At 40.2% G+C, this 288,358-nt stretch overlaps 3 protein-coding genes across 4 annotated transcripts; 2 read left to right on the top strand and 1 right to left on the bottom strand.

Annotated features, from left to right (window-relative positions):
* Positions 1–74,955: 74,955 nt before the first annotated feature.
* On the top strand, positions 74,956–195,436 carry SYN2 (synapsin II). Its single transcript, XM_030458618.1, has 13 exons — positions 74,956–74,966; positions 83,562–83,619; positions 85,939–86,030; positions 89,593–89,749; positions 102,770–102,859; positions 149,013–149,075; positions 151,371–151,513; positions 156,318–156,392; positions 160,251–160,353; positions 170,228–170,377; positions 187,713–187,773; positions 191,499–192,024; positions 194,519–195,436. The coding sequence occupies exons 1-13, from the start codon at positions 74,956–74,958 to the stop codon at positions 194,652–194,654; spliced, it is 1,665 nt and encodes a 554-aa protein (XP_030314478.1). The 3' UTR covers positions 194,655–195,436.
* Positions 105,425–135,279, bottom strand: TIMP4 (TIMP metallopeptidase inhibitor 4). 2 transcript variants are annotated; one of them, XR_003988054.1, is made up of 6 exons: positions 135,019–135,270; positions 115,124–115,221; positions 109,939–110,053; positions 109,175–109,299; positions 106,262–109,076; positions 105,425–106,203 (listed from the first exon to the last, which is right to left on the bottom strand). XR_003988054.1 is itself a non-coding variant. In XM_008506349.2 (5 exons), the coding sequence occupies exons 1-5, from the start codon at positions 135,152–135,154 to the stop codon at positions 108,879–108,881; spliced, it is 672 nt and encodes a 223-aa protein (XP_008504571.1). In that variant the 5' UTR covers positions 135,155–135,279; the 3' UTR covers positions 105,425–108,878. The 2 variants fall into 2 exon arrangements, 1 of the variants encoding a protein (XP_008504571.1); XM_008506349.2 differs by having other exon boundaries at positions 105,425–109,076; positions 135,019–135,279.
* Positions 195,437–225,935: 30,499 nt separating the features above from the next.
* On the top strand, positions 225,936–283,773 carry PPARG (peroxisome proliferator activated receptor gamma). The gene is made up of 7 exons (XM_030458331.1): positions 225,936–226,045; positions 259,092–259,319; positions 260,965–261,134; positions 262,826–262,964; positions 271,790–271,989; positions 275,695–276,145; positions 283,171–283,773. Exons 2-7 carry the CDS (start codon positions 259,100–259,102, stop codon positions 283,416–283,418), a joined length of 1,428 nt encoding a protein of 475 aa, XP_030314191.1. The 5' UTR covers positions 225,936–226,045; positions 259,092–259,099; the 3' UTR covers positions 283,419–283,773.
* Positions 283,774–288,358: the final 4,585 nt, after the last annotated feature.

Raw genomic sequence — 288,358 nt, 5'->3', positions numbered from 1 at the left:
GAGAAGATACCTTCTGATGCTTTTACAGTGTCATGGTGCTCTGCTGCTACTGCTGAAGGACTGGAGTTAGTTGAGTTGGTTTAGTGGATCATGGGATCATTAGATGTTGGCATGTGCATATTTTGAATAATGCACTAAATCATTAGTACATTATTTAATGTACATTATTAAGTTGTACTGAGTTTCCCCCAGGCCATTTTTTTCCTGTGTAACTCTCCAGGTGCAGCTTCTCCTTTGGCTCCCTGATGGCCTTTGCAGCTCTCAGCTCTGCTGAGTTTTACCAACCTCTTGGAAATTTCCTGGTATTTCCCCATTCATTCACCTTTTAGGAATAAACTTCACATGTTAAACGTTTCTTGAGAGCAGAACAAAATAGATGGGGAGTGAAGTGGGTGGATACTGAAATGAAATATTGGCAGAGCAGAGACTTGAGAGCTACAGAGACTTTTCTGGACAATCCCAGGAGCAGGAATCAGCTTCTGGATGGCCTTGATCCAGCAAAGTGCTTAAGGCACAGGGGGAGATTCACTGAGTTAATTGAGAATCTGTCTGTGTATTAAAGTGCTTTGCTGGACTTCAGCCTTGAAAACACTCTGCTTTCATTTCACTTCCATCTTTAGTTTTTATTTTTATGCAGAGATACAAATCTTGACTGGGTCATTGCCTTATGACACCATCAAGAGAGAGGATCAGTCAATAGCTGCAAATTGAGATGAAGACTGACTTAAAAAAACAATAATCAAGCAAATAAACCAGAACCCCCTATCTTTAAGAGCTATTAGATCTCCTGCATTTGCAATAAATTGGTTACAAAATTTCAAAAATATATTTCAAAATAGATTAATAATAGATGTATTTCAAAATAGAGTAATACTAAGTCCTTTTCTATTCAAGCCTAATCAGATCAAAATAATTATGCTTAGAAAAATTATCATTTTTTTCATTTCAACCAAATGACCAAAATATGAATAATTAATTTCCACAATTAATTGAAATTGGAAATGTTAACTTGATTTAGGAAAAAAAAAACCCACAAACCAAAACACACTAAAAAGCCTCCACCCAGGAGTATGAAAATCAGTGTGTTACAAAAGGCTTAGGTAGTGTAGGACCAAGAGAAGAGATAATAAAGATGAATAACAAATTAAAATAAAATCCATTTAGTGAGAGTAAGCACGTGCCTGGCAATAAGGTGTTTCTAGTTTCCTGAGATAAACTTCCAGAAAGTTTTCCTTCACTTAAAATGGAGGGAAAGCCCCAATGGAATAATCCTAGGATGTTTTTGCCTGAGAGATGGCATTTGGGGGTTCATGTCTGACATTCTGTCAACACCCAGCAGCCTCTGAGCTGCTCAAACCTATCCGATGAGTTTCTTTTTACACCATTCTTACTAAGAGCAGCGTGACATCCCAGTCACCATGCACCTCCTGACATTCTATTTGCCTCCTCTAGTTCTGGGCAGAACACAGGATGCATTGCAGATAATTCTTGCAGAAAAACACAGCCTGCCCTTTGCACTGCCCACTTCCAAGGCAGTACTTCTGGTACCTATATATTTGATCTGCAGAATCTGCATTCTCTACAGTTTCCTCTTATGGTAGCAGAGCTGAACAAAAAAAACAATGTTTTTTTTAGAGTTTTATAAATTTTGTGCCACTTGATGCCAGGGGAAGAAGGACATGATTTTATAGTTGAACTGGTATTACTAAACCTTAAAATAAATCAACTTAAATCAGCCTCAGGTAAAGTGGCTCAGGCAAAATACCACTTTTTTTTTAGGATACAGCTGTATGCAAGACTTGATCATGGATTGCTTTCATTATACTTGCAAGTAAAATTATAAGCTGCTTTTTTTGAATTTTTTGATTGGGGAGGATAATTTCTGCAGCCATAGAATGTTGAGATTGGAGATGAGATAGAAATAAAGAAGATAGAGATTACGAAGTTAATTGTTAATGTTTCAAAACTTTACTTATGTGCACTGGGACAAGATTATGAAGAGAAAAATTCCGAATAAAAGTTCTGAAAAGCTGGAATTCACTTGGCATGGAAGAATAAAGAAACTTAATTAAAATTACCTTCTAAAAACCAAATGAGAATATGAAAATCAACTGCAAGCTGTTTCATTAAAATCCTCCACTTGTTTGAAGACTATGTCCATGAACCTTTTTCACAAAGATTACATACTAAACATTTTTTTTTTACATTTTTTTTTTACATTTTTTTTACAGCATCCACCCTTACCTGAGGCCTCATTTCTTTCAGTGACTTTGCTACAGGCATGTAATACATCCAACAGACACAGGAAGTTCAGTCAGTTTTTTTGGACCTTTTGTGGAAGATGAGAGGAGTGACTGAGCAAAACCTTTAAGGAAACTTTCTCTGTAAGGAAGCAGTTAAAGGTTTCAGTGTTTCAGGTCCCTCCCATACCCTGCCACAGGCCCTGAAGTGATGGGGCAAGGGAAGCTCCTCTGATCCATGGAGATGGGGGGGCAGTTTCCCCTTCTCATCCAGCTTGAGGCTGTGCTTGCCCCCGGTGTGTGCAGCATCACAGCTTGTGACTACCTGTGGGAGGTTTTAAGGCAGTCTGACACCTGCATTTTCAGTGGGACTTCTTTCCAGGGTGCATTTCCCCCTTCTGTGCAATGCACTTTAAGACTCTCACCTGCCTTCTATAATTATGCCTATGATCTATAATTACACCCATGCATTATTTACATCTCTGCACCAAACCTTCCACAGCCTTTCCCATGTAAGAGCTGATGTGAAATTCCACAAACATGTCTGAAAATAACAGACAAAGGTGTGGGCTCTAGATTTTATAGTCTTTTCACTCTGTAGCTCCTTTGGCTTTTCAGAGAGAGCAGGGACAAGGCACTGGCTACACAACTGGAGATGCAGTAAGGTGAAAATTCAGCTGAGGAGGAAAGTATCAATCTGAGTGCATCTCTGGAGCAGGCATTCTGGGAGGATGTTGCAGCTTTTTGCAGTATTGCTGGAGTTCTGTTTTGTTCCCTCAGCTCAGCTTGTGACTCACTCTGCAGTGCAAGGAGAGGCATGACATTCACAGCTCCTATCAGCCTCTTATTCAGGGCAAAGGATTTGTTGTCAGCAGGCTAAGATACTCCACTGACTACTTCATACTTCGCTTTTGAAATAGCAGAATTTTCCTTTGAACCAAATCTCTTCAGCCTAAATCAGCTTAATATGGCCATGAAATCCCCCCGGCTTGCTTATTAATGTTATTTTCAATAATATATTTCTTTGTTCTGCTGTTTTTACAACAGCTGGCAGAGTCTGCGTGCACTCCCTAATCTTAGCTGAGGGCTCATTTCCACAGCATCAGGAGATAAACACCACTGGAACCTTGTAGAACTTTCCAGTCTGCCTGCAGCCTGAGATTTGCAAGTGGAATACATTGCCAAAAGGAGAAAAAAGGTTTTCAGCAGGGCTGGTATGTCAAGAACTGAGATTTGGACCAAGTGTAATAGAGAGTTTCCTAGGAAAAACAAAGTGGGGTTTTTTTGTTGTTGCTGTTTTTCCCTCTTGATTAGATTTTCTATGTAAAATTCCTTATTTAAATATATGTTGAACTACTCTGCTTATATTTTTGCTTGAAACCAAGCCTGTGGAATCTTCTGATCAGTGAAAGTATGAACACTAATTTTCTTATAAAATATTAATTTTCTGAAAAGTGGCTGATCCTTATTTATGACTGGGTTACTCTAACTGGCTACATGAACAGTCTCTTTGATTCATTTTATTATGCTAGGATTGCAGGCTATAACTAAAGGGATTTCAGCAGTAATAATTTTCTCTGATATTTTGCTTTCTCAATGATAACACACAGGAGAGAGCAAGACCAGCAAGAAAGCTGCAGAGCAGACACAGTAGCAGCTACAGAACACAACACAGGTTATATGCCTACAACACTTGAGAAATTTTCTGCTTTCAAATACATTCACTTATCCAGTGAAGTTAAATCCATCTTCTCAGACAACTTTGTTTTGCTGGGATTGGCTTTCATAATGTGCAGCTTAGTAAGAATCTACTGCAAAACTGGGGGTCTTTTTTTTTTTTTTTTTCCCCCATTAACTGAGACTGGCCTAGAAATGTTCTGTCAGGCTGCGTGTTTCTACCAAGTATGGTTTATTTCATTATCTCCTGAATTCTCTTTCATACATAGGGAACCATTACCACAGTTTTGCATTAATGAAGGGAACTGGAGCAGAGTTTCATGTGGTTCTTTTCTTAAATTAAGCTGTGTGACTGGAGGAACCTAGGAAGACTTCAGCTTCAGTCCAGTAAATCAGCCTGTTTCATAATTTCATATTTCCATTTCAGTAACAATTAAATGGACAGAAAAAAAAAAAACAAACAGGCACAACTTTTCAGGGAATAGTCTGCTCTCTTTTGGAAATGGCCTCCTCACACACTAGATGTGCAGGTGACAAGGTTGATTTAACTGAGAATGAAGAGCAGAAAGGGAGGTGTTAAAAAGCTGCAGGTTTTTCCCTAGGTATTGCTTTCCCACATCCATTAACTTATAGAAATTAACTCGAAGCAGGGTAATTTTTTTTTTTCTCATTTTTTTCTTCCATTAAATGCTATTGCTACTTCTGCTTATTTAGGCATGAGACCCCTGTGACAGTCTGCTGAAATAGAGGAGGGGTTGCACCAAGCAAGGACAGGATGAGTCTAGAGAGCATGAAGTAAGATTTGTATATCCTGTAGCAAATGGGGGAGGATGGCTTTGTTCTGCCTGCCTCCATCTCCCTTATATTAGCTTTTAATTCAGAAATGCTTGACTAATTACAGTTTTAATGTGTTATATTTTTAAAAGTTTGGGCTTTTTAAATGAAGCTCAATAAGCAGTATTCTTATATATTGCTTAGAGTATCACTATGGGCATCCTGTGGGGACTGACTCAAGTGCTTTCTCTATTTCACTTGTTAGGCTGCTGTAATTAAAAAAAAATAATGTTATAAAGTTCTATTATTTTATACTGTTACAACTTTAATTTTCTCAGTTCAAATGGTTGTCTTGACTGTACAAGTAAACTGGAAACTTGCTACAGTCCTTTTGTGGTGGGAAGACAAGTCTCTGCTATGTTTGCATCACCCTGATTAATGAGAAGCCAGGTTTTATCAGCACTGAAGAATGTAGCTACAAAAAATCAGAAATGAAACACAGCTCTTTGGATGCAAAATGACTGACAGGGCTGGCAGGTACTTCCTTTGGTTACAGGCAGTCACTCAGAAGTGGTCTGCTACTGGACTTCTGGAAAGACAGAGCCAGCTTTGCCTGCTTTTGTTAGGATTTTGCATTTCTGAACAGAATTAAGATGCCTGAAGTTACCCTCATCCAGTGTGCAGGTCATAGCCTTCCCAGGGTTTTCCACCTCTCTGCATATCCCTGGATTTCTGCAGTGACATTATTGCTTGTCCTTTCTTCTTTCCTATTCCTCCTTTTCCCCTCATTTCACAGGCCCACAGGACTGCTTCCCTTTCCCTAGAGAGCCCACAGTACAGGCCTAACTGGATCATTAACATTCCTCATCAACTGAGAAATGGAATATCAAAGCATAGAGTTAAAACACAAACTCTTCCAATTTTTACCTTACTCCATTAGTTCTTTAATTTGGAGGGTTTTTTCCCCTCTTTCAATGTGCATTTGGGATACTAAATCTGTCAGAAGCTCACTTAAAGTAAATTTAAGTAAACCCATTCTGCCATAACTATCAGTAAGCTTCTGAATAAAAGGCTTTTTGTATGTGTGTTTGTGGGTTTTGTTTTTCTTACAAGCCCCTTGTGTGAACAGGTATGCTGGGGAAACCAGTTACTGGAGGTCAACATCTTTGAGATCTTAAAAAATGGTAAAACTTTATTACAAAAATTATTTGTAATATATTTGCTGTTAATGTATTTGTTTAATTTCCCAGAAATTTTTGGTACGGAGGTTTTGGATTATCAGGTTGGTAAGAAAGTTTCACTTGTCTTCCAGTTTTTTATCAAATGTGTCCCAACAGCTGCTGGTTTGGACACTGTTTTGGCTTTCATTCCCTTTTTCTTTGTGCTAAAAATACAATAGTTACAAATCAGACAGATAAGGATGGCTGTGAGTGACAGGCAATAACCCAGAGTTGGAGCTGGGCACTCCACTGACTGCTGGTTTGTTTCTTTCCTCATTTGTGAATTTTAATGCAAAGATTGATGTTTGCTTTACTGTTTCCTATTTATAACTATCTGAAGACCCTACACAAAATTTCAGTTTCATCCTCCTGTTTCCACGCCTGAAAAAGCCCCAGCCTGCCTCAGAACACTGGTGTGAACAAAATTGTCTTTTTAATAAGCAGCAGCACTATGAGTGAGCCATCTGGTTGTTAAGAATTTCAGTGGATGTTTCTGACCTATGCTTTAAATTGGTTTAGTAGCTAGCATAATTAATATCATATTATAAATGATAGGCTCCTCATGTTTTTGTAGATTCACGGGAAATATCATCTGTTTTGGCTACCATAGATCAGTTGCTTAGTAAAACAGAACTGCAGTCCTGAGAAACACACAAAATAGATGCTGGGAAATGTAAGCATCAACACAGTTACACTGAGTGCAGCATTTACTTATGAGTTGTGGAAATTTCAGGTAAGTGTAGTAACCAAGTAGAGACATGTCCAGTATCACAGTATCACCTCTTCATGCTGTGGATCATATCTTCATGAGCCAAGCAAATAAGTGATTGTTAATGTTAACAGGAAAGGTATTGCTGCTGGTGTGAGTAATGACTGTTGAAATGATGGAATACTTCTCAAGTAGCTGAGGCTGATTTTCTCAAGCACAGTTACTGACATCTCTTTCCTTGTGTTCATGCCTTGCAGGGTTCTTCATGGCCTTGACCCCTGGGAAGATTTCTCCAATTGGAAGAAAGCCTGGGCTCAGGAACACACTTAAGGTGCTGCCTGTATCCTGTCTCCCAGGTAATGCTTTTCACTTATGTCATAAAATCATCATGACATAAAACTCTCCACTCCATACTCATCAGCTTTATGTTATAAAATGAAACCTGTCATACTATATTTTGTCACAAATATTTGAAAGCACCTACCTGAGTGTCCTGGTTTGGGCCATGACAGAGCTAATTTTCTTTCTTGTAATTTTGCTTTTAGCTAAGTCTCTCGTAAGGAGCTGCACTTGCTGAAATTAACAGCAAGTTTCTCAGTCAGTGTCTGCTTCTAGGACTGATAACTTGATGTTTATAGTTACACCTGGAGAATGGTCTGCAGAACCGAGGGCACTGCTCAGTTCTGAGGAACATCTTAAGGTCTGGAGAGAGAAAAGGAGTAAAGAAGTCACACCTGCAACCCTCTTCAGGGAGGAGTGGACAAAATAAATGACCAAAATTGACCAAACAGAGCATTCCATCCCATACACATCGTACTCAGTATAAACTTGAGGCATCACGAGGGTCAAGCCCCTTCCTCTTCGCCCTTCTTCACCTCTCCTTCTTTGTTTCAGCATCCTGGGAAGATTCTGTCTATTTGTCTGCCTGTGCTCCTGATCCCTGCCAGCCTGAATCTGTGTGTTCCTGCCTCCAGTTCCCAGATGTTGCTGACGCCAGGAGTCCAGCCTGGACTTTCCCAGGGCTGCCCTGCAGCCTCAGTGCTGACATGAGCATTACTGAGGGAAACATGGTACTATTTTCCTGTATATTTGTATATATTCAATAATTTTTCCTTTTTATCATTGGTGTTTCATTACAGCTGTGTAGTTCAGTTTCCAACCCATAAATCTCTCTCCCTTTTTCTCTCTCCTTTCTTTACTGGGGAGGGATAGAGAGCATCTGTCATTCAATTAACTGCTGGCCAAGTGACACTGAGATAAATTATTGTGCTTTTATCACTGTAGAGTTTTAGGGAAAGACTTAATAGTTTAAGTTGTATGTTTATAATTAATTGAATGCCCAACTTGCAGACTTGTTTTGTTTTCTATCATCCTGGATTCCTATTTTCAGTCCCTCAGCATTATACTTTTTCGGTTAAGCTGCTGCTGTAGGGTGGGTTCCTTTTCAAGTGTTGGTTTGCATCATACTCCCAGGCTGAGGCATACTCACAAGAAATGTTGCCTTCTGTTTTTCAGCAAAGCTTCTACTCTCTTGGAAGTCAAATACATAGCCAAAAATTTCTTTCTTGACTTGATAAAAACTTACCAAGTGACAAAACATGAATTTACATGTCAAACGTAGTGAGATTTTTTGTCTTTTACTTGCTTCTATCCCCAAGAGTATTGGGTTTTGCTACAAAAAATAGTAAACAGCAGTATTCATATTTTACACACGTGGACACAAAGCCACCTGGTCACTAGGTGAGCAGTGACAGAGTGGGCAATGGAGCCAAGCCCTTCTCTGATCACTCCACTGGATTTTAGTTGTGAGAGCAATGTTAAAATGGTTTCCTCTTGTCCTGTAGCTGTCATCCCCTCTTCCCAACAAAATACAATAAATCTTTGAAACACTGTGATTCAAATACAACCAGAAACATCAAGTGCAGTCACACAATCTGACAGTCTGTGTGTCTTCTCAGCCTAGCAGGCACCAATTAAAAAACCCAACAAAATAACTGGGATTTCACATGTACACCTGTGCCCCCAGAGGCCAAGCCCAGCTTTTTACCCTCTTAACTGTGAGACAGCTCTTTTAGGATTTGTATTCTCTTCACTGGTGTTTGTTATGAACTGGAAATGAACTGGAAGTTTAGAGAAATGCAGCTTTTAGTTGCCTGAGTGCATAAAGGAGAAGCACTTCACTCTAGCAGTGAGTCAGGACACACAGATCTGTTTCTCCAAGCTCTTTACTTTCACCAGAGATGGATTTGTTAAAACTGTGGAACCTTGAACATTGTTCAAGAGGCCATTTTGTGAATTTGTCATCCCTCTAATAGGGACTGGGACATATTGTCCTGTCCTGACTGGGACATATTGTGGGTATTGCAGCTGGCACACAAGATCATTTCAGTTTTAAAAATGATGCAGCACTACAGTAATGCAAGCATCTAAATCATAATGGCATGTGAAAAGGCAATGCACTGCCAAAGACTCAGTTCTGTCACAAAATGTGAAGAAACCATAGAGAAGCAGCTGCTGAAGAACACAAATATTGTTTAGGTTTACTGGTGAATTACTACACCAGTAATAATAATAATAATAACAGCTTCAAAGTTCACTGCATGCTGCAACACGCATTCATTCAAGCCAGATAACTCAGATGACCAAATTCATCATCCTATTTTATTTTTTTTTAATTTATTTTTTGAAAGGGCTATAATCAGAGCTCTTTATCACCCTTCAGAGTCACTGCTGGATAAAAGACAAGGTTGTGCTACCTCATTAATGAACTGTGGGCAGTGAAGAATATCCCAGTAAAGGCTCCATGGAGACAGAGATATCAAATTTAAGGGTTAATTTACTGCATAAATACAATATTGATTGACACTCTTAGAATGCAGCAAACTAGTCCATTTTTATGGCTTAAGCTTTACTGATCCACATCTGTTAATCAATTCTACATTGTGCAGATACTATTTATGTTTATAACTCTGAAACTGGATGTCCTTGGGACTAAAGGTGGAAGGGTTTTGGATTCAGCTTTTAGTCATATTCCTTACTGTTGATGTCCTCACCTCCTGGATGAGGCAAGCTCATCTGTTTGCTTCCTACTGAGACAGCTGTTGCTACAATACAGTGACTCAGCTCATCTAAATTGTTGACTGTTATGCCTGGATTTGAATCTTTTTTCCCATGTATGGAACCAAAACATATGATTTGCTGTAAAAACCCCATGCAATCTCCAGAGAAAAGTCCTAGTAATTACACATAAAACGAGGTAATTTGGTTCTACTACTTTGTCAAGCTCTGTGATAAAGCTAGATTTCTTGCTAAGTGTAAGCATATGACTTTCCCTCTTTCTTTCACTGCCTTGTACTTAACATTTATGCATGGATTTTGATATGTGAAGAAGCATCTTATGGAAAGAGCCACGAGTCCTTAACAGAAAGTTAAAATTGCTGTGCACACACAGCCAATACTAGATACAGAACCATTTTTCCACAAATAAAACTTGAAGCAACAAATTAAAAGTCTCCACTATAGCTTCTCATAGCTGTCAGGAATGCTGCTGTCTCACAACTAATTATCATTTTAGGAATCCTACTGTAGAGAAACCCACCTGTGTTTGCACAGTGAGTTCCCTTGAATGCTACAGAGACAACAGCTGCTGAGGGAGGAGGCAGTTCTCAGACTCCCATGTTCTGGAAAAAGTCCTGCCAGCTGTCAAAAGTATTTATTTCCTTATTTACCAGGGTAGGGATAGGGGCATAACTTGGGTGTCTCTCCTTGTAATAACAGATGGCAGAGGTGTGCTCTTGGAGGGATGCCCACCTTTCTAGATCAGACCTAACACCAGTGAAGTCAGTCAACTAAATGCATTTTGAATAAGATCTAACATGTTTTTAGAGAGAGTCTTCTCTAAGGGTTCTTACCTCAGCTCTAATTTCCCATTTCAGGACATTTCTCATGGCTGTCTTCCATGCTCTGGTTTGATTTTTCTCTCACAGGCTGGAACAGTTCTTCTGCAAAGGGGCAGGTGCTTAGATTTTTCATCCTCCATAACTGCAAAATGCTTCTCTTCAAATCTAGAGACAAAATATGAACAGCTTAGAAGGAGCTGCAACCAAGCATGGCTTGGGTAACTGAGTGGGTAACTTCTAGATATGTAAGGTTTGGGGAGTTCCATAATCTATTATTACTTTAAAAAGGTCTAATATTAGAAATACTAATTTCTTCACTAAGGAAAGAAATACTGTGAAGCAGAAAAATTTTAACCTAGTTGATGTACTTTATATTAGTTTAATTTCACATTAAAAATAATAGAAATAATATTTGGGCTTAACACGTTTGTAAAGGATGTGAAAGGGAATATTACACAACTTATTTAAAAGTGTTTTAGCATTTCCCAGTGTCAAGCGTGAGAAATTATCTCTTGTTCTGTTTTAGTTCTGTAGAAGAAGCAGAATTAATCTCTAAGCTCTCCAATGATTCTAAGAAATTAACTGCTTAAAGTGCAATTAATTACCCTTACAGTGATTTAAGACATATGATTAGTGCAATGCAACTGCAGGATGAAAACGGCTATAAAACATATGCATCTTCCTGATTTCCTAAGACATACAAAACTTGACAAAGACCCAAACCCATTGTTTTGTTTTGCATCTTCATCTTTTAGACCTATTGATAAAGAGTACTTTGGAAAAGAGATCTCTTTCAGTTTGCTTTCATTCATGGTCTCTGCAAGGAATATAGCACTTAATGAAACATAAAATTTTAAAATTGATGTGACAGTTTTAAGAGTAGCTACAGCACATTAACAACCATTACTTTGAATTAAATTCACAACATCATATAAATATGTCACTGTGATGCATTATTCTTAACAAAAATATATCAGGCAGACTGGTATCCACATTTTGTAGAGCTTTTTTTCAGATCTTTGAGCTAGGAACATCATAAACATATGCTTTTAAAAAGCATTCAGCCATGTATTTTATGTCCAGCTGATCATTAGTGGGCTCTACATCCAAGAGCAGAGGAGAACAAATGCTTAAGATGCTGCTGCTACAATACTGTGAGTAGTCCAGCAATTAGGGTCTGGAACAGAGGTTTTTCTCAATTGTCTTGTGAAATTAGGAACCTCTTGAAAGAGGCTTTTTTCTCATTAGTGGGCAGCTACAGCAGCTGCCCCTCTTTAGATGGTCAGAAGTTTATAGTGATGGAGGCCAACAAAGTATTTCAGGGCTCTTCAGATTGCTAGGCTGATGATGACTGCTTCCCTCCACACAAAACTTGTAACAGAATGATTTTTACATGAATTTCCTTAGGTAGTACTGAGGCTGCTGTGGTTAAACACAAAATGAAAATTACCTGATGACAGCAAGTACAACACTGGTGTTGAACACTCCCTTACACAGATCTGATAATTCAGCACAAAGTTATCAGCAGATCAACAGTCACCTTCAAGGCAAGACAAAGGTCCTTTCTCACTTGGCTTTATTCTCTGGTTACATATAAGGATGTTTGGGCTTTTAGAACTCTGCAAAAAACCTGTCTAAAGTCCATAGACTTGTGGAAAAAGAAAAGGATCTTTTTTGGCTGTTTGTTGAACGTGGTACAATTCACATGATTTTAATGAGCAGCAAGACAAACTGCTTCATAGTCCACTACATGCACTGTAGTAAACCTACTGAATTCTTCAGACTGCTTCTTTTTTTTTTAATTTTTTTTTTTTTTTTGCTAGGCTAAAAAAATCTTTGGGAGGATTTTCATTGGATCACAAGTGGATGATACTAAACTCACTACAAGCAGTAAAATAGAAATAATTTTCTGAAGAAGCCATGAAGAGAGACATGACAAAACCTATGCAGAATGTTGATGAAGATTATAAAAGTGTATTTGGCAGCATGGCAAGAATTGACAGAAAAGAGGCATAACAATTTTAAATGTGAGGCTTGCTGCTTTTAATTGTAGTGAGAATGACTTAAATTAAGTGAAACTCTGTAATAATTTTTAGGAATTAGTCTTTACTGCTTAAAAAAACCCCACACAAACGAAAAGAAACACAAACAAAGCAACCCCAAGAAAGTCACAAACAACCCAAACCAAACCAAACTGTAATTGTTGGGCAAGAAAATGTTAGCTGAGCTTCTATTAAAAAAAATTTAAAATTTGGCTAAAAGATGTATTGCAGATTAGTTATCCCATGCTGTGTATCCCTTCCACATTTTTAGCTAATGATCTAGAGGGAATTATTGAGCCTGCATGTTATTATTCCTGCACATATATGTACTATATGTGTCTGCATGTATACACATGTGCAATAAGGTATAAAATTTACATTGCAAGTTTTCCTTTTACTTATTTTTACTTTAATATTTAAATTTCCAGATGATCTTTTTTAACAAAGTAGATCCACACTCATTGACAATGCTGAGATGAAGCATAGTTTTTGATTACTACACATATTGCACAGTTTTGGCTTTTAATTATTTTGAGAAAAAAAAAACAGTAACCAAACAACTGCAGTTTAGGTCATGTGCTGTCATCCTTTCAATTCTTTGCTCATCTTGCATGTTGCACATTAATGACTTATCAGGTTTTCACATGCAAGTTATTCAAAATTATTAATAACTAACACAGCCAATTAAATAGAAAAATGTGAATTCATGTTAACAGTTTGGTAATTTAAAAAGAAAATGACAGTTTTACTGTGAAAGCCAGATTGGATGTAAATGCCATATTTTGTTTGCTGCATTCCATCTAGAATTGTGGTTTACAGTGTCTTACTCTTTTTTGTTAGAAGCCAACCCCAGTTTTATTTCTCACTACAAAACTGTGTTGCAGTTGAGCTCACATTTATCTGCTCAATCAACCTGAAAGTGAGTCAGAATGGTAGGACATTTTCACTCTAAGTTTCATAGTATAAATAAAAAAAATTGCAGTAGAAAAACCTTAAAAACCACACTGAAACACCTCTGAGCCAATTAAATTGACTTTATGTATGATTTAGCTGGCAGACTCTTTGATCTTTGCTGTTCATACACTGCTTAACCTCTTATTTGGAGGATGAAAGTCACTGGGTTTTCTCTAATTAGGAAAATCTTTAGGATTTAAAGGACAAAAACCCCATCCCTGTGTAAGCAGGGAACCTCTGAGGTCTCCACATGAGACATGTCCAAGTTTTGCTGACAGGAGAGTGTGTGTATAGTTTGTAAACAGTTTGTTTAGAAAGAGCTGTATTTAGTCATCTGCAAAAAATACTAAATGTGACCTATTGTTGAGGTTTCTGCATCTGTTCATTTGCTGATTTTGTGTAATATACAGAAAACTGTAAGAGGAAACAGTGGTTCACTGAGAGCCAAAGAAATAAATGACTTCTTTCTGAGATTAGTATTATATTAAAGACTCTGGTCTCAAAACCAAAAGAGTAGAAAGCACAAGAAATATAGCAGGTCACACAGGCCTACCACATTGCTGCATTCCTCTAGTGATACCATGTCAGTACACAGTATTAGATATATTTTTTAAGATATGTATGTTATCACATAAAATCAAGATGCATATTAAATGTGCCCCTTCTTTATGCTTTCCTCAGTCCATGTGTGTAATGGTTGAATTTTTTGCTATGAATTGTATTTAAAAGTTAATTATAAATAATATTAGAAAAACTTCTGTGGTTTGAGCTCTGAAATATTTGCAAGATTGCCTTCAGCCTCTGTCAAAATTAGTCTGAGTGAGGCCTGCAGCATTTGAGCCTTGATTATATGGTAAAAGGTGCTTGAAGTTCCTTTGTGTTTGTATCAGTGCATACAAAAATACAATAAATTTAAAATCCATAAAGCACAGGATATAGTGAATCAAAAAATCAGAGAACAGATTTATTCAGTCGTGGGAAATGGAAAGATAACTGTTATTGCAACTTCAGATTTTGGAATAGAGACAAAGTATTTTAGCAGACTTCTTTCTCCTATGATTACTTCTTTGACGTATAGTAACCACTCCTAGATTGCAGCCTGTCTGCTTCTATTACAGGTTGTTCTTATATCACATGCAGAATTTGTTTGAACTCCCTCTTACATCTCAGCAAGCATTAATTGTGTACCTGCAAAGCCCTCTTCTGCAGTACAAAATTCATCTCTACTAAAATAAGATTTAATTATCATGGGATTTCTAGGTAAGATTTAATGGACTGCTGAGCACAGAGGACGTACAATGCAGTACATGTTTGTTGTGCTCTTTTCACGAGTGCTGCATGGTTTCAAATCTAAGGACACACTGCCATAGATTCTTTTGCTTTTGCACTGTCAGGGAGATGAAATGCACTTTTGGAAGCTGCCAGGAGTTGCTCAGTTCAGTCCCTGAGCACTTCAGAGCTTACAGCTCTTCCTCCCAGGCTCTGGCCAACCTTCCTTGGGGCAGCTGGGCAGCACAGCAGCAGAGTGGTTTTTAGGTGCTCTCCAGGGGCAGGAGTGGGCACAGAGGGAGCTGCTGTTTACTGCCCCTTTAGACACTGTTCCAGCCATCAGGTTCTCCCTGTGAATGCTAGAAGAATTAGTACAGTGGATTTCTCTCCAATGCAGAAATGGTTGTGTTGATATGCTTATAAAATAGGATATTACTTAAATATTTACTACACTGACATAAATAAAGCACAGAGAGCCCTTATGCCTTAACACATTTACTTAATGATTTTGCATAGCACCCTGCAAATATTTTCAGTATTTCAAGTTCTTGTTATAGCTCTTATGAACTTCTTGTAAATTAAAAGCCAAATTTCCCAACATGATTTAATACAGACTATAGGTAAGCATATCAGAAGAAAAGCCTATTAATACCAAGGGAACAATGTACCTAACAAAAACTTTGATGTTTAAAAGACCACATGCTGGTGGCCTCAGGTGAGGCCAATCAAAGAGCTGATAAGGGGGAGGTGCCCAGCACTGGTGAGAGGGATATAGAAAGGGCTGTGAGGAGCTGCCCCACCTTCAGCTGGTGGCCCCAGCTCTCTTGAAGGAGCAAAGGTCTCCAAAAAAGCAAAACCTGGAAGGGACAGGCAGGGTAGGAGAGGTGGAGGGGTAGCTCTATATGTTAGAGAGTCTCTTGACTCTGTAGAAGTTGAAGTCAGTAATGATAAGGTTGAGTGCCTGTGGATCAGAGTCAGGGGGAAGGCCAACAAGGCTGACATCCTGGTGGGAGTCTGTTACAGACCACCCAATCAGGAGGATGAGGGTGATGAATTATTCTACAAGCAGCTGAGGGATGTTTCAAAATCGTCAGCCCTTGTTCTCATGGGTGACTTCAACCTGCCAGATGTCTGCTGGGAACTCCACAGAGCAGAGAGGAGGCAGACTAGGAAATTCATAGAGTGTATAGAGGATAATTTCCTGCTCCAGCTGGTAGATGAGCCTACCAGGGATGGAGCCCTGCTAGACCTCCTGTTCACAGAGAGGAGCTGGTGGGAGATGTGGTGGTCAGTGGACATCTAGGACACAGTGATCACAAAATAATAGAGTTTTCAATACTCAGGGATGCAAGGAGGGCTGTCAATAAATCCTCTACGCTGGACTTCTGGAGGGCAGATTTTGGCCTATTCAGAAGACTGATTCAGAGTGTACCCTGGGAAACAGCCCTTGAGAACAAAGGGGTCCAGTAGGGATGGTCGTACTTCAAGGAGCAAGTTTTGAAAGCACAGGAGCAGCTGTCCCGGTGTGCTGAAAGGTGAGCCGGCGGGGAAGAGACCGGTCTGGCTGAACAGGGAGATTTGGAAAGAAATGAGGGTAAAGAAGAGAGCCTACCAATTATGGAAAAAAGGGCTAACTACTCAGGAGGAATTTAGGAATATAGTCAGGTTGTGCAGAAAGAAAATTAGAGAGACAAAGGCACAACTTGAACTGAATCTCGCCACCTCTGTGAAGGATAACAAGAAGTCCTTCTACAGATATATTAATGGCAAAAGGAGGGGCAGGGAAAACATCCATTCTCTACTGGACATGGGTGGGAATATAATTATCAAAGATGAAGAAAAGGCTGAGGTATTTAACACCTTCTTTGCCTCAGTTTTCAACAGTAAGACAGGTTGTCCTGAGGACAGCTGGCTTCTGGAGCTTGTTGAAAGAAACAAGAATCTTGAACAGCCCCCCTGTTATCCTGAAGGACACAGTCAGTGACCTATTGAGCTGCTTCGATCCCCACAAATCTATGGGACCAGATGGGATCCACCCAAGGGTGATGAGGGAGCTGGCAGAAGAGCTTGCCAAGCCTCTCTCTATCATCTACCAACAGTCCTGGCTCACTGGGGACATCCCAGATGATTGGAAGTTGGGGAATGTCATGCCAATCCACAAAAAGAGCTGGAAGGAGAACCCGGAAAACCCCAGGCCCGTCAGCCTGACCTCAGTGCCTGGCAGGGTTATGGAGCAGCTCATCCTCAGTGCAATCACACAGCACCTGCAGGATGGGCAAGGGATCAGACCCAGCCAGCACGGGGTTAGAAAGGGCAGGTCCTGTCTGACCAACCTGATCTCCTTTTATGATCAGGTGACTGCCTGGTGGATGAGGGGAAGGCTGTGGATGTGGTCTACCTGGACTTCAGCAAGGCCTTTGACACCGTCTCCCACAGCATCCTCCTGAAAAAGCTGTCAGCCCACAGCTTGGACAGGAGCACCCTGTGCTGGGTTAGGAACTGGCTGGAGGGCCGGGCCCAGAGAGTGGTGCTGAACGGGGCTGCATCAAAATGGTGGCCGGTCACTAGTGGTGTCCCCCAGGGATCAGTGTTGGGCCCAGTTCTGTTTAATATCTTTATAGAGGATTTAGATGAGGGGATTGAGTCCATCATCAGCAAGTTTGCGGATGACACTAAGCTGGGGGGAGTGTGGATCAGCTGGAAGGCAGGAGGGCTCTGCAGAGGGACCTGGACAGACTGGAGAGTTGGGATGATCCCAATGGGATGAGCTTCAACACGGCCAAGTGCCGGGTCCTGCACTTTGGCCACAACAACCCCATGGGGAGCTCCAGGCTGGGCACAGAGTGGCAGAAAGGGACCTGGGAGTCTGGATTGCCAGGAAGCTGAAGAGGAGCCAGCAGTGTGCCCAGGTGGCCAAGAAGGTCAGTGGCATCCTGGGCTGGCTCAGGAACAGTGTGGCCAGCAGGTCCAGGGAAGGGATTCTGCCCCTGTGCTCAGCCCTGGTGAGGCCACAGTTTGAGTCCTGTGTCCAGTTCTGGGCCCCTCAGCCCCTCAGGAAGGAGACTGAGGTGCTGAAGCAGGTCCAGAGAAGAGCAAGGAGGCTCTGAAGGGATCCAGCAGAATTCCTGTGAGGAAGGGCTGAGGGAGCTGGGGGTGTTGAGGCTGGAGAAGAGGAGGCTCAGGGGAGACCTCATCAGTCTCTCCATCTCCCTGAAAGGAGGTTGGAGCCAGGGGGGGGTTGGGCTCTTTTCCCAGGCAACTCTCAACAAGACAAGAGGGCAGGGTCTCAAGTTGTGCCAGGGGAGGTTTAGGTTGGAGATGAGAAAGAATTTCTTTCTGGAGAGGGTGATCAGGCATTGGAATGGGCTGCCCAGGGAAGTAGTGGATTCTCCGTGTCTGGAGATCTTTCCAAAGAGTCTGGATGTGGCACTGAGTGCCATGGGCTGGGAACTGCAGCAGGAGTGGATCAAGGGTTGGACTTGATGATCTCTGAGGTCCCTTCCAACCCAGCTGATTCTATAAAACTCAATTCTGGTTAATCTGTGTTCTCAACTAATGTTCATAAATCAAAGCACAAGAGCCTAGGGTTGGTAGGGGAGGATCAAGCTGATTTTGTGAGTTTTCTAAAGCAATATCTGAGGCAGTGACTCTCCAGCATCATTTGCCTCACATCTTCATATGGTTTAACTGTATTTCTGCCACCTTGAACAAGAAAATGGAAGGAAGATAAGAAATAGAAAGCTGACACATTGTTGCTTCAGGGACATCCTAACAGCAGGAGTCCTGGGGGAACTCAGAGAAGCTGTCTCTTGAAACTAAGTGAAAACAGGAAGCTCTGGAAGAGGCGGTCAGACACCTCTGAGAGATTTTGCTATGATGCTTTTGGAAAAATGCAAATTGGATAGTTGTCTGTCTGCTGGATATACATAACTAATACAGCATAGGAATGCAAAGATATAGAAAAAGACCAGTTTTGTTTTGTTTTGTTTTAAGAAATGCATCAGAGGTGAAATACAAGTTTGAAATTGAATGTGTAAAAATCAGTAACATTTCATTAATTCAGCAAATCCATTTGTGTCCAAGCACTAGCAGCATTGACACAAGCCACTCCACAAGTGCTCACCAAGTCTTAGGGTAATGTGATTACTGCAGCTATCCTACCAATTGGTACAGGCCTTTTAATGGAGCAAAATATTTTAACAATCAGCTATAAATAAAAGATGGGGAAGGGTGCATAGTAATATTATCAATATTATTAGTGACTCAGGTCATTTAAGGTGGGTGAAATTGCATGTCACCTTTCTACACTGCATGACATCCTTGGCACCCAGCAAACATTCACTTCAGCTCCTATTTCTTTTGTATTTTCTTTACAAGGACATATTTAGCCCTGTGGCAAACAAGTGTCATATTTCTATGGAGTTTGTAAGAAAATTTTGATGACCTAATAGCATGGTCTTCAATAAATTATGAGGCTTTTAAAAAGCCTTGTAATGCTGATCTCTGAGGACTGCCTGCCAGGTGATATGCTACACTCCAGAAGAGCACTTCCTCTCAGTGACTGACTTTCAGCACAGAAATCCTTTTTTAGCATTTATGATGAAAATAGGCCTAAGTGAATATTCCAGTGCTTACACTGTCATCTGCCAGCAATGTTCCTTCCCCTCAGTTCTGGCAGGTTCCCATTTTGGGTAGGTCAGTGGTTGGGAAACGTGCAAATTGCTTTTTTTTGAGGTGGGAGGGCACAGCCTCACACCTCCCCCCGGCACAGGCACCACAGCTCCCTGCCTGTCCTGATGCAGAGCTGAGCACAGCACTTCCCTGGGAGCACGGCATGAACACAACACGATGAAAGCCACAGCCAGAATGTTTTTTTCTAAGGATGTGACATGTAGAAGTCCTTGGGATATAGAACATATATTAGCACATAAAATGAGAAGAAAACAGTTCCCTGGATTTCTCCCATTTCTCTTCTATATTACTGTTTGCATAGTGTTAACAGGCAGCTGAGAAGATTAGCCATTTTTTTCCCATTAAATGGAATTATATTTTTGTAGATTTCTGTGTTTTATAGGTGAATAGCTGACCACATGAGATATGAAGCAATTTTCTTTTGAAATGTATTAGTCAACCTGCTCAAGTGACAGGTACTTCTCTAAAACACTAATATAATTTTAAGAGACATTGGACTGGCCTAAACTTTAGTGTTACACCATAATTGCAAAAGTATATCAACTCAAACCATACTGACCCTAATCTGCCTATAAATTTCTCTTACTATTTTTTAAATGTGAACCCTTCTGTAGATTTTTCTGTGTTAACAGTGGTAGATACATGTGGTAAGTCATTACAAAGTGTGTTAGGATATTTCAACCCTCCTTTCTCTTCTCCTATTTTTCCTCATTACTAATCCCCAGTACCTTGAGTTTTTTATACATTTTTTTATTATTTCAATGTTAGGAAACAAAACTGGATTTAAAACTGCTGTTTTACTCTATGCCTTGCTATTGACTCTTTTTGTCATTTATCATACTAGTGATCCAGTTTTCTCCCTTCCTAACGACATAATCATGCTGAATTATCTCAAAAACACCTCATGAGGTGCTAAAGAGTCATGAATAGTTGGCTGGACTAAAAGTGCTCTTTTTTTGCATGCATGGTTTCATGTACTATTATTCACTGCAACATTCTAGTGCTACTCTTTGAACAAAGTTCTCCACTTACAGTGACAAGGATGCTCACAGACTCACAGAATGTCAGGGGTGGGAAGGGACCTCTGAATAACATCAAATCCAACCCCTCTGCCAGAGAAGAACCAAAACTAGGGCAGGTCACTCAGAAATGCATCAAAATAGGGCTTGAAGCTACACGAAGAACCCTGCTTTTAGTTTTGTTCTGCAGTAGGGACCAAGATCTTAAAGACTTTGACAAAATTCAGTTGTCAATTGTCTTAGTACAGATTTGGATTCATAAGGACATTCAAATATCCTAGGGGATTTAAAAAAAATAAATCTAGAATTTGAGGATGATTGGTATTTAAAAAAAACTGAGTCAGCATAATGGTAATGTAAAGAGGTAAAAAAACCCCAACAATAAAAAACCTCCTAAAAAGCCCCCAAACAAGTACACATTTTTGAAAAGATTCTCTTAGAGATAGTATATTCGAAGTGGATATAATACATAAAGGAAAAAAAGCAAGCTGGTAAAGCAAGCTGCTTTAATATAAAATATTATAGGGTTAAAGCAAGCTGCTGGCCCTCAGCCTCCCATGGAACCCCATCCCCAGCACCACCACCAGTCAGGCTCTGGGCTTGCTTTACCACCTCAAAACAAGAATGTACATCCCTCCCCTTCTGCCCCATTTTGGATCCAAAATTCCCAACGTGTGCACCTGGCTTCCAAACACAAAGAGTGACCTCTGAAAACTCCTGCTGGCATATCAGAGTCTAATCATAATCAGGCTGTGATTATGATTAGACTCAGTCCATATAATCTTAAGGTAGTTGTTTGGATGAACTGAGGATATCCAAGAAAATACTACAGATAGGAATGGAATTTCATCAATCAGTAACCAGAAGTTTTCCACACAAATTTGTTACCAAGGAGAGATCTTGCATCACTAAAATCTGAGCAGCCTAACCACTGTCTTTAATGATGTTTTATTTTGCTTTACAGTAATGGATCCTGACATCCAAAGTGCTCCCTATCATTTCTGTTTGTTACATGTGTCTTGCCTTCAAAACAAAGAGCACGGCTGCCACTGGAGACGGATTTCAGCCCTGTAATGGAGGCCTGATTAATACTTTTGTTAACATGCACAGCAAAAGGTAACACAGTTTGCTCTGCTGGGCTTAGTTTGGCTCTGCAAGACAGACTGATTTTTGTCAGGAAAATAAGCCAGTTCTGAGCAGATTCAGGAAGCAGTCTGTCCAAAGGGGGGGGTTTATACACTCATTTTCTAGAACAGTAATTTTGAAAATGTCTGAATAGCTTATTTCAGTTCAGCCTGGTTAAGAGTGCTATTCAGTAATCTCCTTACAGGTAAGATGAAGCAGTTTGTATTGTATAAAAACTCATGGTTTTTTTTTTAAGCAGTCCCTTGTTTCTTTCCATTGGCCTCCTGCTTTTGAGATGCTTTTTAGATGAGAAGGGAGGGGGGGGGTTGTTGAGACAACCATTCAGAGAAGGAGGAATGATATAATTCTTCAGTCTGGTGATTTTTTTGTCATTGATGAGAGAGATCAGTGGAAATGGTACATGTGCACCTGCCATGGCAAGTGGCAGTGTTCTGTCTGCAAGTGCCTTGCTTCTTTGTCGTGTGCTGCAGATGATTTATCTTGCTTACCTGTGGATTATTCTTGTGCCTACCTAGAAATATGAAATTTTTAGAAATTCTAAAATTCAAATTTTAGAAATTTTAGAAATTTTTAGGGCTTTCTAGAAATATGAATAGCCCTGAGATATTTTAACACCACTAAGAGAAGAATTATTTTCTCTGGATCCCACTAGACCTAACATTATCTAGACATAAATGCAGCTCCACAACTTCTCTGGCAGCACCAGCCAGAGGTTGGTGAAGGGACAGGAACATAAACTGCAGGGCATAAACTGCAGTCCTAGCCCTGCATGGTTCCACTTGTTGAAATTTTCTATGCTCTTAATGCCAAGAGCTGTATCTGCTTGTGGCCTGCATTATGGCTTCTCAATGGGAAGGAACATTCCCCCCGTTTTTTCTGTGATGTTTAAAATGTAAGTATCTTCTAACAACCTTGATATTTCATTTTCTGTCATATACTACATGATTGTTTCTAAATTCAAGTATTCACTAACATATCCTGTGCAGTTACATTTAGAACATCTTAACCATGGAAGAGTTAGCATCAGGAAAGCTTTATCAAATCTCTAATTTCAAAGGAAATGGCTGCACTAATTTACTGTGTATAATCTTGGACCACCTGTTACACCCAGTAGGGCCTATAGAGATAAATTACAAAATGATTTGCCATTGTGTGTGTCTTGGATAAATGCACATCATAAAATTAAGCTTGAGTGTTTTGTTAAAACACACAGTGATTGTCCCAAAACTCTGGGGAAAGAGAATTCAAATTATTCTTAAAGAAAGCCTCCAGTTTTTAATATATGAAAATGCACCCATAACTCTCCATTTGCAGTATAAAGTTGCCTGATGATACACAGCACCTTCATTAAACTTCTTTTTTTAATTTAAAATAATAATAATAATGATACCACCGTACCACCACTACCGTTTATTAGTAAGGGGCTTCAATAATACTCTAAGGATATGTCTCTACTTACCAATGCAGCACAGCTCGGAGCTGGTACTTGCTGTTGCTGTTGCTCCCCTTGCAACACTGCAGTGGTTATGCTGAGGGCAGCTGCTGGAACAAACGATTCTCAGGCTGGAACGTGCCTAGATATTTTTAAAATTGCTACTGTTCCTGGCAGAGCGATTTGAGCCAGGACAGGGCTGTTCCCAGTGTTTGTTTTTTTTTTCCCCCCTCTTCGGCTTCATGGCAACGCCACCCATTGTTGTCCTGATGAGCACTGGCTGAATACAACCATAAATAGCCGTGCTTTGAGGGATGATGGTGCTGCTGTTCTGTGCCCCGTGGTATTTGTTGATAAATTAAGGCCTTTAGCATCTAGGCTATAAATACAGAATCAGTTGATACAGAAGGGAGGGTGAGGTGCTCAGGGGCTCCCTCCCCGGCGGCGGGATCCATGGTGAGGGGAGCCGAGGGGATGATGAGTCCCTACGCTTGTCCCCGTGGAAAATCACGGAACCATTTGGGTTGGAAAAGACCTTTGAGGTCACCAGGTCCCAAGTGCTAAGTAAGCACGGCCAAAGCCACTGACTGACCCGTGTCCCTCAGCACCACACCTCCATGGCTTTGGAACACCTCTAAGGACGGTGACTTCATCCTGGGCAGCCTGTTCCAACGCTGGACAGCTCTTTTTGTGAGGAAATCGTTCCTAATATCTACCGTAGACCTCCCTGGCTCAACCTGAGGCCATTCCCTCTCATCCCATCACTTGTTTCTTAGGGGGAAGCGACTGACCCGCTGCCTGGCTCCCACCTCCTTTCGGGTGGTTGTGGAGATGGCGGATGTTTTCCCTCAGCCTCAGTTTCTCCTCAGCCCCAGTTTCTCCAGACTAAACGGGGCGGCCCTGCCGGGTTCGCGCAGCCAGCACCGCCTCGGGCTCTGAGGGGAAGGCCGCCGCCCTCCAGGCTGATTCGACGCCCCTCTCCCTCTGGGGCCGCTACTCGACCCATTCCGTACCGCCGGAGCCTCTCAGGGCCTCGGCCTCCACGCCGCCGGTGGGCTCCGGGCCGGAGTTCGGGTTCGGGTCTGGGTTCGGTGTCGGTTCCCTCACGGAAACGGGGGGGGGGGGGGGAGGGTGAAAAGCGAGGCTCCGGCGCGCGCGAGGCTCCGCGTGCGCGGTCGCTGCTGGCCCCGCCCACGTCCTCGAGGCGCGGCGCCGCGCGGCTGCCGCCTAGAGCCGGGCGCGAGCCGGCGGTGGCCGCGGCGCTGAGGGGAGGCGGCACCGCCCGCCCCGGCCGGCAGTGAGGAGGAGACCGACACCGACACCGAGACCGCCTGCGGATCCCAGACACCGAGACCGCCGCGGCGCCCGGCCCCGCGCTTTCCGCCCGCTCCTCCTCGCCGCAGCCTCGCTTTTCCCTCGCCCGGCCAAATGATGAACTTTCTGCGGCGCAGGCTCTCGGACAGCAGCTTCATCGCCAACCTGCCCAATGGCTACATGACCGACCTGCAGCGGCCGGAGCCGCAGCAGCCCCCGCCGCCGCCGCCTCCCTCAGCCTCCTCGGCCCCTGCCTCTGCCTCCCCGGCTGCGGAGCGCCGGCAGCCGCCGCAGTCGGCGCCCCCTCAGCAGCAGCCGCCGCCGCCGCAGCCGCAGCAGTCGACGGGCAGCAGCTTCTTCAGCTCCCTCTCCAACGCTGTGAAGCAGACGGCGGCCTCGGCCGGGCTGGTAGATGCCTCCTCCGCCGTCTCCGCGGCCGTCGGCAGAAAGTTCAAGCTGCTCCTGGTCATCGACGAGCCCCACACGGACTGGTAGGTGCCCCCGCGCCTCTGCGCGCCCCTCTGCACCTTGCCCCCGTCCTTCCCCTCCCTCACACTGCGGGTCCCTTTTTCCCCCGGGGCCGTTCCCCCTTTCCCGGCAGCTGAGGGCTCACCTTGGGGGCGGCCCGGGGCGGCCCGGGGGGTGAGGCTGCCCGGCGGGCCGGGCCGGGGCCGGGGGAGGCGGGAGGGCCGCCGGGCTCTGCTTCCCGCCGCCCTGAGGCGGCAGCCGCCGGGCTGAGGCGACGCGGTGCGGACTGGAAGATGGAGCGGGAAAACCCTGCAAACCTTGTAGCTCCTGACTAGAAATGAAAGCCGTTTCCCATCCAGACACTTAATAAAGCTTATTTACCGCCTTGAAAAAAACGTATCCCGTGTTCTCTAGCGAAATAAAGAACTCGCATACAGGTGCGGGGAGGATTTGGGTGTCTGAGGCACAGGAATTCCTGTTCCGAGCTGCCCGCGTTACGTGTGGATCCCTCTGAGGAGCGGGTTTGTTTTCACCCACATCTCACTGCTTATGTTGCAGCGCCCAAAATGCGTGTTCGGGTGAAGGTCCTTCAGGATGCTGAGCATCAGCCCTCAGTGTTACCTTAGCCCCGTGAATCTCTGCCATTGCGTTAATTAACTTCGCAGGTTTTGTTTGTGGTGTGTATTTTGCTTCCCCTGTCGTCTTCAAAAACCGTGGGATTTCACAAAACACAAAACTTGGAGGTCAGCTCATTTTTTCCTGCGAGGTTATAGCTTTTCCAGACCTGTTTATCACGTATGAGTGGTGGATGCTCTTATTTTATAGGAAGGTTGTTATATCTATTAATCGTTCGTGAACTTGTTGCCTTGTAACGTGTGTTTTGCACGTCAGGCTGTGTGAATCATCTCATTCGCCGTTGCTAATTACAATCCGTAAGGTCTTATTAGTGCCTTAAAATAATACGGAGTAAAACAGGAATTTTTTTGTAACAGTGACATCGTTTGGTAATGGATTGTGGGCTTGTGATTTTTTTTTTTTTTTTTGACAGCTTCCCAAATTGATAGCCTGACTGTCCAGATGTACATATTCAGTTCTATTTGATACAATTTGCGTTAAAACAGTACTTTAATAAAATACTTCAAACAAAGCCGTAAGCCTTTATCTATAACCTGTGTGTTATTGATGTAACCTGTTACGTTTTTTGGGTTTTTTCTTCTGTGTTGATTTAATGGTTGGGTGGTGGTGGTTTTTTTGTGTGTGTTTTTTGTGTGCGGTTTTTTTTGTGTTTAAAAAAAAAAAAAGGGTTGTTCTGTCTGCCAGACTAAGACAGCCTCTCTGCCTACGTCACGGAGATGCATCCATGGACACTGCTCACTGCCTTGCAGATACCTCTATTTATTTAATAACCTACAGTGCCCAGATTTTTTTGCTTGGTAAATTAAATAATGGTTGATGTTCATAAAATTTGTTTCTGGTAGAATTTTTCTATGCCTACTGAAACCATCCTGTGTATTATAATCATAGCAATTTATTTACTTGATAAATGCATCCAGAATTAACACAACCTGTCAGCAAGAGCAAAGCTTTTAAACCTCTGCATGGTGAATGCCACCAGCAGTATCCCAGGTAGGAGGGCAGATGTAGTCACAAATACACACAAGGTACTCATTCCAGCTTACTTTTTCTCCTTTTTTCTTTTATTTTTTTTAATGTTTCTCATGGTACGTGACATGGAGATGTAATAGTTCTAGAAAGAATAGTTTGTTGTTGTATTGGCTCTTTCTCCTTCAAAAAGCTGTAATTTTATCAACGAAGGTTTTAAAATATGTTTTGAAATACGTATATATGTATAGTCTGATAATACATGCAGAAAAGTTTGTTCCATAGCTGTGGGAGTATGGATATCCATACTGGCACGTATTGAACTGCTATAGAATTTTCCTGTGTGGGCTCAAATGGGATATATATGATAATTTAAAAAATATTGAAAGCTAGGAACTGGCAATAGATGAATTTCAAAGGTGTAGCTGCACTGCCTGGTTTGATGCATTGACATACAGTTTTAACTGGCTGAGGTTTCTGGAGCTGCTGCCATGTGATACACTAAGCAAACCCTGTCAATAACAAAAAAAACACAGCTAAAAAAATTAAAAAAAAAATCTCTTGGAGCCTCCTGAGAAAAAATTTCAGTTGGTTTATGTTAATCCTGAGAGGAAAATCATACACTGGGGTGGGGAGCTCATTTTTGTAATGTTTTCAGCTACATTCTGATTGTTTTAAATTGTAAATATATGTATTGCTTTTGGATCCCACTGAGGTCCTACTCATTGAGCATCCTCTTTTAGCAAGGGCAGGAGGAAGAGTTAAGCACCTTCCGTCAGCAAAGGATATTGCCACTTACCTCTGGCATCAAAAGGACATTTTGTTTCTAATGTATTTCATCTCTATAAGAGGTTGACTCATACTTCAAGTCTGAGATTTCGTAACCCAACATTATTGGTGTTGCTAACAGAATAATATGGAATAATAGATGTAAATAAATGCTCAGTTGTGGCTTGCATCTTTTAATCTTGATCTCAGTGATGACCTCTATCATTTTTGTGCCTTAAGAAGTTTGTTTTGCTACAAGATTTGAAATTCTCCTTGGGATAGGGTAGAAGAGAAGTGAGAAGATTAATATCTGCACTAATTTGTGTATTTTTACCATGTTACATTATCTGAATACCTAGGGAAAGAGAGCAGATACAGTCATGGCATCAAGCTGTCCTGCTTTCTCCTGTAAATCTCTCAATTAAAAATAAGCTAAAGCTGTAAAGATAAAGCTTTTCCTGCAGGGTCTTTGCAAACTTGTAACTACATACCAGACTGACCACTAAGGGCTCCTGCTAAAGGTGGGACAACAGAATTAATTGATGCCAAAGACTTTCCACCAGCTGGTAGCTTTATACCTGCCTCAGTGGCAGGTGTAGGAAAAAAAATTAAACAGGCTGAGCCTTGTGGTCAACTACCATTCATGACAAGTGGTACTTGTTGGTTCTGCTTCTCATGGAATAATTCCTCACAGTCACTTGGTACTAGAAATGAGCCTTTGGTCCAAAGGTGAAAGCAAAGAGCTACTGATCATTTTGCCAGTTGTGTTTGGAATGTTCTGTGGTTCTAGACTATCACCATAAAGAAAGGGTGACCTGTAGTGCAAACACTCCCTCAAATGCAACAGTTCTAATTATTTGTACAAAGGCATTGGAAAAGTTAATTTCATTTTCTGGCTTACTCTTTATGCATTTTAATGTCGTGCTCTTTTCATCTGCAGCTGCATAGTGAACCAGGCATTCTCAATACTGGTGTCTTAGAACCCTTTTCTGAGTTAACTCATCTAGCTGAGAAGCTTGCTGAATGTTTAAAGATGTTGTGGAGATGTTTCTGATTCACAGATGCTCCATGGATCTCTTGGGATGGGGAAGGCTTCAAGAACCGGCTTGTTAGATTTAATAATGATTTTATGTGATATATTTTAATGATTGTTTTTCACCTTTAGGTGTTTACAAATGGAGGAAGCTAAGAAAGTGCACTAATTTGTTCAAGGTCATGCAAGAAGCTAGTGATGGAGCTAAATTAAAACCTAGACAGCTTGCTTAACCTTTTCTTTTAATTCTCCTTTCCTAGCTAAGGAGAGGAGTCTGTATTAAGTGTCCAAATTTTTCAGCCAAATAGGTTTATTTTGCAGTTTCTTCAGAAAATAGCCATTTTGTTCTGCATACCAAATGCACTGAATATTCAGGGCTGAACAAGAGATTGATTAGAGGCCATCCATCGGTGGCAGGGTGCCAAAACACTGTGTATGTAGATTATTGTCTTTATTAAAAGCTTATGTGCAATATTTAGAAAGCTGTTTCAATATTGAAAACTAATTATTGCTTTGTCTTGTGTTGTAAAGCTTGAATGGAAGAGTCATTGGCAGTAGGGGTGAAACTATAAAAAGAATCAAGAGGAAACATTTTGTTCTTGTATTTTTAAGCATGAATCTTGTTTAAAGTTTCTTTTTTTCCCCGAGAATTCTGCATTTCTTGTAGTATTTACTGCCTTAGTAGTTACTCCTCTTGTGATAGGCCCAGAAGTTAACTTCCAAATGGCAGGGCCAAATGCTATATGAAGAGCAAACTTACTGTTCTAAAATTACCAAGTCAGTTATGGGCAAACATTGCTCATCCTAAACGTTTTTGATAGTTGTCATAGTGCAGAAAAATGCTGATTTATAATACAAGAATTTTCTGTGATGAATAGAATGGGTTACTTGGGGTGTTTGGTTTTTTTTGTGGTTTTTTTTTTTTCTTGTGTTTACTAGAGGGTGGAAAACAATTTCAATTAAAAATATGTGTATGGTTGCTTTATGTAGGGGTAACTACCAAACAACTTGCATGCTACAATGAAAGTTCACTGCAGTTTTCTGTTCAGTAGAGATGGTTCAATAACTGATGAGTACTTCCTGACTCCATTTGGACTAGGGTTCTGATTTACCCTGTTTGATAGTAATATTTTGATTTAGTAGCTGCAGAATTTATTGCATTCAGTGTAAGTCTTCAGTTTACCAGTTTTAGAGGGTGCTAACTTTAGATTTTAGTAATGCATAAATGGGGACAACTTCTTAGCAGTCCTGTGAGAGGAGTGTGTCTGGAAGGACAGTGTTCTTCCTGGCCTGTGGGCATTGCAGAGTCCATGGGGCATAAAGCCACCATATAAACTGGGAGGTATGTCCAGGGCATGGACAAAAGTGGAACCAGTAGCAGCTGCACAGAGGGAGGGGGACTGGAAGGATCCTTTGGCACTCCTGTAGGGGCTGAAGGTGAGAAGTGTTTGGAGCACGTCAGGAGAAGGGACGGGTGTCTTGCAGAGGAATAAGGAGACAGATTTTTAGAAAGGTGTAAGCCTTTAATACTGCTCAAATGGCCAAATGTAGATAAATGCCTTCAAGCAGTGAGTGTAAAGAAAGGTTATCAATATATATTTTATTCAGGAAGACATATACCAAGTTACCTTTATAAATTTTAAATCCTAATTGGAGCTGCTGTGCCTCTTGCTAAGAGGAGCTTCTAACACTAAAGAAGAAGCAGTCTTGCATTTGGTGTGAGCCTGTGATCTTTCAAAGAAGTCAGTAGATTCCTTAATAACCCTGAAACTGAGTGAGAGTGAGAAAGGTTGTACTTGGGTTTCTCTATTTTTTGCTTCAATTGAAAACTTCACATTCTAAAATTCTCTTTGTGAGAAGTTTTTTTTTTTTTTTGTATCTTAAAAGAAATATTGGCATTTTGCAGTGTAATTCTAGTTACAGCCTTTGGACTGAGGTCCTAGTATTCCAGAAAGGAGCTGGCAACCAGGTTTTACATGAGGACAGGACCTGCTTAGGCACCTTACACCCAGGCAGTCAGAGGAGCACTACATCCAGCACAAGCTGCAGTTTTCAGCTCAGTGTGAAAGGCTCTCCATTTCTGCAACGTAATTAAAGGAGATGCGAATTTGTAGCATACAGCAGTCTCATGCAGGTTGTGTTTCAGGCCTGTTCTCTGAGATGGCCAACTGACACAGTTCTGCACCAGACAGTATGTGTGCTAGGATTTTAAGATCTGGAGAAAAAAAAAAATTGCAGAGTTTTTTCTGTTTATCTCCAGTTCTGGCATGTGTAGTACTTGGCTATATTAGTATAAATAGCCAAGTATAATAGTATAAATAGTATAATAGTATAAATAGTATAATATTATAAATATATATATATTAGTATATAATAGCATGGTACATGGTAGAGATTGCCTTTTTCACTAAATAATAATAATAATAAAAAAACAACAAACAGATTTTGGTGGAATAAATTTTGTCTGCCAGACTCTGTGCTGCTTTAAAGAAGCTCTTGCTTGCTCCAGGGTTGTTTATGATATAAACATATGAGATGCTGACTACAAATTTGGACAGTTGCTGGCGGGTGTCATCCTCTGTCCCTTGTGTTCAGAATCCAGGTGAATATTTTGTTTAGAAGAGTCTAAAGAAACTTCTCCAAAGATTAATGAAACCTGTAATAACATGTTTAGTTAAATAGGAAATATTAAAATAAAGCCCAAAGTGTTTTCTTCTAAATTCACCTTAATGGAAAGGAAATGGAAAAATTGGCAAGGAAACAATGAATGAATTTTAGATAGGTATATTTCTGAGTAATAAGACTGATATATTTCAGAGTAATAAGACTGAAGCAAGAGCTAAAGGGAATAACAAATTGCTTTATAGATTTAGATCTAAGTGAAGTAAGAAATTCTACTTATAATGCAGTCAGAATTTTATAATTATTTGCCAGTAACAAATTGTAATAGGTTGAAATAGGAGCAGCATGAAAGAGAATGCTATTAAAAACTATATTATTAGACTTTTATTTTATCTTGAAATAGTATGTCTAGAGGACTTACTGTTGAATAGTATAATTTTTAAAGGGGTGCTGTTTGTCATTCCATAGGCACTACAGGACACAGAAGCCTGTTCCCATTTTTGAAACCAAGTTTCTCCAAAAGATATTTTCCCTAAATATTTTCCTAGTATCGATATATTCTTAAAGTAGTGACTTGTATGTGTTTTTAGCAACTGATTTTTAATAGTACCATGAGATACCCACAGAAGTATTCCTGTGCAGCATCCCATGATTTTAACATCTGTAGCTCTTGAGCCAGCCTACCCATTGTCAGTTCTTCAAACTACAGAAATCTGGTTTTAGTGGTTGGATTTTTACACATTTGTAGATGATACACTTCAGTCTGCATTAATACACGTGGTAAGGCTTGAGTGAAAGTCTGGGTTGACTATAAACATTTCTGGAGAACAGCAAACAGTCCCAAAAATCAGATTTGGCTGTAGAACCCTTACTGAATGATTCTAGACCTGGCTGGCTGAACACAGCAGCAAGGGGTAATTACAAGTAGGCAGAAAATTTGCAAAGAATGGAAAAGAGTAAATTGGCAAAGCAAGCTATGTTGCAGATAACAAAATGAAACAATAAATTGGGAAGTAAATGTCAGCTGGAATGATAGTGCTTCCAAGGTTTTGTTTCCTTCCACACCTTATGGAGTGAAACAAAAGTGTAAGGAGGTGATGAGACTTTCAGTCTCCGTGGGTGGGAGGAGAGTGTCATAGCTTGGTCTAGAATGCATAATCCTTGCTTGATTGCACTGCTGCTTTTGCTAATTAAACTGCTTTATCTGTGCTGAGTCAAGCTTGACTTGTCAGAGGAAAGCTACTGTGCTTTTAAGCAGCCAGCTGGAGGGGAGTAATGATGGGTATTCGTGGTCATGGGACCTGTAGGCTGGTTGAATCTTTTGCAAAAAGTGGAAAGACTTGGTCAGAGGACTGTAATTTTGACAACTTTCTGGCTGAAATAAGCATTTATGGATGCTTGTTGACATATACACTAATTCCTAACAAGAAGTTGGTGACTAAAGTAAAATCCGTGTTTATATATATTTTAGATATTATTATATATAAATTTTATATATAATATTTATATATTATTTATATATAAAGACACTGAAATAGTGTCTTTAATTTAGAAGACACAAAAAATCTTAAACCTGAAGAGCCTGTTTCTGGCTTTCCTCCAGACAGGTGGTGCCCAAACTGGCCCTCAGGCTGGGTGGTTTTTGCTTCAGCTGTGTTGGGCAGTAGTGTGAGATGATCAGGGCTTGTGCTGTGCTTCTGGCTGTCCATCAGCAAGCAAGCTGGTGGGGTGACCTGGCTGATGAGGGGTGACCTGGCTGATGAGGGCTGCCAAAATACACCTGCTGACTGTTGCTGAAGGGCAGCTGGGAAGGTGTGGAAACAAAATTCTCCTCATTACTTTAACCTCTGAACTCCTGCTGAGACTGACCCTGCTTGCTTGGGCTCAGCCCATTTTTTTCTAAGTTGCTCTGACCTTGTTATGAGGATTGGAGACAGCAGAATAAAAGTTATTTCCTCCTTCTCTGGGAATTAGGGACTCAGTCCCAGCTTTTGTGCAGATAAGAGCATAAATGTAGTTTCCCTATTTACATTAAAAAAAAAAAAAAATCCAACTGTGGGCAGCTTGGTGTCTAGTAGTGTGATGACCTCTTTTCTGCTCCTGCCCTCAGCCAAAAAGAAGGGGAGAACAAGCCGTCACATGCCATCATCAGTTAGTCAGGTGCCAGAATCATAAGGGAGAGGGGGACACACACACACACACACACAGAGCCCCCCCGGGACATGGGGACCCCTGAGGGAACCCCCCGAAGCCCTCCTGGGATGGGTCACAAAATGGCGGCTCCCCTCAGCCCTTTCCCGCCTGACTCCAACCCTTGGCTGCACTGTCTTTTAGCTTTGTGTAATAACTGCTCCATGTTTGACCTTGGTTGATTTACCATTTGATCTCTATATTTTAACATCCCAATTGGGTATTGGTGTTTATAATACACACTAATTGCTAGTAGGAATTAATAAAAGGTATTTTAAAACATCCATTTATTTTTTCCTATCAATTTCTATCAGGTGCTTAAAATTTTTAAAGTACTATCAAAGCCTCGGATGAAATTTTAAAAATATCTTTATTCTGTTCTAAAGCAGTCAGAAAGTTATTTGATTGGCTACTGATAGATCTGTCTATTGCAGTAGGAGCCTTTAGGCTGCTCTATTTCTGATTTAAGCTGAAGTGCCTCATATGCAGCACGTGTTTCCTTGTGAAATGGGCATTAGAATAGGGGAGTGTGGTTTTAACTGTTTTCTTATGGAATCTAAGCAATCATAAAACAGTATCAGAAAGGTGTGCTGCTTATTAGAAAGCTCCTGCAGACCATTTCATTGGTGCTTGTTGAGAAGATGAGAGTGGAGAAAACAGAGAAAGCCTGGGAGGAGGGGAAAGCAGGAGTTAGTTGCATGATTTGAAGTTAATTCCATAAGCAAAAAAACCATGCTGATTTCTAGCTTAAAAAGACAGCCACCATGTATTAGTAGTCTCAGCACCTAACTTCAGTTTTGTTCTGTTAAACTTTGTGTCTTGTTTGCTAGTTCTGATACTTTACAAATAAAAGCTGATGATAAACAGTGAAGATTTAGTAGAATAAATTCCAATGTAACATCAGTTGCAGTCTCTTAAGTTTCAAATTTTGTTTGAAGAAACTGAGAGGTTTCTTCTTCCAAAAAGGTATTTCACTACCTCTTAGTTTGCTTCAATTATTTATTTTGAAGATAACTTCCAATGAAAGCTTTCTATCTATATGCACATTTCATTGTGGTTTATCATTAAAGTTTTAAAGAAGTGTTTTTTTAAGTTCAAAGTTCTTTTTCCTTTGTAAGAGCAGAAAATGGTTATTATTAGAAAAGTGAGTACAGAACATTTTTTTTACTTAGTAGTTGTCTTAGCCATCTGTTGGAGGTAAATAGAAATCACACGAACATTTTTAATTAAGAAAGATTGCATATTTTATGAGGTCTTTTTCTTTGAAGCAATAATCAAAATTAATTTTCCTGAGTCCTATATAATTTTTGCATACAATATATATATTAGTAAATGACAGTAGTGTTCCTAGAAGTACTTCTAAAATGTTAGCATAAAATGTTTTTAAATATTTGGGATGAGTCTTAAATAGGTAAACATTACACTTCAAAAACCAGTACAAAAGTTGCTTTAGTGGTAGTGTGCTAGTGTTATGAAGGGTGTACTTGTGTGTCTGTGTGCATATGTAAATCTGTACGTATAATTATTTTTTTTAAGAATTATTTTAAAGAAGAATTTTCACTGATGGATGTTGTCCAGGTAGATAATACTTCTGTAGTTGTAGTTTTCTTGCTCAGGTGCTACTGGGTTGCAGTGGAATAAAGAAGATTCTCTCTGTGTCTCTGGAAAGCCACCAGCTATTTTGAAGCCAGGTCACACAGAGGTCTTTTGGATGAGTTTTTAACAACAGAAGCTGTGGGAGCTAGGGAGTCAGGATTTTGTATGAGGTTATACTCTACCTAAATGCTTTTTGTTGGACCCATGTTACAGATTTTTTGTGCTGATTAATTTTCTTGCTAAGGAAGAAATGTCTGGTATGAACTAGCAGCAATTCAACATACAAGGGACTGAGATTAGTTTTCTTGGCAGCAGTAATACTTCAGAGGAGTCAAGAGAGACACTAATATAATTACATGACTTCTGTTAAAACAACTTCCACTGGATTGCTCTTTGTTCGTGAAATCTGTGGGTAGAAGCAGATTGTGAGCCTGTTCTTTTCAGGCTGATGAGGATCCTAGCAGGTTTTTTCAGTTGAAGTTTTGCAGCGGTTGTCAAGGCTTTTGTTTGCTGGAAGTCCTTTCCAAAAAGTTAAGCAGCTGAAGTTTGTGGGTTTGTATTTGATTTTTTTTTGTTTGTTTGGTGGTTTTTGTCTTGGTTTTTTTTTTCTTGTTTGTTTGTTTTGCTTTTTTGTTTTGTTTTACAGTGGGAAAAAATGTACATTTGAGATCTCCCAAGTCCTTGGCTGTTAGTTGGAGTCCTGGTGACATATCAGGTCCCAGGTAGCCTTTAGAGAAAAATGGTACTTCTGAGTAAAATTAGATGTCAAAGTGTGCCTGCATTTGCAGGTGAATTATCCAAGTTCCTGGGCGTAAATTCCATGTATTTCAGCAGTACTCTGAAAAGCTCCTGATGTTGAATAAATACACCAGGTACCCTTATACTCAAATCCAGGCTGAGTGATGTTATGTTTTAACAACTTAACTAAATGTGTATTTTCTTATTTGCTATGCTTGAAGTAACTTGTTCCTGGAGTAAGGTAAGCTTTTTCCTGAGCATTTGGTAGTCATTTATGATGCTTTCTGTGGAACAGAATTCCACTCTTGGGTTCAGCCCTTGAAAAAACCATACAGCCAACTGTTGTCAGTCAAGATGGTATGAAGACTGTGTGTGTAACTGCTTAACAAACACTGGTGTAAGTTTTAAAGCACGTGTTATTTCATTTAAATGCTCATTTTCAGTTGATGAATTTCCAAGTGGGTGAAAGGAAGCAAACCTAACTGATACTAAGAAAACTTATTTTTCAGTGGCAAAGGGGAACTCTAAAAGAACCATAACTTTTCAAATTTGTTTTCAAGGTTGTTGGTTCCCAGAGCTCCTGCCTAAGGTAATGGTGTCTATAAATGTCACATCATTTTTAAAAACTGCATTTTGGTGAAGAAATCAAAGGATTTCAACCTTAGTGTACATGTCAACTTTCAGAATAGCTGAGATGCTCTTGTAACATCATATCTGGTATCATCTGCAGTAGTCAGTTGTAACCACAAGAGTATTGTTTAGCTAATAGTCAGTGAAAATATGTCCATGCAGATGAAATTATAAAGTGATAGTTGTGTGTTCTCACTGGTGGTTGTAAAAAGTGCAGAGCCCTGGCTCAGGAGGGTGATGCTGTCACCTTAGGCAGAGGTGGGGACTAATCATTCAGACAGTCAGTGGTACCCAAAATCTCTGCACTGAGTTAGTTTGTTTGCAGGTTTGTGATAGCATATTTGGAAGTATGAACTTCTTCCAAGAAAGGTAACAATAAAGACTAGTAAAATTTCTGTATATGATGTTGTCTTATTGCCAGAACAAGCAAATAACCAACTCTTCATGCTGGGTCATTGAAAAGATGCAGTTATTTTTAAAATCTGTAGCTTGGACAGGTAATGAGCTAGATATCTTTTTCATCCTACTACCATAACTAGTAGTTTTAAAATATATGATAAAATTATTTTTTAAAAATTGATAGAAGCAAAAAGGAAAATGAGTAAGTAAAACAGAATTCTTAAAATGTCCAGAAATGTGTAGCCTGCAGAATTTACAATTCACTAATATCATCATATCAGTGTACTTTTATATTAAGTTAGCTTATATTTTAGAATAATTTTATTAATAATTACTTAGAAATTCTCTAGATCTAGATTCCCTGCTCCTGATGAGAAGAAAATATTTTCATTTTGGGGACTTCATCAAACAACTTTCATGTGGAAAGCAGCATTATGTGTAATATATAAATCAAGGTAAATGGTGTTAACCAGCAATAGCAGTTTGTTAAAATGCATGCATGATCCAAGTCAACACCTCTGCCCCATCTGTGTTTGAGTAGTGTACTGTAATTGATAATCAAATTAGCACAGAAAATGAATTTAATTTTGTGCACTGAGAGGGCTTACTGTGTCTGAAGGTATGTATGAAAATGTCTCTCTGCAGTAAACCAGAGATATTTTCCTGAAAGAGCTGCCCAAAGCATAAAACTGGTTTGCATAAAGAGGAAAAATTCTTCCATTTTGTCTGAAATATTTCCTAAAAACTCAGGGTGAAAATCCATGCCTGCAAGGCTGGTAGCTGTTCTTCAGGAATGTAAAGGGAAAATGAATTCATCAGAAACAACTTTGATCAGATGGTTAAAATTATAAATTTGCAATCATGTTTCTTGCACTTAAAAAAAAAATCTGCACAGGTTCTTTTATTCAAATAGAATGGCTTTTTTTTTTTGTTCAGACTCAAATAAACCAAGATTAAGTGAAGCACAGTTACTGCCTTTTACAATTCTTGTTGTCAGCTGTCATCAGGGATGTTTCTAAATAGATTTTGAGGTCAGTATTCAGTCAGCTAAACCATGTTAAAATGATATCAGCAAACTTTGAGAACAATTTAAAAGTTGGAATCTTTAATAAATATACTAGATTCATTTTATTATTTATATTACATATTTTTCACTCAGAAATTGAGCATCTCTGCCCAAGTAGCACTTGTCTGGAAAAAAAATAATATCAAAAGATGAAGGCTTGCAATCTGTTTGTTACTTAGCCTTTGATAAATCACTCTGTTGGAATTTTTGTTGGAATAATTGGGATTGTTTTCCTGGGTTTGTAGTCTTCTAAGAGCCTATTATGAATAGCATTATAAATTATATTATAGCCAAAAAAACCACCAGAAAATGGCAACTGAGCACTCTGTTTGACAGCCATAAGCTGTTTCCTAGCCTCACTTTGCTCCCTGAATTTGTTTTGATATGTACCTTTATAAGAGAAAAAAGTTTTCCCTAATACCCATTTCTTGAGAGTTTGTTTTTGCTTTTCCCTCCTCATCCTTTTCCCTCTCCAAGCTTTACATAAGATGGTTTTTTCCTTTGGGCCTTAGTGATTAGAAGTGATCATCTTGTTGTGAATGTAGCTAATTAGCTTCATGACCTAGAATAAATTGTCCTTTGTCAATCTCTAATACTAGGTTATAAAAAATATAAATCTCATGACTGGTTATTGATATACTCAATGCACCACTGATACATTGAAATACATTCAGTACCTGAACAGATTATCTCTTTGCCATAGATTTAAACTATAACATGACTTGCATTTAGGTTGGCATTGTTCAACGTTCTTGTGCTCTTGCTGTGTGTAAAATCAGCCTTTTAACAGACTTCATAAAAAAAAAAAAGCTTAAAAGTATTGGCCCTTATATTTCAGTAGAGTATTTATTTATAAGAATTTATTCTAACTCACATTCATGTTCCCCTTTATCCCAATAGCTACTTTCTTCTTAAAGCTGAGTTTGCCAGATTTTCTGTGATCTCCCTAAAAAGAATAAAACATATATGTACAGTACTTAAATTTAGACACTGGTTCCCATGCAGTACTATCAAGTGCCTTGTTGTTTTGGTAGCAAAGCAGACTTTGGTAGCAATTCAGTCATAGTTCCTGCCCTGTAATTGAATAGCAGCATGCAGAAATAAATTGCTGTAATATTTAACATTCTAAACTGTTAGCTAGTGACTTACAATTACAATTGGAAGAATATTGAAACCATATTTTCATAGGAGTGTTCCAAATTCACATCAACTGCTTTCAATTTTTCATGCCCTCTTGTTTTAAATGTTCAGCAGTTCAGCTTTTCTCTTTTGGGAAGACAGATGGAGCAAGTACTAAATTTTTAAAGTGTATTACAGGGTACTCAAGGAGAAGGAATGTACATTGATAATCTCACATTTTTCATCTGACTCCCTACAGTGATTAAGGACAGAATCATATGCAAGCAGCAGTGACACTTAGAAGCAGCTTTATTTTATTTTACAGTTCAGACCAAGGAGAAGCAAACTGATAGCAGACTGGAGAATGCAGTGAACAGCTTATTCAGTGTTTAAAAAATGGCAGGGCTTTTCTGGAGCTGTTACTTGTTACTGGGTTTTGCTTGATTCATAGGACAGAGGGTTAAAAATCAGAGTCATTCAGGGGCAGGATGAGATTGTGAGGTGGACAGCTCTGAGTTAAGGCTTCAGTTCTGCAAGAATGGGCAGATGGTCATTATGGGTGGTACTTGGGAACAGCACAACTTCTTACCTGTAATAAACAGAAATTGCAGATAACCTCAGATTCTTGCTTTTGAGTTTTCTTAGAAGTCAGGCATGTCATTGGTGGTGAGATGCAAGGAATTCCCTGAAATGCCAGAATTTTTAAGATTTAACAATCAAGAACTCTGCTGTTGGAGTGAGAATGGAGCACGTGGGTTTAAATCCCTGTCAGGGATATACCTGCATGATTGAGCCACCTTTCCCTAACAGAGGGAATATAATTCAGCTAAACAGATGTATGCTAATTTCAATTTATGTAGCCTGAGTAGGAGCCATAGAGAACTGAGGAGCTGCAGTGCAGGGCACAGTTCAGGTGTGTCAAACCTCTGCTGAGTCCTGCTCAGTTGTTGCCAGCCCATATAGCTCAGAGCCCATCTGTGTTCACTCCCTCTGCCACTGGGGCATTTTAGTGCTGCTCCTGTTTTCTGATCTTTTAATACTCCTGTATCACAGAACCTGTGTAACAGTTTTGTTTGAAGAAAGGAGGACTGGTAACATTCAGGAAGAGGAAAAATAAAATTTTTTATATATATGTGTGTTGTAAAATAGGATAATAGTGAAGATGTAGGAAAAGGAAGAATTTTTGGTTCAAAATAATTAAAACTTCACAAATTTATTCCAAGCTCAAGGCATGCATGTTGGGTATCCCACTAAGAATGTTGTAAAAAAAGAAAATAACCATTATTTTTAGTGCCTCTTACTTCCTGTATATTCACCAAGGCTGACTTGTAGTGGCTTATTTTTGGTAAATTATGTATTTGTACAATACAGTGACATTGCACAGAGCAGTGGGATTCAAAATGAACAAAAAGGACAGTCTCTGCATGGAATTATTATTTACCATTATTTCTTTTCAACCACTTCTAGAATGAGTGGCAAAACATATTTAACCCCACAGGAGTCTAGCAAACATAGAATTAAATACGTAAATACCAACACAGGACTTTCATCTAAGTAATTATAACAAGGCTTCAGTTTTGCATTCCACATGTTAACCATCTTGAAATATTAGAGGTCTTTGGGTGGCAAAGAATAGCTTGTGTTCATTTGACTTTGAAAAATTAATTTTGCTGGTTTTCTTTGACTATGATGATACCACTCCTGCAGTTCTGAACCTTGCCTTTGGAGTTTTTCACTTCCCTTTTCAGTTGCAGGAAAAGGGGCATTAACCTCCTGAGGGTTGTTGAGCAGCAGTGATGAAACTTTTTCCATTTCAAACACATGGGACAGGTTTGGTACATATCTGAAGCAGAGCTTTCTGTTGTAAGTAATTATATCACAAAAAGCTTGGAGTTTGGATGGGTCTTCTGAATTTGGTAAAGATTGTACTGTATCAGAAAAACTACTTGAGTACAAGAAATATACTTTCAGAGAATCATGGAATGGTTTGGGTTGAGGGGGACCTTTAAGCTCAGCTGGTTTCCCTCCCCTGGCCATAGGCAGGGGTACACATTTCACTAGACCAGGCTGCTCAAAGCCCCATCCAAGTCACATTCAAATCCAAAGCAAAATTGTTGCTGAAAGATGCTTTTTACCTTGGAGAGCAGCAGAGCTGAGGCTGAGGTAGCCATGAAGCTGTGTTATTTTTCAGCATGTAATCTCTAAGAAAAGGCAAAGCCCAAAATTTCAAGTATGAGTCTTTTGTTCCTGGACCAATACCTGATGCTCCCTCATCTTCTAATATTGCTCATCATGAGGATGCAGCAGGGTGCAAACATCTTAGTGGAAATACTGGGGGGGGGGGGAAGAGGAGAGCAGCATTAACCATTCAAAGGGGAATAAAGCTGTGTGTTTCTCAACTCCTAAATTAGATGTCAAAGTGCTGGACATTCTGTCGGCTGAAAACGCAAAATTATTCATCACAGAAATGTATTTCAGCTTAGAGAAAATCCCTCCTCTGGGTGGAAGTCAGCACCATGACTCAGCTGCTGCTCTTTTCTGATAAAATGTCTGTGGGTGGTTATGCTGCAGTAGCCTTTCCCTTCTGCTTGTGCCTTCAGAAGGGTTTCTTACACCCACACATGTTCTCTCCTTCCATGCAGCAGATTAATAGTTTCTGTTTAGCACTAGGAAGATGCATGCAGGAGATTATTTTTTGTATGGGTACCAAAGATGTACATTTGTTGTCTTAAAGAAAGCACTTTTGCAGAGTAAAGCAGACTTAGGCAGGCAGGTGGAAAAGGTATAAAGAAAATAGTTAAATCTTTAATGTGAGCACTGGGCTGTGTCCAGCCTCTGTAAACAGTAGGAATTTATCATATTTCCAAGGTGAACTGGAGGCATATTTTGCAGCAGGAATTTTGCTATTTCAGAAGAAATCGGTACAATGAAGAGTAATTTTTTTCCTGCTGAAATATCTTAGAATATCTTAAAAGCTATCAGATGGTATGTGAATATGGAACTATTTTTTTTTAAAAAAACCCAATGGATAATTGTCAGGATCTTCAGGAGGTAAAGAGTGGAGAATTGAGAAAGCTCAGAATTGTGATGGTTTTGGGAAGCTACAGGGAGTGCTGCACACTCTGCCTTGCTGTGTCATTCTTAATGGAATGAAGAATATTTATTTCTTGTATTACACAGTTTTGCAGCTATTGGTTCGTGTTGAAGGGTTTCTTGGGTTTCTGTTCTAATGTTTCTCCTTCTTTAAAGTTTAGAGCTAAATGATAGGACAGTCATGAATGGAATGACAAACTAAAATTATTTACTGACTTGTATCCTGGTGTTTGGAAATCACTGAGGATGTGTTTGTGTGCTTACTCTCATCCATTCCAAGTCTTCTGGGGATCTCTAGTACAGCTTTACTACAGGAGATCTTGCAGATCTTGTGGTTCTTCTAGTCAGTTGTTGCTTTTCTAGAAAATTCTTCTCACTGAACAGTTTCAGTTTTTTTTACTTTAAAATCTTTGTTTCTTTATTGAATTCTTGTAAATTATTAGGGTAATAACTGCATATTTTAAACAATATTTTGTACAACTTGGGCCTGCAGCAAAGATCTTTGTTTTCAAGAAGGTGCTAATCTGATAGACTTTATTTTAAATAAAATTTAAAAAAAAGTAAGCTGGGAAGATGTTTTGTGAAGCTTAGAATAAGATCTTGAGCAATGGAAAAGATTACAGCTTTAGTTTATTTTCCAAACAGGTGTTTAAATGTTATCTGACAAATTATTCCTGCTCCTTTTTTATAATCTTCCTTGACAAAACAAACAGAAAATTCATAACCTTTTCTAATTTAAGTAATTAATCTCTTGGATCTGAGCTGATTGTAAAATAGTTTTTCTCAGTCAATTGCTCTTAGGAAATGTTTTGGTGCAGCAAGATGTTAAACTATGAAAGAATTGGCCAACATATTTATAAGCAACTTTAATTGCAAATAAATTTCTTCTGGGAAATCATTCAGGCAGGTTCTGCTGCCTGATAAAATCCTGCTTTTGGTTTCTGGGCCCATTTTAAATGAACAAGTGGCAGCAGACAGGTCTTTTTGGTGACCATTTCTTGTAACCAGAAGTGTTTTAAATGTAGTTCAATAGCAGAAACAATATTAAAGCATGGGTTGCAGGGAGTAATTTTGGATTGAACAATCACAGGTTTATTTAGTTTTAGTTCAGAAAAGCAGAGAGAAATTTCTTGTTATCTACTGATTGGAAGTCTTGAACTTCTGGCTTGCAATTCTTGTGTCATATCTTTTCGTTTTACAGTTGTGTTTTCCTTGTATTTTCATCAAGTTTGGTAATTTGGTGGTTTTTTCACTTTTCTAAGTGGTATCCAGGTTTTTATTTTGGCAAGATTGTCTTGCTGAGTAAACAAGGTTTCCTGCTAAATTATTTTAGACCTTTGCATTTTAAATGGGCATTTAAAATTTCAGGGTTTGGTTTTATCCTTTCCATACTCTGCAATGAAACAAATTTTCCATCATCCACTAGGCTGCATCTGGTAATTTTCAAGTTTATTCTCATGTAATTAATGAATTTCCATGACTGGTGTGCACATAGAAATGGTGATGGATGTGAGCACTGCTTGGTGACTCTGCAGCTTCCACACCTCTTGCTCTTCAGCAGCACCAGGGTGGCTCTGGAATTGTCTCTCTGCTGGCAGCAGTGCTGTTAAATAATTTCAGTTTTCATCTAGAAAAGGAAGCAAGCCAGAAAGGACTGCCAGAGACAGCGTTACTAGGTTATACTTGGCCAGTGTACTACTGGCTAGTATGCAAAATGATATTACAAATTATTTAAGAGAGAGTAGAAATATAGAAGGAGAGCAGATTATGGTGGAAACATTTTTTAGTGTGGCTTCTGCAGCGTGTTTAACTCATCTCTGGAAACTCTCATCTGGTAGCAATGATTGAGTGGATGCTAGAGCTTGTAAAAGCCCAGTGTTACTGTCAGTAAGGTGAGCTGCAGTGTTTCACTTAAAAGTTAGAGGTCACAACTCAGTTTTCCTCTCTGAAGTATCCAAAAGTGCAGCATTTAGATGGATTTTTGGGAAGGGCATAGCTTTAAGCAGCACATGAATGCTGCGTGCATTTTCTTCAGTTCTTCCCTTTTATAATCCTAACCTGACTGTACTGAGGTTGAGTTTTGTGTTTTATTCTGTAAGGAATAGTAGATAGACCAAAGAGAGGCTGTGGACTTGTGCTTGTGTAGGAAAGCACAGCTGATCACTGAAGGCTGTGGCAGGAAGAGACTGAAGCTCTTTTTCTGAGGAAGTTCACAGTTCATTTGCTAGAAGCTGTCTCTTGAAGTTGTTAGTGCAAGAGGAAAATTCTTTTTTTTCAGTACTTAAAATAAGGCTGGAGAGGTGTCATTGCTAGGCTTTCCTAGTGATCTGCTACTACATGAAGGGGCTAAAAATGGAATTATCATCACATAACTTCTTTCCAGATTCTTGCTGCTATTAACAATCATTTACCTTAACAAAATGGTTGGCAAAATACATGTCAAGTTTTATTTTGAAAAGAAAAGCTTCCAGTAATGTGTGTTAAGGTGGATTTACAGTTCATTCAGAGACTTTTCTTAGACCGTGTACAAACAACGCTCTTGACAGTAGAGTAGTTGATTGGCGCTAAAATAGTGTTAACTTGACTAAATAAAACTTTTTTCCTCACTAGCTGTAAGAGCATAGAAAAGTGTTGCTTCAGGCTCTAAGCACAGAATCCTCACCCTGTATGTACCTCTCCTTATTATGTCTTTGCTTTGTCTCAGTACCTCAAACTCCCTTTGGGCTCTAGAAAACCAAACATAGAAGTAATCTAAAATAATCAAGTTTCACATATTGACCTATATAACACATGCATGGCTCTCACCAACCTTCCAGGCAGTTTATTTAAGAGCTACTGACTGGATCAAATCTTGGATTGTCTGCTTTTACCAATATCCTTAATTCTAAATTGCTGCCTATGCTGTTAGCATGGATGTCACTGTGCAGAGGACATTGTTTTGTAAAGGACAGTGCTAGAAGAACAAATACCAACAAGAGCTTTGATTTTATCTATAAAAATCAGATGACAGTTTCTCCTGATAATAGTAATGGTATTCCAGAACAGGCTTGCAAGGAGGCAAAATTGCATCCATTTTTGAAAGAATTAATGATAAAGTTTCTTGTGTAATGATATCCAGGTTGGAATATTTTCTCTAATTCAGTGTTTTTCCTTATGTAAGCTGTATGCCTCCAGTGCTAGTGTTGACTCTGATAAAGGCTATAAATGCATAGAAAAAATGGTCAGCTTAAAAAAAAAAAAAAAAAAAAAAAAAAAGGTGATCTGATTTCTTTTAAAGCCTGGATTAAAACCAATATATTCAGCTTCCTTTACTTTAATGTTGAAATGAAGCATTGCCTTTAAAGAGAGAGGCTGTACAGGTACAGAAATAATTGTAAAGGTTTAATTGTGGGTTGATGTCTTACTGTGCCTGAGACTTAAAGGGATGGTATCACAACTTCATGAGCTGCTTGTGTGGTATTTCTTCTGGACAAACCCATGAAAAGTAACATAACCCTAAACCCTCCACAGCCATGAATCTGTGATGAGCTACTGCTCTATGAAATGAGTACATTAAAGGAAGTCAAAGTAGAGATTTCTGATTCTCCTAACTGCTTTTCTTTCTTGGGCTCTGCTTGACAAGCTTGGTTTTGCACTAGCCAGAATAAAATTGCATTAGGTATTTTTTCAGAAGACATTTTTTGACAACAAAATTTACTCAGGGTGCCAGAAGGCAGTTCTTGCCTTTCTTTACTGCTTGTTCCCCTAATTAACATAAGCATTTGATTGATAATAGATTTAATAGTGCCCAGGATACTCAGAGGCAGTTTTCAATGAGGTGGGTGTTCTCCAGTTCCCAAAGTGCTTGTTTATTACTGCTAACACCACATTTCATTGTCTGCAATATGAATTTCTGCCTCTCTTCACTACTTGTGTTCTACTGTGTTAGAGGAAAAGTAGATACACTTGGAACAAAAATTATGTTTGGATGAAAAATGAGCTAGAACTTTGGGAAAAAGTATCCAGAAGCTATAACTCACAAGGTTTGCAACATTCCAAAATATAAATTTAATTGAAAAATACACAGATGGAACTTGTACCAATAGTGTTATGTTTAGCATTATAGGTTATTTAATAACACAAATACCTATGTGTATTTTTTTTTTTTGGTGGATATTTTTTTTTTAGTATGCTTATTTAGACAAATAGATAGTGGGCTTTACAGCACAGGTCTTGGTAGAGTTTCTTGTACAGTTGGACGGAAGATTGAAACAGAGATGGGGCAGCTGAGTAGTTCCTAGTGGAGCCATTAGAACAGAGAAGTTAACAGGGAATGGATCTCAAGCAAATGGTAATTCATTTCAGAGATCAGGTGACTATTTCAATACTCACATGCCTTTTTGCTGCTGATTCTGTGCTTGAAAAAATGTATTCATGAAATAATATTTTCTGTAAAGACAGTAGCAGAACACTGTTTCAGACAAACACAAAATGAGAGATTGGGAATATTGAGTACTGTCATTCTGTGCTGGAGAGGGAAGAATGTTGTTCAATAGATTTTATTAGCAAAGCAGTAAATTCGAATGTATAGCCATGGTTATTGCAGAAGTTTGGCTTTTTTGTTATCTCCATCAATTCTCATCTCAAAGCCACTCACTGAAAAAAGGACCATTCACATTACAAAGTCAGGGAGGTTCTGCTTGACAAAATATGGGTCCTATTACCAGTCAATATACTTCAGAAGGCTGCAGTTGTTGGCAAATTTGAAAGAGATGGCTCAAATTTGATACAAGGCATTTAGAAAAGAATTTTAAATGTATGCAGGAGAGTCTTCATAGTTTGGAATTTAGATTGTTGCTTTTGAAATTAGGATCTTGGAAGAATTTAAAATAGGTTGTGAAATCTGAGTGCCTCTCATCTTGGAAGAACAGGCTGTAATTGCTTGCTCAAGTTCTTCATATGGTTATGGAGCTGCTGACTGCTTTGAGTCCTCACAAAGTTGATTTATCCAGGACAGCAAAGTGAATGCTAAAAAGTCTTCCCTCTCTGAAGCTGGAGACTTGGAGCACCTGGTACAGACTGAGGGTGAGAAATGCTTTTGTCTTGATCACCTGGGCTGCACCCAAATGCCACGAGAGAAGGAAGAGGGAGGTGACTGATGCTGGGGGACATGAGTTCAAAGGACAGCTTTCAAACACATGTCACAGGTTGAGCACCAAAGCAGAACACAAAGCCAAAATCTTTCTTCTGCAATCAAAAATAAAACTCCTGTCTCTACTGTAAATACTGCTTGGAAATCTAATATTTTGCTGTCTAGCTCGAAAAAAACGAAACCAAACAACTTCATAAAAAAAAAGTAGAATTTATGAAAGAGAAGCTGCTTCTAATTTTATTCTGGAGCTTGGTTCAGGATCTCAGTATTACTTGGTAATTTCTTTAGCACATTTTGGTCTAAACGAATAGATCTAAAATAGAATTAACAGACCTAAAAATTCTCTTGCTGGTAAGCTCATATGAATTATTTTCTTCACATTTTGAACTTTTCAGTGTTAGTCTTCATGGGTGTACTTCTTTCTCAAGTGAGTTTTTTGTAGTGAAGTGGGAAAAAAAGAACAGAGAAGTCTGTTAATAGAACAGAGCATCCCAGCAGTGGAAAGAGAAATGTTACAATGTTGGTTTCCACCATAAAACCACAATTTCTCATGAAAAAGATGTTTGTTTCCCATACTATCAAGAACAATGTAGCCCAAAATAATATCACCATTTAAATATTTACAAGATGGTCATGGTAAAACCAGTGCCTATTTTTTGGAGTAGAAGATGCTATTTCTGTAGTAATTTGTTTCTAATAAAAGAATTTTTTGTAGCTATGTGCAATGACGAAATCAAGGGCAGGTGGACCTTTAACATGACCCAGCATGTCTGATCTTTCAAACATTCATATTTATTTAGAGATCTGATTTTTTTAATTGATCTTCTGTGGCCATGTTAGTGCACTTTTTGAATGACATCACATTTTTATCTCCTTTTGGAGATGTCGTAATACAGTTTTAGTGGTTGACTGAAAGATTATTGGTGTTTAAATGGTGAAATGGCAGGAAAAGGCTATTTTGCATTTAGGGTCATTAGATCAGCTCTGTGCTTAAAAATAGATTACTGCAGTTAGTTCAACAGGATTTCTTTTATTTTGCATCCAGATCTTTTGCTCCCACTGGAAGAGAAAATAAAAATTATGCATTTGTCATTTTAACTATGTAAATGTTTTAGGCTGGGGACACTTCCTTTCCTTTATTCTGCATATTAAATATCTGCTTGATTGTGTGTTTCTCCTCCCTAATGTGCTTTTTCTGTTGGTGAGGTGCATTTTTAAAGACAAACAACAAGAATACATGTCTGGAAAGCTCTTTGCTAAGTAACAAAGGACAGTGCTGGTTCTGCAAGAACATTTCATGAGAATCTGAGTACCATAAGTTGCTTTTCCATCACAAGCATGGAATGCTGCCAGCTTCCTCAGGTGTCATGATGTGTCAGGTTGAACTTGGCATGATGTGTCATCTGAAGCTGAGCACATTGCAGCTCTCAGAGCAAGCTGTGCTCTCACTAGGAAACATCATGTTCTAAGCTGCCTGGGAGTGGATCTCCAACGTGGGTTTGTTTGAATTCTCAGGCTCTCCCAGCAAATGGAAACTCCTCTGTCCTTGCCTCTAGGATTGTGTTCCCTGCAGTGCCCAGCAAAACAGTCTCAGGTTTTCTTTAGAGGTCAGATCAAACAGCATTGCTGGGACCTGATGGGTACTAAAAGGTTCCTGTTTGGATTGGTTCCTCTACCAATAAAATCCATAGGGGACTGAGGGTACATTATTGAGAATTTCTTGAATTAGATGCTTTATCCCATGTAGACTGCTACTGACCTCATGAGCTGACCAAGCATGTTTTGGGGGATGTGTGTCAGTGCCTGAGTGAACATAAGGCTCTGTACAACTCTTGTCTTTGCATTCTTCTGGTGGTACATGAAATCCTCTCTCTACTGTGCTGTCACTGTAGTATTTCCAGACATACTGCCACATGGCATGTGCTCAGTGCTGTAAAAGCACAGAATGAAAGTGGTCCTTTCCCTTTTGAAGTGAACTTTAATTTCAAGGTGCATCTTCACTTCAGTAGACACAGGTGATTTAAAGAATAATTGTTACTAATTAGTAGCAAAATAGTCATTCCAGCTCATGCAGAACAGCACCAAATGCTGTTCATATGTCCAGAGTCAGAGGAAGCTGAATATATTGCCTGACTCCTTACAAGCTTGTAATTTAGAAACATGCAAGATTTGACATATCCCAACAAAAAGGAGGTACCTCAGAAAAGAACCTGGCCCTCTGATCAACTGTGCTGTATTTGTAGATAAAAATACTTGTAGAAATCAGTATTTAGATACCAGTTTTAGAGTGTTGCAGAATGTTACGAAAGGAAATTGAGAGCTTTGGTTTTCTACCTCTGTGCTTTTCATCCTGCACAGCTAAATGCTAGGGACTGTCCAAGGCAATCCTCTGCAGCAGCAATATGACTCCTTAGCAGTAGCAGTGAACAAGATGGAAGCAGGAGAAAAAAAGGATTTGTAGAAGTTGGTGTTGCTGCTGGGGGAAAAAAGGAAGAAAGGAGCAGTTGTAGGCAGAGACAGGAGCTACTATGGTCATGAAGCTGAGGAATGGTTTCATATTTATTTTGCTTATTAGGAAAAAAGGCTCAAATTAAAATCTATTTGTTTGGATACTTTTAAGATTCAGCAGGACAGGGTGCTGGGCCATCTTGTCTAGACTGTGCATTTGCCAGGAAAGATTGGACCAGATGATCCTTGATGTCCCTTCCAACCTGGCATTCTGTGATTCTCCATTTTGTTGTAATAGTTTTCCATCAGTCATTATACATTTACAGATTTCTCAAAATCCATTCAAGATGCAATGAATAAAGAAAAATCCTTTTTTATGATCTGCCATTCTTTAGTTCAGGAAAAAAAAATCAAATGAGGAAACAGCAGACTTACTAATACACTTGGATTATTCCAGCATAAGCTCTGTTTATGTTATATTTATGTCTTTTTCATGCATAAGAAGACAAACAGGAATCTAGAATTACCATTTGACCATTTCAGGGTCTTAAGCCTTGTTTAAGGAGAATTTAAAATGCTGATGGTCACATCTGCCACTGGAAAATAAAATAAAAACCCAAAACCTTGGTTCAGCTTCTGCTGATGAGCTGTAGCACTGGCAAGAGGCTTGCTAAAATACAAAATACATGAGATAAACAGAAATTCTTTACTTATAGCTCCCAAAGCATCTGTAGAAACAAATGAAAACAGTCTTTTCTGTTTACAGCTCAGATAAGAATTGAGGTCAGGAAAGGAACAAATCCTCCTCTCCATAGCAATAACTGTCCACCTGCTGAAATTATGATTATTTTTTTCCTCTCTTCCATCTCCAAATTGCTTACTCAGTTGCAGCTGTTTGAGTGGAATGGAGATGGAGCTTTCCCTGATATACAGGAGATTGCATTTAGAGTTGTGCTGAGTGGATGCTTGGTATATTTCCACTTCCCCATGGGTTCATGGCTGAAGAATATGAACTATGCTCGTGGCAGTTTAATTATTTTCAGTAACTGAATTTATAAGGAGAAATAAAAAAAATGTATCGAAAATAACAGCCTTTATTTTATAAATTTGTTTAGGTAAATTATTAAGGAGCATTGGCTCCAGCATAAAGTTATCCTACTGAAAGATATTTTATATTTTTAGCCATGATGTATCTGCATCAGTTACTTGGTCTGTTAATTGAGAAATCATTAAAATAATAGCCAGCATGTGTTGGAATGATCTGAATACTGACAGGAAATGTCAAACTGTATTTGACACTCTAGAAAAGGGTGTCACACTCTGCTTTTCTGCACTCTGTCAGGCTCTGTAATGCTTTGTGGTCTTTAGGCAGAGATGAGAATAATTGCCCTCAGTATTCCTTTCCTCTTGTCAGTGGTTTGTGTCACAGTAACATGACCAGGAGCACATGGCATGTGCTCAATGCTGCAAAAGCACAGAATAAAAGTGGTCCTTTCCCTTTTGAAATGAACTGGTGATTTCAAGGTGCATCATCACTTCAGTAGACACAGGTGATTTAAAGAATATTTTTTACTAATTAATAGCAAAATAGTCATTCCAGCTCATGCAGAACAGCATCAAATGCACTCAAATGAGATTTCTTGTACTTGTTTATGCTTTTACTGGTCAGCATTGAGAAGAATCTGGCTCTGTCTTTTTTACTCCCTCCCATCAGATGTTTATACACATTGGCAAGATTCCCCATAGAGCCTTCTCCAAGAAGGTTGTTTCCTCATAGATCAGATGCTCTTGGCCCATTGTCATCTTTGAGACACCTTGGTGGACTTGCTCCAGTAAGTCCACACCTTCCTTTTCTGCCTTCCCCCGCTTCCAGTCAAATTATTCCTGAGCTCTGTAACAGCAACAAAATGGTTGACAGCTGTAACAATTACAGTGAAGCCTCTTATTAGTGTGTCCTGAGATAGCTGTGGTTTATGGAGTGTTTCTTGATTTTCAGGTAGACGACATGCTGTACTAAAAATCAGAAAATTTATCAGCACACAGTTTTCTTCATTTAAAAACTAACATTTGTATAAAAAACTGCCAAAAAAATTGCTAGTCACTGAGTTCATTTAACGTTAAGAAAAAAGAAGGGAGAGGGGAACTGTTTTGAAAAGGAAATGGAGAGATAAGGGAAATGAAGGAGGAGAGGTCTGTTAATATTTTACTGAAAGGTTTCCTACAAGCTATGTGAAAAAACTATTGGAATCATGCTTTTAACTCATGAAATAACATGGAAAGAAATATTCTCTCAATCTAGTGGAAAAGTTTAGCCTTTGAGTTTCTCTGATGTGATGACAGGATAAATGATACTTTGTGGGTGATGGACATAGTCCAACAGGTATGGGTTAATAATTCAATCCTAAAACCAAATGACAGAAAATCCTGGCTTGAGCAGAAACTACTTTTCTTTTTAAAAAGTGATAATCTTTTCAAATCTCTTTTATCAAGATTCAACCTTTGGGAAAGGTTTTTGAAAGTACCTTGCTCAAAACACCACCAATTTTATTACATACCTGTTTTTTTCTATGCTTTGTACTCCGTTCTAAATCCCTCAACTTTCTTGGTTTTATTTAGACATTCAGATTTCATTAGTAAGTGCTTCAATGTACAAGTCTGAAGAATTCTTAAATAGTAGAGGTTATTATGAATAAACAGTAGAAGTATGTACACTTTACTTACAAATACATCATCAAAATAAAAAAAATAATCTTTGAATGTCTCGTAATTGCTTATGGCAAGCAGGGGAATGTCTGGTAAATATATTTGCATAGAGATGAGGAAGGGAGCACAAATAAAGCCACCCAGAGCTGAGCTGTGCTGTTGGGATGGAGCCTACAACTCTAGGGCCAGCATTGGGTTCATGTTGCTGGCTGAGGTCACAGCTGACAAAGATTTAGTCAGACTGGTGGTTCTGGGAGAGTCAGGGACAGAAAAAATCCCAGCAAGATGCTGTTGCACTGGTGAAGCAGAGACTAGAACTTTCTTCATGTTTTAAAGACAAAATAGGTACTATTCAGGTTGGGTTTTTTGGGGGGTTTGTATACAACCTGTTTACAAATTCTTATGAACTGCTAGAATTGCAATATTTATTAGAAGGGGTGCAGTTCTGCCCTCTCCATAAGAGAGGCCATTTCTTTGCAGTTGTTAGTAAATTCAGGTTATAGTCTGCATATGGCACAGAACAGTGACCAGGAGGCTTAAGCTAGGCTGGGAAGAAAGGAAGTTAGTGCCTTAGTTGTCTTGATGAGCATCGGATTCTCTTTGGCAGAAAATGTTTTGAATTTTAGTAAATCCTCAAGACAAATTCTGCAGCACAGGGTTGTATCTATCCATACATCAGGATCCTCTTCAATAAACCCAAGGGACAGCTTTAAAAAAAAATCAAAACCAAAAACCCAAAAAGAAGTGTAGACACCATGGTGGCTAATTCCTGAGAGGGAGGGGAGGGTTTGTTTGAAAACATGGGCTTTATTATACTTTTCTAAATCTAATACATGTTGATAATCTGATTACGGTGAAAAAATAGTTTTTCTCTTGTACTGTACTGCTTGCTTTTTGTGAAGGGTGATTACATTTAAATTCAAGGCATAGGGGCAGATTCAGAATCAGGGGGCTTTTGTTTTGGAGTTTGGGTTTTCTAAATTTTTTTGTTTTTTGTTTTTGATTTGTTTCTTTTACCTGGTTAAAAATACATTTCCTAAAATTCACTGGCATTATCTAGGTGTGATGTAGGAAGAGACTTGTCTTGTTTATCTGTCTTTTAGTAAATGTCTTTCCAGGACTCTAGCAGAGTTTATTCCATGGGCTGCAAAGCTGGTTTCAATAATGAGCAAATGGGTGCTGCAGATACCATCCAGTAGGATAATTTGCCATTTGATTTTCTACAGTTCTCTTACAGTTTGGCTTGGAGCAGAATTTTTTTCTAATAGCAACTAACCCAATAAAACTCAATTTATTTATCTCAACTGGCAATGTGTAATTAGGTCAGCTTTAAATTCCATGTGTTGTGCTCAGGGGAACTTGACATTTTTCCACCCACCAGGTGGAAGCTCAGGTTCTGCATTACCAAAGCCTGTGAACCACAGGGGTGGAGGTTTTTGTACCTGGCCCCTGTACCAGTGAATGATAGGGGGGTGCAAAGTGTTCCAGTAATTTGTGTCTTTGAGTTCCTCAAGCACAGAAAATCACATCAGAAACGTAAATAAAAGGACCTACTAATATCTGGTGGCACTGGAACATATGTCTGTAATTTGGTGAGTATTAACCACTGGCTTTATGGACATTTTCATGAAAGGAAAAAGAAGGAAAAACCCAGACTAGCTCATGGCAGGGTGTACTTATGCTGCACGTAATATATTTGCATATATTTTCCACACACAGCATATGGCAATTATTCAGATTGCAACAGTCAAGTGTTAGGAGCTTATGTTACTTATTCTAAGTATAGCTCAAATATAGATTGCTGTGCTGATCAGTTTTGTGAAAGTTTACATTTTTTTTCATGCCTCAGCATTAATTATTCCAAACCAAATTCTTCCCATATCAGTTATAGGCAGCTAAGTCATTTGCATTTGAACATTTTGCCTCTGGTTACTTCCCAAAATATTTTTCTTAAAAAAAAAAAAAGCAGAAGCACAAGGAGAATGCATCGTATCTCTTGTAGCTGAAGTGAAGCTGTATCATGGAGATCCAGTGTTAGGATGATGGATTTAAACCTAACTGTGTTTGTTTTATGTCTTTTAACAAAAACACTTCTGAAATATGTGTTCAGTCAAGAATGAGTGGTGTTGGTGTCGTGGTTGTCTCTTCCTGGAAATCTCTGTTCTGGAAAAATTGGCATACTTCCACACCTTTCCTTTTTACCCATAACCCATCTCCTGGTTTTGCAGGATGTTATCCCGTGGAATATGTGTGTCTGTACTCTGTGGCTCTTTTTTAATATTGATATTTTTGGAGTGGCTCCTAGCAGAGCTTGTTGCATCCAGCAGGAGCTGTTTCACTGTGTGGTTTTTGTCCTGGTGTCACTTCAGGTGAAACAGCCTAAAGGTGTGATGGAGAATAACTTTAATCCATGACACATTTTAATATAGCCAACAGATAGGCAGTTGTGCTAATTTATTTTGATCTGGTAACGTCAGAGGTACCAGATGAAAGTTTGTTGTCATCATTATTTTTTTAATAGAAACTTGGAAATATCAAAAGCAGCAGAGGTTTCATACCCTTCAGAATTCCTCCAGCAGGACATCATGTCAGGTGATGCATTAACCTCCTGAGCAGGGCAAATCCCATCTGTCACGTCTGTACACTGAAAAACTACTCCTTTCTCAAAGTCATAGGTGAATTTTGTATTCTTGATGCCTTCATAAAATCTGTGAAACAATACTTGCTCTAGGTTGCAGAAAGGAAAATGTCTGAAATTTGTCATCAGTGAAAGGAGCACCAAGGTGATGTCTGTGCCTGCTTCAGTCATCTCTGAAAGGAGAGATTCTGCTTTCTGCTAAAGCAGAAGATCAACCTAATTTTGTACAAAATAATGCATGCTGGTTTCAGAATTTAAAGAAAGTGCTCATTAGGCTCATTTACAAGTGTTTGACTTGCTTTGCTTCCATCAGTCTAAACATTATATTCCAAGGATTTTACAGGGACCTGGATCAACTTTGTCATCTATAAAGTACTGGAAGTTTGGGTTTGACAAATACAGCTTATAAATAACAAGTAAAATCTGGTTTTAAGTGACAAGGTATGCTGGGGTTGTGGGCTGTGGAACAGAAGTGTTGGGGAGGTGTAAATGGTATTGTTTTGACCAACAGTTTTGGAGCTGAAAGTGATGGGTTGCTTCCAGTTGTATTTTTGGGTTACTGAAGTTCTGTGTACCATGGAGGGTCAACCCGAAACTTTGATTTTATTTTATATTATTTTTCATTGCAGTTAGTGATGGTCACATCCTTGTTTTCAAGAATGATATTGCTTGTACATGAAAACTCTTGAATTATCTGTTAAAGTGATTTCTTCTGGAAAATACACGTTTATCTTTTCCTGGATAAATTTTGTGTACCAATTGTGTGGTTTTCCAAAAGCAAACATTTTTTTAAGTGATAGAAAAGGAATATTTGCTACTGGAAATAGTATAACAGCAGATGCAAACAGGTTGGGCTAACAGTTTCTTTCTGGTAGTGCTAAAAATGGAGATGAAGTCTTACAAAACAAACCACAAGGCACAGCCCCTGATGTTCTGTTACAAATGATGTGGCTTGCTAATTACTTTTAAATTAAGGTATTTGTACTTACAATCATTATTGCAAAGCCTCATTAGAGTCTAAGAATTAGAGTAGTGTCCTAATTGGGGTTCGATTTGCAAAAAGTACTGGAGAAAAATGATACTGGGGACTTGCAGCTGTATTTCCAAACTCAGTGGGTGTCAGTATCCCTCCTCTCAGGAGGCACTGGAAGGACTGGATGACAGCACTCCATGAAGGAGTTGGACTGGGAAGGACCTTCCAAAGTGTTGGAGGGAATGGTTGTTCCAGAAACACAAATAATACGTTAGAGACAGCTTCAGAATTTTCAAAGATTTTTGCTTTGTCATTTAATAACTTGGCCCTGGGCTCAGCATTAACACTATTAAATTTTAAAGAGCCAAAACAGCAGTAGAAAAAAAGGAAAAAGCAGGGAAGGTGGCCTCTTGTGCAACCTAGAATATTCACAGTGGGGTGAAAAAAGAAAGATGAGAGAGTGTGTATTCTGTTTCTTTACATCACAAGATGAATATTCCCCCCAGGTGTTGTTTCATCATTAGAAAATCAGAACAGGAGACATTATAAACTCTTTAAAGTATCCATTTCAGGTTTAAAATGCTATGATGTTTGTACACCTATAAAGAGTAGTAAGGGAGCTGATCCCTCTGCAAACCTGCTGAGTGCAAACAGGAGGCTGAGCTGTTCACACACACCTTTACTGCAATGGGATTTTCTACACTCAGGGGATTTCAGAGATAATCTGTGTGTATATATCAGAACCTGTAGCATACTCACACCACTTTTCCCCTTTTTTTTTCTGGAAGAAATCTTGTAGCTATAATAATTGATCTAACATCAGTGCTGTCTCATATTAGCAGACTTTTTTGGTTCCTTGTTTTTTTGTACCCACTCTTAATTTCCCTTGCACAGTGAGGATTTATAAAATACAATGATTGGTATTTTAATAATCATAACAAAGTGATGCTATCAAAGGCTGTATTTAATTATTTACACTAATGTTTTGGTTTTTTAATGGCCAGAAGCAAAACTTAGGAAGGTCAGAGAAACACTTTATGTATTTGTTTATTTTAAGAAGTCAGATACAGCTTATTCAGCTTGAAGTTCTCTCCTGTATTTTGATCCAAACAAAGGCATTATATATTAATATTACCCAAAGCAGGTATTTCCCTGTGAATCTTCTGTTGTGTCTTTATTAGACTCAGGATGTTAACCAAGGAAAAGGAAGATTTCTGTTTGTTTAGTATTCTGATTTGTGGGTTCAAATTCTTGTCATGTCTCTGTGATACCCCAGTCAGAAATTGTTCACTTATCAAAGTGAAGAAAGTCTTTGAACCTCATCTCTGCATTTGTGACCTGATTTGTACTTCCCTATCAGGCAGTCTTAGTTATTCCTCTCTTGTGCTCTTCCATCTTTCCCTTTTACTCTTGGGTGGTTACAGACTTCTGGTGACCTTTTAAGAAGGACATATGGCCCTGCACTGGAAAATGGAAGCCAGAATAAAAGAATTAATATAGTTGCTGAGAAAGTAGGCAAGTGGGAAGAGCATGCACAGGTGATTTAACAGAAGGAGAAGCTATTTTCTGTACTGACTTATTTTTGTCTGGAAACAAAGATGTGTATAGGGAGCTGTGCAGTGTGTTAACTGAGGCAGTTACAGCCTCAGGGAAGCTCAAGGCTGGTGGGTGAAGTTGGTTTGGGGTTTTTTTGGGGGGGGTTTATATTATGTGCTTCATTATCTGTTGATTGTGTAAACAGTTGCTTTCCCTAGGGTGTGGAAGTGCTTGCTGTTCTGAATTTAAAAGAAGTGGCTATATATACTTTTTAGAAACCATACTAAAAATGAATCAAATCAACATTGTGTGCAGTTGTTTGGCAACTGTTTGTATTTCTGACTCGTTATTGGACATAATTCTGCTGTTAACACTTATCTTTTAGGCTTATCTTTTAACTTTTCAAGCTACATCCTGCTGACTAGTCCAATAATTTCAGTAAAAGCAGCACCAAATACTGCAGGGAAAAAACCACAACAGTCAAACTTACATGCAAAAGACAACAGGGGTAAGATATTGTCTTCCTTTCTATACAAGCTGTAATACATTCTCCTTGTTAGGCTGACTATACTCCTGAATTAAAAAATTAAAAAAAAAAATTAAAAAAATTAAAAAAAAATTAAAAAGCTTGCTGTAAATTACAGAAGATTTGGGTGGTTTTAGTATGGATATTTAAACTCTTTTTGGTCTTGTTAAAGTCTTTATATGGCAATGATAGCTGTTTTTTAATAATGTTCTACTGACTCAGACATTCATTCTAAATGCAATTTGGATTAAATAATTTGGGTTAATTTGGGGTTAATAAAGAAAGGCTTGTTCTTTTGTTAGGGATGAAAGCTTGGAATAAGGATTCTTGATCTGCTTTTTCAGTCAACCATTTATTTTATATGCTTATTTCAATTTATCTTCTGTTAACCTCATTTCTGAAGTAAGCAGTGCTGTTCTCCAGCCTAAGTATTTCCAGCCAGTGCAGATAGTACAGACAGGAAACTTTTCTCTTACACACACAAACACCTTTTTATATATGTAGAATATGTCTCCTCCCACCTTACGTAGTAAACCCTTTGGAACAGATTATATTTAACAGGAGGGGGTTTGTTTTTTGCTATGGACAAGTCTGTAACATCACCCTCAGTGTTTGCTGTCTGGGGCTGCTGCTTCCATGGTGCCCCTGGCTCTGGAGTCAGAAGAAGAAAGCCTCACCCTCACAAGTCTTACTATTTCCAGCCAAATCGAGATGGTACACAATTCCTCAAACATTTTTTGCTCCTTTTATCTGAAACCATGTTAAACTATGAAATACTAACGTGTCTTTTCTCTATTTTTTGTTTCTCAAGTTTTTTGTGTTCTATATAATCTTATGCTGACAGAATTTTTTCTGTGAAAATTCAAACATTCAAGCATTTTTTTTTCCTGCTTCCTAATGCTTTTCCACACAGAGGGAAGATAGGAAACTGATGTAAAGCAATAGCTTTTCTTCCATCAGCCCATGAGCCCCCATTTCATTAAGAACCAGAAATCTTATTTTGAAATGCTTTGTGATTTTTATTTTTTACATTGGAAATTTGATAGGAAATGGGAGAGAAACATTCATTTCTCAGGATGGTTTTAAGTAACACAAACCTGTCTGGTTTGTACTTCTGTATGCTGACTTGTGTTGCTCTTTCTGACCTGTATTGTTCATCCTTACTTACAGTACTTGATATTCTGAAGTTGATTTACTCTTTGCACATGCAGCCAGAAATGCCTTCCTTCTGTAAAACTGCTGCTCAGTATTTTTGGAACTGTTTTGTTCATGAAGTGCACATGTTCCTGTGTCTGGGTGTGATGCTTGATCTAATACCAGCTTTCTCTCACCTGTGCTGTGATTTCATTGTAGTCTGAAGTTGACAGAAAATTATGGAACATCTTGAGTTGGAAGGGACCCACCAGGATCATGCAGAGGTGTGCAGGACATCGTCCTCTCCAGACTCCAGGAATAAGCCATTGGAATTTCTAATTGAAGATGAGGGAATTGGTTCAGACTGGAGAACTAAGGCAGCCTCAGGGGAGAAGGCTTTAGGAATAGAGGCAGATGGCACTGAAACTTCTGCAAGGGCTTTTGTAGCTGTAACTTTTTCTGTTTGAAGGCAGGTAGGTGAGGGAGGTCAAGGAGTGCTGTCTCTAATACAGTCATATAGCTGAGAGGGCAATAATTTGGTGGCCTCCTTGCCAGAAATGTGTATTTTACCCAAGTCCTCCCAAGCAGACTGCAGGAGATACCAGCTGGAAGGTAGGCTGTGATAGCAAAGTAGTTTGAATGGCACAAAGAAGGCACAAGTTCTGCAGCAAAGGAGCATTTTAAGATGTGTCTCTGGCTTGTTAGCCCATAGGTTATTTAAAAGGAGTCTATGGAAGGTGACTAAAACCCCCAAATTTTGTGTAACTTATATCATGCCCCATTTGTGTGAAAATTTTAAGTGGATGGAGAAGACAGAAATAATTTTAAGGAGGCAGAGAGTTGTCTTCCAGAGGGATACAGTGCACACACAGCTGTTCCTCCCTCCAGCTGCCCTGGTGTCTTTCTCTGACTGTTCTGAACCCCTCAGGAACCTGTGAAGTGTTTCTTTTCTCCCCAGAACAACAAAACATGTGATCCAGTGGCATCTGACAGTGCCAAGAGCAACGGGAGTGCAAGGCAGCAGGTGCACTCAGCTGAGCACTTGGATGGGAGGTGGGAAGGGCTCAGCATGGAGCTGGCAGCAGGATTTTAGGATGTACCATATGTGTACAGAGATTTCCTGCAAGGAAATAGCAGAGCGAGTTCAGATTCCCAGGATACCACAGATCTGTTTGTTTGACTGCCCCTTTCTGAGACTGCTGGGTGGTGCTCAATAAGAAGTGAAGAGCCAGCTGGGAATCACAACCAAATGTGCTTCTTTGTGAAGAGATGTCTTAGTAGTTCCCTAGGGAATGTTTTCAAGGTAAACATAGAAGAAATGAAGGATTTAAGTGGAGTATCCAAGGTCATACAGAAGGTGCTTGGCGTGATTGAGTGAAATCACCAGTATTTTCCTATTTCTCTTTGATGAGATGCTATTTAAAGTGTTCTTCTACAACTATTTTTTTTTTATTAGGCTAAATAGACATTAAGATTCTGTCTCTCCCTTGAATTTGATTGGAATTTCCCAAAAGATTAAAAGATTACAGGGGTGAAGGATGATTGCACCAGCCTTGCTTTTATGGGAAATCAATTTTTTTCAGTAAAATCTGTGCATCTATGTGCATGAGATTCATCAGACTAAATACAAATCCTTCCTCCTGGAGTTTTTTGTTTGTTTGTTTTTTGTTTTTTTTTTAATTTATCAGTGAGGAAAGCGTATGACTAGCAATTTTTTGGAGGGAGAGAGGGAGTATTTGTGAGAATATCAAGTCTAACATAGCTGTTACCAAATGTTAGGTGCCAGATGCAGTTAAGGATACTGGGAAATCATAGCCTTAAAACCTGAAATTTATATTAGTCTGAAGATCCAGTGGCAGGACGTGACACAAAATGTATTTTGTACAATACAAAATTTCTGTTTCCTGCTTCGTATTTTATGATTTTAAGGTTTTAATTCTATGAACCAAATGAACCATAAGGCTCTAGCCATGCTTCATTAAAATGAATCTCTGAAGTGGCAATGTGGGCATATGCAGATGTTCTCAGGTATTCCTGATGGATGTCACCCAAGTGCTGCTCATGTCTCTCCTGGGAGTCTTCCTCACATTTCAGTGTGGGAGCTGCTGAGAGGCAATGGGTGTTCTGTGAGCAGGCAAGAGCCAAGCAGTTTGCTCTCAACAGAGCCCATCAGGTGGGGCTGATTCCTGATGTTGGAAGTCTGTTGTGTGAAGTCCCATGCAATATATCCAGAAGATCATCAAGATGAATTCTGGGAATTCTGCTCAATGTAGAGGCTCCAGTTTCCAGCAGGAATGCAGGAACAGGGTTTTCTTCTTCCACCTGGAATTTTAATTTGTTCCTGCATCTGAGACTTTATTACTTTTCTCTCATTTCCCTTTCATGATTGCTCATATTTTGTGTTGGCTGGTGTTTCTGCTTTGTCTCCTAATACTTACAGTATGGATGATGATTCAGTTTGCCAGTACATGTTTGTGCCCAAGTGACACTGGTGTGAACAAGGTGAAAGTGAGATGAGTAAAGTTGGTACTTGGCAGGTAGAAAGATTTGACTCTGCCCTACTAAGCATAATTTAAATGTGAAGCTTGTTTTTTCTCAGCTGATGAGTGCTGCCTCTAATGGAAGTACTTGCTTTATTTTTAGGCCCTTTTATGCATAAGTGCCTGAGTCGTGGAAGTTTGGGCACGATTACAGTGGAAGTCGTGCTGTAGGACTCCAGCACAGCTTCAGGGAAGACTGCAGAAGCACTGCAGCACTTAGCTAAATATGTGTGTTGCACAGAAGAAAATGCATGTAATAAGCTTTTAGTGATTGATAGCTTAGAGTGTTTTGAATAGAATCCTCAGGATTTACCCTCGTATTCAACGTGCCTGTTCAGTGACTCAACTGAAGCTCCTGGTGTCACTGGCCACATGTCCTCACATGTCCAGAAGTCCATTTTGGTGTAGGTGATAGTTTCTTGGTAGTCTCTGTTTCAAATGTAACTAGTTTGCTGAAAAAGGATTAGGACATCTTTGTGTAGGGGGAAGAGCCTTTCTTGCTCCTGAAGCTCGACAAGCTGCTGGCCTCTCCATGCCTCACACCAGAGTGAACTGAGCTTCCTCTGTGGGTGTGTGTCCCACCTTTATTGGCCCCCTGATCTTGCTCATGCCCAATAGGGGCCTGTCCTAATCAGGCACAGGTGAACTCACACCCACTCACTGGCAATTCGAGGCACCTGGTTTATCTTGTCTCTCTACATCTTTGTTTTCTGTGTGGTGTTTGGGCAAAATGATTCTTAATCAGGTGGCAGCATCTTGAGTCAGCTGGACACCAGAAAAGTCCATTCTTCTGTCAGCTGCTTGTAGGAGATCCCATGGTTGGAGTTTGTCACTACCATCTGATAGAAAACAAGTCAGGGTGAATAAGGTAATAAATTCATCACACATTTTATATTGAATTCACCTCAGAAAGTCTTGTGGTACCAATTATAGGGAACTACTTTGAATACCAAGTAATGATCTGTGATGAATGCATTGGGTTTATTTTATGTTTTACTTGTAGGCCTTCTTTTTCATGCACAGCTGTGACTGTTCTTCAGGGAGGATTTAATTTCCTAGGTACTCCCAAAGCAATCTGTGCACAACTTCCTTGCAGCCATCTCCCTGTCCTTAGCATGTAGGAACTTTTGGAGATGACTAAGTGGAATAAAATGCTTTGCACCTTTGTTTGCATCTCCCTGGAGGGTGATAAGCAGGCTGTGTGTGTGTGCATATAAATTAAGGACTTCAATTGGTTTTGTCAACTTGTGTAACTGGCTAGATGGCTTCAAGTTGACTGAGAGTATGTGTAGGGTGAATTAATTTCAGCTTGCAGAAGTCCATATGTTTCTAGAATCTGTGTGTATTTAGACTGACTACTGGAATAAATGGCCTCTTGCAGTACCTCTTTCAGTACAAGAAAGCCCACATGATTTTGCTTGTTATATGAATGGTGTTACTAGAAGTAACAGAAAATAGAAAATAGCCAGTCATTCCTCTGAAGTCAGTGTGGAAGGATGTTTATTGATTTTGCTTTTCCATTAAGCACACATTAGAAAGTGCTAAGTTTGGAGAGACCAAAAAGCAAGGCTCTCTCTTGTGGTAGCATACAGCATGTTTTCCTTACACTTTTCCATGCTGCTTTTAAGAAAAGGTAATTATTTTATGTTGTTGGTCAATACTTTTGTAGAAATTATAGTATTTTCTTTAAATGGGAGATTTCTGAATTAGTGTATCTCCAGTTGTAACATTTTTAAGCATTCTTGTGTAACTGCAGATTCAAAAAACCTGACAATCTCTCATGCATGTGATGACCTGCTGGTATTACAAAATATTTAAGGCAGAAACATAAAAAAGCAAGGAAACAGTCTTTTGGAAAATCTTGCCCCTGGAAAATAAATACTGTCTTATCTACAGTTCTCAAAAAACATCCCACTGGAACACTACAGGGAGAAGAAGGGAAGATGAAGGGTACAGAATCCAGGCACAAAATTCCCATTTGTAATCCAGTTATCTAACAATATGGAATAATCCCTTGGTTTTTATCACCAGTTATTTCAGGTATTGCTCAGTGCAACATAAAAATACAACTGCAAGCCCATGCACAAGCAGATGTTGGTTTATTACACCAGTTCTTAGGAGTTTAATTCCTCTCTTAATTTCTAATATTGAACCTTTAGTTACAGAGTTGCTGGCTGTAAATGTGACAAAATCATTCCTTCAGCTTCCTGCCAGTGTAGAAACTGGTGGGTAAAAAGGCTTGGAGAGAAAGGATTAGATTAAGAAGATTCCAAAGATGGAATTTAACAGCAGAATTTGTGTGATTAAAAATTTCAGGTCTCAGGATATGACCTTCAAACCACCTTCTGATAAATTCCAAGTGCTTTATCTTTCAAGTACCACTTCTGAGTGATCACATAGCATCCACAGAGGAGATCTGCAGTGTCATTGGCTTACAAAAACTGACCTTATATTCTGTGTCAGGTAGCATATTTACAGGCATGTTACTGTCTCTCAGCCCTTTTTTTTGACAGGTCTATAGTTTTTCTAATGAAAAAATTAAAAAATAGAAATAGAGATCCTCTTTGGAAACTGGAAAGGCCATTGTTTAGGAAACTTCCTGTATAATGTTTTACAGCCATTTAAAATATTGTGATTTATGAAATAATTTTTGAGATTAGAAAGTTCACTCTTCTTCTAGAAAGAACAGTTTAGGATGGTTTCAAGATTAGTTGGCATGAATACAGTTTTCTGAAGGGTAGGGTTTTTTTTTCTTGTAATCCCATATGTGAAATTTCAGCTTTAAGGTTGCATGGCTGTGAAAGAAAAGAGATTGGTGTAAGATGTACTTGGATCCCTTTGTGTTCACAGAGGGAAGGAAAACAGTTACTCTTTTGTAAGATGGGAAAAAATTTAATTATTTCAAATGCAGCAGCAAGATAGTGTGAAAAAACCCTTTTAGTTTCTAATGCTGTTATGAGCAGATGATGAAAGTATCTGGTGTGTGTGATTGTGGTTGACCTTTCAGCATGCCCTTGCTTTTATCAGCTGTCTTAATCAACTTGTACCATATTCATTATACAAGTAAAAGGAATGTGAAAATGGAGAAAAAGCTAATAACAGGGAATAAGGTTTGGGAAGCTTCAGGGTGGACAAAAGAGGCAGAGATGGAAGGTGTGAGTCAGCAGCACGTTTCACAGCATCCCAGCACTTTTTGATGTTCATACTCCACATGAATCAGCACTGTCCTGAACTCCTTTCATTAACTCCTTTTTAACTCCCTTGTCAGTGCCAGGCATTTGGTCATTCAATCCTCACTTTTCTTTGTATTTTTAATTCCTTTATGCCCTTTCCTCTGCAGCCTTTCTCACTGTGCCACCTGTGCTTATTTGTTTCTAATTAAAAACTAGGATGATATGGCCATAAGCATTAAATCACATGCAAAAGGAGTTCTCTAAAAGCAAGGAGAGCCTCATAATTGAGTGGATTTGCAAGCTTTTACATGGTTGTGAATGTCTTCATATGTAAATTTTGTAGGCAAGAGATTTTTTTACTGATAGTTTTCCCATCAGGTGCATTTGAGGGATTTCTGCTGCCTTTAAAGCACACTTACATTTGTGAAAGAGGAGCAAATCATCTTAGATTTAGATTTAAAATCAAGGCAAAGGATGCTGAAATTTAGAAGAGGATGTGTTGCACTGCTGGCGTTACAAAGGAATGATACTTGATACCTTAAATACTCATTTAATCTTCTAATTCTGGAGCCAGAACTTGGTATCTGAAGTGCTTGTAATAAGCAAGGAATAAATTCTGATTGCTTTTTGTTCTGGAGTGAGCACAGCTTCAAGAAAAGCACCAGTCTTACCTCACACAACATGAACAATGTAAAATGAGAGTCATGGTTAAGAATAGCATCTGTAGATAGAAGGGATGGAGGAGGAATAAATAGTTGCCTGTCTATAGTATCCAGATGGATGTGTGATCTTTGGGACAGGGTTTTTCCCTTTCCCCTGGAAAAGGCTGGAGGCTGTATGTAGGCAGATAAGTCAGCACGTTTGTAGGGGCTGTGAGGGGGAGGAGGGACAGACATCTGCTTCTTTGCCTTCAGCTGGGGAATCTCTGCCCCCCCAGCATCTCTTTGAAGCTGTAATATAAATTTTGGTATGGAGAAATGGCCTAAATGCTGGGTAATTCCCCCTCTGTTCTTGTGAAGATAAGAATGGTCTCCTAAGAATAATGAAAGTGCTGAAGAGTGTAGGTATTCATTTTAGTCTGGATCAATTTATGCACCCCAGAATGCTGGCAAACCAGCTGTGTTGGCAATCCTAAGCATTCAGAAGTAATAAAATCCCTGAAAAATGATTATTTTTTGGAACATCTGATGTCAGTTATGAGAATGAAGGCACATCACGCCAAATGGTTTTTCATTTTCTTATTTCTGTTTGAAAAATGACTTTTTTCCCAAATGCTATCAAGTATAATACTTTATCTCATTCTCATCTCTTGTAAATTAGATTCTTGTCTAATTATGGTTTTAATAATAAGTATGCTATTTAGACTGAGTATTTTCAGTCAGTAGCTGGGAGCTCTGTTAATAGCACTAGTGGGTCCATACAGAAACTCTACCCAGTTTGCTTCTGAATTTTCATTTGTCATTCTGCCCAAATCATCCTGAGCAACCAGGCATAGCTTTCTTATGGAATACATACTGGTTGTGCTGATGATTTTCCAGTTAATTGGGATATGTTTGGTTGTAAAGAACTGTCTTTCTGCTGGGCAGTTTTCTTCAGTTGCTGAAGTTCTCTTGTGTATTAAATGCCAGGCATAAGCTGGGTGCTGGTGTGTGGGTGCTCCTGCATTTCTCTCACCAAACTGGCCAAGAAGCCAGCACAGTACAAGGTGCAGGGAGCAAAAATGGGTTATGCTCCCAGTCCTCACACCTTTTTCTTGTGGATGGTCACATCTCCCACCCTGAGAGCTTTCTGCCTTCAGCTGGAATATAAAACCTGCCTCTCATCAAAGTCACCAATACTGAAACTAATTGGTCCAGGAGACAAATTGCCTTCCCTCTGAAAAGGTTCTGTGGTGTGAACTCCTGTGGGGCAGTGGGAACTGTCTGTCTGTCCCCCTCGTTATTCAGAATAATAGGAAGATCTGTTCCATTCAAATTAATGGGACAAGTTATCTGAAAAGACATATTCATGAGCTGCCATAAATTATTCTGTATGTATGGACTTAAATGCTTGTTGGAAGGGGGGTAATAGTGATCCTACTCTTGCTGTGGTGAATTATGAGTCAGTTATCAGGGAGTTCTGCATCCTTCTCTGAGGCACGTGGAGTGTGCAAGTGACTCAGGCACATGGTACCAACTTCTGCAGTGAGTCATGGCTTGAAACCAGAATAGAATAATTCTGGTTCAGGATTTTACATTAGCAAAACCTTGCATTGATTTTTTTTTTTTTTTTTTCATCTGAGAAATCCTTTTTGAAGTAATGCCATTCTTCTTTACCAGAGAACTTTATGCAGAGGGAAATAAATTGCTTTATCCGGGGCTATATGTTAGGAAATTATTCTTTTGGCTTTATTATGGGCATCATCTTGTTATTCTTCTCATCATCTTGTTATTCTTCTCATCATCTTGTTATTCTTCTGTGCCTGTAAAACTGTGTTTTTTGGTTTTTTCTTGGCTTTGTTACTTGCCCTGGATTTTTTTTTTCCTCTCCCCAATGATCTTCCTGCCCCTTCTTGTTTTAATCTGTGAATTTATAGCATGTTAAAATGCACAAAATTAAATGAGAAAACAATAGCATGTGTCTTTTGTGGTCTGATCCTTTTTAGAGTAAGAGAAATACGTATTATGCTAAGATAGGTTGTTTGACCTTGTTCTTTTATCTGGTCTTAAGATTAACTTGCTTGGAAATTTCTTGAAGGGAGTGAGCTCAGTTGCTTTAATGGGCTTCTTGAAATGATTTCACCTCCTTTTTTGTTTTCCTTTTTTAGCTAATTAGAAAATTTCATGTGTGCTGGCAGATCTTAAGATCACTGTGAGTGAAGAGCACAACCATTGTCCTCATCTGTATTCATCTGATAACTGAGATTTATTTAAAGGGATCTTTATAGTGGCATTTGGGGTTTCATAATGCCAAACTTTAGATGGTGGTAATTCAGAATTACTCTTTAGTTGTCTTAGCTTATAGTATCAAGGAAAAAAAAAATCAGTGTTGTTATTCTGCCCTTCTTCCAATGAAATCTCTAGTTTTTCCCTTCTGTAATTTCATTTTTAATCTCATAACACTGGTATAGCCAAGTAGGCACTGGGAACCTGTATTAATTCAGATGATAAAGATCTTGGGGGAGTTGGTGAGTCAGACTCCACAGGGAGTATTGGCCTCTACTGGCTTAGCATAATTTCTTTTTCCTAATAAATGTCCTTCTGAAGTTTGGTGAATATAATTAAATCCTTATTAAAAGAAAGCACTTGTTAAAAGCCATGACACCCGTTTGCCATCGTGATCTTCTCTAGCACGAGCTAATGAAATAGTTTTCCTTTGTTGTCTTAAAAAAATTAATATAATACATATTAAATATGACATATTATATATTATAAAGTAAAGTAATTGTAGTAAAATTTTATATTAAAGAAATTTTAATTTGTAATCTATATGAAATATAGATTAATAAGTAAGTGTAAAATAAATATATAAAGTGATAATGATTCTTATAGCTATTAAGTTTTAAAAAGAATTACAAGGCTTAGCCCTTGTTATTGTTTGAAAATTCTGGGTTGTACAAACTTTGTTTTTGTGGATCCATTTCTGATCCTCTTTAAGGTCCTTTAGCATTGCTGTCACTTAAAGCCAAGATGCCTTTCTGCCTTGTCCTTGCCTTCCTGCTGTTTCCCTTGCAGCACAGATGCTCTTGGGACAGCAGGAATTCTGTCCTTCAGCCCAGCCGTTCCTCTGGGAATGACCTGAGTGCTGGGCTGGGGGGCACAGAGCAGCTGAAGGAAGATGTGGTGGGGACAGTGTTGGGTTCAGGTCAGCCTTTGGGACAGCTGAGGTTAAAAGGATGTTAGGAGATCAGCCACTTCATCCCCCTTGGATAAGTAGCTTGCCCAAGTTTGTGGCCACATTTTTTTATATCTCCAAAGGGGGCCTCTCTTGGCAATTTGTTCCACTCCTGTTCCAATGTTTAGTACTTCAGCAGTAAAGAAAAACAGAACAAAACAAAAAGCACCTAGTGGGAATGTCTTATATTTGTTTGTGCCCCAATAGGTATTTCAAGTATCTTGTCATTACTGATTGCCATGCATTAATCAATGCAGAAGCTATCCCATGTGGTTCCACAGAACAAATATCTTCCTAGGGAAGCAAAATGACATCTGAGTGGTCTTTAACACCCTTCAGATAAAATGGTGGAACCTCACTGTGTTTCGTGTTTGCTCCTAAAGAAGTGCACAGCTGAAATAAAATGGAAGAAAATCTAAACAAAAAAACCCCAAACTTATTAGAAGGTGGGGCTGGTCAGTCCCTGAGCTGCTCCTCTGTGCCTTCCTGCTCCTCTGCTTCCACTTCGTGTCTCCTTTGTCATCCCCTTTCTTTGAGGACAGGTTGACATCAACAGCAGGAACAGTCCCTGTTTTGTCACTGCTGATCCTTTCCTTCTGACCCCTCCTCAGTTTGCTGCAGACCTTCTCCTGCAGCTTTGTCTTTTTTCCTGTCCCTGGACATCCTGGGGCTCCCGTGGTGTATTTGTGTGCATGGTGCAACAGGTTTTCACTGTGCTTTCTGGGGTGAATTTCAATAGAAAAGTCAAGCCCAGGAAAAACACAGTAAGACTTTGTGCAGAAAGCTATACATTTTTAGCATAGTGGCTTAGGGGAAAAAAACCAAACCAAACCCAAACCAAACCTATTTACTAGTTTATTTAGTTTACCTACTTTACTAGTTTACCTAGTTTATTTTTGTTATGCCTTGATTTACAGGTTAAGCAGCAGATGATGGAATGGTTGGGGGAGGTTTCACTGTGTTAATTTCCCTTCTGTCATCTGGGTGACACTGATGGCTCTTGACTCTGGTACAACACTTGCACTCTTAAAGGGAAATCCAAGGCAGCCTCAGTAAAGGGAATGTGCTGTGCTCTCTTTGCAGACCTCTAAATCCAGGTATGTAACCATGTGTATGGAATATAGGGACATAGACTCACCCCTCGGCTGTCAGGTTAGGTGTCTGGTGTCAAAGTAGCTAATTTGACACAAACCAGAAGTACTCCAAGTAAAGCTGAAACTGCACAAAAGGGTTACAAAATTACTAGCACACAATTCTTTAATTTGACATAAAGTATTTGGACCACACAACCATACAGGGAGGATAGGAGCAATAAACCCCTGCTGGGAAACAAAACAAACACAACAAAAGCATCAGAAAGGAAATAGAACCTGAGAGGAAGGAGGAAAAAAAAAACCTGGGAACGTAGCTGGAAGTGACTGTTCCGACATAGTGTTCAAAAGTTCTTCCTAAACATTGTCCTAAGGGACTGGGAAGACAGCAGGAATCCTGCCTGAAGTGGGTTTAGTCTGCCTGTGTCTGGCTTCATGAAAAATTCTTTGCTACCGAGTTGGGTGGAAGTTATCAGAACAAGGATACAACTTCGTTATACAGTAACTCATTTTGCCCTTAGGTGACTCAACTCTTCTACCAGCAAATCATTTGGAAAGATGCTGCAGTAGTGCCCTGGGGAAAAAGAAGTATCAGTTAAAGAAGAATAATTATACATTTTTATCTTTTAGCCTGGTTTTGTGACTTTAATGGCTTTTCCTTCATTTTCAAGCTGCGATAATTTCAAATTCATCAGATAACTTATTGTCAATTAAAATAGTTTCAGCAAGTTTGAAGATTAAAACAAATATTTCCATCTCAGAGAAGAAGCTGAAGAGTTAATGAAGATAACAGTGTGTTCCTGGGGCCTGACTTGTGTCCTTCCTCTGCAAATGAGACTGGGCTGAGATTTAATTAGAGCTGAGCAGCAGTCATGGAGCAGCAGCTGTTCAAGTCACAGCCAAGTGCATCTGACAATTGCTTTTTCACACCTTCAGAGAAACCAACACACTTTACAAACTGTCCTAATATTGTGAGCACTCAGAACTTTCTTGTGAGCATCTTTTTTCAATTAAGGTTAAGGTTTTGGGAATCAAGTAAGAATCTTGACTCTTTTAAAAAAGCTTACACTTCATTTGAAGGGCATCAGAAGCATAGAACAAATAAAAAGAACAGTGCATATTAATTTCCATAAAATATGTTTCTTTTAAAATGTAGGGATCTCCTCAGCCAGTCTTGTGATTTTATCAGGCTTGTGACTCAATCTTTTTTTATTATTTTTTTTATTCAAAGTTTTTGCTCTAACAGATTTTGTCTTCCCACTGACTACCTCCCATCTGTTCAGGGTAATGGGTTTTCTGCCTGTGCTCAGAAAGGAGCATATTGTGGGATTTGAATGAGAAATTCTACCTCACTAGTCCTTGGAGACCACTTAGACTTGGTTGCCAGGACAACTCCATCCTAGACAAATAGGGTAAAAAAGTTGAAATCCTCTCGCAGAAAATTGAGAACTATAGCTTGCCTACAGAAAGAGGAGAGAGAGATGTATGGTAATGAAATGTAAAGTTTGTATAAACATTGTGATTGAGAAGTGTTCCAGCTCTCAAGTCTTAAATCTCTGTGGGTGGAAGAGGGGAAAAGGAGTAATCAAGTATGAAACCTGGAATGAGACAAAAAGTTGTAATACCTTTTATAGGGAGGCAGTAAAAACCACAAAACTGCTCAGTGAAAACTAAAACAAGTGATGCACGTGAGTGTCTCACAGTGGAACTGAGAATCCATCGAAGTATCATAATATTGTGGTTTGGAATTAAGCCCTTAAAGAACCACTTTCTACAAGCTGTCAAATCCAGACAAGATGCTGAAATTGTAGTGGTTGGCACAAGTGTGGAAAGGATGAAGTGCTTTGAGACTTGGCCACTCCTTTTGAAGACTGTGTTTTAGGAAAAGCAGCACCAGAGAAGGATTTATATTTGTTGTGCTTGCTGTGGTTTCATCAGCCCTTCCTGTCTGGCTCTGAAGCCCTTGGTGCTTCTCTTTCTACTTTGGAAGTGAAGAAGCAGAGGTCAGGAGGTGGCTTCTCAGCCTGGCTCTGTCACTGGTGTTGCTCTCTTGGTTGGTTGTGCTGCTGAGAGCCAGCCAGGGATTCACCTCCTTTCAAGAGCTGAAGTTTCCTTGGAGCAGGTGCATGGCAAGGCACTGCTGCTCAGTGTTTCTGTCCTGTTGCCTGCTTTGGTTATTGAAATACCAGCTCTTTGGCTGGGGTTTTAATCAGCTGTTGTGTTTGTTGCTGAGAGCCAGGTGAGAGGAGTTTGGGGGTGACCCTACTGTGGCCCAGCCTGAGGAATTCATTCTGTAGCAGTAAGCTTTGTACTTGCAACGAGCTCCAGCACATCACAAGTGTCAGTAAAGACTATAGAACATCTTTGAAAGGGCAATATTAAGTCCTACCAAGTAGCTGCTTGCTCCTCAGCAAAGTGAAAAATACATTCCCATTTGCAGCAAGGCTGTGGAAGGGTTTTCAAGGTATTTTTCTAACTGGGAATTAATGTGCCTTTGAATGTACAACAACCATGATCTGTTTTCTTCAGTTTACTCTTCAACTTCCTTCTAGTTTCTCCACATTTATTTACAAAGATTGATATTTAATCTTAAAAATCAAACACCTTTTGAATTAGTGTTTTTTGATGGACAGATTTGTAGGTAGTGTAAAGGAAAAGAATTGCTTTCCTCTCTGCTGGGTTTTTTGATGCTTCAGTTCCCAGCAAGGTCTGCCCAGCAGATGGCAGCGTTTGACCAAAATGTGGGTGCAATCCCACTGGTTTTGTCCTGAATATAAGATACTTTCTGCAGAAAGCTCTGATTCACTGACAGAGATTAAATGTGATATAAACACAGATATTGCAGACATTACTCATGGATTGTTTTGCTTTCCTTTCCCAGCAAAGTAGGCATCCTAATGAAGATGAATGAAACTGTTGAAGATACCAAGTAAAAAAGAGAAGTAGAATTTTTGCCTTAAGTAATCCTGGTTGAACGAACAGAGTTTGAAATTAATTTAGAAGAAACACCCATAATCATGAAAGTCTTTATTAAAAGATTTGCTTTGGTTGTCGTCTTGATGAAAGAATTTACTACACACCGTTAGTGAATGTTATGGCAATGTACTATCAAAAAATGTGAGCTACTAATAAGAAATATATTTTTTTTAATTTTATTTTTTATTTTTTTTTTTAAAAACAGGTGCCTAAGTTGTTGTCTGTAGCTCAGCAGTTTGAATTACCTGCTGGAAAATAGAAGCAGTTCATGAGTATGGAGCAGCAGGAGCTTTAAGTTAGTGACCATAGCACTCAAATTTGTTGCTGATTGCTAAAAACAATAGGTTTTGCTATAGAAAATAAAGTTATAAAAACTACTGGGGTAGGAATGAGCCTCTGAAGAGGCATACACAGAATCAAAGATAGGAAACACTGACTTCAAGAGTATTCAGAAATATTTTGCTGATTTGCTTTAAAAAAACCCTTAACAGCCATGTCTGCAAACGCTGCTCTATTTTCTTTTGATTGTCCCATTAGCAATTTAAGGACTACTTGTTCATTTTGCTTTGTTCTGGGTTTTTTGGGTTTTGTTTTCTAAGTTTGCAACTGAAAAAAACCCAACCACAACAAAAGGGATTTTTAGAACAAACAGGCAGTTTGCCACAATGTGGGAGTTTGATAGGAGAGGTGTCTGAAAGCAATCACTGATGGAACTGCAGACTAATTTGTGTTGCTGCAGTAGCAAACTGGAATGAGTGGTGCAGCTTTTCTTTCTGCAGCAAGTTAAAACTGCACTGTGGATATCCTGAGTCTCTGAGCCTGAAAGCTTTTCAGCACATCCTGAATTTTTGTCCCAAACAGGCCTTATTGTAAGAACAATCAAGAAAATGTTCTTACTCTGGATGCTGCTAATATGTCCGTGTTTTGTTTACTCACCAGGATGATCATCCTTGTCCAGAGTCATAAATCCACCAGCAAAAATATTTACCAGGAACTAGCTGCAGATTTTGGATCTTACGTAAGGAGGGCTCGCACATGCCTGCTGGTTTGCTCTTTGCCAAATGGCAGGATCTTCATGGGAAAAGCACTCCCCTCTTTTTCTCTAATGACTCCCATCCAGATGAATCAGTGCCATGGGCTGCAGACTTGTGGTTGCCCAAGGATCCATTAGTGGAGAGGTGACTAGTAGCATGAGCTAGCCACTTCCCAGCAGGGAGTGAGGTGGGTGGGTGTAGCCCACAAAATGAGGGGAGGGCTGGATCCAGTTCATCTCCTGGGCATCCTTGACTAATGTGCTGCTTGCTGCCAACTGAATTTAAAGCAGCATTTCCACCATACAGCTCCCAGAGAGAAGCTCTGCTTGAATCTCTGGGATTTCAGAGCAGCCTTTGCTGTAGTGTGCAAAAAAGGTGCTGTTCTTAGCCCTGTAGGCACTGGCAGAATTAACCCCATAAATGTGAATCGTTCTGTTCTGAAATGAGTGCAGCAGTTGCTGTGCAGGAACAAATGCCAAAAGAGACTGCTTGTTCACAGCTTAGTTGTTTCGCGTCTTACACTCCCATTTTGGGGCAGTAAATCTCATATTTGACAGCATTCAGTTGTGCAAAAAAAGACAGCAAGGAATCCTCTGGGATGGGGAGGAGATAGAGCAATAGAGTTCCATATTCAGCTGCTGCCTCTGCTCCCAGCAGTGAGGTGCTGCCCCTTGGTGAGGGCTCTGGGGGGGTTGTGCCCCAGCCTCACCGGGAGACTTCTGCTCCAAGTATCAGTCTAAGGACTGTCACAACAGCCTTGAACACAACAGCCTTGAACACAACAGCCTTGCCACAACTTTGCCACAACACCCTTGAAACTTGTTGGTCCACCTTGTGTTACAGATCCCAGTAGATTCTGGATGCCTTCTACTTTTATAGACTGCTCCTGAGTAAAAAAAATTATATTCCCAAGGTTGTCCTCACCTTAGGGAAGGGGTGGTTAATACTTCTAAACTCATGTAAGAGTTGTGGTGCCAGTTTTCTGTAGAGAAAAATACCATTCTCTGACTTCAGCAGTACTGGGAAAGTTTGTTCTCTAATCCATAGTGGGAAGCTGACAGTCCTCAGGAACATAGGCTCTTAGTTATTTAACTTCTTAGAGGATGTTAAACTCCATAAACCAAACATGAATATTTTAAGCACAGGCAAAATTATATGTGATTATATTTTTAAGCATAACATTAAAATACAGAGTGGTTAGTTTAGTTTTATAAAGTACTTGGGAAGCCTCTTTCTGAGCACAAGAGACTTCTCCTTTTGGTGGAAGTGTTAAAGTATATTCCTTGCTGTATTTTCAGAAGAACTCATTCATGCACGTTTTGCAGGAGTTAGTGAATGAGTGCTACGTTTTCAGGTCTTCAATAATGTAATAACCTGTTTGAAAAAAAAATTCTAGTGGTAATTTATTAGGATAAAAAGTACGGAGTGTCTCAAAGTATGACCAGAGAAGGAATATATGGAGGTACCCATGGCGAACTGGTAATCCAGGTGCACCCTTCCTTGCAGAGCATGCTGTAAATTGTGGGTCAAAAACAAACAAACAAAAAGTGGAACAGCGATAATACTGGCAACAGTATTTTCTATTATCCTGGTAGCTGGTTTACTGAAGATTATCAGGATAATGTGTTCCCCGTGGCTATTGGAACTGGAGTACCTTGAACCAATTTTCATGGCAGCATTCTGGACCTTCCTCCAAGGCTAGTGGGTAGATAAATGAATGTTTCTGAAGCTCATTCCTCCATAGTAGCAGCTAACTTGGTATTTTTGTTCTGCTGAGCACAGTGCATGAATTCCTTCTTTCCTTGGGGGAATTTGCACTGGAGGTACCATCACAGGGGAATCTTCAGAGTGGAAGGAGACTGCCATGAAGCCAGTGGAGCCGGAGTGGGGGGAGAGGGGGCTGGAGGGAAAAAGAAAACCCCAGAAATACTGATTAGTTCAACTTAAAACAGGTAAGGAGTATAGAGAGCCTTAGCAATTGTTCCTTGTTTAATCCATGCTGATAGCAGCAATTCATTTCTTTGTGGGGTTTTGCAAGCACTGTGTTAGAAACTTAAGAGACTGCTTGTACTCTTGTTGTTCATATGCTTTCTCCAGTAGATCTACAGCTATTTACAAGGCAGGTTGATGCTGCCTGCCACACATAGCATCAATCATTCAGCACAAGCAGACACTTAGCTTCATGATAATGAATATTTCCCCTGTTTTCTACCAGCTCCTGTGTATGGCTGGTAGCTGGCCCTGGCTGCTCTTTCAAAGAGGGCTTAATACCACTGCAACTACCTTACAGCTGGGAAAGCCAGAAAGATGACCACAGATCTGAATTTATCTGTGCTTAGAAATTATTTTATAGCCAATCTGATATACATTTTTTCCCACAGAAGAGGGCAGCAAAATCCATACACACTTGGTGTACAGGATCTGTGAAGATGCTGAGCCAAGTTGCTTAAGTTAAGAGTTCTGAAGACTCTAGGTTTTCTAATGGAGCTGCTCAGAGAAATGGGGCAGCATGGGACTGTTGTAAGGATAGGCATAAAAGTGTCATGGAAAAAAAAAAAGTGAAACATCAAAGATTGTTTCACACCAATTCCTTGGGCTCCTGATTCTTTAGGTTTTTTGTAACATGAAGCTACTGGTGTAACTGGTTGAGGCTCTGGATCTATGTGGAGAAAGGATCTCTGAGCCAGAGATCAAAGCAAAGCAATTGCTGCTGTGTGAAAGATCTTTTTTATCCTTTGGTCTTTTAAGTCTGGTTCAGTATTGGTCATGAAAGAATTGCTGCAAGGGTGTGAAATGCTTGTGGCTGTGCCTTTGGAGAATAACACTCGGACCTGTACCAGCACCACCTTTCCCTGTTCCCATGTGTGTTCATATCCTTAATAAGATATCCTGGGACTTGTGGCAATCCTTTCTTTTCCCATGTTTCGCCTGGGTCTTGACCCTGTGTGGGGCTGAAGATGCAGGGCTTGATGTTAAGACTAAAGGTTTGATACCATAAGTGATTCAAGTTTTCTCACCTTGCAGGGTCACACAGATTGTTTAGGGGCATTTAAAACACTTCAGAAAATTCACTGTAGAAAGAAAAGGAAAAGGGCAGATAAAATTTTGAAGAGTAATGTGGATTCAGTCTCAAGGATTCATTCACTCCATGCTGGTGTTAATTGGCATCTCAGATGTGGTCAAAAAAGACCATCTATTAGTGTAAAGGGTTCTGGGCCCACTTTATTTTTCATTACCTCAGTAGGAAAAAAGTCAACTAAAATATCTCTAGATGCTATATCTAGATGGTTTTTTTTCTGTCACAAACTGGGCACCAGTGGCTTCACTGTGTGACATTTTTGCCACTGAAGATAATTCAGAGTACCTTACATTCTAAGCAGTAGGATTGCTCATTAACAGTCTGTTCTATTTTATCCTTGTTGACAATGAGGAGTTGGAAAGAATGGATGTCTTAGCTGGCAGGGAGACTTGGGAGTGACAGATTAAACTCTGTTACTTCAGCCTGCACTATTATTATGTTGACTGTAGGAGATAAGATTGAGGAATTCATGGCAAATGTTGCAGAATATGCGGTTTGAGTCTTGCAGTTCCAAGAGCCATTCAAATCTCCATCAGTAATATTTTGTAATGTGGCTAGTGGTGTTTTTCTGCACAGAAGTTGGGACTTTCTGTTCATTTCATGAGTACAAAATATTTTTATGAACCTAACCATGGGAAAGCATCCTAGTTGTTTTAATGACTCTAGCAGATTTGGAAAAGGTTACAATATGTTGCATCACGTATGAGCTCTTCTTGTGATGAGGGAATGAACATTTAAAAATACTTTTCATATGTCCTCTAATTTACAAAAAAAAAAGAAATGACATCGTGACTGTAAATCTTCCACAGCAGCAAGGGGCCAAAAATGACAGAGTTGGAGGTGTGGGATTTTGAGACATGGCCCAGGGAGACAGTTCAGCAGTTTGGCATGAAAGAGCACTTGTTTCATCTTGAGAGGGCAGAAAAGGAGGTATTTTCAGTCAAGTGTGCAGCTCAAAAGACCTAGAGAAATTAAGGTGAGATGAGAGAGCAGGAGGCAGCTTATTCTTGATTAGAGCCCTGGTGACCACACAGCTCGGGCAGAGAGCAGAGGGACAACGGGAGGGCTCCTGATGGAAACAACAAAGATGTTTCTGGGGCTGGAAGATCTGTGCTGTGAAAGAATAACATGGCTCTGTCTTGTTTAAATAATCAAAGCAGTTAACTTTCTGATATATGCCAAGGGGGTAGGATAATTAGTTTAAAAATTAAAGGCTAGTAATAAGTTAGGAGAAAAAAAAATAGGGATTGAGTCAGGGATTGCGGAAACCTCTGCAGGTGCCATGTACAAAGCTGTTCTGAGAAAAACCCCTTTGAGCAAAGGGAATATGCAGCACAGAAATGGAGACAGAATAATTGCTGCTTAATAAGCCTGGTGTTCTTTATTTCTAAGGTGTTTATGCTTTCTGTTTTTAAATACACTCACAGAGCTGAATCTCTTTGGGCTGCCTGTCGTAATGGGGAAAAAATGTTTCCCTGAAATTCAGGATGTTTCAGTCAGGGCGTCTGTGAGATGCTGTCAGATGACATGGTGGTCACACAGACAAGTGGAAAGAACAGGCAGTGTGTCTTTGCCTCTGCAGGGCTTCTGTTGAATATGACATTTCATCAGACTGAGTGCTCACAACTTAACTGGCCTGCTACAAATGTGAGCTATGGATCCTGCTGGCATTGGCCATGCTATTCCAGAGCAAATCCAGTGTGCTGCTCTTCAGATGTCCAGGCTCCTGGTAATGGAGGTTATCATTAATCTAATGAAATCCAGCTCAGCAGGGAGCACTGTGTGTCATGGGTTTGATGTGTTCTGTCACTTATTTTATGATAGTCTGCTGCTTTTAAGATGGTTTCTGTATGAAGTAATGGCTTGAGAAAATATAGCTGGTTTATGTGAGTGAAATACTGGTTGGGTGAAGTGCCAAAAGTATAACTCCACAGTGCAGAATTAAAAAGAATGTGTTTTAAATCTGTTTAGGTCTTTTCAGAAGCTGAGTAACACATTTAAGAGTATCAAGCTCTTTAAAATTCCGTTTTTAAATAGGAGTTTATTTTTTATAGCAGTCTCTTATCAGCCTCTTGTTGCAGAAATGTAGAACAAGTGGATAAAAGTCTGCAAAGCAGCCTGTTCACAGTGTTGTTCACAACTCCTTCAGTGCTGCTTGCAGCCCCTGGCAGTCCTCATGAGGAGTGGTGTGAGCTGGGCTGCTTGGCTGGCACTCCATCCACCCAGCACTGGTACTGTCAGACACTTGCTGTGCCCACTGATGGCCATAGGGAGATTCCCAGTGGTTCAGTAGTTTGTGGATTAGGTCATATCACATGAAAATACAAATCTGTGCTTACTTTTGATGATAATTTCTTATGGTTTTCATGTATTTAGAAAACTCTGTAAGTCTGAAAAGTCCTCAGCATGTAGGAGAAATAATAATAGTAATAATCTTACTCCTTTAACTGGTCCCTTATTGCAGTTTCATGATATGTACATGATCATGTTCTTTTAAGCCATTATTTCCTTGGCAGATCCTTCAGATTTCAGATTGGAAAAAAAATGTATTTACTGTCTTAAAAACCAGGTACTTGGTCTAGTTTATATCACTGAAACTTTAATTCTGATACATATAATTTCATCAGATTGTTCATTACTTTTTTTTATGGGACAGTTGCCAAAATACACTTACTAAATTCATTATGCCAGTGTTCTGTACTTTTTAGCACTCTGTATTACTGAATCATGCAGCAGTGCAAATGACTGATGATGTCTTAATGCAGTCATATTTTCATTAAATTAAAAGAAAATACTGCTGGAGGGAGACTGACTATGGGTAATTCAACATGAAATTAGAGAAGCACATGGAAACATATTTTTTGTGGCACAAAACCTTTGAGACCGAATCTACTTCTTTTCCTGTTAATTATTTTTTTTTTTAAGTTTAATAGCATGATTAGTTATTTCTAACCAGATACAAAGACTGGGTTTGCTTCGTGCTTAACATTTTCTGTTCTCTCACTGAGGTTGATGTACCAGACTGTAATTTCATGGAAGCTTTGGCTGCAGTATGCCAAAATCTTGATGTGCATATGGCAATTCCAGTCAAGTGGGTATTTGAGCCTGCTCTGTCTGTGTGTGTATATATATATATATATATATATACATATCAACACTACCTTGCTTGAAATGAATTCTATTGGCTGCTCATAAATAGTGACAGTCTGCAATTTGTCTGTTCTGTCTGCTCCTGTTCTAAATGATGACCAAACTTTTGCCCCATTGCAGTAAACTGGCAGTGCAATTATTTTGGGGCATAAAATCATCTTATTGATAGGCTGAGTACCGAGCTCTCAGTTCACTGGTCAGAGATGCCCAGAAATCAGTGTTCCCATGGAACTGATTCCTGTGCCCATCATGGAAAGCAGAGGACAAGTGCGGCACCAAGTTGGCAACTGCCAAAGGCAGAGCCTAAGGGAATGTGGTGCTGGGAAAAGAGGATTTACACACAGGAGCACTGGTTTGACTGGACCCCACGTACTGGATGGATTCTCTTGACTTGAATGCAGAGTGTTTCTGAGAAACTCAGCATTGTGGCATTAAGGAATGGCAGTCAAAGTAGTATGTACCTGTTGGCAAATTATTTTCTTGTTGATTTTACTGCCAATTACAGTCACACCAGTTTTAATGCTTTGTTTGTTTACTGACACCACGTTGGTTTCATGGGCTGTAAGGTGCTGTAGAAACGTGTGTAGATGCTGTGTAGTTTAAGAGGGAAGTAGTGCAGTTCTTTTATACATATTTGAAACACTTAGTGTTTAGTTACTTCATTCCCTGGCCTTGCCAAATCTCAGTAGGTATGAGTTTGTATCAGGCAGCAGCTGTGCTGGTTGTGTATTCCAGAGCTGTTTGATTTTAAATCTGTTTTTACCCAGAAAATGGCAAGAAATCCAGAATATTTTTTTTAACTTTACTTGTGCTGCCACCTTGACTCTTCTCAAAACACTTCACCTGGAGATCCTGACCTTGAGACCACCTCTGCTGTGTGCAGGGGGCTCCCAGAGGTCATGCAAAGGTATTCCAGGAGCAGTGCCAAGAGTCACCATGCATAACAGGGAGTTTAAGGTATAATTCTGTGAATAATACAGAAAAATTTTATTCTTCATCTCTCCTTATTAAAAAACAAAACAAAACAACCCCACTCTCCCCCCAAAAAAACCCAAACCAAAAACCAGCCAACCAAAAAAAACCCAAAAACACCCCAAACCCAGCTAATTTAAGCACATAACTGTAATTATGACAGAATTCCATATATCTCATATCATAAATTGGGAATAATTCAAGCAGGGCAGGACAGTATTCCCAATGTACAGTAAATGCCATGAAAAAACCCAAGTTTTTACTTCAGAGCAGACTCATGCTAAGAATTTCTTAGTTTGTTCTCAACTGACTTTTTATTGTAAGTTATTTTATTGTAATTTATTTTTTTATTGTAAGTTTTTTATTGTAAGTTATTTTTGTAAGTTATTTTATTGTAAGTTTTTTTATTGTCAGTTCTCAACTATTTTATTTTTTGAGATAGCAAGATAATTGGAGAACATTATTAAAGAGTTCACATTTTTATAAAGGCTGTTAGTTAAAGTTACTTTGCAATTAAATCTCTTCATATGTTTAAATGTCACATTTGTTTTCAAGCCTCAGATTGCTTAACTTTAGCACTTACTATTACTGTTTATTTTGAAAGCTGAAGTCATTTGTTGAAATGTGAATCACGGCAGAGTTGACTTCTTTAAAGGTTGCATCATTTAAATGATGTAGAAAAATGGAATCCTACTACATTTAAATGTAGTAGGAAGATGGAATTTAAGGGAATAGCCTTTTCCTAACATTTGGAGCACATTCCAGTGTGTACCATGGACTCAGCACTAAGGAACTCAAGACACTTTCTTTGGTTCTTTGTGGTTTCCTGGTTTCAATTTCTCTCTTAAAGCAGCAGTCAGCTGCTGCTGTTCCTTGGGGTGAGCATTGTGGAGGTTTAATCTTTGTATATGTTCAAGTTTTCAAGAAACAGAGCTTATTTTTCAGTGTTTAGAGGCAGCCTTGCCTAAATATTATTGTGTTATGTAGCCAGCATAGTTCCATGTAAATTAAATCTCTGATGTGATGTCCAATAAGGCATTTACCTGCACCAGAAAATCTGCTCATCCTGTTCCTGGTAATATTCAACAGTTTAGTTACTGTCAAATTGACAAGGATCAGAATTGGAGTTTTAAATACTTTTCAGTGGCAAATGTTAGTTTTCCAAAGATACATTTAAGCTCTCTGGTCAGAATTGCTTGCTATTCCCCTGAGGCACCTATGGTGTTATCTTGGAACATGAGACCTTCCTCTGCTCTGTGGCTTCTGTAGTCTTCTCCCAGATGTCCTTGGTTTTCCTGCACCTTTGAGATGAACATGGTCCAGCTGATGCTTCACCAGAAACAGCACTCCAAAACTGAACTTTGAAGATCCCTGCACATGGCTTTTCAAGACATAATATTCACAACAAATTTGGAAAGAGAAATCAGTAACTAATAGTATTCCTTTGTTAGACTTGTGAGGCCATATATTTAACTTCTACTTTTGTTATTTTCAAAAATATCTTATGCCATTATCCTGAGTGTGCACCTCCTGTAATAAAACAATGTATTTCCAACTTCAGATTTCATATATATATTTATTACATGAACACAGTGTTGAAATGCTTCCTTCAGTCCTGTCTTGCTCACAGTTATGCATTTCGATTGGAAATAATTGTTGGGCAAACTTTTAGTATGGCATTTCACACCAACACTCTGCTTGCTTTCTGCCACCCATTATCTGCAATAACTAAAATATCCTTAAGAAATAAGGGTTTTCAGGTGACTGCTAGGAAGTTTGGTTCTTCCACTTCTGAAAGCAGTGGTGAAATTCTTCTGGACTTCAGTGGGGAAAGGGTTTGGTAAAAGCAATGCTGAATTGTTTCCATAGGTAATATATGCATTCCTTTCATGGATGAGGTAGATGTAGTTCAATATAACTGCACTGTTATATATTAAAAATGGACAAAATTCTGGGTTTTTAACACTTGAGAAGTTGTTCTGAGGCATTCTGGTTTTTTGGTTGGGTAACAGATTTTGGCTTGCGTGCGATAAAATAGGAAAGGTACTCTGAGCTTTGGCTTCAGCAAAGAAGATGCACAGAGACTGATACCACATCCAATTGCCAATTTCAGAGCGCCAGAGTATTCCCTAGATTTAATTTTTTTAAAATTCCCAGTTACTCCAGAGCAGCTCCATGCTCCCTAAGTCATCTGACTGAGCAGTTCCTAGGAGAGCATCTCCTTGTGAGGCCTGGGAGCCTAGAGTTTGGTTCTGGTTTATCATAGCAATCCAGGTGCATTGGAATGGCTCATAAACCCTCCTTCAGATGTATTACTTTGTCTCATATTATAGTCTAGGAGGAGCAAAACTGAGTCGTAAGTCAGGCCTTTGCAAACATGGGGATGTCTCCAGTACTTCTGATGCTTTCTTTCAAAACCACGCAAAGTCTCTGAACACTGTGTTTCCAACAAGCCAGAATTTCTAAATAAAATAAATGGATTAAGGTTAAAATTAGTGAGGTTTTGGATGTTGTTCACATGGAAATAAATTTCCACTTCTTGACTTTCATGAGAGCAGGATTGCATCTTTTTTAGCAGTACTGATCTTCTGTTAATAACTAATTTTGGAGTATGTACTTCAGTGCACTTTAGAATACCCATTAATGTTTAAAATCACAATATGTATGCTTTTATCATATATTTTTTTATCATAAAATACTGCAGGATGTGAATGTTGAGGATGGAAGGATGTTAAAGGAAGGAGAATTGTGTATGTAGGCAGATTCAGTTAGTATATATGTGTATTTTCAGGACACTGAAGGCCATAAAGAAAGTTTTTGTGTAGCTCCTGCTTTACAGATCCTTGACTTTCCCTCTCTCTTTTTTCCTGCAGGGCCAAGGCTTTTCGTGGAAAAAAGGTCCATGGAGAATATGACATAAAGGTTGAGCAGGTAACTAAATAACTCAATCTGTTAATTTTATATTTGTGTATTCATACAAATCTATCTATCTATCTAAATATAGATACATAAGTACTTCCCTGGAGGTATTTAAAAAATGTTTAGGTATGGAGTTTAGCCATGAACTTTCTACTCTTAGGTTTCTGATAGGACTTGGTGATCTTAAGGTTCATCTTAAGGATCAGCCTAAATGATTCCATCATTTTCCAAGCATATATGTATAGAGACATAGTTCTTTGTACTGAGAAAAAATAATCTCAAAAGCTAAGTAGAGCACTTGAAGATTTGTTTTATTCTAATGTGGCTCTTTTTAGAGGATTCTGGCCATGTTTTGTAGATCAAAAATGTAATTTTCTAAAGTTGTTGCTTGGAGACTGAATTTCCCAGACATTCCATGATTTTTGCATTTCTGTGTGACAGATTTCTTCACTTGAATATTCTGCTTGCAGTGCTAATGTGTTGGGGTTTGCTTTTTTTTTTTATTATTTTTTAAAGCTCTTAATAAATAGGTAGGTGTAATTTGGGGTGCATTAGAATTATGGCTATTTTACTTGAGCTAGATATCTGAAAGCAGGGAAGTAAATAAGTCTTTTCACTGCTTTTCATTTGAATTCTACAAATAGATGCTACTGTAAGGGGCTTCAATACTTGAACTGAGTTGTTTTGTCATTGGAATTTCAAAGAGTGGGGGAAAATTATCACTCAGTGTGTGGATTCAGCTTATCTAAATTCACTGTAATAGTACAGCATCCAGCTTTGCTCCATTCTTTACACTTGGCTTGGAAATGTGGAAAGCTTTGCCAGGGATCTTCAAGAGTATTGAGAGGGAGATGGGAAAAATACAAGCTATTTTGTCTCAAAACAGCATTCACACCTAGCTCAGCCCATGCAGTTGCTATCGAGCTTCAGCATTAACAAAGGCTCTGTGTAAGCCTCATCTTCCCTTCAGATGGTCTCAGAACCACCTTTAATCAGGGAGAGACTGTTTCTGAATCCTTCTAATCACTTGAACACGTCAGCCCTGTGCCAGGGGTATACAAATAGTTACAGACTGTTGGTGTTCTTTTGCTAATGCCAGAGAGCATTATTTTATTTTTACACTACTTACAGCAAAGTACCTATAGCAGAAAGATTTTTTTTACCATGTGCCAAGCTTCACACTACAAAATCTATAATGAGAATCCTTGCAATTCTTTGACATGATCTGATAATTGGAAAGCCTGGTTGTCAATCTCAGATTCAACGAATGTCACATTATTTTTGGACGTTATTAACTTACACAGATATTTTAATCTCTCACCATTTGCTCTGTTTTTACAGTAATTTAAAGCTGCCCCCAGTGCCTAGAACATTAATCCAAGAAAGTATTTTAGCATATGGGATTTAATGAAGAGATATCCATGCTTGAAACCAAGCAGATAGCTAAGCTGTGAGGAGAGGAGACAAGGCTTGCCTTAACTGAACACTGAATTCTGAAAGCCTCCCACAGATCTTACTGAGGAAGACTTTCAGTGATACCATTTTTCAAGAGGGGACTAATGAGAATTCTGACACTCTCTATTCTGTATGAGTGCCCAGGATAGCAAAGACACTTCTATTTATCCACTAGAAGACAGTTGGCTGCATTTCAATTATTCTGCTGTGTAATGTTATTGTAAAGTGCCTTGAGAGTTTAAGCTGATGAAAGACTGTGGATAAATGAAAAACATCCTGTCCTTTCCTTTCAAGTAACTGTAGATTCAGAGTATGGAAGTGGTTCTTTTTAAATTCCACATATCCAGTGTGAGAAGATGGTGTGAAAATGGTTTTGGGTTTGGTTTTTTTTTGTGAATTTTGTGAGTCAATTGGTTATTAGCCCCAGATCTTTTAAAAACAAGAGTAAAAGTGCATAAAGAAAGTAGAAAAGGATTAAGTATATTAAGGGACACTATAAGCCATAAGCAAATATTTAACATTACTTTTGTAGTGTTTTCTTCAGAACTGTGCACACATCTTTGTGATGTGCTCTATGTGACAATACCACATAAAACAAAAACACAATCTCTACACTTCTGTGCAGACAGGAATGAGGAAATGCACTTGCTACTGCCCCACACTCCTTTTTCATGAAGCTTTTTGCTTTCTTGGTATTAACGTTTATGGAATATGTGTCACATGTGGCAGATACTGTTGGGTGCATAGACTCTTAGTGCTAGTTATGTTCCAAATAGATCTTTCCAGGAGTTCAAATAAAAATTCTTAAAAAAGGGGGACTTAGGAAAATAAAGGTGAAATAAATCAGACTGACTAACATGAGTCTTCTTCTCATAGGCAGAATTTTCAGAAATCAACTTGATAGCTCATGCTGATGGCAACTATGCAGTAGATATCCAAGTGTTTCGAAATGGCACCAAGGTTGTCAGGTAAGAGAAACTAATTAGGGTAAGAGCAAAAAGCAGTAAGTGGCATCATACGTGCATGTAAATGGCATGGAATGATTTTTTGCATGTGTGCAATAGGGGTTTTGACTGGTGGAACCCACCTTGGTCATTGCCACAAAGACTGTGGTCGGTACAGTAAGTCCTGTTGGCGACAGGGAGGAAATCCCTCAACATTCCCACCTTAGGAAAGATGGGTTTGATTTAGATGGGAATGAAGTCTGGTATAAGGAATATAGGACTGAGAGCTAGGATTATTGGTTTGGGTCTTAGCATTGCTTCAGGATTACAGCCAGTCCTGGTGGTTTTTGGTACCAGATGAGCCACATTTCTTTCCAGTGTTGGATGTTTTCTATTGAAACAGACTAGGCACAGCACTCCTCTCAGGAGAGCCTGAGATTTCCCAACAGGCTGTTTGTCCCAAAAGGAGTAGTCCAAATTAAGGCAGGGTAATTTTACCAGTTCTTTTCACTGTAAATGTAAGGAAAGAAAACAGAGAAAGTAAAAGCCTAAATAAGTATTACCAAAATTATGTCAAAATTATTTTTGTTTGTATTACCAAAATTTGTTTGTATTTTGTTTGTATTATTTCAAAATTATTTTTGTTTCATCTGATTTATGGGAATTATTCCTGTTCTGGCCAGTGCAGTTGTGTGAGGAAGGTGGAGCAGCTCAGAAATCTGGCTCAAGCCTTGACCCTGGTAGCTTGCTGCTTATGTTTATCTTTAGGCAAGAGTAAGAGTTCAGGGAACTGGAAAGCATACAGCATGTCTTGTATCTTCATGTTTTTGCTCAACATCTGTCCAAATAAAACATTTGAAATTTTTTTTCTCATTCATGTAAAAAAAATAAAATTAGGGGGAAAAAAATTGAAAATAAGTGTACTTTGTGCTTTAAAACTCACAACTGTTTCATCTCTTGTGTGTTCTGAAAATACAGCAGCTTAATACAACAACCACTTATGCCAAATCCACAAGATAATTTCCTTAGAAGAGTAAGATACTTTATTTTTTTAGGGTTGGAGGTTTTTTTTCCCAATTATAGAAGTTTTGAAGGCAGGAAATTTTGATCACTGCTCCTTAGTGGCTTTTCTGTAGAGAATTTTCCAAACTGAAAAAAAAAAAAATATTGAGGCCAAGTTAGCATCAAAACATGTCAATGCTTAATGTGAGCTGGGAACCTCCAGCAAAACGCATCTGCAAAGATGTATGTTGGCTGTTCATGAGAAAACTTGGTAAAACTGCTGCTTCTGTTAAGAAATGGAGACATCCTCTTGTGTCATCAATAGCTCTGATAATGGGATGACAAAGGATTTTATAGTGGTGGTATATATATATATATATATAGTGGTGATATATATATTTATTTGACCAAACAGAACTACCTTTGGAGGGAGAAAGTTAAGCAGACATGTAGGGGCAGCAGTTCTCCTTTTCTAGGGGAAATTATCTGGAGGTACAGAAAGTATTTTTGAAAATAAAAGGTATCTCTTCATTTGAAATCCAGCATTAAGTATGGGTCAGGCAGTAGAATGTGTGGAATGTTCCTTTGTTTTTGTCTCAGTTAGCAACAGAGATGGAAGAAACTGCAGCTAGTATCAAATTAATTAACTCAAATCAAATTAACTCATATTAAATATGGACTGTGAGCATGTAACTAAAAAGTTGAATGCTGAGATTAAGTCTCCCCTGTTATTAAATCAAGGTCCAGGGCAACCTCACTGTGTCAGAGATTTATGAGCAAATATCAGCTGGTAAAATGATAGAAATTTAAAAAGACAAACTTTTGCTGCCTTGGTTTAGGAGGAAAAAGCTGTGTAAGAGGCACCTGATTGTTTCATTTTTTGGTGAATGAAAAAGAAACCATGAAAAATGGTACCTGGTGTTGCCTAATGCTGAGATTTTGGATCTTACAAATACTTGAACCAGGACTGAATTTTTTCTCATGACCTTCACAGCCATTCAGTCCAGCAATAATTACAGAACCAGAATTATGTTACATGTATCCCATCCATTTGAGGAGTGTTCGCAGAGCAGAACATGTAATTTATTTCTTTGAAGTTTGTTCCCCAGATCCCCCAATTGTTTCATTAAATAGCTATTCTAAAGGACACTTTCTGTTCTTTTATTTAACAACACTGTGCTGTTGTTGAGATGATGCTCAGTCCCCATAGCGCTATTTTCAATGCTGGATGTGGTCTCTTTTTCCACTGAGTGGTCTGCAGTGTTGATTCCAGCATCATTACTCCTCTAAGTAGTATTCCCACGCTGTGCTAGTAAATTGAATTTCCTTGTTCCAGACTCTTGGCACACCACCATGAAACTGAGATCACCGATTCTCAGAACTATGATACTGATATTTTAGGGCAACCTGTTAAAGGCAAACATTTCTCTACCAGTTGCTCTGCACTGCCATTTTAATGACTCTTGACCACAGATCTTTACAATGCTGCTTTTGCCAGATTGTCCATTGCATTTGAAAGCAAACTAATCCAGATAATAGGTTTTGACTGCTGCATTTGGGCTGGAATCTCAAACTGCTTAAGCATATATTTAGGATGAGTTTCAGTTGGTTTGGTTTGTTTTACTAGAGTGAGATTTCTGAATTATTTTGTAATCCTGATGATTTTTCACTGTGGTGTACAGGTTGTACTCTTGAAAACATATAAATAGCTACACTAATTTACTACCCTAATTTAACTTACCCTGCCTTTTTCAGGAGATGGATAGCTTTAAGCTAGTCAGGGTTTTTTTCCACCTATGAAATTTGAATAAGGAGAGGCTTTCAGCAGGCAAGTTTAGCAGGAAATTGTACTGGTGACTCTGACCATTATGTCTTTTGTTTACTGTAACTTTTCTTTATAACTTAATGTCAGGCTTCAAGTGATCTGAAGATGGTGTTGGAATGTTCTCAGAGGTGTGTGGTGATAGGACAAGAAGCCACAGAAGTGACAGGTGGAAAATTCTGATGTAAGATGCAAGAGAGAAAGGGGAGAAAACCATTCAGTTGCAAGTTTCAAATTTCATTTTGATAAATGCCTCGATTGAAAGTTGAACTGATGTTATCTCAAATTATAGCAGGATTCCTTTTGTGAGCAGTGGAGTTGCTTCATCTCTCACTTTCTTTAGAACAGTCTGATAAGAGTTGTGGAAAGAACCAGAAATGTTCCCAAGGAGCTCAGGTTTCTGGCAGAGGCATTTGCCTGCTTTGCTTTTGATTGCCATTGCTGAGGAGCTAGTGCACAGAGATCAAGAAGATATTCAGAATTGTTCTCTATGATTTATTTTTAAGAGGGAAAACAGCCTGGAAAGCCAGGATAACTTCTCTTACATGATTGATTGGATGCTGATTTCTGAACAGCAGATACAAACCGGTACCAAGCAGAGTTTCATGAAGCCGTGATCTTTCTGTCTTGCAGCATTTGCTCTGAGTGCTCTTTTAGTGCTTCTCTGTCCATCACGTAGAGATTTTTAACTTTTAAGGTTTTGCTGGTGAAGGAAAAACAATTTGATCACTGATGGGGAGCAACATGTCTCTTTCTTGCCAGGTCCTTCAGGCCTGATTTCGTCCTCGTCCGACAACACTCCTTCAGCATGGCAGAAAATGAAGATTTCCGTAACCTGATCATCGGAATGCAGTATGCAGGCATCCCCAGTGTCAACTCCCTGGAGTCAATCTATAACTTCTGTGACAAACCCTGGGTGGTAAGTGACAGAATCAGAAGTTGTTGTGGTGCAAAACCAGTTAATGAGTTTGTCCGTTTAATTTCCTTTGAGGAATATTGAGGATAAAACTGCAAAGTTACTTAGCAGAGGAGCAGGAGTTGGAAGGAATATCAAGTGAGCTGAGCATTGAAAACATTTTTTTCAAGGAGCCAGTGTGGGGAGGGGGAAAAAAAATATTTGTAGTAATAATAAATGAGGAAACTAACAGAAAGCCTATCCACTGGTAACATACTTCCTCAAGTGAGGAAAGGGTGTTTATTCACAATTTGTCTGGGAAAAGCAAGCTGAGAATATTTGTCATATTTGTGGTTTTGGACATAATTTAAAAAGACTTCTAGCCAGTGTTTTCCTCATGCCTGTGAAATTTTGGGGGCTATGCTTTAGCAAGGAAATCTGAAACTATTTGCTTCCTCATTTGAAAGCTCTTTTCATAATCTTGTGCATATGGGGTAGGAGAAAAGTTTAGAGTGGTTTAGTACACTGGGGAATCAATGACACTTGTCAGTGCAGAAGCCATTTGAAGTTTTTATTACAAACTGTCATGATGGAGGTAGGATTTGGTGATCTTTTTGGTTCATAGAGGACTAAACATTAGGAGCAACAAGTTAAAATGTGGTGCTGCAAAGGGTGATTGTCAGTGGTGCTGTCACTGTTCCCATAACAGGTGTGTTCAGTTGCCAAAGAGCTAATGAAACTTTAAAGAATATAATTTCCTGTAAGTAGCCACAGTGTCATAGTTTTTCCTCTGATATATGGGTAAAAAAAGAACAGTTGTCAGTATTTTTCACACCAAAGGACAGTTTTCCTGTGATACATTTTGTTGCCTTGAAGATGGTTCTTTTTTTGCATCCCTCCAAAAACATTTTCAGCAGATTTTAACATATGCTTCTTGCAGCTAATTTTGTAATACTTCTATGTTGCAGTAAACTGCAGTGGGGAGTAAATAATAGATAGAGCATTTATAACTTCTCAGAATACATACCAAATGTTGTTAAATCCACTACTTAAATTTTTTTTTATCACATTTTCTGTGCTGTGTGGCATTTTTTAATGCTTTAGTTCATTGTGTACAACAAATCTGAGCTCTGAAGCAATAACAATTTCTATCCAAACTCAGGGGAGGGCTTATTTGGGCATTTAATTTGGAACATCCTGACTTATGTTCTTTGTGGTAACAGGAGGTGTACAGGCAACCATGCTCACCTCAGAGCATCATGAAATATTTATCAGCTTTAGGAAAGGGAACCACTGCAAGTGTTGCAAACCTGTTTTAACCCATGCCTGGAATAAACACTCTGAGGGTAAAAAGCCACTGAGCCTTTGATCCAGCCAGTTCCATGAACATTCCAAAAATGCAACAGGATGCAGGGACTGTTGGTTTTGCTAACATAACTTTCTAGCTCGTTGGGTTTCTCCTGACGCGTTCCCTGCCTGTGTGCAATCCCTGCTGCAAGCTGGGGGGCTCACACTTAACATAAAACCCATTCAGGCCCATTCTGTACTTTAGGCCTCTCAAGCAGTGTTTGCCCACTGTTAAAATGACCCATAGTGAAGCTAAGCTTATACAAATTTAGTTAAAATGTAACCAAAAAAAAAATAAATTAGCAGGATCATTTTGCAGTCTCCTTGATCAGAAAGCAGTTCAACATTTCCAGCACTAATTAAAGATATTAGGCTACCTGTCAGCCCCATCTCATTCCCAGCTTCATGACTTGGTGAAATTGAAATTGGATGTTTGCAGTTAAGACCATTTTCTTGTTAAAATTTGTCTTTTTTTTTTCATTATGGTTTAGAGTACTAGAATTCACTCTAATCCTTTTTACATTTGAATTCTCAATATTGACACAAAAAGTAGATTTTATTTCATACACACATGCATCTTCTCAGGAAGTACATTTTTGTGTCCCAAAAAAAAAGAATCCCAGAAAGGACATTCAGCAGTCGTGGGTGTCCCTGGCAGCTTTGCAGTCATGCAACTAAGCAAGGGTGTTACCAGCTGTACCACTGTATCAGTTGTACCCCTTCCTCACAGCCTGGAAAACACGATTTCTGGACAATTCCTTTGTTCCTGTTCCAGGGCAACTGGTCATGGTTGACCTGATACATTTATGAAAGCTGTTTCTATAAGAATTTCAAGGCCAAAAGCCTTACGAAAGTTTAGGAAGCAGAACTCTGGATAAAGCCATAAGTGAATATCTCTGTTAAGTGTTGATGGATGAGTTGACTGCCCTGCAGTTAGAAGGTGAGTGGCAGAAGGGAACTGAAATTCCTGTAACAGCAGCACTGATAGTAGAGTGTCAGGGGCAACTGATCTTAGATCAGTCTAAAATCAGAAGCAGTTCAGCATTGCTGGGACTGGGAGTCAGGAAAAGGGCTGTGGAGTAAAATGAGGGCTAGAATCCAACGTATGAGATCTTTGGTTTTTAAATGACTGCTCTTCAGAGTATCAGGTCTGTCCCTTTTTAAGCACATCCAGCACAGCATCTCAACCTGAGGGCAGATTCACACAGCCTTCCAAGCAGAAGCACCTGCCCTTCATGTTTCAGCAGAACTCCTTTCACACTGTGGATTTCAGTGCCTTTGCCAGTAGACATTCAGCAAAGTTTGTATTTGATCTGAGGGCTATTGAAAGATGGGGGGAGTGTGGTGGGGAGGTTGCCAGGAACATACTAAAAACATTTCTGAAAACACGTCTCAAAGCTTGTGTTTTCTGGTGTCAGGGCAGGCAGAGTTCCTTCCAATGAATGTCAAAAGTTCAAAGTGAAAATTTAGGGTCCTAGCAACCGTGGCAAAGAAAATATTGATATGAACGTGTGTGGCAAGATGTTTGCTTATGGTAATGATGTGGGATGGTTACAGTACTCCTGTTATTTCACTTCTGTGATAGTGCTTACCACCTTCCTCATGAAAATTCATCATCCTGGCCTAAGGTGGATTTTACTTAAATGTCAGAAAGCATCTTACCTAGGGGGAAAGCATGAGTTGTTAAATAAAGTCTGACTTCTTAGCTTCTGACTGCATGCACAGCTGTGCAGAAATGGTTTAAGGTTCATGCATCTTAGCACACTGGACTGTTTCATTGCATTGTCATGTGGCAAAGAACATTCTTGTGTGTGACTCATCCCACTGAAATTAAGAGAAAAATTTTACTTTACAGTTGCATCAAGTTAAGGTGAAGCAAAAATGTAGACTTTCCTCATTGGATTCATGGGGCAGCTTCTAGTCTTACTTGTGTCTAATGCTGTGTAGAACCTGTTGTAAAGCATCTGTGAAAGTCTGACATAGTAAAGAGAAGAAAAAAAACCCCAAGGAATAATTACACAAAGTTATGATTTGAGATTATTTAAACATACAATCTAGATAGTTTATTATCCCTGTTATCCTTTAGAAAATATTGTTCAAGGAATGAGAGTCATTCCTTAGCTGAGGGATGGGACTGTATGTAATCCTTTTGATAGTGCACAATGTAAGTAATTGTGTAAGCTGGAATCAACTGGAAAGGGTGATGACAATGACAGCTTACAGTAATAGGTATAGTCTCATGCTCAGGAACTAGATAGGGGGAAGACTTTTTCTAAAAAACAACTTTAAAAGTGTATGGAGTTGAATTTGTAAAGATTTCTTCTGTCCTGCCTTTTTTTTTTTTTTTTTTTTTCTTTTCTTTTTTCTTCTTTTTTTCTTTTCTTTTCTTTTCTTTTTCTTTTCTTTCTTTTCTTTCTTTTCTTTTCTTTCTTTTCTTCTTTTTTTTCTTTCTTTTTTTCTTTTCACACTTTCTATTAAGATTTATGTAAGATTTGCATGCTCAAGTGTTTCTATCAGTTGAACTCTTGATTTTAGCTTCAAAATCTGGGTGATTGGGGTGCAGTGTCGGTGCCTGTGCAGCTGATGGCCCCTGGGGGGGAGCAGGCAGGTCCTGGGACTGGTCTGTAGGGACAGGAAGGTGCAGTGCCCATGGCTGCAGCTGGACACAGGCTGTGATGTACTGAGGGCATGAGTTAGAGTAGCTGGGTTGCTGCTTCTGGGCTCAGGTGGTGATGAGCATTTCAAATCTGCAGAGGGTACAGACTTGACCAAGTGTCTCTGACTGAGGAGGAGGAGGAAAATTACCATTAAACCAGTCCAGATTCCATGACAGAAGTTCTGGTTCCTCTACTGCAAAGGGAAAGCAGCAGCATCTGTAGCTGCCTGCAAATCTTGTTACCTTGCCTTGGGATACAGCAGAACAGTGGTTGGCTTCAAGGGTCTCCCGATAGATTGGTTGCACTTTTACAACCTACAACATCATCATGGACCTCCAAAGACCATTTGTGAGCTCTCAGACCTCAATTAGCTGTTGCCATGCTGGTGGAACAACCTGCATTTAGCTTGTAGGGCTGCCCTGATGTGATGATGGAGGGGATATAGTGAAGAGCCCTGGGGCAAGGGTGGCTGGGGAAGCTGGCACTGAGCAGGCTTGGCCTCCAGTGGAGCAAACTCTGATGGCATAGTGGCAAAACTGCTACATCACTTCAGTGATGTGGGAAATACAGGGGCAAAAAAAACCAGTTGAAACTGTCTTCTGGTTAAAGGTTGGCAGAGAGGAATGGATACCCAGAGGACAGACACTTCTGTGTAAAACAGCTGAAAGGTCCTGCCATTTTTTTACACAGACCTCCAGATGTGAACCCATCTGGTACTGAAACATCTTCCAAAGGGACCTTATCAGCTTCACTGGGGGAATTTGTTGTTATGAAGGGTTTAAATGTAAGAGAAGTGCCATAGAACACTTTGTTATGCCAAAATTCATTTCTTTGCTCATCTGCAGTCATTCTGAGGGAAGGCTGGTTATTTTGCTTTTCCTTGTCAAACTCAGTATTATGGTAATCTCACCACAGTTCTTGTTTGTTTCTTTTTCTGCAGTTTGGGAACAGCCAGCCAGATACTTTTTTGCAAGTTTGTTGACATTTCTCTTTTTTATTCCTTTTGCCAAGTTTACATAATTCCATGCCTCCATGTGCTGTGCTTTATTTTTTCTTTGCATTTCTTTTGCAGATCATCTCCTACTTACCTTACTCTTCTACTTATCTGCCTCCACCTTGCTGCTTTTACTGAACACTTTGCTTCTCTGTTCTCACCTGGTTTTCTTCAGAAGTCTTTTTAACTGCCCGTGGTTGCTTTCTGATGGTGCTGCACTGCTCTTCCCCCCTTGTTACTTTCTCCTCCTCCATGTGGTGCTGTCAGAATTTGCACTGTTGTGTTTTCCCCTGTTCCAGCTATACTTGAAAAATCTTGAGCAACAGATGGGGGCACTGGCAGGAAACTTGTAGGCACTCTGCAGGGAGGACCACAGGAAAGAAATGAGCTCTGGCCATGCCAGCTCCCTGTTGACACGGGTTATTGAAGCTATGCTAATGGGCAGACACAGCCACACAAATGAGTTTCAATATTGTGTCAAAGGATCTTCTGGAGAACGAATAACAAATCAAACAAATGTGTCCAAGAGGAAAAGTCTTTTGCCACCCTATTTACTCATAAATCTGTGAGACCTTTCAACGCCATTCCATGTCTAGTTTAGAGAAAGAAATTACACATTTCTTACTTACTTATCACACTATACTTACTATATTTATGACTCTATAAGAAAACTCTGTACTTACAGCCAAAGATTTTCACAATAATGCTGAACCTCAGGCTGGGATTAGGTTGGGTATTGCCCTTCCTCAGGTGCCAGAGAGGATTTTATTGAAGGTCAAGGCAAAAGAATTACATACCTGCAATCGGGCTTCAACTCAGATAGGGAAGACATTTAGGGACATTTAATCTCTGTTAACATTACAAGTCTTAGAAATGTTTAGGCCTGCAGTTTAGTCAGTGGCCCTGGTTCTGTGTGTTTCCTTAGATGAAACCTGGAGTCAGCACTGAAATTCCTTCTTATTTCAGCTACTCTGGCAAGATTGACCTTGACTGGTGATGACAGGAGTGCTGGGCAGGCAGAGCCCACCCAAACAGGTTGTTTAATGGCCTTTTCCTGCCTTTATGCATTAGGAACCTATGAACAAATTCAGCTTTTCTCTTTGCAAAGATTTACATGAATGGCAGAGGTCTCTCTAAAACCAGAGTTGTGACTTTTATTCATTGAAGGGAATTGGATGTAAAGGCACAGTGAAGGCAGACACATGGATATCTATAGGGAATTAAGTGCTGTTCTCCCAGCCCTGATCTGAGCAGAGCCTGCTTAAGCATCAAACCCTGCAGTTTAATTCTCTGTCAGACAATGAAGATTTTTGGCCTCTTTGCTGAACCTGCCACTTAAAGCAAAACACAATGATGGATTTGTAGTGTGAGAGCTGAAAGCAAATTCACAGAACTGTGCCAGGAGGAAGGTGGAAACATCTGAAGCTTTCTGGTCAAAAGATAATGTCCTAGTAATTTGGAACATGACATTAGAGCAAAGCTCATAAATCATTACTCATTTTTAAAAGCATAACAAAGAAATCTAAATACATTAAACCTCGCTGTGCGTTTTCTTCTTTGCACCTCTTTATAGACCTTGTAGAGGTTCTTGTAACCTCTTTGTAACCTACAGAACAGGAATATTAGTCTTGCTGAACATTTTGCTTTCCTAAAATACGTACTCTCACTTGAAATTTCCTGAAAAAAGCAGAGACTCTTAAATAATTAATATACCTCAGTGGGGTAAGGATTTTTTTCTTTCCATACAGCAAGTAATTTTTACAGCTCTGTATTCATCAATCTTTCCTTGAACTACCATGTACTTTACCCATGAACAGAATATTTTTTTTTCCTTTGACCAGCATTTACTCCCATGAGACCAATTCAATGCAAAAAGAGGCTCAGATTTTGTTACTGCATTCTTGAATTTTGTGCTAGGTTTTTGTCCCTGTTCTTCTCCACACTAAAGAGCAGCAGTGGGAGCTCTTGACATCCATTAAAGATTTCTATTGCATTGAACATTTCTGGTGACAGAAAAGTGCAATAGACTTTTAACCATTTTTTAGTTTCTACTGAAAGAAACTATATTTAAATAAATTCTGTGAGGTCCATCTGAAAACCAGGACTGTAAAGCCCAAGTCTGTATGCTTTGTGATATCTGCATTTCTTGCTACAGTACTGAAACTGAAAAGCACTCTCTTGTACTTAAGTATGGTATCCATAACTGAAGGCCAGACTGTGGAAAATAAGCTTGATTTCTTGCACTTTTTTAGTATTTAATTAAAAAAGGAAATCTCTGTGTTATATTCATCACTAAAGTACATAAGAAGGTAATTTTTTTCCAGCCAAGACCTATGTAGAGATTGTGTCTGCTGTACTTATATATGACCATAGTGACTCAGTGATGAGGAGAATCTGGGAGCTAGAATCCCCTCTCTAGAACAGGAATTTATCCAACCCATCCAGGAAAATTCAAGAGAAAGAAAAGGAGAAATGTATTTTAACTGTATGTTTAGCTTTAAAATGGGTTTAACTTCCTAATTCAGTAAGTACATAAATAATGCTTTGTTTCTGAAGATTACTTCATACAGACACATCTCAACACCTGCACAAAATTTCGTTACCTACAAGACTCCTTCGAATGGAATGTGGAAAGGCTGTGTCTGCAGAAAAGTAGTTTGCAATAAGATTGATTTTCTCCTTTACTGTGAAGTTTCATCAAATCCAGTATTCTTTAAAAAGTTACTATTTTAACTTGAAAGTCTTAGGATCTTTGTATCCCTAAAAAAACCCTACAAAACAATAAAATCTCTCTTTCTTGTAATGAGCCCCAAACCCTTTTGAGAAGCCATGAAACACAAGCCCAAATCCCATAAAATAAACAGGTGCACAAATGTTTCCTTGAAGAGGACACTGAACCTGATGTTCCCACCCTAGTGGAATAAACTGCACATTCTCATTGCTGCCAAGTGCACCCAAGAAGGAGCCCTCAGAGCTTTTATTGGAATGATTCAGTTACTTCTCTTTTAATTCTGAAATAACAAGTTCCAGGAGGCTTCTTGATCTAGGCCTCAGGGTATTCATTGTCTCTAATTCTTTTCTAACAAACATGTCTTGATCTGTTTGCTGCCTGTTGTCCCCATTGTTCCTTCAGTCCAATCCATGTGTGTTCCTTAAGTCTCACTTTCCTCGCTGCTTACACACTTTGTCACCACTACTTTCATTAGCCAAGGTGCTTCTCATTGCCAGATGCCTTGCTACCCAACTTTGCAAGCCAAGAGGGAAAGTGTTTGTCTCTCTGTGATCATCCTCTTTTCTTGTTTGGTTGGTCAGTTTGGTTTTTTAAATCCTGCTTTGCTGACTGTTGCAGAAAATCTTCTTCTCATGGATGCATTCTGGTGATTTGTAAGCAAGAGCTCTGCTTGCGGTCCTTCCAATGGCTTCCAAGTTCTCCCAAGGTTTTGATTTAAATGTCTTTGGACATTCTGGGTAGCATGGAGCAGAGACACTCAAGTGGTTTTGGGAAGGGGCAGCACAATCCACACAGGCTTAGGAGCTCCATCTCAGGAGATGCTGACAAACACCCTGGAGTGTTGGGATGCAGCTGGAGATACAGAAGGTGAAGAGAAACCAACTGCAGTCAGAGGTGGGAGGAAGAGATGGTGCCAGTCCCAGAGTGATGGGTTGAGCAGCAGGACTTAAATAAAAAATGAAGTGAGGGTTTGCAGCTCAGCTTGGTGAGGCTTAGACCAGCCCCAGGTTCTTGTGTAAGGCTGGGGCTGCAAGAGTGTTAGGAACCCACCCCCCTGTGTTACAAAAATACCACTTAAAATAGGAGGCAGGGTCTGTGTCACTTACCTTCCCATCCAGCCCAACTGTGTTGTCTCTGGCTTTGTGTTGTCATCAGGGAAGGCTGCTGGAGGAACATCAAGTTCTTCTGTCAGTTCCCTCCTATTCTGCATTCTCTGGATGTGCCCAAACTGATTGGTAGGTGTTGTGCCATTGTTCACTTGCCATGTCAGGCTTTGCATTCACTTTCAGAGTTTGAATCCTTCCATTAAGTTGTCTGTCAGCAGGAGCTAACAGAGGAATGGAGGCTACAGTCAGCAGCCTGTGCCCCTTGATTCTCCTGTTGGGTGTAAAATACCAAATCAAATGTGTGTGTGTACCCAGCCTTCTGGAAAAGTATTTCATGTTTATTAAAGGATAATAGAAGAAATATGAGCTAATCACAGCAAAGAAAAAAATATTATGAAGAGCACGAAAAGTGACGCAGCTATTTCCCAGGTAATTAAAAAATAAAAAAATCCACAAAGAGAAATCCAGAGACTTTTAAAAATACAGGAATGGTGAAAATTCTTGCTTAAATTAAATGGAGTGTGTCCAATGCACCCTCCCAGCCCCTTCCACAAAAGTACTTCATCACTTCTCCCTCTGAAGGATCTGCAGGATCTGAAGGATCTCATGGTTGCCCCCTGCTAGGTTGATGCTAATGGTACCCAGCCTGTGCTTTTGAACCACCTTTTACTCTTACAAAACCAGTCATGTTATTCTGGAATGACCAGACACAGTTTTGTCTAAAAATGGACATTTTAGCTTAAAATTTCCTGCTTCTGTCTGAACTTCGTGATCATTCTAGTTGTTACCATGAAATAGTAGATTGCCAGTTGGAGTTCTTCCACTGTCAGTAGAATCAAGCTTAACCTTGTGAAGAACACAGATAGCAAATACAGCAATGGAAAAGCTCTGATAGAAAAGGTTTTCTGAGACCCAGCTCAGTGATTCCTTCCATTTCCTTTCATTTCATTCCAGTAGGAATCAGCTGTGCAAGCAAATGGGAGGTAGTTTGTTGAAGGAAAATCTTATTCAACATACCAGGATATTCTGCATTGGAATGACCTGTGATTTACATCCTTCAGCCTGGTGAGAGAGGTTTGAAACTTGCTGGATTTCATGGCAGCACAAACCACCATCTGGAGTAATTAATTTCTATATCATATCTCATTAATTTCTATATCGTATCTCGTTACCTTGGGTGCCAAACTTTGTGCAGTTTCTTTATGAGAACATCTGACCCTTTCAGGAATGACATGTGTGTAATTAAGCACATTTGAACTGATTGAGAGTGTAAGCAAAGTCATCAGTCAGATCTTGATGAAGTCAGCAAAGGGATTTTTTGAAACTTTATGCTGCTTGGTTACAGTGCAATCTCTGAAGCCAAATCTGTAGTGTTCCATTCTTAGTGCAATGAAACCCCTTAAGGCTTTTGTATGAAATCAAAGGGTAGCAGTGCCTTTTTTGACAAAATATTTCTTCTTATCTGTGCCATGCTTTGTCAGAAAAGAGGAAAAGTACAGCTGATGCTCTCCTGTCCTTTTGTGGTGGGACAATCTATAGGGCTAGATGTGAAAGCATGTAATCCCCTAGCAGAAAAGGGAAGAGCTGACTTTAAAAAGAATGTTAAAAATCTGAATATCGTCCATTTAAAAGCTAATCTGAAAAGTAGAAATATATATACCCGAGAATCTCTCTCTTTGGGCTGAAAATAAAATGCCAAATTTGAAAATGAGAAAATATTCAGCGAGCTTTAATAAAAGCTAAAAGAAATTTTTTCTACTCTGCTTTTTTTGAAGAAGTTGAAAAGGCTCCTGGTGAAATACTAAGCTCCTTGAGTTTCTTTTTTTAGATGTTTGTAAAAATCACTCTGGGCTTTTATCCTTTTAAATACTGAGTGGCTTCATCAGTCTTCATGAACATCCCGGATCTGAAAGATTTCAACATTGGATTAAATAATGATTCACTACTTTATCATCTTAAAAGCTAATGCTCTTGCCCAGGGAAGAAGTTGAGGAACTTTACTGTGATTTAAATGTGTAATTTAAGGTCATATTAGCAAGGCCAGTCAAACAAAACATTTTGAAAACTATAATCAAGGCAAAGCATTAATATGGTTTCCTTTTTCAGTGAAAGCAAAGTTCTCAGTGTAGTTTCCAGCAGACCTCCAAACCCAGGTTTGGATAGAAAGCCAGGCAAGGTTTTTCTGTATTCAGCCTGCTTGTAAGCTCTGCAGGGCTCCCAGAGTGCCCAGATACAACAAGGTTTTCAGAAGTGGTCTGTTTGCTTCAAGTAGGTGTGACTGACATTTGTTCATTTCAGCTGCTCAAAAGGAAAATATTAAAAAAAAATTATAGTCCAGATTATGCTTACAAAAGAACTGAAGTTGATTAAAACAGGAAAAAAAATCTTTTGCATAAATTACCCAGTAGGAATCAGGGAAAATAAGAAATATTTATGTCAGCTTAAGGATGTGCAATTAGAATGCCAACATTTTGTGTGAATTTGGGTTCAATACATCAATTTTTAATTTTTTTTTCCTTTGGGTGGGGGGAAGTTTGACAAGAGATTTCTGAAATTGTAGAGACACGGGAGAAGCAGTGGCAAAGGGGAGATCAGTCCCCCTGGCTGTGGGAAATCAGAGTTTTCTTTCCTCTGCCTCAGGAAATTCAAACCTACATTTCCTACATGCTGTTTCATAGCTTTCTCACTAGATTAGAGGGTACTTTAGAGTGTTACATGTGCATTATCTCTGGCTGATATAGTTTAAATAAACTGTTGCTAGTGTTAATCTGAATTACAGCTTTTTTTACCTTGAGTGCACACCACAGACCTTACAGTTGTCAGTTTCTCACTGTCTTTAGCTTGCTTCCAGTTGAATATGGAAAAGAAAATAAGGGAAGAATGAAAGGAAATACAATCCTGTGATTTTTTTTAAGTTTCTAATGGTTGGTAAATAGATTTCTTTAAATGTAACAATTGTTTGGTAAAAAGAGAATGTATTTAATAAGCAGTGTTTGCTTACAAACCACCTTATTTTGGTAGCTGTGATATTCTTTCCTTTCCTTGGGGTCTGTTTAGTGCAGCACACTATCCAAGCAGAATTTCCTAAGCTCTTGGATGGACTACTCATCATTAAGGTATTTTCCACTGGTCTTCAAAATTTAAATGCATGTTTTACCAAACCTAAGTAAACACCACGAAATTAAACAAGTTCTTTATGCCAGCTAGAAATGGAAATGCTATGCAAAAATTATGGTTTTTAGTTTTTTGGGTTTTTTTCTCCCTTCTTAATTAATTTTTGCTGTCCCTGCACCCTAAATCTCATTAGCAGAGTCAGTATTTGATCAAACTGCATTATGGACAGAGTTCCATTGTTCTTGGCTTTTTTCCCCATTTGTAACCAGCAAATCCCACTATTCAAACTGTTGTGCTAAGTTGTTTATGTCTCATGTTGGCATCGTGACAAGTGAACACATCACAGGCATGTACAAGCCAGAGCTTTGGAATCCTGGAACAATAGTGGTCTTCTGACTGCCAAAGGCATCTTGCTCCCTGGAAACCTCATTGGCTGTGCTGTGATTTCAAGAGTCATTTAGGTTTTGAACAGTTCCAAGAGAAGAGTTGATCTGTTCACTAAAGAACAGCCCCCAGATACATTTTTATTTAATAAAGTATTCTTTGTCTTAGACTTCAATGTTGTTTTGCTTTCTGTGCCAAGTTACTGAAGTCCAGCTTCTAGGTAGGCTGGATATGCCAGAGAAAGGGCCCAGACAGAAAATAGTGATAGAAATGCCAGTAATATGTAGTTGCTTAAAATTAGCAGCATCTTTGTTGATTGTGGAAGAATGGCCACGTGGCTGGAGCCTAGGAAGTTCAAGTTCTCTTGTTTCTTCTTCCTCTACCCTGTCACATATGACACACTTGCTTTTCTCTAGTTTCCAGTTTTGCAAAATTGCATAAATTAATATGGAATGTCTCATCTCTGATCAACAATGACAGAAAATGCAAAACCATCATCATTTTATTATCAGAAGGTCAGCTTAAAATATGCAAACTCTGAGGCATCTAAAACCCAATATTCCATTATTTCTTCTTACATGCATATTCGTGCCTCTTGGAGGAAAACTCTCTTGCTGAGTTTATGACACACAGAAGACAAGCTAAAATCGTGAAATCATTTTAATAGAATGTAATTTCTTCTTAACCTTTTTGTTTTGCTTTATCTTACAGTTTGCACAGCTGGTGTCTGTCTACAAAACTTTGGGTCCAGAGAAGTTCCCTTTAATTGAGCAGACCTTCTACCCGAATCACAAGGAAATGGTATGTGCAAATATCATTGCTAAATTTACTTCGTGTCTCTGTAGATGTCACTGGAAAGCAGGGACTGCAAACACACAATTAATTTCTCCCATTTGCTGTCTATTTGAAAAGTAATTCTGGAAGCTTTCAGAGGGATGCTACTGGGTGACCACTTGAAAGCACTGTAGGGGCTAGCTGAAAATTTTCAGATGTGAAAGTAGTCATTTTTCAGCTCACCACCTCCAGATCTTAAAGAGATTAAATGCTTATAAAAACTGCACTTTCAGCCTAGTCCTTTATGGTAGGTACCAAGTGTTTGTTATCTTTGGAGATGGTGCACAAGGCTGTGTGCCTGTCAGAGTACAACTTTGACCTCATCTTAAATTAGGGTATCTGTGCCATGTGATCCTCAAGTACCTGAGCTGACATCCCCAGTCCTTTGCAGATGTGTTCATAAAAGTAACAGCTGTGACCTTTACTCATGACCTGTTTTATGCTGCGGATTTTTTTTTCTTACTTTTCTCATGATTTCTAAAGAGATTTTTTTTTCCTGAGTGGATTTTTCTAGAGGAAATCTTTTCAGCATGAATGGAAGCTGGAGGGAGGCTACTTGCTGATTGATTAGATTAGCAGAGGAGCATCAGATCTCCCTAGAACTGAATCCTTTCAGAATGTCACAATTCTGACAATTGCACAGACTTGCTACAAATCTCAACCACCTGCCTGGTGGTAAAGTCCCCAGGCTGTAATTGCTGTCTCTGTGTCTTGAGACTCTGGCTAGCATTTTGTTATCATAGGTGGCATCTAAGAGCAGCACCTGGCTCAGTTTTTCTCTGAAGCCATCTTTTTGCCACATCTCTCTCATCTTTTGGTGATAAACAGTGTTGGTGCCATGCTGTATGGTTGGATGTGCTGCCAGGGTGGCAGGATGGCTCTTCATACTGCTTTCCCAGTAGTCTCTGGTTTCCTTGGGCTTTCTGACTTGCAGATTGTTTCCTCTCCTTTTGTCCTGTGTCACACTTCTGCAAAGAGCTGTCACCACAGTTCTGTACTCAGGAAATGAAAATCTACACAGAAATTTTGTAGGTACAAAAGACCACGGTTCTGATCTGCTGGGGAAGATCCAAATATTGTTCCACACAGGCAGATCTTTTCAGAGTGGAAGGAGGTTTTGTTGTTGGGTTTTTCAGGAAAATATACAACTTTGTGAAATTTGTAATTTTTTGATGCAAAGGAAGTGTTTTGCCCTGAGGCTTCATCTGTAAGAGGCCATGAAGCAGAACCACATCTCATCTCCTGCAAGATGCTTTTTTAATCAGTAATAAGTTTTGTATCTCTATTCTCCTGAGAATGGCCAAGATTAAAGCTGGTTTATAATTTCCTGCATGCAGTTTGTTGTTTTTTCTTCATTATTTTATCTGCTATTCTTCAGGCTCCCCAGGGAAGTGGTCATGGCACCAAGCCTGACAGAGTTCAGGGAGCAGATGGATTATGCTCTTAGTCCTGGTTTAGTATTAGGGACTCCTGCAGGAGCTGGGAGCTGGGCTCAGTGATACTTATGGGTCCTTTCTGGCTTGAGATATTCTGTGATTCTATGATTTTTTTTTTTTTTTTTTTTTTAAAGCAGGACTGTTTAATGCATTGCTAAACTGCAATACACAGAAACAGAGAAAATATCCTGTTATCCGGGGACAAGAATTGATGTGCTAATTTTTAATTTTTACATAGTATGACCCTGTAGAAGGTCTAAGGAGTTCAGTTTCAAGCTGCTGTCTTGAACCACTGATTGAATTCACATTCAGTAACAGAACACAAACAAGAAAGTGTCTAAGGCATATTGTGCCTCAGAGTCTAAGAAATGTTTCAGTGCTTTCTCCCCCTTTTATCCCTCCATATTACTCATTACAATTCTGAACTGGTAAGTTGTCTTTTGTTTCAACTTTTGAATCTTAATATTCTCCACTGCTGAGTAATTTTTTACCTATTTCTAAATTATGAATGTTAATCAGGAGAGAATGTCTGCACTTTGGTACTGCATTGTCATACATGATTTAGAGGTGCTGAAATAACTGACTGTGATGACTGAAGCTCATTCCTGGATTTTTTCCTTCTGAAGAAATCATTTGGAACTTTGTGGCTTGAAGGAGAATGGGGCAACAGGACACACGATAACATTTTATTCAGTTTTCTAGAATGAGGTGTAAAATGATCTGAGTAGCAGTCTTCTAGCTGATGAAATCATATGGTGCTGTTTAAATTTTGTTTTTTTGGTTTTTTTAACACTGTTTAGCTAGCCTTATTTGCATTTACTTTTACAGTATTTGGTTGAAAATAATGTCTGGTGGTTCCTCTTGTGTTCCTTCCTTTCCATCTTATTCTCCACATTGTCCCATTCCCCACCCAGTGCAAACCAGTTGGGGTGGGGGGAACAGGGGAAAACTCCAAATCCCAGAGAACTGGGTGTTCAGCCCAGTGTGCCAGAGGTGGGGCTGTGCTTCTCTTTCTTTTGCTTCTTTCATACCATGGTGATCATTGGTGCTGAGTCCTTAGAGGGCAAGAAAAGGTAAATAAACAAAGATGCCATTCTTTTGTGTAAAAATGGAGCTGCTTTAATGAAACACTTTTTGAAACAGAAACATTCGTCTGAGACTGATTAAAAACTATACAAAATGCTGTAAGGCTTTTTGAACTCACTGCTAGTTGAGTCATATATACAGCCTTTCCCTCAGTAATTAGTTCCTTTTATTTCACTACATTCCCACCTCCTATGTTCTCTGTCATGAAAAGAAACCTGGCTTTTTCAGCTGTTGGACAATTTAATTAAAACTTATCTGGAAAGCTGAGCAAAAGCCATCAATATTGAAGGTGGGTTTTTTCCACCCTTCACCTGGACAGTCTCCCTTCTCTGTTCTTTCCCTCACTTGGATCAGAAGTCATGTGAGTCATTTCCAAATTAAAAGTCGTACCAGGCTGTATTTCTTCTCTAACCTTTCACATGACACATCCACAGTTTCAAGGAGTAAAAATAAAATGTTGTAAAAATAATCTGCTGTTGATAATACACCAAGGCCACTACTGTAAAAATCTTGATAGGAAAATAACATATTCATACTGTTGCATTGCAGTTAATAGTTTTCATTATTTTATCAGTGCTGAATCTGAGGGAAAACAGAGATTTACTCCAAAAGGCATTTTGTAAAGCTTTTCTTGCCATATTTATTGATACAAAAAATCTTTGTGCCATCCATTGTGGGAAGCTTGGCCAGATTTATGCTCAGAGAGAAATCCAACTGCTTGACCATTCCTCTTGAAATAGCTCATATGGGATATTTTATGGCAGGTCAAATATGAAAGGTTTTAAAAACCTTTATAGCCTTTATAGGTTTTAAAAAGGTTTTGAAAGGTTTTTAAGGTTTTAAAAACTAATTATGGCATGCGATCTATGGAACAGCTTATTCATAAATATCCAAGGTAACAAATACTTTTACAAGGTGCATAAAGAAGGCCATCTGAGTTGGATTAGTTGAGTTTAGGGTCTACTTACTTTAAAAGTGAAGGAGAAAGAAGACTACATTCAGTAAAAAATGCAGAAAATATCTGTTTGCTGCAGAGTGCTATTCAGAAGATACCATTACATCCAAATGGATTTGGAAACAAAATCCATGCACTGAGTATTAATTAGCCACGTGCTTGATTCAGAGTTTGTATGGTTATTAAGGCTTCTCTATTAAGGGAATAGTTCTGGTTTGCCATGAGGAAATAAGCCCTGTTTTTTAAGTCGTTCTGTAAATTAGTATCATAAAGGCACAGCACTGACAGTAAATTCCATATTATCTCTGCAGTATCAGCTCATTTTTTGAAGAAATGCAACCTCTTAATTTCATTTTTGCAAGTGGCCATAAATGGTCTATGGTCCAAATTAGTGGTAGGTAATTTTTGTCTTTAGCAAAGCAGAAAATGAGCTAGACTTTACACTGGGCAGCACAAGTGTATGGTGTTTTCATGTAGGATTGTAAATTTAACCATGAAAACTGATTTAAAGTAAATAAAAAAGAGAAGTGTTGACTATTAAGGGACATGAATTCCTCAGAGGAGTAACTGCCTTTTTTCCTGTTGAACTTGCACCAGTAACACTTCAATGGAATTGCAGAAGTGTAGCCACAAAAAAAAAAAAGTCAATTTATTTTTACAAAAGTTTTCAAACTTTTGTGCTGTGTTCTATCCTTTGAATATGAAGTCATGCAATTGACAAAATAAACATTAGAAACTCAGGATGTCATAAAAATAATTTACACAGGGTTTGTTTTTTTTTGCAAGTAGACATAATATCTAATGGAACTTATCTTGGGGTGTGAGAAGATGTGAGGGACAAGCTGAATGTTATGGGCAAAACACTGCTTTGCTGAAGTGAATAGAATTGGAGGTGCCTGTACTTAAAGGGGTCCCTAATTTCTTTGCAACTTTAAGTCATGATGATTTTTTAAGGAGGGCTTGGGAGGACCCTTGAGCTGCTGGCCAGGAACAGCCCTGGGTCCCCAGGAGTGAGCCAAGTGCTTGTGTTCAACCTTTACAGAGTCCTGAGCTAACCAAATGAGAACACAAGTAACTCAGTTGCTGCCTGTTGTTCTAAATTCTCACGTGGGGAATTTGTAGCCAAATCTGAACTGAAGTGAGAAAAACCCAATGGTGAGAATTGGAGAGAATGAAATATGCCAGAAGGGGCACGGTGTGAGAGTTCCCATCCAATTTCTAGGACTCAAGCTAAACTTCAGGCAGAAGAACTGTCTAAACTTTGGCATTTACTGAAATAATTTCTTAAGTTTTGCCACTGTGACTTGTGCTACTTCTGTGAACTTAAATATGAAATCAGTTGCTAACTACAGTAATCAGTTCATCAAAGGTAAGACACTAAAAGCTGAAAGGCAAAATATGTTGTACCACTTGTATGGTACAAGCTCATGAGTGACCAGACTCAGTAGGACAGAGAACAATGGGTATTCAGGAGTGAAAAATCAGTAATGAAAATTGAAACTAGGAAATATTGTCAGGTATTTGAGAGCTGTTTAGAAATCATTTTCAATGCAAGCTAATATCTATTGCATGTATTTTTACATCAGTTCCATGAGTTGCTAATCCAGGATTTTTAAGTGTACTGAAATACAGTGACCTAGTGACATATTTAGAGAGTTGGTATCAAGTACTACGACTGCCATGGTGGTGGATGGGATTTCTTTAAATATGAGCAGTTTCAACCTTTCACTATTTGGGTTGCTCCCATAAAACACTGAAGCGTGAGAACATCTGGCTTTTCCTTCAACAAGGTATAGCTCATCCAGAGGAATATTCAGCTATGGGGTAAAAGGATTTGGATTATCAAGGCTGGTTTTTAACTTAGTTGTCAATAAAAGTTACAGCTCTGTAGATAACAAAAGCTATGACATAACTAACATCTAGAACAGGGAGCAGAGATTGTTTAATCACTGAAGTGTTCAGTGTGCTTCGAGAGATTAGGAAAAACAGGGGAGGGGGGGTGAAATTTTTTTTTATAGTACATTGTTATAATACTTTACATATACACTGTACAATAATTCTTTTGTATCAGAAGACTTTCATACAGAAAAAAACCCCAACAACCAGTTCTATAAAACGTTCCGTAGTTCATCAGAAAGATTTGTAATAAACCACGGGGTCTCTTAACCTGTAGGTTAACAGAAGCAGGGGACAAAATTCTGGCAATTCTTTTGTTCTTGTACATTCATATTGGAAAAAAGGAAACTTTTGTTTTGCCTTGGAGGACACAGAGGAGCATTCTCAGCTTGAGCCTCCCTGTGCAAAGCATCACTTTACAGAGTAGCTACCTCCAGGAGATGTGTTCCTCATCTTGCGTGAGCGCCGGTTCCACGGGCTGGGATTTCAGCTGGAAAGGACAATTTGGTTTTGTTTCTAAGCAAGAGCTACGTTTGGAGGATGGCAGTTCAAAGCTGTGAGCGTGCAGTGTTGGATGGAATTGGACTCCAAGGCTTTTTCAGGAGCAATCAGTTTAAGGTTCACTGATATCAATAAACTCTTTCTCAGGGGGGGGACCGCCTCGGTACCAGCTGCAGGTGCCATCACTTCTCTTGATGCAGGCATAGTGCTTGGCTTGGTGCCCATACAGCTTCCTCTCTATCAGCCAGTCTGTCCAGAGGCATTCATTTGGTGCAGTGATGGAGCAGGGCACCATGTAGCAGGTAGTAATCTAAAGGGGAAGGAGCAGATTGATTCAGTACATGGCAGCTGAACAAAACCCCAGCTCCCAGCAGTGGAAGCTGCTGGTGCATTTGGTTCTGGACTTACTTTGCAGCCACAGCCCATCTGATATCTCTGATTAAGGCTCTTCTTTTGAGACAAGGATAAATCATCCCATGGCTCAATGTAGTTGCATAAGTGGATGAGGACTTTACCATCACTCAAAATTTGCCCTGCAGCATGGAAAAGAAGAGAAATCAAGCAAGGAATTTGGGCTTCAAAATCGCAAAAATACCTGCAAGTTTTTAACTCATTGCCCCAAATTAGCCACATTGCACACTTCTTTTCAAGGAACAGAATTATAACTGGGACAACTATTCTGCTGATTGCAAGCTGAATGAATGTTAGAGATTTAAGAATGGTATTTTTCAAGAGCTGTGGATAATCTGCCAGCAGGGGTGGATACAAATGCAGTAGCATCTTAAACTAGATTTCAGGACTCTCTAGAAAAATCTGTAATTGCTTAGAACCCCAAGTCTGCTCACATGTACACATGCACTGTCTCATGAGACATTTGCATTCCTGTGAACATCAGTACTGTTGGAGTTTAAAGAATTGTGCCATACTAACTAATTGCATAGCTACTGGCTTTGACTTCCTTTGAAGCTGCTTTAAGAACTTCAGATGAAGGATGGAAAATGGAAGATCACAGTCTAATTACAGCTTTACCATATTTGTACATCTCCTTGTGTTTGCATCATTTAGTACTTAAATATATCTTTTTTTTAACAAAGGTTGGCATTATTTTTCCAAAGGCAATTTTAAGCATTTAATTCTAGTTTCATAGGTACTTCAGTAGTGTTATATTTTACCTGTCAAAAGATACTGTTTTTTGTTGTTAGCATCTAGTTTCACTCCACAGAGTGATGAATCAAAAGGGGTGTAGACATACTGGACATCCTTCAGCTTTTCAAATCCTTTAAACATCTGAAAATTAGCAGAAACAGAAAGTAAGTAGTGGAAAACAATCATGGAAAAACAGTTGCAGATGACAGCTGGAAGAGGTGAATTGTCCATCTCTAGAAAGACTCTGAAATCTGAATTTGTATGAGGAAATGCCAAAACATTTCCTTCTCTACAAAATGAAATGCCTGGTTTTAAGAAGGAAATTAGGTTTTATTTTTTTTTAAATTTTAGGCTCTAAAATGTGTTTTTTTCAGTGCTTTTAGTGTATCTTCAAAGCCTTACTCTACAAGTTGTATTCTACCCCTACCTTCCATCTATGGGTAACACAGACACAGCCTTTATCTCATCACTGAAAGATGAATTTATCATCTTATTAATACAGAAAATTTGCTCTTTGTCACTGACATGAAACATGCAAAGAGATTGACCATTGCTCTTGTATTTTCATTAAAGCAAGCTGCTTTTCCACACCCAGAATTTTCCCCAAGTGCAACCTTCTCAAGTAACTGCTGGCAGCTGGGACCCAGCTCTCAGAATTGCTGGGCTGGGGGGAGAGCCAAAGCCTGGGCAGCCTTAGCCAGCATCTCCAGCTATGAAAATCCTGCCCTTAGCAGATCAAACCAAGGAACCATGAGATGCTAATCAACTTCAAGATGCCTGTCATCACCTGGGGTGACATCACCAAGCCCTGGTCCCCCCTGGGGCCCCTGCTCAGTGACGTGGTGCTGTGTGCTGACAGCTCAAAGCTCCCCAAGACAAGCTCTCCCCTCTCCAGCTGGCCTCACTGGAAAATGTTTTCATCTTACTTGAGTTCCCTCAGGAGATTTAAATAGTACAAAAAAATTACACAGTAATACGTTGATTTTTTTTTTCCCCCTCAAGCCTTATTTATTGACTTTAAAAAAAAAAAAAAAAAGCCAAAGCTGTTGTCAGGGAACTTCTGGTCCAAATATATCAGATGTGGGTTTGAAATACTTAGTAGAAAAAACAGACACACCGAATGAAAACCCAAACCAGTATCATAGAATCACAGAATGCTTTGGGTTTCAGGGGATGGTAAAGCTCATCCAGCTCCAACCCCCCTGCATGGGCAGGGACACGTCTCACTAGACCAAGTTGCTCAAGGCCCCATCCAGCCTGGCCTTGAACCCTTCCAGGGAGGGGGAAATTTGCACAAAGCAGGAGTAGAAATAATAGAAAAATCTATATCAAAATGCAGATGTGTCACATTTTATTAGCCAGAAGTCATCTGGTAGGTGGGGCCAGGCAGATGGGAGCAGGAGCAGGCTGCACGTGTGCTCTGCAGCATCTTGCCTGCCCCAGCACCTCAGGCACAGCTTTCCTTACTCCTGCTCAGAGCCATTCCATCCCTGACATCTTTGGAACTTGATTCCACAGCTGCTGCTACCTCCAAATCTGAATTATTGAGGGCGTGGGTACCAGACACTGATCTGTCCTTCATAGTGACTGTGTGGGCTGGCCAGGTCTCCTCTGAGACTCCACATTCAGAAACCTTTGGTTAGGCTGCAATGTGGAGTAGGGAACAACTTTTCTTTTAGTATGTCTCTCACTCGTGTGTAAATGAACAGTAGAGGCATTGTGCAGGCAACACAAATTGATTTAACTGTAGAAAAATAGATATAATGGAGATCCAGGCAATATTTAGATGAGTTTGCTGTTTGGCTTTCTGAGGGTTTTCTTCTTAGGCTGGCTGAAGTTTTTTTGAAATTACATTTCTGGCCCAGCTCTGGTTTTGACCTAGATATTGATTAAAGCATTTCTTAGGACTTTAATGCCCTGTTTAATTCAGTAAATTATATTGGATCTTCTCAATCATATTATCTGCTGATGCTGTGAATTCTGCCTCTGCTAAGGCAGAGGTAAGATGGCTGGATCAAGTCCTCAAATTGATATCTGGGGTTCTAGCAGGGCTTTGTTGAGTTAGGAAAACAGGGGGAGGGCTTGGGAGAACAGAGAGATGTGAGCCTGGTACTAGAGGCTCTACTGACACAGTCCCTGTGCTGCTGAGGTGGATAACCAGGACCTGTTGCTGTAATATTTTGGAATACTTTCTTTTAAGACTTCATTTTAAGACTACATCATTCTCCAAAACTCTTCAGCTACCCCATGGCTTATTTTCTCAGCTTCTCATGGTGACTGATGTCTACCTTTAAAACCATTTGTGCTGGAAATGGTGGTGGTATTGTGTTCCCATGTATTGCATGGGAAATACTTGGCAGTTTGGGTTATATTGGTTTTATTTGGTAGAATGTTTGGGTTTAACATATAACAGCTATATCTTAGGCTGGTGTTGATACTCTGGGAGTGTAGGACAGTGTCACAAAATGGCACTTTTTCTATATTTGAGTGGCTCCTCAGAAAAAGTATTATGGCCAAGATGATAGCAGTAGTGTTATGAAGACAAGTAATTGCATAAAAATCATGGATTTTCTTATCCCTTGGGTATCACACTGTAAGTGTCACAATTTAAAAAAGTATGGCTTCTTAATGTGTAAAAGATGAATAAAGCCCATCATTATTCTTTTCTTCATTTCTGAAAATGAGTTAAAAAATAATATACAGCGTTTATGTCTAAAAATACCAGTGTTCTAATGCTAAACCTACTGCACTGGTTTTAAAACAACGAATTAGTTTTTGGAACAGGAGTAGCATAAACCAGGGGCATTAATTATGTTATAATATCTTGGTAATTTGACGTTATAATGTCAGAGATTAATGTATTAGAGAAGCTCTGGGGCACTTGGCTGGCTTCCCAGGGGCAGTAAAACGTAACCATTAGAGGTTCTGTGCTTCTCTTGCTACAGGGGAGAATTGCTGAGGGGGGTGCAAATGTGGCTTTGAAAATATTCACCCAAACTAACCCTGGGCTGATAAGAATGTTTTAGCTAGACAGGTCTTGGAGCTCAAATGAGATGATCAGGGAGTCTGTTCTTCATTTCCATGGACTATAAAGTGAGGTTTTAGCATATCCCTGGGAAGCCTGGAGGCTATTTTGCCATTTGACATATGCTTTGGGTTTAGATTCTTTTAAGCTATCAGCTGAGAGAAAGGGGAAGAAACAGTGTTGGTCAAGTTATTGCTCTGATCAACATAGTTGTTGGTTATTGAGGAAACAGACAGACAAATGAGGGCACAGGTCCATGAAGCTGAGAGTGAGTATCTCTGATAGGCTATTTCTGTGATGGTCTTAGTCAGTCTTTGAGGAGGCAAATCTGGCTGATTGTATACAACATTATACTATTCCACTTGTTGGCTTTACACTGTTTAAAAGCAGGAGCAATTTAAAACTCTACTCAGTTTATGTGACTTGTGACTTTACAGTCTTATCCACAGCACTTTCCTATTAAGCTGCTGTTAGTTTAGAAGTATTTCTCAATATTTTTTTCAGTATTCCCAGTCCTCTTTAATTTGTCTGCCACCTCCAAATGATCTGCTTAGACTACAGGAGGTTACATCACTCTTTTGTCAGCTCCTGCCTGATTTACCAGGCTGAGGCAAAGTTGCTTTCTGGATTTGCTTCACGAGCCATCCCACGAGAGCTCTGCAGTTTGCAGAAGCTGCTGTTTGCTTGCCCACTCTGGGTTGCAGAGATTTCAAACAAAAATCCTTTCATTGGGTTTGCTGGAGCTGGGAGCTGGGCCCCAGCACAGCTGAGCAGCCTCTGTGCCAGCCTGGGAGCCTCAGCTCCTACCTCCTCTTAACCCTCTTCAAGCCAGCAGAAAGAATTAGGAGGGTGGGATCACTATTACCCATTTGCCTCTTCTCTAAACTTGTCTGTAACTGATGTAGAGCATCATTTATTAGAAAAAAAAACCTTTCTGGGATGCCCTGTCCTTGCTGACTTGCCTTCTGAAGCTTCGTGGAAGTGTGAGGTTACTCAGGTGTTTCAGGGCAGCAACAGAAAACTGAAGCACTAGTGGGAGGAAGGAGAACTGGTCTGGTATTTATATACTTATTTCTATAAAGAAACGTTTGAAAACATCCTTAATAGTTCAAAAAGACAGAAAGTGGCAGATGGTGAAGAGTTTTGGTGTTTGTTTGTTTGTTTGAACGAGGTGAAAAAAAAAGGGCTTGTTGAAATTGGTGTAAACCCTTAACCTGTGTGATAATCACCCCTGTGAATATTTTGAGGGATTCTTATTTTTCTTTGTAAAAGTCCTGTGAGATTATCTACCAAGGCAAACTGAAGGACTGGAGTTTGTTTGAAAGCATGTAGCTGTTCACAGTGATCTCCTGAAGTGCTCCTAGTAAATGTGCTAATGCAAGGCTATACAGGGACCACAAAATAATATTCTGTGGAAAGTGAGAGCTAAAAAAACTTAAAACAAACGAGCAAGAGAGACCATCAAGTGATAAATTCCAATTGAAAGACATCAACCATTTGTTGTGTATTTTAGAAACAGGGAGATCCCAATCTTATTGACATCAGTGGTGTTTTGATGGTGACTTGAAAGGGATCAAGATATCTCCTCTTATAAACGAATGGATACATCTCCTTATTGGAGCTGAACAAATAATGGAAAAATCCTCTGAGATTCTGAGTGGAGTTTTGAGTGCTCCAACTTTGGGTTTGCTTTCCCAGCAGCATTGATACAAATGGAGTTTTGTTTATATGGATATCAGGAAAGGACTCCTCTTACTGCAAATACCCTGTTTGCTTATGAATCAAGGGCCTTGCTGTTTCAGCTGGGGCTGCTTTCCTGGGTTTGCAAAGTTTGCTTTAAACTTCTGAAGAGCTGCAAAATCATAATGCAACAGAGATGATCGAGTCTAGACCAGAAGCAGCAAATTGAACACCATTCCTAGGTTGAAGGAGCATAAATTCTTCATAAAGCAGTTGTGCATCACCATGATTTTCCTAATTTCATTGCAATATAGTTTAACAAGTAGGTCATGAATGTCAGAACAGCTTTTTTTTTTTTTTTTTTAAATCCCTACTTTGCTTTGTTCTGTGTAGTTCACCCAGGTCTGACTGGAACTTGTATTAACTTAAAGCACTTCTGGCTAAACTGAAATCATTACACATGTTATCAGCATTGAAGTTCAAAGTAGCTAAGTGATTCCATGTACCTTTATTTGTTTGATTTCATACCGGATCATTTTGTGGGTATCAAGAGGATCATCACTGGCAGGAACCACCTTTTCACTGGATATTTTTGCTCTGATCACTGTAACAGAGAAAAAGATTTAAAGGCAAATAAGCATAATGCCTAATCTTACAAGCAACAGTGAAAATCATTGATAGATTTTGGCATTGGTTTTACACTTAGATAGAAGTGAATTTTAAGACTCGTTGGTGTAAGGACACTAAATTGAGTTGACCCCTGAAAATAAAAAGAAGTGATAGAAATCTGAGTTTTCAGGAACCTGGGAGTTGGTTACCACTCATTTTTGTCAAAAACTACCCATCAAAGTCTTGGGATGACTTGAATCCCATAACATTTTAGAAACCATCCAGCATTATAACTAGCAGGCAAAGGAAGAGGACACTCTGTACATGAAAGAGGAATTGTTGATCAGTTTAATAAACTTGGTATTTACACTCTGAAAGACTGCCAGGAGAGATAAAAGCTGCAATTTTATGTATGAAATCAGAAGACAAGAGCAGTCTTTGATTCACTGCCCCGAGACTACAGCTTCTAGCATTTTTCTTAATATGTCATTGCTTATGTTTGCCTGTGGAAAGAAGTTATTCCCTCTTTTGAGACATTTTATTTCCTATTCTTTTACCAGGGAATTTTTTTGAAAGAAGAAGTTGTTTGTTTTCCTCTCTGTTCTACTTGTATATACTGTTTAAAAGAAACCAGGACTATTAGGCACAGAGAATAATAGGATTTGGGGAATATTCTATGTGTCCATAATTCCTCTGGGGACTTCTACCCCAAAAAAAGTACTTGAAGTCCTGTTTTTGCTCAGTTCTGGATGACCACTGTTGCAGCCCCTCTGCAGGTGTCCTTGTAGAACCCACAGTCTGTATCTGCATAGAGGGAAGAGTGGCAAAGGCTGGACCAGGGCCAGCCAAACCACACACCCACCCTAAGAGCGATGTGCACTTGGGCAGAGATGGATCTGTTCAAGGACCATCTGCATTTTTGGGTGGGAATGGTTGGATTTGCTGTCTCTGACCCAGGTGTTGCTTGAGGCAGTGACCAGAACACACTCTTCATCACAAGGGCAACTCTCAAGCACCTTCTTTTTAATTTTGTTTTTATTTTTACCATTATTTTTTATTTTTACCATTCCATCAAAATGAGTATGAAATGGGCAGGGTGTTTCACAGAATAAGTGGTAAATCCAACCCCTTGCTCAGCTTGTTTTAGTACACTGAGGGCTGTGTCCAGCTGAGTTTCTGCTAGCCAGGGATGCAGATCCTACAGCCTTCCTCAGCCCCTGTTCCAGTGTCTGACAACTCTTACAGTAAATCCTATGCTTCCACTTCACTGAAAAAAACCTCCAAACAACTCAAGCTGATGCAGAGGAAATTTTTTTCAACCTCAAACTCATGCTTTTCCCCGAAAAGCATCTCATTGGTAGACTGGCCTCTAAACATCGTATCTAAAGGAAAGGAGGAAGAAATCCAGATTGGTGTTTTCCTTACAGCCAAAAAGAGGTCAGTCTAATCTAATAGTGGGCAATTCTCATTTCCTCACTTACTGGCAGAGCAAACTAGATGTAATAATCAGCACAACATAGACTCCTACAGCTTCAAAACTTGAGTCCTCAGTCTTTTGGCACAATGCTGCCTCCTCCCAAGCCATTTAAACTCTTTAAAGGACCTTTTTAGATGTATGGGTTGGACTGGAAGAGTTCTTTCAAGTATGAACAGCAAATTCCTCAGTTCTAATGGTAAGTGGCAGCATCTCTTTAATCATCTGCACATGTGTTATGTCCCCACAAATTAACAGGATTTCTCCAGGGCTTTGATCTCATTCCATGACATGCTGTATACACAGGAAATCTTTTCCTGCCTATTCAGTACAGACATTGGTAGGATGGTTAAAGCAACTTTCCCTCTTATGTATAACATTGAAACATTACTCATTTTGATATCTTTAATGAATTCTGCTTGTTAGCCTCTGAGAGGAACATGCCAGCTGACCACTGATAGCTCAGAGGGTCTCCATGGAGTTATGTCAGGCTGAAATCAGTGCTTTGTCATTAAGAGATCTTTTTCTGGGTGTGTAGAAGAAAGTGGTACCTATTTTTACATTGTGTGTATTTCATACATTTGTTTGTTTAAGAGAAAGCTTCCAGATGGTAAAGACAAAATTATAATTTTTCTTTTTAACAACAAGGCAGGTTAATTGTCACAGCATGTCTAAACCTTTAGTCATTTGGGTTTTACTTTTCCCCTGAAACAAGATTCAAATGCTCACAGGTCTTACGGGCCTCTTAATCCTTCTGAGCTTTCCTTTTTTTTCTGTGCTTTCATATTTTTTTTTCACTCAGTGTCGTCTAGCTGTCTCCTAAAACCTCTTATTCATGTGGTTGCTTCTGTTTTTAACCACAAGCACTTCCTGGTGGAGCATTCCTGGGCTGACCATCTCCCTCTTCTCACTCGTGGTTCAGAGGGAGGGGATAGCTTAGGATTCCTCCTCGTCTGCACTTCTTTTCAAGACATGGTTTTAAGGATACCATGGCTGGCTTGGCTTCTCCTCTCTTTGGCTGAGAACAGCCTCATCTTGTTTAGTGTAATAATGTCATTTTATCTGTCAGGCAGTTATTGGTTCCTTATGAGGAATTTGCATGGATGAAATACATATGCATTGCCTTCAGATTCTGAGGCCAGGAATTCAGTCTGCTTCCAATTCGTTCTGCATTCAAAATATCTCCTCTTCCACAAAAGAAATTCATTCTAATACTTAAGTAGTAGGATGTGGCATTTTCTTGGAACCACTGTCCCATAACTCATGGCACTGTGATAAAATGTAGGTTGTCTCAGGTGACTGAGCTGGAAGGAAGGTCACAAAGTGGAACACAGGAGGTTCTACCTAAACACAACCTTATAGTAACCTCAGAGCAACCTTCCAGTGTCTGAAGGGGCTACAAGAAAGCTGGGGTTGGGCTTTTTACACAAGTGTGTAGTGAGAGGACAAGGGGAAATGGGTTAAAACTTGAAGGGGGGAGATTTAGGTTAGGCTTTAGGAAGAAATTCTTTAATTTGAGGGTGCTGAGCCCCTGTCCCAGGTTTCCCAGGGAAGCTGTGGCTGCCCCATCCCTGGCAGTGTCTCAGCCCAGGTTGGATGGGGCTTGGAGCACCCTGGGCTGTGGGAGGTGTCCCTGACCATGCAAGGGGTTGGGGATGGATGAGCTTTAAGGTCCCTTCCAACCCATACCAGTCTGGGATTCTATGAGGATGAATTTCTTTACTGTAGGAGTAGCAGAGCTCTGGCCTAGGCTGCCCAGAGAGGTGGTGGAGTCTCCATCCCTGGTGACATTCCAAACCCACCTGGATGCCATCCCATGCAGCCTGCTCTGGGTGAGCCTGCTCTGGCTCACCTGGGGGATTGGGCTGGATGATCTCCAGAGGTCCCTTCCAATGTCAGGACATTGTGTGATTCTGTGAAGCTGCTGTGCTAGGATCCTGGGGGTCAGGGGTAGGAATCGTGCCAGGAGCTGCTGGCTGGGGTTGTGTGTCAGTGTTGTGGTCAGAGCAGGACCAGACCTGGTTAGGAAGTCAGCCTGGCTATTGGACACTCATTATTAGAAATGCTTTAGGGCTATTTTTATTCCTACCTTCCTGATTAATAGTAAATATCTCCCAAGAATTTCGCCATCAACAAAAGATAACTTGGAACTGGGTAAAGGGCAGAATTTATTTAGGGTAACATCAGCTATATTTGTGTTTATAGAGTCAGGGTGGGTTTTATACAACACAGAAGTGTTTATATACAATAAGGGTAGAAAGTTAGGCACTAACAACATCTTTCCCAGACCTGACTGGTTTCTCTTTGAAATCAGCTGTGCTAATTATTTTACTGTAAATAAACTGTACCATCACCTTGCATATTAGAGATTTATATGATAATGAGGATCTACTTATGATGGAGACTTTTTTTACAGGAAATTCACTGCCATGACATTAATTTTACCACACTGCAGTGACAGAGGCAATGAAGTATTTTTTCATCAAAGAGGAGACCCACAGAATGGAGTGGTGAACTGATTATAAAATCAGAATAACATAAATCCTCACCCTTTGTCCACTGAAGTTCATAGGTTGCCTGGCTATTGTTTTTTTTTAGAATTTGAGTTATATTAATGAAGAGAAAGCTGTCAGTGAAGAATCTCTCTTATCTTTGCAAGTTAGTATTAATAATGTATTTCACAGAGCATTATTGTAATAATACAATAAAACTACAAATTTTAGGGTGATACAATTTAGCCTTTTTCCTTAACCTGTTGGTCATAGTACTGTTGTTTGAAGACAGGCAACTTCACTCAGAAAAAGTGATCAGTTTTATTACTCCTTGCCTGATTTCCATTGGAAGCAAAATACTTCACCATCTCTAGAACTAAGAGAGACTTACAGATTATTGTGATGGATGCATCCAGTTTGAAATATTAGCTGCACTGGAGTTTTCATTGGATCAGTGATAACTGGTTTAATACCTGTAATTCATAAATTAGGATATTATTTGGTTAGGGAGCTGCAGCTTAAAGCAGAACCCCCTCATGAATGAACTCCAGTCCTTCCACACTGTGTAGGTCAGTGAATAGCAGGACAAGGTTGTCTAGACTGGGATGCTTTAACTGCTTTTGGTAAAAATAAGGGCTAAAGCCCTACAGCACTGGCACTGCACCAAAACCAGGCAGCCACCTAAGCTGCAAGCAAAAGTCTTATTTCTTCCCCATCCTTTCTGCTGAGTGTTCTTGCTGCTTGGGGCAGGTCCACCCTCCCTAAGGAAATCAAAGCAGTGAGTCCTGTCTTGTCCACTTAACTACATCCCCCCCTTCCAGATTTGGGATCAGAAGTAGGAGCAGCAATCTCCTTCCAACAGGCAGCTTGGGGAAGAGCCTGTGTTGCACTTGTAGCCTCCAGTTCACTTCAGACCAAGTTGCAGGCTGTGGCACAGCTATTGGAATAGAAATTTAACCAGCATTTTTAAGCAGTCTTACTCTCCAGAGAACAGGAAAGCTTCTTCCAGATCACAGGGGTTTATAATCAGAGGCAGCTTTTCCACAAAAGCCTTGAAATGAGAATTAAAATCTGTGTTGACAGGAAAAGCAAGGTGTAAGTAAAAGGTTGTGACAATGGCTTGTGCAGCTTTTTTGGTTCTTGTCTTTGATTGCCTAAGTTTAGCCCTTTCACTTAATTACCTAAAGTACAATGAGTGATTTTTGAGCATTTCTTTCTACCTTTCTCTTCAATGCTGGACACTTCAGTCACACTTTTGTCTAACAGGGGAAAAAAGGCACAAGGGGAGGGATCTAAATCAAAGTGTTTTGTTGCTCTGTTGGGAGCTGAGGAAGGCATTGCAAATCTTTGTAGGAACAGAAGAAATCATCAAAATGTGCAAAAACAGAAAACAAAGGTGGTTTTCTGAAATTCTGCATCAGTCAGCGTATGCAGTATGAAATAAAGCAGAGCAAGGGCTACAGAATATGTATGTACAGAATTTTGAATGTTCCTATATTCAAATAACCTTTTATATATATAATAATGTCCTATCACCAAAATGAAAACATTCAGATACATGATGTGCAGCTTTCTCCTCACCTTCCTACTCTACGTTTACTTATAATTTATCAGAACTTTTTTTCCTCTGTGGGGTGCAGTAGCTGAAACTTCCTACATAAACACATCCAAATCCTTGGAGGATTTGCTCTCCACAGAGACCTGGAGCTTGTTCAAAACTTAATGTTTCAATTTAGAAGTTGTTCTTGTCTAAAAGCCTTGTTGATCTTTTGGGGGAGCAGGCTTTGGGTCTATTTGGGGTTTTTTTGTTTTGGTTGGTTATTTTTTTTTTTAAACAAAAGTCTTTATGGACTCTTCTCAAAAGAGATTGATGAAAGAGGTTTGTTCTTCTGGATTTTGCCTCATTGCAAAGACTTTTGTGAGATCCAGCAGATTTTTATAAATCCAAAGGAAGTGAATACCACTGCTGCAGAAATTGCAGTCATTTTTTTTTCAGCTGCCTCTGTCCTTGTTCTGTTGTTCTGATCAAAGTTTATAAACCAGAGCTGGAATATGACAGTGGCTTTTAGTGCCTCTTGCATCAGGCTGCTCACTGGAAGCACTTTTCAGCAGAACATTCAGTAGAATAGAGTCCAAGTTGCTTGTTTGAAGCTGGAAAGGTGAAGTTTTAAAGTCTAATAATCTAAAAAAATTACACGTTTAAGTGGGAAACAGCTGAAGTGACTCTGGGCCTCAGGGGCCATGTAGGGTGTGTGGGAAATGGATTTTCCTGCTCCTTTGGTGCTGGGCTTTTCTTCCAGGTAATCACTTGTTCCTCCATTCTGAGCTCTCCAGTCTTCATTCTGATTAGAGGGGAGGGGAAGGGCTTCTTGTGAATCATTTGTAAAATTATATTTATACTCTTTTGAACTTATGCTCTTTTTTGAAACCCCCACCATGCAATGGGGGTTGTCTTCCTACTCAGCTGAGTGTTTCAAATTTTACCTGGTGGTATTTATTTTTTTTCCCATACCATCTGGTAAAGATAGGCCTGTCTGGTTTTAAGAAAACAAACTCCTCATTTAAATGAACTGTAAAAGGCTTTCTTAAATTTTTATGCCTTTTATTATGCCATAATTAATTATCCCTTTTATGCCTTTGTGTTATCAGAGAGAAACTTCCAGAGCTGATACATTTAACTAATCAGAGATGATTTTCATATCACTATTGGGATAAACTACTTTGAGTATTGGGATAAATGTGTCACAGGGTATGTTACAGCCAGAACACAACTAAGCCACAAGTTGTCTGTTAAACACTTGCAGCCACAGGATAGGTGACTATTTTCAGAATGTTTACCTGTAGGTTTAAGAAAGAAAGGGGTCTGTTAGCACTTTGCCACCATTTCTTTGTTGGTGGACCTTTTAGGACAAGGTTGCAGTACACAAGTGTTAAAATAGTTTGTATTGTGTTAGAGAAGAAGGGGGGCAGGTCTGGTGATGAGGTTTTCAGCAGTGCCCATCTTCAGTTTTGGGGGTGAGTTTATTCAGCAGAGTCAGTGTGAGACTGGAGAGGAATCACAGGAGGGACTGTAACTCACTCCTTACAACCAGAACCTGCTCCAGGTGGAATTCCTGTGCTCAGAGCAATCTTCCCAGAGTACAGCCCTGCAGGGCACCGTTGCTTCCAGGTGCAGTAAGGATCTATCTGGGACTGGCCAAGAATTGAAATGTGATGGAAATTTGAAATCAAACTGACTAAAATTCGTAGGATCTGGCCTCATCTGCCATGTTCAGATTGAGTCCATCATCAGCAAGTTTGCAGATGACACTAAGCTGGGGGGGAGTGTGGATCAGCTGGAAGGCAGGAGGGCTCTGCAGAGGGACCTGGACAGACTGGAGAGTTGGGATGATCCCAAGGGGATGAGGTTCAACACGGCCAAGTGCTGGGTCCTGCACTTTGGCCACAACAACCCCATGGGGAGCTCCAGGCTGGGCACAGAGTGGCAGAAAGGGACCTGGGAGTCTGGATTGCCAGGAAGCTGAACAGGAGCCAGCAGTGTGCCCAGGTGGCCAAGAAGGCCAATGGCATCCTGGGCTGGCTCAGGAACAGCGTGGCCAGCAGGTCCAGGGAAGGGATTCTGCCCCTGTGCTCAGCCCTGGGGAGGCCACAGCTTGAGTCCTGTGTCCAGTTCTGGGCCCCTCAGCCCCTCAGGAAGGAGCTTGAGGTGCTGGAGCAGGTCCAGAGAAGAGCAAGGAGGCTGTGAAGGGATCCAGCAGAATTCCTGTGAGGAAGGGCTGAGGGAGCTGGGGGTGTTGAGGCTGGAGAAGAGGAGGCTCAGGGGAGACCTCATCACTCTCTGCAACTCCCTGAAAGGAGGTTGGAGCCAGGGGGGGGTTGGGCTCTTTTCCCAGGCAACTCTCAGCAAGACAAGAGGGCACAAAGGGTCTCAAGTTGTGCCAGGGGAGGTTTAGGTTGGAGATGAGAAAGAATTTCTTTCTGGAGAGGGTGATCAGGCATTGGAATGGGCTGCCCAGGGAAGGAGTGGATTCTCCGTGTCTGGAGATCTTTCCAAAGAGCCTGGATGTGGCACTGAGTGCCATGGGCTGGGAACCATGGGGGGAGTGGATCAAGGGTTGGACTTGATGATCTCTGAGCTCCCTTCCAACCCAGCCAATTCTGTGATTCTGTGCTTCTATGTGATGGCGAAATAATACCAATCCAAGCTAAAGTCCAGAGATAAGGGGTAGACACACTCTTTTCTTCACCTTCTTTGTCTCTAGGGCTCTAAGAGACTGCACCCAGCATATTATGGTTTAATCTTACAAACTCTTGAAGAATACTGCCAGGTAATGCTATCAAAGCTGTCAGGAACAGTTTTGAATACTAGGATTCAGTGAGCACAGAGATGTGACCATAAATTCTTTAGACTGGGAACTACACACTGGATATGCTTAACTATTATTGCTGTTGCAGAAGGAAAAGCCTCAGCAGGTAAGGAGAATAATCTAAGCCTCAGAAAGGAAGAGGAATCAGCATAGAATTTGGAGCAAGAGACAAAAATCAATGAACCCACTTAACAAGACAGAAAAGATAGAATAAATTTCTTGGAAAGAATTCTAAATAAGAGTGTGCACGGGCTGCTCATTTGCATAGCTTACAAAACCTCCAAAATGGACAAGACATTGTCTTACAACAAAAGTCTTACTCCTTACTTCAGAGGAACTGTCCCATCTGCACAGCATTACCCCTTTCCCTATGCAGCTCTGCCATATTTTTAACTAAAATGTTAAATTATGCTAAATGATGCTAAACTGCTCAGTTATATAACAAACTTACATGGCACATTTACAATTGTTCAGCTTTGAGTTTCCCCAATGAAGAAGGCAAATTCACTTGCCTAAATATTTATGTAGTAGATGTTCATATATATATAGAAAAGTTTCTTTCTCAAAATACTGATGGGAGGAAGAAAGAAGTGTTAGCAATGCAAAAGGAGCAAAAAAGAGATGAAATTTATCAAGGCAAACATTATTGATATTAAAATAATGTTTTAAAATAAGTGCTTAAATACCTAATGTAGCTTTACACGTACTCTGATATTATTAAAGCAGATTGTTTCAGAGACTCAGAAATAATTTTTAGGAGAATACAGCAAATATACTGGTTTCTCTCTTCATGCTGAACTGTTTGCCAACTGTAGCTTCATAAAAATACCATAATTTTTTTTATCATGTTCCCATTTAAAATTTTATTTGTTTTTCACTGTTGTGTATCCAAAAGAAAAAAGACTCTGCTGGTTCTATAACTCCATTTCTCATGTTTTGAGTTGAGATGATCTGTACTGCATACAAAGAGGTCTGTACTCCACATTTTCCAACACTACTCTGCTTTTTATTGCTTCAAGTTATTTGGTGTCCCACTTACAGGCATGTAAATCCTTTTCTTTATTTATGATAAGTAACCTGAGTTCAACTCTCAGGCAACTTGCACTTTGGAAACTTATTTGTGATCACTCAGACATCTGTAATGGATTTACTGGAACACTGTGAGAGCTTCACCTTTCCTTCGTTTTTGTATTGAATTGGAAGCTCCTAAAAAAATAATTTGGCATCCATTTGGTTTAGGTTCTGTCTTTTCAATGCAAAATATGTCAGTTTCATTCTTTCCTTCTATTTTTTTTTTTTAATATACCTTCTTATGCTTTACTCTGGCCATAATTCCTCCTATGTCAAGCACTTCCAGTCAGCTGGACACCACTTCTGCCGTGGGTGTCCAAATGGTTTACCCACCATTGGTTTTGTTGTTTTGGGTTTTTTAATCAAAATTTCCTGGTCAGCATCAGCACCTCTGAAAAGTACTTCCATAGTATTCATAAATACTTCACTGAATTCAGTTTGGGGTTTTTTTTTGTTGTACAGGAGAGTTTATATCTTGGGTGGGAGAGGGTGCAGATTGGAAGCTGAGTCCAGGTACTGAATACATTTTGTCCAAATGGTTCTCTTGGTATCAAAGATGTCTCCTAGGTTCTGGCAGGAGTGCTGCCAGATTACTGGTGAGAAAGCCAGTTGGGTGGTGAGCTGGATCAGACAATCCTGATGCAGTCAGACAATCAGATGCTTTGAGCATCAGTCTTGTTGTCACAGCCATACTGTGCAGGTGTTCCACACAGGTTGTCCTTTTGACCCTTACAGTGTAAAGGAGATGGGAATCATTCTTTTCTGCTGTTGATATCTGAATTATTATGCAAGTTTTTCATTGTTCCAGACTTCAACAGAGAGAAAGAGGTGATGGCTTCAGGCTAGCTGCAGAGATGTTAGATCATCCTAGTTCTCTTGGGAGTAGAAACCCAACATAAAAACCCCTGCACTTTCTTTTTTTCTTCTGAGCACTATGGAAGATGCTATTGAATGATCTTTAAACAGCTGAAGAAGAACAAATGTGTTTAGCAAACAGCTCATCTATCAATTTATCTTTCAACAAGACAGAGCAGCAAACAGCAGTTTCATTTCCAAACTGTAACCCAAGTCAGATGTTTTGAAGCTGTTGTACTGGTTCAGTTCTCCATACAAACAGACCACAGCTGCAGCAAAACTGGCTCAGTTCTGAGTGAATCTGAAAAAATCTTTCCCTCTGTGTTCCAGAAGGGTTTTCTTAACTCTAAGTCTCCATTTTTACTCTTCACTCTTCCTCCACAACTCTTAGACCCAAAGTCCAGGAACATTTAGTTCAAAAGATGATTATGCTCTTCAGATGTAAATTTTTCCTACTTGTATTTTATTTGTATTTTCTTTTCTTAGTAATTTTTCCTGCTTTGTATTTTAGCTTTCTACTATTTCACCAATAAATGCTCAGAGCCAACTGTAAAATAATTAAATGAGTAATTAACTGAAACACATGTTCTGAAATCACATGAAGGAAAAATAGTGGAACTTGGTGGACTCTTTGTCATGGGTTTATTGGATTTGTAAGCACAGATCTTGTTGAAGAATGCAACTTAGCAGTAGTAGGCTTTTTTTCCCTTTATTTTATGGAGAAGGATAAATGGAAGAGCATTGTCCAGGGTTGGTGGTCCCTCCAGATGCATGGGAAGGGTGAGTGTGGTGAGATAAGAGTCATATCTGTACCTGAAATATCAATTCTGTAGAGTTAAGTTTTCTCACTTGGGCTGAAAGAACTCTACAGAAATTTCTGAAGGGGAAGAGGAGTTGGAAGTGAACATTGGGTCATTCTGCTAACCCAAAGGAAAACAGAAAACAGGGAGAAAAATATGGTGGACAGAGCTGTATATATTGCACATTAAAGGTGACAAATGCATTTGAAAAGATTTAATATGTTAATCAGTATGGGTCCCTCTACCTTATTGATATAGCCCCTGTGCTAATGGTTCAGTTACACAAGGCACCGGTGAAAAACATCTTTCTTTTCTAGGTGATTAATAAGAGTATTTCATCTTTATTAATGGTGTTTTTATTCAGAAAAAAATCCCACATTCCAAAAACTCCTTGAAAAACCCATGAACACTTCTGAAGTCGATAAAGCAGATACCAAGGATTATTTTAGCACCATTTTGTACAGATATTTACTTGCACTGTGCTATTTTTTCAATGCAACTGCTTTGCAGAAATTGGTTACTCTTGTGTTCCATTAACTACTGCTAATCTGCATCCCAAATGCATTTCCATTGGAGGTTTTCCAAATGTGGGAGCTCACTAGGACTCTCAGGTAGGTCAGGATTTTGTGAATCTGTTTTTGGCTCAGGATGGAAAAATTCCTTGTGTTGAAAGCAAGAGCTGATTGGATTTGGCTTCCTAGTTAAGCCAGAAGATTATGCAGTTTTAGGTTTTTTAATTAGGAGAATACAGTCAGTTTATGAGAGCCAGGCTGTAAAATCCAGTTTTCATAAACTTTCAAATAGAAGAGGTGAGGACATTTTTTAACAGATACGTGGTGTTCTTTTAACTTAAATACTACCTAAAAAATAGCATGATTTCCTAATGTTGGGCAAAGTCAGTTTGATTTTTCTGCACTGTTTTCACAGCTGCTACTCATGTTACCAGAAACATTTCTCTCTACTTCACAAGCCTCAAATACCACATCATTTGACTAGCAATCAACATCTGCCTAATTTCAGCAGAAGAATAACACTCTCTTTATGCTCTAAAGTCTGTAGAACAACATCCACAATGTTATTGCAGATTTCCATTCATAGCTGCATGCCCCATCCTCTGGGTGGAAGAAACCCCAGGTTACTGAGATACTTTTTAATGAGAAAGTTAGGGATTTAAATTGGGAGATTAATAGGATTAAGAATGTGGCAAGCCTTTCATGTTCTGTGTTTTAAATTCTTTAATCTTTTTTTTGTCTCAGCTTGCACTTTTGTTTTCAGTGCAGTGTGTAGAGTGCTGGTTTGGAAGTTGTGGGGGTTTAGTTTCTTAGCATGCTTTGAAATAAAAGTAACACAGTTCCTGAATTTTCTTGTCCTGCATTTGTGTCAGTGTTACTCAGTTACTTCTAAATCACACAACCAGCGTAACCCCCTGAGATTGCATTTTACTACACAAAACTCAGCTCTGGTGGTTTGCTTTTTGGGGTTGTTTTTTTTTTCCCTAAAGCTGAATTATTTTCCTGTTGTCAACTCTGATCTCAGAGACAGGGGTCTTGTGCTCAGTGGATTTGGCTCCTTAAAAAATCTGCCCTGTGGTTCAGTTTCCTGGTGCCACCTCGTTTTACAGCTACAACTTTTCAAGCTGTTGGGAACACTGCCATGAAAAAGTTCAAGGGGCAAAGGAGGGGACACAGTGACTGTGTTTTTCCAGCCTGAGCCCCATTTTCTTGCTTCCATGGCTGGGGTCTGAAGAGCACTGATTACAGCAGGGTGGAAATGATTCCTTGCAGTTGTAGGATATTGGCAATGTGGTTCAAAGTCACATCTTCCCATCTGAAAAGTAAGTTAGGGGACTCACTAAACGTGGAAATTTGGAGTCAGTTCTCAAAATGTTTGCTTCTGTCTTCAAAGCTCCAGTAGATCCAGGGTGATTTCTATGTTATTGATTTAATACTTCCTACTCCCAAACAGGAAGCTCATTCTTTATCCTAGGAAGCTGTTTCACTAACATTTTGGGTAAATGTTAGCTACAAATGGAAGGGCTCAAGCTGCTGTTCCCAGGTCAGCACTCCAGCAATTCACTGAAGAGGAATATGGGAAGGAAACAGCCAGCAAAGACAGGCCCTGAGTAGTCAGCAACAGCACTGCATCTCTGCAGTCAGGGCAGGAAGGTTTTGGATTTCTGAAAACAATTAGGAGTTTCAGGCTACAATGCCAAGAAATATATATATATATACAGCAATTATAACCAGTGAGATATATACATACACACTAATGTTGGGCCTTTGCAGGGCTACAGATACTTTTTCTTTAAAAGCTTCCCTCTAAGCACATCAGTAGCTACTTCAAACTAGGAAACTTCCTAGGATTCCTGTTGTCTGGGGTTTTAAAATTTTGTTTGAAAGTACTCCTCAGGTATAAAAAGTACTTTAAAAGTATGCAGAACAGACAAGTAGGAAAAATCACTATATAATTCATACTTGTAGGAGAACTCTATCCCCTTTCCTACAGCTGACCTTGCTAGGACATCAGAGGTGAAAGCTGGATTTGGTATTTATATCATTTATGGGTCTGTGGAAATGTGAGGTAAGGGTAAAATGTCTATTTCTCAATAATTTTTGGTGATGAAATTAATATTAGCCATACAATGAAGAGTGGATAGTGGGGAGGGTATGACTATCAATGATCACTACGTGCCAGCATTCTTTCCTGTACAGCCCTGGGACTCTTGAGCTTAGGACTCGAATTCAGATTTTCTCAGCTCCCTGCTGAGATAGGCTAAAGAGAATTACCTCATTTTCAGCACCTCTGCATTAAACCTACCAAATATGACTAACAGCACTTTAGAGATTAGTATAATTCCTCCCTGGTTTTTAGGTGATTCATTGGTTCTGCAAATATTGTTCTGGCAGTGTGCTCTTTTCAATGGCACTAAAAGAACCTTGCAAATTCTGTTTTATAAGAATTCTGACAAGAACTGTGCTCAGGTGCTGTGCTTTCACCGGTGTTTGAGGGAGAATTAGGGTACCAAAAGTCCACTGCATTGAATTCTCAATTGTTGGAATAGAAACTCAGGGTTTTGGTTTTTTTTTCTGTGTTGCACCCCTGAGAAACTATATGTGAATATATATGAATCCTTTCCAGTTACTCTAGAAATATACTTGTGTGTTAATGTTACTGATTTCACAGAATCCCAGCCTCGTTTGGGTTGGAAGGGACCTTAAAGCTCATCCATCCCTAACCCCCTGCATGGTCAGGGACACCTCCCACAGCCCAGGGTGCTCCAAGCCCCATCCAACCTGGGCTGAGACACTGCCAGGGATGGGGCAGCAACAGCTTCCCTGGGAAACCTGGGACAGGGGCTCAGCACCCTCAAATTAAAGAATGTCTAACTAATGTCCAACCTAAATCTCCCTTCTTTCAGCTGAAATCAGTTTCCACTCTAGAGGAAGGACACAGCTAGGAAGCAGTAAGATCTGCCCTCCCATCACTGTGGGCCATTAGCCAAGGGCTACAACCTTTCCATGCTCTGAAGAAGTCTAAAAGGCTGTAGGCAGCTGCAGGAGGTGAGCCCATGGCTGGCAATGAGGTGACAGAAAGCATGGCCAGGGACCTGCTATGGGTCTGCCCACAGCTGGCTCTGGTGGGGCCACCTGACCCCTTTCTTCAAGCAACAGCTTCAGGAGTTGGGATTTTTTAGGGGTCTCTTGAAACCCTCAGAGGAGACCCCTGTGCTCAGCCCTGGGGAGGCCACAGCTTGAGTCCTGTGTCCAGTTCTGGGCCCCTCAGCTCAGGAAGGAGATTGAGGTGCTGGAGCAGGTCCAGAGAAGAGCAAGGAGGCTGTGAAGGGATCCAGCAGAATTGCTGTGAGGAAGGGCTGAGGGAGCTGGGGGTGTTGAGGCTGGAGAAGAGGAGGCTCAGGGGAGACCTCATCACTCTCTGCAACTCCCTGAAAGGAGGTTGGAGCCAGGGGGGGGGTTGGGCTCTTTTCCCAGGCAACTCTCAGCAAGACAAGAGGGCACAAAGGGTCTCAAGTTGTGCCAGGGGAGGTTTAGGTTGGAGATGAGAAAGAATTTCTTTCTGGAGAGGGTGATCAGGCATTGGAATGGGCTGCCCAGGGAAGTAGTGGATTCTCCGTGTCTGGAGATCTTTCCAAAGAGCCTGGATGTGGCACTGAGTGCCATGGGCTGGGAACCACGGGGGGAGTGGATCAAGGGTTGGACTTGATGAGCTCTGAGGTCCCTTCCAACCCAGCCAATTCTGTGATTCTATAAGGTCTGTTGTACCCCTGTCTTTAGTGGTCTGTGGTGTGGTGCTTGGTGCTGGTGTGAACAGAGTGCTCCCAAACACAGAAAGGTTAATTAGAGCAGCTTCATTTTGTGCCAAAACCCCTGCTGAAGGTCATCATCCACCTGAACAGTGGGTGATTGGTGTCAGTGTGGTCACAGCAAACCAAGAGATCAAGAGCATGGTGAGTGCCTGTGCCAGTACCAGAGTGAGAGGAAAACAAAGTATGATTTCACTGCTCCTTGGAAAAAGCCCTGCCTACATTTTTAATACACTTTTCAGTGCTGGTTTTCCCCATCAGACAGTTGTAATGTACAGATTAATCCATTCCAGTACAAAACTAGATATTATATTGCAGAGAGGCAAAATCAAGGGACACCAAGCCATGAAAGTTTTAATATGAGATGCAGTAACAAAGAAATAGCATATTGTACTTTTTAACCCAAAGGACTTGACTTTGAAAACTTAATTGTGGTATATTTAAATAAAAATTTTCCTGTTACTTTTCAATGTGATTAAAATTTAATACATCATCTGGCACATCTTTACAATGCCTGATCTCAGTGAGGAGATTTTAACAGGCTGAGAGTGCTGCCAAGTTCCAGCTATAAAGCTCCCATTGTGTTTTGATACATGCCACTCTTCTCCAAAGCCACAGAAGTAGTTTCTGAGGCTATGTGACATATATATCTTTGTACTCAGGATCTGGTAGTGATTTCTTTTGGAGTGTAGTGCCCAATATTCAGTAAAAATATCATCTATGTTTGAGAAAGAGCAACAGCTGTAGGGCAATTTAAATCAGAATGAATACATCTAAGTGGACAGGTAGGGTGCTGGGGTAGCATAGCTAAGAAATGCCAAATATTTACTGATTTGTCCTACTGTTTGCCAAAAACCCCAAAAGTAACCTTACCCCAGGGGGAAAAACCAGTATGAATGAGAAGTGACATTTTGCAAAGGAATCAGCCCTCTCCACATCCACCATTTCTCTCTCCAGATTGGTTCCTTTGCTGTGAACTTTGGTTCAGAACTGAGTCAAGGAGGGCTGAAGTCAGAGGCAAAAAGGGAAATCTCATCCCTCACCTGGGATTCTCTCTGCCTAGGGAGGTGGTGGAGTAACCATCCCTGGAGGTGTTCAAAAAGCGTGTGAACTTGGCTCTTGAGGAGCCGGTTCAGTTGTTCTGGTGGTGTTGGGTTGATGATCTTTGAGGTCCTTTCCAACCTTCAATAATTGCATGATTCTATCCAATAAATTCAGCTGCATCCATGGTTTTTTTTCCAAAGAAAAAGCCATTATCAGAGGAATACTCTTGCATCAGCTCAAAACACTGGTGCCTCCTTACTGAACCTGAACTGTTAGCACATCCCCATCCTCTTTCCTTTCTGTAAGGACAAAGTCTGATCCTGATCCTGATCATTAACCCCCGGCCCCATTCCTTGTGGAAATCCAGTGAGTAGACACTCACTGGGGTTGCAGGGCTTTTAGCAGATTTTAGGAGGGCCTCAGCACAAAGGGAAGGCATCTCCCTTTTTTGATAAGAGGTGTGTCTGACATGGTGCTAGGCACTGGAATGAGTGAGGATAGACCTCTTTTTGAGGTGAAACTTTAAGCTACTGAGAAGTTAATGAAGTTCTGCTCAAATTGCTACAAAATCCCACCCTCTCAAGGCTGGGGGTTGGTAACAACCTTGGGGTTGTTACCTTGGGGTAACAAACTCAAGGACAGCAGGACTGGCACATCACTCTGTCAGGATTTACCACCCCTGGTTCCTGCTCTTCCTGGGCTGTACAACCACAAAGCACCTGCAGGGCAATTCCCTTCTTCCTTGGTTTATCCAGGACCCAAAGTCCTTTCTGCTCTCTTTCTGTCAGAAACCCCACCGTTGCTATCCAGGTACTTGGGTTGGCTGGAGCTGGGGATGTTTACAAAGAGAGTAAAACCACAAAAGCCTCCTGACAGTAAAAGACAAAGTGTCACAGCACTAATCATGGGAACAAAAGTTAAAGAGAAAAGAACTTGTCCCAAACTGAATTAATTTCTCTGCTTGCTTTTTTCCTTGGGTATCTGGTATAAATGCTGAGGTTTCTGAGTGGCTTCACTCATTCAGTTAATGGCTCAAGCCATGTCTGTTGCTTCAGCCTCCTCCACCCCCATTTTCACAGCACCCAAATCACAAGTGATACAAAAGGAAATTTTAAAAGTTCCAGAGATAGCAGGAAACTGAGAACTAATGCAGTAACTGAAGTACATCTGGTGCTCTCTGAGTATGACTGAGATTTTTCTGCTTTACTGTGCAGTTTAGAGGCATAAGATGGTTTCCTTTTTTATGATGTGCTAAGGGCTTGTTCTGCAAGGAAATACTTGAAAATGTTTGTGGGTATAGAGATACAGGAACTTAGATGAAAACAGTTGAATAGTGCCTCTAAATAGCTAGATTAGCATTCAACCCCCATAAATTTTGGTGGCTGAAGAGCTGCCCCTCTCTTTGTTTATCAGGGTTTTGGAAGTACGAAAATGTTGAAGTATAAATCTTCAATTTAGTCTTCAATCTTAAATATTTTTTTTATTATTATTATCTTTGAGCATGGTGATATTAAACAGGGGAAGTCTGAGGTTTGTCTGGGTTTCCCAACCCCTCTGAAGAACCAGGAGCCCAAAGGACTCAGCTGTGGGCTAGAACCAAGCTGAGCTGCAGAGTTAGAGCCCTCTGCACCAGGGGGGACAGAGCTGCATCCCAGGGGGGGACAGAGCTGCACCCCAAGGGGGGGTCAGAGCTGCCCAGAGCTGCTGGAGCTTTCTGCCCCACTGGTGTTTGCTCCTGCACTTGCAGATGCCCCTCTGCTCTTCTCCAGGTCCTCTTAAGTACTTTTGCACGGCTTCTGCAAGATACTGCTGTGGCCAAAGTCAATCAAATCATTCACCTCCAAATGCTCAGAGCAGGATTATGTGTACCCACTATGCACATATTTATATGAAGGAACAAGTCCATCTCTCAATCCTTTTATAATACACAGAAATGCTATTTTTCAATTGTATATACTAAACAAAGGGATCCTTGATCCTTCACTTTCCTTAGCCAAAAGATGCAATTTACTTAAATTGGAATATTTAGATAAGTGAGAGCTTGAGCATCAAGTGCAAATATAAAGTAATTTTATTTTACAGTCTTCGGTATTTAAATACAAATCAAGTCATATATATTTAATATTTGTAAAATGTGTCTAAGAATGGAATAAATCTCAAGGTATCTAATAAGAATGCCCGGGATGGCTTCCCTAAGGAAGTTGGCCATAAAGAGGAATTTTGAGTTGCATCTGTACTGTGAAATTGTTTATTTAGAGAAAAGTCTCTACATTCAGACTCTTTAAAAACTTCCACTTGCTTGTGCAGAGGAATGCAGCAAACTAAGAGTGAAACACCCACAGGAGTTAAGCTCCTGCTAGCACAACTTCTATTTTCTTTCCCACCTCAAACAACACCCCAAGTTTGCAATGCGTGGTGTAGGTAGCTGAATGAGAAAGATTGCTTAACACAACCAGATTAAAAACCAATTTAACTGATGGCTACAAACAGAGCTTAGAGTTTGTCATGGCCACAAAGATTTTCTGTCAGGGTACAAAAGCAATGAATCAGTATGCAGAAGGTATTGCCTGCCCCATAGAGATGCTAATTTTGTGACACTTTAGAAACTCATGTTCTGCATTTACTGTTCACACTAGATGGAAGCCAACCAGCCTCAGCCTCAGCTAATGAGAGCAAAAGACTGCAAAATGTCACATTTTCTTATCCCTGTGCAGACTAATTTTAAGATCTTGGGTTGCTTTCGGTGAGTTGTTTGACAACCCTCCTGCTGATGGAGTCTCAGGAGCAGAGTTGTCCTAAAGCCTGGCAAGCTGGGTTTGGACAGAGCTGCCCGGCCCGGCTTATCTACCCAAAATAAAGGGTCAGTTTCCTGCTCCAGTAGTTTTGGAAAACGAAGAGAAAAAACCACACCTACAAATTGAAGGAATAGGAGTGTGGCAGAACAAAGATCAAGCGTTCCGGTGCGTTATCACATCTGCGTGTTATCACATCTGGGTTTAGCTTTTTCTTTTGGTTTCTCTTCTCTGAAATGCGATCAAAAAATCCCTAACTGCACATTTCAATGGAATATTGGATTCCAGATACCGAGCAGAGCAGGCACTGGACAGTTCAGGTACACTTATTCCAAGTCAGGACCCAGTAGAGAATCCGCTCCCATGAAATCCCCCAGCAATCGGTAACCACAAAACGTTCGGGGGGGGACAAGAAAAAACAAAACTACTGCTCTCCCCCCCTCACCCCTCTCCCCCGTCCCCTTTTAGCCCTCTCTTTCATCTCTGCAGTCATTTCCATGGCAAATCCTTGGCCACCTGGTAGTCCTCCATCTATCCCCCCACTCCCCCCCCTCCGGGCCACTGCCTGGGACTCACCGATGGCCGCGTCGCAGAGGAGCTGCTGGGGATGCGCAGGGGCACAGCTACAAGCCCCTGCCAGCCCCTTGTCCCCGGGGCTCAGCACCAGCACCAGAACCGCTGCCAGCACCACCCGGCCCGCCCCGGGACTCATGGTGCTGCTGGAAGGCAGCCGGGAAGGGCTGGAATCGGGAGTCTCCCGCGGGAGGGCTGGGGTTCGGCAGGCTTGGGCGGCTGAGGGAAGCCCTGGGATGCTGGCTGGTGGTCAGGGACTTCTCCTTGCCCTGACATCGGAACCTCTTATTTATGGCCCCGGCACCGCCACCGGGCTCCGCCTTCCCTCCAGGAGCTGCAGATCATTGGTGAGAGTTATTGTGGCGGGGGAGAGGTTACCTTAGCGGTGCCCTGCGGCTCTGGTGAGTCAGGAGAACTATTAATAATCAGAAAGCCTTCACACACACACGGAAAAAAAAATAAAAAATCTACGAGTATCTGAAGCTGAGTTTAGGCTCTGTAGCAGAAGAGAGGTTTTTTGTCTTTTTCTTATAAGTTCCCTTCCAGTCTGAAATGAAAAACTAACCCTGCTACCTTCTCTGTTTTGGTCAAGCCAAACAAAGCTGTCCTTTTTTTTAAGCTCCCTTTTCCTTCGCAGTCCCTGGTCTTCCCCTGCCCTCTGTGTGTTGCCTTGGAACAGCATCCCTGGAACAGCATCCCTGTTTGCTGGCTGGACAGAACTTCATTCATGAAAAGCTGGTGTGTCAATGCTCCATTTGTGAGCCTCCAGCAATCAGGAGTGGCAAAGAATAATGAATCAAAAATAAAAGCAGCAAGAAAGGCTTTTTAAAAAATTATTATTTCATCAGATATTTAATTTCAAATAACAAGGGGAAATATATCAGTGGTGTATGCTGGAGGCACAGCTCCTTCTCTGCAGTCCTCATTAGTGTGAGCCCTAATCAGCATGGATCTGTGTCTGTATTTTCTGGCTCATGTTATACCTGGACCAGACAGGAATACAGGAGTCTGAAAATCTTTTTCAACTTTAGATCTTTCGGTGCTGTAGCAATTGGAATATGTGTAACGTGTTCACCCTGTTTTTTTTTTAGTAATCATGTTTCCTGAGGGAGCAATCTAAGGTTTGATTAGAGAGTAATAAAATGCATATATGGATTGACAGGCAGGTCAGGACTGCTGGAAGGTCTGCATATTTTGTCACTTCCCAAATCAAGCTTGGGAATTGAAAATTCATTAACATAATTTAACCATTTCAATCCAGACTTGTAAAAAATTATCCAAGTCTGGGACTAACACCTGAAAACATTGTAGACCTCTTAACACCTCTGTTCCCACCTGGAGGAAACTTACTTCTTTCAGAAGGCTTTTCATGTGAGGGAAAAGATAAAAAGGTTGTGGGGCTGAAACCTTACACAGGGAGTTCAAGCTTAGAGAAGGCCACAAAAACAAAAAACACCCCAAAAAACCCCCAGGCTGGTATTTTAGTGGCCTCTGTGGTGGGTAGTTCTAGGACTATTGATTTTCAAGCCTCACTTTGGGCAGTAGGATTGGAAAGTGATGGAGGAATTAGTGGAGAAATGTGGATTGGTTTCCAGATGTCATCACACAGCTGCTGCTAGAGATGATGTAAGGTTATTGGTGCAGTAAAATTCAAATAATAAGGAAATGCTCTGGGCAAAGTGGCTTCTCTGTCATGGAGCATGCAGGAGCAACCATCCATCTACCCAATGGTTAACTAAGGCACATTTTGCTTAAGATTGTCCAGAAGAGCACAGCAAACCAGGGTGCTCTGCATGGCCTAAAGACTTGTTGATCTAGTGCAATCAAACTAATTGTACAGTCAAATTAAAGTTACTGTGCTTACAAGATTCAAAAATCATTTTGTGACAATTTAAAACTGGTTCACATCTGTCTCATAGACACAGTTGGGAATCAAATCCATTCCACTGAATGTGTAGAAACATAAAAATACTAAAACTGAATCTCATAATTGTGCAAATGCCATAAAAAACACATTTTAATTGCAGTCTTGCATTAGTGTTGCCTGCAGACACCCTTGCAATGCTCCAACTGGATTTCTAAGAGTCTTTCAAAGCCATGTGCTCAGAGGTGGAATTTTTAAAGCACTGTTGTGTTCAGAGAAGCAAATGGCTATGGGAGAGGTTCATACCCATTAAGTCTGTCCCCTGAAGGTCTCTCAAGACCCAGTCAGCATTGGAAGGGAGAGGCTGGGAACATGCTCCATGCAACAAGGACCTCTCAGGGGTTGTGTGGGTTTGAGTGGCACTTGTGGTTTCTCAAGCCCAACATGGAACAGCAGCAGGAAAGGCAGAGACTGCTCAGTCCAAGAGTACAGGAACTGAATCCTTCAAAGCCAGGTCTTCAAACTGGCTGTTTGCTTCCCATGCAAGTCCCACTAATGAGCAGTTCTTTGGTAAGTATCTCTTCTTGCTTCCCAACAACACTGATACAGCCTTATCATTAAAATGTAGGGGGCCAACAGGTTTAGAAGCCTCAACAGAACTCCTGTTTTCTGAGAAATCTTTATTCTGAAATGGTAAGTTTTGTCAAATGGCCAGCAGAGTTTGGTCAAAGACATAATTAAAACATTTGAATGGGGTTTAAATAAGTCTGGGACTCTCTGTACTCAGGAACATGTACTCAGAATGGCAAGAAAATGCATTTTTAGTCCATTTATCAGAGGAGACAAATATTAGCTGTAGCTCCTACTGATGCTGCTGTTTGAGTACCTCTCACCACTGAATAGGGTCAGCAAGCTTTAGGTCTTAACCTTGGAGCTGCATTGTCCTTTTTGATGCTGCATATTGTGTTTTTCATGGTATCAGGAAAATTACTTGTACAGAGTTTAAAAGAAACTCTTAAGCTCAGGGCTCAATCTGTATTCCACTTAGATATATTATTGCCCAGAATATTATTCCCAAATATCATAGAAATACTTCTTGACTAACTTTTAAGCAAAATAAGCTTGTGTCTTAAGTAATAGTAAAGGAATTATAGCCAGTGGTTTATAAATATAAGCAGACTGAATGAAGTGAACAGTCTTCTTGCTGTTTGTATAATGGAATAACAAAACAGGGCTGGTTTCAGTACACAGTGTGTTAAAATGTCATTTTTCCTTTAGTCTGATAGGTAAGCCAGGATATCATAGCAAATGATGTTGTGACACTGGTGAAGGCTGGAGGGCAGCAGGATGAACCAGTGCCCACTCCCTGGTTATATTCTGATCCAGCCAATACTTGCTCATAAGATACAGAAAAGTTTATTTATCAAGGGATAATCACTGAGTCCTTCAATTCATTATTGACACAGTGGAAAAAAACCCCTTGGCACTCTCATTTCTGTCTAGCTTAGCAAGCTCAGTGTTGAACAACTGATTTCTGTGTCCTAATCCCATGCAAGAAAATGAAGAGGGCTGGGGAAGTTCACTGTATTTGTTTGTGTGTGCAATATAGGAGCAAGGCAGGGAACCTGAGTACAGCCAAATCTGGAACTGATTTAAAATTTAGAATTGTTTTAGAATGCAGGAGGATTCTCCACAGTAAAGGTTTATCCATTGCCTTCTTGATGCTTTGCTGGAGTTTTTTTCTGCCCAGTTTGCATCTGGCATTGCATTTATTTGTCCTAAAAACTACCTTCTGTTTACTTGATATAGACACTGCACCCACCCTGTACAAAAAACTCTACATTCATGTAGGAAATTTGAAATCAGAATTGTATTTCACAAAAGAGAGAAGCTGTCCTGGATTTTCTGTCCAGTACCTCCAAATATGCTGTGCCTGCTTCAGAAGGGAGGTTGTTTATAGCTGCCACTTCTCAAGACTGCAGTAAAAACCTCCAGCCAGTTTATAGTCACATCAGTTCAGGTAATTTTTTTATAAGGTGGCTTGAGTCATTTGGTAGAATGACTGGAATGGGTTGAATCACTGACCTGAAACCTTTACTTTCCCTCTGCAAAGATTTTGTCTTCTCCAGAATTTCTGCTCAGAGTCTGTGGGAACTGCTCCTTTTGCTTCACTGCAATTACTTGTCAAGTTTTTCTTGTAAAAGATGATTTCTGGTTTTGTGCTGTACAGGTATTTAAAACAGAAGAACTTTCAACCAGCAGGCCAGTTCTGTGTTTATTTAGATAATTAATTTTTAAACACATTTAATTTTTAAACACAATTTAATTTAATTAATTCTGTGTTTATTTAGATAATTGACTTTGTCCCCAACAGTAGTGGGGACAAGGGTATTTTAGCTTTATTTCCCTGATGGTGTCACATTATACACCAAGATCATACCAAAGCCTCTCTGGGTTTCAGTGAGTCCTGAGAGCTGAGTTGTGGAGTCCCAGCCTTACCAGGGGGTGGAAATTATCCAGAGAAAGTGCCCAGACCACCCCATTTCCCATTCCCCCCCACTAACTCCAGTGGTGCCCTCTGTGACTCTGGTGAGTTCCTAAGTCACAGAAACCCTACTGAAAACAAAGAAATTGCAGTGCAGGTGCCTCTCTGGTTCCCTGGCACACTAATCAAATAAAAACTCTGCTTTTTTTCATCCTCTTGAGCTCTGAGATTTCCTTACTGCCCATATTTCTAAAAAAGATCATAGGAAGCCTATTACCAGGCTCTTTCTTGGCTTGCTGCTTGTGGGAAGGGGGTATAAGAAGTTGCTCCCTCCCCACAGAATTTTACACCTGCTTTTCCCTGCCAAGGTCCAAGGCAGTGGAAAAATCTGGCTCGACATCTCCAAGTTTTTGGCTGTGTTTGTTGGGCTGTTGGAGCATCATGAAGTGAGGAATAGGCTGAGCTACCCCTGCTGGTGTTCAGCTGCATGGCTGAGCCCTCATTTTATCTGGAGATTCTGTTTTCTTACAGCCAAGCAGACCAGAGGAAGTACATCTTCTGCTCTTTTATTGATTTAGGACTCTTTCTGCCTGTTTCTGGGAAAGAAAAAAAAAGGAATCAAAGGCCACCTTCCTTATTTCACTTTTAATTTCCTTTCTCCAAAATAAGCACAGCAAAATTAGATTGAGTCTGATGCAGATTCCACAAATAAAATGCATGGGACTAGAGTGGTTAAATGAACTTTGCTCGGGGATTATTGGAAAGATAAATATTTGAACACTGAACTTGAGGTGAGTAAGTCGTGTTTATGCAACATCTATTTTTTGTGTGTGTCATTACTTCCTCCCCTCTCCCCTTTTCTTTGCTAGTGTGGCTTTTCTAGTCAACTCAACCATGAAGACATTAGAGCCAGGGTGAATATTGCCTTCAAAAATGTATAAATGTATAAATGCTTTCCCTCTTGTTGCCAGCAGAGGGCTTTCTTCTTTTTTTTTCTTTTTTTTTTTTTTTTTTTTTTTTTTTTTTTTTTCTTTTTTTTAAAATTAGATTATCTTTGCCTGATTTTATTTTTGTATCAGCTTTGCTCATTAATTGCATTGTGTCTTAGGTAGAAGTAATTCAAAGTAAATTTCAAATAATCAAGTTATAGCTCTTGGGAATAAAACAGCTCGTATTTTAACTCTAAGCATTGTTCAAATTACTCAGATTGTAGAAGGACTTTAAAAGCTTGGAGCATTGAGCACTTCAGCTTAAATTTTAAGGATTTAGTTGAAGTTAATAGACTTAGAAGGTGACCACTCTAGTAAACCAGGCTCATAAACTCTAGAAAATCTCTGAAATAGGAAAGGGAAAGCATTATTTCCACCAGCTTTGGTGGAAAAATCCCAAAAGTGGTACTCTGCTGGTTAACTATGGAGCTGTCTCCTGGAAAACTGAATAACCTTGGCTTCAGATGACAGAGGATGCTGATGGGGCTGTGTAGCAAATTAAAAGGCTTCTTTCTGCAGTAAAAACCATAAGAAGCAGATTGGTGAAGTCTTTAGGTGGCCAGGTAGTAAGAATTAGCAGATAAAATGATTTCTTTGTGAGCTTGCACTAGAAGGAAGCTTCAGTTTGAAAGCCTTGATGCAGATGGGATGTAAGGAAGCCCTGGTAAGAATTCTTCCTGCTATTGAGATGTCAGAAAGAGAATCCTGAAAGCAAGCAGCTTTTCAGGTTGCCATCCTCATCTTATCCAGTGTTTCCCACTGTAAGTTATTGATACTGTTCTATATTGGTGCTGCATGCATGAAGTGTCTGCTTGGCCAGAAATGGAAACACCTGAAATACCTGTAATTGTCTGACTTTAGCAAAAACCATTTAGTTTTCAAATTTGAACCTAGCTCTGAGTGTATGCTGTATAAAACAACAAACTGAAATCTTTTTAGTGGCAAAGTCATGGTGGTTTGATCCAGATACCTCTGGGCAGTCATCTCTGAACATCCTACAGTGGCAGGAACCAAGAGGTACCCATGGGGTGAGTGGGGATGGGCTGCAGTGGAGCCACTGGACCTGAGGGGACCAACTGGAAATGGTTCTGTGTTGGTGTTTAATCAGGTGTTTAATTGGTGTTTAATCAGGTAATTCCTGCAATCCTTGTTGTGGTCAAGATGCATCACAGCCTGCAGTTAACTTAGACTCCGCTCAGGGGAAAAAAAAACCTAAGAAACAAAAAGAAAAAAAATAAGAAGAAGTTGGATTTCTGACCAAGAGTCTTAGATTTGGGTCGTGTTTAGAAAAGAAGAAGCTGACAGGGCAGGAATATGTTTGGAAGTAGGGGATGTCAAATCTGTGGTGGTGACACAGATCCTAAAGGGGAAACCTACATTCAGTGAACTGATGGTGCTGCCAGCTGCCTCCAGTTACAGTGTGAGTTTTGTTTCTTTGTAAAACACAAGTGAAGTTTGTTTTGTCAGGTTCACTGGAAGGACATGGCTCTTGGTGATACCTTCAAGGAATAGGATTTTTTTTTTTTCCCTGCTGTTCCATTGGAACTTTACTCACAGTACCCAGATTGCAGCTGAAAGGAAATCACAGGGATAAACTCAGGCAGCAGAGAAGTATTAAGCACTTCTTACTTCTTCTTTTCCATTAAAGTGCATTGAAAACACAGGTAGCTGTATTACTATACATTGTTGTTGTATTACTGTATATATTACTGTATTACTGTCTACATCACTGGTGTATTACTGAAAACAGTGCAGTTCTTCAGGAGCACAACATTAGATCAGTGTTCAGGAGCTTTATAACTTTGGAGCCAGAGCTGTAGCATCATCCACTTGATACCTTCCTTTCCACAGAGCAGTTTTTGTGTTGTTCATTGGGTTTGGGGGCTCTGCTGGTTTGTGGTTTGTGCTTTTTTCATTTGATGCCCAACTCTGTCTTCTTGCTTCTTCTGTGTGGCAGTTCCAAAATGTGATTTCAGCAACAAAAGAAAGGCATCCTGGGCTTGGTACCTGTTGGCCTGACATGGGTTGCAGAGCAGTGGATATCCCCAGGTGCTTTGAACACTGTCACAAACACCCTGTGTCTAGAAAACCGATGAAGTCTTCCAGAAGAATCTGGATTCCTTCCTTTCTGAACAAGAAAAAAAAAATCCCCTACCAACTTTTGAGAGAAGAGTGAGGGGGAAACCATGTTTAATCTGTAACTTTTGTTTCTTCATTTTTGGCTGTTAGGATACAGTTAGTTTGGAAAGTGAAATTAGTTCTGAATGCCTCCAGTTTAGGTCCTTATCACTGTGCTCCTCCAGGTCAAAGGGCCGGGACTCTCAGCCCTTTTTGTGTTCTTGAAGCCATCAGGAACCCAGTTTTTGAGTCACTGGGCTAGCTCTCTCTTTGGGCATCACTATCACTTGATCAGCAGGTTTTTTTCCTGTTTTAATTTGGCAATTTTTTCCTTCTAGCCTAAGCAAAGCTTGCAGTGTTTTCTGGATGCCACTGAATCTTCTGCATTTCCCTGTTCATTCAGTGTAATTATTAATCTGTGGGATCAGGACAGAAGATAGGCCAGCCCTAACTCTTTTATGAAAACAACATATGCAACATCCTAGAAATATCTCTGCATTTCAGAAGAGCAGTACAGCATTATTTTGCACATTTCAGGCATTTATAATTGGACTGACCAGTAACTAATGAAGCTTTGAACCTAACTTGGGTTCAAATCCAATCTGCAAGTTATCCTAGCAATGTGGAAAAGGCATTTTTGGTATAATCACTTACATCAGCAGAAGAGTAAAAATCCAAATAGTTTTCAGCCTTCAGAAGAATGATTTGATAACTTCCTGCTCCAACCAGCAGCAGTTTGGAAAAGCTTTGTGGTCTCATGCTAACTGAGCCAACAGATCCCATGACCTTGGTGATGAGACTTGGTGGATGAGCAGCAAACTGCTGTGAGGAATTTCCAAGTGTTTTCTGCAAATGCAGCCTTCCTTGAGTCATGTTTATTCTGCAGCTTCAGGGTACTGGGTCAGATTTCTCCCTGCATTTAAAAAGTCCATCATTATTACTCCTGTCTGAGTTCATTCTGTGTCTATTGGTAAAGCTAAATCATTTCAATGCAATAGGAATGACTTTGGGGGTTGCCTGTCAGGGCTCTGGGCAAGGAAAAGAGCAAATGGAAAATAGGAGAAATAATGTGCTGAGTTCCTGCTGTGCTGTCTTAGCTCTTATCAATCTCATACAAATAGATCTGGTGGAAAAGGACTGGTGCATCCGTGGCTGTGAGAGATGCTGAGGGTTGCTGGGTTTGGTCATTGGGAAGAATTTCAGGATCTTGCAGTTGGTTTGGTAGCACAAGTCTCCTCCAGGAACCTGTGGAGCTTGTGGAGTGCAGATCTGACAGGGCTCAGAAGCTCAGCCAGCTCAAGTCTGAGCCAGTTTGTCAGCTCCTGTAGTCCCATTGAAGGACACGGCTGAAAACTCAAATCCACTCATTCCAGAAAAATTGATCCTGTGAGGATTAAACCAAACCACTTCAGCTGTGTTCATTTAAAAAAAAAGACAAATATGCTCAGCCTGTTTCAGAATGACTTTTAGTGATGTTTAGACAACACCTTTAAAAGAACTGTTTTCAAGTGAACTGCCTTGAAAATAATAAAATAAATAATACCTATGTTTAAAAAAAGTGATAGTGAAGAGCTAAGTGGCATGTAAATAAGGTCTTGAATGAAAAATACTCATATCTTGTTATTTGTCTGGGGAAAAGATAGACATGTTATTAAAAACATGAAGATTATTTGGGCAGGATATTACAGTCCCATTTTAAGCCCACATCTACTGCTTGTATTTCCATGAAAGATTTAATCACTTCTAATATTCAGTCTCTCACTCTCCTCTGTCCTTCAGCCCTTCTGCAGTGCAGTTACCCAGGGCTTGGAACACTCAGTGCCCAGGCTGCCAAGAGGTTTTATTATTATTTTATTTTAAAAGTTTTAATTTTATTGCTGTACTCACTAAAGCTCACGTCAAACGTGAGTGAACTCCTGTTTTGGAGGTGCTCCACAATAACAACCATTTGACTTTTTTCTGGACATTTAAGTATGAAAATATAATTCATGCCATTTTATTTGACAGCAACCATCAAAACATGGCATTTCAGTCGAGCAGCTTCCATGCTGAATATCTCTCACTTTGAAACTTAGGAATCTGAGGCCACATTTGGAAAAGCTTTGTGAGATTTTTTTTTTTTACTACTGCCTTTTATCTGCAAAACATAATCTGCTTTTTGCTCTCCTAGGAACCTGTCTGCAAGCTCACAGATCAAAGTAGTAGCTGCTACTTGGAGTACCTAGCCCTAGTTGTGGAAGCAGGCCCTTAAAGGTGGCACTGAGAGATCACATTTATTTAAAATAACATTGTAAGGAGTTAAAACCAGAGAAGTGAAAGCTGAATCCATCTTGGCAGTTTTTAGGACCTGCTAAAACCTTTTAATCCTCACTGACATTATTTTGATTCATGATCTTGTTATTAGGAACTCTCAGTGACTTATCTCAACTGGTTTGTCTATGGGCTCCTAAAGGAAGGGTTTTTTTCCAGTTGCTACTAATATTTATTACCAATCCAATCGTATTTATATATACCTGTGGAAAATTGTACTGTGTGCTTGCCATGGATTCAGTTTTCCCTCTAATTAATAATTCTAGTTTCTTGCATTTCTATTTAAGTTCTAAGAGAAGTCCTATTTATCCTAAGTGGTTTTATTATTGTTTTATTTCATGTCTGTGCAAGGGTTGATGCAGTGCCATCTGTTTCCATCTCTCATACATAGGAACTTGCCACATTTCTGAGCATAATTTCCATCCTGGGTCTGCTCTACTCTTTTTTCCTCTCAGTTTTTAAATGTCACAGTAAAACTTATATTGCTGTGAATATGAGAAAACTTTGAAAAATAAGGAATCTTTTTGCAAAATTGCCTTTCTCCCCCACCAATGCATCTCAAAAAGAACATGCAATGAATGCTGTGAGTATCAGCTCTGCTTCAAGTGGATCCATTGATGGATCTTCTTTCAAGGTATCTCCTTACCAAATGACAACAGCAGAAATTAAAAGAAAACCCATGGAGCTGGCAAGTTTTTGGTGTTGCTATCACAGTTGTGTCATATCTAGTTACCTAAATGTATGAAGAGTCTTCAGGCTGCCTGTTAAGACAGAGGAGAACCCAACAGAGCAGGCTGGGGGTGGGAGTGTGGATCAGCTGGAAGGCAGGAGGGCTCTGCAGAGGGACCTGGACAGACTGGGGAGTTGGGATGATCCCAATGGGATGAGGTTCAACACAACAACCCCATGGGGAGCTCCAGGCTGGGCACAGAGTGGCAGAAAGGGACCTGGGAGTCTGGATTGCCAGGAAGCTGAACAGGAGCCAGCAGTGTGCCCAGGTGGCCAAGAAGGCCAATGGCATCCTGGGCTGGCTGAGGAAGAGCGTGGCCAGCAGGTCCAGGGAAGGGATTCTGCCCCTGTGCTCAGCCCTGGGGAGGCCACAGCTTGAGTCCTGTGTCCAGTTCTGGGCCCCTCAGCTCAGGAAGGAGATTGAGGTGCTGGAGCAGGTCCAGAGAAGAGCAAGGAGGCTGTGAAGGGATCCAGCAGAATTCCTGTGAGGAAGGGCTGAGGGAGCTGGGGGTGTTGAGGCTGGAGAAGAGGAGGCTCAGGGGAGACCTCATCACTCTCTGCAACTCCCTGAAAGGAGGTTGGAGCCAGGGGGGGGTTGGGCTCTTTTCCCAGGCAACTCTCAGCAAGACAAGAGGGCAGGGTCTCAAGTTGTGCCAGGGGAGGTTTAGGTTGGAGATGAGAAAGAATTTCTTTATGGAGAGGGTGATCAGGCATTGGAATGGGCTGCCCAGGGAAGTAGTGGATTCTCCATGTCTGGAGATCTTTCCAAAGAGCCTGGATGTGGCACTGAGTGCCATGGGCTGGGAACTGCAGCGGGAGTGGATCAAGGGTTGGACTTGATGAGCTCTGAGCTCCCTTCCAACCCAGCCCATTCTGTGATTCTATGAAGAGGTGGAGCTGTTCAAAACCCAAAATAACTTCATCAGCCCTGCACTGAGGGGCCTGTCAGTGAGATACAAGAAGAAAAGCTCTGGGATAAGTTGATATTTGGTGGCACCTTGGTGGCAGCCTCCCAGGCAAAATGAACTCAGTTGCCTTAAATGATGTTAGCACATTTTTCAGAGGGAGAAAGCAGAGCTGCTTTTTTTGTTGGTTTTTTTTTTTCAGTTGGTGCCTGTGGCCCACAGAGGATTCCACAGCTGTGGGATCATGGGGAGATACGTGGTCCTCTTAATTACAGGAGGGCCATTCCTATTGCTATAGTTAGAGCTCTGCCAGCCTTTCCATGACAATCCCCAGCTCAGTGGTTTTTAGTTCAATCAGCAAAACCTGGTGCTGCCCTTAGGAATCTTGAGGCAGGCATTAATTTGTTCCCCTTCCTTCCCCCAGCAAATTGAAAAAACAAAACGAAGCAGTGGCTGCTTTTAAAATCTGAAAGCAAGAAATGAGTGATGAGATGTTGACTGTAGAGGACTTTGCATTCCTACAGTATTGCAAGGGCTTCATTTTTGAGCTGCAGTTCAGGTGACCTTTACTGGATGATGCTTTTGCAAGTGCTCTTGGCTACTTTGCAACTAATTTATTTTTTTTTCAGGCTTAACTGCCTTAACTTACCTTGGTTAGGTTGAAACAGACCTGTAAAAAGCAATTAAATGCATTTTGGTTGGAAAGACAAACTCTTGAAACAGCTCCTAAAAAAAGAGTTAAATAAAAGACTTTCAAAGTTATCAATTCCTAAAGTGTTTATCACCAGAAATTCTGCAAAAGAAACAAGCAGTGAGAGATGGGGTCCAGCCTGCTCTGCTTGCCTGGGGCTGTAATCCTGGATCTCACATCTTAAGGATGCCCTGGAATATCTTTACTTAACTACTGGAATAATTTAACTGGGATTGCCACCAGTTTTCCATAACTGCAAGTCAAACCTGGTTTTCCCCTGGAAACACTGTCCCTAGCTTTGGGTTTGAGGCAGGAATCAAGGACTGTGTTGCATAGGTGGCAACTGGAGGACTCTGCATTTCCATCAGGCTATGAAAACTCTGTCCATTCAAAGAGCAGGTCCAAAGTTTCCTCCTTTTTCTCTGACCAGAAGAGCAGAAACTGCCCAAACCCAAGCAGCTTGCTTTTGTTTGCTCAGATGTCCTTTGTATGTTGTTTTTTTTTAAAAAAAAAAGGTAGAACAAGACAGTATTGCTGCAGTCTGCATTCTAGGACAGTCAGAGAAAGTCCCTTGAGAAACAAAAGAATAGGAAGAGGTGGATGTGTTGTCCTGGGAATCTGGCAGTAAGAAGCACAGGATATTTGTCCTCTTGTGCTCCTGCAGGTTTGCCTTCCAGTTAAGGTGTTTTCAAAGCCTATTTTGAAGGATTCTTTACAAACACATTGAAAAGAAATGTTTACAATACAGGAAAAGTGTGTGTGAACTTTACAGACAGGTGTGGATGTTACCAAAACATTTCTGTTCTTTATCTCATCAGCGTTTACAATCCCATGACATTTTCCATGCAAATGCCTGCTCGTGGTTGTGTGTTTCTGTGCAATGATGTGCAAAGCACAGACAGATGAGTGTGAGCTCCATTTAACCTCTTGATACTTCTTTGTAAGGAAAAAAAAGTCCCATAAAATTTCTAAGAATCCTTCATTTTCCAAAGCATCAGCTTTGCCTTTCATTGTGTTTACTCTATTAAAATGTGGTAGTAAATGAAGGTCTCAAAACCCATAAAACTTGCAGCCCTGAGACTGCCCAGTTACATGTTGAGGGCGTTCAGTTTTTTATTCCTAATTGCAATCCTGTTCTGCTAAATATTCATATTGATGCTTGGTTGATAGAGGTTCAATATCAGTACATTTTAGGTGAAAGAAGAAAGGGACAGCTGTACCCTTGACTGGGAGATCAGAACCTTTTTCAAATGAGTGATGGGGGAAAAAAACTGGGTATTCACAGAACTTTCTGAGAGACAGAACCATAACCATTTGATTCAACAATGTATATTCATATTGCCTTTGCATATTGGATTTCCTGATCAATGGGTGAATTATTACCTCCATTCTATGCAGAAGCTGGATCCTTCCCTAGAGAACTTGGATAGTCTGTAACAGAAGCCAGGATCTGCCTTTACAGAAAGCTTTTTGGTGAATTAATCATCATTTCTTTCCTAAGTGGTCACAAAAAGAAATTACAGCCTTGCTAAATCATGGAATTCCAGGGGAAAAGGAAAAAGGTGGTGAACTGGACAACACTGATGGTTATAACTTTGCAGAGTGTGAGTTCATGGGTTAGAAAACAGAAAAGAGAAAACAGCAGACATTCAGTTTAAAAAGTGAAGTTAAATGAATGACATAAAAAAGAGAGGAGTCCACTAATTGTATGGATTTGGAATAACAAAAAACACTCAGCAAACACAAACAGAAGACATCATCTGAACATACAGATGAGCAGCCACATGACAAGAACAGCTCTGGCTGCACCATGGTCATGTTGAAATGATTTCCATGAGTCATCTGGCTGCATCATTTAACTTCTGGTTGCTCTCTCTAATGTGTCTTTTTTGTTTTCCCCCCTCAGCTAACAATGCCAACATTTCCTGTGGTGGTGAAGATTGGACATGCTCATTCAGGCATGGGAAAGGTGCAGACACTACTTACTGCATGTTAGAAGGACGGGGGTTGGACTCAGATAATCTGCATGTTCTTTCCTTTCCTGGAGAGCTCAGCTTCTCACTGTCCCAACTCTCTCTGAAATCCTCACCCTTGCAAATCTCTGCTTGGGTATTATTCAGAAAGCACCTTTCTTTAGGAAAATATTTAAACTTCTATTTTAACATCAATGCTTCTTCCAGTCATGCCTTGTCCTGTCCAGGACATGCTTTGCAATGGTGCTTTCTTGAAGCAGAACCTAATCCATTAATTTTGTTGAATGCAGTGAAAGTTTTTAAGAGAGAAGGTCTGTTTGCTCAATCCAGCTTCTGGGGCCTGGGAATACAAGAAGGTTTTGCCTTGATTCTTTATTAGTTTCAGCAGGATACAGAACTTTCCATCATTTCCTGTCTTCATGTATTTGCTGTGATTGTTTCATACCACTATATAACTGCTGCTTTCTTTCCCCAAAGTAATTGCATTTCAGTGGTGAGTACAGTTGTTTTGATATCACTTATCTCACAATGATGGATCAATGGGATGTGACTTAAATCCCACTTTCATTGATAATGGTGAAAATTTCTTGTCATTGCAGATTAATCGCTTTCACTGAAACCACTTCAGTGCCTGAAGTGCTTTAGATTTTAAAATACCTCATCAGAGAATAGCTCCATGTATCATCTTGCATCTCCAAAAGCTCCATGAACGTAATATTTGCCACTAGCAATAGAAAATTGATTTAATTGTCTTGTAGTCAATAATTATGCAAGTTGTGTATCATGTTCTTTTGCCTATGCTGGTTTTGCTTTGTCAGACTTAGGAAGGCAGTGGAAATCTGGCAGCCAGCGAAATTTAGAGGAGAATTAACCACCAATTACTCAAAGAGCAGTTTCTGTGGATTGCATATGTGATGTATGAGAACATTTATACTGTTCTCTCAGTGGGCACCTCTTGTTTACAGAAAAGGAAAACACCCCACAGAAATCTAGACTGCTTTTTAACTAGAAAAAATTTTAAATCCTTAAAGATTGACTGCCAGTCTGGTAGTGAAATGCTCACTGTCAGAGTCCCAGTACAGGATCTCTGGGTACCCCAGTCCTCCCTGCAGGCATTGCTGGGAGCAGTGTTTCCATTGGTCCTGCTCAGATTCAGATATGCTGTTAAGTTTTGGGCAACTGAGTTGAAACCCAGCACTGTGCCTGGTTTTGTGGCTCTCAAGTGGCAAGTTATTCTGAAGTGTCCTTCATCTGAGAGCTGAGAGCAAATACTTCAGCCTTATGATTGGTTTTAGCTTCCCCAGCCCCCATTAAATCCACAAGTCCCATCTGCTGGCTGTGACCCCCAGGTTCCCTTTGAGCAGCAAACACCATGGGGCTTGTGAAGAGCTGCAACCCCACCTCTTGTTAGATAACAAGAGAAACACTGACCCCTGCCTCCTCACCATTCTCACAGGGACTTTGGGTCAGTGTGCTGGAGTTCCAGTTTCCCCACCCATTTTCTGCTAGCCCTGAGGCTCCTCTTCTGAGTTACTTTTCCTCCCCACTTCAAGTCAACCACAGGGGGGTAACCCTCCCTGTCCAGAAGTGATGCCTCTGCCCTCCATCTCTCCTCTAAAGCCTCCTTCTCCCCCTAAATCAATATTCCCCACTTCCCCACCTCCCTTACTTCAAAGTTGACGGGTTTAGTACCACTTCACCATCTTGGTGCAGAATTCCACAAGTAGGAAATCCTGCTCCTTGAAAGCCTGAGTCCTTGCAGGGCAGTTGGGAAATGGGAGAACCTGGTTCTGCTGTCCTGAGCCAACCCTCTGTGCACTCATCCAGACCCCATGGCCCTTCATCTTCTCTCTCCTGGCAGGTGCAGGATGTGATGTAGTGCCTGCTGGGCCCCATGTGCATTCAGTGCCATGAGCTATTGATGGACCCAACCAGAATTCTCCATCAATTCATGGGGCATTTTGACTCTAAAGCCCACAGGTCTAAAGCTAACAGTCACTAGTTTAAAAAAAATAAAATAAATTGAAAAGCAAATAGAAATTCCACTGTCTGCGAGCTCATTCTAGAAATGAAGAGGTAATGTTTGGCCTAGAAAAGCAGGTAATTAAATGCAGGAATGTTACAGAATCTGGAAATAAGAGAAAATATCCAATCCTTTTTTGTTTTATAAACCAGTGCTGTCAGAAAACATACTTCTCATGAATGCCATGTGCCATTGAGTTCTACATTTCCTTCCTAACTGCTCTTTTTTCTCTTGTATATGCTGTTTTCTTGTGGTATGGTGACTGCAGATCAAGGTAGACAACCACTACGATTTTCAGGACATAGCCAGCGTGGTAGCACTCACTCAGACCTACGCCACCACCGAGCCCTTCATAGACTCCAAATATGACATCAGGATCCAAAAGATAGGCAGTAACTACAAAGCATACATGTGAGCCAAAACCTTATCTTCTTTCCTCTTTCTCTTTCAAAGTTGATAAGCACCACTAAGATAAAAGGTTGTTGGATGGGTCTCTGAGCTGCTGTGGTGATTCCATGCTTCCGTTGTCATACTCTCTGGAAAGACAGTATTTTAGACTTTCTAGGTGTATCAGGACTTTTTAAAATGCTGGTTGTGACTGGGAGGAGGAAAACAAGACAACAGGTGAGCTTGCCAGAGTCGTTTTCCTGCTAACCTGTGTTTATTTTTTCATATAAAGAGGAGAGGATTTGTTTTTATAGGAGACTTGTTAAATCAGATTCCTTTGTATCTTCTTGCCAGCTTAGGGTTAAGTTTTCTTCTCCCTCTTGAGGATATTAAATGACATTCATTCACACAAAGACCTGAATGGTTAACAGTGCAATGGAACAAAGTACTTCACTTTTAATCTAACACATACCACAGAAATTCTGATCTTGCAATGACCTTCACACACACGGATGAAAAATCTCTTCTCATTTTAGAAGCCAGGTGTTTGTGTAGTGATCATGAGAGGCTAAAAGGCTGTTTCAGAGACAACATCAAACTGGAGCAGCAGATCAGGTGATCATGTAGTAGCTGAGCTATGGTAATTTTCTGTATGCACATTTTTAGTCTGTTTCAATTACCAAGCAGTGTAATCTGACATCCACTCCTTTCACTTTATGTTTTTAAGACAAGTTCAATCATCTCATGTATTTGTTTCCTCGTGCTTGCAGTTCAGAGGAGGGAAAAATAGAACAAAACATGGATAAAAATACACATAGGCATTTACATATGCACACCTACATACGTGTGCAAAGATACCTCTCCAGGAACTCCTGTGACATTGGAGGGATCAGAGAAATGTATGTGGACATTTGCTATGTCCTTTATCTGTAAAAACAACTGAACTCACAGCAAACCATCAAAAGTACGAGGAGCAAAAGCTGGAGCTGGGTTGCAGAAAACACATGAAATGTTTTATAAAATTAAAGACAGAGTTTGCTTTAAGTGTTAGGTAATTTAGAAGCAGCCAACAAGCTCTATGAGAAAGTAGAAAATTTGCCCAGAGCAGGGGGAAGGAGCAAAATTTATCTTCTCCAGGTTGATATTGGAAGGCCATATAGCAGCAGGTGATCTCCTAAGATGGTACTGTCACAAGGTCACCTCTCTTCTCTCTCTCCAAACCATATCTTGGGTCAGTCCCACCACTTTCCCAGACCACTTGTACCTTTCTGTCTCTTAGTCCCAACCCTTTCTGCTTTCCCATAGCCCCAGGTTTTCCTTTGCCCCTTTGATTCTACTCAGCACCACTGAGCAGCCTTGTTCAGCCTCTGCTTCCAGTCACCAGCCAGCCTTACCTCTCTATCTCAGACCTTTTCATACCACTGCCTTCAGCTCTTCAGGGCTAGCTTGGTGGTTTTCTCCCTTGTTGATGCTTTGGCAGGCAGATTTCTTGTGTGGTGCTGCCCACCTCTCCCCTCCTCTGTTGTTTGTAATGAGCAGAGTTGATTTGTCTCTGTCTTGCAGCTCCCAAGAGGCAGCCTTAGGAACAGGGCTCAGTTCCCCCTGGCCATGACACAGCACCAGGTACCAGCAGTCAGATGCAGTGTTAGCAGCTTGGTGGTTCATTCCCTGTGGCAGAAATTGGGCCACTGCATTTCAGGGCAGAGAGCCCTCCATTTTTTACTTTGACTTCAAATTTAAATGCAGCTGAGTCTCGAGATTAATTTTGGAAGAGTCAGCCATGGTAAATTTATCGTTTTCAAACATTAAGTGTTTCTTCTTCATAGGAGAAACAGTTGGCTTGAGGGACAGCAAAAATAAGTTCAAATGACAGCCTCTTCCACCTACTTTTTATTTAAGTTTCTCCTCCAAAGCTCTGGGTTCATCCAAATGCTACAAGCCTAGCAATCCTTTTTGTTTTTTTCTCTAGATTCTTTCGTGCAGTTAAATCACACACACAAAAATGAAATACCAAGCCATTGTAACAAAGCATCAAGGAAAGAAGCTTTACCAAATGCCTGTAGAATCCCTCATAAGCACACATATACATTCTGGGAGGGAAGTTCTGCTCTACAGCTGGTTCTCGTTTCACTCAGTGGCACTGGAGCAGAGCACTTGGAGAGCCACCACAAAAAACACCAACCGAACATTTGTTTTTGTAGTTTAAAGAGAGTTATGAAGAGCTTCAGTTTTATAATTCTGTGGGAAATTGTGGGATAAGTGGATCCATGACTCACAAAACACTGGTGCTTATCATCTGTCAGGAGAGATTAGAGCCAAAATGCAACCCTGGGTCCCTCTGAACACCACAGCTCCTCTGAGCGCTTTGTGACGCAAACTTCGCTGCACTGGGGACCACTGCAGAGTCCATCTGACTTCAAGAAAATAGAGTTGAAAGGGTCACACACTAGGAAGAAAAACAGAAATAGAATAACACCACGGTTAAATCTGCTCTCCAAAAGCAACACTCTGAATTCACAGCTTCATGTGCTTTGATCAAAAGGTCAATAAAACAAAAGCATAGAGCACCAACCCCAGAAGGGCAGTGCTGCAGAATGAAAAGTCTGACAGGCCACCTGCACAGGGACTGCAGATAGAGACATTGCTACAGGTTTTCCTGGGGACAAGTCCCTCTCTGGGCAATTTGGATCCTGTACTTTAAATGGTACTAAATAAAGCAGAAAAGCATTGGAAAGAGGGAAGCTCCAGTTAGGGTGAATTGTTTATGCTAATTGTTGTTCCTTTGCCCTCAATTTTAAAACAGTTGTTCCTTCTTTGTAAAGACCAAATGAAGTGAAAGCATGAGAAGCCTAAGTGTAAAGAGTTGATTTAGATTGGATGTTAGGAAAAAGTTCTGTACCATGAGGGCAGTGGAAGAATTGAAGATGTTGCCCAGGGAGGTGGTTGAGGCCTCATCCCTGGAGATGTCCAAGGTGAGGCTTGAGGAGGCTCTGAGCACCCTGATCTAGGTGAGGGTGTCCCTGCTGACTGCTGGGGGTTGGACTGGGTGACCTTCAGAGGTCCCTCCCAACCCAAATTATTCTATGATTCTGAAGCACTTAAAAGTGGTAGATGTTGTTTTTTTGTCTTACTTGATATTTAGGAAAAGAGGAGGAAATAACAATGCAACAGACCCTTTGAAACAGAGGAAGACCCTGAGAGGATTAACTCCTGTAAGGAAACAAAGCAAGGCCCTGATGAGGCCACAAGGTGTAAGACTCTTGTCTTAAAATAAAACATTGCCAAGGCACCAAAAGACTGAAAACACACAAAGGAGCAGATAAGAGGACAGAGTAACGGCCTATGTCTGAAATGGTCTTGCAATATATTATATTTATATTATATTATATTATATTATATTGTTAGCCCACAGCATTCCTCTGTGTCTTCTCTTGGTCCCACAGCATTGCTACCATCCTCAGACTGCTTCAGGGTCAGTGGGGACCTGTCCTGTGGTGGAGCACAGTGTGGCTTCAAGCCAGGAAGCTTTTCTCCTCTATTCAGTAGTGCTGAGATCAGGGCAGCTGAGGAGCTTGCACTAAACACTTGCCAAAAAGTCTTCAGGACAATTAATTTCTATTTTTTTCTGAACTGGTCACATCTGGCTTCCTGAAAGAGACCTGAACTAGTGGATGCAATGAATGCCATTGAGAAGTCTACAGTAGAGTTGAGGTTTGTGAGAAGATTCTCTCTCTGATGCAGAATAGGTATGGGGAGTGCTACAGAACTTAGAATTTTTAAGTTGGAAGTACACATATATACAGAAATAAATAGCATTTGAAAAATGCATCAGGAATCAGGAAATAGCCTTATAACTGGGAAAAGTTACCTTGCACAGAACAATCAACATGCTCCTTCCCCTTTCACTGTTCTCTCCCACGCCAACAAAAAACTTGGCACCTTATGCTCTACGTGGCTCTACTTTTTGCTCTAAAATTCATCTAACTTTATGAGGCTCCCACAGAGAAGTCAACGTTTCCCCCCCAATTGCTACTGGCTCTCTTGATTAGGTTAATAGAAAAATGGATAGAAAACTAGAGTTGCTGCTTAATATACTTTTAATACATTACAGATGTTCCTATTATTTTACTAACTGGAAGCACTTCATAATTCCTATCCATGGACTATTCCCAGTACAGCATTTAGGTTTCAGAAAGCAGTAATTTTCTCAGCCCTGGTGGCAGTCCTAAGCTCTGGGGTAAAAATGCTTTATTTTTTTTCTTCAAGTTTAAATAAAAGATGGTCTACTCAGGCCTTGCCATAAACTGTTTAGATTATATTAGTACACTAGCAAAGAGTGAAAACGGGAGGGGGAACCAAAACCCAGCTCTAAAACAGATCTGAGGTCACTTTGGAGATGTTAAAAAATAGGTGTCCTGATTTTTGGGTATTGGGACCCAACTCTGCAGTGGTGTGGATGTGAGACAAGAAGAGGAAGCTTCAGTTCCTTGACATTTGCACTCATTCAGACTATTTATAACTGAGAGCAGCTTTCTGCTAACACTTCACTTTACCAGAGCAGGTTATTTTTAAAGAAAATGTTAAATGAGTAAATGGGGAACCCAGATTCCACAGCATTATCATACTTCCTAATGTGCTCACAGGGAAATGGGTATTTCTGACAATCATGACACCTCTTTAGAAGTCTTTGTGTTTTAGATGTTCCAAGCTGCCAGACAAGAGAAAGGTACAAATACTGCTGTAGTATTCATGTAAGAATTGGAGTAATTTATTTGACAGTAAAAATACAAAACCACTGGCTGTCTTTGTAATAATTTCCCCCTTTCAGGAGAACTTCCATATCCGGAAACTGGAAGACAAACACGGGCTCTGCCATGTTGGAACAAATTGCTATGTCAGATAAGTAAGTCAAGTCTCATGTAAGAGGTAATTTAAAAAATTCATTCTCCTTGAAATGCATTTTTAAAACATCATATTGGTGCTGTGCAGTCCACAGCAAATGCATGTCTGCTGTTCAGTTTGGAAAAAACCCCTTTGAATTAGACTGGAAGAACATGAGCCAAGTGTTTCACCCCTGGGTTCCTGCATCGCTATCAGCAGCTGGACAACTACTGGAACATCCTTCAGAAAATTCCTTTTTTAGATTCAGCCTATATAATCATTTCCTCTGGTTCATTTGCCCTGTTTTACCTAAGTCTTACCCCATTCCACAGTATTTTAAACTACTTTCTTTTGCATATCATCTATTATAACTGAGCAATCTGGTCTTAACTTTGCCTCTTCAAATAATGTTGCTCTTTTCTACTTCCAATCCTGCTAAAATGCTTATTTTCCATTTCTGGACTTTCCCCTGAACAACACTTTGAGGCTTTTGCCCAGATGCTGGGATCCACTGAAGCTCATTTCCCACGTGTCATCATTCCAGCTCTGTACTGAGCATTTCTTTTTCTCTCCTCTTCTTACACTGAATCCTTTTTGCAGTCCAGAGAAACACATTCTCTTTGTCAAACTGCTTTGAACCTCAGGTCTTCTCTCAATACTACTCATTTGCTCCAAGTTCCTCTACAACATCCAGACCTCTTTTCCCTGCCAAATAACTCCTTGAGGCTTTTTGATGGCTATTAATTTTCTTTTGTTCTCCAACGCTTGCTACCAGTGGAAGCTGAAAAAGCTCTGTATAATGAAAGTGTAATTTAAAAGGTGTTTTAAAGTTCAACAGTAGTCTTTTTCTGGTTGGGTTTGTTGTGTTTTTTTTAAAGTCTGGAATCTACAACTTGGTCCCTCTTATGAGCTGAGGGAGACACAGGAACTGAACCATTGCCTGCCCTGAGAAAGGTGCAAACAAGTAAGATGGGAATTACAAGTCCCTGCTGTCCAACCCCTGTCTAGACTGTGTCCTTGCTGATCTCCCCTCTGGGGATGGAGTGGAGCCACATTATTTTCTCTTTCTCATTCCCCTCCCACCTTCCTTCAGAAAGTGAGGTTAAGCCTTCAGAGGGAGGGGAAGAAAGAGCATGGATGTTTTTTGTGGGTGTAATTACAGTGGGGGAAAACACAGCCCCTTCAGTTTGGCTGTGAGGGAAAGGACACAATATCAAGTGTGGGAAAGGAGTGGGGAAGGTTCACCCTGCCTCTCTGCCTCACTGGAAATGCTCTACCGGCATTGCTTTGGCTTCCGTTCAGTTTAATGGAAGAGATTAGAGCATAATAGGCATTTTCCCATTAAAAACCCCACTAGTCAGACCCCAAAACTTCTTTTACAAAGTCAAAAGCCTAGCAAAGATGTCTGTTTTCTCCTAACAGTAGGAGCTTTTTATTGTATGGCAAGCTGAAGTGCACAGAGCAGGAGCAAGGAGAGGAATGCAAGTTTTTTTTCAGAGATGAAGTCGTTAGCAACAAACCAAAAGCAATCAGAGCTGGGGCAGGTGCATTTCCTTTGTAATGCAGCTCATAGCAATGCCTGAACCAGCACTGCTGGATGCAAATATTGGTCCAAGCATTTAGAAAAAGAAGGCAGAATGTGACACAGGGAGGGACAAGGACAGGACAGAAGCTGCACATCCCCGTGGTTCATCTTCTTCTCAAGCTCTCTGAGTCCAGGAGCAGAAGAATGGAGCCCTCTGCTAACTGGGACACACCACAGCTTTCCTGTCAGACACCTGAGGAACAAAACTTGATTCCCCACCAGAGCCTGCTGCAGACTCTGGCAAAATCCAAACCAGGAGCTCTCATCCAACCTCCTGGGCTGAGAACACTGCAGATTCCTCTGTCCAAAACTGCTCTTTCCAAATGCATTGTTCCAGCTCTCTGTTGGCAGAAGAGAGACTATGAACAACCCTTGGATGAGTCTGAGTGGTGTTTTGGTATTTTGAAGAAAATGTCTTTTTTTTTTTTTCATAGAAAGTCCAGGTATTTACTCTTAAAGACAAATTTTGCTGTCCTTGTAAGATACATGTTGGTTTTTTAGGTTTGTTTCTTTGTTTTTTGGTTTTTTAGGGAAAGAAGTTCTAAGCAAGTGCTTGCTAGCAGTTCAGTGAGTGCATCTGCAGATGTTAAAATTGCCAGGTGTCCTAAAAACCCTCTCATTTCAGACAAAACCCACATTTCTCACAGAAGCAAAAATTATTTTCCTTGCTAACGTGCTGCCATCAGGATTTTTTCAACAGTTGTATCAATTTCTTTGTATTCTGCTTATAAGAAAAACTTTTCCACTGAAACAGGCTTGATAGAAGAAAATACAGTGTGACCCAGTGAGTTCTCTTGGAAGGGATGCAGTGACTGAAGAGCATTCTGTATGAATGAGACTCTCAGCCCAGCAATGAATTTTCCTTTGGTCCTACACTACAGTGAGGTTGAATGCTGTTTTTTTGCAATGGAAATGGCTCAAAGGCTGGATCAGGGGAGGGTCTGTAGAAGGAAATTGCTCTTATTTGTACTCAGATGCTTGTGAAAGAGAAAAATGTTTATGATAAGTGGCTGCTTTAAAACTGGTGCTTTTTAAGGAGAACATGTCCTTCATGTGATGGAGCTGGGATATGGCTATAGAACCCTTCCAGACCATGCCATCTCCTTCTAGTACCTCTGTCACCAGTTAAGGAAAAGCTCAGGAAAGTTCTCCAGGGTGTTTTGTGTCCTGGGAGTCAGTCTTTGCCACTGAGCAAACACACAGAATTCACCTCCCTTCCCGACACACCCAGCAAAGTGTTCTGGCACCCTGCTAGGGCACTTACAGTTCTGCTCTTGAGCACAGGAATCACCTCACTCTTTTTCTGCTCCATCCCACTTCATTCCTCCATAATAATAATGTCTCCATGCAGTGGATGGATAAACCTCCTCATGTGAGAAAAATAAATCATGTTACTGCATGTGGAATGGCTGACCTGGACATCCCTCTGTCCATATTTCTTATCATGAGGTTAGAAATCAAATGGAATTGTCCTTATGTTCAATGCTGCATGAAACACGTGATCTTTTAAGAAGCTGTAGAATTCCTCACAATTCTTTTGTTGGATTTTACTGCAGTTGTCTCTAGCCCTACATGAAGAATATTATCCTTGTCTGCATGCTACCTAACTTTTACCTCCTGCCATACCCTGGTTCTCTTGCATCACCTGAAGGTTTGTTTTGCCTTGATTTTTGTTTTGCCTTGGTAAGTGATGTACACCTAAAGCTGCCATTGCTACTTTGGAATCCAGCTGGGTCCCTAATTGCAGACAGAGACTCTTGTTCTAATTTTCCTGATGAAAGAATTAAACTCATTCATAATTAAGGGCCCAACCAAACACAATACACAAGGGGATTGTCACACTCAGATCTGTGCACAGATGCACAGGCTTGAATTTCAGAGAAAAAACAGAAGCCCTGTCCCCTGTTCCTTTGCCATCACCAAAGCCACAAAATCTGGCCAGATAAATCCATTTCTGTGGGGTTCTCACGGAAAGCAAGAGGCACAGCCAGCAAGCTGTCCCTGCCTGAGGGCACTGGGAATGCAGGATGGGACCCAGCTAAATGCTGTTTGTGTTCCAGCATCTGTTACCTTTCAGGTTACTCACAGTTTAGAGCAAACAGGTGTTTGGACCAGTATAAACTGGGAAGGATCCAGAACAATGCTATTTCAGGGTACAAAGCCACAGCTTTTCTGAATTCTACTGGCAGAATTTACTGGCAGAAGTGTTGTATAAAATACATTATTGGGTTAGGCCTGTGGAAAAACAAGAGCCTGTTGAGATACTCACAGAAAAAAATTATTTTTATGAAACAGGTACAAGCTTTGGGTTGACACCTGTTCTGAAATATTTGGTGGTTTGGACATCTGTGCTGTTAAAGCTGTACATGGAAAGGATGGAAAAGATTATATTTTTGAGGTAAGCAATCCCACTCTTTTCAATATCTGCTTTTATGTATTAGAACCACCCAAGTAAAGAAGACTTGTGCTAGTTAGGAATTGTCTTATTTCTCTTTCGGGAAAGGCTGTGTATTTTTGAGCAAGGTTTAAATCATAATACAAAGCCACATGTTCAAGTTAGTGGCAAGGTTTGCTGGAAAATGTAACCATATATATGGTAATGTCTTTTAGTTTTTGAGGAAATGTACACAAACTACAAAACAAAACCAAATGTGGACGTCACATTTTCCCAGCCCTTATGATTTCTTTCCTGAGCAGGCTTACCAGTTTTTCCTGGAAGGTTTATAGATAGCACAATCCCAAGGAACCCCAACCAAATTATACCTTTACATGGAAAGGGAAATTAAGAATGAAGTGAAAACAGCTTTACTCTTTTTCTAGCCTAAATGTTGCCTTTAACACTCAATTCCTCATGAATCAGAAGTTTCTACTGGAGATAATTCTGAAAAGTTTGTTTCTCATTTACCTTAAATTTATTATGCACAAATATGTCTTTGTCTGGCCATTAAAGAAGTTATCATCACTTGTCTGTCCCACAGTTAAGAATGTTTTTCAGGATCTTCTGTGTTCTTAGAGATAGGCAAGGATCTTCAGAATCTCCCCACTTCAAAAGAGAGTGGTATTTGCTAAAGCAGAAGAGTATTTTTTTAACCATGGGAGTAATCTGGAGACAATGGATTGAGCCTCTCTGGTTATTTCTATCCATTTATAACACAGAAGCTTTCTAGAATAACAAATCTTGTTTTGTCAGAGTGTTAAGCAGCAGTATGTATTGTCTTCTCTGCTAGTTCCACAAATTCATTTATCCCAATTGCAGTTGCTGGCAGTTCTCAATCAATAGTCCTTTAAAGGGCTGAGCTGCTTGCAACCCTTCAACAAAATAAACACAATTCATCACTGAGATGCTAAGGAAGATGTCAAGAAATCCTCTTTGTTTAGTCTGCCTGGCCAAAGCAAGACTTCCTGTAGTTTACTATCTCAAAACTCACTGTAGCTGAGAATTTAGGATTCCATACTAAACCTCTTCGTATGGAGCAGTCTTTGCCCCATGGTTGGCATCAACCCACACTACTGAGTCCCTCCTACCAACCTCTTTAATTCCCTGCTTCCTTTTCATCCTCTGATTTCTCTACAAATATAGCTGTCACTTTCTGCAATTTCTCAGCTTTTTGAGCATAGCCAGCAAGCATCACCAACTCCTGCTGAAGTCAGGTACACAAACCAGCTCCTGCCTCAGGCCTGGGAGGTCTGTTGGGTAGGAGGGGAAGGGGCAGCAGTTTTTTGAAAATTAAATCCCCAGCACCAATCATAAAATGGACCAACAGAGTACCCTGCTTCCTCCTGCTGAACAAATCCCTGATTTGCCATGCCAGATACAGTCATCCTGCTAAGCAAATGGAATTCTCAGAACTGCGGGATAATGCAGCAGGAACTGGGTTTGTGGAGCATTTTAAGTAGTGCACATAATAGATGGTGCAATTAAAAGAACGAGCGGGCAGAAGCGTGGTGATTCCTGCTGTGCCACAGAATCAGCTGAATTGTTTGGAAGATGGCAATGCTCATCACCAACAATGGTTAAAATCTGGATAAGACATTGAAATGTAGAATGGTTTGCAAAGCCCACATCCAGCAGAACATCTGTAACATGACCAGTTGCTACTAAAAAGCCAGCTGACATCAACAGTTATTACCCTACAATTTTCACAGTTAGTGTCTATAATTTTGTGATACAATGGGGAGCAGATGACCATCTGCACCAGTAGAGGAAAAAGTTTTGCCTTTTGTGCACTTTCAACATGGGAAAATAGATGTGTAGTTAAAGGACCAGCAGCTGAGCAGGCAATGGGTCTGCAGTGCTTGGCTTCAGCTCCAGTTGCTGCCCCAAATCTGGCCTCTCCTCTGCTCATGCTGGCTGGTGCACCTGCTCCAAAACTAAATATTTCTGGTTTCCTGACATTTCAGTTCCCTAGATATGACCTGACAGGAAACATACAGGCTTCCTAACATATGGACTAATGTATACAGATATATTCCTCCTGACTTCTCTGTGTAGGCGCTGAGAGGCAAGTGGACACAAGCCCCAGCCACGAGCTAGGGTGGAATTCTCCTGAAGTATCCTTCATGTGCTCAGCACTCAAAATTTCAACCTCAGAGGGGTGTTGTGTCATGAGGTTGGGAGCTCAGCATTTTACAGAATAACTGCTTAGCACACAATAGATATTTTGGCAAAGCTGTTAGGACACACATAAACCAAGAGAATATTTTTAAATGCCCACAGTGTTTAGGTATTACATGTAACAACTCGTTGCTTATGAAAATCCATTCTAAACAAATGTTAGCAAGCATAAGATGTAAATTACTTTGTATATTTCAAAGTTTCTGGAAGGTTATTAATTAATTTGATCCTGTCCTTTGCTTTCTTTTTTTTCACTTATACCAATAATTTTCTTATTTTAGATTTACAGCCATTCAACTGCTTGGTGATGGTCATTTTGTCATTCCTTGGTTTAACGTTCTGCTTCCTTTTATTCCCCCAAACCATGGAGCAACAAATTGTACCAGTTGGTGATATTAGAGTCATTACAACATTGTGTCTCATGAATCTAATGTTCTAACTTCTTAAAACCCCCCACTGTAGGGTGAATCTTTATGGTCTAGTATGGTACGATTGCACTGCAGGTAAGAACGTGTTGGTTTTTCATGTTACCTCCAGCCATCATGCCCCACTTCTTCAAGAAGAGTAAACATTTCTTTTTCTGGTTTAGGTTCTCTTAAAGTTTCTTTTCTATATACGTGTGATAATAGGATGATTTTTAAATAACTTATTTTAAAACCTGGTGGCCATTCAAGCTATGCGAAGCTGCTTGCTGTGTGAGTAGAATAAGAACCTTTCAAGGATAGGATGGAAGGATTAGAGAACTAAAATGAAAAAAAAAAAGAATGTTTAGAGACACTGAAGTGTAGTTTTAGACACTAAAATTCTGAATAAATATTGTTGTGAAATAAATACACAGATTTTTATTACTGTTAGCTTCTTGTAGATGTCTCCCTTGCAGGATTTGTGTGTTCCTCTCACCAAATAGGTGTCAGTGTAATAGGAGCCACTGATAATACAGATTCTCACATTTTATACATTTGGGTGCTAGATTTGGGCCCATTTTATAGAGTTGGGTCAGTTCCCCAGTGCTCATTTGTTCATCTTTCATCATCTTTCTGTAGCCACCCTAGAGATTTCTAGTCATTTAACAAGCTGTTATTTCCTAACCATTACAAGAAGGATAATGCACCAGTAACCTTTCCACATTGCTGCATGTGCTGCTCCCAGGGGAATTATTTTAAAGGCCTTCTTGCTGTGCACTATAGGCATACCCCATGCATCCCCAGGAAAAAAAGATCCAACCCAGTTCATCTGAAGACAGGAAGGACAAAATATTGAAGTCATAATACTACCCAAGCACAATAGAGCCTCTGTTGGCTGTGAAGCTACAAGCTCTCTGCAGTTTACTTAGATGGGGTCTCTAAGAGGTTAATTGTGACTTTTAATAGAAGACTCTTTTCCAAAGCTTCTTCCCTGGAAGAAAACACTTTCTTTAGAAGGATTTTGTGCTGCTTCTTCTCTTGTACTCCAAAAACTAGCTTCCAAGTCCTACTAGGGAGCAATGGACTAATTAAAAAATCAATTAGCTAACAAGAATGCTTGTCAGGTTGATCAGGAGGAAGGCCAAGTTATTATTGTGTGTAACAACCTTTGCTATTCATGTCGTGTCTATTCTTTTCCCCTCAGTTGGGAAACTCAGCTGCCAGGCATCATCATGCCAGAGATGAGCTGTAGAAACGAGGTTTTTGTTACCACATCACTGCAGCACACAGCTTGTTAACTGTCTTGCCAGTCCCTGCTAATAAGAAATCAAATTAAAGTCCACTAACTTCTTAAATAGAAGGACTTCTAGTATTTCCCTTTTTAAATTAACCCCTCTGTAGTTTTTATACTGGAAGGAACAGATACTTGAGCATCGTTCATGTTTCTGACTCCACTGAGTATTTCCTTCCAGGGTTCCTTCTCGGAAAACCAAACCTCTGGGAAACTGAGCAAAAGCTCAGGTCTTGCTGATGAATGCAGTAAAAGATAAAAGAGAACAAATGTCAGAACCCTTTCAAGTGGCCTCACAGGCAGTCCCCCAGATTTAGCTCCAAGTTGAATAGGTGGCTGGCTGCTGCAGGTGTCTTATTTCCACTTGATAATTTTAATAATTAAAATTATCTTCCAGTAATACTTACTGATCTGCATGAATTAGGTTCCATCTTAAGAATAATTATTCGCTGATATTTTTCCACATAATATTTACATTTCCTGCATATATTGTCAAGGTATCTCTAACTTTGGAAATTTTAAATTAGCAGCAATAACCACTTATGTGTGACTGTCTTAATGTGTTGTGGTGTTCATAATGAGCCTTGCTTTAACCATAGGGGATCAAGACAGGTAAAATTCAGTGTGATGTTAAACTAATTGTCCTTTTCCAGATTAAACCAATCTGTGGCATATACTCTCTTCCAAGTGCTTGCATTTCTCTCAGCTATATTAACTGCATTTTCTTTATATTCTTACACTTTTTTTTTTTATCTACTCCATTGGCATGAATTTGCAACAAACAAATTCAGCTTTATCCAGCAATTTAGATGGGACATAGCAATCATTTGCTTGGTTTGTTTTCATCCCAGCTAAAAACAAGACCATATAAACTTCTCTGTGGGCCCTGGATCTTTCATCAAGGAACAGGGGATTCACTTTCCCAGCTGCTCTCTCTCGTTTTCTGCAGATGTTGTTACTCACCCACTCCAGGAGGGACTGTAAGAATTTCCTAGCAGTCACCACTGGTTTTGTGCTGCCCTGTCCCCTGCCCACTTCTCAGGTGTGGTTGCATTTCCAATTACAAATGATTCCTGCATCTGCTGTGGAGACCTCAGGGAAAGCCCTGGGATGACTTCATACCCAGTCACTCCCTTCCTTCTCAGAAATCACACCAGCTCTTCTTACATCCCAACCTCCTCAATCTATTGGTTTTTCCTAATGTCAGTGACTTTCCCCAGACTTAGAGCTCTTCAGTGAAGATCTGTATCAGACTCTGCTTTTCCAAGGCAAAATTTTCACCACAATTGAAGCCACCCAGGTCCCACAAATGCACCACAGAAAAACCTGTCCATGCTGTAAGAGAAGAACGTGGCCATGGTGTAGCAACACCACCAGAGAGCCTCTTTTATTTACAGATCAAAGGAAATGGTTTTGCTCTGTCCACACATTCTCAAGCATGGACTTGCAAAGTCACCCTGACTGGCAACAAAAGTCATTCCTCCTCCCTCTGCACTTACCAGTTATCCTGTCTTCCCCTGGGACTTTTTCCCTATGAAATCCATAGGTGGTTGTTCTGTTGGATTCCTTGGGCCCTTCCAACTTGCAAGCCCTCTGTCCATTCCTTCATGTTCCTCTTGTATTCCAGCATGCTGACCAACACCTTCTTTTGCCACTGCCTCCTAGATTTCCTCATCCTTCCTTCAGCCTCCACATTCTTCCTCCCCAGCACAGTTTGGGCTGGGGCTTCTCAAAGCTCTAGGCAAGAGATCCTGCTTAATCCTCCAGTGGAAAACGTGTCATAGAATCATAGAATCATAGAATTGGCTGGGTTGGAAGGGACCTCAGAGATCATCAAGTCCAACCCTTGATCCACTCCTGCTGCAGTTCCCAGCCCATGGCACTCAGTGCCACATCCAGGCTCTTTGGAAAGATCTCCAGACACGGAGAATCCACTACTTCCCTGGGCAGCCCATTCCAATGCCTGATCACCCTCTCCAGAAAGAAATTCTTTCTCATTTCCAACCTAAACCTCCCCTGGCACAACTTGAGACCCTGCCCTCTTGTCTTGCTGAGAGTTGCCTGGGAAAAGAGCCCAACCCCCCCCTGGCTCCAACCTCCTTTCAGGGAGTTGTAGAGAGTGATGAGGTCTCCCCTGAGCCTCCTCTTCTCCAGCCTCAACACCCCCAGCTCCCTCAGCCCTTCCTCATAGGAGAACCATGGACGATGCCAGTCAGAGTTGTTTCTCCTTCAGACAGGATGATCCCTTTGCAGTTAATTACTGCTATCTTAGAATTGCACTGGCTCTTTTATTACACCCACCCCATTTCCTTCCCTGTTCATCAGATAAACAGCATTTCTCTTCCCCTTCTTGCCAGTCTCAGTTTTGCAGCACAGTTTTCAAATGCTTGCCTTGCCCACACCAGCAGTGGAGGGCAGGGGCTGATTCCCACAGAGGTCACATCACTGAAAGGTTCAGGCTCTTGTTTTGTCACTTAAGGATGCTGCAGCAGGTTCTGTCACTAGAGCTAATACTTGCACCCCCATCTCTTATAGCTTAATAAAAAGACTCCTTATGTGTATTTCAGAATGTGATAAGAGAAATTCACCCACTAGTTACTGAAATGAAAATAAATTAGAGATAGAAGCAATACTTACTAAGTGACTGCAGTTCATAATACGATTTTTTAATTCATTTTTTTACTGCTATATCAGTAACACATTTGAATTTCTAAATTAAAAGTGTACTTTTTTGCTATGAAATCTTCTTAGTGGGTAACTCCAATATTTTGACTACCTGACCTAGATACTGAAAAAAACCCAAGAAACCTGTCTGTGTCTAAATGGTATTTTAAAACTACTACAGGCTGTAAGTAGCCTATTTATAAACAGGATGCTTTGTGTATGTTTAAACTTTGTTCACTCCTCTGAAGTGGGAGAAATGCCAGCCTGACACTCCTGTTAGTCACTCACAGGTTTTAAAAACTCCCAGTTACCCAAGGTATTTTTAATTCTTAATGTACATGTATATAAAGCATCACTAATTTCTGATAAGTGTGATTATTTTACAAGGTAGTGAGGCTGCTTTTGTGCTTTGTACCTCTTTGGCTGCTGTCTTTGTGCTCCAGGGAAGGGCAGAACATGTCAGGGCTTCTCATCACTCAGCATCTGACTTGGTATTTCTTCAGCCTTAGGGTCAGCTTACCCTTGGCCAACACTATTTCTTCTGGCATGGAAACAAAAAAAAAGGGGTTTTCACATCAAAGCCTGTCCAAGGGACAAAAGATTGTCAAGGGCAATTGGCCATGGGTTTTAATGTCACCTGTGATTGAGTCTACCTTGGTATGTGAGTAAGGCAGCTATATTTGATAATACTGTCTTCAAGAAATACAAGATCTTCACTGAAGTGGACCTGAAGTTTTGAGCAACACTCCAGGGCTGCTTTTTTTAATCTTAGCCATAGCCTTCTCCCACATGAGAGAGAGTCTGGTCTGGTAAAGAAGGTGACAATATCTCCTAAAGAAAGTTGACATGTAAACTTGCAGTTACACAAGTATTTCAAAGTAGAAATTCAGTCACAACTCCAGGTCCTAATCCTACCTTTTTTTTAGGCAATTTGTTACACAGTCCTTCCAAATAATTTTTTTTAATGTAAGTGGATGGTAAGCAAAACAAGGTTTTCTTTGCACTCTTGTGAAACATGTAGGTGGTGCTTCTCCTGTTAGGTAAAAGAGGGATTAATATACACTTGGTAATGAGGGGCATTATTTAAATATAACTGTCATTCGTGCCTGTCTTCAGGGGGGCAGATTTTAAGACTGCAGACACAACTCCCTCTCTGAAAATCTGGGGTTTTGCAGTGGACAACCAGGCATCCTTCCCACTGACATCAGGACATTCCAACCTGCAGCCATTATTAACACTTTAAAGTCCTGGTCAGTGTATCTGGCACACATGGTTGCCTCCCCCCTCCAGGCATTATGCATATGACTCTTGAAGTGGTCTGATGGCATTAAACAGTTTTAAGAAATACCAATAAGTCAGTGGACATTAATACTGAAGTAAATCCAAAATATGTTCTATTGCAGGGCTGCATTTTACCCATTCAGAAATACCAGCTCATGTTGGTTCAAAACCTTTCTCTCAGTTAATTAAAAGTATTAGTTAAAAGTATCTATATAGAAAATATCCTAAATTTTAGAGAAACTTTCTGTGTAATTATTCAGCATTTCTGCAGTGCTGTGGGTATGGCCCAAGAGTGGAAAAACATTGATTTCTTAGGAAATTTTGCTCTGGACTTCAGTTATTATTTCTTTCTTTTTTTCTTAGCCTTTTCTCTCTGAAGAAGCTTTGAGGAGACATCCTAGGTCTGAAGATGCCAGAACAAGTGTTGCCAACATTCTGGCCACCAATACACAATGCCAGTGCCTCTTGTAAATGAGCAAAGGAATAATGTCAATGGTTTGGGGGTCCAAACTGATCTCATTAGTACACCAAAGCAGTCTGTCAGCCTCAGTAAGAATGTCTGCAGCACTTACCGTACTTTGAAAATCCTCAGGCTTAGGAAATATTATTTACAGTGCATTTACAAGGTACACTGCAACCCCTGCACGAGATGGAAGTGTTAGGATGTTCTTTTAAATCCACGTCTCATTAAATAAACAATTTGTGTGTCTAATTCCTGGAAGCCCTTCAGTATCTAACAGGAGGAAGGTAAAGTTCTGCTCTTTGTCTGTAAAGGAGATAAAGTGGTGTCTCCCTTGGCTCCCTTCCACCTCATCAGGATCCCACACAGTGCAGATGCACAAGCTGAATGCTCATCCAGCCCCCTGATCTCTGTCACCCCTTGGGATAACAAATTCTTCCACCTTATCCATTTGCAGGATCAGGTCTTGTGACAAAATTTCAGGATCTTCCCAGGGAATGCACAAGCAGGGTAACCAACAAAAGCTGCTCACGGCAACAAGGGTGCCCACCTGAGGAGAGGGGAGTGAAGCTTTCCAGCCCAGATAGCCCTGTGTGCCACAGGACAGCTCCTTTGCTGGTGCTTTGTCTGGAAATTGGGAAGGGGTCAGGGAAGGTGAAGGTTTTCCTCTGACCATTAGCACTTGGGATTGCCTGTGGCAGCAAAAGTCCTGCAGCACTCCTGACTCTGCTGAACCTTTTCAGTCTTGTTCCATCTACCTGCAAGAGAGGAGGAACATCAGAAGCCATAGAGCCACAGGAAGGTGCATATTTGCAAGTATCCCAAAAGTAGATACACTGTAGGAATGGCAAATATTGTGTAAAAATAACAAATGTTTATAACCCACTGAGGTGAACTGAATTCACTATTTGTTTTATTCATGGTTGCTGGACACTACTAACCTGCCACATCTGGCATGACAGTGTGCACATTTTTGTTTGCCTCTCTGATATCCTCCTTTTTTTTTTTTAGACATTCTTACATCTTTTTCACATCAGACACACTACTTTTCAAAAAAGCATATTGATACAACAAGGGTCATAGTTTAAAGTTTTCATTAATGAATAAGGATCCAGCCAACCCTAGCAGCAATCCAACAAATAGCTAGGAAGCTGAGGTTTTAGTTTGCATTTCCATGGTCTAATTCAGCTGCTGAACACAGTGTGAGCCACAAAAACACATGAGAAAGTCTTCAGAAATGTAGCTTAGACCAAGGAGCAGGCAATTACTTCATAGCCTGAGAAACCTCAGCTCCCCAGAGGAGCTGTGTGCCCCAGAGAGTGGGGGCCCCAGTGTCCCAGGGGGGCTGTGGATTGCCTGGGGCTGGGAAGGGAGGGCAGCGGGAACTGGCTGTGCTCTTGCTCTGCTCACCCATCTCCTGCACATCATTTCTACAGAGCTGGTTTGGCTTTATTGAAAAACCATGAAGTCAGCAGATGACCTGAGGTTGCAGAGAGATGTGGGGATAAGTTGATTTGAGTGCTGTATCAGCAGCTGATGTGTTGGTTTATGTTTCAGGTCATGGACTGTGCAATGCCTCTGATTGGGGAGCATCAGACTGAAGACAGGCAACTTATCACTGATCTAGTCGTAAGCAAAATGAACCAAATGTTGTCCAAAACTCCCATACCATCTCCTCAGAGACCCACTGCCACTCAGCAGCCTCAGGTAGGAAACTCTTGTTTGAGAAATAGAACCTTATTCTATGATTTTAAGCTCAAAATTTTCCTCAAAGAATTTGACTGGAAGACTGTGCCAGATGTACCCTGAACTGCAAGAATTCAAGAACCTATCAACGAGGGTTTTTTAGGTTTGTCATATTTAAATGAGGTTTAAATCTCCAGGTATAATTATCACAGAATCACAGAAAATTAGGGGTTGGAAAGGATCTCAGAAGATCATGGAGTCCAACCCCTCTGGTAGTAATCCAAGTGCTGGTGTAGTTCTACCACTGATAACTGCAGAATAAGTGGATTATCAGGTTTTGTGTTGTTTCTTTTCAGTTACACCTGTGTTAAATATCCTGGAAATAATAAGCAGGACTGGCAGACAGTCTTTGCCCTCAGGATGTCAGAAAGGACACCAAGACAATAGTTCTTGTTGGTCTCGTGAGAAATTAATTACATGACAATCTTTTTTTATTTGTTGCAAATCATGGAAATACCTTTCAGATCTAGGGAGCTCCTGAAATCTGTTTTGCACACTAGCAAACTTGTGTCAAAGGCTTCAAATGGATGTTTCTTTCATGGCTGAGCTGTGGGGATGCAGAATTCTGCCCCTGGCCGTGCCACCTTTCAGACCTTGGAAACCAACTTTGTGTTTCCATTCCATGCTTACAGAAATGTTCTGTTTATTTTATTGATCTCTTAAATAACTTCTGAGAGTCTGGTTTGGTTGTAAAAGGCTCCAAGAACATAAATGTTTTACCTCTAAGTTGGAGAGAGAGGGATTTGATGGGCAGACTGTCAGATGGAAAAGGAATTGGCCACGTCCAGAGTTACAGTCACCAACTCCATCTCCAAATGGAAACCAGTGACAAGTGGTGTCCCTCAGGGCTCAGTCCTGAGACCAGAACTTTTTAATCTCTTCACCAGTGCCATGGACAGTGGGGTTGAGTGTGCAGGTGGCAGCCACCTGGGTAGAGGGAAGGGATGCCACCCCGAGGGACCTGATGTCCTACACTTGGGTCATGGTTGTCCCCCAGGCTGGGGACAGAGTGGCTGAGAGCAGCCAGGCAGAAAGGGACGTGGGAGTCTGGATTGCCAAGAAGCTGAACAGGAGCCAGCAGTGTGCCCAGGTGGCCAAGAAGGCCAATGGCATCCTGGGCTGGCTCAGGAACAGCGTGGCCAGCAGGTCCAGGGAAGGGATTCTGCCCCTGTGCTCAGCTCTGGGGAGGCCACAGCTTGAGTCCTGTGTCCAGTTCTGGGCCCCTCAGCTCAGGAAGGAGATTGAGGTGCTGGAGCAGGTCCAGAGAAGAGCAAGGAGGCTGTGAAGGGATCCAGCAGAATTCCTGTGAGGAAGGGCTGAGGGAGCTGGGGGTGTTGAGGCTGGAGAAGAGGAGGCTCAGGGGAGACCTCATCAGTCTCTGCAACTCCCTGAAAGGAGGTTGGAGCCAGGGGGGGGTTGGGCTCTTTTCCCAGGCAACTCTCAGCAAGACAAGAGGGCAGGGTCTCAAGTTGTGCCAGGGGAGGTTTAGGTTGGAGATGAGAAAGAATTTCTTTCTGGAGAGGGTGATCAGGCATTGGAATGGGCTGCCCAGGGAAGTAGTGGATTCTCCGTGTCTGGAGATCTTTCCAAAGAGCCTGGATGTGGCACTGAGTGCCATGGGCTGGGAACCACGGGGGGAGTGGATCAAGGGTTGGACTTGATGATCTCTGAGGTCCCTTCCAACCCAGCCAATTCTAGGATTCTATGAGAGAAGCCCTGCAGAGAGGACTGGGGGATGCCAGTGGATGAAAGTGGGATGTGAGCCAGCAATGTGGACTCACAACCCAGGAGGCCAACAGTGTGCTGGGCTGCACCAGCAGCAGTGTGGCCAGCAGGGTGAGAAGGGACTCTCTCCCCCTCTACTCAGCTCTTGTTAGACCTTAATTGAAGTACTGCATCAACCTCTGGGATCCCCAGTACAGGAAAGATGTGGACCTGTTGGATCAGGTCCAGAGGAGGGACACGAAGATGATCAGAGGGATGGAACAGCTCTCCTCTGAGGAAAGTCTGAGAGAGCTGAGGTTGTTCAGCCTGGAGAAAGGAAGGCTCCAGGGAGACCTTATTGTGACTTGTGTCAGTACTTAGAGGGGGCTTAAAAGAAAGATCAAGAAAAACTTTTTACCAAAGCCTGGCGTGGCAGGACAAGGGGTGATGGTTTTAAACTGAAAAAAAGTAGTTTTAGCTTAGACATTAGGGAGAAATCGTTCATGATTGGGGTAGTGAGACACTGGCCAAGGTTGTCCAGAGGAGCTGTGGCTGCCCCATCCCTGAAGTGTTGAAGGCCAGGTTGGATGGGGCTTGGAGCAACCTGGTCTACTGGAGGGTCCCATGGCAGGAGGGCTTAGATTAGATCTTTAAAAGGTCTGTTCTCAGCCCAGACTTTTCCACCATCCTATGATTTTTTGCCACGTGCTTTGTGCACACTGAGGAGCATCTGCTGTGTCCTCACAGGTAGGCAGCAGGTCTGATCCCCAAGAGCCTTGTCAGCTGCAACTCTTGTGGTCTTTTCTTAGCACACTGAAGGAATAACCCATGACAATACATCCTGACACAAACCATCAGGGACTCTATTTCTGCTCTGTACCAGCACAGCTCCATGGTAAAGCAGCAGAAGAAACCAAACTGTCATACAGGAATTACCAAAACTGAATCCAGAATCTATTTTTACTCCCAGTAGGCTCCACACCAGGTAAACAATTTGAAAACAATTTTGTGGCACACCTCAGACAGACTAGTTCTTGAGGCAGAATGACTAATTTGTTCTTCAAATATATCATCATGCTTTAAGTTATAAAAATACATCATCCCACATAAAAAAGTGGTGGGGCTTCTATTTATATTACAGCCAGTTGAAACTAAGCACAAAATTGTTTGACCACGGAACCACTTACAATGGAGAAGTTTCCATCCAACATGACTCAAGTCCATTGTAAAGGAGACTGAAAAAGAAAGACAAGGAGTGGGGGGAAAAAAATCACCTTATGCCACAGTATGGTTTCTTTTAGGACTACTAAATTAGACAGATATTAAAATGAAGCAAAGGGACAAATTTAGAGTTGCTCAGAGCATAATAAGTCAAAGTAAATCAGAATTTAAATCAGTAATAGGCATTACTGTAACATTAAGAGATTCAGAGCCATTGAGAGCATTTGATATTTCACATTTTGGGGGGAAAAAAGGGAAGGGCTTGGTCAGGTTTGCTTCCCTGGATTTTAAAGAAGAGAAGGCTGGAGAAATATTTATGGATACTGGTGTCACTTAGAGAAACTGGTTATCTGTTACATGGACATGGTTTTTACTCATTTCCTAAGAGAACTGCCCACACAAGTGTGGAATTAAGTAGGACACAAGAAGCATTATAAGAAAGGTCCTAAATTTCTCAGTCATTGCTGTCACTCTCCATGTCCATGAAAAGGTTTTTTGCCCCTTAAACAAAAGGGCTTGGGATGAATCCAAAGATAATATTTGCTGGCTAGCTGCTGAACCTCTATTAGATTTCTACTTAGTTTAGCTTACTGAAGAATTCATCCTTTCCTAATGCTGGCAGGATGTTATTCAACATAAATCTTCTTTTCCTTATCCTATCCTTAGATTATGAAATGCAGTTGACCAAAATCAGAAATGTCCCTTCAGAACAGATGCAATATTTGTTTTCATCTCAGTAAATCAGCCTGTGCTTCTTTTAAATTTGCCTTGTCATATAATCCACCAGTGTAGAACAGACAAAGGAGACAGGAATTTCTAGAGAACATATTTGCAAATACCAGTTAATCTTTCCAGCTTTAATGGAGAATAATGAAACAGGTATATATTGTTTAAAACAGGTATCTCCTCACGTGCAGTTTTTTTTTAGCTAGGTTGTTTTCCAAAGAATAAAATGTCTGATAAAACAGGCATCTTTGGACAATCTTCTGCTTTTTCTAATCTGAGGAATTATTTCCTAATCATGAGCATTACATTCATCTGTGGCACAGAGGGATGCTGCATATTTCTGCAAGTCACATGAAATGCAAAGCCAGTAATTTATCCTAAATCAACGATGTGCATATGTATGTGTGGTCTTAGAAACCAAACTAATCCAAACATCTCAGAGTAATTTGTGTGGTTTTGCTACTTCTGTTTTTAAATGAAGAGTTTATAGTCAATGGTACAACTGTAGATGTGCCATGGTTTGAATTCTCTTATTATCTGCATTGGTTTATAAAAGTTATTTATAATCTGCCCATTCCATTGGTTGCATCCTAAAAAAATGCTCCAGTTGATAAATGCCTGCAATGGCCAGTGGTGTTCCAATTAGCTCACTGTTAGGAAACAAATCCATGATTAAGAAAAAAAGGGCTTTGTTTGGAGCTATGCAGCCAGATCTTGATGGAAATGATTGGCCTTGCCATATGTGCTGAGGCCAAGGAGTGCCAGAAGGAGCAGGTTCCAGCAGCAGGGATTGCAGGCAGACCCTGTCCTTCCAAAACCCATGAAATCTCTAACCTGAGGTATCAGATACACTGAGGATTTTTAAATCTAGATTTTCTATACTTATTTATTTCTCTGTGAACACTTGCAGAGTCTCTGTAACAAACTCTCCTGGTACATGGCAGAGATTCTGTGGAGAAAAGCTCTGGTTTGCAGCCCTGATGCTGCCTGGCTCTGGCTGCTCTCAGCAAATGTCTCCTGGTTTTCTCTCGGGCTGCCAGGCTACTGCTTTCTGCAAACCTTTGTACTGGGGCAGAAAGTATTCATGATTCAAAGCTTGCCAGTTTTGCTCTTATCAGCTACTTTACAAGTCCTCCCACTGCAAAGACAGGCAAGAGTCCCTGGACTCAGAGAAGTGTGAGCCAATACAACCACATGTGGTCAAAAAACTCCCTCTAAAAATTAAGTTGCTTCTATTTAGTTGAAAAAAATGGCAGCTTGTTTTGCTCACAGTACATCAGAACATATAACAGAACTTTATCTGGGAATATTGTTTTAATAGAAGTTTTCCATGAGACAAATCTTCTGTCCTTGCAGGTAAGAAAATGATGGAAATCTCAACTTCCACCTTTTGTAACCTCTTTGAATATTTCTGACAGATCTTTTGAGAAGCTTTTTTTCAAATATTCCCTAAAAAACAAACCAGTATGTTAATCCACCCAGGGAAGTGTTGCTGCCAGAGGAATCACTCCTCCATCTCCATCTGTTGATGGGACAGATCACTGCTGAAACTTCTGCTGTCTGGATTTGCAGTACTCTGCAGGTGGTTGCTCAGTGCAGGCTATTTTATGCTTGTTTCTGCAGCACCATTAGTAAATAAACAATAATAGTACAACATCCATCCAAACCTGCATTTCAAGTTGTTACATGAATTGTGATGAGCTAAATTCTGTGTAGCATATTCCACTGTGCATGACTATTGCCATAAAATGCAAATGATTACAGTCCTGTCAGGAGCTGAAGCGAGAGAAAATGCCATTAGGAAAATGTTATTCCAGTCAAGCTCAGTTGACACCACGTTGCATTATGTGCAAAAGAACAAGGAATTTATTGTCCTTAATGGAAGGAGGAAATTTGTGCACCAGAGACACAACATCCATAACAACTTAATATCACAAAGAACAGCAGCCCCAGCTACATCGACCTGAAAGAAAGGATTTGCACACCAATAATAAAGCAATCAACCATGCAGAGGTAAAGAGGACAGTCAGCCATTTATTTGGAGATTAGACTAGCAGAGCCCAAAGTGTTCCATTTCTTAACACTCTTTTCTAAAATGTTTTCATGCCTGCCTCACTCTTCACCCACCAGGCAGTTCAGTACAATGACATTGAGACCAGTAGAGGCTGGGGTTGAGGAGCCAATACTGTCTTCAGCTATTTAGAGATCTGGTGTAATTTAGTGCTGGTTTTGCTGTTTTTCTCTTGATCTTACTCATTCTTCATTCCTTGCCCCCCTATATAATTTGACTTGAGCCAAGCAGTTTTCTCCAGTTCTATTTTTCTCTCTTCAGAGAGCAAATTGAACCAAATGTGAACACATTGCCCCAAAGCATTTTCTCCAGAGCAAAAAACAAACCATCACCAAATTACCTGTTCTTGGGCTTCATAGGGATACTCACAGTTCTGTTAGATTCCATCTCCTGGATTTACTTCTTTTTTTAAAGCAAACTGCTTATAATGAATGGCAATGTGTTTCAAGTCACTGAAGCTTTTATGATGGTCAGTACAGTTAAATGATTTGATCTTAACTGAGAAGAATGCACTGACCAGGGGAGGATCCCTCCAGTCATGGAGTTCTGTGGACAGAATTCAGTGTTAGCCTGTTCTTTTTAGAAGTGAACTTCTCTGCACTAATTTTTAGGCTTGGACCTTATCTCTAAAGAATCTTTCTGCTTTGCACAGTCTAATAATAGTTCATCTGAAGCACGACTGTGATTTGGAGGTTTGCTGCAGCTTTGTGTCATCCATCAGACCCCTCATACTCAATCATAGAATCCCAGCCTGGTTTGGGTTGGAAGGGACCTTCAGGGTCACCCAGTGCCACCCCTGCACGGTCAGGGACACCTCCCACAGCCCAGGGTGCTCCAAGCCCCATCCAACCTGGGCTGAGACACTGCCAGGGATGGGGCAGCCACAGCTCCCCTGGGAAACCTGGGACAGGGGCTCAGCACCCTCAAATTAAAGAATTTCTTCCTAATGTCCAACCCGAATCTCCCCTCTTCAAGTTTTAACCCATTTCCCCTTGTCCTCTCACTACCCCCCCGTGTCCAAAGCCCTCCCCCAGCTTTCTTGTAGCCCCTTCAGATATTGGAAGGTTGCTCTGAGCTCCCCTGGGAGCCTCCTCTTCTCCAGGCTGAACAAGCCCAATCCCTCAGCCTGGCTTCCCAGGGAGGTGCTCAGCCCTCTGAGCATTTGAGTGGCTCTGCTCTGGACACCTTCCAGGAGCTCTGTGTCCTTCTGATGTCGGGGACTCCAGAACTGGAGCCAGGACCCAGGTGGGGTCTCAGAAGGGCAGAGCAGAGGGGAGAATCCCCCTCCCTCCATCTGCCTGTGTCTGCCAGGCCATGGCCATGCCATCAAGTAACTTCACCACCCCCAAGGTTCTTTCTGTCACAGTCCCTCAGCATGTACTTGAAGGAATGTCTTTTGCTTCCTGATGTCTGAAGGGAAAAACTGCCTAACAAATAAATTAAAAGCCTACAAAAAAAGCCAAATCATTCTGCAGGAGTGAGGGTAAATGCAGAGTGTCAGTATTAGTGTAGGAGAATCCTGCTGACCCTGTGCAAAGCAAATAATTCCCTGCTGTAATTAGAGCTCTACTAACAGACTGCAGGAGTCATTTAAGAACAGCTTGCCCCAAGAAGGTTGCTCCATGATCTAATGATCCCTAAAACCATACATGCTGGTTTCTTTCTCTTAGGAAGACATTTCAATAGTGGGTAAGTGGCAGCTGTGGCATTGGATCACCATAATTCCAGCCAGATTTGTGGAATAACAACTAATGGAAGCCCAGATCCTAAATACACTCAATATTAGCCTCACCTTCTCCCTTTCAGAAGCAAGGGACCTGAAAAAAGGGAGGATTTTACTATAAGGCTCTTTGTTTCCTTTCAGTCTCTTACATCAGATTGCTCTTTATAAACAGCAATAAACAAGTAAGATATTTGTGTAGATATTAATTGAGCATCCCCTGTAGTCTACATCAAGCAATAATGAGGGGTTTTTTCTTTTCAAGGTTTCCCTCAGAAAGTTTGAATCCACTCTGACAGCCATCAGTGGCTACAAGCAAAATCTTAGTAATTATTCTTCACCACTTACACAGTCCACAGTTTTTTTAAACCATTGTCCCTCAGAAGCAAATTGCTTTTCCTGTTAAAATGCTTATGTAGTTATTGTTGTGGCCTAAGGGGAAAGGGTCAGGCAGCAGCAAGATGCCTTCCTAAAAATATAAGCAGAGAATGTAACACAGTGTCATCAAAACAAGGAAAAATATTATATATATATAGGTCACCAAACAATGACCCCCATTTTTACAAGTCAGTTTTGAAATCCTGGAGGTTCAGTCCAGAGCTAAGACTGCAAGGAGTTTCTGTTTCCTGGCTCACAGTGACATCTTGTGGCTCCCTATCTTTCTGTGATTCCTGATTTTGGGAGTTCCCTGTTGCTTAGCATTACAGCACATTGCATCACCTTACAGCACTTTATCACATGAAATAAGACATTGGGTATGCATTTGGCAAATCCTTAATGTGTGTGTATATATATATATTATATATATACACACACGGTTAGCTGAGTATATGTGGAAGAGGAGATGCTTATTTTGATCAAAGCCTTTTTTCACCTTAGTTATTTTAGCTTTGTGAAAATGTAAGACAATCCCTTTTAGATCTTAATGGAAAGGAATAGAATTTGAAAAAAGCAGAAGAGAATAAGCAGATATGGACCCCAAGCCCACCACATCCTGTTAAAAGGTCACATTTGAGGCACACTTCATTCCAGCTAAATTTTCAGCAGTCAAGGTTATTTATCACAAGTGTAAATGAAAGTATATATTTTTACTACACCATGAGTAAAACACCTCTCCATCTGAGTGTCAGAGATGACAACAGAGGCAGAGACTCAGACATGAAGTGCAGGATGAAGGATGTCCAGAGATTTAAACCAGCCATAAATTCAGTACACAAAGCTGGACTTACTTTGAACTTGACATTCAGGTATTGTAGTGGATTAATAACAAAGTTCATGCAGGGAAATAAATCCCAATTTTTTAAATACTGAAAGTCAGTAAAAACCAGTGAGGTGCAAATACAAATGTTGAGCAGGGATTTTACTAACAAATTGATCCTGGAAGTTAAGATAACCTATTTGAAAATACTTATTAAGATCCTCTACCAGTAGGTGGAGTGATTACTAAAGAGGGAGGTAGGCACTGCTCAGTTCTGCTGCTTTTTTGGTCTCACTTGTCAGCAGATGCAGCTGGTAAATAGCTTGCTGGGTATTTGCTGTGATAAAAACCTACAGAACCTTTTGGTGGTTACCTGTGAATGTATCCATTAACGAGGATGATCAAAGCAAAGCACTGATCATTGCTTATCTTGCTTGGCTTGGTTTGAAATGATGAGGCAACAACTAAGCAAGTGTGCCTTTACAGTGCCCTTTTGGAAGGGATCTGATGACATATAGACTGTAAGAGAGAAGGGACATATTTTAAAGGTTTAGTAGTATATGGTCAAAGTTTCTACTGACATCAACAGAAATTTGTTCAAATGAAGTGAAAGCTTTCAGGATGTGGTCTGATTTTTTAAAAATTAGTATTATTTCTGACTACTCTCTATTGAATGCTTACCACCAGCACTGTACCTGGAAAAATACAGGATCCCTGCAGACAATCCAAGGAGAGCTGGGGAAGAGAAAGAGTTCCTCACAAATATAGAAGTCCATTAGAAGTCCAAAGGAAAAACCCCACTTGTCTCAGGACCAGGATAATTAGGATGACTTCAGTTGTCTGTAGGATATAGTGCTCTGGTTAAAGCTGATGATATTATAACATAGAAGGCAGCAAAAATGCTAGCTAGAAGTTTAAAAAGGAACAAGTTTTGCTAACAAATAGCAAACTGAAACTTCATGGTAACCACCCTCAAGAAAAAAAAATTATTAATTTTTAAGTAATTATGAGCCCACCACTATAGAATAGCCTTTATAAGTACTTAATAGACTCCTGGGAGAAACAGCTTTCTTGTCCCACAGGCATTTCTTGGGAGACTTCAAAAAAGCCTCATTCCACCATAGAGCAAAAAGCAGCCATTTCAAACTCAAACAAAGGCAATAATAATCCCATCATTCCAGAACAGGCAAGAGCTGCCACACACACAAACATAAATGAAGTGTCTAAGATCTCCCTGTTTTGTCTCAGTGCTATAATCACTTTCATATAACATCCCTTTAATTTTTTTATTTTATCTTCTTTTCCATCTATTTCCACTCTCTGATTTTGTTTCTTTAAGCTGCATCTAATAGAAATACCTTTTTTTTTGGAGACTTTTTCTTGGACTCCTTTCCGTTTCCCACTCTGGTGGGTGTTTCCCCTCTACTTTTTTTGTTATCACTCTCTGTCTCTGCTTGACTTCTTTATTTGATTTCTCTGACCTTTAAATTATAACCTGTTAAGCAAAGCTATTTGGCTTTACTCAGTGTTTGGCTTGCAAGGGATCCATCCCTCTCCCCAGCACCCACTGCCAGAGTTTATTTTGAATAATGACCGTGTGCTAAATACACATTACAAACCTCCACAGCCCCCTGCTTCACTGCTTCAGACACTAACTTGGTGGGGGAGCAGCCCTCCCTCTGGCTACCTGCCAGCAGATCCAGCTTCTCTTCTCTTCTGCTGCTTGTCTGTAACTCTCCAGAATCTCTGAACTCCTTGGAAAAAGCCTGGAAGCTTGTCAGAGATCTGACCAGCCCAATCAGTACCTCCTGAGCCTGGCTGTGTACTTGTGCTGCACCAGGAGAGGCCAGAAGAGAAGCATGAGCAAGCCATTGAGGGAGATCTTGAGGGAGGTTGATTGAATCTTCTGCTCTGTTCACACACTGACTTCTCAACTCTAGAGTTCTTCTCAAAAACTCAAAACTTCTCAAAAGTAGAGTTTTGCTCTACCTCTTTTCCCTGCCCCCTCACACTCCACTGTTCTGTAACACTGATGCAACGCTGTCAAGGTAAAACGTGGGGTTTAAGACTGCACTGAGACATCTGTCTGCCAGATTTTCTTCTTCCCAAGCAGAAACTTCAGTTCTGAATGGATCCAGGACTGATAGGTCTTTGTGGTTCAAGCTGAAGTTCTGCAGATCTCCTCCTGCTCCTGCAAGGCCCACTTGCCATCTCCTGTTTTAAAAAGCAGCAGATGCTGGGTAGCATCACCCAGGGGCAAAGTCTCCTGGTTCAAGGGTCAAAACTTTCCTTTCAGCTTCAAACAGAAGGAAACCCCAGGGGGTTCCATGTCCTCTCTGTAGCCAGAGGTATCCCTGGACACTGGGAAAGGTGTGAGGCAAGTTAATTCAATTGAGTCTTCTGATGCTGTCCCTCTGTCCCCCAGTCTGTCTGTCTGTCTGGTACAGAGGCTCCCACACACCTTTGGGGCTCAGCTGCTGTAGCACACAGGGGGAGCTCTCTCCTATCACATGGGCCACTTTCTTTCCTTCCCTATAAGAACAATTTTTTTATTTTTTTTTTCACTGACAGGAGCTGCCTGGAAGCTGCTGGGGGGCTGCAGGCTTTTCATGTGCCCTGTCCAAAACCAGGAGTTCAAATCTGGCTGCTTCAAGCCAGAGGTGCAGTAAAATCAGGCTGTGCAGCTGAATTCTTCAGGGTTTATGGAAGGGGACTCTCTAGCTTCAACCAGCGATGCCACTGAAATTCTTTGAGCCTAGAAATGTCAGCTCTTTGTGGGGGGAGATTATTTTTGGTTAGCAGGATAATAAAAGATAGGGCTGGAATTGTAGAGTGGAAGTCACCTGTTCCAGTCTCTCAGAGAAATTTACTGGAGTGTACATTTCAGCAGCAGTGAGTCCACACTAGGGTGCTCATTTTTAAGACTTTTGTAAAAGTATTCAAGAAGGAAAATATTCTTTAGGAAGCAATTAGTGATCCAGCAATGGAAAACTTCGGTCTATAAAATGTAAGTTAGAATACTTTTTGATCTTGGTGGGGTTTTTTTTGTTTGTTTTTTTAAAGCCTTTTTCACTGCATTTTTCTCTGCATTTTGATAAATGTAATTCCAACTAAAAATTATGCTTGTCTGCTCCTCTTAGCAGTCATTTCCCTTTTCCCTTCCCATTTAGAGGAAGATCACAGGTTTTGCACAGGTGGTTGGGAAAGTTGGTTGTGTAATTAAAAAAAAAAAAAAAAAGCTCCTCTAAATTTTAAATTCTTTATCACAACTTCAATGTGAAGGAACTCTAGGCTGGCATCAATTCTGCTGAGAGTATCTTTTAGATTTCCTCAGTGGAGCAGGGCAAGACTGAACACTGGCACTCAAAAAAACCCATGGCAAGCAGGAGCCCTTTGCACCAGACCCAGACACAGTGCAGGTGGCTTCTTTTTAAGGTCCCTCCACTGGAGCTGTAGCCAGTCCCCAGTGAATAAAAAAAGCCAAATAAAAACTGAAAATAAAAAGCCAAGAATAAAATAATAATGAAAATAAAATTTAAAAAGCCAAACCTTTGTAGGCTCCCCCAGTGCCTGTGGCAGCACAATGTAGCAGCTCTGTCACCAGTGTCACCAGGGGGAGGTCTGAAGGAGCAGCTGCTTGGTTGGTGTCCCCAGGGTCCCTTGCAGGTGGAACCTGTAGAGCAGTGAGCACCAAGGTGCTGGGTTTGGATGCCCCATATCAGGAAGGCACTTGAGGAGCTGAGTGCTTTGCTAAAGGACAGAACATGCTCGTTCTCAGCTCACCTTCAGCAGGGATCCCCACGGCTGTTTGGTTCTCATGTCCTTTAGGGTATCTTCTTTGCTGCCCAGCTCTTTACCAGTACAATACATTTCTAAAAAGCATCTGTACTGTGTCCAAGCCTTCATTTTCCTCAGTTCAGCAAGATATGTTCCTCCAAATGCAGTAGGGATGGACTCTTCCATCTGCCTGGTCAGTTTAAGAGTACTTTTCTCTGCCAGATCAGCTCATGTTCATCTTTCTGGAGCTGGGGTGATGTCAGTGGCACACAGCTTCATTATGGGAAATACTTCACTCAGTGCATGAGAAGAGTTTTGGTTTTTCACTGCACAAATCTTTCCCCTTAGATTTCAGTGGTTGAGCTCTGCATTTCTAACAGATGCATGTAATTAGTCCATAAATAAATTTCTTTGGACATTACATCTAAGTTTCTTTCCCACTTCTTTATTTGACTTTTTTTTTCCAGTCCACTCATCAATTTCATTCTTTCTTTAGGATATTTTGGTCTCCCATTTCTGTATCTTTTTTGTGCCAGCTTAATGAAAATTCTACTTGAGTTCCACATCCCAGTTATTTCCTTCCCATTACTGTTTCATCAGTAAACAAATGCCTGGCTCCTCAGCAGCCATTTCCTTACCCACAGTGCAATTCCTGTAGTATTAGTGCTTATCCTTCTCCAGAGTAATGTGAACATTTCCAATTGTTAGAGATGCCTGGGACAGCATTCTGTATTTCAGGATTTCATGAGTCAGCTGGTTTTGATTTCCAAGATGAAGAATATCAGGTCTGTCCAATATGAGCCCAGGGAGATCTTTGATTTTTACCTCCATCTCATTTTTAGCTTTTATCTCCCCTCCCTTCTTGCCCCTGCTCCTGTAATTATCATAATCTGTTACTCTTCACACAACCATTTACTCCTGATGCCCTACTTAAGTGATCTAAATTAGCTCTCTCCTATGGAATCCCTGGTTTTCCTAGGTCTCCTTTTATTTAACTCTTTTACTATTTATTTTGTTCTGTTCTGAGATCTAACTCAGCTCATATTTTGGCAATTTTCAATTGATCCCTCTGCTTCTTGACCTGAAAAACATGGCTTTCCCTTCAAATATTGAAATACCTATGAAAAGCTTCTATTCCTGAATTACAAAGAAAACCAAGTGAAACCCAAAAACAACTATACGTGCTCCAAGTGTAGTTCACAGACTCCTCAAGACTCAGCCAAATCAAAATCAATTTTTGCTGGGACTCGGTTTAGCATCTCTTTTGCCCAAGGGCTATTTCCCTGCCAAGTTGCTGCTTTTGCTCCCACCCATTTCAACATTCTTCAGACTATTCAAAATTCAAGTATAGATGAATCCAATCCACATTATATAAATACACAAGGTAGAAAAAGAAGTAATGCCACTGATGAAATCCCAACTCAACGTGCTTTGAAGAACAAACCATTTTTTTCCTCCCATTCTATCCCTAAAATTCCAAGGAGACTGTTTCCAGGTAAGTGTGGAAAGGAAGGACATCTGGAGACATCTGTCTTCTATCTGAGCAAGCAATGGGCTTTCTTCACTGGCCAATTAATGTAGCCAATATTCTTCAAGACCATTCTGCAGGCAAAGCTTCAGTTGTTATACCCTGGGTATACTTGCAGCATTCATGTGGCCTTGAGGTTTCCACCAGTGAAGTTGTGCTTTTAAGACTAAGTTATATAAACAGTAAATCCCCTTTGAACAGGAGGGGTTCTGTAAGCAGCTGTGTGTAAGTTGCTGTCAACATCAGCAAACCCTTCTCTTTGGGAATTTGGATATGATGTGAAAGGTGTGCTCCCTAAAACTCCAACCAAAGGGGCTCCTTACAGCAGCAGTTACCAAGACCTCATGTAGGGTAATCCTAAACCATACTGAAAATGGAAGGTTCCAGCTTCTGCACTACTAATTTTGCTCTTCAGCCCTGAGCATCCAAAGGAGGGATCTGTTAGGGACAGTTGGTGTGAGGGTGAGCTTCTAAGCTGGGCAACAAAGGGGAAAAAAAAAAAAAAAAGTCAAGAGAGGTGAATACATCTGCAGGACAGGTCTAGTCCAGCATTGCTGCTCAGAGAGATCATGTTGTCTCTGAGGAGTTAGCACCTCTTCCAATTCCACTGGCACAGCACCTGGGAGAGGTGAGAGGGAACATGCTGCAGCTGATGTGCCAACAGCTGGTGTTTCAGAAGAAGCCTGGATTTTATTAACAGCGTTGGCTCAGGACAGCAAACAAGAGTGGTTCAAAGCCTGTTCTTCAGTATCAAGTATCAAGGTTTCTGACTGTCTGAAAGAGACTCTTGAAAAGGGCTGGATTGCTGCAGACCATTGAAACACCATGAGTAAGGTTTCTCAATTAGGAATGCAATGCTAATTAGTCTTTTTGGGTCAGCCTGGGTGGGTTGGCTAATTAACAAAAGTAATATACCCATGTGATTGGCCTGGAGTGTGGGTGAGGTTCCTGGAAGCACCAGGTGATAGCTGGTGAAAAAAAGGATGTGTGGGTGGTAAAATCAGGACAGCTGCAGTCAGTGACTGGAGAGGGGAAACACATCTCCAGCAGAAAGCACACAAAAAGGCTCTCAACTTTCCTAGCAGTTGAGGTAAGGATTAGTAAGCTTCTCTAAGGTTTATTGAAAGCTTAATTTAGGAGAAAATAATTTCTTTGTCAGATGGAGAGATATGCAGATTGCACAAGTGCTGATGTTGTCATGTCAGGGAAGTTAGGTGGTGGGTGCCATGAAACCCAAGACCAGCTCAGTGCTGGAGCAAAGGGAGGATTGGCTGCAGCCTGGAGGCCTGGAGGAGCCAGAAGCCCTGCAGATGTTGTTTTAACATTAGAGTAGATGAGAATTTAAACTGCCAGCCTGTGTTTTCAGTTTCTAAACAAAAGATGAGCTTTACCTGCACAATGCTTTAATTTTGTTTTAGCAGAGAAGGAGCAATACTCACATTCTCCCTTGTCACCTGTGCCACTGCAGAGAGCCAGGCTGGGGGAGGTTCCAGCCTTTTCTGGAAGCCCAGAAACGTTGCAGAGTTCCTAATAAAATACAATGCATGCTTTCTAACAACATCCATGCCATCTGCTTGGATCTCCAGCAGAAGACTCCTCTTGTTCCTTAAGCCCAAGCACTCCTGTGCCCCACTGCACAGCCACAGGAGACAGAAGCTTCCCCCGTGCCTTGCAGGCTGGAGGAAGGTGCCAGGTGCAGCAGAACAATGGCACTGGGATATGAAAGGAGTTGGCTCCTCTAGGGCAATTTTTTCCAGGTTTCCACTCTGGGCTAATTGCCCCAGTCTCCAAGGAGTTTCTGATGTAAATGTGTATTGTTTCAGCCAGCTCCGAGGCATTAGAGTGGATACCACAGGTACTTAATGTGACTGGAACACCCAGAGCACAGAATGTCATCTTTTACATGTGGTTCAGGAAATTAGAGGGAGGTGAGAAACAAAGCAGAGAAGACTTTAACCCACACTAAAGCACTTAAAAATTTTCCTGTGGCTGTGTCTTACCTTCTGAAATTGTCTGTTCTCATCCTTCCAATGATGCTTCCAGAGAGCAGTGTAACCGGGTCAGTTGATATAAGGATCAGATTTTGCCTCATTCATTTTGTACATGATTTTACTCCTCCTCTGGTTGTCTGAAGGCTGGTAACTCTGGACAGTAAGAGTTCTGGACCTCTCCTGTCCTTTTTATTTGTATAGCTGAAGCAGACAGCAATTTGCAACAGCTGCATACAGCAGTGTTGTTTTGTAAAATTTAAACAATGCAACTTCCTGATTGCTGTGCAGAATACAAATCACTGAGATTTATTTCTGTAGTTCTGAGATGAAATACAAATCTGTCAGGAAAAAAAACAACGTTAAGCTTTGCAAGAAACATATTTAATTAATTTTACATTTACTATTTAATATGTTCTGGGATTTTTCCCTCTTGACAGATGGCAATTTAATTTCTGGATCCTTAGGAAAAAACTAAGCTATTACATCCAATGATTTAATGTATTTCACTTTTCAAAATATTAGAGCTGGGCCTAAGGCAAGGTTTGGATTCAAGCAGTAATGTTCCCAGAGGGTGCTCTGCTCCAAGGTTTTGGTTCAGGCCCATCTTTTCCTCTCGACAAGTATACATTTGAGAAGGATACTGCCAAACAAATCTCCTGTTTTGAAAAGTGAAGTGTTACATGTGTTTCTAATAACATGTCAGATGGAGTAGCATGAAGTAATTTCAATTATTTTTATTATTTGTCTGTGGTTTTTGCTTCCTTCTTTTGTTTTGCTTAGCAAACCAGCTAACCTAGAGCCTAGAGTAGTCCATCTCCCTTCCCATTTCCAGTCAGCAAATCAAAGTGAGATTATCACTAAGAGGAAATCCCCCCCTGTGCTAGTTCTTCCAGATACAAGTGAATGCAATTAAAACCAAATTATTTCTTAAATTCCACGGAGGTATCTGTTGAAGTCTGTTTTAGTCTATCCTAAAAAAAAAAGAGAGCAGAAGCAATGAGATAATGAAAAATTGTTCAAGGTGCTAGAACCTGAAGGAGCAAGACCATACACAAATGGAGGTAAGAGTTGAGAAGGCAACCCCTGTATCATCACCACATACTGCAAAGGGAAAAACAATTTATTTTTTTTTTAAAGAACTCAGCTTTAGGTTTGTCCAGAATTCATATAGATCATGTCAGACAGCAACTAAATGAGAAAGTGTATCTGGAATAAATTTAAAAGTATATTCTCTGCCCCAACCAACCAACCAACCAACCGACCAGGAGATTCCTAATGAAAATGAAGACAAAATAGTGGAAAATTGGAAGTAAGTTACTCTTAACTTTTTTTCTCTTCTGTTTTCAAATGTATTTTCCAGAGTGGATCACTAAAGGAGCCAGAGCCAAACAAAATCCCACCTCAGCGACCACCACCTCAAGGTTGTTTACAGTACATTCTCGACTGTAATGGCGTTGCAGTAGGACCAAAACAAGTCCAGGCTACTTAGATAATTGAGACTAAAAGCAAGGGTTAAAGCAAAACGAAAAAACAAACAAAAAGAAACAAAGACCCAATCCTAAAAGCAAACATAAAGAGTTTTGTTCAGTTTTTGCATTGTTTCAGTGCTGACCTGGACTGTGTTTTTTCTATGCAGTGTCAACTATACCGTCTGGTTGTTTACTTGTTCCTGTCTGTGCGTGTAATGCTTCCCTACCTTTCTCTGTAAAACTTGTGATTTCAGGGCTGTTGTCAACAGTGTACAAAGAATGTGCCTCTTTAGAGCCCCGTGCAACTGTACATTATGGATGGCTAGACAGTATTTTTGGAGTATTCTATATCGTTGAGTTTCAAATACCGCCAAGGTTCAAATCTCAATACTTTTGCTTACTCTGTGAGTGTGTGCACACTGTACTCATAGCCTTTATTTTTTTCGTGGGTGTGCATGACAGATAGGTAGGTGATGCAGATATATTTTTAAAAGTCTATCTTAGAATTTGCTAGCGAGGCTTTTTATTTATAATTTTATAAAATTTGTTACTGTTTTGAGTTTTACTTATACACGAGTGGAAGTCTGACATTTCAGTGACTCCATAGGAGAGGGTTCTTCCCAAGGAATATTTTAAATATCTTCTATTTTACATACTGGTATTCATATTTTTAGTAATTCTGCATTAAATTACTAGCTACAAAGCTATGTAAATGGGCCACCTATGTGCAATATCTCAGTGAAAGTGTGAGTAGTTAATGTATCCTATTTCAATTAAGTAGTACCTTTTGTTGTCATTCTGAATTAATAATCTCTGGAGATTTTTAATGAAAACTAATGCAAATACTTTCAAAAAGCTTATGCTTACCTGAGAGCTACATCCCAGGTCCTTTGGCGAGAAGTACCTCAAGGACTGTTAAACTTCCTGTACAAGCTCATTTTTGTCAAATCCTGAGGTGTTAGGAGTTGGTAGACCAAGGCACCTTTAACCAGGGATCTTGCCCTAAGATGAGAATGCAAGACAAAAATGTCAGTGGTTTTCTTTACCAGCTCAGGTCTGCTGTTTTTTTAACCTGGAAATATCCAGATAGCTATGAAGGAAAGTCAGTCCCAGCGTTATCCACATGAGTAGGGGGGGTTTAATAACTGCTTGAAATCAAACCTGCAAAAAAGACTTGAGATGCCTGACAACTGCTAGGTTAGCTGTAGGTAAATTATTTGTGATTTTTGCATAACCAATTTATAATGTAACATTGGGAGAAACACACAGGCAGGCAGCTCATCCAGCCTGGAATCAGAAGCTGCACACTGCTAGCATACCATAAAGCTGAGTCACAAGCAAGCCACAAAACTGTAATTTTAATCTTGAATATGTGCAAAGATGAGTAGTGGCCATGAGTTTAGTGCAAACAATTTTGTTTAAAGGGAAAACAGGCTTATGTTCTACTTGTGTTTTCCCTACAAACACTGGAAAAAAATTATCAGTGAGGATCATCATTCTTAGTGTTTCTTTTATTTGTACAAGCTGGCTGGTAAGATGAGAATTAAGGTATGCATAATTAGCTATTTAAATGTTTGTGGTAAGTGCTACTGTTTACTACCTATCAGTAAGTTACATGAATATTTTGCTTTGGTGATCAGCATTTGTCTGGGTCAGTGATCATTCCAGTGATGGCATTGGCTATTTTGTTCTCAATTCAGAAAATTCCATTGAGAATCATGTTCACAAAATCCTTACCTCCAGACACCATAAAAGCAAATAAACCATACTTGCCCTGGGGTGGAGAGATGAATCTGATGATTGATTTTATTTAAAGCAGTTGGTATTTCTTGCATGTAGCAGCACAAGTATTCACAAGTGCTTCTCACACGACACTGGTGAGTTGTGTGTGCAAGGGAGAGATGGTTGTTTCAGATAGGACTTCAGCTTATTGACTGTAAAGAGTTTCGTACAAGGGCACACACTACTACTACATCCCACAGACAAGAAGCAAGCCAAAATGTCTCTCTGCATGTAAGCATGCTTAGGTGCAATATTGTGGGTAACAGGGAACAGATGTTTTACAGTGTAGGCTTAATGTTCAGTTTTGTTGAGTTATTTTTGGTAAAATGATTCTTTCATGATTGTTGCCTTTTGTACAACCCAGCTGCAAGAAAGTGAGCAAATGCTGGAAGTGTGACAGCAGTATATCTTTTATGTGAAATATCTTGTACAGCTTAATGTGCAATAAAAGAAAGTTATATCTGTCTTCAGTGTAAAGTTTCTGGCATTCAAGCCTGTATGTACAAGTGGGGGAAAAGAAACCTTTCTGGTTTTCAATATTGAGTGAGAGGAGACTAATAAGAAAATGATCCTTATTAAGATGTTGCAAGACCATGTTATCACCTTCAAATATTTCCTACAAAAGTGGTTCAAATTAATAAACAATGAGGGCACATTCCTTAACATACAGTACGAGCTATTTATCTTTCTACACAACACACTGCTACAACTGTATTAAAACTTACTGAAGCTTTAGGACATGCTCTTCTTACACACATACACTGGAATCTCATATAGTAAGTGGAAAGCTAACTGTAAGAGTAATTAAAAAAAAAATAATAAGGGATTGCAGCAGCACTCCCAGATATGGAAGTTTTCTTTTAGAGACCTGCAGAGATTTAAGTCTTTTATGTGTGCTAACTATCTGTGCAAGACTAAAGATTCCCACATGTTCAGAACATCTGGATGAGTTGTCTTCTGTCATATTTACAGCAAAACTGACTGAGACATTATACAAACAAATTGCTCAGAATTTCAAACTGTCCTCTCTTCCCCTTAACTCCCATGTCAAGTGTGCCTTGTCACATGCAAGAATAAAGATTCAGTCCTACCAACCATCAGCCAAAAAACCTCATTCAGACATCTGGCAGGAGATAAAAGCAGCATTGGCCACTGGTATCTGACACAGCACTATTTCAGTCAGAAAGCAGAAAAGAAACCCCTGTGTGATGATGTAGCATCTTTCAGCCATGGATTTCACAACCCAAGTCTCTACTACACGTTGTAGTTTCACACTTGGTACAGTATTTTGCCAGGATGCTTTCTTCTCAGTGGAAAGATTTCTTTGGTAAAGAATTAGTAATGACTTCCTTATGTTTCTTGTAATGTTCTTGAGATGAGTCGCTAAGGGATTAAATAAGTTATCAAAAAACTTTAACAATAATTTCAGTATTAAAGTTGTTTTACTGCTGTAAGTGTGAATCTAAGAGGAATATTACAGAAATAATTTTGAAAGTTTGAAGGAACAGAACTGCAGTAAGTACTAAGAAAAATAGAAGGTATAGTGTTGAAATAGCTATTACTGGTGTATTCAGTTGTCTCCCAGCCTCTCCTCGAGCTGGGCCAAAATGATGGTGAGTGTAACTGTTGATTTGAAGTCAGTACTGCTACTACTGGAATAAATTCCAAACTTCTTAGCAATTTTAAGGATGAATCATAGGGGCTTCAAGCAAGCTACTAAGTACCAGCTGTGATTACTAAGTATTGACTGCTTGAAATTGCAGTCCATATTCATAGAATTTTGCTTCCCAAATAGAGTTAATCGCATTCCAGGATTATTGTAGTATTGGATATGAAATCTAGTAAGAATTCTTTGATACTATAACATTATGAAGTTTTTCTTGTACTGAACCTAGGGGGCCCAGTGCAACCCCAAGGAATGCAATCCCAAAGCCAGGAGCCATTGCAGCCACAGCGCATGTACCCCCCTGGGCAGGCAGCAAAGCCCTCAACTTCCCAGCCACAGAGGCCACCTGGACCCACCACTCAGCAGCCACGGCCACCTGGACCCACCACTCAGCAGCCACGTCCCCAGGCCCAAGGTCCTTCCAGATTATCAAAGGAAGCAGAGCCACAGCCTGCTCCAAAGCCTGCTCCAAAGCCTGCTCCACAGACAGCTCCAAAGCCTACTCCGCAGCAAGCTCCAAAGCCTGCTCCACAACCAGCTCCTAAGCCTGCTCCAAAGCCTGCTCCACAGTCAGCTCCAAAGCCTGCTCCAAAGCCTGCTCCACAGCAAGCTCCAAAGCCTGCTCCACAGCAAGTTCCACAGCCAGCGTCACAGCCTGCTTCCCAGCCTGCTCCACAGCCAGCTCCACAGCCAACTCCACAGCCAGCTCCACAGCCTGCTCCCCAACAGAAGCCTCAGTCTCATCCACAGCTGAAGTAAGATTTGCTTTATCTGTTTTCTTTCCCCCTCAGAAATCAGGTTTTGTTGTCATAACTAATTTGGGAGTTGCTCTGAGAGTCAGCAAAATGTGTCTGTATGTACCCAAGTCTACAATGAGTTTAAACCTTTTCAGAAAGCTTCCTCTGTTAGTGATAAGACTGGGTCATTAGTTACATCCCAAGCACTAGACAAATTCTACTTGTCTAACAAAGACAACTTTTGGTTGACTAAAACTACACAACTTACTAGTTGTGCAATTGCTGCCCCAGCTAGCTCTGGAAACTCATCTTTCTATTATTTTCTGCCACTGACTCATGATCTGGGTGTGCTGTACTCTTGCACAGAGAAGAGGAAGCCTGAGCTGTTTCAACTTTGAACCTTGCAGTTCCTCAGGCAGAGAGGGCAGGTTCCCAAGGCCTGTCTCAGGACCAGCCCCCATCACCCTGCTGGGCAGGGGGTGCTGCTTGGTTCCTGTCCCCACCAGCCCTCTGCAGACTGACACACACACACACACTGCCCCTCCTGCTCTCACTCCTGGAAGGTCCCTTTGTGCCCAGCACGCTGCTGGATGGAGCCACCTGCAGACGAGGGTATGGGAAGGAGCTGGAGGAACAGCCCTTCTCACAGCTTAAAGCCAAGGAACAGCAAACACAGGGGAGGTTTTAGGAAGGAGCTGCTGGTTTTCAACCCAGCAGTCCTGACCCTCTCTCCTGCCAGTGGAGTTGCAGACGTGTTCTGCTTAATTTGGGAAGTACAAAGGCAGGCATGGAGCTTTTGTTTCATCCACCTAACACAGATCCCCTTCTTCTACCCACTCACATGCTCGTACCAGTGTGAACCAGTTCTGAGGCCTGAGCACAGTTCCATGGAAAAGAGGGGTTAGGTGGCAGCAGGCAGAGGTGACGGCATTTTCCTTGCCTTCCTAGGTTGGTGCATTTCTGGTTTGTGTTTGTAATTATGAAAGTTAATTAGTCCATTTTTTTAAGTATACATAGAGAATGGGGAAGTCAGTTTTCATAAGCAAGGTGGATGACTATAAACTAGTTTGAAACTAAACTGGTGAACCCCTGACATTTAGGAAAAGCAGTTAAGAACAGGCACAGAAGAACTGTACCACATGTGTCCCAGCTTTCTCCCTTTCCTTTAGATCCTTGTTCCAATCTAGATTAATTTCTCTGTTCTTCAGGTGGAGTCGTCTCTAAAATAAAATAAAACAAAAGAGGAGAAATTAACATTTTTTTATGATGCAAGCCATTTGAAGAGCTTTTCCAACTCTTCAGAGGCAGTTTTAGGTCCACCCCAAGACTCAGATCTCCTGCCTGTAGAATTAGCTCTATCTATTCACATGTGTACGCTTTGTATTCGCCCACATGCTGTTGCCTAACCTGTATGTACATGTTATTAATCTGTGAATAAATATTTAATTAGGCTACTTATTGTGTTACTAATCAAGTCAAGTGCTGCTTCCCACCCTCCCTCTTTCACTGAGTACAAACAAACATTTATCAGTCTATTCTCATTAACACAACTATAATTTATGAAAAACCTAAAATGCCTGTAGCACTGTTTGCTGTACATTATTAGTTTAGAGGCAGAGAAGCTGCAAACCATGAGGAGTATAAGGCAATCTGAATAAGAAAAGTCTTTCAGTTTTTCTATAGCCAAAACTGAAACCCCATTATTGTACTGAGATAAAAATGAAATCACTGAACTAGTTTTACTAATGCATGGATGTCTTCACCGAGAGATTAAAGCTCATTAGTGTTTTCTATCATAAATTCAAGCCTACTTCTTAAATATTATTCTGTCTGAGAAGCTGTGAGTTAAAAGTTTTAAACTCCAGACGTTTGCCTTCTTGTATGTTTGTTCGTGCTCACAGGGGCTTCATACTGTAGTTGCATGATAGCACTAAAACCAGAACAGCATTGCTTAGAGACAAGAAAATTATATCTGATTTGGGGATTCTTTGAAAAATATAAGGAGTCATTAAGCCCATTTCAGGATAAAAAGTCCAATATATATATATATAGATACATATAGATGTATATATAGAGAGAACATTACAACTTTAGGATTCACTCTTCAGACTCTTGCCACTACACCTAATTTTTTTGTGTGTGTAACTGCAGCCTTAACACACACAATTATTAGTCATCCCGTGCTGGGTGGTGGTTTGGATTTAGGAGGCAAGCCCACTTTTTCCCCAAATTCTGGTTTAGGTGGTACAGTTAACTGCAATGCAGTGTTTCAGCTCTGTATAAAAAGCAGCCTGTTCTTCAAGGATTATCCTCCTCAAGTGAAAGCAGGGAAGGAAGGTGCTGTGTTGCAGCAGCTCTGTGTGCTACACCTGACCATGTCGAGCGGACGTTTTACTCACATGCAAACTGTCTGCACCTCAGGGGCATTTTTGCTTTTCTCAGGATTTATACAGGTCAGGTGTGGGTGGAAGCTGGTAGACCATACAAAACATGTTGTGTTTTTGTCTTGCAGCAAGTCGCAGTCTTTGACAAATGCCTTCAGTTTCACAGAGTCATCCTTCTTCCGATCGTCTGTGAATGAAGATGAAGCAAAAGCTGAAACGATTCGAAACTTGAGGAAATCCTTTGCCAGTCTTTTTTCTGATTAGCCAGCTTCATCACAAGGCACCTAGCATCTAGTCTAAACACCACGTGAATGTTACATAGGTTTTGTTTTCCCTGTGGCAGTACCCTTCTCTGCTGTGCTAACTGTTGTATTCAGCAATATGTTAAAGTTACAAAAAAAAAAAAAAAAAAAAAAAAAAAGAAAAAAAAAAACCCCATACAGAAGGACTTTGATGAGATACCATTCAGGAATGTGTGTAAAAATGTATAAAGAAGGAAGGGTTCCATTACTGACACAAAATGCAGAATTCTGAGGTCCTTATCCATTGTAATATTGTGGCCTTACTGTGACTGAACTATATACTCCATTTGAGGCGCCTTTGTAGACCTGTGTTCATAAAGCATTGAGTAATGGGCTTCTCCTTGCTTTACCCATTGCCAGTGCATTGCAATGCATGTGTATTTTGTGTGTAAATGTTTTGTATTGCAAAAGTATAGTCTTGACTTGTTCTGGCCTCCCAGAGGCAGGAGGCAGTTCACACTGACATTCTTGTCAAGCCACATGAATGATGTGAGAAATTGATGCCCTTTCTTCCTCCTTATACCATCTTTCCATCAGCTGGTTGTAGACTTCTGATGTATTGCTGAGAGTTACCAGTACACTAATTTAATGTCATAAATAGAGTGTGTATGTACTACTGTATCTCCATACGTCTATTTCTTTCCAAATTGTAACCATAACTGGGTTTAGTTGCAAAGAATATGCATGATGTTACCCTTATTTTTGTGAGCACCTTCTAATAAATGTAAAGTCCCATGCCTGATTTAAAAAAAAGAAATGTCTTCTACAAAACTTGTTTCAACATCAATATATATTGTCCGCTTTGACTGTTATCAGAAGGGTAGCTTTATGATTATAAAATGTTTGGACACAAACTACAACTGTAAGAAAATAAACTATCACAAATAATTCCCTTCTTGAATCAGCATCTTAAAAAATAACTGCAATATTAAGTCTGTCTGAGGGAGAAAACAAGCAACACGTCAACTTCAGAACCCTGTGGGACTCGTAATGGGTTTGTAGAGACCATCAGTTTGCCTCAGGAAGTTTACTTCATGTAGACCTGATAGTTTGTGAAGCAGAGGTAAATCACAGTTGCCATTTGATGACATGAGTGCTTTGAGCAGTGCAGGATTCCTTGGGGTGAAGAGCCTGGCTGGGGCCAGGAGGCTGGCAATGAAGTATGGAAACTTTCATCTCCAGTGATGTCAGAATTTAGTTTGTACATTCACATCTGATAGCTCTGTTTGTCAACATAGTCTGAGTGGATGATCTTAGCATACCTATTTCCTGAAAAGCAGACATGTCCACATCACTCAGAGGCAGCACAGCTGACAGACACCCTCCTTGGCCTGACAGTGAGGACTGACTCAGTGTGGCAGCTGAACAAGCACGCCCAGAACATTGCTTTCCTCCAGCTTCAGGCTGAAGCCAATTGATGGGTAAGTTTGCAACATTTCAAACGTTGAACACATAGCATTGCCCTCTATAGGATGGAATCTCAGCCTCTCTGCTCAGCACACAACCCTCCTCTTTGTGGAACAGCCCCCAGAGAAGCTCCCTTACTGAATTAATGACAATTCTGTTCTCTGTCAGGGGGAACATAACTTTGTACAGAAGCTTGTAGCTTAGATGATGAATTCTGTTCATAAAGATCATATATTTTTGATTTATTTTTCAAAGCTTTGTCCCCTTCCTAGCCTCCACCGGACTGAAACACCCTTCACTGGGCGGCAGTAATAACCTTGAGCACTTACAGAGCCTTTCATGTCTGAGAAGCACTTTACTTTTAGATTAGAAAGATTAATCGAAGTTGCTAACACAAATTAATTACTGCTACAGAGAAAGCATAGTAATTATGCATAGTTTGGCATGGTTCTTGACTGGTACATGCCTAGTTTCAGCAATATTTGGTGCAGTGTGAATTACAGGTAGCTCATTAGTCCAGGCCCCAGATTTCCACTTGAGGCAAAGTTTCTCGCTCATATAAAATTCCCTCCCACCTCTTCCTGGGAGAAAACGGGTTTCACTACACTCTTTGTTTTACCATCTGGAACAAAAAAAAGAAAGAAAGGGAAAGAAAAGAAAAGAAGAGAGCAAGATGATGCAATCAAATCTGCATGGTGTATCCTCCCACACAAGGTACATAACACATCTCTTCTCCACGCTGCCAAAACTCCTTTATACCTCCGAGCGTGCCAAAGCGTGTCACACACAAGCTGGTGCACGCTGCTGCTTCATGGTTAAGGCAATTTTAGGCAATCTAGAACACATCTCCAAAATACTAATCAGAAGAAAGATGAGGTTTTGTAAAAAAAAGCCTATTCAGACATTCACTGTGCATTTTGTCTTCCTTCATTAAACTGGCTGTGCTCTGAATGCCCTGGTGTGACGCGACCCGGGGCTGCAGAAATCATGGGAGTGGCTGTGGTTGTTCATCTGTGTCAACACCAGCCTAGGAACAAACCAGCTGTACTCCACTTCCACTTTTTCCATGGGGATGCAGCCTATAATGCCACAGGTTTCCATGTGCAACACTCCATCATCTTTCACTCAGTATAAAAAGAAATCCATGGAGCCACTAATCAAGTGGAGTCCTAAGACTGAGGTGGAGCCATTTTCTGACCATGAGGCCTGAAGCCAATTCAAAACTCTGAAGAAGATTTCATGAGATTATAATTATGGGCAAAGTGACTAATCTGCCTTTGAAACAACCACTAACTCTCTAGTAAAAATTAGTCAAAATAGTACTAAGGTACTTTGTAAATATTGTGTGTACTTCATATACTTCCTGCTGAAGAACAAAGTCACTTCTCTGGGCCAACGTTGTCTCAATGAAGAGATCCCATACAATAAAGCTATTTACCAAACTGAAAACGTCAGGGCGTGCTGTCTGTGCACTGACATGGTTGTTGCCAGCATTTGCTTGAACACTACAGATGAATTTCCTAGCAAGCTGTCCATCAACTGCAGCTTCCAGTGAGGTTGGGTTGGGTGCAGGTGTCTGAGGAGGTTCACTACAGGCTCTGTTTTTTCCATAGCAAAAAAATAACTAGAAGTGGTTAGAGACCCAGAGGCATTTGTGAAAGATGATTTACCTGTCACAGGTGGTGGCACAACTGAATTCAGGTGCTGAACAGCAGTACTTTCCTCCAACATAGAAGTATTTTTTAGTAGGCAACATTTCTAAACAAGACTTTAAAATTTTTTTTTTATCTTCTAAGGTGTTTTTAAAATATCACATCAGAATTTTCAACATAGGCAGCTGAGTTTTCCAAATGCATATTCAGACATGTCAGATTTGCAAAATTCTGCTTTCCTCATTTTCTCTAATCCCTTCTCATTTTCTAAGGAAGAATGTTCCATCTCAAGATGACATTTTGCATTACATTTCATGAAATGCTGATTTGCTCAGCTGTAGTTAGATCCCTGCAGCCCAAAAATTACTTCAAGAAAGAATGCAAATAAAATTTAACTTTTTTTTAAAAAGAGAAGGAGTTCACATAATGTGTAGAGCACCAAGTGTGTTCTCTAAATCTAAAATAAACCAAGAACAACAGAAGGAGTATCCCCTGCTTTACTCAAAGATAGGCAGGGATGAGATAGGAGTTGGTTTTTTTTTTCCCCACAGAAAATGTTAAAAGAATTAGAAGATCAATTAAAAAACAAACAAAAAAAACAAAACAAAGAGATTTTTGTATTTTTTTACTGAGGCTGGAGTTTTGACTTTTTTTAGCATAACTTGCTCAGAACTTCCAAGGCTGAATGTGGTGCTTAAGAACTGATCCACTTCACGTTACTTGATATTTAAATTTCCCAGTACAGGATTTATATTATAGAGAAGATGATTCCTGGCTTTATGGCTAAATTTTTGCTCTGTAAAAGTGATGGATGGTAGCAGGGTAAGAGGAACAGGGTAAAATGGAAGCTAACCTGACAAGACTGAAAAGGGATTAATTGGGAGCTTAACTCTTTACACCTGTTTTTTGTGAGAATTTGTCCCCCCCTTAATCATTTCTACTTCACTCATATGTGTCCCTTTTTCTGACCAATCCAAATCACCCAAATCTCATTTAAGGGTTTATAAGCCCTAAGACATAGCTGAATTTTTGGTTAAAGGCAAGATTTGAATTTGTCTTCATCTGGTGCTTATGTTTGTTTCCTGACACCCTGAGGATAGTTCAGGTAAGTAGTGAAAAATGGAACGAGACCACTTCTGTTCTTCTCTCAATTTCTTAACTAAAATGAAATTTGGGTAAAAGATTAAGTAGGTTTTAAAAGCACCTGGGCAGAGAATACAGAACTGTTGTTGAACCAGATGAGAAACAAAATGAAAAGAAAGAAGTAATGCATGTGGGCTGGTACTTAACCATTTCTTTAATTTGGGAGCTCCTTTTCCAAAGCTTCTTACAAGTGTTTGAGTGACAACCATTTTTAAGAGGTCAGATAATATAGGAACTTAAAAGAGCTATGTCTGCTCCATCAGTTACAGACTTCAGTATTGAAGAAGTGCTACAAGGTACTTTAGAGGCATAAATTAAAATGAAGAGCTGTGCTTCATTAGCATGCCATGTGCCTTTCTGAGGCTATAGTGAAACCTAAACTGTGTAGTTTTTTTTTACAGTAGCTCAGGAGAGTGGAGATGAACACCTAAAGAATGAATGTGGTGTATGGATGTTAGATTTTTTTGTAGTTTTGTAGTTAAGGAACAACAGGACAAACTGATGCTTCTTTCCTCCTACCCCTCAGGTATTTCACAGAGAATTCTGCCATTTAAGTCTGCTGAAATGTTTGTGGAAAATGGAGATATTGGGAAAAAAAATTCAGATAATCAGATGTCAGGGTGAGAGAAGTAGCTATTTATTGCATTCCCACTGTAATAAAACGTGAGCATCTCACAGCATTGCCCACAATGTGGAACAATACATTAGGAGGGGGTTTTCTCTACAAAGAAAGAAGAGGGGGCAAAGCATCCTTCCACTAAGTGCAGAACACCATAAGTTAACTCCCTCCTTGCCAAGTGTGCTTGAACTGGAGATCTGCTGCACAGATCTCTCCAACTGATTATTATGTAAATCTTCCAGATGGGCCCTTTAAACAGTAGATTTCTATCCTGACTGTATCTATCATCACTGAATGCTTCATACTTTTGGCTGGCTCATGCCAAGCTCCTGGAGTCTCTGCTTTTTTCTTTCTTTGCAGTCCCCATTAACAACAGTGTCAGGAGCATGGATATATTTTTAGGTATGTTTTCCCTGTTTATGGTGGGGTTTTTTTTGACTTTGGCCATGGGTAGCCTGAGACCACACAAGCAGCTGGCCTCCTCCAGTAAGAGGCATGGTGTGCTCCTAAGAGATTGCCATTAGAACTGAGCAAAAAGTCTCCTCTGCCAAGGTGCTATATTCAGTTTTTCTCACAGGGGAGAGCCCACCAGACGGCCATGAGTGCCAGACATTCCCTCTTAAGGAAAAAGAAACAGTCTTTTTCCTCCTGGGGAAGTGGAAATTGGTCACTCCCTACCCACCAGCTGACCCAGGCCTCATTACTGCCTGGAAGTGACAGAGCTGTGCTGCATTACTGAACTGGTTGTCTTGGTGACAATTTAAGTATAATTTAAGTACATTTGTTAGCAGTAAGTGCTGTGTGCTTCATCTCAAGACTCCCAGGAAACTGGGTTGTGTTTCTGTAAAAACAGACCCTACCTCTGATGCTGTCACTGCACCATCCCAACCCAACATCCATCTTGGAGCAGTCTTGGAAAGGGATGTTGCTACTTGCACCCACTGCTGTTTACTGTGAAAATGCCTTCTCTTGTTTGGTGGAATTGTAACAAATTCAGGTCTATGGAGACCTGTAATTTAAAGGCCTCTGCCCCACCTGTCATGGGAATGTCTCTGAACTAGGATCAAGGAAGCATTCTTTTTCTTATTTAGATGCTTTTTGTCTGTTTGTGAGCCATGACTTAATCTATGAAAGGGGTGAAACAGTTGTTTTACAAGTCCAATGTCTCAGTCTTTTCTCCCCTTAAACTCAAGGTCACTTACAGGTGAACACCACACTAGAATACATACTCCTTTACTCAGCTTTGTTCTACAGTATGTTTTTGAAGGCATTAGCATTTTTCACACCTTTTTTTTTTCTTCTCTTTTTTATTTTTTTACTAGAAAGGGAAAGCATGTGCATTGACTCTGGGCCACAGAGAGCTGATGTAATTGCATGGCAAGAAGACTCCTGCTGCCCTTAAGAATGTCAGTACAAGTTCTGAACTGACTTTCCCTCCTCTGGAATAATTACGCATTCCACTCTGGCACATTTTATCATGCAGTTCTCCTGCTTTGTAGATTACATGTCTTGAGGAGGTACAAAAGGGAAGAGCAAAGACTGTTTTATTTCTGTACGTGCATCTAACAAAATTATATATACACACACGCCTCAAATAGTACTTTTAAATGTAAAATTATGTGAGAATTTACAGGCTTATTTAATATGCACATTAAATACAGGTATCCTTTCATGCATCAAGGAGATGCAAGCATCTTTTGGGAGGAACACAGCAAGTATGGGGAAAATATATTGTTAAATTACAATTGAACAAGCTGGAACTTGTTCAGGTTAAACAGCCCACCCTCAAACTGCAAAAAAAAAAAAAAAAGCTAAATTATGGCCTCAGCACCTTCTGAAAAGCAAACTGCCTTCAGTGGATTTCTGCAAATTTAACTGTCTAGAGTCTACAGCCACAACAGAATAAGTCTCCCTGATCTCAGAGATTAAGCAGTCCCCAGCCTAATAAGTATTTGGATGAGAGACCACTTGGCAGCTCCTGTGGCATTAGACTTGAGCACAGGATGCACGTGGAGGTGAGAGCTTGGATGTGAGGGATGTTCACACCATCAGGCTTACAGATACAGTAAATAAATCTTCCAAAGAGGCACCTTCAGAGGATGAGTTTATTAGCTTACCTCTCTCTGACTACAGTGAAGGCCTAAAATAGGGTTAAAAACAAACAAACAAACAAAAACCAACCCAAACAAGCAAACAATACCAAAACAGAAGCTGCCTTCCCCCCCCCAAAAAGAACTCCCAACACAAAACCAGGGGTTTGAGTGGCCTGAGTTCTCCTTATAAACAGCAGACAATAAAAACTGACTGAATGAGAAGACTGAATTTAATCATGTTCTGAAAAATGAGGAGCAGAGCATAATTATGTCCAAGAAAGAATAAAAAGACTACAGACCAGAACACTTTATAGCCTTTAGGTGTAGAAATGTATATTACAAGAGCCAGTGTAAGCAGAGTCGGCAGCATCCTGGGAAAAGGAGCTGCTGGATGAAGTTACTTGGACACTTGTTCTCCAGGACAAAGGCAGGAAGAGGAATTTTACTATCCCTACAGTAATTCTTTTGGATATGTCTTAGTGTATCTTCTTGAGGTGTAGGTATTTCAGATCAGTGTTCCTTTTTGGACCTCCAGTAAATCATGCATAAAATTTAGAAGGCAGGGAGCAAGTACCCTGACCCATAGGGGACCTAATATTTCATTTTGAACACTCTGAAAGCATCAGTTCAGCTATTAAAAAAATCTCTCTCCTGTTCTACAAAACATCCAGCATTTCATACCAAAGATTTGTTTGGGTTGGTTGGTCATGCTTATTTCCAAAAATTTCTTTATGCTGGGATATGTAGGGGTGGAAAAAGGGATGGGTGGTGTCTGGGGAAACAAAAGAGGTTACAAAAAGAGCCACCATTGTTTTCAGTGCTCATCTACCACTGAGCTGCAGAAAAGCTAAGTCAGAATAACAGCAGGGTGGGTAACTAGGACTCCTGTGTCTATGTATCTGAACTACTTCTGTAGAACTTAAAACCCCTCCTGCCCTCTACACACAAATCTTCCTTCTTAGTTTCTTGTTTCTCCCATTCAAACCCAAAGTCAGATCTTCTGCAAATGGATTGGATCCATGATGGGAGGAGGGAGGAATATACAGAGGCAGCACACAGACCATATGTTCAAAATTCAGATCTTCACTATTATTATGTATATTTTTGCCACTAATATGCTGAGGCTCTAATTGTGGTAAACATGTCTTTCCTTTTTTAAAGAAAAACCTAAATTTCTATTAAATTGAAAACTAGTGTGTTAAGTTGCTAAATAGTACTGATGTGTTTTGTGCTCCCTCACACATATGGCTAGCTGAGAATGCATAGCAAGTTGAAGCTTGAAATGAATTTTTTTAAGCAACCAGCATATAACACTAAACATGATTTAATAATGGAAAGACTGGCACAGCCTAAAAGGAATATCATCAAGTAGGCAAGGTATGCTTGTGACTTATTATAAAACAGTTAAATCAAGTCGGAAGCATAATCCAGATTCTTTACATAATTATGGCAGAAGGGTGTGGAAGAAGGGATATCAATTATTTTTAAAACTGGAGAGCTTCTAAGAGTAAAACAAGCAATACATTGATCTATCATTTCTCTTAACTCTCCTGAAAATGCCTGTATTTTTCATTTCATGTTACAGTCGACTTAAATGCCAGACTAATATTTTGCTAAAACTGGCCTTATTCCTTTAATGCAGAACTTAGTAAAAATCTTATTACAGTTCTTACCAGCCCAGTTCTTAGGATGGCATCATCTGTCCTTAATCAGACTGATCACAAAGTAAATGAAACAGCATTGCTGGTCCTTGTTCCAATGATTTAAAAAAAAACCAAAACAACCAAAAGAACAACATTATTAACTTAGTCACAAACAGGAATTGCTCAGTTATAATGATACAATCTGATATTATGTCTGATGTCAGAGAATTGACTGAAAATAGAGAAACTGTTGTTTTATAGTGCTTGTATTTACACTCAGTTAATTTCTGCTACAATTAAAAACAGATTATGCTGGCAAACAACAAAATTTAGATGTTTAACCAGTGTCAAGAATTAAATCCACCTCAAAACATTAGAAGAGTGTTCTATAGGTTAAAGTGTTCTGTATGTTAAAGGACTCATGCTCTGGATTTCTAGGCATAAGTGACCCTGCAGTTTCATGGCAAACCCCTGAAATTTCCTTAGGCATCTACCCCCTGCAGCCTGAAGTTTGAAACTTTTATTCTTAGAGAAAAGGGGATAGAAACCAAAACTGTGATTTGTGCAGAGTGGGTTAAGTCTGGGGAATCAGCAGTCCTTCAGTGAAGCTATTGAAAGGAGAGGTGTGTCTGTGATTACCCAAGAGATCTTCCGGTGATAAACGAAGAATTGCATCAGCTTCTGGCCGGGAGCCTCGGGGTGACTCAGCATTTCAGGAGACTCTTTCCATTTTCTTTCCGGTTGGAAGATGCTGGTGAACCTCCACTAATACTTGCTCTGAAAATGCCAGGAATCAGGCAAAACAGGGTTTCTCTGAAGCAGCCAGACAGCCTGTACTCGGGGTAGTCTGAGAGCCACTCTGAGATGGCTGGTACCATTCTAGCATGAGCTTGCTTTGCAGTGGTGGCAGGAAATTTGTTTCAACAGCTCAGCAGTTGTTCCCTAGTGAGTTCCCAGCTCATTTCTGCAAGTTAGTACAACACAAAGCACAGGAAATTCTAATTTGGAATTAAATTTTAATTGCAAGAACAAACATTCCTGGTAATTCTGGTGATTAATTAGTGCTCTTTTCCTATGTTTTTTTGGCCCCCTCCAATCAGAATTTTGTCCATTCTGTGGAAGCTGAAAGGAAAAAAAATAGAACCTCTCAGGAAATTCTTATTAATCAGTAGTTTGTATTTCAGGCACTACACCAAAGTACTATGATAATAAAAATTAAGTATGTAAAGTATCTTCTTCTTGCAATAAGTCAGAGATGGATTTCTGAGTTATACTGACCACTGGTTTGACCCAGCAAAATGTTTCTTGTGGGCTTTCTCTTCTTCCTGCTAAGTAATGAGTTTGCAGCCATTACATTAAGCCAACTCAAGTTGAACTTAATTTCTACGGATTGCCAAAATGTCTTCTGAAACACAGGACTTAACTGTGCAGACTCCTTGGGAAAGATGCCTGCTGATGTTCCTTTCCTCACAAGAAAGATTTGGGGAAGATGAGGACGTCTACATGGATCCTGGACACTTCTGCCTCACTGCTCAGCTCCCAGAACTGCAGCATCCTCTGATTAAAACTCAGCCCACCACTCCCCACTTTCCATTCTTTGCCTGCTTTCTAATATTTAAATCACTTCCCTGAGCACTGGCAGGAAGCAATTACAATCTGTGCATACTTCAAGAAGATATCACAAGACCTTAACCAACTAAATTTCATCATCAGACAGTGACAGACCAAACATTTCCTTTGAGCTATGCTACTTTTAAAACGTGGTCTTCAAGAACTGAAAGAATCTAAAAGCTGCATTTCCAGTTAGCCTCCTTCCTAGAAAAGGACTTCGGAAAGATCCCTAACAATTACAAACATATGGGGATAAAACTGACACAGACAAGGAAAAAAAAAAACAAATTTTTCATTTAAATAAATCAATCATTGTCAAACACTGTACTGTGTTCCAGAAAGTCTGTTCATCCTCTTGAAATGAGAACTTGCACATTCTAGGTTTTATTCATAAAGCTTGAAAAGAACTTGAGAAAAACAATTCTTGAAGCCTGCCATTTCCTTTGCATCAGGTTCAGTAAGCCTGAAACAGGCAATGAAATGATGATGAAGTCAAGACTAACTTTTGTGCCCGATTTGCACAATACAGCTCTACAACCATCCATCATCTAACCCAGGCAAGGATCCCCATGCCAGCTGTGGTTTTCAGCAACATGCCCTTTTGAATCAGCAGTGAAAGTGATTTAACAGCACAGAGGCCCCCTAGCCCCCCTGTTCCTGAGCTTCTGACACACACAGAAGAGGCCAAGCCATTTTCTGCTTATTTAGCTGATCTTGCTGCAACGGCGTTGAAAGTTGTTTTACAATAATTAAACTAATTTATGTCTTTTTTTGTAGGAGGCCAGTGCTTTCTTGGAACAGACTGGGCTTGGAGGAGACTGCTTTGCTACATGAAATATTGGCACCTGATATGCTGCTATGGTAAGTACAGTCTGTTCATGAAAGCCACACCAAAAGGAGTCCAATGCCTTTACAAGCCAATTACACTTTAATATCAATGAAGGCTAAAAATCAAGTGTGCACTGTAAGGAGGATTCAAGCCAGGAAAGGCCATAATGGTCCAAAATGTATTGCTACCCAGCCCAAGGATCATTTTTAAACAGAAGTTATGTACATTAATATTTCCAAAGGTATATTCTTAGTGGAGGAAATATTTTTTCCCCAAATGCCAGTACTGTGTGCCATAATTTTCAAGCTAGAAATAACAAATTTCAGACCTAAAGGAGGATAGGAAAACGCTGCTTAAAAAAAACCCAGAAGTCCCACTTCTGTTCAAAGCATCAGTCATCTTCTTGAAGAGTTATTTTTCAAAAAAAATCCTGAAAAACAGGTAACTGTCAGCTATGACCAATTATACTGCCCTACAGGAAAAATGGTAGTGAAATGAACAGCATACCAGAACCCTCATACACTTGTTCTGTTGTGAAAGAGAAACCACAGGGACCAAATCTTGAGCAACAAAATTCAAGAGTCTGTAGGAAGACACTGAAGAGGAATAGGTGAGGTGGATGGAGCCTCCGTGGGTACCTGGTGCCACCTGCAGTGACAGGAGCCCAGACAGGCACAGGAGGGCACTGGCACTGCATCCCTGTGATCCATCTTCCACCCAGGAGCACAACACTGTGCCCCAAGCCTTAACAAGTCATTATGTTTCTGGGAGAGGAAAAGGATTTTCCCAAAAGCAGAGTAAATAAATAGATCAGTGTGATGTGCTCTCTGACAAACAAAGTATTCTTCAGTCTTATGGATGTACACATGTTTATGAGTTCTGGGCATCTTAATCCAAAGACTTTTGCTTTTCAGTGGCCAAGGGAAAAGAGTCCCTACCAGCCTCTTGCTTCACAAAGCACAGGGCACACATAATGCCCTCAGTGACCTCTGTTATTTCTTACTGAGCACATAAAGCTGTGCAACAGTGTAGAGAACATGTATGCCAAAACCTCACCTCACCATAAAAGACCTATCCTCTCTCTTCAGCAGATTTGGCTACAATGGACTTTCTAAGTCCATTGCCACATTCTCACTAGAGAGATTCTGTAGCTGTTCTTTGGCTCTTGGCTTCCTGATGTTAATGTAATTGCCACGTATTTTAGAAGGGGAAAAAAAACCTCCCAGTGAAAACTTCTGTGAAGATATTGACTCATAGTGTTATCAAAAACACAAGCAAAAAGAGGGAAAATTAGTATGATACATCCATTAGGTTGTCTGCTATCTTATCCCTTCTGCTTACACACAGAGATCCTGAAAGTAGAAGTCAGTGTGTGCATTGAATTAATGATTTGTCATTCAGTGGCTGTTCAGTCATCACACTGCTGGCTGAGCTGCTGTTAACCCAACCTTCACGTGTTACAAGTTCCTTGATTTTACATTAATCACTGAAAGCTCAGGCATGACACCAGCCCAACAACTGCTACCACACCCAGTTCCACCACCCTCAAACATCTGATATAATTTCTGTCTGATGCAAACTCTTAGGAGATCAATCTTATGGATTTTGTCAGAGGGCTGCTAACTAATCTCAGTTGGTTTGTAACTATTCATAAGAATTTTACACCTTCACACCCATGTTTCAGACTTAAATTGTTTGATAGTGTGACTGCTTATTCCTATGCCAAAATGCAAAATATTAAAGAAAAGACCAAATGAATATATTTTAGGAGATCAGCACTGTGGATATATGAGAGTTCTCAGTTTGAAAACAAAGCTTCCTCTGTCTTAATAGCACACCATGTTTTGAGACACTGCTATTAAATTAATTTACTAAGCTCAGTTCCAGTGTTGAAAAGTGAAGCTGCTCATCAAGTTGGAAAGAGGGGCATGTCTATTATGACATTAATTCCTGAATAATCCAGGGAAAAAACTTGTCCCTGAGTGTGTTTCACCTAGAAAGAAGTATTTCACATGCTTCCCAGCAGGGGGCAATGGCATATATATATAGAATTGCTGAACCCCATGCCGTGAACCCTGTGGTGCCCGTGTAGGCTTCACAAACCAAGAAATTCTCCTGCCCGTAGCCATAAGGAAATTTGATGTTGTTATTGATTGTGGTACAGCAACAAACTTGTGTGAGTTTTTGTTCCAAACAAAACTCTGGCAGTTCAGAGTCTCAATGCTATTGAAACTGAAAGCAGGAAAAAATTCAGATACATCTAATCATTTCCTTCTTTTCACTCCTTTGTTAAACTCAGCTTGGGCAGCACTAGATTGGAAACTTCCACTTCCAGGCAATAAGAAATCCTATGAAAAGAGTTTGCAAAAAGAGGAAATAATATAGCAGAGAGACAGTGGGCTACAAGTAACTGAATGACCTATAAAATATCCCCCAACCATGACCTGTATTTTATCTGTGATAGCAAAACCCTTTTGAAAATTATTATAAAAGCCTGTTGTAAAGGAAAAAAAAACTTAGTGCCCTAAAACACCCCAAAAAAAGGAAAAAAAAATAGTCCTACTATTCAAATTTTCATGTCAGGTTCTTTAGCTGAGTATAGGCACAGGCTACATTTCACTTTCTTGTTTATTGCAGCTGCAGGAAGGAGGCTTTTGGGGTTGTTCCTCTGGCCCCATCCCAAGTGCACACGCACACAACCTCACTGCCAATTTCCCCCAGTGACAACAAGGAGATGGGAGGGATAGGAGGGAACAGAAAAAAGAAGAGAAAAAGGGCTTGGGTTTTTCCCACCCGAAAGAGATCTTGGCTACCCTACCTATAGCAAAGATACAATTGCAGTGAAACTTAAAACATTATAGCATCCAAGTTATAGAAAGAAAATGGGTTTTCATTAAGTTTGTACCCTGTCATTTTGTATCTAGATTCTGTAATCTCTGCTTTGAAAGGATAAACACCTTCAGTGTTGAGCCTTGTGTAAGAATAACTCACGCTTGGGATGTTCAGACAGCATATGCCAGATCAGTCCTGGGATTATTTTATAGACACACAGAAATATTCCTGTGTCACAGTGGGCTGATTTATTTCCTGTGTGTTTCCAAATGCCACTGCAGGACTGCTCACTGGGGACTGGGCTTTAAAACTGAAGATCTGGGTTCCTTTGGGCATGTAGAGCTTAAATGCCATAATATCCATTCCTCTCCCTTTCACAACTGAAATATAGCTGCATATGTAGAGCAGTAAAATATTTTCATCTCCCATCTGTCTTAAAAAGAACAGCATAATTTAGCAAATCCCATCACTAAATGTACAAAATGTTAAGTAAAAATCATTTCACTGTGTCCTGAAGAACTGAAATGTTTTTCCTCTGTACTTCAGTGTGCCGTCAGAAACCTTGTATCCAGGTTAGAGCACCAAACAGGAACTCTGTTTAAAGCCACTAATGATTACAGGAACAAAGAATAGAAGAATAAGATCAATTTCTAATATTTTCTCCAAAAAGTTAATATCATGAAATCAAGATAGAAATTTTTTATTTCAAACTCTGGCATTCCTCCCTCTCCTCCTTCAAGCAGGACCAGCAGCAGCTGAAGAGCAGATTGATCTTCGTTCCATTGAACGGAGTATGAAAGAGTAGGATCTATTTCTAATATTTAAAAAAAAAAAAAATAACATAATGAAATTAAGATAAAAATATTCTATTTAAAACTCTGGCACTCCCTCCCCTCCTCCTTCAAGCAGGATCATCAGCAGCTGAAGAGCAGATTGATCTTCGTTCCATTGAACAGAATAGAAAAGAGTAGGATCTATTTCTAATATTTTCAAAAAAAAAAAAAAGTTAATATAAGGAAATTAAGACAGAAATATTCTGTTTAAAACTCTGGCACTCCTTCCCCTCCTTCTTCAAGTAGGACCAGCAGCAGCTGAAAAGCAGTTTGATCTTTGTTACATTGGGACTATGGAATCTAAGCAACTCTTTTACAAGGCATTGTAATTGTTTGTACTTGCAAAACTGGATTAAGAAATCACTGCTATTCTTAAAACCCATTTATCACATCCAGAAAGAAGTCAGCATATTTCTACTTCGAGCAGAGCCCTCAGCCAACCAGAGCAAAACCCTGTGCACCGCCCACGCTCCTGCTCTCATCCTCCCCTTCCCCAGAGCAATCCCTGCATCTGGCCAGGATAACAGGGAAAAGTTTCCAGCATTCCCTATCAGGGTACACCTGCCCCACAGGTGACCCCAGGACAGCTCACCCGTGTCACTGCCAGCAGCCTTGGTGTCACTCCTGAAGGAAAGGTGATGGGAAGATGCGGATATGTTTAAGGCACAAGCCCTGTTTTATTCCAAAGGCTTTGGGAATCACAGCAGTCGCATGGAACTCCTTCACAGGGTAGCTGAAATGAGGGGAAAAAGGTGGCTCTGGTACAGGGGCCTTTCAACAGACCTCTAGAATTTATAAGTTTGGGGCTTTACTGAAGTTTTCAAAGTTTTAAGAAACATTTTTTTCCCTGTAATTTAAATCCGTTTGTTCTCTGGGTGAAGCTTAATTAAAAAAACATGTATTTTGAGTTGAGTGGAAGTCTGACTAATTCTGCTGTAAATGCTGCTGAAGATGAGCAAAACTAACATTACAGCTGAAAGAAAAAGCCTCCTGCACACAACAGCCACAGCCAACCTGGTGCCTGAGTTCCAAAGCTGCAGCTCTCATTTTTGTCACCTGATCCAAAATCAGCACCCATACTGCTAAAATCTGTAACACTCCATAGGGAAATCTTAATGACTGGGAACCCAGGAGCTGAACTTTCTCTGCTCATCTGTTTCCTCTTCCTATTTCTTCCTTCAGTAGACGTCTGCTTCTTCTGGTTCCCTATCCTCATTTAGATTTTAGTCTTCCAGCCCTTTCCTGGTTTCCCTCACACTATAAACCAGTCCTTTGCCACCATCACCTCTGCCACATTCCTTCTGGGAGGAGCTGGTGCTGGTCTCCAGCCTCAGGGGCAGGGAAACCCTTCTTCTTGTCCAGTTTCCAGGGAAGATGAGAAAAAAGTCTCAAAGATCTTGTCCTTCCTTCTTAACCTCAGCCCCTCTGTCCTTCTCCCATCCCAGAAATCATTCTTGGGAGCTGAATGTAGAACAGCCATACCTGATGAGGAATAACAGTCCTGTACATTCTGGTTCATTATCTGACTTATTTCCAGAAAAAACCTCATAGCTACTCATGATATGAGTCTATTTTCCATATAAGAATGTCTCTTAATGACAGATATTAGGTAAGGAATCATGATATACTGCCTATAAACAAGATGTCCCAATATTCTTCATAGGCACTCCAGGCATCCTCTGTTTTAATTTCATTTCTTGTTACCTATGGCAGATTGAGAATTACGAGATGCCCATTAATTCCCTTCCCCTTATATGTCTCAATTTCACCCTCCTTTCCTCTACGTGCAACCTTCTTCACCAACACCAAGTCATCCTAGACTCCCCTTCACCAAGAAAAATGTGTTTTCTCAGAGTTTCCTCAAACTTCACTTGAGCTACTGGAGTCCAAAGATATTGTTATGCCCCTCTTGCTGGCTAAGAATGTTGCTTAGCCTTACCTATATTCCACCACTGCCAAAGAAGGAAGTCTCTTTTTTTTTTTCCTCTTGGCAACTCTTTTGGAGGTCCACTATTGTGTTCTCAGAGCACTCGTTCTCAAAGGCTATTGTGAAAACTGTAGTAAACAGAACTCTCAGCATCAGGATACAAGAAACAGGATCCAAGGCTGAAGCTATTTGCCAAGAGTGGATGTGACCGCTGCCCCATTCAGTCCTGGATGGTACAACAGTTCATCTAAGCTGCTAGATATAGCACATTCTGTAATGAGGAGGACAAAGGTGGCAATTACTGAGAAACCATGTTGCTGGAGAAAACAGCATCAGGATGTTGTAAAAAAAAAAAAAAAAAAAAGAAAAAAAAATCCCATCAGGCAACTAAACAACGGATCTCAGATACAGATAGTAGGCTACAGCTTCAGTTTGTAGCAGAATATTTCCATGCTCTGTTGTGGAGCTCCATGAGGAGGCCACAGCTTGAGTCCTGTGTCTAGTTCTGGGACCCTCAGCTCAGGAAGGAGATTGAGGTGCTGGAGCAGGTCCAGAGAAGAGCAAGGAGGCTGTGAAGGGATCCAGCAGAATTCCTGTGAGGAAGGGCTGAGGGAGCTGGGGGTGTTGAGGCTGGAGAAGAGGAGGCTCAGGGGAGACCTCATCACTCTCTGCAACTCCCTGAAAGGAGGTTGGAGCCAGGGGGGGGGTTGGGCTCTTTTCCCAGGCAACTCTCAGCAAGACAAGAGGGCAGGGTCTCAAGTTGTGCCAGGGGAGGTTTAGGTTGGAGATGAGAAAGAATTTCTTTCTGGAGAGGGTGATCAGGCATTGGAATGGGCTGCCCAGGGAAGTAGTGGATTCTCCGTGTCTGGAGATCTTTCCAAAGAGCCTGGATGTGGCACTCAGTGCCATGGGCTGGGAACCACGGGGGGAGTGGATCAAGGGTTGGACTTGATGATCTCTGAGGTCCCTTCCAACCCAGCCAATTCTATGATTCTATGATTACGACAACTGAGTTGATGACAACTGAGAATTTGGCCCCCAGGCTGAAGCTGAAATGCTCAGAGCATTTCAATTAGCTTTCTGCTCTTTGGCAGAATGTGTGATGTCAGACAAGCCAAAGGGTTCACTGTTAGATAAAGCTGGAGAAGAAGCAGAAAGTGGTAAGTCTAAACATTTGGGAAGCTAAGTTTAAATACAGAACTTCACAGAATTAAACTGTAGAGCAGCAGCAGTATTGCATAGGGAATAAAATACCATGAATAGCTAAGGAGGCAATGATGTCCTTTCATTCAGGTTATGGAAGGAACTAAGGAAATGCAGAGGGAAAAGAGCAATGAGAAGATAAATCTGATGTTAAGACAAAGATTACATGGATTTTGCTGTTCATTAAACTATTCACCACAGTGGAAAGAAGGCATCAAAGCAACTCCAGGCAAAGGCAAATCAATGCTTGATACTACCAATCTCCACAGCTCAGGCACATTAGGAAAGATATTGTGGATGTTAAAACCAGAAAAGATTATTCTCTGATTTGATCTCTCATGTAACACAAAGACACAGAAACCTCCCAAGAAATCACCCCAGCAATCCTTTAACTGATTCTTGATACTCTACCATATCTTCTACAGATAGATTGAAACTTGATTTGTGGGCTCTGGCTAGCAATGCATCATTTTCTAGATGACTTGTTTCAACTATATTCTTAATCTGGCTCTGTGTAACTGAAATCTCACTGACATCTTCTACCTCTTTCTCTGGTTCCCATTGCTTTCAGCAGAACCCTCCCTGCTTAGAGTTACTGAGCCAGCTGACCTTTACCTTCTCCAAGCTGGTCCAAGTCCCTGATGCCCACAAGATGTAAAATTGCTCCACAGTGCAGTGCAGCTCTCTTGCTTTCTCCTAGTCCACCTTCCCACACACTTCCACACTTAAATTTGCAATGTAGAAGCCCTTTTCAATTGCTAAATAATTCAGAAAACATTACCTATTTTTACTCATGTTCCATCACTCCTTATCTCGTTACTAAATGGATTCTTTGGTGGTGTTGAAATCAAACAAAAAGATGTTCTGTAAATCCACTCAAACAGCCCAAAGAGAAATCTACAGCAATCAAAAGCTTTCTGATAAGCAACGTTTCTGTACAGAAAGATTTCAGGACTTTCTCTCCTTCTAAACACTTTATCATGAGCCACCAACAAATAAGCCAGGCAGAAATACCTGGCACACAGTTGAACAGGGGCAAAAGATAAAAAAGCACCTCAGTGATCAGAGAGGAGATGGAGATTCAGGGGAAACTGTCGATAAGGAGGGACATTTTCATGCACAAATTAACACCTGAACAAAGCAAGTTCTTTTAGAACTTAACTTTATAAAATCCATTTCTCTTTTCTACTGAGTTTACCACCTTCTAGCATCTTCCTCTCCCCCACAGGAAGCATGTGCTTACAAGTCAAAGAAAAATGTCACTCAAAGTTTCCATTTTTTTAAGATTTTTTTTTTCATACAAGAGGCATATTTTAGTGGGAATGCACATGCCTGCAGACAATAACCAGTTTATAATTCATAAATGTCTGCTCTCCAAAATGCACAGCAGAGAACTAACAAAAAATGCTGGGGCACAGCACAGCTCAGCTCAGAAATAACCCATAGTTGTGAGGAAAAGAGGAAGAGATTATTCTCTGTCAGTCACAAGCTGGAGTCTGGATTCCTGCAGTCATGGACATGCACAAATAACTACATTAATGTCAGGTGTTCCCTAGGAGTGACAGTAGATATGTGGGATTGTGGTCTCAGTGCTGGTACTACAAGGCAGCTTTGAAAACTTTAAAATTGACATGCACAAGAACTTGCATCACACAGAAAACTTCCTCAATTTTTCTATCATTTAAAAGCTCTGTCCTTCAGCTCTAAGCTTCAAGGAAGCCCATAAACAGGTCAGATCACCTCACTGGTTTAGGCAGCTAAAATGATGTCAAAAAGTCATAATTTACAGGAAGGTTTTTTATTCACTCACACTACAGGAATACCTAGGGCTGTTTTGTAAAAGGAATTTCCCAAATTCTATTTTGACCAGAGAAAATTCTGGAAACTTATCACTATGGCAATGCTTTAAAAATTACTCAGAGCCTAATTAACATCTGCTTTAAGAGTTGAAGTTATTACAGGGTCATTTATCTGCTCAAAGAATCTGGTAGGCAATTGAGCAGATTTTTAATGTTTAACATTTCTGCCCATAAACCCTCAGTGAAAGACATTCACCTAAGGGAACACAGTGGGTAATTCAGGTCTGGTTCTCTTCAACATGTCTCACTAATGCCACATTTTCTAATCACAGGATAGGTAACATCACACATGAAAGAAATTCAGTCCTTTTCAGAAGCCTTAAAGCGGAGTTAAAAATTTTAGTAGGAAAAAAAAAAAGCAAACCAAAATCTTAATTAAAAAAAAACCAAAATAAACAAATAAATAAATCGATCTCAGGAGATTCAACAGCTGGAAAAAGCTGTTCTTCAAAAGGTCTGATGTGGATGGTCTGAGAGCACTTTTATTAGCAGAGAAGCCTAGAAACATGCATGTCTTGGGAAGGTACTCCCTAAAACCCAGTCTGTCCTTTCTGAAACAGCACAGGCTGGAAGGTGAGGAATCAGACTGTAGCTGTCTTTCTTCCAACAGCTCTCCTCTTTTTTTGGGGGAATTATTCCTCTGAATTCCCACTGCTAGATGGCCAGATTTTTACTAAAATGAATGGGATGTGGGGGAGCACGTGTCACAGGATGCACCATTCAGGCAAGGAAGAAAGTTCCAGGACTCCAGCAGATTAATTTCCCTCTGCTCAGGCAAAACTGCAGCTCAGGCATTGGCGTCTTTGCATTGCAGCCCTAGGACACAGAAAGTGGAGGCTTTTCTATGGGATGGTTTGAAACCCAAGAGATCTTTGTTTAAATGCAAGTAGAACACACCCCCAGGAAGTCAACCTTTCTTAAATTTAATTTTTGTTTTGACTAGTGTGGGTTTTTTATTATGTGAATCAATCTGGAGTCTCTAGAAAGTCTTTTAATCATGATTCTGACAGCTCATCTACTTTTGGTTTGAAGTTTGGGATTTTTGTTGTTGTTATTGTTGTGTCCTACATAATAAGCATAAATTTCCAGATTAAGAAAGTATTTCTTTTAACTAGCTTGTGTTAGTCTGTAATCTCTTTTAGTGGCTCTTAGCAGTGGTTGAGAACAGAAGAGGTGTCTAATTGAAACAACAGAGAGAATCAGCCGAGGAAAGAGAAAACTGGTTCTTGTTAATGCCTTTTTTTTTTTTTTTTTCTAAAAGATGTGTTTTGATGCATACACCTGGAATCATTGCTGCAAAGTGCCCGGGGAAGATCAAAAAGCCCTTCTAGATCCTTGCTTCCCCAAGCACAAAAAGAAAACCTAGACAGTGCTTCAGTTAATGTAATCATGAGGTCAGAAGAACACACACACAAAAAAAAAAATCTGCTCCCTGTTACCCGAAACCTCAGCAAGCCTTCCCTCCCTCTAGGCTTTGACCCCACCCCTACCACACACAATTTATCAGCTCCATTAGAAATTCTCCCTCCTTCCCCCTGTCTCCCTCTCCCGCCGGAAGCCAACTGGCCCAGGGCTGCAGCAGCTCCCCGGGGACTCCAGCTGTGCACGATGCTCTCCTGCCTCTTTTTTTATTTTTTTAACTTTTTTTTTTGGGGGGGGGATGTGAGGTGAAATTTCTGCCCCTGTGCTCAGCCCTGGTGAGGCCACACCTCGAGTCCAGTGGATCAAGGGTTGGACTTGATGATCTCTGAGGTCCCTTCCAACCCAGCTGATTCTGTGATTCTAAGTTCTTTGCTGCAGCCCAGCAGAAGGGGATGCTCATTCCAGCAGCTCATGCATTGGACCTGCCACCCACACAATTCCTGTTGAAAGTCAGATGCAGGCAGAGTTCTGACAGCAGGATGTGATGTACCCACTTGTGCTCTGTCTTAATGCATCAGCAAGAGTGGTGTGGCTGCTTTTTTAATAGAAACAAAAGATTAAAAGAAATGATTTTTAAAAGCTGGGGGGTGTAGGCAGGCTGATTGTTTCTCCAACTGAAAGCCGAGAGTTAAAAGATGACAGCTAAGCAAGCCGAAGTTACAATAAATAAAACCATTTTAGTCCTTTCCCACTTAAAAGGGATTTTAAAAGACTGGCTTGCACCCAGGGCAACCCTCTCTTTTTAATATGGGTTGAGGGACATATTCCAACTTGAAATTAGTTATGGGGAAGCTTTATTTTTTATTTAAAAGGTCATATGGAAGAGCTTCAGCATCAGCTCCATTGTTATTATTTCAGCTTAAGGATAAAATATAATTGGCACATAGAAAAGCAGCACAGAGCAGAAGTGTAGCTGGAATTCAACTCTGCTCAAAATGCTGAGAATACCTGCAAAGTTATTTTTAGACATGCAAAGGAATACAAATGGCCTCACAACTAACTTCAATGTAAACATCAATGTAAAGTGTTCAGATAATAATTCTTAAAAGACTAAATTCACCTCTTTCTGATGTTATTATATTTTTGCCTTACCCTCACATCTCACAGGAGGTTGGCTTGATTTTTTCTCCACCTTCCTAGTTTCACCTTACTACTGGAACTCATTATTTATTTTCCCAGTTTACATGGTCTCAGAGTACAGCAGAAGCAAACTAATATAACTGTGAAATAAGATAACATGCTGCCAGTAGCAGAAATGCATACATTTTTACAAGGATTTTTTTCTTTAGAGTATGAACATCAATTCAAAGACAGGTTTGAGAGCATTTGGAAAGCTGAGCTGGTGAAGAGATCACAGCATAAGAGACCTCATCACACAATTCCAAAAAGTAGAACATTAGATAAGAAAAGAGCTGAGGTAAAAACCTGAACTCATGGAGCTGAGGTTTATCTGAATAAAAATCCATATAAATGAAACAAGGTACACTCATGAATAAGGAACTCCAGACAAAAAGAGACTGGAGCTGTGTAATGAGTAAACAGGAAACTGGAGACAGAAAAGATGGAATAGAAGGACTTTGCTGGCATATGTGAGAGCAGTTACCCTAAATCTCTTCTTTGTTTTGAGCCAAGATTAGCAGTTTTTATAACAAGTTGGAAGAGTAGGCTAAATTCTTAAATAACATTTAATTTTCAGTCATCTTCTGGACATGCATCTAGAGACAAGAGTAACTTGGCCATTTTCTTTTCTCTCAGTGACCACAATGAAGGTTACAACCTTCCAATACTCCCCTGCATCCAGCATTACAATGTGCAGAATCAAATTGGAAATTTTGCTTTTCACCTCTTGGGCATTTGTTGTTGTTAAACTGTAATTTTGATGAGAGGTTGTCCTATCCTGCCTGCAAAAATGTCCTTGAAGAAGAGAGCTGGCCAAGTCAGAGTTTACAATGCAAGTCCAACAAGCCATTTTTTCCCAAAAAGCTTTGGTTCAGTTGCTACTTTCAATAGTAATCCACCTATTTCTAGGAATCTGTCTACAGAAGAAGTAGCTGTTAAGATTTTTTTCACTCACATTTAAAATGACATTTTGCTCACTCTGTGTTATCATCTGTTCTTAAATAATTTAGTATTTCAGTGATTTATGATACAAGTTGAACTATCTGTAATACCTATTTGGAGAAAAAAAAAATCCAATTACTTTTTCTAAGTGGGTACTTTGCAACTAAGCTCATTAGATTTGGAATAAATTAAATACAAAATTAATTTCCATGACAGTTCCCCCATTTAACCAGACCTTCTGCCTTGCCATTCTACCCTTATTTTTTCATATTTCAGGAACGTAGTGCTACTTCAGATTCAACTGCTGGACCAAAAACCTGTAGGCAGTACAATGAAAGGTCCTCAGTGACAAATAACCACACAAAGGGGTGAGCTGGCCCAAATGGCAGACATTTTCACATGCAAGCAGGAGAGTTCAGGTTAAGTTTACTTTAGTTGACTGAAACACCAGCAAGCTGCCAGGGTTGGGTCTGCAGTGTACTAACCTGCTTCATGTTATTATTTATTAGTTTCTCTGAAACTCAAATACTCAAAATCAATCCTATGTCCTCTACACATCCCCAAGACTCCAATTTTTTTGCTGACGAGCCAAAGAGAATATTAATAATTAAGTTCACAGCATAAAATCCTCTGTAGAAAAATGAATTTGATGGCATCTGATACATGAATTGAAGGAATGCCTCTGTATTAACTTACAGTGAGGTAAATACAAGTTAGCATACCAGAGTATGCAAATGTGCTATTAATAAAATATTACCATATGTATCATACATATAGCAGGCTCTTTGAAGAGCACACTCTTTCAGTGCTGCTCTGCTAATACTGAGGACTCAAAGCCACAAGCAGGAATCACAAGAGCTACTACAACACAAATATTAAGGATTGCAATCAACTTGCAAAAGATCTTAGCTGTGTTTCAGGTAGCTACAGGCTGAGAAAATGAAAATCTCAGCATTGTGGAAAAACTTTTAATGAGTACTTGAAGCATATTAAAGCCATCAACCAACAACGCCCCCTAAAACTGCCTTTTTAAGATTAATTACATTTTGTAACAAAGAATTTTTTAGCAGTGAGTATTTATATCCTAAATTAGACATACAAGGTTTCTGGCTGCTTTGTGTTTTGTTCCTGACCCAATGTTATTTTTCCTCCATTTCTGATCCAACCAGCTATTTAAATTCACCAGGATGTTTGCACATGTTTCCTAATTCACTTTATATGTTAGCTAGTGCAATCTTGTATTATTTTTTTTCCTGGCCTTCATACTAAAAAGCAAATTCTATGCTGTAAATGTTGAGACATCAGTACCCAATAGAAGTCATATTTCCATTCTAAAGAATGGTAAAGAATCTCCCTGGAAGACACACGTGTCCTGCCAGGAGAGGCTACAATATTACCAAAAAAAAAAACCAAACAAAAAAAACAGAGAAAAGAGAGAGCTTCTGTATTGATAATGAAGGGTTTCAAGCACACAGTGGGCAGAAGTCCTAACATACTTGAAAAATATTTAACTGAACAATAATGGAGCAATGCCAAATACTAAAAGTTACCAAAGATAATTTTAATTGTTGTAGATATAATAGTGTTCAATGACAGCTGTTTTGGAACAAAAAGGTTATTTCCTGCAAATTATTGTAATATTTTCCTCCCAAAATAGCCCCCGATTCACTGCTAAAGTTACCTGGCATCCTCTAATGGTTAGCACAGACTGAAAACCAGTTATTAATTTTATTTTTTTAAGAATTTCAAGATCTTAAATGGAAAAAATGATTTATTTTTGAACAACAAGAGTGAGTTCAGAAGAGCAGCTGACAAACCAATGGAATTATTTGCATGAATGAAACACGATGACTTTAATATAATTGCTGTTCCAAGCCCTAGTGCCTGACCATATTTTACTTTCTTGTACTTCTGCAAAACAAAATTCAGCCACCAGTAAGGATCAAAGTTACTGCTTCTCTGCCCAGCAAAGTTCCATGCATGTTGGCAGCACGTTTTTATGAGGAAGATTTAATCACAGAGTGAGCAGATCTTGTTTACACAGTAGAACTTGTCATCTGAGGCCTTTGAGTTTAGCATCTGTGTACATTTACACAAAACAACGTTTGAAAAATATTATGCCCTAATACTACAAATATTTATGTACTTTCTCCCTATGCTGATCTCAGTAGTCTCACACTACTGCATGTGAACCAATGAGTAGAAGTCAGAAGTCAGAGGTTTTTGTGTGTTTTGTTGGAGTGTACCTCAGAGGTCACAATTTCCAGGGAAAGAGAAGCCTCTGCAATACAGTTTGTGAGGTGGAAGAAAATGATGCTTCCATTTTCTTGTCATGCCACTCCTCCTGATGATTCTTTCAGCAATAACTTAACTAAAATGATATCATTCTAGTGTGCGTAGCATAATACGTGCTACTTACAAAAGACAAACAAGAAAATGCTTTATTTAGTCTTTGCTCTCACTACTGGAAGCCACACAACCCATTTGCTGTAAGGACTAATGAGGGGATTTCAGTTAACATAATTAAATCTATAGGATTTCAGTCTTTGCTATCCCTAGAAGAAGAACAGCAAAGGATAACAAATGTTTAAAATGCCTTTTAAGTACATAAATTCAACTTAAGAATAGCAAAATGTTTAAAATGCCTGTTAAGTACCTAAATTCAACTTACCAGACATTTGAAAAAAGCACAATCTCCTTGGTTTAAAACCTTCCAGAGTTTCCCCCAGCAGGAGAAATAAAAATTGTGGTGACATGAGTGTGAGATCCATGGCACTGTGACTGAAAAGCTGAGAAACTAATGCCTGAGGCTTGGCACTATGCCAGGAGATGCTCTAATTCCATGGCTGCCTTTTGCTGAGGTTTAGGAGCTGCAGTGTACACTGGTTTTCTACAGAACCATTCAGCTGACCTGCAGTATTTCCTACATCTCTCTGGAGCACCCTGGAGATTAGGGTAAAATATGTAAAAAGCAGGGATTTTAAAAATAGTATTCCAAATTAATTCCATCACAATAATGTATAAAAACTATAAAGCAGGACAAAGGTTATAGGAAATGGAAGTACCAAGAGATCTTCACACAATCCTCTAAAAGAAACAATGGGAGGGGGGAATTAATTTCTTTTTAACAATCATGAGGGAGTAAGTGCCACAAAACTACCTTTCTCACACTCTTACAAAGAAAACTCTATTCTCTTCATAAACAAATGTTTCCTTGGAACCTAGAAGCAAAGTTTTCTCAATGCTCTAAATTAAATTTTTCACTTTTAAGTCTTCTTTACTGGAATCAGTGACTTGCTGTGTGAGAAAGACAGAGCAAATGAAAGGAAAGGAATTGCATAAAGAGGTTTTGACCTGCTGATAGTGATACACAAAGTCCTTTTATGAGCATAAATAATTGTTTGAACACCAGTAACTTCTGCCTCACAATGCTTTGGCAGTGTGAGCATTATTTCCATTTTACATATGAGTAAAACCAGGCACAGTTAAGTGACTTAGTGACCCACAGGAAGTCAGTGACACAACCAGGAATAGAACCTAGACCTCTCAGCAGCTAGTCCCATGCTGAAACCACAAGACTGGCCACCTCCTTCCCATCTCACATTAGCACAGCTCTAAGGCTTGGTTGCATCAGCCACTCATTTCTCTAAGCATGTACAATTGTAGAAATTGGAATGCCTGATGTTAAGTTACATTCATAAATCTCTCTTAATTTAACCACCCAAGAAATCAGGAGAAACTGTTTTGAAATGGGACTCAAAATGAAGATAAACTTTTGGTCACTTCAAATTTATTCCTTCAGAAATAAGTTTCTGATGGAGAGCAGGATATGCTTGAGCTCTTTGTGTGCTCAAGCACCACTCTTCAAGTCCATTCTTCTGGACCCATTTGATCAGGATGGGACTAGAACACAAAAATAGTAACCAATTTCAGAAGAACAAAATCCTAATTATTCTCTTCGAGACAGAATGAAATCAGACAAGTCATGCGTTGGGGAGAGAGCAAAGACAATGAAAAAAACATCATAATTAGAGGTAGGCAGCCTGGTGTGATCCTGGCTTTACTGAATTTAAAGCAAGCACAACGTGGATTTTGTTCTGTTTGTATTAAGCCAGAAAATTCAGGAAAAAGGAGGATAATTTTTAGTTTAAAGACTTCTTGTTTTGACCTGCTATACGGTTATCTGTGAAAAATCTGCATTATGCCTAATCCTATCACTTTTGCTGGATTCAAGGCACAGCATAATAAACGCAGCATAACAATCCTGGAGTGTGCTCTGCAAAGATTTTGGAATCATACCAAGGGATAGTCCCCTACCATCACTTAAAGAAATGCAGTTTATACTCTAGGTTTTGCCATATATCCATGCAAAACACCACTGATAGCACTTGGAACTCCTGATTTCCTTCAAATAAAAGTGTGTATACAAAGAATGTCAAAACTGATGACAGGAGCGTGGGGGTAATGTTATGAAATACTTATCACAAATCTCCCCAGACCAAAAGCTGCCAATGAGGATAGAATAAGATATGCTAAGACCAAGTTCTTGTTATCAATGAACAAACACCATATATAAAAATTAAAATATCACATAACTCCAGAGAAAGTACACAGGGTAACTTGAAAACAGGCAGCAATACAATAGTTTCTTGGCTTACTTAAACTCCATTACTTTAAACTTATACAATTTCCACAGTCAGAACTCACTCTGACTGCTGATTTATAATCACACTGCTGGTGCATGAGATTACCCTCCAGATGCTGAAAGTTTGGCTCGATAATTTTTTCATTTTATCCAGAATCCTGACTGAGATGGGACACACTGTGTGATTTGTAATTTTAAACTTCTGTAATGCACCCAGAGACCTAAGGCACAGACACAATGGAAACATCAAAATAATTAAGTAAAAGTTGGAAGTACTGTATTGCAGAGAGAGGAGGAGGTATAAATCTTTCACCTCTCTATCCTTACAAGATGTCTCTCCTTTTCTAGCCAATCATTTAAATCACAGTATCATAGACAGAGTCTCTAATATATTCATTGTTCTAACCTTGGCTCAAACCATAAACCCCTGCCTGGCATACCTTAGAACCTGTTGCACAACAATTTGTTCATTAAGATGGAAAAGAGAAATAAAATGTTTAAGGAGGGTTACTCAGTCCATATTAATACCCTTACCCATCTTGAGATTCCACAAAATACTCTTTCTCATTTCTGTGGGACTATTTTTGCCATAGGTTTCAAATCAATCTGCTTCAAATTTTGTAAATAATTAAAATTAATAAAATATACTCAGTAATAAGTGTATGCAGAAGTAGGATTTTTTTTTTCAGAGGCAGCAAACTCTTCAAAAAGACTTGCCATGAAAACCTGAACGATTAAAAGTAATATAAAATGCATTTTTTTTTACATGAGTAGAACTAATGCAATAGTTTCTCAATAAGAGAAACAAAGTTAAACTGATCTTTGGTGAAGACAAGTTATCATCTAATTTTAAAACCAGAACTGATGCTGAGAAGCCCTTTTCTGCTTCTCTATGAACTTAGGGAAGAACTGCCTTGGTTCAGGAAGGCCTGAGCCTGACTCTTCAATCTTGCTTCATAACACATAAAGGTCCCAGCCAAACTTAGGAATTCTTGCAGATAAGCAGGGGAGAAAGTCCAGATAATCAAAAACTGTGCAGTCAAACAATGCAAACAAAAGCTCTATGAGAAATTGATAATTTCTTTATTATGACCATTTCTTTACTGTTACTTACTTGCTGTTACTGTTACTTAAACTCTAGAACTTATTGTATTATTATTATTGTAGATAATGTACCTGTAGCCTATTTTATTTCTTTACTGATATGAAAGTGATTGGCTTTCTATGTTCCACATGTGAAGAAAACCCACTCTCTGATGATAAAGAAAACCAGATTTATTCAAATTATAAATAAGGCAGATTTTTACACACACAAAATGTAGGGGTTCTTCATCTCCTGATTTTTCAAATAAAGATTAGCAGTCTTCCTAAAATAAATACTTAGTGAGGTACCTAATATCACCTAAAAATCTATGTTAAGCAGGAAATTTGACTAAATAATTATTTCTTTTTCCTTTCCTTACTCAAGCTGTTAGAATATCTATTTACCTAACCTAAGTCATTTGTATCTAAATCGACACCACTGCTTCTGCTTTGTATTTTTTGTGAGTTCTATTCAAAGGCTGAACCTGCTAGAAGAATATAATATTTCTAAACAGAAATTAAATGATACAGTACCTGTAATATTACTCTGAAAGCTCTGGCTGATTTCTCTGGACTGAGTTAGACATGCCTATTTCATCCATGCAATGTAATTAAACTCCAGGCTGTGCTTTGTATTTCTGCTTTACATGTGAACTTACTCAAAATCTAGGCTGAAAGCAGGAGTTTATAGTCACCATCAGATGTTCATTAATACCTGCCAATTTTTGGAATGCTCTCAATTTCATGGAGTTTTCAAAAATGTAAAAGCCTAGATTTTTTGGGAGGGATCATCTATTACTCCAGCACTTAAACTAAATGAGTGTATTCTGCAGTTTGCAGAGAACACTCTTGTTTCTGTTCTCAGCAGAGCTAAATCTGAACTCTGCTCAAGTGTCCATCTAAGATGTTTGTTTTAGCTTCCTATTGAAACTTTACCTCAGATATTCCTGTAAAATTGTTAGAACTAATAATAATTTAGCTAATGATAATTGAGCTAATTCTGAGGTTTTGTTTTACTTGTTTTCAATACCTGGCTCCTAATTCTGAGTCAGAGTATTACTGAATCAATATTGCTGCAGTCTGTGGAAAAAAAAAAAAAAAAAAAAAAAAAAACGTGGGAAAAAAAAGCCACCCTTAAAAAAAAGGTTTCTGCATTTCTAAGGTTAAAAATTCAGATGGAGGGAAAAGTATGAATAGAAAAAAACAAATCCTTGATATGTCAGGGCAGAAGTAACACTTCAAGCCTATACAAATGGGCAGATAATTCTCATCAAAATTAACACAAGGCTTGAAACCTCTGCAGACAGATTGTTCTCATAAACAAAAAGCTGTAGGCAATGTTGGTATCTAGAACAAGACCAGGAGATTTTGACGTATTCAACTCTAATCTATAAATTGCCTTCAGTATACAAATAATAAAGTGTAGGCACTCTTTCAAAATCCTTGATGACTAAGAACCATAATTAGGCAAATTTAGGATCCTCTGAGTCTTCTAATAATGTCCAAGATATTGAGAGTTTTTAAAGATAAACAGTTGTATCCTGGGGCATCTTGACTTACGAGATGATTCTATAAACCCTGTTGATCTTAGGACTTTTTTTTTTTTTTCCCAGCTTCTTTTTAAAAGAATCAGAGAGTGAAACGGAGGAGGTGACATGCTTGTTTGAACTTGCTCTCTTGAGACTTACCAAACACAGTCTATACCATCTCCCTCTGCATTCTTGGGAGCGGGAGGGCAGGGGTGGGGGGAGAGAATCTTTAGCTTAAACGTGAGGGGGAAGTAAAAAAATTCTAAAAAAAAAAAAAAAATTAAAAAAAAAAATTCATTTACCTCAGTTACTGCTAAGAATCTTTTCAGAAAAGCCTGTGCTCCTGTCAGTGGGACACAACCTGACGTGAGGTGACCAAAGCAACTACAGGCAGCGCAGAGGAGTTAGCTGGAGAAGGGGAATGCAGAAGAGAAAGCAGTTAGCAGCCGGGAAATCTGAATTTTCAGTCGCAGGAGATTACAGAGAGCAGAGATCAAACTCCAGGCCCACACCGGGGCCCGCGCTCTGCCCTCAGGTACGCGCTGCCAGTTTCCCTCCGCGGGCGCGGACCCGGCGGGAACTGACCGGGATGAAGGGGGAAGGAAGGGGAAGCAGCAGCAGCAGCAGCACTACCTCCTCCTCCTCCTCCTTCTCCTCCTCCTCCTCACCGTCCCGTTCCCGCTCCTCGTCCAGCTCTCCCCCGGCTCCCGCCGCCGCCCCCCGTACCTCAGCCCCGGCTCCCGCCGCCCCGCCCTCCCCCTCACACCCCCTCAGCAGCGCTGCCGCGGCCCCAACCCCGCGCGCCGCTCCCGCCACTGCGCTCGTCCCTCAGCGGCGGCCGTGAGGGGAGGAGGCGGTGCCCGGGCCGGGGAGGCGGTGCCTGGCGGGGAGGACGGACCGAGCGGGGGAGTTTATCCCACCAGAAGGGAACAATTTCTCCCGCTGAGACTTGACAGCGCCAGGTCAGTGCGGGCTACGGGGAAGGAAGGGGGGGGTGGCGGGGGAAGCTTCCCCCGAGGTGAGGGGGGTGGCGGAGGCTCTGAGCAGAGCGAGGCGCGCGGCTGAGGGAGACATGGCAGGGGGTGTGCGTGTCAGGGCAGCCTCTGCCCAGAGAGGGGCTCCTGGGGGCTGTCGGGGCCTGGAGCTGAACCCCGGGGTGGGCAGAGGGTTGAGCTCCCCTCACCCCCCGGGCCGGGGTAGGCTGCCGGGGATGCTCGGGGTGTCGGGGAGGGAAAGGTGGCGGTGCGGGAGCGGGGGGCGGGGTCTGAGGGCTTCTCCCGGAGCGGAGGGGAGAAGCGGAGTGTTTGGGGAGTGCGAGGAACGGCCCTGAGGGGAGAGGGTCTGCCGGGACAGGCTGGCGCTGCCCGCGGGGGCTGCGTGGGTGCGGAGAGAGGCTGAGGCTGCTCCGCGGAGAGGCGGGGGGGAATCGGAGGACCCCCTGGGTGCGGGCTCCAGGTGCTCCAGCCCGGCAGAGCGTGGGCGCGGAGTCCGTGGGGCAGGGGCCGGGCCGGAGGAGCTGCGGGTCGGGGCTGCGCTGCAGCCCTGGCCGGAGGAGGATGCTGAGGGGAGAGCAGCGCGCCGGAGGGGGAGATCTCCTTTCCAGAGGTGGAGGGGATGGGGCTGCGTGTTCCCAGGGCCTGGGGGGACACACGCAGACAGGGGAAGGAGCGGAGAGGGCGGCAGCGCTGGTGCTCACCTGGCTCGGTCACTCAATGAATGAACAGACTCTTTTTTTTTTCTTTTCTTTTTTTTTTTTTTTCCTCCCTTTAATTTCTCAACCGCAGAAAGTCGGGGGAGCCTTTCTGAGCCTGCAACAACTGAGATGCTATGTTGAAATGTGTTATGTCTTGATGGCATGCCTCAGGTTTGCAGGGAGCGTTTTGTAATCTTCCCGGTGTCATTTCTCTCCGGGGTATTCTACAACTGGAGAGTGCAAGTTCCTGCGGTGTTGTAACTTTGTGGCACTGTGTCCACATGACGAGACAGTGCTGACTGAACAGTGATGTATTTCAGAATATCAGTGATGTCAGACTGCTCTTTATTCCGGTGAAAAGCGCAGGAAACTCTCAGTTTCTTCACGTAATTTGGAGTCTAGGTTACTTTAAGCCGAAAGAATCAATTATAATCATCCTTGAAATAATGAGGGTTGTGGGCTAGCCTTGTATTTGGGGCTTGCTGCCCCATTTCTGAGCACGGTTTTGCTATAGAATGTGATAGTACTGTTACATTTGAAAACGAGCGTTTGAAACTCGGAAAAAAAAATTCTGGTACCAATTACTCCATAATTTAATCAGTAATTTACCTTTTAAAAGGTTACTGTGATTTGTTACTAGTTAACTAAAAGTTCCCGGCGTACAACAAGTAACTATGACACGATACTCCACGCTCTCCTTCGAAAAGAAGTTTCATGTGTTGTGCGTCCCTCAATATCAGAATTTTTTGCATGAAGTTGTATGCTTAACATCAGTACTCTCTTTGGCTTCCCCCCACCCAAAAAAAAAAAAAAAAAAAAAAAAAAAAGCTGCAAGAATTACTTAGAGATTTAATTATAAGATTATAAGAAATCACTCCTAGCAGTGTGCTAAGCATGTGGTACAATATAAGCATGGGCTTGTCAGAGGGGGAGAGGGAGCTGAAAAAATAATTGGCATGGACTTCGAATGGTAACCAATCAGAAATATAATTTAAACATCTTTTTACACAGGAAGCTTTTGAATTTGAATGTTTTTAAGCATCAGTTTTGCAAAGTTAACTGCTAGTGGTTCAGAACTTATATATCTGTAAACAGCCTTAAGATAGTAGGAATTTCATAGAGATTTTCCCAGTGTCACGTTCCTGGATAATAGAATTTATTAAACATAATCTTTCAATGAAACTCCCATTACAGCACAGAATATGCAAATCATTCTTTTTCCTCTGAGATGAGTTTATATTCCATATAATAAACTATCACCAGAAAACAAATGTGACAAAATATTGTAATTTAAGTGAAGGATATTTAAGCTATGCCTTATAACCTTCCTTGTGATACTGATAAAAACACCCACTATCAATGCTGCTTCTGAATCTGACTCTTCTGTGAACTTTTTAAAATAACCATAATCCTATTTCTAAGTCAATAAAACAAATTTAGACCCAGCTTCAATTACTGTCAGTATAATTTTCTACCAATAGCAATGGCTAATAAAATAAAGCTTGCAAGAAGTTATACTGTAAAAATAAGGAAAAGTTTAGAAGTAGAACAGAAACTTTGCCTTGTGCAAAGCTGGACTAAATAATGAAAAGTGTACTTTGTGGGTTTGTTTTTTTTGTTTTTTTTTTGCCTTGATTACTGAGGTCTTCTTTTGTTGTTTTTGTTTTTTTCATGGTGTTGTTTTGTTTTTTGAGTAGAATCTGTTCAGAATGGTGTTGAATATATTCACTGGTCATTTATTTTTCTAGCCTGATTGTGAATCACTAGTTGTGGCTATTTGATACTCAGGACTTGAGTTTGTTACCAGCTTTTGTCACTAGGATTATTCCCGTATGGCATGAACTAAAACAGTTCCCAGAGTAACTACTGAAGAGAAAAATTAAAATTTAATTATAAATTCTCCATGCTAGGCTCTTCGAAAATCACAGATGCAATACTTTCCATTAGTTATTGCTACCAGTTTCCTTTTTTTAATCACTGATAGACTTGCTGCATCTAGCATTATATTAGATGTTGAGTGCTAATTATTCCATTCTGTATTTCCATAGTGCTGCTTATTTTTTTAACAGCAGGGATCTCTTTTTCAGCTACTTCATACCAAATGCTCTTTGTCTGTTATCTTTTTGTGGACTAACAAAAGAAAATGTTAGAAATAAGTCCAAGCAAGAGAGCATTGTTATACTCTGTTATACTCCAGTCCTACATATCCATGCCACAAACAGAAGTTGGGGCTTCCCATTAACGGGTCAGTTCTTAAAGATTTCATTTAACTGTTGGAAAACTTGTAAAATATCTCCTCCAAGACCCCTTTCATTTCTCCTGGGGAGGCTTTTCTAAGGCAGAATGAAAAAATCAAGAGCCATAAATTTGTCTTGAGATATTTAGATTCAGAGGAATATGAAAGGTAAACTGATTCCTACATTAAATGATAAACCTCTTACACCTCTCTTGGCTGTTCCCACCCCACCCTGCTTTTTTTCCATGAAGCATAGCCTGTCTTTTTTCAACTGGGATTTTTTTTTTTTTTAAATGAGGAATAAGCCCATCTTTCTTCAGTTCTGCTTTCTTTGAGGTTCCAGAGGCAAAGTATATAGAAAATGCATGTGCTAAGCAAATTGTCACCCTACTACTAGCACCTGTGGTGAGTGGGGCTTGGGCTCCTTTCACATCTTGCAGGTGTAAGGAGATAGGAAAGAGAAAATACATGTGGCAACCATAGGAAAGACTGAGTTTCTACTTCACCACCAGGTCTTCTGCAACATGGATTTCTTCTTTTTGCCGGTTGCTACGAAGATGTCAGCTCTTCTCAAGAAGAGATAAGACAAATATACAACTAAATATACAACATACAAATATACAACTAAATTTTTCGCAGCCTTTTGTTCTTTTAGTTAAGACCAAACAAATAAAAATCCAAGCCAGCCTTTTGCAGTCTTCACATCTGAAAATTCTCGCAGAACTTAAGTCAATTCGATCAGGTTCGCTTTTTTCTCCCACTCCACCCACACCTTCCATTATATTAGTCGGCCTGTTCAGCCTCCTAAACCACTCTATAAAATTGAACTAAATAGTTACATCATTCTCCAATTAAAGTTCATGATACGTGCACTATATAGATATATTTTAATTACCTATGTTGCAGTAGCACCTAGCAGCCTAGGCAAGATTGGGGCCATCTTGTTACTCACTCGTGTGAAAAGCTTGTCCCTATCCTTAATACCAAATGATCTGTGACATGAGAATACCAATAGCTACAAATTTACAAGTTAGCAGTTGGATTGATGAAAAAAAAAGTAATTTAAAATTTCAGTGTGTTCATTTATGCTTACAACAGTAATAGATTCTTACAGCAGCAATAGATTGTAATCTGCATCGTAACAGATAGAAAAAAATTAGGTTATGAGTGTGATAACATCCACAAATTTACAGGGGGGGAAAGAAAACAATCCTCAACTTCTAAGCGGGACCCTACTTGGTAAATACAGCTGGTTTTATTTTGCAGTTTCATTAGATTTCACTGCAAACAGAAAAACTCTGCTGCTTAGAAGGGGAAGGTGAAGAACCAGCTCAAATGCCGGCTTCTGAATTTCTGAACTCAACTAGCAGATGATGCTTTGTGTACTTGCATAAGCCACCCCTTTCCCTCATGACTAAGCAGATCACCTCCACGCTATGCAGCCTGCACATTCAGGACAAAGTCTATGAATTCAAGTCTATGAATCCCAAAGTCTACTCTGCTGGTTGATAATTAGCAATTTAAAAAAACACAAAAAGCTTGCATAGCTTTGCGTATGTATGTTCAGGCACAAGTATGCCTGCTGACTGTCAGGATGAACATATATGCATGGTTATGTAGATACCTGTAGTGGGGATGTGTGTGTTTAGGTCATGCATTAACCTTGTGCCATAGCATGAGTTTCTGATTATAAAGTTGCAAAGCTGTATCTGAAGCATCTGAGAACACAGTGTCATAAATATTGGATAAAATCCCGGCAGACAGCTATACGGAACATCTCACGGCATCAAAAAAAGATGAGGTTGGTTTAGTGGAAGATGCACAGAGTCTAGAAAAAAAAAAAAATCAAAAAAAAAAAACCACCAACGACAAACCCTCAGCTGTGTTCAGGTCAGTGGCAGGGCTGCTGTTTCGGGAGGGTCAGGTTTGCAGCCTGTTTGCAGTAGTGGAAATGTTGTCCTAGGCAGGGCTTGCTCCCATGCGACGGCTCTAGGAGTCAGCCTGTGGTTTTAGTATACTGAAAGTGTAGGCTCTGACTCCAAATGAACTGCTGTTTGCTCAGTGAGACTAAATGCCTGAAATCAAATAAGTAGATTTAGATTATTTAGATTAAATAAGCAATACAGATTGTAGCTAAAGACCTACATTTTTTTTTTCTTCCAATTCTTTAAGAGACACCAGTGTAACAGGAGTAGCATATTCATCTGCCTTTTGTTCTGGAGTTTATTGCAACCAGTTTCTTAATATACTTTAATTCTAAATAAAATACTAACATTCTGAGTTAATAATTCATTGCAGTTGGTATTATTTTATTCTAGAACTTCAAATTACACATGAGTTCTCATTTTGGTCTTATAGGAGTTACTATGGGAGGAAAATACACTTCATGTTGTTTTACGGGTTTCTGGAATTTCATGAGCTCTGTGGGGACTCATGTCCTTCCTTCTTGTCACAAATCTGATTGTGACATGTATCAGATTCTCTTTTGCCATAATCCTCTACTTTTTTACCAGAGACCTCCAGCTACAATTTCTCTAAATTACCTGTCTGTATATGTAAAAATCTAACAGCAAGTGCCAGAAATAGGCACATAGAATAAGTGAGAGTGATGGAAGTTTTCTTACTGCACCTTGTGTTTTTTTTTCCTGCTGAGTTTAAGCAAATTACTTTTCAGAGAATTCTATATTTGCACGAAGGAGCCCTGCCCAGAATTATGATCTTGTCTTGAACTTTTTACACAACATATGATTACACCACATTGCATAAAATAGGATTTTATATTATAATATTGAATTATGGGTCCATAGTACTTGTGTGTTTGTTTAGATTTATTGAACAGAGATGTTGTGTAACCGCTGTAACTATTCATGGTTGTGTAGCAGCAGTTTGGAAGTTTGAGAGGCTTTGAACCTAGGTTGCTATCTATATAGAGATAGAATGATGCACATTTTCAGTACTTATTCTAGGGGAATATGTTAATATTGCTGTAAAGTAAGTTCTCAATCATAGTAGTTTGAACCATGTGTCAGACTACCAAAAGAGTCACTCTGTTACACCAAAAAAAGGAACTAAGAGAAGAAAAATGTTAATTACAGGCTTTAACACTCACACCAATATCTTCTAGTAGGGGTGGTCAGAAAAACAGGTTTTACTACCTAGACCTGGTGCTTTGTGGTGCTATCTAATATGGGGTCTTGAGGAAAAATGCAGCCACTTCTATTTACTGCATTTCATAATGTACATATTTCCTCGTGATAGGTTTAGGTACCGACTTTTTATGTCTGCAGTAAATAAAAGTGGAGAGTTTATCCTTTCATCTTGACTGTGTTTTCCTTGGAGTTACTGTTCAATGTTCCCTACAGTGGTTTTTCAGCTACAGAATTTTATGCTGAATCTCAGTTTCTTCCCTGAGTAGAAGTACATTACAATGTGGTACAGTGTTAAATTGATTTTTAATGCTACCTAAGAATGTAAAAAAATATGAAGCCAAATTTTATTTTCAGTTACACCCAGAGAAATCTATATATGAGCCAGTACAGAAGTATGCGAGGGCAAAAGGTTGCTTTATTTACACACAATTTTATCTGTATCCTCTAACCTTATTCAGGACCATGTTTAATTGAATCATGAGGAATTTTGAAGAGGCGACGGGCTGAGGTTCTCATTACCTCCAGGAGGATGAAAAATAATTTTATCTGCTGCTTGCTTTCCATCTTGTAGTCTGTCTGATACAAAGTTCTCGTGTTAACCTAGTGGTGTAGCTATTCCTCTGATCTGCTGAACTAACCCACTGGCAGTGGGTGCATTCACTTCTGTGAGGCACTGAAATTCTGTGAGGATTTTACTGTATTTCTTCTCTATCATCACTCCTGCCTGCATTATTTGCACTTAAACTGCAAATGGAGATGCCTCCTTTGTGCATGAAGGCATGTTAGCATATTTGATTTTTTTAATTATTAGAAACAGTAAGAAAAGTGGGCTAGTTTTAATTTCTTGTAAATGCCCCATAGTAAATGTCACCATAAAAAGAGTTTGACAGACATGCTGTGAGGAACTCAATATAAAGGTGTTTTGAGGGGGGGGGGCTGAGTTTTGCCTAGAATATTACTAAGCAGAATGGAAACAAAAGTTCTGCAAGAATGCTTTCACTTTCAGAATTTCCAGCTGTTGCTGAAGATGGTTTGAGATGATAAACAAGATGACACTTTAAGCTTTATTTAGAACAAAAGGATTTCACAGTAAGTCAGTTTTCTGAATGAAATAAGCACCATTAAAAAGTTTGTTCGTATGGGAGTGTTGTGCTTTTTTGTTGTTGTTTTTGGTTTTGTTTTTGGTTTTGGTTTTTTTGGGGGTGGTTTTTTTTTACATTTACAAGCTGTCATCAGAATTCCTAAACTGGCCTGGAGGAAGTTATTTAGTAAAGATCACAGCTAAGCATGAGTAGTTACAATTAACTACAGAATCGGTTTCAAAATTAGTACTCTGAGTTTGTTATGACAGGTCCTGAATTTACTATAGGAAACAGGCATTTATTAATTACTCTAAAAGGCTCATGTTTTTAATCCTGATGTTAAAGTAGCTATCATTATCAAGATAAGGAAAAATTATTTCCAAAAAATCCTGTGGACAATTAATTAGTAGTGCCTAGGTGTTTGCTGGAGGTTGTTTTTTTTTTGCTTCTTTGGATGTTCAGAAGTGCTACTGCAAGCAAATTCCATCCTTGCTTTCCACGATGAGCTTGCCAGCTGCTCTTGGTTCTCTTTTGCAAGCTTCTCAGAGTGTTTGCTGGGATGTGAGCTTGCCAATTGTCTCGAATTGGTTAATTGTTCTTGTGGTGCAGAGGAGAACATTATGGCATGATGAATAAGAGACCCAAGAGGGTTCCTTTGCACACTTTCCTTTGGGCACTGCCCAAAGACTTGTTCTTTGGGTCCACCTCGTGATCAGCCTGGCTAACTTTACCCTCTTAAATTGGGTGCGGTGGATATTTATTATGTTCCCAATATCTTGTTTAGTTTGGGGTTTTCTACAGTAGTTTGATACCCCAATACTTCATATGAAATCTACAGTCGAAGTCCTAAAGCACTCCTTTGGGATTTGCTAGGGCTAGGAAGGACAAGACATCAGGTTATGCAAGTTTCTTTCTGACAGAGGTAACGAAATTTAAGGAATTCTTTACGTAGACCAGGATTATAATTTATTAAGAAATAGTTCTTACAGCATAGTTGACATCAGCAGGAATTCTTGACAGTGCTTGAAGAAGTACTGGGAAACCCTCCAGTGTCAAGACATTTTTCCTCCAGCGATCAAGGTATTTTTTCTCCAGCAAAGATATTTTCTTGTAGACACCTTTTCCTTATAATTTTTGGCAAGGAAAATCGTATTTCAACAATAGAATGTTAGAAAGACAAAGATGTGTTTGAGGGAAGATATATTTTAATTTATTAAAAAACCCCAAACACTATGGCAATGTCATAGTTCATGTTAACTGTTCCCATCATGAAATAAGTGCATATGTAAATGGTCTGGCAGTGTTTTCATTCTTCTGTGTACTGGAATATGGTATCTGTCAGATTTTTAATGAGTCACAGTTTTGTTAAGAAAGGCATTTTTTATGCAAGAATTACATACAGTCCAGCAGCCCTCTGAGTTGTACACAAGATGCTGTTTCATCCTTCGTGATGTAACACTGAGAATGTGAAAGTCATGTGAGTTTCTTTCCATTCTTTTTTCAGTCACCAGGGTGCCAATTTGAGTAGGTGAGAGATCAGGAAAAAAAGATGCTTTTCATCTATTTCATAAGTTCTGGTTTTAAAAGAGAAAAATATTATCAACAGCGTTCTGCTTCTTTACAAACAACAATATCCATAAAATAGAATTTGTGCAGAATAGGTGGAGTAATGTGCAATGTTAAGATATGCCCTGGCTTTGAAATATTGTGAAATAGCTGGAGTATCTCTCATCTTAATAGAGGCTACTGGTGTTCAGTACAATTAGATTAATTGCAGCAGTGGATTAAGACAGGGATCTAAGGCACCCAGTGTGGGACTTTGAGGCTCAGGAGAGCAGAAAGTTGGGAAGAAAGCTTTCTATAATGAGTAGCAGGAAATTTAATTTATTAATTAAAGGAAATTTCGAAGGAAGGCAGTGGGAATATTGGCTAAGAATGTTTTATTTATTTATCCTTTTTTATGTTTTTCAAATAAGATATTAAAAAGCAGGGTAATTCTTTAAAAGTACAGCTGTTTGAATATCTTTTGCAAAGTTTGAAGTTTATTGTTGGAACCTTCTTGATTTTTAATTCTTCTTTCTGGTCTCTTATGAGATTTTCAGCTTTTCTTGGTTTAAGATATGCTGACAATGCCATAACGTGGTCTTCCACTATATTTTGGTATTCCTGCTCATTGTTCTCTTGCTGCCCAAGTTTGTTCTGTTTTTTAAATCTAGTCTTATTTATTACTCCTTTGAGAACAGGAACTGTCCGATATGCTAACAGCAAGTGACAGCTTTCCTGTCACTAAGGACAGGAGAACAGGGAGTGAATATTGAAGGCTGAGGTAAGTTTAGAATAACAATAACTTTTACCTACACTCAATTTGATATACTGTAGTGTGACTCCATTCTCTGACGCAGGCTCTGCAACAGATTCCTGTCTCCTCCCCCGTGCACTTACAGGAAGGCACAGCACAATGTTATTCAGCATGTGGCAATTTTGAATTTCTGCTGAAGCTTGACCCTTAGGTAGCAGAGTAACTCTGTTGTTGTCACTGATGAAACGATTGGACTTTGAACCTCCTTTATAATGTCAGAATTAAGGAACTGAAATTTAGAGCCAAGGCCACAATAAATGGGTAGGTGTGAAAACACTGGCAGACAGCAGGGCCATCTCTCCTCTTCCTCCCCAGAGCTGCATTTTGAAGGGAAGAATAAAAGGAGGAAAAGGTTTTGGGGTGAATAAAGCAGGAGACCCAGCATAAGGAGGAGAGTCAAAGGAGTGAGAAACTTTAATTGTCCTGAAAGGAAAAAAGAAAAAAAGCAAGGAGGAAGAAGAAACTGATTTGCCAGATACAGTTGCCCCTTTCCTGACAATTGCTCCAGGAAAGGCTAATAAATGTAGTAATTATACCTAGCAGTTACTCTGGGGGAGAAAGGAATTCTTTGGACTTCAGACTTGTATAAGTGATAGAGTGCTCATTTAGCTGTGAACATGGAAATTAAATAAAGACAGTGTAGGTTAAATACTAAATAGCACTGTTTTCTGATTCCAGCAACTCGTATAAACTGCTGTCTAGCTCCTCAAAGAGAGCATCTTCTGACTAAGAATTTCTGACATTAAATTGGAATATCTACAGCAAAGATGAGCACTGCTTTGGGTAGAGATACTGACAGGCCCCCTTGGAGTTTCCTGCCTTTATCTTTTCTGACCCATTATTTATAACAGGTTCCCTTAAGCCCCCTGATGATACTCCCAGAGCAGGAGATGAGAAAGACAGTAAGCAGCTTCCAGTTTGCTCCAGAATTGCCATTTTATAATGGGGACTTTTGAAGCCACAAAATATTTCTTCTGTTTTCATCTGCCACAAAGACAGAGAGGCAAATACCTCTGACGGGTGTCAGTTATAGGAATTATTCTTCCTTTGTCTGCCTGGGGATCAAGAATGTAACTTGTATCTTAGAGATTTCCATCCCTTCATTTTCTTTTTTGTACAGATAAAGTATTTCATTAAAATGAAGTGTGAGTTTGGGGAAAGTATTTCTGTACACTTTCTGATAGTGCTCAATAGATCAGTGTACAAGGCAAACACCTGATCAGGGAGATTTATGAGATTTCTAGGCTTTTATGCTCATTTCTACTGCCACTGAATGTCTGCAGAGCTGCATCCTTTCCTTTCCTGAAAGCAAGTACCTACCTGAAAGAGTACCTGCTACAGCACTGCCAGCTTGCAGGCAGAAAGTGGGACCACATTTAGGAAAAAAAGCTGATAAAAAATTAACTCCATAAATTGGAGGAAAAGCAACCCAAAACCTTAAAGTAATTATATTCCCTTATTTCACAGAAGTTGAATTCAACTCAAAGACTAGATCCATACCAGTTAATTTAAAAGTGGTGTAACTTGGGCACAGGCTCAGGATTGTTGAACAGTTACATTCTTAGAATTGTCCCTGCTCTATCCAGTTTTAGCTCAGCCAAGTAACAGCCATTCCAATATTTTTCCAGAAATACTTTGGGAGTTAGGGTGGGCCACGGACCATTTGCAGCAGCCCATTTAGGTATTGCCTGATTTAAGGTATTTTTATATATAATTTTAGGTATTGCCACCCAGGTTTGATGACTGTGGGAGTTTGATAATGTGAGTGGAACAAATATTGCCAACGTGAGAGCCCTGGTGCTCTTTGGTTTGTTAATAGAGCTGAAAATGAAGAAATTTAAATGCCTCTCAGATTTGTTATAATTTCATTTTTAAGTTTCTTCCTCCCTCTGGACCAAGATGAGCTGTGCTTAATGTTCCATTCATAAATTGCTGGTTCTAAACCCAAATAAATTATTAATTTATAATGGGGAGTTTTTACGTTTGAATGCTTATGGCATACAAGAACAAAATGGAAGTTGTGTATCTCAAAACAGAGGTTGTGGAGCATTGTCATTTTATGCAAGACTAAAATTACTTATATAGTAAGATTTTATTATAATATATTATAATATTATATATTATAAGATTTTTCTTATGTTTTCTGTCAATTTGGCTGTCATATAAATAAAGAAAGGCACGTATAACAAAGACTTTAGATATTCCCCTAATTTTTATAGGAGAATCCTGTTGAAGGATCAGGTTTTTGTTGGAGTTTGTGTTGCTTAATGGCAAAATTCTCTTTCTAGTTATACCTCTGATCTGTTAATAAAGTACTTGTATACGACATAGTCTTTACTCTGAAAAATGCCAAAAATATTACTATCTTTTTACTGTCCTCCTGTCTGCTCCAAGAGCTACAGATAACTAACATTGTAACTCACCTCTAAAGAATACATTACAACTTGTTTGCTCTGAAAATTCCTTTTGGCTCGAGTGAAAGTACACAGTGCAAACAAAGTTATGAAATGTGTACACAAGGTGTGAGAGGAGATGCTTATACTTGTGTGTAACTTTATGGGTCTGATCCTCCAGGGAACCCAGTCTGACCTTTATGCTCCCCAACCCCTTGATCTGAATGGGATTGCAGATGAGTATTAGGGTCAAATCAGACTGAATTTTCCCTAACTTGTGTCAACACATAAGCCAAAGGTTTGTTGTTTTGGTTTTTTTGTAATGAAATAGAAAGCAGAGAACTGTAAGATCTAGACAGATGAACAAGACCTGGGGATTTGAGAGCTAAGATACTAAAATGTGGCCACTATTTCAAACCTCCTTTTTGCTGTAAGAGTTATTTTGACTGTTCAAATCAGCTGTGTCAATATCAACTCAATTAAAGGAGCAGAAATTACCATGTTTTGTTCAGACTTAACAAAAATACAGCAAGAACCTAATATAGGTGATAAGACAGATGAAGCAATCAAGAAGAAATAGAGCAAGTTACAGAATTTTTTAAGGGGATGAGGCACTAACTAATAAAAGTAGGAAAAATCAGAGAGAAAAAGTGCAATATCACATGAAAATTGTAATATTTTAATGTCAAAGGAGTGGCAGTCTCAGAAACAGCATGTAGAGAAGGAAGTTTGTATACTTTTGGAAGAAGAAAACTGTCTGAATATGGAAAACTAGAAATGGGGGGAAAACAGTTCATGGAAATAATTTCTACTGGAAAAATACCCTAGGGCTCCTGGATCTTTTGCGTTATTCTTAATTAAAGAGTAATTTTAAAATTGTTTTGTTTTTAAAGACAAACCTGTGTCATTTTTAACCCACCCCAAACTGGAGTCAGTCAGCATTTTGCATCCACAGCCCACCTCAGTGTTATGGGGAAAAGTAATCCAGAAGTTCAAAGTTCTGTAAGATCACTTCCTGTGAGCTCTATCTTGAAGGGATATTCCTTCAAATTGTCTTAGCAAATACATGACTCAAACCATAAAAAAGCAGCTACTTGGTGTGTCAAATCAAATAGAATTTATCAAAGCTAAATTATTTGATGTAGCACAGAAAGACAATTAAAGAAAATGGTGTCTGTGTGTTAACAGGGTGTTTAAAACTATGATTCTGTCCTAATATAAATTGTTGTTTGAGCAGTAGAAGCAATTAAGCCAGTTTCCCAGGTTTTCTGGCATTTGTTACAGGGGGAGCTCAAACTGCTGCTCCTTTAATGCTACTACAAGGAACTGGAAGCACCAAAAATCCCACTGGCAATGATGTTCCCTTTTGGTAAACTTGTCCTGGTCTCCAGAGCAGAAAGCACAGAAAAGCATTTGAACATTTTCGGTTTATTCCTAATTATGTTGTCAGACTTTTGAGATTTCTTCTCCTCTGTATTTGAACCACCAAAAGTTATTCAAAATTGTTGCAAATAATACATTTATATGGCATGGAGCTTTATGTGGCATGAAACAATTTATATGGCTAGAACTTTTTTCTAGAGAATAAAACAGAAGTTGGTGGCCTCTGGGAGAGTAAATTCCAGAGTTAATTTATAACTAAAGCAAATGTATCTATAAAAAGAAGAAAAGATCTGTAAGAAATATGTTAACAAATGACAAGAAAAAAGAGGCTTGATAAAAGATATCAGAACTTGTTTGGCACCAGTGATTTTATGACTGAGGAATTCAATTATAGGTGTGTTGGGAGGACCAAATCACAATTCTTTAAATTACTAATAGGAGACAAAGTTCTTTATCATGATGTGAATGTGTTCACATGAAATGTTCAGTCCTGCCCTCTGTAAATAAACTTTTAGTGCTTACACTATGCATCTGCATTGAGAGTCTTTGTCACCAGAGCAGAAAAAGCTACACAATTTCTGTTGATTCACTTTTCAAACAAGCCTGCTGACACAATCCTCTAGAAGAAATTATGTTAGCCAACAGGTTTCTTTCTCTAAGTTTGTACTACTCAGCTTGTACTTTTCCCCTTCTGTATTCTTAGCATGGCTCTAGAATCCTGGTGGATTTTTTGCTTTGCTGAAAGGTATATATGACATCAGCGTGCTCTGCAGCAATAGGTAGTAAATCACATCAGCTTGGATTTGTTCAGTGCTTTGTCAGACAGATAAGTTGCATAGAGGTCTTCACCAGGTGATGTAGATAATGACTTTGTACTTACCCAGGAGACAGCTCAGCCTTGGATCAATTGCAAATTAACTCCTCCTGTCTGCCTAAAATCTGACTTGGTTTAAAGGCTTTCTGCTACTGGTTTGTTGGAGTTGTAAAACACTTGTCAGTCAATGAAAGAGGAAAATTTGCATTTCTGGAAATGCAAATTTAACCAGTGGGGACATCTCCCTGTTGAGAGCTGTTGCAGGAAAAGGTAAAGGACTCTGCTTTGTGTGGCCAAATCACAGCAGGCACTGTGTGTCACTGCTATGAGATGAGCTCCAAGCCAAAGAAACTCATAAAGTTGGCTGCAGTTGGAGGGCAACTGGGCTGGTGAAGGGATCCAGCAGAATTGCTGTGAGGAAGGGCTGAGGGAGCTGGGGGTGTTGAGGCTGGAGAAGAGGAGGCTCAGGGGAGACCTCATCACTCTCTCCAACTCCCTGAAAGGAGGTTGGAGCCAGGGGGGGGTTGGGCTCTTTTCCCAGGCAACTCTCAGCAAGACAAGAGGGCAGGGTCTCAAGTTGTGCCAGGGGAGGTTTAGGTTGGAGATGAGAAAGAATTTCTTTCTGGAGAGGGTGATCAGGCATTGGAATGGGCTGCCCAGGGAAGTAGTGGATTCTCCGTGTCTGGAGATATTTCCAAAGAGCCTGGATGTGGCACTGAGTGCCATGGGCTGGGAACTGCAGCAGGAGTGGATCAAGGGTTGGACTTGATGATCTCTGAGGTCCCTTCCAACCCAGCCAATTCTATGATTCTATGATTTGGATCTTTCTTTGGTTTTGCTGGATGTGTCATTGTTATGACTTTCTACTATGATTATGATGAATTTATGTTATACTGCATGAATTCCTATTATAATGTGGTATTATTATGAGAATACTATATGCACAGTGCCCACCCAAAGTATTAAGTCAGCAGGCTGTTTGTATGAAAAGTTAAAAAAACGTAATTTATTTAATTTCATCACCAGTTTCTTTTTTTCTTTTGTTATCTGTAACAAACCAAAAATGTTGTTTGCATAGCTTAATATGTAAATCTTTTACCCTGAGCATCCAGAGTGTTTAATTCTTTTTAGCCATCTCTTTATTGTCCCACTGATTTTACTCTCAGTGAGAACACTATTCACTTCTGAAAAAACTTATTGAAAGCTGTTAGTTTTTGCAGTCTTGGCCATTTGAGAATTTTCAAGAAGCAGAATCATTCAGCTTCTAATTAGTTAACTGATTATGGCCTCCAACAATATAGAGATATAAAGGCTGAGAAATGTTTAATGCACCCCTCTTAAACTTTTAAAAATATTTACTGTATATAAATGTGAGATCTCTTATCTACAGAATAATTGAGAGCAAGAAACTTCTTTAGCTGTTCAGGACCAGCCCCTTGAGGAACCTCTCTCCCTGACCATCAAGGAACTTGAGATATTATTGGTCATTTGCAGTACCTGCCAGATAGGAAAATGAGATCCCAGGAAAAAAGATGCTAATATAACAAGGATGGAAATGCTGAAGTGGGTGAATTTGTGAGACAAGATCTGTATTGTGATAGGAGGGTGATGAAATGCTGGGAGTGTGAATGTGTTTCAGGAACAAGCTGTTACCTCTTTGTTACCCTGGCCCTCTGAATCCAAGGAGTCCATAGGCCATAGAATTCCTCAAAGCCTAATCTCAAATGCCATTGTAAAAAAAATAATTGGGTGAAAGTATCAGGGAAATACCTTTGTTATGTTCCTGGGGATTTTTTTCCTTAACGTGCCACATGACTTTCCTCTCAACCTCTAGGAATGCACTGGATGTCTGTCAAGCCCACAAAGTTGTCCCTACTGTAGAAATGTATGAAAGTTGTCTCTACACAGCATTGCCATTGCTCTTTTCCTTATCTGTGAAGGAAACAGAGCAACTCCCACTGGGGAAATTTCATGTTAACTTGATCCTAAAATACAAAAATCAAGGGAAAGGTCATATCCTAATAAGCTGTGCAAATCTAAATTCCCAGGGAGCTTCAAAATGACATTGTATGACTAGGGCATTAACAATTTTCCAACAATGTACTTTTGAACCCCTTCCAATAGTGTTTTTAACATCCGAGAACAAGTAGTAAAAGAAAGATACAACTGAGCTCCAGTTGAGCTCTGTGATTCACAGGATGTAGCTCATTGATAATCTGAGGGGCTTCTTATCTGACAAGTGGAACAGAATCAGCAGCTTTTTCTGCTTTCATTGAGATGGAAATCTTGTGAGGAAGCTGTTTATTGATCAGTTTTTATATCACTGAGATCTCAGCATGAAGATTCCATACTTTGTTCCCTAACCCAGGATTACAGACCAGGGATTTCTTCAGAAAGGCTGAGGAAGGAGAAGTTTCAGTTTGAGAGCCTACTTAGCATGGTATTTGTTTGTATAGGCAGAGACTGTGGATAGATTATGCTCAGCTATTGACCAAGAGGTGCAGAATTCCTGCTCAGATACAAGTGCCTTCACCATCTCCCCAAAAAAGGTAAATTAACTAAACTGATAGAAATTTCACAGCCTGTTTCAAAGGAGCCAGGATTTGGTCCCAAATTATCTTGTCTGACACAGGGACTGTATTATATAGCCCTGTGCAAAATATTCCATAGTTCCAAACAATGAACCAAGTCTGGCACCAGTTTACATCTGTAGTAGTTTAGAATTCTCAAAATATATAAAATATATATATAAATAAAATATATTTAAATTAAATTAAAACAATATATAAAATACTATAAAAATTTAGAATTCTCAAAATAACCAGGAATACCACTGTCAAATGTGTTGGTTTTACATAGCCAGGGGCAATTTAGAAGCCCACCCTTCACACTGGAAAGTTATGCCTAGATAAAGCTGTGAGGTGACAATTTTCTTCTTGGAACCCAACGAGAACCACCTCCTGCTTAGCAAAGGGATCACCTCTTTATCCTGATAGCAGAAAGTGAAAGCTCAAAGCCAGGTTCTAAAACCCCAAGCTCTCCCAGTTAAGATGAGAGCAATGGCATTAGATTATAGTTGTCTTTATTTTCCTGCTTGTCATATCCCTCTAAACCAAGTAACTCGCCCTTGGCAAAGGCTCACCTAAACTGCTGCAGAGTGATTCCTGGTTTTGTACAGAGCAGAGCAGTAAGGTTTACAGCAGCTGTTCACACCTTGTTCCACAAAAGACAGGAAATATGAGGTGTGGGAAGCAGGCTGCTATTGAAGAGCCTTTCTGATCTTTTAGATTAGAGGTGGCTCCAAAAGTTTCAGTGGGAGCTTTGCATGCACCACATATGCAAGAAGTGTTCAGCTCCAGGTGAGAGTGCATTGCACTGGATATAATCCAGATGTCCCTGCAGAATTCACTTTTTGTGATATCTCAGTGTATTCCAACTGATTCTTTGCAGTGACCAACCATCTGTCTTGTGATCGTGCTTCAAGTTCAGCATATAGGAATTTGCAGGCTGTTGTTTTTTCACTAGCAATTAAAAATAAATGAGGACAGTAAAAAGGCACAGTGAGTAATCCTCAGTAAATATCAGAGCCATGTGACATGCAGTGTGGTTCACAGGCCTGCTCAAGGGGTTACAAAAAGTCACAGTTATAACTTTCAGTTCCTCACACTAAACTTGCCTAGAATAGCCTTCAAAGAAAAGAGGGGTATGACAGTGTATGTAAGGGGTATGACAGTATTGTAAGGCGGACTATTAGAATTATGTCAAAATTAAAAATAAGAAGCTGATGTAAAAATACACCAGTCAAGTTATGAAGTATTCCAGGCATATCAAGTATACAGGAAAAACTGCAGTGCCTAACTTGTGTTTTTATGTGAAAATTCCATGCCTACTTAAATTAAAGAAATAGAGTTGCACAAAATTATTCAAAATAACACTTCTCAGAGAATTAATTTGTATTGTTTTTTCAGTATACTAGCTTACTCCATAAATGCAAGACATTAGCTAGAAATATAAGTATTTAAATACACATTTGTCTCTTGAATTGTGGTGGATTCATCTACTTACCATTACATGAAATGGGAAGATTTGCTGTTAGCTATCCTATTAGATTATTAGCAGAAGTTCTTCAAGTATTTAAATATAGGGGAAAAAAAAAGCCACCCGAGATAACACATGACGGAGAAGGAAACTGAAATTTTCTCAATCTCTTTCTTCCCCTCTTTTTAATGCTGTGAAAACTTAACATAGCTGCTTTGCTTGTACCACTATTGTTATTGTTGCATAACCCTATCATTATTAATGTCACTGAAACAGCATTATACTTGATTATTATACAGCATTATACTTGATTATTTTCTCCTCACCTGGAACTAGCAAGGGCTGTCAGAGAGAACTTCAGGGGATCTGAAATGCATGTGAATGTTGGGTGGCTGGGGCACCCAGAGATGGTCTAGCTCAGAGCTGACAGGCACTTCGTGCTCTCCACAGGCTTTACGTGCAAAATACAAACTGCAATTGGTCTTCACTGATTTAGTCAATAGCTGGGAAAAGAGACATTAAAAAAAAAAAATAAAAAATCTCAGTTTCGTATCAGCTGTTAGAGAATTTGATGAGCAGTAACAGTTAAAAATAACAAAATTCTGAAAGTATGCACCAATACTATTTTCCTAACCATAAACAGGTCTTAGCTGTGGATACTCTGATTTCTGCTTCAAATGGTGTAATTTTAACTCTTGAAAATTTTTTGTCAAAAATAGCAACAGTAGTTTCCATCTTCCTTTAAGAGACTGATTTGTAGAGTTTTCCAGCCAGCATGCAGATCAGAACTGATGACTTTCGGTGCCAGAGTGTGTGACCCCAGTTGGACTTGCTATGTATGGACACTCTGGGTTAAATATCCCAAGTATTAATAACTGAAGAATAACATCAAACACAATTTTTAAAATCCTAGTTTATGGCAGAAACAAACAACAGCAGCAAAAGCCATGGAACTTCTAAACACAGTTTAAATAAGACAAAGGTGTCTGTTTATTGCCAGATGTGTATGTTTGCTTAAACATTAATATCAGCACACCCCTTTTTCTGGGTGAATGACACAGTTCCTGTGCAGGAGTGAATATGGGTCACATGAAGGGAAAAATGAGCTGGTGAAATAATTCCTCACACCTTGGCAGGTAAAAATGCTTCTTCCTTCATGGGGAAAGAGGCAATTTCAATGGGTGAGTTGGAAAATTATTTAGTTCAAAATAGAAAAATTGACAAAAGTAGGGCCAAGTCATAGCAGATCTAGCCATAGGGTATTGTTAACACAGAAGAATAGTAACCCAATTAAAAAAATAAGAGCAAAGCAATGCTTTCCTTTTAGTTTTCATGCATAATGTAAGATGAGAACCTTGCCAGATTTCTTATTAGAAAATAAAGTTTATACATGAGTAACAAAGTCAGAACTTAGTAAAATTTTATCCTAATGTGTAACTATCCAAGTTATTAAATTCTTTTCAAAGTGCATTAATTATTTTGACCCAAAATAAAAGAAGGAATTGTGGCTTTGCCCCACAAATATTTTTACCTTTTCTTATCAAAGGAGTGCAGGGAGAGTATTTATCTTTTCATTCAGGTTCCACAGCACTTACCTACTGTCTTTTTAACAAGTTACTTCTGTATCCTTTTGCTTTCTCTGTTAACTGCATTTAGAAGAGACTTCAGCACCTCCATCAAATTCTGTGCTGCTCCCAAAACTCAAGTCAGATACATAGAAAAAACTGTGACAGGAGGGCTTTTTTCAGAGGGCTACTGAGGGGTGGGGGGCAGAAAGCTGAAGTAATCTTGTATAGCAACTGATCATATACCCTTTTTTAATTGTCTTATAATGTGGGCCTTGGTAATCCATTATCTGACTCTATGTATTGTGATATTTTGGTTTTCAGTGGTAAAGGGAGTTTAGTTTGTTGGTAGTGGATGGTAGGAAAAGAAATGGCAAAATGGAAAATAATTTGATTTGTTCAGTGTATAGGCTGACATCCAGAACTACTTAGAATCTGCTTGGGAAATTGTTAGTCCAGAAACTTGTAATTTTAACTCTTTTGTTTAGTTTTGCAGTCAAGATAACAGCCCTATTCTGGAGCTTCTTGGGATCACCTGCTCACAGTCACTCTGATCCTGCAGTGCTTGTTTGGCTTGTTGGGTATTTTATCTCTATTCAGTAGCTGCCATGGTTTAAGTTTGACTCTGCAAAAGTCTTTCTGAAGTATATGAAACAGATAATTCCTTATGCAATTCCTATGATTTCTGTTAAAAGTAAGAAATACAATAACATGAAAGGTGGTAAGTTGGTGCTAACTTGATGCTGAGTTTTTATAGTTGGTACTTTAGAATTCTTTTTCTCATTGCTATTATTTAGTCACAGGCAGGATTTAAAATTAATACCTAAATTTTATATCTGGCTCTTATGGTAGTTTTTAGTGCTAAATTTCCTTCAGAAAGTTTCCACCTATTTTTCTTCTGATACAAAACACAGAATACAATATTGCATTATGTTGCATTTTATACCCACCTCAAAAAAAAACCAGAATGGGGAAGATTGTCTTGACGCCCTTGTCTGTAGTCCAAGAGAAGATTCAGAAATGGAGCTGTTCAAGGTAACTTAAATTTAGAGCAAAATTCATAATTAATTTACTGGTGTTTAAGTACTTCTCACAGTGTTGTCTGATGATGCAATTGCAGTTTCAAAAGCAATCCTACCCTCCTTATGACCTGGTTCTACACTCCTTGTGTAGGTAGCCTGAAGTCACCTCCATGGAATAATTTTAAAGCTATCTGGAAAAAATTTAGAAAGATGGAGCACTTGAGATGCAAAGAACATTGATCTGAATATGTGATAAGTATCCTACAACTATTGAGAGCCATAATTACTGAATGACAGGTAAAAACATGCCAACATATTTTAGTAGGGAATATTTTGGAGGGTCAAAAGTACAGCAGTCAGATGACAAGAGATTGCTCTGCTGCTGAAAAGTGGCTGAGCAGGTTATAGGCTTCTTAGGTTGTACAATTTTGTTGGGTTTTGGGGTATTTTTGGTTGGTTTTTTTTTTTTTGCCAATTTAAAAGAAGGGAGTGATACACTTGTGCAACAGATGATAGGTGTACAGAAGTTCATGTGTCATTCTAATGACATTATTTCACCTGAGTCCTCTTACTTTGGGCTGGTAGAATGCCTGCTGGCAGGTGGAATCCCAGTGGGATACCCATTTTATTCCTGCCTATCTTGTCACAGGAATGGCAAGAGTTAGGATGGAGTAAAGAGTGGGGTCCTTCAGCCCTGTGTTGGGCAGTGTTGTCCTTGGAGGTTAGAAATGGCTGAGGGAAGAGTTCCAGCATCTAATGGAAGTAAACTTCAACAACACTGTGTAACTTACTCTACTCCACAGAAAATCTGAATTTACTTTAGATTAATTTGTGGGGAGGATCTAGAAGAGGAGAATGCTAAATGTTAAGACCTCTTTGTTACTATTTATCTACTTTCTCAAGCTTTGCTGTTTGAATTACCTTTATTACAGAGTTTAGTGGCTGTACACACACACAGACAGAGATTATCTTGACATATATCAGAAGTGCATGTAATTCTATATAGAAAAATAGTATGTACTAAAGTATTCCCTGTTATACTGAGGTATTTTCTGTATTTTGTGCATGAATAGCACCAAGCATGCTTACAGTAATGAATGAGTTTTGCAACATGGTGCCTTTTGACTATGAGAACTTCAGGACCATCCAGCAGGTTAAAATATTTTAGGTGATCCTAAATAATAAATAATACTCAGCCAAATTATGTGGGCCCTACCTACAGTCTCACCATCTGAAAATACTATTTGCATTTTTAGTATTTGAGATGATGACAGCTTTGTGATGAAAATGCCTGATCCTGATGTGAGAGAAGCATTTTTATGGCTAAGCTGCAATGTATCAGAGTGCCAGGAGAAACTCTAAAAGTGGGATCTAATTCAAGGAATGAGTTTAAACTCATGTATTTTTTCCTCCTCCTTCTCTTCCTGTGGGAGTATTCAGTACTCTTCCATGGCAGGGAACTGCATTTAGGATAATAATGAGGATATTTTACCCTAGGCCTAGGACAGTTGTATGCCTTATTAGCTCATCTCTTGGAAACTATACTTCAGTTTACTGTCTTGTGAACATTAAAAAGCACTGACATGACAGAGTCTGAGGAAAGAATAAAATCCCAGGCTTCTTACTAACAGTATTATGTATCTGTGAAGAGATCTCAGTAGATTCTCTAATACTGCAAGTGGATTGAGAAAGCTTATGGGGTTGTTAAGTAGCATTATGCAAAAATTCTTCAGTGTCAGGATAAAATTTATGGCACCTAAGATGTCCTAGAAAAAAAAAAAAACAACTGGATATTGCACACATAATATACAACATTTACTATTTAAGTTCTTGACATTTCAAAAAGAAACACAAACCTTGTGTTCAGATGTGAACCTCAGAGTGGAGTACACCTATTCCAAAATTTCTTGTTAAATTACTACCTTGGCTAATAATTATTGACTAAGCAGCATTTTTGAGGACTGGAGACCATAAGAGTATTAAAATACATTAAAGGCCATAGTGTTAATGAGCTAATGAAACCAAATAAACTACGGAGCACAGGACTGGCTCATAAACAGCTGCAGTGCCTACACGTCTCTTCTTGTATTTTTTGCCATGCTACATGCTTAAATCTTTGATAATCTCACAGGAGGCTTATGAAGCCACAGAGGAATTTGCAAATTTTCCAGCAATGAATCAGGTGTGAGCACAGCAAGGATTTATTAGATAGCATTTCTGCTCTGACTGCTTTGGGGCAGTGTCAGTGCCTCTTTAAGCATCCAGTAGGTGTCTGGCTAAACACTGCAACTTCTGTTTCGTGGTAGCTCTGGGTTTGTTTGTTGAACTCTGGGCATAATCTTGTCACTAGGGTGAGAAACTGTAAAATTACAGAGAAAATGGAGCATTTTAGGGTAAGCTAATTTCTTATGGATCTGTCTTACAGCACATATTGATTCATTTCTCTGTAGACATGTGAATGATATGTAATTAAATAATGCAATTTAGCTAAAGAAGTCCTTCCTTAGCCAGGAACTGAGTTTTTAAGAAGTGCTTGAGTTTAAGGAGGTGTTTCAATACCATTAGCAACAATACAATATTCAAAATAAAGTATATAACCAAATATTTTTCTTAGCTGTGGCCTGAACTCAGAATTTCTTTCCAAGCTACAGAACTTTCTGTTGACTTCAAAGCAAGTTTGACATCTGAAGTCACAGTCACAGGTTATGCATAAGTCTGAATAGGAAAGTTCTGAATGAACTGGACTTCTGAATCTGGAATTTTCTCTTAAAATACTTTTAAGAGTATGCACTGAACTTATAAAGCAAGCTGAAATGTTAGAGAATGAAAAGGTCTCTTAACTCCTTGGTAATTTCTGATTTTGTCGGTGCTAATAAAAAGAGCTTGTATCAATTATATGATATGACATTTTACTGCTAAGTTAATGAAAAATTATATTATCTTCTTGTACATCTTTGGGATATATGGAAGGGTTTCTGGGGCTCTGTCTTAGTCACCTGCTGCAGCAGAGCAAGAATCCAGTTTTAAAGAAGCCAAAAGCAAATTGTTCTCATATTGAAGTCAGTGGCCACAAAAAAAAAAAAAAAAAGTAAAAAATTTAAAAATCTGATAGTTTAAGCTGCCCAAATATAAAGTTTTTTGTATTATATGAATTTCCTTTAGATAGTAAAACTTTCACTAGACCTGAGTAATACAAAGTCTGCCCAGTGTAAATAAATGCCAGTTATAAAAGATAAATTGGCTCTTGGAGCTAAACACAGTTCTGAGAATTGGTCAATTGAATTGTGTGGAGACTTTCTAGTTGATAGAGCTTTTTTATCTTGTATACAAATCAGCATTATTTGTATATTTTAAATTCAGTTACTGCCTTCAGTCTGAGGAGGCCACTTCCAGGACAGGAGCAGGCTACTCCTTTGCAGCTTGGCCCCTTTGGTTGTCATGCTTTGCCAAAGGGGACAAAGGTCTCTTGAGAAGCCTTTTCTGATTACAAAATGGATTGTGATTCATTGCCTGTCTATCAGAATCCTTTTTTTAAATCCCAGTGATTCATAGAGAGTAACACCCACATTTTATATCATGAGACGGTTTTACAATATTGCCAGTGCAAGTTAGGGACGTGCTTCTTTCTGGTTTCCTCAGATCCCTTAAAACCAAAATGATCCAGTTTGAGCTCTGCTCCAGCAAGCAGACCTGGTGTAAATACCAATAGATGATCTTTGCCCACTAGGCTTCTGTAGGCATTTATTCTGATTTTTCTACTAGCAATCCCATGGTATTCTTTTCAGATTTTGATGCTTCTGGGGTTGGGTTGGTTTGTTTGGTTTGGGTTTTTTGGTTTTTTTTTGCTCCGTGGAATGAAATAGTAATTTCCCGTTAGAAGAGTGGGTGGTATTTTTACAACATTTTTGAATGAAAAGCACTGGAAGAGAAGTCTTTCATCAGGATTCATTTTAGTTTCAATACCTGGCATCTCACAAATCACAGATTGCAGCTGCCTCTAAGTAGAAAACCACTCAGGTTTTGCTAAGAATAATTTGAGGGCCTTTGAATCTGAGTTACCAGGACAGAACTTATCTCTACAGCTCAGTTTGCTGTCAGTCTTATGACACCAATAAAAGATTTTCTATTGTCCTCAGTTGTATGCCACTGGGAGCCCAACTCTGTGGCACTTCCAGAGGTTTGTACTCATGTTCTCCATGATTTTCCAGTGCTGTTCCTCTTAAATCAAAGCTGTCTGTCCACTAAATAGTTCATATATGTAAATTAAGATTCCTTATACAGCTATCTTCCATTGTCCAATATCCTCAATTTGTCTTTAAGCTGTTATTTCAGCACACCCTTGCAAGGGGTTCTTTTATATCCTCAAATGCAGTTCTTTTATATCCTCAAATAATTTTGGAGTGTCCTAAGTACCCTGTATCAGAATGCAACAATTAAATACACATTAAATAATTAAAATAGGATGGCAGAAATTGCAGCATATCTGAGCAGCCTGTAGCATTTTTTATCTTGTTTCTTATTTGCATTTACATGCAAGGATATAAAATGCTACTGTTTCAAATAAGAACACAGACTCTTGATGATTTTTTTGTGAATTCCATAAGCACTGAATAGGAATTATATTAAAATTGAGCAGCTCTAATGTCCCCTGAATGGGCTTCTCCCTCCTCTGTTTTTATTAGCAACTGTCTCCTAAACATTGTAGTAAATTTTAAGGACTGTGCTCTTAGTGATCACATCTTGTATTTATAATTCAGTTATAGGGATAAAAGACATTCCCCACTGATTTATGAGTTGCTTGCTTTGGGCCTTTACATGTGTTTGGATTTACACCATTTCTCAAGTTTCTTTTCATGTTTTGCTGTGCAGCCTCACTGAGAGGATGAATGAATGGGTTGAGTTGTGGTCCTGCTTTTTGAAGGATTTGTCCTCATCAGCCCTTGCCCTTGCATCTCTTGGGTTTCTCAGTCTTGGGCCATCCAGTCTTCCACCCTCCTCCATGGTTTGCCCTGTGGCACCAACTTGAACCTGGGGGAGGTGCTTCAAGATGTTCCTGGGAATATCTTGCTTGTTGTCACACCCTCAGCATCCTGCTCAGCCCCATCTGATTGCTTTTCTTCTTGCCACCAGAATTTTGGTCCTGTGCTGGTTCTGCAGCCTCTAAAAGGAGACTTTTCACAAGCTCCCCCCGCTCCCAGCCAGTGATTAACCCTTGAAGTCTGGTTGTTGGCTACACCCTGCCAAGGGGGTGATACAGCCCTCCTCCTCTGCATGAAGATGGAACAAACCCATAGTGTTTAGACCCCCTGGGCTTGGGTTTCTATGCAGTGTTTATTCCCATTCTCTCAAAAATATGTTGCCTATGCTGCATCTTTAGGGAACTGTCAGGTAATTCTCCTTGTGGGCACATTTCAGGCCATATTTACATGGCTTGAGGGTTGGATCTGAGGAACAGAGAGGAAAATATCATCCCCTGTCCTGAGCTTGTGCTTGGAGTGAGGGCTGACATTAAAAGCAATGCCCCAAGTCACCTCTGATCTTCATTCTCCAGCACCTCTCTTGTTACCATGGAGCTGATTTTGCTAGAAGACAGCAGGCATGTGCTCTGGTTTTCACAGGTAAATTAAAGCTTTAGAGTTTTCTAATTTAAACCTCTCCGTATTTTTTTTTCTTTTGTTCTATGGTGAGCTTAATACTCATCCCTGTAAATATTTTGGATAAATTCATCCTTGAAAAACAAGCCAGCAGGCCTGCTGTGACAGTGGCAGGGATGTGCTTGAATCCAGGGTGCACACAGAAGAATTTCTGTCCCTGCTCCAACACAGGGCTCTGGGGTGAGGAAAGCTGAGAGGCAAGACTGCATTTTCAAAAACTGTTTGAATTTATCATCCAAAAATATGTCTATACTTACACTATCAACTGCTTAGGTAAGCCTGAGTCCTTGTCCCACAATCACAGTGGTTTCTAATGTGTAATTTGCTTGGAAAAAGGCTGCTTTGGGTAACTATTTTAAGGCCTATCAGTATAATGCTCTTCAGTGCAGGCACCATCCCATAAATGAAAGAATTTCTGCCCTGATTTATGGCAATTGTGTGCACAGACAAAAAGAAAAAAAATCCTTTTTCATCTCTGCTTCTTGGTGACAAATAGATAATGCTACAAAATTCTGCAATAGAATTTTTAAAGCAAGTCTTTTACAGCTTTTTTTACTGTTCCTTTGGTTGGTTTGGTTTTTTTCCTGCAGTTTGGAGTGCAATGATTTTGTCAAGCACTGAACTGGGGGTATCAGCCAACAAGGCTCTTTATGTACTTTCCTACTTGTTTATTTGTTAAAGAGCATCACTGATTGTGTCAGCAGAGTTCTTGGAAAGAGTTGGGGTTTTTTTTAGTTATGTTGTGCTCCCTCTGCTGACTCTGCAGCAACAGAACACAAAGAGGAGCTGCTCCTGCCTTAGGGAATGGGTGGTAAATTTAAGAGCCTGCAGACCACACAGTAGTTGTTTTAAAAGATGAAATGGACTGTGTCCAAGAGCTTAGAGTCATTGTTTGAAATATAGGGGGGAAAAAAAATCACATACTTTGGTTTTATGCGAAACCAAATTGCCTTTATTTATGCAAATGGTGTTTATTAGATAAAGTCCCTTAGAGTGCCAGATACTATGAATGAAAAATAAACATTTTCATGACTGGAGAAGGTATCTTCTAAGATTTAAACTAAGCTTAAAGCAAAAGCATCGCTTTACTCAGACATAACCAGGAATATTAAGAATTTGTGTAGTAATACCATCTTTGCCACAGAAGAATATTACCATGTTAATGACACCCCAGAGAACAGCAGCAGGGAAAGGGGAAGGAGGAATATAAAGTTCTTTTTCTGGACAAGTGAAGAACAGAGAAAAAAGTCTAAATAATAGCACGTTGTTTTTTTTTTTCCTCCAGGAATAAGTAAATGCAATAAGATGACACAATTTTTGTCTCCATAACCAGAAGAACAAATAGGACAAGGTGATACCATTTTTCCAAGCCCTGGTAGAATTGTTGACCATCCCTACCTTCCAGAGCCATTACTCAATCACTCTCTGAAGAGGTCTCTCCAGACCCTCTGCCTCACATTCAGGACCTGAACACAGCTCTGATGAAAATGTTGGCTTGAACTCTTTGTCCATTGCCACACAGAATTTCTGTGTCAGAGGGAATGAAAGAACTGAGAAAGGGGAATGCAATTTATTTATTTTTTTTTCTCACCAGACTGCCCACTCTCTTCTTCCAGCCCTTTTGCAGCATTCTCTTCTGAAAGGTCAAGGCAGATCTTGAAGTCAGTGGATGTAGTGCTGCCATTTAAGGCAGATGTGGTTTTGCAAGGCATCCATAGAACATTTTCACATTTTCTTATTCCTCTTAAGTAAATAAATAAATTAAATGTATAGGGCTAGGGTTATTAAGGGGTTATTAAGCTGACCCTTCACCACCTCTCCATTTTTCTGGAAAGCTGGGAATAGTGGTGTGATCTTAACCAACTTACATTTGACATTATTTCAGAGATGGCCTGGGCCTGCTTTAATTAAGTTAATTTGCAAAAGTCCTGTGACATTCTGCAGCATTGCAGAGAAGTTTACTTGACAAAGGCTGACACATTTATACATGAAATCAAATTGAAACTATTCCATGAGATCTGTTTTAATTTAAAAAGAACAAGCAAACACATCAACCCCCAGTATTTACATCGTATATCTATTTGTCCCTCTGGTGTCATTATACCATTACCTTGCTTGCAGTGAGGCTTGAAAGCCCAGAGGCTTTACCTGTATTTTTTTTTCCTTCTGATTTTCTGTAACTTGCATAAGGTTAGGATGTTCTGGTTGCTTCATTAAATACCTCTAGGGTCATATTTTGGTAGTTTTGTCTGGAAAGAGCGTGTCTAGAATGCAGTGCAACAGGCCTGTCAGGTTACCTGAGCACAGGTAGTGTTTATGGTAAAGAGCAGCTTGGGATCTGAGATGTTTTTCATACCATGCCAATCTCTTATGTTACATTTTCTGTTTTCCTAATATATAAAAAAGGCACTAAATAACTAGTATTATATAGAATATAGATATTACTAGGAACTGGAAATCAGTTCAAGGGCAGTTTGTGATGAATGGACAGGATGGTTCTCACAAGCAGCACCAGCTGAACAAACACCAAGCTGTCCCTATGGCTGACCTGGACCAGATGAGCTCCTGTGCCCTCTTTCCTTGGAGACAACACTTCCCAGCTGGCTACATCAAATCAGTGCAAGAAAAAGGAGTTATAACAATCACTTTCGTATCCCAGTGCCTAGTGGTGCCTCCACACCATTCTGTTTTAATTCTGGTCTTTTTGATGATAAAATATTACAGCATTTTCATCAACATTCCTGCTACTGTTTTGCATAGCCTTTTGCTGGCTGAGGATGATTTTTGCCCATGTTGGTCTTTTTTTCCACATGTTGGTCTTTGCAACCAACATTAGTTATGCTTTCCTCACCTGGATCTCACATCAGAGTGTGTGAGTTTTATGAAGGAGTTCTGGAGTCGTGTGCTGTCTGGATTTATGCTCTGAATGTTTAGGTTTATGTTTTTAAAAGTCATGAGAAGACTGCAATTAAATTAATTTTTCTTTTGAGAGGGGAATGTTGGCAGGCATCTTCTGTATGCAGAGAAAAAGACAAAACACACAACAGAAATCAAGGGAAGTTACATGTATAATAGTAATATCTGTAAACTAACTATTTAAAATAGGAACAACCCTCACATTTTAGTGTTCAATAACACAAGAATAAAACAAGCACACAAAAGGTTTCCTTACTGCTATTATTTATCATGTAAATCAGTCTGAACAGTAAAGTTCCTTTTGTTTCCACAGCGTAATAGCAAATTTAAAGTTGAACAGGATACCCATGGTTTGTCTAAGACTTAGCAGTCATATGTAAAGATTTTAACTTTAAAACTGCAAGGAAATGCTTTGATTTTCCTATCCAAAACCTGAGCAAAGCTGCAAACTTCTCTTCATTCAGAAATGTTGATGAATGAATAACATAAATCTGGGAGCACTGACACCTACCTGCTTTCTTGTATAAAAGAAATGCTCTGGTTTGCATCCTGTGCCCCAGAAACAGAGAAAGCAGCCCCAAAGAGCTGTCCTGTGGTTAGCTGGACCTCAGATATCAGATATCACAGTACAGAATCTGTTGCATTGAGCCCTTCAAGATTCCTTTAGCAACTTTGGATTCACTGGCATTGAAAAATAGCTGTAGGTTGGTGGATACACAAGGTGGTCACACTGCTGCTTTTGGGTTGCTGTTTTCTTTCTCTTTTTGGCAAAGAAATCAGAAATATGTGAATAATGAATGTCATATATCGTAGTCCTTTTGCTGTCATGAAATATAGCAGCAAAATAATCCTTTACCACCTCTTTGCACAGACATCATAGCCAAGAGTAGAAATACATCCAGGAAGGCACAGAATTTGTCTGATTTCCTTGAGGCATTTTACCATGCCAGAACTTTTCATTTTAATAGAACAGAATATGAGTGGGTTTATACATGTATAGGACTTTTGCTTGGTCTCTTTGTGGGCATCCTGGATGAAGTGATAATATGGGTGATACAACAACTTTTCCAAACTAAAAGTGGATTTTTTTTTTTGAAGTGGGACAATGGAGCAAAGGGATTTTCATTGCCTGAAGATCAGAAGAACTGATATTGCTTGTCATGGGATTTTAACCTCTGTAAGGGGTGGAGTTTATAGGCTTTTGCTCAAGGAATGGTAAACTGCTGCTGATTCCAGTTTTTATTACCTTAGAGCAGAAACATGGGCAGCATAAAATGGAATTACTTTGTGACCTGCTGGAGCTGATAGTTGCACCTACAATTCCCTCTTTCTCTTTCCTCTTTCTTTGCATTTTTATCTCCTTTATTCCAAGGGTACAGAAAACGTGGGTGATGTGAACAGATTCACACACACAAAAAAACATTCAGTAAGGAATAAACAGCATGCAGGAAACAGACCTGCATTTTAATTGGACATTAAAATAGCAGATTATTTATTTTTCTTTGGCTTCTTCTTCATAAAAAAATCTAAAATCTCCCAGCTCTAGGCTGGAAGTGCTTTTACTTTGGAAAGGCTCTGGTGCTGCTGGTGAGCTTTGCTGAAACAAATCATCTGTGCTGTGAAAACAGAAAATTCCTGCTTAGGATTTAATGTTCCCTCTTAGCTTTTGGAGCCTGTGCCTAGCAAGTCAGACCTCTGGACAAACAGGCTCACCTGCCACTTTCTGTGCTGTAGTGTATCTGTACCTGTGAATTTAATGCTCATTCTGTGTTAGAATTACTCAGGAGTTTCATACAATGCATAACCAAATGCTTCAAAACATCACAGCCATTCAGCATTAGAAAGTGAAAACCGGACTAACTTTAACTTGCTGCTTAGTTTGCAGTCAGTGTTTTCTGAGATGAAGTCTTTTAAACTGAAAATAAAAAGTGATAACACCCGAAGATGGTGAGAATATTTTAATATTTATATTTCTAGAGATGTCACAGGAGAGCTGTTTGGTTTAACATCTGCTTTGTGTGTAATACAAAAATTGAGGTCAGTGGCAAGTGACTCAGTCTCTCTCTTAAGAAGGAGCCTGTTCTATTTTACTGCTTTATCTGGAAATCTGGTTGAGGAAGAGTTCCCAGTGCTGATGGCCAGGGATCTGCACCTCATGCTTACAGACAAATTGACTATTTGGACTGACAACCCGTGCTGTACTTTCACCAGGTAATTTTCACCTGTGCCAGTCAGAAACCCTCTTGCTTCTTCCTATGCAGACCTCCCTTCCATGCAGGACACCATGAGCCTGTCCATGCCATGCAAAGGCTGGCAGAGCAGTTCTGATCCAATGGAGATCGAATCAAAGTCCTTGTTATCTGGAGGTCAAAGGCTACTTGCTTGATTCGGTCTAAAGTCCAAATTAAGCAGCCAAAGCTACCAAGTTATTTTGGCTCCATAACATCTCTTCTATTTTTAGGTTAGAATGTTCTTTTTATAAATCATGGAAAATTAAAGACAGACCCTGGTTAAAAACCAGTAAGTGCTTTTACACTTGCTGCTCCTTACAAACTTTTTCATTGTTCAAGTATGTCTAAATCAAGGATTTTGAGTCAGCTGCCAGCAGGGACTCAGAAAAACATTTCATCTCTCAGTCTAAATTCATACAATTTACTGAAGGTTTTTTGCAGATTGATTACTACTTTCAAGTTCTGCATAAATACATTTTTTTGAATTTGGAAAGTCATAAATGAAATTTCCTTGGGCCTTGGGTTTCAGACTCCTGGATAAAAATGTTTTGCATACTTGAATAACTAAAGTTTTCAGGTATTTCTGGATATTTGGAGGAAAACCACTATTATTTAGTACCAGCTGCTTTTTATTTTTTTAACATGTATATATCATTAGGAAGAATGATGATTAGAATTTAAAAAAACAAAAAATCAATTGTGGAAAACTTTTAGTTCTAGTCACATGCATGCTATTGAGTGATACACTTAAAGTCAGGGTTAGCTGCTAAAAAGGAAAAGGAAAAGCCTTTCCAGTGGTGCTGCTTTACTTTTGCACCAGTGGGGGTTTTGTTGTTTGTTGGGTTGGTTTTTTTAACAACTTGCATCCTTCCTAAAGCACATAAAAGTTCTATAAGTACACTATTAAAATGCTATTGCTCCCATGCAACTTTCACTGAGTGACCCAGCTCAGACAGAGGGGTTGAGCTCAAAGATCTTTTGAGGTCCCTTCCAACCATCAACACTCTGTGATTCTGGGATCTGGGCATTCCCAGTTATCCACATGGTTATTTTTCCTAGATGGTTATTTTTCCCATTTATATTTTTGTCATTCCTCCTTGTCCAAGCCCCCTCCTTGTCCCTGTTGCCTTTTGAGGCACCATCCTAGCAGCACACTGGTGACAGGGATGCTGTTTGAAGGTCACCCTGAGCCCAGGATGCCAGGAATTTTTTGCTTTTAGGATGTGGGACATCTGAGCCTTCCTAAGAAGAGCCTCAGAGGTGGCTGAGCTTGGCCATGCAGCACAGGATATGGTGACAAACTCCAGGCAGATGATAGATGGGGCCTAAACACTCCCCTAAAAACCTGACTGTGAGTTTGCATCTCAGCCCTGTGGACAGGAGACAACTGGACCTCAGCTTGGGCTGGAACTGGTTACAGAGCCAACCACCTTCTTTTGAAATGTCTGTGTCTGTCTGTCTGTTTGTTTTCAGGGATTACAATGGTTGACACAGAAATGCCGTTTTGGCCCCTCAATTTTGGAATCAGTCCAGTGGACCTGTCTGCCATGGAGGATCACACACATTCCTTTGACATCAAGCCATTCACCACTGTTGATTTTTCCAGCATTTCTTCACCACACTATGAGGATATTCCTCTTGCCAGGACTGATCAGACAAGCATCGATTACAAATACGATCTCAAGCTCCAGGACTGCCAAAGTATGATTTTAATTCTTGTGGTATTCCTTTTGTGTTCACATTGCCTTCATTCTCTCTACCAGCAAACAGACCGAGGTGTATTCAGCTGCCCAAAGAGATGTCATCAGAGATGTCCACAAGATATTCTTGCAGGGCAGGTAGAAAGGACAGAATTCATCTATCAGACCTTCACCCTTCCAGAGCAGCAGCTGGAGATGAGGCAGGAAGCCTCTAAACTGACACTGAACACTTTTCAACAGACACAGAAACCCCACCGTTTCTTTCTGAAACCTCCAGTCTCCTACTCAGGCACCTTGTGTGTAAATTGTCCTTTGAAGCTCTATGCAGAATAAATATCCTGGAGGTTCAAAAATGGCACAGCATACACAGCAGATGAATTATTAGTGTGTGGAGCTTCTAAATTCCAAATGATCTGAGTAACTGCTGGAGTGGAAATATTCCCAGATCTGAGTCACAACATTGATACGAATTTCACCAGAGTTCCAAGCTCAGGCCTTGGAGCTTGATGGGCTATTATTTATATATTGTGAAAGATGCTTGTCCTTCACCAGTTACAGTGGAAAAAAAAAATACACAGAACTCCTTTTAGGAAAGGAAGTTACCTATTCTTAAATCAGATGCTACTCCATTCCTGCTTAAAGTAGGAATGGGAGGTTGCTGTGCCTGGAATTTCTTTAAAGACCTGCTTAGCTTACCTACAGCTGACATCAGGTTTGTTTTAGTAACTGGTACAGGAATTCTCTTGAGGAACTTAGGGAAAATATGGTATTTAATTTTGGTGTTACAGCTAAGCAGGTACCGTGTACCTCTGGAGTACTTAGGAAATTAATTAAAGGACAATTTTCCAGCTAATAATTTATTTTTCTTTTGTTTAAGTAGAAACTGTCACTAACACTTTCATAACAAGCTAGAGAGTACAGTAGAGAACAGGTGGGATAAATCTTCTTTGCTTACATGAATTTCCACTTTTCTTTTATCTTACTAGTTTATCCAGGAAAGAAAACTTTCTACTTTGTTTTTATCTTTGTATCTTGTTTTTTACAGGTTTAAAGATACTATATTAGGTTGTTAAAGCTTGTTCAATAGTACAAATTGATCTCTTCATTAGAAACTTGAAAATGCATCTCTGAGCCCCATCCCAAACTGAACAGTGTTCCCCAGGAGATAAGTCTATCTAAATATCCAGTAGCTTATTATCAAATATATATATATATTATCCAATAATATATTATTCAATGTATAGGTCTATTAGATTTTTTTCACACTGGATCAGAAAGTGCAGCCCATCTCTCTGCAGTAGTTCTGAACATCTCAGAGTCCCAAAGCCCAAGTGGATACTCAGTAAGGCCTTTCAAGTACCCTGTCTCCACATGTAAATTTTTAATATCCCTCTCTTCAAATCATTCCACACTACAGAGCTGAAAACTGCATCTGTGATACCCTTCCCACATCAGAACCTGCCCCTTCAAGGTTTTCCAGAGAGGGAAATCACTGCCTGTAGCTTTCATCCCTTTACACCTTTGTTTACTACCAGTAGTATGAGGCAGACCTGAGCACCTGGCTATTTGCTGTGATATTCCTTGTGTCTCATTCCATACATTTAATCATACTTTGTCTTTACCATTTAAATCTCCTCTGTACACAGGTGCAATCAAAATGGAGCCTCCTTCCCCACCCTATTTTTCAGAAAAAGTTCAGTTGTACAACAAACCTCATGAGGAGTCTTCCAACTCCCTCATGGCCATCGAGTGCCGCGTCTGTGGGGACAAAGCCTCCGGGTTTCACTACGGGGTGCACGCGTGTGAGGGCTGCAAGGTAGGCTTGGCACAAATGTGTTTGCTCTGGAGGAAGATTTGATGCTAATTGCACCTCAATAATCACCTGGTAAAACAGGGATCTCTCCAAAGGAATTTTTTTTTAGGACTTTAAGTAAACCGCTCTACTGCGGCCACTTTATGACTGAGTAAATGGGAGGGTGTTAAAATATAATTTGCCCTTTTTATTATGTTACCCATGGGCTGTGGGGTTTTGTGCATTTCTTCTGTTTTCATCAGTTTTGCAAGTGTATTTCATTCCTGCTGTCTTGGAGGTCACTTGTAGAATCTGAATCCCTACAAGGCAGCAAAAGCAGGGACATGCCCAGCTCCAGAGCCAACTCTGACCAGTTTAAAATTCAGACTCTGTTCTGCTGATTGATTAGAGTTTCTTTACCCAGTTGGCACATTACTAGGTGATTAAAGTGCAATGGGATTAAAAAATGTGGCTTTCTGCTTTAAAACTCAACCAGCTTTCTTTTTAAAGTCAATTATGTTCAGTGTTATGACACAGAAAGTACAAATGAGTGGTATAAAAATTTACCATCCTCAAGAATCAGACAAGAAAGGCCAGAGAAAGAAACTGATAATAATTCACTGAGGTCAAAGAAAAATATTACAGAGGTTAACATGGAATTCCCTTCTGCTCTGTGTTCAGTATCTTGAGAATAACAAAAGAGCCAGTGCAGAGCTTAAATGAAATTCATAGCAGAGAATTAGGAACACACACAAAGCCAAAAGCATACTGCTGACAACTGAAATTACAGTGAATTATATAGATAAGACTTGGCACTGTGCTTTTATTGTTGGTATTTGCTGTCAGGGAAAATTCATTGTGACAAAGAACGAATGATGATAAATTTGGATAAACTTTATTAATTTCTGGTGTGTGATCAGAGAAACCATCTTTAAACAACAAAAGACAGAAATTCCATAATTCTTTCTTTCTTTGTAAGACTTCTGTGCAATAATTTCCATGAGTCTGGCACCAAGTTTTTGGACTTCTAATGTGCCCATGTGCTTTTCAAACATATGATAAACAAACAAGGGGGATAAATGACAAAAAACAACCTAGAAAATAGGGACAGCAAATAAATATTGCAACATTAGTTCAGCACTGTGCAAAACTGAAGAAATAGAAGAGGTGAAAGGATATAAATTCTCTTTAAGCACTCGGGCTCAAAAAGGAAAATAAATATTTGAAATGGAGTTTAAAAAATACTTAGTTGGGAAAGAAAATTTAAACAAACAGATAACCCATAACCTTTTTTATTTACTTGAGATCAAGCTGCTGCTGGCAGAGTTTTTGGCTTGTTGTGATTCATAACAAACTTTCTACACTGGTAGTGAGCTTTAAATCTTGCAGATTCCATGTTCACTTTATAACAAATCATCCAACCAGCAGTGGAACAAAGGGATCCTCACTTCCTTTGGCAGTGAGCATGTCCCTGGAGATCCCAATGTAGTTCCAAAAGCTTCCCCAGCTATTTGGGATTTTTACCCCTCTATCAAACCCAGTTGAAATCAGGTGAGAGGATGAGCAGGTGATAGGATTGCAGGGGCCTGAATTCCCCTGGAAATCTGGCTAAAGCCAAGGTGGGTTCTGTGGGTACAGAGAAAGGAGAAGAGCACAGTGCAGTTTCTTGCATCCTTCTGCATGTTTACTCCAGGATTTTTTTTTCCTTAATCCAGGGCTTTTTTCGGAGAACCATCAGATTAAAGCTGATTTATGACAGGTGTGACCTCAACTGCCGCATCCACAAGAAGAGCAGAAATAAATGTCAGTACTGCAGGTTCCAGAAGTGCCTGGCTGTTGGAATGTCCCACAATGGTAAGTGTGCATCCCATGGTTTCAATCAGGAACCTTTCCTCTGCAAGAGAACACAAAGCATTCCTCTGATTACTGAATGGGCTGCTTTAACATCTAGAGGCTTCTGGTGCTTTCATAGGATCACAGAATAATTTGGGTTGGAAGGGACCTTAAAGCTCATCCATCCCTAACCCCCTGCATGGTCAGGGACCCCTCCCACAGCCCAGGGTGCTCCAAGCCCCATCCAACCTGGGCTGAGACACTGCCAGGGATGGGGCAGCCACAGCTTCCCTGGGAAACCTGGGACAGGGGCTCAGCACCCTCAAATTAAAGAATTTCTTCCTCATGTCCAGCCTACTCTGGGCAGTTTAGAAACACCCATCAGAGAGACTAAGAGATTACCTGTCTGTTTTTTATATTGCAAGTAGAGATCTGCACTTATTCAATACTTAATACAATTTAACATAATGTTACAGGAATTTGGTTTATTCTCCATCATTCTTGCTCATTGCACTGTTGGTTGTTCTTCCTGGACACATTCCTGCTGTAACTGTTACTCTTTGGTTCGTTGTTTTATTTTCTGGCAAGGCTCTTTTCCATCCTATAGCTCAATATCCCTTTCCTGTCATTGGAAAACTTAATTATGAAAAATGGACCAGAGGATTTATGGAAAGTTTGTGACTAACAACCTGAATTTGGTGCACAGAACACTTGCCAAGGGCTGTAAGCATCCCTGAGTTAGCACTCCTACTAGACCACAACATCCCCTAAACAAATGGGCCAGTTTTAAAATCCGTCTCCTGCTCCTCCTTCCTAGGACACCCACACCTGGGCAGAGGCTCCAGGGTGGTGAGGGGTTCCTGAGATATCACAAGGCTGCTCCCTTGCAGAGAATTTAGACAGAAGTCCCCTCAAACTTTATAATTAACTTATCAGATCATGTGGAAATATGAATATTTGGACAGAAGGCCATAATGAAGATTCTTTGCTGCCTTACTTTGGCAAAGTTGAGGAAAAACAGGAATTAAATGTCATAACATAGAGACTTATGTAATTCTAAGGGTAAAGAATTGCAAACATGACTGGGAAAATAATTTCTCTGTGGTTTTTTTAGAACTTTCATTATTTTCAATATAAAAAAAAATGAGCCTACTGTCCCCAAGAGGAAAGCTCAACTGTGGTTTGCAAAGTTAATACATGCAGTGAATGTAAATTGGTATGGGAAATGTTTTGCTAATAGAAAATATGGTTTTCAAGTTCCTGGGATGCAACAGTAACACTTAAAAATAAATCTAATTTTGAAATGCTACTGTGGGTATTTTTATAGTAATTCAGGAGGTTTTTATTATGATTTTTTTCAAGGTGCATGCCAAATTCTCTTAAAACCTAGCAACACCGCTTCCAATTATGTCAATGGGAACCATGTGCAGTTCCATCAAGAAGAGGAAGGCCAGGACCATCATCTCTGCCTTAGTGACATAAAGGGCCCAAGAAATATTCTTAAAATCAACATTTCACCTGCCACTTTTTTTCCTGTTCAGCCTCTGCCAAGGCAGAAGCTGGGGCCATGGCTGTGGGAGTCAAGGGGGAGGCAGAGAGAGGAGGGGGAAAGGGCAAAGCCATTTGTCCCAGGGCCTGAAGGGACCCTTCCATTTGCTCCCTCCATGAGGCAGGAGAGGGAGGTGGGAATGTGCACATCCAAGCATTTGGCTTTTTCACCCACATTTTCCTTTTTCACCCCCTCTGGTTCCATTGCATTGCATGAAAGCAGCACCCTGATTCCTCCATCATCTATAAACAAATGAATTTATGAAAAAAAGGACTGAGTTTTGCCCTTGGAAGACACAGACTTATGTAAAAAAGCATGCAGAAAAGCAACACTGGGTGTTGTCAGAGCCACTGAGGGACATTTTTATGGCACATTTACAATTAAAGTTCACCCACTCGAAATTATGTGGATTTAAAATCCCTGGAATCCGAATGTGGATGATTTGTGCCTGAGGGTTCCAAGCTCTGTGTCTTTGTAGAGATAGATTATTACAAAATTAATAGGGCCCTTACAGAAACGGGGACTGCAAGGAGTCACTCAGCAGCTATGGCCACATTTTTTCACGTACAAATGCTGCATACCACTTGGCTGAAGGTTAAAAAAGACAGTAGTGTTCTCATGCTTTGAATATTGTTTTCCTTTCCTTCTCTAGCCACAGTGCTGCTCTGTCCTTAACCCTTGCTTGCTCATATTGAACTCTGAGGTACAGCTAACTAGAAGCTTGCTTCTTTCCTTTTAAAATATCAGTGATTTTTTTTAGTTTTCCTCTTCTACTAAAAGCACTTATTTCTATAAAAGCAACTACGGCAATGGGGAAAAGAGCAGGCACTGCAATGTGTCTGTGTCCTCAGTTCTGGGAGCAGTGAGTTGCTCAGTCTGGGCATGTGCCCCCAGTAAACTCCAGCAGGCATCTGCCCAGGCTTTGTCTTGTGTTTCCTGGTGTGAGAAACTGGGTTTGGAGTCTGTCTGGGGGCACCTTTATGCTTGAAAATAGCCAGGGAAGAGTGGTGTGCTGCACAGAATAGTCTGAAAGCAATTGCAGTGCCTTCTCCAAGCCATAGACCTTGGCATAAGGATAAATATCCTGATTTTTCCAAGGCAAAGGATGTAAGGTGTCATGAGGTGTCTTGCTATGTCCACTCTTGGTTTGGTATCACTGAGATTTGGAGAATAGTGTTAAATGCAAAGTGAAAGGAATAACTGCCAAAGGAAAGAGAGAGAATCCTAAGTTCCAGCTTCAGACATGTGCCCAAGGTTGCTCTCATCTTTCACTGGGGAAGAAGTTGCCCCCTGAGCCCCTTCCCCTTCCAGCAAGCTGCATTTCCAGCTCTCTGGCATGGCCCTTCCCACCCTGCAGGAGATGAGGAAGCTGGAGCTGCTGAGAGGGTAAATGGAGGAGAGCAAAGTTAGAGCAGCAAGGAGGAGAAGTGGTCATGAGAAAAGAGATGAGGTCAGGGGCAGAGGAGGGAGGTAGAGAAAGCAGCAGAGAAAGGGAGATCATGCCAGCCATCCCTGACATCTTCATCAGCCTCCAGAAATATGAACTCTTACCCACCCTCAGCACTCTCCTGTTTCCACCCTACTTCTGTAAGCATCATCAGTCCCTCCTTACCTCTCCTCTCACTCAAAATCCCACTTTCCAAATTCCTGCTGTAACCCTCCTGGTGCCTGACATCTCCCTGACTTGTTTTTCAGTGCTCTGAAAATGACAATGACTTTTTGAAAAGGAAACTACTGGGCTAGGACCACAAAACTGAATTTTGCCCCGAATTTTGCTTGCAGTGCTAATCAACATTGACTAGAATCTGCTGCCAGTAATATCATCTTTATAGAATTTATTTTAAATGTTAAAAAAAAAGTAATACTATCCCTTTGCTCATCAAATTATAGGATATAGGATCAAAGATAGGAACGTCTGATTCAAAGCTCTCTATGTAGTTCCTGAACTATTATATTTGTATTGTTATATATGTTATATATTATGCCATATATATTACATTATATATGGTTTTACATTATATATATATATATTCTATTTTAAATAGACTTTTGGGTCCTGATCACCTCTTGTTAAGAAAGCTTTGTTCTCATAATCCATGAATTACATCCAACCCCTTTCAAGACACATGTCCATGAGATAGGGATGGTGCTTAAAAGGGGATCATGGAAGATCCACTGCTATTAATTCATCCTTAAAACACCCATTTAGGAAGAAGCAAGCACCCATGGGAATGCTGGCTTGCTAATAAACACATCATCCATACAAAAACAGAGACCTTGCCCCAAGCATAGTTTGCACACATTAAGCACAAGGAATGTGATGGGATTCCTGAGGGGTTTCCCTACTGCTGAGCTATGTGAAACTCTGATGTGATGGTGGCAGGATACATATTCCCCTAAGGATTTCTGGAGTGCAGGAAAGAGTAAGAAAGAGTAAATTTCTGTTCTTGGTGAAGAACACAACCCACGTGTTGTGGGTAACCCTGGAACAACTTACCCACTGATTGGCTTCCCAAGTCACCTCCTTGCTGTTGGAACAGATCTGCAATATAATTCAGTGTTACCTCTGTCAGGAGCGCTTATTTCTTTTGTTGTTTATAGGTTGGTTTGGTTTCGGTTTTATTCTCTCCCTTTTCATTTACACAGAGGGAATTTTAAATACTCTTTTTTTAAAAAAAAAAAAAAAAAAAGACACCAGGAATCTGGTCTTCCTAGAAAAATGAGCATCCTGAGGCCCCATGCCAAATGTTCCTTCAAAATATATCTATCCTGTTCCTATGTATCATGTATCATTTGATACAGTCTCCTTCCAGGCATTTGGGCTTTAACTTCAAAATAGATTACAGACAAGGGTAGTGGCAGTCATAAAATTTAGCACAGTGAAGACCATGCTCTGATTTAACATTAATGTTCACTGGGAGTTCTGACTGGATATATACAAAATTTATGCTAATTCTCAAACATAAGGAAACAAAAAATTAGATATGATCCCAACAAGGAAAAGTGCTGAAACAAATAGCAATGTAATATAAAATATTGGGGATTTATTGCACTTTTCATGCAGACACCTCAGAAGAAATTTTCAGGAAAATAGGTGTCACCATCATAAGCAAAATAAAAATGAAATTAGGCGAAAGCAAGCAAAGAACTAATAGCAGTAAATGAAATAGTTACAGTATGGTGAACTATATTCTGTAAATTAATGGGAGCAATTTTCTTATTAGGGTTTACTGCACATGCCTACTTTGTACAGGTAATTTGGAATCCTTTTGGGATATAAGCACACCAGGACCATAATTCAGGAACATTCTCTAGTCAGTCTTATTCCCCATCTAAAAAATAGACACAATGTAAAAGTAGTCATTTATTCTATATAATTCAATAGTCATTTATTCTATATAATAACAGCATATAATAATCTATATAATAATTCTATAGCAGTGCTATTGTAAACTTTTACCAGAGAACTCCACAGAGTATGTTGTTTAGCAATACCAAATTGCTACCACAAATACTTCATTTATTTTCCAAGAGACTCTGAAGAGGATATAAGAGTGCAGAGGAGCCAGGGCACAGTAGAAGGGGCACACTTAGAAATCATAGCATACATTCTAGGCTGTCTTTTGATCCTCAAAATTAAAATATGGCTGTTTGACACTGGCAGGATCAGCGCAACAGTAAATGGACACAGCTATGTTGGAAAACTGCCACAGGTTTTAAAAAAATGATATATCCCCCTCAGTTGTGTCAAACTTTCTTGAAAAAAACAGGGACCAGTCCAGTCACCCACATGTGAGTTTCTAGGAAGATGTTTGTTCCCAGTCTGGCTTCTGTTCTTTAAAACAAAACAGTTCCACAGCTTAGTCACTCAGTCTCTTGTGATAGAACAACCTCTGTTTCAAAAACCCCTGATCTTTGCAATCAAACCTCTCTGCATTAAACAATTCTGTTTCAGTAATCTGAGCCATAGGTGGTATATACACTGTGATATATCATCAAGGATTGGAAGACAGAAGGGCTGGGGGAAGAAGGAAAAAAAAAAGTGGAAAAAAAAAGAAAATAAATCACTTTTAATGCCTTGAGGAAGTGTACAAACTATTTTAGACCTATAAAAATATAGGAAGGGGAAGCAATATAGAAACCTGTTGGGGTTCTTTATCCCTTGTTTGTAAAAATAACGTTGATGAAAGAGTTTTGTGGCACAGAGAATCCAGAGCATAACCTTGCTTCTGCAAACCCAGCTCTAGAGAACAGGCTGAAAAAACCTCAGCTCTCACACTGGTGTTCAGTCAAGCTTCAGTTCCACTGCACTCAGAGTTTGTACTCAGAATGAGCTTATAGAATCCACACCAGGCTGTTAGGGATGCCTCATTTGTTGTAAATATATTTTAAAGATATTGTATATACTGCTACAAATGTATTTTATAAATTATATTAAAAAAATTTACAATAGGATTAGAATAATGAACCATTAATCTGTCCCAAAACACCTCATTCCTGATATGACTGTGAAACCTCTCAAAGGACACAGTCCCCAAATATTTCTTACTATGGGTTAAAAAGTCTTCAGGTCAGAACACATTTCACTCAGTATATTTCTGGAAGTCATCAACATTTTACAGACATGGGCAACTCCAAGCTCCCTTTTTTAATTAACATGTCTTGTTACGAGGTTAATACTTGCCTTGCTTTCTTTCCAGATTAAAAAGCCCACTCTAATAGTCTTGGGACTCCTCTAGAGATGGCTTGCTAGACTTCATTCAGGTCTAAAGTTTGCAAATTCTTCCTTAAAAAAAAAAAAGATGGTGAGGAGGAGATGAATTTCTTGGCAAGAACCCAACCTGAAGCACCAAAGTATCACAGGATTTTTTTTCATTGATGAAGCTGTTGCAAAATGGGCAGTTGAAAAATGGACACGTTGATCATAAAAAATGATCCTATTCATGTCAAAAAAGATATTTAATATAAAATCTGAAACCAGCTTTAGTGACAACATAACAGCTTTTAAGAGAAATCTGAACTGAACAAATGTCTAGCCACCCTGTTCAACATGGACTTTTAATTAAACCTTAACACTTTTATGAGCCATGCTGGTTTTTTCACATCATCTTGACCCCACATTTTAGTTACACGTGCTGTCCCCATAACAACTTCTTACAACATGGGTGTAATATTCTACTTTATTACACTGATGACAGTTTGATTCATTTTATTGAATCACTCCTTAAGTATTGGGAAAAAAAAAAACCTCTAAATACTAAAAAATATTCTCACTGAGTTAGTTCATGAAGTACTCATATATAAGTCATTTTACATCTTCAAGAATGTTTAGAATGCAGCTATTGGTATTGTGGGCTTAATGCTACCAATGTGTTTTTTAAAGAGCACTCAGAGGAGCTGTGTTAAATACAAACAAGGATTTTTAATAGTGAGAGAATCCATTTTAACTGCAAAACAAAAATACCAAAAAGGTCTCGATTCACAGTGTTCATGGTAGAGAAACTAATTCCTTTGAGGTCAGGATGAATTTTTTTTCACCTTTTTATTTAGGTTACACTAAATGCAGACATGAATCACAGACCTCAGACTGGCTTGGGTGGGAAAGGACCTCAGAGATTCTCTAGTTCCACCCTCCTGAGATGAGCAGGCATCAGGTTTGTCCCCATCCCCACCATGTGCTCCCCCATTCCCATGGCTGCCTCACACACTGGTGGCACTCTGTAGGACAGCACAGAAAGTAATATGAAGTTAATGAGTTTTCTTTAAATGTTTTGCTCTCTGAAGAAAGGGGTCAGTGACATCGCCCTGAAAACTGTTGGTAGGAGCTGATTAAGAAGAGTTTCCCATGAGAGAGGAAAAAAATACACATGCTAAGGGTGTATATGATCCAAAACAAATATCAGCTGGCAATTGTTCAAAATGCCCCATCTGAAACCATTATAAGCAGCAGACAGTTTCTGGGGGAAAACCAGAATGTGTTCATTTGTTCCTATTGAACGAAGTTTCCTTTAATGAGAATGTTGACTCTCAGAACACTCAAGCAAATGTGAAAGCCACAGCAAGCAGCCTCCAGAGACTGCTGAAAGAGAAGGGTGGCACAGGTGGGAAAATAAACAACCTTGCTTCTGCAGCCATGAACTAAAAGAACTGGTCAACAAGTACAATATACGACCAATTGGGGTTTTTTTATGTCTTCTGGCACATTTTTTCAATCCGTGGAAAAAGAAAGTGTCATTTTTGTCCATCATCAGACTGCAGGCAAACTAATGAAAGGGAAGGGGCTGCTCATTCCCAAAATAAATGTCCCCTAGTCTAAGAATCAGGGGATGTGTGATCCTAACAGCACCTATGCTTGATTCAGGGAAGACTCTAATTGCTGAAGAAAGTATTTATAATATTTTTATCTCCTCCTGAGGCCAAAATGCAAACCTTTATTTCTTCCTTCTACTTTTTTGTTTGGATGCTCTTCTGTTCTGTTTTGGTTTCGTAAAATAAGATAAATTCTGTTTACTGAAGTAGCATATGATAAACCAGTCTTGATCTTGACAGCTTATTTGAAATATTTTCCAGGTCAGACCCCTGATGAATAAATAGTGGTTTGGGTAGTAAGTACATAGGTGTGCAAGTAGGATGTTTACAGCATCTTTATGTTGGTGCTGAGCAATTGTGAGATGAGGTGAGCAGGCAGAACCTTTTCCTGTTCTTTCAGTGCTCTGTGCACACAGAATTCCTTTGCCTGGGAGCTTCTCAGCCTCTTCTGGCTTCTCTTCCCTGCACAACCTTCTTTCTCATTCCTTAATTCTTCTGGTAACATTTTATAGCCCTTGATACATGAAGTTCTGCTGCACTGTTTAGGAATTTCTCCCTGCAAGGCATGCGAGGGTTTTGCTTCTAAACAAATGAATCTGAAATCCATGTGGTGATTTTGCCCAGAACAAAACAAGTCGGAAAGGCGGTTCCAACCCTAAGCCAACAGGATTTTAATATCTTCAAGATTCTTTATGTTTTATTTAGATTGGAGGTAGAGCCAGTGGTTTTCACCAGCTGTCAGGTGAGCACACAATAGGTTTGCCTTCCAAGCAAGGCACTGTAATGTTACTGGTTGGGCGCAGAGATTGTTTCCTCTTCAAGATTTGTTTGTTTACATTCCTGTGAAGCACTTCAGCTGGTTTGCCTGTAGGACTGCAGAAAATAATCCTGTTCCAACCAAAGCTTCCAGGGGTGACCTGAAGAGCTACTCACGTGTGCTTTCTGATGTGCAGCTGCAGCCCCAGTAACTGCTTGTCATCTGCTTCAGCCATCAGGTTTGGGCGAATGCCACAGGCGGAGAAGGAGAAGCTCCTGGCAGAGATCTCCAGCGACATCGAGCAGTTAAACCCCGAGTCTGCTGATCTCCGGGCACTTGCCAAGCACTTGTATGACTCATACATCAAGTCCTTCCCTCTCACCAAAGCCAAGGCGAGGGCGATCTTGACAGGAAAGACGACAGACAAATCAGTCAGTTCCCTCTGCTTTTCTTTTTTCTGTTTTTGTTTGTTTTTTTGTTTTTTTTTTAATTTCTTTCGAGCAAATGATTTACCAGCGAACAACACTTTAAAAAAAACCAACAAAAACAACAAAACTTTGCTGTTGGCAGTTCTATATTTCAAGCTGTGCCTGAAAGACAGGAAATGTTTTTAGATAGGATAAGTAAACATTATTTGAAAAAACTCCAAGTTCACCTAATAAAATGCTTGAAGCCAGCACAAGAATTTGAAGGTCATCGTAACCTTTTTGTGTTCTCTGATCCACTCTTCCCGTTTTCCTTCTCCCTCACCAAAGGTTATCTCCCACACTATCTGTTAAGGTGGCTATCTAGCTGTCAGGAACTGGTTGCAAGCCTGTTTGAGCAGCTGTAGCCCAGCACAGCATCAGTATGGGCTGTACCCAAAGGAATATCCTTTTTCCCAAATGATTCCCAGTGCCCACACCATCACTAACTGCAGCTGTGATGCTCATCCTTGTGATGCTCTGATGAATTCCTGCATTTCACTGGGTTATCTTGGACCCAGTCAGCATCCTGTGGTGGTGCAACCTGAATTTTAGGGGAATGGATGAGAAAGTCTTTGAAAAGTAAGAATAGGGATAAGTGTGTTTGGGTGTTGCTATGGAAACTTTGCTGTCAATACAGGAGAATCTTCTTTGTCTGTCAGGAGGAGGATAAATGTCACCTGGTAATTACAGTAGGTTTTAATTTTGTTGCTATTTCAATACCTGAAGAGCAAAATGGCTTTCCATTTCCATGCCTGAGTTTGATATATCTTCTAGAATCAGCAGCAGAAATTTTCCCATCAGCTCTACAACAGAGGCTCTGGTATTTTCTTTACCAGTTTCAAAGATATGAAAGGATTTGGAGGCTTCAGGCTTGCTTTCTTTAAAGTTAGTAAAAAATCATGATTATCCCTCACTTGGTTGTACCCCTCACAGGAACTCTTATCTGGTGGACAGTTACACTCTGAGTAGCTGTTCTTCATGGAGTATTTCAGGTCTGAACTAGCAGAGTTTATTTATTCTGCAGAAAGCTGATATGCTCAGCCCACTGAAGGGTCAGGGCTCTTTCCAAGTCTCCCTGCAGTTCCCTCTCTCTATCAAACAGGGCTGCTGGGAAAGAATTAATGCAGGAATTTAGGGGGTTTAGATGTGTTCTTCCTGACTGTGTACCTACATCAGGAAACAAAATAGTAGCAGGTGTGTAATTATGCCTATTGTTTACTCCTCTTCATCCTAAAAATGCCACCAGGAGACCTGCTCTGGTTTTCTGCAGCTGCAGGAGTTGGGGCAGGGTCACTTCTGGTGCTCTCAGCTTCTGAATTCCCACCCATGCATTTAGAAATCTGGGCAGTTGGTTTCTGAGGTCCCAAGTGCACCCACAAACTCTGCTCTGGTTCTGGGAGGTTCTGTGCAGCTGGCCCAGGAATCAGCAGACGTGTGTTCTGCTGCTCTGCTGGGATACAACAGAAGGGATGGGATCTGCTCTCTGAGTGTGGCAAAACTCAGAGGAGTAACTCAGCCTCTCCTGGGATATGCAGTGCTCATTTGACCTGCAGTTCTACTCACAAAGTTCATCTGAATCTTTATATTAAAAATTTCCTTAGCAATTTTGAACTTTTTCTTAATTTTTCCCTTCTCATCATGAGGTTGGTGGCACAGTGGAGTCTTTCTAAAGCACACACAGAATAGAGGACTTGATCTTGTCCTTGATGCTCCCACTTAGCATTTTCTGGAAAGAAAAGAAAGGAATGGCCTCCTAGTACTAAAACCTTCCAAAAGCCTCCTTGACAGTCTTCTTATTCCACTATTTTGCATATATATGCATGTAGTATGTACAAACACGTATAAAATGTTTTTTTCTGCTGCCAAAATAGTGTTGCATCTGGAAAAATACCTTCATCTCCTGGCTTCTCTCAGGGCAGTGTGCTTATTGGATCAGTTTCACACTGAAATCCCAGTGCAAGGGGAAAACCTGTAAAAAAAAAACCTGTAAAAAAACCCCCTGTATTTACCTGCCCCTGAGGAGCTGTGTGCCAGTGGTGACCCTGCAGTGACAGCACCAGCACCAGTGTGCTGGTAGGCAGCAGAATATCAGTTTAATGAAACCCTTTGGAAAGCTGAAATGTCACTTGTGCAGAAACTGTTATTCCAGCTCCCTGGAGCTCTCTCTTTTCCAGCTGTACCAGTTAAAAACAAGGCTGCTGGCTGTCACCAGTGGGAGGGAGTCTGAGCTTTGTGTTCCACCCAGCCCCACAGAGGTGACCCAGCACTGTCACAGTCCCCCCCCCTGCACAGTGGGAGCAGCTGGTGGGTTGTGATGAGCATCTGTGGGCAATATTCTCTTCAGAAGGCAGCACCAGGCTCTAAAGAAAGGAGGAATTTCCAGTTTTGGAAATGCCATAATGCTAGAGCACTGGTTTGGATTAAAAATCTAACAGGAACAGAAGCTGGTTCTGAGGGAGAGGACCACGGGCTTGGCTATTTCTGAGCATAGAGTGAGTGTGAAACCACAAGAATCAGCACCCCTATCAATAAGGCATTAGAATCCCTAATCAGAAAGGATCTTAAATTTTTAAAAATGCATTACTCTTCCCCAGTTGTTGGTGTAGAGTTCCTTGTATTTTAATTAATCAATCGTGTCAACAAACGTATTAATATCAGTAGATATTTGTTCAATGGAGCAATGAACTCATTAGTCATTGATCCTCTAAGGAAAAGATTCTTCAGATCAAGTCAAGAAATCCTCACTTTATTTCTTTAAAGCCTGGAGCTTCCTCTGCAGACTCTGAAACAGTTTGTTCTCAGACCCCAACTCTCAGCACTATTTTTCCTAATCTGCTCTCAAAACTCATTCGTTCCACTTGAGTTTCTTTCACCGTCAGACTCATTCCTGTGCCCTAAACTGTGCCACTGGAGTTTGTATCGTGTCATTTGGGTTTTCTTTCCCATTGCCAAATTGCTTGAATTTAAGTATACCCTCACTTTTAAAGGAATCAACAGCAAAAGGTTAAACTTATCAAATGATTTATCAGGTAATCAGGTTAAATTTATCAGATTATCTGATAGGTTGATAGGACTTGCAGCACTTTCTAGGAGGCTAGAACTTGGAAGGAACATGGCAGCATGGGAAGTAATCAACACATGACTATATTCTGTCTTTCTACAAAATATTTTCTTATGATAAGAGCAAAGATGTCACTGGACACTGACTGGATTTGGTTTTATAGAAGTTGATACACTTTAGGTAAAAGAAGATGTTTCAGTCTTTTGTTAATAAACTTTCCAAACTTTGAATTCTGGTATTGCAGAGCTTCTGTAACACAAAAACAAGAACAAGGCACTTTAAGTAGTGTTCCTTGCCCTCCTGCCCTTATTATTTAAAAAAATATCATCCAAAGTCCTATTTTTAGAATATGGGTTGACAGAACACGTGAGAAGTTCTTAGGAACTGCTGATCCTTTCTGTAAATCATTTTAGCATGGTGAGGATATTTGTTCCCTTGGTTTAGGAGGATTTAACCCTTTGGGGTGGAGTCTCCTTGGCAGGTTCCTCACAGCTTCCCAAGTGTTTCCTGAGGAGCTGTTCCCCTGTCTGCTGTCCCAGTTTCCCTGGGGTCAAACGGTCACAGGAGGGACAGATGAAAGTGAATTCTCCTCTCCTTTTCTTTTTTAGCCATTCGTTATCTACGACATGAACTCTCTGATGATGGGAGAAGATCAGATCAAGTGCAAACACGTGTCCCCACTGCAGGAGGAGAACAAGGAGGTGGCAATTCGCATCTTCCAGCGGTGCCAGTTCCGCTCCGTGGAGGCAGTGCAGGAGATCACAGAGTTTGCCAAGAACATTCCAGGTTTTGTGAGTCTTGACCTGAATGATCAAGTAACTCTCCTGAAATACGGGGTCCATGAGATCATTTACACTCTCCTGGCTTCTCTGATGAATAAAGATGGAGTTCTTATATCTGATGGACAAGGATTCATGACACGGGAGTTTCTGAAGAGCCTGAGGAAACCTTTTTGTGACTTTATGGAGCCCAAGTTTGAGTTTGCTGTGAAGTTCAATGCACTGGAATTAGATGACAGTGACCTGGCAATATTTATAGCTGTCATTATACTAAGTGGAGGTAAGTGCTGTCTTAGTATATTTTATATTAGAGAATTGACACTTGAGCTTCCTGTCCAAACAGGAAAGTGCTCAGCACGATGAAATGGATGGAGTTTATTTCCATTCTATTAGTTTTCAGCTTGCTTGATGCTGTTGGTCTTTTTTTTTGTTCAGTTTCAGGCTGAAACTGAAAATGTAAGTGATCTGCTCTTCATGATGGAGCTGGAAATACCTGCTGAATCAGGAATTTTTTTTTTTCATTTTTGCAAGGTCTTGTTTTCCTTCAAAAGTGTGGGGGGGAAGAATGCATTTCTCTGCAAAGTGATGGTCTGCTAATGCCTGAGAAAAACAACTTAGTGTGGCTGCTGTGTTCAGACTTCCTGAACTCTCTCTTTGTGTTCAGGTTTATGTGTTATGCCTTGGCAGAGCAGGACTCTGAGCACCCAGGTAGCAGCCTATGTGCACTCCAGCACTTGTTAAAAAAAGAAACTGAATTTTTCAGGTTTTTTTGGAGCCAGTCAGTATGTTCTATCTGATTTTGAGGTGATGTAGCTGTTCTGGTTTGTGAACTAATGACTGCTACCCAGATTTATTTCACTTGGCAACCTGTGCACCCCAAGTCTGAGCTGTCAGGTAGTACATTTCAGGTCAGGTTGAGGGGCTTTCACTTTGGCCAATACCCTCTGGTTAGTGATGAAAATTTTCAAGAAAATTTTCCCAACCAACTGGTGTGTATTTTGGCTTAGAACTGTACTGCAGATACCAACAGGAGGAATGTGCTGAGCGTCCTAAATTCAGATCCTCCACAGAGCAATGCAGAGTATTTTGTCATTAAATTGTCTTTAAGCAATCAAACACAACAACCACATGCTCTTGTTCCACCAGCAAACAGTCTGTCCAGAGTGTGTTGTTACCCAGAGCTTCATTTAACATCCCCTACCAACTCTGTTTCCTTCAGTGGTACCACAGTGGGGGTTACAAGACCAACTAAATCCACTTCAAACAAGTGCAGTTCCCAGAAAACATTTTCTCGTGCAAACCTTTGAGCACCACAGTTCCTGAGGACTCTGAATTCATTCAGGAAGTAAAAATATTACTGTTATATTTTTGGTTGGCTTTGATGCAGCTGAAGAAATTCCACGAGCCTGTGAGAGCACCACACAAAACATGCCAATATTTTGCATTTTCTAATACAGTAAAATCTGACAGATGAGAAACAGGCCTCCCAAAATCCACTCCTAATGGGAAAAAGGGAACTTGGAATCTGCAAAGTTAAGTCTGCTGTGCTTCACTGAGGTTACAGGAGAGGAAGTAGGTATGGTGTAACTCATCTGACTGCTGAGAGCTCAGGACTATGGTCAGCAGGAAAAAAAAATTGACTGTGCTGAACCAGATTTATCCTTGAGTCCTTTTTTCTTTTGAGAATGATTTTTCAACAGAGATCCATAATGAACTACTGAAATTTTTATAGTTCTCAAATACCTCTGAAGAGAATCCATGTAAATCTATGAAAACACAAATATTAACCAGTTCTTCCTAGAGAAGTTTTCATTTTTTTGATAACAAAAATCTATCACTGTCTTAATTCAAAACTTCTGTTTTTAAAAGCATGAGAATCATTTGTAAAAACTGAGGTTTTGAAAACAAGTAAGCTTTGCTACCAATTTGCTACCTGTTTCTCAGCTGTCTCAGGTGCCCCAATTTCTGCAAGACCTATGCTCTTAGAGAACTTGATTTCTGTAGGAACTATATGAATATTGAACCAGTTTTTTTGTTTTTTCATTGAAACATGGATTTCAACATCAGCTCATACTACCTCAAGGGCTTTGCTAGCTGCAGGAATGCTGTAAAGTTTCAGTTGCTTCAAGAAATCCTGTGTACAAATATCTTAAAAAAAAAAAAAGTTTTGAGAAACCAAAAAAGATTCCAGCCAAATGCTCTATTTCTAAATGAAACTGTCACTGCCTGGCTCCATGGGGCTGGCTCTTCTGCAGCTCTATAAAGAAGAAGAAGAGAGAAAGGAAAGAGAAAGATAATTCCAGCTGGAACGTTACATGTAGAAAGCTTTTAATTATGAAGTAAGTGTTTAGAGTTTGACACAAATCCTATAAAACACTTCAGCCTTTTGGTACCAAAACAGTTGTGTTATATGGCAACAGGCAAACTGCCTGCAGAACAGTGATGAGAAGCTGACAAATTGTAATAGCAAAATGAAAGTACTCCCCTTCCACAGTCATTTTGTTGTTTCTGAGCTGCTCACTCCCTCTCAATGATTCCAGATGTTACTCTGAACTCCTCACTACAAAGCTGAAGGGTTGCTCTTGATGCTGGTATATATTCAAATTCAAAATATCCTGTCAGTGGCAAACAGACCCTTCTGTTCTGCATTCAATGGCACAGACTGAGTCTGTGAGCAGGGGGGGTTGGCCTTGTTTTTTTTTTTTTTAAAATGCTTTATGCCTTTCACAGCACTGCCAGGCTCTCAGTGCAATGCTCTTTTAGTTGTGGTAACTTTGGAAAATTTGCTTTGGTGAAATGAGATTGGGCAAACCTTTTTTCAAGGAGTTATTTCTCCCCCCTGTTGTATTCCTCTGTGCCACCAAGGCATACTCCCAGCCACCAGTGAGGGCCACGTGTTTACCAGCTTGCAGGATCTTAAAAAATATTCTAGCTACCTGAGCTGAAAATTAAGTTTATCATAAGAAGAAGTTGTAAGGAGAGCAAGTGAGATGCCTGTGTTTGGGTAGGGAAGATAGCAGTCCAAGTATATTGGGAAAATCCACATTTATAAACAGAGCAAACTTATTCAACAGGTTGTTGTCAAGATCAAAAATAAAAAGATAATTTTGTGGCATGTTTACATTTTATGGATGGACTTGAACTTTGTTATTTTATCTTCTGCAGTGTTTAGGATATAATGCTGGTGGGAATTAAAGCAGGGTGGGAATTACCTGTAAAGACCCAGAATCTGTGAGACAACATGAAGCCAAACTAGCATTTGGATTCACAGGTGTTGCTGCATCTGCTTTTCCTGTTTTCTGAGGGTGTTCTTTACAGTGAATGTTGAGCCAGGAATTGCTGCTGCCTGTTTAAAACACCAGGTTCAATAATTTTGCTACAATCTGAGACAAGCAAAATTTGAAGTTTTATCACTGAAAAGTACCAAGAAGTAGTTCTGCTGCACAAACCCTGCTGTAGCAAACCTGTCAGGACAAAGAGATGCATCCCAATCCAGACCCAGTTCCAACTGGGGGCTTGGAACCAAAATCCTGGTGACCCCAATGCATGTGACAGTCTCAGAAGAACAACCTGAAACTGCTGAGTCACATCTGCTCCAGCAAAAGAAGGAGCACAGCTGTTCAGTGAGCTGTATCTCTGCCTGTTTTATCATGTTAGGATTTTAGAGTGTGTATTTAAATGCAAAAAGCACTTAGTCAGAGGTATTAAAACACAAAGGTGTGGGCAAAGGTATGCAGGTGGCAGTTTTAAATGTGAGGAGCAGAAGAACACTGTTGTTATTGTTAGGAACAGGGAAAAAGCAGCTGAATCTAAGTAAACAAACAAGGTATTTTTCCCTGTGGTAGTACAGGACATCAATCTATACCAACTCCTACTGTTGATACCCAAGGCCAAGGGGTTATTAACCCTTCCCACTTGCTGTGGACATTTTCTTACTTAGAACAGCTCCCTGCAGACTTTTCAGAGCAAAGGAAACAGCCATGTGAGAACCTAATGAAAAACTGGCCGAAGAATATGCAGAGGAAAAAAAGTGCAATGTGGTACTCCCTGGGCACGGGTCACAAGGCAGGTTGCAAACAGCACCTAAAAAAAAAGCTCAACTTTAACAATCTTCTGTATCAAAGAGTGGTGTTCAGCTCACTTCTTGTCATCTCCCACCTTAATCACTTCAGCTCTGTTCTTTGGCTGTCTGTGACCTCATCTTGTGGCATCATGTGCTGTCCTGCTTTGGTTTTTGTATTTTTTTTCCACAATTTTTCCTTAATGTCCAAAATACACCTCTTGCCACAGTAACCCAAGGAGCCTGAAACATATATTTGAGAGTGTCTTAACAACTTGAAATATAGTTACTGTATGCTGAAGCTGCTGCCTCTTATTTCCTTTCTGTCTGATTTGGATATGTTTCTTGGAACAGAAACAGCATTTTCCTCTGTCAGAAACTTCTAGTGAGAAAGTATAGCAAACTGTCAGCACTCAACAAATAATGTCCATATCCTGAAGTTCTCATTCATGAAAAATCTGTCTTGTCTTCAATGGGAATTTTCCTTCCTCTTGAATTGCTTTGTTTAAAAATAACATCTCACAGTCTCCTAGGCTTTTGCCATAGTCATCCTTTCTGCCTCTGGGTCATTATAAAACCATCAGACTGGGTTTTTCAAAGGAGCTTTAAGCATTTCAGATGCCTGAGCCTCCCTGACCTCGGGCACCCAAACGTAGGGAGCTCCTTGGTGAGTTCTGATCTCCTGGGTTTGCCTCCTGCACTCTGAAACTGGGGAGCAGAGGGGTTGGATTGGGTTTCCTTGCTGAAAAGCTCACACCCTAAAAATTTCCACCCTAAAAGAAGCAGGGGGTGATGGGGATTAATCCCACAAGGCCACGTCTTTGTGCTTCTGGATTTTTAATACCACTGCACACTGAGTCATGCCCAGAGTTCAGAGTTCAGCCACGGAGCAGAAGGAAAATTTAAAGCTGTAGCAACCCAAAGGCCAAATTCTGCACAGCCCTGGAGTGCTGACACTCAGAAAGGTGCTGACAGGTGGAAAGGGAGCAGCTAGAGCTGGAACCACCTGCAATGTGTTCAGGTAATCTAAAAAGAAATATCTACAAATTATCAAAAATTCCTTAAGTATCTTTAAAGAAGTGGCTTGGTGATATTGCCAAAGGCAATTTTGAGAAGGAGCTACTTGTCTGGAGACAATTTTCTGCTTACAGATACTTACTTATAGACTTTCTGAATCATATTTTCTGGTATTATCAGAGGACTGGTAAAATCCAGTGATCTCTGCCACACAAACTCAGCTTATTAGCATGAAATACCAACTGGAAGGAGTGGCCAAGTGGGTCATTCAGTCCAGCCACCTAAAACTGAAAGTGTCTGTGAAGTCACTTCATAAAACCACCCTCAAACAAGCATCAGACACTCTATTCAAACTTGCCATTATTCCTATTTCTATAAAGCTACCCCCCAACCTCACCTCTTTGGGAGTGAAATAGCCTGTCCCTATCAGTGACCTCCCTGTAATCCCAGCTCATTTGTTTTGCCTTTTAGTTAACACTGCAGTTATTTCCCCATGAAGTGAACCCCCAACGTATCTGCAAAGAGCTTTGTTTTCCCTCAGCCTTTTTCCCTGACTGTACAGCACAAACCAAGCTGTGCCAGTGGGATTGGAGGCACAGGAAGGTTACTCCAGTCGTAGGAAATTACATCTTATTTTTTAATGGATTAATATAGATTAGCCCCTCATCCTTTCTGAAGTGGAAATAATTGCTTTAGGGAAATAATTTAAGGCTGGCTATAGGCACAGTTTTTTATTGATCAATCTATGAAATTAATTTCATAGCTAGATAGCAAATGTTATTTAAATTATTGACTGTTTTTTTTCATGGAGTGTTGTGCTGATCTGGATACATCACCCAGTAGCTCAGCAGTAATGAATTACTGGTGGTGGTTGTGATCTCTGAGGGTTTAATAACATTAAGCAACATTATTAGCTACCTTGGCTATAGAATTAAATCATTTATTACCTCAAGTTAGAAAGCAATTTTTACAGATTTCATTAAGTAACAATTGCAGCCACTTAAGAAGGTATTTGGGGACTGACAGAAAGAGCAATAATTATTATGAAGGATAATAATGGGGAAAAAAAGAAAGATTTTTGCTTCTTGCTGAAGCCCAAGCTTTGCCAGGGATACTCCTGGCAGCTGTGGCAGTGCCTGTAGCTGCCTGGGGCTGTTTAGGAGGAGAAGACCCCATGGGCAGGAGCCCAGAAGAGGCACCTGGGTTCTGGGTTCTGCCACATCCCCCAGCACTGAGCACCTGGGCCTGAGCTGGTCAGCTGGAGCTGGAAGCTGCCATGAGACTTCTTGACAGCCACTGGAGCTTGGCTGTGGAGAACTGAGCCTGGGGTTTTCAACTCTCCCAGGTGACTGTGACAGCAGGAGGTGTAGTCATGGCTTTGGTTTGTTTTTTTTATTTTTGGTAGGTTGGTATCCACCTTAGAGGGAAACATTTTAGTGGTAGCAATTACAGGCAAATCCAACTGAGTAGATGCTGATTTTCCAGAAGTGAATGACCTGACTGCTCATCCCCAGCTACATCTCACTCCTCCTTCCCATGAACACTCCCAGTTCACAGTGGGAAATGCCCCACAGTGTCACAGAATCATAGAATCATAGAATGGGCTGGGTTGGAAGGGACCTCAGAGATCATCAAGTCCAACCCTTGATCCACTCCCACTGCAGTTCCCAGCCCATGGCACTCAGTGCCATATCCAGGCTCTTTGGAAAGATCTCCAGACACGGAGAATCCACTACTTCCCTGGGCAGCCCATTCCAATGCCTGATCACCCTCTCCAGAAAGAAATTCTTTCTCATCTCCAACCTAAACCTCCCCTGGCACAACTTGAGACCCTTTGTGCCCTCTTGTCTTGCTGAGAGTTGCCTGGGAAAAGAGCCCAACCCCCCCCTGGCTCCAACCTCCTTTCAGGGAGTTGGAGAGAGTGATGAGGTCTCCCCTGAGCCTCCTCTTCTCCAGCCTCAACACCCCCAGCTCCCTCAGCCCTTCCTCACAGGATCTGTCATATGAACCTCTCCCTGTCTGCACCACACAAGTGCTTGAACTGTTTGTAAGAGCAGTTCTAAAACTTCTCTGAGCAAATTCTGCTAAAATCTCACTGGTTACAGCAAAGAGATGAAGCCAAACAGTTCTGAGGAAGTGCCACGTGTAAATGCTTAATATACTAAGAAACTGGAAAAGTCAATAATGCATGAGCTCCACGTTTCCATTTTCTCCATTTTTTCCCCCAGATCGCCCGGGCCTGTTAAATGTGAAGCCCATTGAAGATATCCAGGACAATCTGCTGCAAGCTCTGGAGCTCCAGCTAAAGCTGAACCACCCCGAATCCTCCCAGCTGTTTGCAAAGCTGCTGCAGAAAATGACGGACCTCAGACAGATTGTAACAGAGCACGTGCAGCTCTTGCAAATCATCAAGAAAACGGAGACAGACATGAGCCTGCACCCACTCCTACAGGAAATCTATAAAGACTTGTATTAATGACCAGAGTAGTTCTAATCCCCTGACATAATGTATGTTCTTCAGATTGCACTATTTCTTTGAGGGAAAACTCTGCATACCTAAGAAATTACTGTGAAACAGCATTTAAAGAGAGAGAGAGCTTAGTATAGTAGATCTATTTTATGCATATTGTTTATAAAGACACATTTACAATTTACTTTTAATATTAAAAAATATCTATATTATGAAATTTTTTGGCAGTATTTTCAGAATGAATTTTTTAAAAAACTATCTTATTTCTTAAAATTGCTTGTCAAGTATGATTGATGCTTCACTGAAGTTGGTTAAGCATGCAGTTAAAACTTTCAATTTAAAAAATAAAAACCTTTCTCCTTAAAATATTTCTAGGGAAATGTTTCAAGTATTATGTCTCACTCCGGGCTCCCAAGGCAGCAGTAAAACAGCAATAACATTGAATCCCAGATCACTGTAACTTCCTCTGAGAGCTGACAAGGCAGGAGCTGGAAATGTCAGGTCTGACAGCACTGGTGCCCACCTTAACCTCATTTTATAGTGCTGGTGGTGTTAGGGAACATGAGGCCCAACACCTGTGGGCAAACCCAAAACCCAGTTGCTAATTGAAGAATGATTTCAGCAGGGAACATGCCCTCCTCCTCACCCTGTGGCAGTAGAATCTGTCCCCTTCCTCTGCTGGTGCTGGAGGCAGCTCCTTCAGTCCCTGGTGAGTCTGCAGGTGAGTACAAACCCCTTGGGCTGGGAACTTCCCAAATCCTTTGGTGGACTGGCAACAACACACTCAGTCAAAACCCTCCTGGAAAACTGGAGTAGTGTGATTCCTCCTGAACAGAAGGGAGGTTTGAACTCATTCTTGAAGACGTGGGATGGGAAACCAACTGTGCTGATTTGTTGTGAGCCACTTCTGTTCTTCTCTGGCAACAGGAACCCTTGGAGATGTTTCCTGCTGTTAAGGTTGCTCATTTCCTTATCTGTGGTGTCCCCTGAGATTTCCACTGGGCACAAGGCAAAGGAGAGGGGAGAAACTGATAGAAAGAAGGGGAATTGACTTCCATGATCTTCTTTTGGTATTCTCAGTGCTGGTGTGAGATCCCCTTAGACTCACCTTTGCCCTGCCCACCTTTCTGTGTCTGAATGTGACTCCTGCCAAAATCAAGCAGGTGTGATCCACAGGGGTGAGCCCAGAGATGGGATGTTGGGGGAAAGAACCACTAACTGTAGCACATATGTTGAAGTAAGGAGCAGTCCTCAGTTGAGTATTCTTAGTTTTTCTTAGTATTCCACCTTTTTTTTTTTCATCTAGCAAAAAGTGTGCCTTACACTTAGTGAGACAATTCCAGTGCAGATGCATAAGTAGACCAAGAGGTAATGGTGTGCATGTGAGCAGAGTGGATTTTCAGGGAGTGTGGAGTGGCCTTATTCCAATTTTAGACCTTGAAAATGTAAGTGCAAACTATGCAAGAAAGAGGCTGACAGAGGCAAATGTTAATATAAAGCCTTAAGCTCATGCCTTCTACACCTGGAAATGTTTCCTGCTCCTCATTTCAGATACCCTCTGGGCCCAAGGTCAGCAGTGAGCACTCTGCCCACCAAGAAGTTTAGTGAATTGGATCATTCAGCCTCAAGGTTTAAAGCCCACAGATGAAATTGCATTGAGATGAAGTCAGCTTGAGGCTGAAGTGAGCAGCTTTGATCTCCACTGAGTTCACAGTGAGATCATTTCAGGTAAGGTAGAAGTGGTTGCCCTGGAGCCAATGGAATAGCTCCCCATCCTGCTTGAGGTGCCCTGGCTCCTGCACCTTTCCAGGGCGATGCTGACAGGGATTGCACACAGGCTGGTTTGTCAGCCTAACAAGTGAGAAGAAACTCTTCTCTCCCTTCTGGATTTCAGTTGTTTTCCACTGGACAGCAGCCACTTGAAATCTTGCCATCTGTCACTTAGTGGGAGAAGCTGTAGCTGGTGGTGGAGTTCACCCCCTCCTGCAGGACATGTCAGCTCAGCTGGCATGGAGGCAGAGCACAGCCCCAGCACTGCATTCCTGCAATAGCAGCACGCTGCAAAAAACTGTGAGTCTGAGCCTGCTTCTCTTAAACCATCCAATTCCCCATCAGCTTCACCAGGAATGAGAGGTCAGAGCTAGTTTTACACCAAGCAGAATCCTAGGGCATGTCCTGATGTAAGTGGGAATGATTTGGAGAGGCCAATGGAAGAGTTGCACTGATAAGTGGTGGTGAGGCCACAGCTTGAGTCCTGTGTCCAGTTCTGGGCCCCTCAGCTCAGAAAGGAGATTGAGGTGCTGGAGCAGGTCCAAAGGAGGCAACTGGGCTGGTGAAGGGACTCAAGCACAGATCCTGTGAGGTGAGGCTGAGGGAGCTGGGGGTGTTGAGGCTGGAGAAGAGGAGGCTCAGGGGAGACCTCATCACTCTCTGCAACTCCCTGAAAGGAGGTTGGAGCCAGGGGGGGGTTGGTCTCTTTTCCCAGGCAACTCTCAGCAAGACAAGAGGGCAGGGTCTCAAGTTGTGCCAGGGGAGGTTTAGGTTGGAGATGAGAAAGAATTTCTTTCTGGAGAGGGTGCTCAGGCATTGGAATGGGCTGCCCAGGGAAGTAGTGGATTCTCCGTGTCTGGAGATCTTTCCAAAGAGCCTGGATGTGGCACTGAGTGCCATGGGCTGGGAACTGCAGCGGGAGTGGATCAAGGGTTGGACTTGATGATCTCTGAGCTCCCTTCCAACCCAGCCAATTCTATGATTCTAAGGGAATGAAGTTGATGACTGTTACAGGAAACACTTCTGTGTAACCAAGAAGCAAGTGAGCTCAAAGAGCTTCTCCCTCCTTTAGTGCCTGTCCAGTGGGTTTGAAAGCAGCAGTTTAGCAGTGACAGTGTTGTCCCAACAGGGACAGAACCAACCCAGAGAGGGGCAGTGGAATGGCAGGGGGCTCAGGGAGCAGATGTTCTCCTCTCCTGGGATGAAGGCACTGGACACCCAAAAGCCTACGCCTCTCTTTCAACTGCTCTAATGAAAGAGATTGTTCTCCCTACACCCCATCTTCTCTTACATTTTGCTTGTTATTCATCATGTTTTTCCTCAAGCTGTGGAAAGTGTTCATTTTTATGTGAATTAATAATCAGGGAAATGTTCTGATTCAAAACAGTTACATCATGGTTAGGAAGCTTTGCCTAAAATACTTTTCTACAAGAATATGTCTTAAGGGAAAAATGTTCATTTAATGGACAATTGCTACGTACCAATTTAGAACAAATGACTGTTATGAGAATATGAAAATGCTTTCTCAAAAAATAACATTTTCTCTTGTGGATTCTATTCAGAATTTTGATCTAATTCTAAATACTTTCTGTTTCCATGGGACTGTATTTATTAAAAACAAACAAACAAACAAAAAAACCTTGTTAATGGGAGTTTATAAGTAGGCTGCAATATTTTCAGACTCTCTAGGCTTTTGGTTAGAATGGGCTATGCCATAAAGGAACCATTTGGGTTTTGATCTTCAGTGCTACTAAAACCACTTAACAGCTCAAAAATAGAAGCAGGCAGCTGGTACATGGCTCCCTTTGAAGAACTTCATTCTGCTCCTGCTTTACTGACCTTCCTCAGTCAGCTCTTCACTAGGGCAGAACCCCTGCAGAGACAAAGTGGGATATTGGTGCATCCCCATGGGCTTTAAACCTTGGGAGGTGTTTAATGTTTTGTGTTTTACACTGATCTGCTTTTTCAGTAGAGAAATGCTGGGGGTAAACCATGGCCAGAGAAAGTCACTGAGCATACCTGCTCATATCCATCCATCTGCCTCTTGCCCTCCCTGTGTCAAGCATCAATCAGCCACCAACAAGTTTCTTGGAGACACTCAGAGATCTCTATTGAATAGGAAAAAAAAAAAATATTACCTTCTTTGGACAAACCCATTGATGATGATTTCTATAGTAAACATTGCTGAGTGGCCTGAAATGAAAATTTAGATGAGAGGAAACCTTCCCAGCATCACCACAATTACAGTGAAGGCAGCTGAGGCCATTTCAGTCCCCGTTTCCATAACAGCACTGAAAAACTGTTTATCCTGCTAATGCAGGTAACCAGCTGCCTCTTAGCCTTGCATGACAGGCACGAAGCAGCTGAGCTCCCTTCCTAACATCATCTTTTCCTGACACAGCCAGCCCTGCAGGAGCCTGCAGGATGGAAGCCCAGCACATGGGGTTGGAGGTTGTCACAACTTGTGTTAGTGAGCTGCAGAGGTGCCACAGCCCTGCCCTGCCCATCCCTTTTCCTTTTAGCAAACACCCTCAGGGCTTCCATTCAGCACTGGTACAGTTAAGCCCTGGGGGATCAGGATTTCATGTTTGATTTGCCATTGTAAATGTTGTCTTGAAGTTGAGTATGGTTTAGTGGGGCTTTTCTCAAGAAGAGGTAATGGCTCTCCCCTAAATAGAGGTCACACCAGCTTTGTAAACATAAGCAATACAAAGCTGCACCCAGATATTTATATAAGGATGAAAACAAAAATTAGGGGGGAAAAACCCCAACAAACTGTCTCCTGGAGCAGCAGCTCAATCATACACCCATCAAATGCTTCAGGTTTTCATTCAAGCGTTGGAAAAAAAAAATCTTGCTGTGCCTCATCTTAAATCTCACTCCAGCTGCCTTGGCCAGGGTGGTTAAAAATCAGCTGCACAGGTGTGTCTGCAACTTCATGAGTACAGCAATGTACAACTCACCCTTAACAGCCCTGAAAACATGGAGAATGATGGGAAAAAGCAATTTCTGTATTTCTGCTCTTTCATTTTGATATGCAGGGTACTGATCCAAAATGAGAGGGGAGAAGCAGCACAGCTGCTCACTGGCTTTAAGGAAGCAATCAGTAACCAGACTGACCCTGAAACAAAAGGAAACCAGAAAAGATTCCCAAGCTTTGGATGCAATAATAGTAT

The sequence above is a fragment of the Calypte anna genome, chromosome 12 (assembly GCF_003957555.1).
Source record: "Calypte anna isolate BGI_N300 chromosome 12, bCalAnn1_v1.p, whole genome shotgun sequence".
In the NCBI taxonomy this organism is placed as follows: domain Eukaryota; kingdom Metazoa; phylum Chordata; class Aves; order Apodiformes; family Trochilidae; genus Calypte; species Calypte anna.
Note: the sequence above shows the minus strand (reverse complement) of the source record. Positions and strands in the feature narration are given on the sequence as shown.

Coding starts and splice junctions, on each gene's coding strand:
- SYN2 (XM_030458618.1), top strand. Junction 89,750..102,769: donor TCTGTGACAAACCCTGGGTG/GTAAGTGACAGA, acceptor TTTATCTTACAG/TTTGCACAGCTGGTGTCTGT. Junction 160,354..170,227: donor GAAAAGATTATATTTTTGAG/GTAAGCAATCCC, acceptor TTTATGTTTCAG/GTCATGGACTGTGCAATGCC.
- TIMP4 (XM_008506349.2), bottom strand. CDS start 135,154: ATGAGTCCCGGGGCGGGCCGGGTGGTGCTGGCAGCGGTTCTGGTGCTG. Junction 115,222..135,018: donor CCTCTGCGACGCGGCCATCG/GTGAGTCCCAGG, acceptor TCTCTGTTACAG/TGATCAGAGCAAAAATATCC. Junction 109,077..109,174: donor AGATGGGCTGTGGCTGCAAA/GTAAGTCCAGAA, acceptor CTTCCCCTTTAG/ATTACTACCTGCTACATGGT.
- PPARG (XM_030458331.1), top strand. CDS start 259,100: ATGGTTGACACAGAAATGCCGTTTTGGCCCCTCAATTTTGGAATCAGT. Junction 271,990..275,694: donor GAAAGACGACAGACAAATCA/GTCAGTTCCCTC, acceptor TTTCTTTTTTAG/CCATTCGTTATCTACGACAT. Junction 276,146..283,170: donor TGTCATTATACTAAGTGGAG/GTAAGTGCTGTC, acceptor TTTTTCCCCCAG/ATCGCCCGGGCCTGTTAAAT.